Source organism: Lepisosteus oculatus, chromosome 5, assembly GCF_040954835.1.
Source record: "Lepisosteus oculatus isolate fLepOcu1 chromosome 5, fLepOcu1.hap2, whole genome shotgun sequence".
Lineage (NCBI taxonomy): Eukaryota > Metazoa > Chordata > Actinopteri > Semionotiformes > Lepisosteidae > Lepisosteus > Lepisosteus oculatus.
In genome coordinates, this window is record NC_090700.1 from 40,858,401 (window position 1) to 41,146,758 (window position 288,358).

The window sequence follows — 288,358 nt, forward strand, 5'->3', positions numbered from 1 at the left end:
TCTGTAAAATGCACACTCGCATCTAGCCGTCAATATTATCTTAATGTTAGGCATTAATTCCAATACTTGTCATTTGTTTACAGGAGAAATTTTAGAACCTCTTCGTGCTTAATTCCTACAGGTCGAGCATGTATCGAGCTGCTACAAGCAAACGCCTGCTCTTGCGTTACAGAACACTTGTATTTGAGAAGCTGTACTCCTTAAAACCCATAATGCCTAAAGCATCTCATGTGTCTTATTTGTTTCAGGACTGGTCTGTTCATCTACGGGCGGCTTTTTGAAAAACGAAGATGTATGCATTTGTTTTGCCATGTTGGTTAATAAACCAAAAACCTAGCGCTAGATAGTCTGGTCGTCTGACGACAGCGATAGACAATTAGGCTACGGCTACACATGCACCGCCGCACTACATTTACATGATTTTCTTATTGGTCACAAAAGATACAGCGAGCTAATAGCAAATTACATACGATGAAAAAAATCAAACACGTAACATTAAAAAGCAAATCATTGAACACAGACAAGGGAAAAAACTCTTAAATTGCTTCGGACTGACTGGGTAGGAGTTCGATCAATCAGCGTGGGCCCCTGACTTCCCATCTCAAGACCTTTATTCATCTGACTCCGGTCTATATGTCCCTCAAGCTCCTCTACACTCTGTGGGTGACAGGGCCTTCTCTTGCTTCCGCAAAGCTGTGGAGGTCTATCCCCAAGTATATGAGAGTCTCCTGTTTGGAGCGCATTTAAATCACGTGCTCCGATTTCGCAAATTAGAGGTGTTGTAATTAAAAAGCCAATAATTAATTTTATGTCCGTTTTGTAAGTTTGTATATTAGCTTGAAATAACGAAAACATGAACTTTTCAGCTGCTACACTCCTCACACAGAAGAATCATGGATGCAGTGTATCATAACAATAACACATTCTAATTTGTAATCTAATCTGTAGATGGCTCTGTACTAAAATTGAAAAACCTTGGGGTTATATTCGATTCTGGCTTAACATTCGACCCACATGTACAGCATACTGTCAAAACATCTTTTTTTTCACCTTAGAAATATCGCAAGAATACTCCCTATGCTATCATTAACTGTGGCTGGAAAGCTGATCAACATATTTGGATTCTCTCGAATGGACTACTGCAATGCTCTACTCCCTGGGGTATCTAAATCTACTCTGAACAAACTGCAGTATGTCCAAAATTCAGCAGCCAGAATCCTGACCAGGTCTAGTGCAAGTGTTCACATTATTCCTATCCTGGAGTCCTTGCACTGCCTTCCAGTCAACTTCCGCGTAGACTTAAAAATCCTCATGCTCACCTATAAGGCTTTACATGGCTTGGCACCTCAATACCTGTCTGAGCTTTTATCGCCCTACTCCCCACCTCGCAACCTCCGCTCTTCAAATTCTGCCCTCCTTACTGTCCCCCAAGCCCATCTACATTGTATGGGTGACAGGGCCTTCTCCTGCTATGCCCCCAAGCTCTGGAACTCTTTGCCCAAGGATATCCGAGAGTCACCTTCTCTAAACTCCTTCAAATCCAGACTCAAAACCCTCTTCTTCAGAAGAGCCTTTACTTAACTGGTTCCATTCTTCACCCCTCTGCTCTTCTTAGTACCACCTTCCATGGTCTCCTCTATTGTTATTGTTGTAATTGTAATTGTGTCTTATCTTGTGAAATCTTCTTATTTATTGTTGTAGTCGTCTTATTTATTGTTAGTGTCATCCTGTAAAGCGCTTTGAGAAGCGACCTTTAAAGGCGCTATATAAAATAAAATTTATTATTATTATTATAATTTATCTGTTATTTTTCTCTTTGTTGTTGTTTATGTACTCGTCATTACTACACTCACCAGCTATAGCGATCATATCTCGGGTCCCAGAGACCTGGAAAGCTCTGTTCCGGGAATGTTGCGCTGCTGCTCATACCTTCTCGCCCAGCAGCACTGCTGTGGCTGTGGGCAGGAAAAACTGGACTCAGCGCTTTTGAGAGACGCCCGCCAGAGAGCCAGAGCCAGCAGCAGATTGGCAACAGAGATGAGGGAGAGCGCCAACGAAAGATGAAGAAATAACAGTGCGAAGCACACCGAGTCAGCTGAAGTGAGACCAGAATGTTAGTTTCCCGAGCAGCACTGAGCAGAAGGCGAGCCCACGGCAGTCCACCCGTGTAACAGCCGTTACTGTGGCCCCTGAGAGAGGAGGCTTCCCTCTAAAGATGTAGTTATAATAATGTGTGTTCATTCCCTTCACTCGCTTATTTTTCAGTGTACCATGACAGTAACCAAGCTTATATTTGTGCTTTTTAAGTTAAAACACGCTGGTCTAATCTTCTCAATAAAATCAGGGGTAGCGAGCTAGAAAGCCAGCAGACAGCACGTTTTTAAATTCATGTTTACATCAGCGTTTTCTAAACACGTGGACAAATTTTGTTTTCACCACTTATGTAAAGAAGCTGTTTAGAGATCCTTTGAAATTAAAATCGCACAGCTCCTGCTGTATGGGCAAGGTGCCCTACCTCCAGACACGCGTTGGGAAGGAACACTGCGTGGACACAAACTAATTCACCTGTGTGTTCTGTTCCCAAATTAGCCTGTCTATATTCGAGATTTTCCTGCTGTCCTGTGTTGTTTTCTTCCAGAGTGTGAGTGATGGAGATAATTTGTTCCGGAATGGAATTCCAGGAATGCTCCGACTACATGTGTTGAGTGTGCCGTGCTATTCTCGGGATGAGGGAGATTTTTATCAGCCGCAGCTCCAGGCGGCACAAGCACCGGGTTCCCACAGAGGAAGGGTGGGGGTGATAGCGGGGCGAAGGGACATCAGGACTCAATGTTCAGCTCCGTCCTGTGACAGTGTCACTTATTTCTTCACAAGGAAGCCACCTAGGGTCACAATCACCTAATGTCCTTCCCAGCTGTGTTTGTGGAGAGTGAACATTATGGTGATCTGATTACCCTTGAGTACCCTTGAGCACCAGTCTGACCACATCACACGTCACCCAGGAGTCTATGTGTGTTTTATCAGTTTCTGAAAGTGTTGCCCATGGAGACAAATCTATGAACATTCTGTACTTTCCACACACCGTCTTCTTAAGTTATTTTTCCTGAGTATAGTCACATGTGCAAGGCTGTCAGATGGTTTTGTTGTTGTTGATAGGGGGGAATTACTCATGATTCTTAGAATTTAACAAGAACAAAGCGAGAGCAGATTCAGCGGCAGTTGTGGGATGAAATAAGAGACCATCTGACACAGCGATGTTCTGTGCTTTGACCCAGAGTCAACAGGCAGCCCCAGGCTGCTACAACGCAGAGCAGGAGAGGATGGATGCAGGCCACTTGCTACTACCTTGTAGCTAACCTGGTAATGATTAAGAATAATAATTAATAATTGCTTACACTTATATAGCGCTTTTTCTGGACACTCCACTCAAAGCACTTTACAGGTAATGGGGACTCCCCTCCACCACCACCAATGTGCAGCATCCATAGTATGACTATGACGGCAGCCATAGTGTGCCAGAACGCTCACCACACACCAGCTATCAGTGGGGAGGAGAGCAGAGTAATGAAGCCAATTCATAGATGGGGATTATTAGGAGGTCATGACTGGTAAGGGCCAATGGGAAGTTAAGCCAGGACGCTGGGGTTACACTCCTACTCTTTTTGAGAAACGCCCTGGGATTTTTAATGACCACAGAGAGTCAGGACCTTGGTTTTACGTCTCACGGCGCCTGTTTACAGTATAGTGTCCCCGTCACTATACTGGGGCATTAGGACCCACATGGGCCACAGGGTGAGCGCCCCCTGCTGGCCCCACTAACAACTCTTCCAGCAGCAACCATAGTTTTTCCCAGGAGGTCTCCCATCTAGGTACTGACCTGGCTCACACCTGCTTAGCTTCAGTGGGTTGCCAGTTGTGAGTTGCAGGGTGATATGGCTGCTGGCTGAAATAACTCAATGATGGACACATCGCAGGGAGTGAATAATGAGCACGTCTCACGTGAAGTCCTGACTGGCTGCCTGGCATGAGGCTCCAGTCAGGTTGCAGCACTCTGGGTCGGTGTGGTTTGGACTTCACTTGATTTGCATGCTATTGCATTATTTCCTCTGTATTTTACTTGTAAAAGTAATTTTGCTTTGGATTAAAAAGGGTGTTTTCTTTGAGAGAGCATTGCTGTCAAATGCAATCACTGTTCACATGGCCTGCTCTTCACAGATACACACAGATACACACAGATAGACAAGCGCTCACACGCTACCCACTCTCCCAGTGTGCTTCATTCCTTCCTGTCGCTCGTCTTCCTAGTGGAGAAGTCTCTTCCTGCGTGAGCAGCATTTCTGTTTGCAAGGGTAAAGCTCAGTGAGGCCTGTGAAAGCACCCGCAGTTTCACAGTGATCTCCCGGCACCTCTCTCCTCTGTCTTCACACAAACACCTCGCCTGTTGTGTGAGGTGGAGGGAGTGTGTTCAGCCCTCGGTGCTCTTTGTACCCTTTCTTATTGTTTTGCTGTGCTGTGTGATCTGTGTTTAATTCCTCTTTCCTTCTCTTGAGGGCTGATGCCTATTCGTTGCAGCTCAATAAACACTCCCCCTCTTCACCCTTGAGAAAGCAGCAGCCTTTCATCTGTGCTGTTATATAACTCCACCCCTCTCCCTGGTGTGGATAACTTAGGCTAGGACAGATCTGCTGCTGTTCGAGCGCTGCGTGAACACAAGTACACACACGAGAGAAGGCCATTCAGCCCAACCTGCCCGTTCGGCAGTCAGTATTTAACTAACTGGAGGATCTCATTGGTGGTGGTGGAGGGGAGTCCCCATTACCTGTAAAGCGCTTTGAGTGGAATGTCCAGAAAAGCGCTATATAAGTGTAAACAATTATTATTATTATTATTATAATCTCATCCTGCTGTGTCTCGAGAGAAGCCAGAGTATCATCTTCCACAACATGACCCGCCTCTTGCAATACAAAGACTTCTTACATGCCACTGTCCTGCACAGCCCACACCTGCGGTCTAAACATTACACTGATTGGTTTCCCAAAAAATCGTATGTTGGAAAAGAACTGAAAGATGAGGGGAAAAAACGGAAAATGATCGTTCTTTCTAATTTTATTCTTCCAAAAATTAAATTTAAAAATAATGATAATAATAAGAATAATAATAAAGTGCCACTTTCATTTTGAAACACATGACTGAAAAACAAACAACAGATTCTTTCTTCAGCATTCAACACTGGAACGGCAGTCATATGAGCATGTGAACACGATTACACGCCTTCAAAGCAAAATGCAGAAACACTTCACAAAAAAGCCACCAGGGGGCGGTCGTTTATAAGAAAATACAGTGCTATGGCCTTTCTTTATTTACAGTAAAACATTCTCCAGTCACGACGAATCTTTACAGAGATACTTTTCTTTTTTTTTTCTATCAGACTCTTCAAGAGCTTACATTCAAGGTAATCCAACCAACAGGCAGGAGGCAGAATTCTACACATTCTTGTCTCTCTCTCTCCTTGCTCTCCAGACTGGTCTGCATTTCTGTGACCCACAATGCGGATTCCCAGTGTTCGCAACATTCTGCCCCTTCATCCCTGTCAGCCTCAAGAAGGCAGGCTGTCTTCACACTCCTGCTGCCCCCAAAGCCTGAGCCAATAATGTGTCCTACAATAAATCAGTCCATAGCTCAGGCCACAATAAGCATTTGAAAATAAGTTTAAAAAATAAAAATACTGTACAATACTGTAGTTTCCTTTGAATAAGCTGGTTTTAGACATTTTCACCCTTACCAGTAAATAAGCCTCGCCCCCCCCTCTTAATTTAATATCAAGGTCACCAGACAGCTTGTCTCTACACAAAAGAGCTTTTTTTGCTTGCTTACTGAGTTAGCAAGCTCTTCAAAAGCTTAAGAAAAATCTTCGATCATTAGCAAATTGTGACTGCTGTTGTGACGTGACAGGTTCTGAATGGTGAGAAGAAAGTGCTGCAGGACTTGTGAACGTGCTTTGTGTGCTGGAGAAGCGAAAGACAAACACCTGGTTTTAGAGCTCAGAATAAAATAACTTCGCAATTCTCATGGGCCACTAGACCCGCGCTGCCAGGGGGCGCAACTCTCCAACTTCAAATAAACTGAGCTGAAAAAGACATCTCTCGCACAGACTTGAAATCACCCCGGCAAGACCAAAAGAAGAAGAAGGAAAGAGATGGACGAGGCAGGACAGTGGGACAGTCACAGCTAGACCATTACTGGAGCGGGCTGGACTCAACAGTGTCAGCGCTCTCCTGTATCAGCTCACCCTATGCAGTCTGTGACGGTTCAGTATATACAGTACAAAGATAAAACACAGCGACCCTGAGGGCAGCAGGCTGGCTCAAAGGCCCATTGGTCAGGTGTAGATCTACCCTTCCTGCTACAAAGGAGAAGACGAGTGGCACCTGCCAAGTGGGCTGATCTCAGGGACCCTGGTGACCCCACAGAGCAGGCAGGCAAGTCACCAGCTATGGCATTAGCGCCTTCAGCCTGTGACCTGGGCTGCCGTTTTGCGAATACGGTGTGCTCCTGAAAGCAGCAGTGCTGTGGAAGGGAGGACATAGGAGGGCAGCTGGGTAGCTGCTCCAGCTGGTGCAAAACAAATTAAACAAAAGAACCAATTTGCAGATAAAAACAATGATCTTTCCCAGCTGTTCTTTCGCCTCAGGCTTTGTAAGACATCAATAAATCTAACAACTGGTTTCAGTTTGATCTTCTTCCCTTCAATTTTCAGAGAACACTGAATGGTTTTCTGAGATATTTTGCCCACTGGTGGGAGACAAAGTCCTTGATCTTGTCAACAGGTTATTTGTAAGTGTGAGAGGAACACCTGCTGGATTTAGGCTGTGAGCTAACCTGCTGCCTGCTGCCCTGCTGCCTGCCCCAGGACAGTCTGAGCTCCAGGGTCCGAGCAGCACCCTACAGGCAGAACAGGCAGCTGATACAACAGCTGCTGTAGTATCACTTTTCTTCAACCATAGATTAAGAACCAGAATAAAACATTTCACCTCATTACAGGATGATAAACTAAAAAGAGAACAACAGCAATTTAATAAATAATTGCAAATGAGGAAATGAACTCCAAGAAGCACTGCGTAACAAAACGTCAGTGAGCAGGAGGGCGTCGTCTCCGTGTCCAGGTTCATTTAAATCTGCTGAATGTTCATACATAAAAATACAAAAGCATCTGAAAAAAAAACTTTATATACATGTGTTCATTGTATCTCCCTCAAAACACCTGTAGTAAAAATGGTAATGATGATCAATTTAAAATCAAACAAAAAACCAAGAGACATCCAAAAAAACAAACTTGAAGTAGGCTCAGTTTGGACTCAGTGTGTTGCTTGCTCTTGGGGCAGCAAATATGAGAGGAGACCATTCTGAGTGGCTTGACAGAGTCCTCACTTTTTCACAGGAACATAAGAAAGACAAGACAAGGCCATTCGGCCTGTTTGATAGCAAGTACCTAACTGATCCCAGGATCTGCTCCAGCTCTGCCCTGTTGTCTCCAGTCTCTTCTCCAGCACTCCAGGGCAGCCCTCTACTTGCAGGTCCCCAGGTGAGAGCCCAGTGCCCAGAGCGCACACACACACACTTGCTCACCCTGGCTGTGCACTCTTCCTAGCCCTCCTGGGTGGGAGCTGGTCCACCTGGCAGAGCCGAACTCCGCTCTGCCTGCACAGGGTTCACCCTGGGAGGGGGCAGTCCTGTACACCTCTTCTCAAGTAAGACAGGGAGGGGATCCAAGCCCTCTTTCAGAAATCTTCAGAAAAGAAGCAAAGAAAAACATATCTACACCCCTGTCCTATAAAAACGGCGAAGGACGAGGTGAGGATGCAATATGGTCTCATGGAGAAGTAGAGATCTTAGAAACAATAAATACATCAGTAAATAACGGGAACAGCGGTGTCCTTCTTGTGCACGACTGGGAGGAAATTCATAGGCCCAGCGCAGCCCCAGCCTGGCGTGGGGTGGTGGCAGGGTGCAGGGGTGCTGTAAACGGGCAGCACAGTGGGCCGATCAGCTGGGCAGCAGCCACAGCTCCAAGACGTCCCAGTGCTTCCAGAGGGAGACCAGCAGCAGCACCAGCAGCACGGTGCCCGCCACCCGGGCGCGCGTCTTCATGAGTGGCGTGATGAAGTTGGCCAGCGTGGACACGAAGACCAACAGCACGGCCATGAGAGCCAGGATGACGTTGATGAACTTGCCCAGCAGTGCCCGCGCATTGGCGTTCTCCACCCCCTCCAGCTGCACCACCTGCTGCTGCTGCTGCTGCAGCTCCAGCTTGGTGATGCGTGTCAGGCAGGACTCCACTGCCTCCTACAGGGCGAGAGAGAGAGACGCAGAGTCACATCTCCTCAGACGTCTCACTGGGAACAAATTGCATAGCCCCAAACACATTTTCTCATTCATACAATGCTTAGGAAGAGAAAGTATTGTCGTTTTATAGGAAATAATAATTCAGACAACATTCTAGTTGCTTGTGAACTGTTCTATTGGTAGGGATAACAAGCTTACTTCTCCTCGGATGGTTCATGATGTCTTTCCATAATCTCAGGCCTGACGGAAAGTGGAGGAGACTGTGCCAGGAGACTTATTTTTACCCAAGTGTTATAATACACACAATAAGAACATCTACAGGCCAACAGCAGATGTTCCTGAGAGTTCCTATATATAACAAAGCTGTCTAAAATAATCCCTTGTGAGGATGTAACTCAGCCCTTCACCAATTCTCTAATTAATCAACTAATCAATTAATCAACACATGAACTTAGATACATGTGATAGAGGCCTGAACGAGTTTTAGTGACAGGTCAGCTGGTTGTCAGAGCCTGTCTCGGCAAGAAATGGACACAAGGCAAGGATACACCGTGGACCAAGAAGTCAGTTAACCGACCAGTATGTCTTAAACAACCAATATGGGAGAAAACTGGAGCATCTGGAGGAAACTCACATGAATATAGGGAGAACATACGAACTCCATACAGACAGCAGCCCAGATCGAGAACCACTGCACCACCGTGTCGCCCTCAACTCCATTCACCAGAAAATGATTACAGTCTGCAGTTTCTTAAGGTTTTGTAAAGACACTGGTTAAAACCAACTAATTAGGTTTAAACGTACTTTATTAACCACACCTGAATGTATTAGTTAAGTGAACGTACAGTTGCAGTCCTCGTACCAGACCACACTTGATTAAAAGAAAGCTGCCACAGGCTGAAGCCCTGTAGGACAACAGGGGGCTGGGACTATTTCTAACAGAGTCCTGGGTGCGACAGCAGGGTAGCAGGATCCCAGTGGGTCCCATACGTTTCATGGGCTCTGGCTTGGTAGGGTCTGTGTAGCCCTCACCGCTCACCTGAATGTCCCTGGCTCTCTCGTATGACTGGTATGCCACCTTCTCCTCCATGCTGGCCAGCTCCTGCTTCAGGTTGGTCATCTCATTCTGGTGCAGCTCTGTCAGGTCATTCAGCTGCTCTTCTAACCGCTCATACCTGCACACAGACGCAGTGCGATGGGGTAGACTGCCTTACGCAGACAGTCCTGGCCCACTGCACTGTCACATGCAATCACAGACAGCACTGGGCCCACAGCGCGGACACATGCAATCACAGATAGCCCAATGCTCTGTGGCTGGACACACACTGCCCAGGAAACAGATCTGACACCATGCTATCTGAATCTGGCATACATGCAATCACAGACAGCATTGGGTCCACAGTGCAGACACATGCAGTCACAGACAGCACTGGTCCCACAATGCAGACACATGCAATCAGACAGCACAGGGCTCACTGCACACATACTCAGCCTACATAGTCAGGTTCCTATCACACATACACAATGACTCAGCTGGCTTCTTGAAGAGAGATGCATAGACATGCTATTCTGTCAATGGATAATAACCTCAGCCACTGGTCCCCTCAGTCTGTGTACCTGTATCTCTCCTCCTGCAGGCATTGCGTCATGTAGCTGTAGTCCCTCTGCAGCTGGGTCTTCATGTCCTCAATGGCGTCCTCCAGGTGGGCCTGGCTGGCCTTGATCTCTCGCAGCTCCTCCAGCAGGGTGTCCCAGGTGCTGTGTGTGTGGTGCTGGCTGTCCAGTGTGTTGGACTTGGGGCTGCCCATGCCGGGCGCTAGCCCCGCCCCGCCCCCTGCCCCAGAGTTGCTGCCACCGGCTGAGCCAGAGGTGGCGCTGGAGCACTCGTCGTCGCTGTTGTACTTGGGGCTGGACACCAGTGTGGCGCTGCCGCTGAGTGCGCGCTGGGCCTCCTCGGGGTGCGGATCGTCCAGCGTGTCCTTCAGGTGCGCGATGTTGTCTGCGCTGCCGAACTTGTTGCGGATCAGGCTGGCGAATTCCCGTGGCTTGGACACCACGGCCGTGTGGGACAGTGCGGACACGCCCCCCTTCACCCCCTCCACCACGCCCCCCCCGAACCCACTGATGCCTGCACGCATGTTGGCGCCCACGTCCTTCAGGCCCTGCTGCACGTCCCGCAACACATCTTTGGGCTGCCGTGACGGACCGTTCTGTAGGACAAGAGAGTGAGAGAGGGGCACAGGGATGAGCACAGGGGTGGAGGGATGAGAGGCGAGCAAGAAGGAAGGAGACAGGGTTTCAGAGACAGAGGGAATGAAAGAGGAAAATGGAGAGAGTGCAATTAGGGGGAGGACAGGGACAGAGTGGGACTTCAGAAAACCACAAAAAAAACCTGCAATACGGTCCTCACACTGTGAATGTGAGGGAGCCCTGAGGACAGGTGGCTCATCACTCTTCCTGTAGGGGGCGCTCACCTGCTCGATCTCCTTCAGCTTCTTGTGGTAGTGTTCGAGCTTCTTGTGCAGGTGAGAGATGGTCTGTGCGGACTTCTGGTTCTTCTTCTCGAAGACCTGCTTGATCCGGGAGGCCTGCTGCTTGTCGGCGTTGTGAGCCAGCTTCAGGTACTCAGCCACGTTCTCGTCCCGCGCCTCCTGCTCGATGCGGATCTGCTCTGTGATCTTTAGGATCTTCTGCTGCAGGTGGTCGATGGCGGCGCGTGTGCGCTGGGGGTCCGGCGCCTCGGGGACGTCCAGACTGATGTTGCCATCGGAGCCACCGTGGGTGGCGGTGGGGGGTAGCCCCAGCGTGCTCACCTCCCCCTTCTCCAGCTGCAGAGACATTGACAAAGACCAAGCAAGTGAGACTCCAGGCATCCGGTCCGAACAACTCACTTTGACAGAGCTCCCTGGCATCCCAGTTTGTACTGGTACTGCTGCAGCAGATCTGCTATCTTTTTCTCTTATGGGAGCTGGAGTATAGGACACATCTAAGCCACAGATGTGTCAGAGGGTGTCAGAGCATGTGGCATATGTTTGGAAGGCATGATTCTCCTTTCAAGACCACAGGGTTCCTGCAGAGTTCTCCCTGGACGCTACCCAATTTTAAAGTAATAGGCTCCCCTGTTAACGATAACATGTCTGGTATGACAGAGCTATTTCTTGATGGGCTACATTTTCAGAAACATGTTCACAGATTCAATTCATTTCACTCAAACAGCAGGAAGTGGTAAGGCTGGGTTAATAATAATAATTATAATAATAATAATTGCTTACACTTATATAGCGCTTTTCTGGACACTCCACTCAAAGCGCTTTACAGGTAATGGGGACTCCCCTCCACCACCACCAATGTGCAGCATCCACCTGGATGATGCGACGGCAGCCATAGTGCGCCAGAACGCTCACCACACATCAGCTATCAGTGGGGAGGAGAGCAGAGTAATGTAGCCAATTCATAGAGGGGGATTATTAGGAGGCCATGATTAGTAAGGGCCAATTGGAAATTTGGCCAGGACACCGGGGTTACACCCCTACTCTTTTCGAGAAGCGCCCTGGGATTTTTAATGACCACAGAGAGTCAGGACCTCGGTTTTACGTCTCATCCGAAGGACGGCGCCTGTTTACAGTATAGTGTCCCCGTCACTATACTGGGGCATTAGGACCCACATGGACCGCAGGGTGAGCGCCCCCCGCTGGCCCCATTAACACCTCTTCCAGCAGCAACCTTAGTTTTTCCCAGGAGGTCTCCCATCCAGGTACTGACCAGGCTCACACCTGCTTAGCTTCAGTGGGTTGCCAGTTGTGAGTTGCAGGGTGATATGGCTGCTGGCTATAGGGTTAAGAGAAGAATTTTAAATGAAGCGAAACTGCTGACCTGAACCACCACAGATGCTGGGCTTCACACTAAAACTCTGGTATCTAGACACTGTTTGCTGAATGCTCTGCAGAGTCAGAAAGGGAATCTATTATAAAACTTTTAGTTTCTTCCAGTGCACTGCCGTGACCCCAGAATTTGTGTTATTGTGTCGTGCCATGTGTTTGCTCCCCGTTAGAGAAGAGTGATAATGTATCAGCCACCCTGACAGTTCTGCTGGATCTTAACAAATGCTTCATCCAAGTAGGTGTCTGTGGCTTCAGGAAATCCAAATAAATATCAAGGCCCTGTTCTGAATTGAGAGTCTCACAAGAAAACTCACAGGAGACCACAGCGCAGAGGGTGCAATCTAGGCACAGGCTCAGAGATGACTGCCTTGCCAGCCTGCTTGAGGAAAGATATGCCATCAGCGAGCAGCTGATCTCTCTCTGCACACTTCCCCCATTGGCCTGTCTAGAGCTGTAGCTCTACTGGCTGCCTGCCCACTGTGACACTTGCTAAAGAATGCAGACTATAGAGTTTGTACAACAGAGTCATTAGAATAAAAGCTGCTTCACGCAGCTACCTGCACTAGTAACACATACTACACTGTTTATGCAACCTGCTATATAGAAGAAATCTACAAGAAGAGGCAGCTACTGATAAAGAGTGCTCAGGGTCAAGTGATTCCTCTGGGTTCCTCTGAAGTTTCACTGAGCCCAGCATAACGTCCCTGCGATTGTGCACAGCATGGTGGGAGAGGGTTTGTGTCTTTAACGTGCCCACCAAGTGCTACAGAAGCCACCCACCACTGAAAGAGGGAGATGAGTTAGACAGGAGAGGACCAGCTTTTCAAGCAGAAAGGAGAACTGTAAGAGAAATGTTTGCAATTTAATTGCATTGTGTGACCATTTCATCAGTAAAGACTTTAGAGTATCAAACGCTGCGAACACTAAATAACAAAAGAAACAACAAAAGCCTAACAAAAGGCTAATGTTGCACTCTCCACTACACCCCTGAGACAGGGCTGCTCAGAGTCCCGGCACAGGCTGAGGTAGCCCAGGGTAATGGTGTGTGGGGGCTGTGCAGGAAGACACTCTTCCATCTCTTTCGCCCACTGGCTGGCCATTTGCATCACCCGTCTCTCTGTCTCACTCTTTCTTTTCTCTCTCACTTGCTCTGATCTACTGAGGGCCCTGAGTGTTCACTTCCTGTGAGCTCCTCAAGCACAAGAACGTGCTGTGCTCCGCAGGATGAAAAACAAGAAATAAACAGTTGTGTGCTGAATGCCTGATGCAGCCTGAGCCAGATGAGTGCGAGACGTGAGTGTAGTACATTAATCTGCGTCTCCTGAGACCTGAACAGACCATACTGTTCCCGGAAAAGGCAATACATTCTCCCTTCTTCTCCAGCAAGGAAATTTAAAGAAAGGTTTAAACCTGGCAACTGACGTGCTTGTATTGTCTAACTTCAAATCTGAGAAAAGAAGGCACCTGTCCTCGCTAACAGAGTCAGAACAGCAGCTCATCTGCAGGATGTGCCTGTGTGCTGGCACTCTCACCTCACACAGGATGAACCACAGGAGAGCCTTGGCAGCAAGTGCCCACAGTCTAGACATGCAGACTTCTGTCCTCCTGATGCCAGCTGAGGGAGCTTCCTGCTCACAGGAACAGGGCAGCAGTGAGGGAGTGAAAGGAAAGCTTCCTGCAACACAATGCCTAGATCCTGCGCTGCAAGACAGTTCTACCACAGTCCTTAATGACTTAAGTGGTCTGAATCATCACAGCGGTGGACAGGCGAGTTATTGACTTGTGTTCAGTCCTGATCTCTAGGCTGCAGGAAGCGTGCTGCTGGCAGCGATCCACTCTATCACATTATGAATACGGGCAGCAGGCTTTGCAAGATGAGCAAACTTCTGAGGGTTTCTGACTTTCCCCCGAGAGAGCATCAACGTGCTGTCATCACCCAGCATGTCAGCTCTTCCCCGCGGGCTCGGGGACCGCAGTCTGGGCTGAGCGTGTCTGAGTGTGTCTGACAGACAGGGCGGTGAAGGAGGCCGAATCCTGGCTCGGAGCGTCCTCTGCCCCGCTCTGAGGCGCTGGTGACCCCACAATCACATTCAGAGGTGTCTCCTGAGTCTGGCAGGTGCAGAGCACAGTGCTGGACTATTTAACAGACAGAATTCATACATTTCTCTGTTGGCACCATACTCTTCATATGGTTTAATATGCAATACTTAATTGAATTAAACAATTTTTTCATCATTCCAATATGGAAATATTATATGCTAGTAAATACAAGGATCTATTACTTAAACTATGTAATGGATTAATCTATAGCTGTACTAGCATAGCGCATCTTATAAGAATCTTTGATAACCTTTTTCCATGAGGTGTATAAAATGATCGCAATAAAACAGATTTTTGTTTATTATACAAAAACATGACGTGATTTTAGTATCAGAAACTGGCGTACCGATAATTAATCAAACGCATGAGAAATATTTGGGGGATATGGAAATAGCTTGGTATTTGCAGCTCGGCTCCACTGGGAAGCTCTCCCCTGGGATCTGAAGGAACAATAGCCTGGAAAAGGACGTTTTGCTTGCTGTCTATTCCCTCTTCAAAACCTTCCCAACACTATCAGCCTTTCTGCTGCAACCCTGTCCCCTCCCCCTCTGCCCTGTGCTTCGAAGACGGGAGATTTCGGCTGCCCTTCACAGCCCCACAGCGGGGAAGAAGTCAGGACCAGCATGTCGAGGGTCTGCTCACAGGACCCTGATGTCTTACAGAGCACATAGGGTCGGATTTGGTACAGCACGAGACAATGATGTTGATTTACAACACAACAGCATGAGAGAATACTGGGTCAATGCAGACCGCAAGATCATGAATTACACAGAAAAAAAAATCAGCCGACAAAATGCAAAAATGTGTAGGTTTACTGACAGTAAAACACGCCAAATGAATCCCCACATACACATGCCTGGTGGGAATATAGTTTTGACATAATATTCACGTAAATTGTCTTTGTCTGCTCACAGAATTACAATGAGACTACAGCACCACATGTGTAGTATCTGAATCACTGGAGAGGAGATAATCCATCTCCCCTCTCTGCGATCATGGCCGGGCAGAAGCAGCCCAGCAAACTATATATCCTGAGGCTTCTGTGCAGCCTCAGCAGGTGTGTATTCAAACAGAAAATGACATCGATGTCTGCCACCAGGACATCTGCGGATCAATGAAACCAGAACACACCGCGACCGGGGTCCGCAGACAGCGGTCCAACTCAAGCAGGAGCAGCTTCCACACTGGGGCAGGCTCCACAAATAACAAGGACAAAAAAACCTACTTAAAAAGGCATGAAAGCAACACAGCCACAGGAATGTGGAGCTCCTACACACACAGATCACAGAAACACATGCAAAGGAAAATTGACGCATCCCAGTTCAAGCACAGTGAAGCAGGCAGGCGCTGGGAGAGAGACGTTACCATACTGTTTAATCCCGGGCTGCGGCTCCTGGGCTCTTAGGTCCATCAGCTGCTCCCATCACCTTTTCTGACTCTGCAGGTTCCCCCGTTTTTCCTGTACCCCTCTGCCTGCCGCTCCGCCTGTCTCCAACTGCCTGCCTGTCTGCGTGTCGCTGCCTCACATCCCATTCAGGGGAGCCCGCGTGTGGAGGCCCGCCTCCTCCTCTCCCGCTCTCTCTCTCACAAGCTGCACACACGCTGCCCCACTCCTGCTCATCCCCGCTGTGCATCTCCCAGCGCGGTGGCGGAGACGAGCCGGGAGGCCGGGGGAATCGCAACTGTGAGAAAGTGTGTGTGCGTGAGAGTGTGTGTATGAGTGAGTGCGGGGAGGGGCAGGCACAAGGGAATTTCTAGGAGTTTTTTCCTGTCACAAAAACGGCCCAAACACTCGGAAAGAGCCCACTGGGCCAGGAGAAGGTGACAAGCAAATTCTGATACCTTAGAAACTCAGTGTCGCAAAACAAGACGTTATGCCGGATTAGTGCATGTGGACGAAACAACATGCCCCGTCTGCCATCTTTTAGTTAAAAAGCAAAAACCAAGGAAAGTCCACTGAAGAGTACAATTTAACAAGAAGTGAAAACGCAGTGTTTGCGCCGTGAGCCTCACTCCAGCTCCTCTTTCTCCCTTTGGTCCCTAAAGAAACACATCTGAGCTCTGCATCCTTTGTCTGTAGCTGGTGACTGAGATGTGTTAATGAATCCATGCTTGGAAAGAGAGGAAAAGAAGAGGGCGAAAAGAGGCTTCTTACAGCACAGGTCATCATCTCCTCCCTGCTTCTGAGCTACACTAAAGCGACTATGCAGACTTAACCCTTCACTTGCCTGCAGATCTCAGGCCTGCCTTGAGCCTAGCCACTTCCCTGCAGCCCAGCACATCATGCCTCTCTCCCTCGGTCCAGGCAGGACCTCTCACCAGGAGCTGGACTTATGGAACGTCAGGAAGGCAAGTGCTATTGGACTGGACTGCAGCAAGCCCAAGGTAAAAGGTCACATGGCGCTCAGGAGCAGGGGAGGAGGGGCGATTCTTTCTGAGCCAACGATGCAGAAAACGCAGCCAAGCTGATCAGCATTTTTCAAAGGGCAAGTCAGCTTTGAGATGACTTGATATTTATTTTAATATCTTTCATCAGGATAGCACATGTGCTCAATTATTTAACCACTCAAAGGAGCAGAAACATTTTGAAGTCTTCTGAGAACAGCAGTGCTGTGGTTCGGCCTGGCTAGGAATATTCTCACAGCGATAGAGAAGCATTTCCAAGTATCACTCAGAAACCCCATTCATTTTATTAGAACAGATACGAAGATTCATGCGGAAATAAACAGATATATACTGTATCTGGAGCACCGCTGTAGCACCACTGAGTACAGGGAGTCATGCTCTCAGTCCGAATGGGGTTTGAGACTCTGAGACGAATGCGACCCTCTAAGGGTAAAGAGATTACTCTTTTATATGTAAAGAGAAGATGAACATGTAAAATCACTTTCTTTAGTGCTTAGATTTCCCTGCGCCCTTGGGTGTAATGGGTTCTTTAAGCCTGCAGCAGGAAGATATTAACATTCAGGCTTTCAGAGCTGCTGCTGTGGAGATGTGACCTCTCGTCCCTTCCTGCCTGCTTCACTGTGATGAAGCTGATCGGGATCTGCCCATCTCCATTCTCTCCCCTCCCCGTCCCTGCGTCTCCCAGGGGGGCTGTGCTAGTTAGGAGTGCAGCGCGCCAGTACTGGAGCTGGGAAGCACTTGGAGATGCTCTGCGCTGCGGCCTGGATTCTTGTCACTCTGTCCTCTGGCGAGGAGGGCGAAGGGCGAGGAGTGGAGAGAGAGAGGTAGAAAGACGAAGTGTGAGGAGAAGTGGAGACAGAGATGAAGACCCTGGGAGGCGTCTTAGGCTGGTTTTAAGCTCATTAATCTGTCCACGGTTCACTCGCTAAGAAGGATGTTTAACAGAAGCTCGTGGAAACAGTAAGCAAGGTTACATGTTCCACCTCTCTCCCGAGTACAAGGCATGTGCCCTGAGGAATCCTGCCTGTCATGAAAAGCGGTGGCTACATATCCACTTCAGCAATTACAGGAAGAAAAAATGTTTCTACAGATGAAACAACCCTTGCGGAACAGGAAAGTGCCGAGAAAAGCGAAATATAGCATCTCAGAATCACACAGGATGTGATTTTGTTAGGATGTTCTGTATGATGGTCAACAATAAGGACAGAAGGCTAATTGCTTTGATGGTCGATGAAGCCATCAGCAGTGAAATGTTTTACACATTGTTCTTGCCAATTTGACAACCAAGCAGTCGGGCTTTATATAGTCCAGAAGAATAATCTTTATGAGAGTCTTGTGCAGGTGGAGGAAAACAAACTGACGAGCCTGAAAAGGGCAAGTCAGCTGTCATAACAATCCTGCGACTTCGGCTTCATTTCAGAGGAAATAAAAGTCAACAAAGTGCCACACAATACTTTTATCAGCTTTGTTTTGATTTTTTTATGACTTTCCATCCATTGTGTATTAGTATTATTATGGCCAATAAATAATTTTGTCAGAGTCTATACTTTCATAGAACTATACATATTTTAGTGAAATTGTGCTAAACACAAAACATGAAGTTCCTTCTACATTATTTGTTATTCTTTGCTTCTACATTCATTGATATTATATTAACAGTTACCTTTTAAATTAATTTTTGCTGAATTATTATTACTGTATTTTTATTTGTGGTACAAGAACACTCAACAAATACATATCAGTCTCATTTTCACTTTGCAGTTCTGCAGTCTGAGAATTTTTCTGCAGTCTGGGAGCTGCGCTGTTCTGTGGGCTGGGAAATGCGCTGTTCTGCAGTCTGGGAGCCGTGCTGTTCTGCGGGCTGGGAGCTGCGCTGTTCTGCGGGCTGGGAGCTGCGCTGTTCTGTGGCTGAGAGCTGTGCTGTTCTGCAGTCTGGGAGCTGCGCTGTTCTGCAGTCTGGGAGCTGCGCTGTTCTGCAGTCTGGGAGCTGCGCTGTTCTGCAGTCTGGGAGCTGCGCTGTTCTGCAGTCTGGGAGCTGCGCTCTGCATTGAGTGTGTAAAAAGTGCCTCCTGTTCTACGTTTTACACCAAAGACGGTGCAAGTGTAGAACAGCCTTGTTGTCGATAATGTATTAGCCACTAGCACACAAATGAGGTGAATAGCCTCTTTGTGTTGAGGGCTGCTCTCTCCTTTCACACTGACCATGTAAATAAACCACGAGCCTTGTTAAAAAAGTGTGGTTCCATCTGTGTTTTCCCCAGATCCCACCAACGTCAATGTGGGAATCCCACTAGGATCCAGTGGCAGCTGTGTGCAGATGCCAGGCTGTGACAGCTATGCAAGCTGAGCTTCAGAGGCTGAACAGCGGGAGAAGCAGACAGGCTATGACAGACTGAGACACAGTGCAGTCTTTCTTGCAAGCAGTAGAATGACCACATCTGACTTATCCGATTAAAAAAAAGGATCCATCAAAAAATAAAATAACGTTTTCCAGGTACCGAATTTTGAGATAGAAATAACTTTAATGCCAATGTTTTCTAATTCTCTATGACAACTTTCCAAATATGTATATTATGACTGGCTAAGATATTGGGGGAATGGCTATTTTGTAGGCCTCTTAACCTAAGTGAAGACATGCTTTGTGTTCTTCTCTTCCTGACGAGACTGGGAACTGACTGCCCACCCTTAGGAACATGATGTCTTAGAACCATAATGCTACAGGCTGCCCCCCTGGAGGCATTTCTTATCGAAAACACAGATGAAGAGCTCCGTGTCCGTTTCATTTCCACAGCCTGACAACACTGCGCTCCAAGGGTGCTGCTGGCATTGGTCTCCCAGCCCAGTGCCCACCTGCTCAGTGTGCAGAGCTGCCACAGGAAATCACACAGAACACTGAGAACAAACAGCATGTGGAGGTTTTGAGACACACAGATGAGCAGGCTGCAGAGGGTTAAACTGAAGCTGCTGAATGCAGTTCATTTCCCCGAAATACAGCCCCTGGTCTCAAACTCCTCTGATCCTTCTTATAGGATCCAGCATATATAGTCATGCAGTGCTCATTATTCACTCCCTGCGATGTGTCCATCATTGAGTTATTTCAGCCAGCAGCCATATCACCCTGCAACTTACAACTGGCAACCTACTGAAGCTAAGCGGGTGTGAGCCTGGTCAGTACCTGGATGGGAGACCTCCTGGGAAAAACTAAGGTTGCTGCTGGAAGAGTTGTTAGTGGGGCCAGCAGGGGGCGCTCACCCTGTGGTCTATGTGGGTCCTAATGCCCCAGTATAGTGACAGGGACACTATACCGTAAACAGGTGCCGTCCTTCGGATGAGATGTAAAACCGAGGTCCTGATCCTCTGTGGTCATTAAAAATCCCAGTGCGTTTATGAAAAGAGGAGGGATGTAACTCCGGCGTCCTGGCCAAATTTCCCATTGGCCCTTACCAGTCATGGCCTCCTAATAATCCCCATCTATGAATTGGCTTAATTACTCTGCTCTCTTCCACACTAATAGCTGATATGTGGTGAGCGTTCTGGTGCACTATGGCTGCTGTCGCATCATCCAGGTGGGGCTGCACACTGGTGGTGGTTGAGGGGATCCCCATTACCTGTAAAGCGCTTTGAGTGGAGTAACCAGAATATACCTTCTACCTTGGTCTGGCTCTTCTGTGCTGGCAATCGCACACCGGCTGTCTTTGCATCCTCCTCCCTCACATAAAGAGAAAAATAAATCCCTCCTTCACATTACGATAAAACAACAGACTGCTGCCCTATTCAATTCCAGTGATGGGGTGAGTGAGGGGTGTGAGCAATGCCCCATGAGTTGGCACCTGTCCCCCGTCCATTCTGGAACCTGACTGGTCCAGCTGGGACTGTTCCAGAGCCTCGGAGTGCTGTGCTAAATAAGACATGTGCACTCAGAGCATGAAGGAATGGTGCTGAGGCCTCTGATCCAGGAGACAATTGAACCTCTCTAGCAGGTCGATTTTCACACCACAGATAATCCCCCTCCCCTCCAGCACACATCAGATATACGAATAACCAAGCAGAGCTGCCAAAAACAAGGAAGAGGCACTCTCAGGAGATCAGAGAAACTTCCACAAGCCACTGATGGCTGGCAAGGGCTAAACTCAAGAATCAGAATTTCACAGCATCTCAGGAACTGGAGAAGAGAGAACCTGCCACAAACTGACTCTCTTTCATTCTTTCTCTCTCTCCGTGAGCCCCTCCTCGCGCTTCCCGTGCTCACTGGACACCAGCTGACTACAAAGAGAGCCGACGGCATCTACATAACAAAGCGCTGATGCAGCCTCGACAGCCCAGTGCCTGCTTCTCCCCGGCTTGCTGTCTGTATCGGATCGGCGTGCCAGGGCTCTCTAGCTGTCCGAGCCTTCTCCCATCCAGCCTCACCATTCTGACTGGGGTTTTACATTGGAACGGGTTTGCTTGGGTCCATCTCGTCTGGATTTGGGAGGTCTCATATTTCAGTAATGCGTGTTGGTATCCTATCAGTCAAGTTGAAAATAACTCACTGTCATCCTACAGATCTGCACCTCCCAAACTACTGCATCTACAACTGCAGAGAAAAAGTGCTAGCCACTAATTTTAGAGTGTGAAGGCTTGCAGAAAATGTCCAAAACCCCTCTTGGAGCTGGAGCTGTTCACAATGACTCCTGACATGACCAGTGAGTCACGAAAGCACAGCGGGGTGACTCCGATTCGTCACGGCTCCTTCATGAATGCAGAGATGCAAGAGGAGAGAAAACAAGCAAAGGACAGAGTGAGTGGGTGGGGGACAGAGAGGGCTAGGGAGCAACTTGTTGATAGCAAACACCCCACAGTGCTCAAGGGGTAATTTCAGACCCATGCCCCAGAGGCAAGTGACTGCAGGTACCCCCTGTGCTAAAGTTAGCCCTGGCTGCACACGCAGCTGATAGATGGATGTGATTTATATAGAAAGCACAGCATGTGTGACCATAAACATCGATTGCAAAAGCCTGAAGTCTGTGGTAAGAGGTGAGTAAACAGAGTGTCTTCGATGTTCAGGAACTGTCTGATTCTGAATACCCGAGATCCCACCTCAAGCCAATGAGAGAAATTCTGCCAGCAACCAAGAGTGAAAATGAGCTTTTACAGTACCTAGTGCAAAATCTTCATGGCTTCAGTTCACAACTGACAAACAATGAGACAATGAGCAAGACAGTTCTGCAAAGACCTGAACAAAAAAAAATTCAGTCAACCTGCTCCATGAACAGCAGTAGTGGAAATGTACAGAACCCTTGTCCGCAGTGGAAATTTCTTATTAGAACTATTGAACTTAGCAAGACATCGACAAACAGAGAACTAAATTGAGCTGAGTTATTGTACTGCCTTGTCCTAACCTCCTTCTCCCAAAACTGCATTAGCTGGAACAGAATTAACCTCAATAAAGCCTGTATTCGCCAGCAGGCTGAGTAGAGCTTGAGATGCCAAACTGCAGCTGTCCTAGCCAGCACTCTGCTAAACTGCGACAGGATGGGTCGGGCCTGACATCTGCTCCGCACTGTCAGCCAATCACACAATCGGCATCACTGCGGCAGTGCAGACGGAGTCAGGCCCCGCCAGACCAGGCAGCAACACCACTCGCTCAGCCAATCGGATGCTCAGCATCACTGCAGAGGTGCAGACGGTGTTAGCTCCACATGCAGCCCCACCTGCAGCTCCTCTCTCAGCCTCAGACTGTTGCATTATGTGCTTCCTATCTATGTCTCCACCATTTCTGTCTACAATTCAGTATTTCCAGGCCACGTGGGGACTAGAGCTAAGCACACTGTGAGCTTGCAGCCTTTGTGGTGAACCTTTAGAAAGTTAAACTCCAGAATGACACCTGGTTCCAGAGGGATCTACAGGTGATGGTTTGGAATGCAGGCCTCATAAGCATCTGTGGTGAATATACCCCTTTACAGCGCCCACTTCTTGCAATACCACATGGCCTTATTTTGCTTTCTCTTGGATCTCTCTGTCTCCGGCACGTGGTCTGTGCATTGGAGAGTACCTGTGGAGTCCCACTGTCCCGTTCCAGCTGGCCAGGTGCTAAGTGGTTGGATTATGAGTGGGGTTGTCTCTCTCCCCCAAAGCCATTAACATCTGTATCTCACACATCACCCTTTACCCTGGGCTTTTTACAGGGTATTGTACTATTCAACAGCTAAGCAGAAGGTGGGTGGGAATCTGGTACAGTGCTCTGGTCTGACTCAGGAAGAATTTGTACCAAAACAGTGACTGTTTAAAAGTATAGAAGTCTGAATTTCTTACCACAATCTGTTTTGTTAAAACGAAAGCTGCAGAGGAGGAAAAATTCCATAACATTCCACGTTAAGTCATTAGACTTTCAGTCTGCTTTTGTGTCAATTCTTTCACTCCTTCCTCCTGCCAGTCATTCTGACAGCTATCAATCTCAGTGACTAATTTCCAGGCGAAATCAAGGGGCTGAGAAACTGAATCAATTTCACCTCTGGTGGCTGCTGCTGGTCTTTAGGACTCTGTGCTATCCTGCCATGAGGTCAAAGCTGATACCCTGGATTCTTTCAAGAAGTGTCTGGATGAGATCCTTGGATCAATAAGCTACTAGCAACAAAATGAGCAGATGGTTCGTGTTTGTACTTTGCATTACCCGTAAAACACAGTGCTTGCTCTTGGAGTGGTGACAAGTGGGACAGACATCAAGAGATCCAGACTACACAATAGGAAAATCTCATATGCTGCTATGTAGTACATCGCATGACATGCACTCTGTCTGATAACCCTAAATGTTTTTTTACATATTACTTTAAAATGACTTTTTTCAGCCAACACCAAGAATTGCGTTTACTCATTCAAAATACAGAGAACTGACAAGGAGGTGAAAAATGAAAGGAATGAAATACACCGAGGAGAAACAGCACTGTGACAGCAGGAAAGGTACATGAAGATAAAAACAAAAGAAAGAAAATACCAAATAACACTGCATTCCCATACCTCTTCTTGATAAAACTGACACAACAACCAACAAAATCATTGATCCTGGAGTGCAATGAGCTACATAAATAATGCAGCTCCCTCAGCACTAAACCTGCAGTTCAGCTCCTACCAGACAGACCGAATCACAGCAGGATTTCTGTCATTACGAGACCCAGAGGTACAGCAGCAGCCCCTCATCACAGCCCAGACACACGCCACACAGCCCCTGTCCTCTCCCCGCCATCACGCTGTGGGGCCCGGGGCTGTGCTCTGCACGAGGACACAGCACTCCGATTCTCACGAAGACTCCCATCACCGCGCTCAGCAGGAACGCTCTCCTCCTGGCCAGGGAGTCTGGGACCTGGACTTTGGGCCCAAGGGCAGAGCCCCCCTCGGAAAAGAGCTGCCCCTCCGTGCGCATTGGTGGGCAGCGGGACAGGTGTGCAGGAGCAGGGGGCACACAACAAGCTCAGGCTGGAGCTAGCAGCCCCCAGCTGGCCTCATCAGTATTCGTGGAGCAGAGAGCCGCCTGCCAGCCTGCAGGCCTGCGCTGGGGGGTCTGAGGGCTCTGGTGCACTGTGACGTGCTGTCATGGCGACGTGCAAAGCGCCCAGCTCGTCAGACTCAGACTTGCACCCTGCTTTGATTTGCTTTGCAAAGAATTTCAAGAGCTCCTTCATATTTGCTTATTTCTTTCCAGCATGACCCAATTAAATTGTTTTATCTGAGCTTTTCTGAAGCTTGTACGCTACATTAAATATAAACAAGAAAATGAACAGTGCTCTACATCCTTGTTGCATTTTGTACCTTAAGTCTCATTTAAAAATTAACATTTGTCTCTCTTAGACTTGTTACTTCTAACAACCCCTAAGAAATTATTGGGTTGTGTTTCAATACAAATGCTAGAGGTGAAGAGCTTCAGCAAAGATGCAGGGACTCCTCTGGCTGTCAGTGGATGGAAGGATCTATAGCCAGAGGTAACAGTGAGTCAGACCCATAAATTAAGCCCACATTGTCTGGGAATCAGTGGGTACTGATGCTGTGAGAAGGAGCAAAAACCTGTGAGCTTCCCCACAGACCTGTGTCTGCCTCACACACCCCTTGAGAGTTCTCCGAGCCCTGAAGTGGACTAGGGACAGCACCCTGCTAGGAGCTACCTCTAGTGTTCACATGCAAACACTACAACACTGCAGATGCATCAAAATCAACAGCTGCAATTCTTTTACTGGACATGACTATTATGTATAGGTAAATACACACTTGCTCTCTCTGTATATTTCCATGTTTATTTTGTCCACGTGGCGTTTAATCAATTATCCATACAGAAGAAAATAATGGCTTGATGCCTGTCAGTCTCGTGAGCCATTAATCTCTAATACTGTAATTGGGTTATGGGCTGTTGCTGTCCATTGTTAACAAGTATAACCAGCTGATGTTTACAAGGAGGGGGAGCACCACTGAACTCCTGGTGCAGTCTGCGCTGTGAAGCCGCAGGCTAGCATTAGTGTCTGTCAGTGTGATTGAGGACACAAGGATCTGAGGTAGAAATGTAGGACAGACTCTGCACTACAGACAGCCTCTACAGCACAGTGCCCACAGCCAGGGACACCTGACCAAATACAGTCAATCCCCCAGATAGCACCGCTAAAACTGGGTATGCAGCAGCTACAAGGTAAATAAGATTTTCTTGAAGTTTCTTTACACCATGTTCCAGATCCTGGTCACTTGTGTTTAGATGACTCTGCCCTGTCAACCCTGAACCTAGAGCACAACTGTCTAGCCCAGCTGCCCTATGGAATTCCTGCCCACCCCTGCCTGGCTGACCCCACTCTCTGAAATAAATGTCAAGTTCACAGGAAAGCACAATAGTCCAATAGTGTTTCCCTACTGTTGTTTTTCTCTCTCGTAATAGTGGCAATTCAGGACACAACAGAGGATAGGAACAGGATTGCACTATCTTCTGTCCCCCGTTGCCAAAAGACTATACAGAGAGAACACCCCTCTTTCTGGGCTCAGAACTCAGATCTGTCTCCCCAGTACTGTCCAATCTCTAATGTCTCCAATCATGAAAGGAATGAATTATTTGAAGAGCAAGTTTCAACCCGAAGGATCCCAGAGCGCTTTACAGATAGGAGGTGACCTACTTCATCCACCTGCCTGCACAGCAGCTGTCCTGCACCAACTGGTCCACTGTACAGCAGAGCAGGGGACAAGTGAATTCAATGGCAAACGCAGGGGGGCGAGATCATTAAACTCCTGAGTAGATTTTAGCCAGAAGAACAGGGTTCACGGCACTGCACTTCCAACATCACAGCATCACATAAGATCATCTACTAAAAGTTTTGATTTTGAAATTCTGGTCACGAAACAATTGTGCCAACTGCTGGTCCACCTGGTTTTGTCTGGAGGTCTCCCAGCCCAGAACTGACCAGTCCCAGCCTTCCAGAGCCTCTGATGAGATCAGGCAACAAGGTGGTAACTGCTGTAAACCTATTGCTGTATCACTGCCAGTAAAGGTGTTTCGGATGGTATAGGGTGTAAAATGCCCAAGAAAGCACCAGATCTAATTTGAAAGAACTGCTTAATGAGTTTGAAGCAGAGAGTGCAGGACTGAAGTCTCCATGAACCTGATGCACTAGTGAGCCCCTCTGCCCCTGTGGAATGCACGAGTGCCTGGAATAGCAGTGGAGATACTCAGACAGGCCTGGTTCCTTTGTTTGCTTTATTCCCCTTAATCACCGCAACTAGAGAGCTTCCCGGGTCAGTGTACATTCCGAAGAGCTGCAGCCCAGCAGCTGCTGCACTGCTATTTCAGTCACATCCTGTTTGGGAGAACAATAAGACAGACACACCAAATCTCTCACAGGCACACTCTCAGACACACACACTCAAATGGACAGACAGACATACAAAATCTTTCAAAGGTGCACACACAGATTTACAGATACACAAAAACATATTAAGAATCCCACAAAGACACACACTCTGCCATCAGTTATCTTTACGGGGGCATCCCACCTACTATATATACATTTAACTGCACAATTCATCCAAAACTCAGGAGAGAAAATAAACTAAATACAACTGCCTTTGTTTAATTCAGTCTGGCACAGAAATCTCCAAATTTCCACAGTGTTATTTTGTTCTGGGGTTACCATCTATGTGCAGAGGACAGAGGTCCTTACATTGAAACTACCTAAATAAATGACAGAGGGAATGAGAGCTTGTCTTACTGGTGGAGAAGCACTCTTGCAGCCCACAGTCTGGCACCACTGCAGCAGAGTGCCAGAAGACATAGTACTCAGAGGAATCACCATAACAGGGTTTCTTCAGCTACCGTACCTGTATTTTGACATGGTGGCACTTTTAATCTTAAAGACAGCAGAGATATGAGCTACACTGTATCACTACAGAGGTGGTCATTCTGTAAAAACACATGCCAGGCTGCCTGCTGATGCAGGTCCATGGCCCACAGTCAACAGCTTCTGGACCCATTTACACCAGACTGAAGTCCAGAAACACAGAGGTAAAGACCCACCAATCCCTGCAGCAGGACAGATATGACAGCACACGAAAGAAGCCTTAATTATGCATGTGGTGCTGTGAACAAAACTTAACCACATTAGCAGTTACCTTCCAGTCCATAGACCCAGCACACACACAGTGCAAAACGTTCACATGCAGAACAGCTTTCTGACAAGTGCTACTGCTCCTGAAACTGGGTGGACTAAATACTTGACTGTTGGCTTCAGTGCATGTGAAGAAGAGGCAGATACCACTCCTAGATGTTTGTAGAGCCAGTGAGACCAAACACAAGACACCTTTATCTGCTGCTCCTCTTAGAGTTCAGTAACATGAGCCCAAGAGTTATCCTAGAGTCTGAAAGGCCAACATCACTGAACAGCATTGCTTAATGTCAATATGATAAAGGAAAAAATGAAACTATTGAACACAACAAGCCTCAGACTGGGATTGCGTGTGTTAATGTGATTAGGAGATCTACCTGTTCCTCTGTTTCACTTCCTATATTTCCTACAAACCTGACCGTCTGTACAGTGTTTCAAATCCTTATTAAAACTGCGAGCAATCCCCACCCACAGCAGCCCATTACCACTCTTGGCTTCTCTTACCCAGAACAGCCGCAGAGATGGAGCCATGCAGCGACACATATACAGGTAGTAGCTGTTGCCTAGCAACAAGGTCTCCAACTGCTGGGCCGGAGTGGTTTGAAGGCCCACAGCAACAGAGGTCTTCAGAACACAGGTCGCTGCCGGAGAGATAATAAAGCCCCCTGCTTCTCTAGTCCGTCAGACTCTACTCCACATACACACTCCCCTTTGGGCTGGCAGTGACACTCTTGCTTCTGTGCCACGTCCCCTCCACCCCCAGCGTGAGCTGCTTGCGATTGCTGACTGAGACAACTGTGCTGAAACTGGAGCCTGCTGGGATATTGGGGTTGAAGGGCACTGGGAGAGGAGCGACAGCTGGGGAGAGGAGGAGGAACACTGGGAGCTGTCAGTCAAGCTCCTGTGTGTTTGCTGTCAGGATACGTGACCTTAGCACAGGAAGTAGTCCGAGGAAGCTAATTCAGAACCGGGAACACAGATTCAGGCTCTGATATGACCCAGTGAAAATCTTCCAACACATGTCAATGTGACTAAACCTGTACAGCCCTTGTTTCATTGTTTCATTTCCTTGTTTAATTTTCCTGAATACTTGTTTCATTTTGGACCTTCAGTCTGAAGTAGCTGGGAAGCAACATCCTTAATATTTTATGTACACTTCTTTCTTGATGTGAATATCTGAAAATCTAAAACGCTACTGGGGCTTTGATTGAAACTCACCCTGAGGGATCAGGCAAGAGTGACAAAGAGTGACAATAAATGCACTAAAGATGTTGAGCATGAATTACCTGTCACAGATTATCTAGCTCCCTCTAGTAGAATATACCATCATTACAGCCTTTTATTCATTATAAAAATGTTTTGTCTCTTACTGTGTTTACTGCCATCTGCTGTTACAATTACGTCACTACAACCACAATTACATCTGAAGCTTGCTTGTAATAACCACAACAGTAGATGGACATAATTCTTCATATATTCTACAGCTCATATGGTGTCAGGGCAAGGTACGCTGACACACGGATCTGTGCAGTTAGCCTCTCCTGATACCTGGCTATGATTAACTTTGAATATGTCAGGGAGACATTTTTTTTCCATTTTGATACAATAATGTGGCTTTTATTCCTATTATATTCAACTATATAATAAAAGTGATTTTTTTACAACACATGCAAATGATTCTTTGTTTGCTTTCTAACAGAGTCTGAGGTACTAAATAGCATAAGCAAATCCTACCATTCCTCAGCATTAAGCCATTCAAAGAAAAATGCAGAATATGCACACTGAATCTCTGCACATCAAAGCCTTACTGAGCGGAACAGAAAATCCAAATCCCGGGAAATTATTCATGACCTTCTTTCCACGCTGTTGTCTGGATTAGTGTCCTTGGCTTCCAGTGCAGCCACAAGCAGCTCCTTTTCTTCACTGACTGTTCTGACTTTGCACAGAAACACAACAGAGTGTCAATCCCTCTGTGGAGAACTCTGGAAGTGTACAGGTTTGCTTGATATGAGCGAACAAACTGTAAATATGCACAACTGAACAGCTGCTGTAAACTGGGAAGCCAAGCAGAGACATGTTCTTGAGACCTGCTCATAGAATGTGAAAGCAGTGAAGAAGATAAGGAAAGATTAACAGAAGGGTGGAGGAAGGGTGGAAGATTTCACTCACCTCTGGATGCACCATGCCAGCCCAAGGGGGTGAAACATGAACAACACAGGTAATCCAGCGCAGGCACACACAGAGGAGCTGGTGCTGAGTTCCTCCCGCATGCACTGGTGTCCTGAAGCTAGTTCAACACTGAAACACACTCACTTACTGTCCACATAACCCTCTGCCCACGGGCACTGCTGTAGGGTCCTGACCGAACACAAGCTTGGCCACAAGGTCCACGCAACAGACAGGGGCAAGCAGAGCTGCCGAGCCAGCAGAGTAACAGGAGCCTCCCCACCCCTCCCTCAGGGGATGCTCAGAGCCCGCCCTGGGGCCAGCCTGCAGCCTCCTGACGGGGTCAGCCCGTCTAGTGAGAGGAGACCATAATCCCCTTCTGCCGCCAGCGAGGCACATGCGCAGACAACGCACTGCGAGCTCCCCACGCATGAGGGAAAGGCAGTGACCACTGGAGTGCATCAAGCTGTTCAGGCAGCATGAATCTAAAGTGAACACATTACATGGGGAGTAATATCAGGTGGTCCTCCGTGCCTTATTCTGTCACACAATACGGAAAAAAACGTGTACTGTAAATGCGGCAGATGTTTAAAATATAGGGAGTTTATGAAGTTAACTGACCTGTTCTTGCAACTAAATTGTTAAAGCTATGCACTGTGAAAAAATGCAATGTGCCCCACATACAAATCTGACCACATACATTTCCATGGATAAGGACAGCACACAGCAGAGGACACTATCATCACCAGCAGACTAGTAGACACAAAATGGTGGTCCCAGAGACACTGCGTTCCCTGTTGGGAAAACACTATCTTTTTCTCTCGTTTTTGAATGCCACTTGACATGGCAGGCTGGTATTACTCTCCCTCCTCCTTTTGAGGAACATCAGGAGCCTTTAGCACGGAGCCACCAGCAGCTTAAAAGTGGCAGCAGCAAGCAGAGTGCCACCCCAGCTCTGGTGTTGTGCTGAGGCAGCTCCTTCTCTCAGCTCAATGTCTTCAAGCAGATTAAGGCAACCTAGCCAACTCCCACCATGCACTATGGCTGGGCAGCATTGTCAGCTGAGGGCTCCCTGATTGGTTGTTGCTGTCTGGCCACCTGCGTCCTTCCCCTGTCACCTCAAACAGCCCTGTGAGGACCAGACTCCACACGCAAGACAGAGAGAGAGAGGCGCCAGCGCACAACCAGGACTCTCTGCATAATTACGTTCCGATTTAGCCAGAACTATTTTTCCACACACAAATTTCCCAACTTTGACAATCAACAGGGTAGAATTCTTCATGAGTACAAACATATATTCCATGTAATTCTGGACTAATGCCATTATTACCATCTCAGACAAGGCTCAGTGTTCCCACTTCATGGTAAATAGGTCAAATTCCATTCATATTACACAGATTCTGAAGTATCAGGTTCAAAAAGAGAATTAGGTTAGAGGAGTCCTTGTGATAATCAATGTACCATGAAGGTCACGTGGTAGCCCTTATTCTTTGACTCGCTCTGTACAACGGGGATTCTGAAACTCTATCATGGTTCATTGTTCTTGGTGAAGGAAATACAAAACCACAGCAGAGCACAGTGAGGCTGGTGTGAGAGACATGTGATCCAGACAACGTATCTCATATAATGCATTTCCTAAAACTGCCTCTCGGATGGGTTCTAGTTATCAGCACCCTCCTATCAATGGGACCATTCATTCGGCTCAGGATATCATTGCTGTTCCTCTCTACTTATATTCCCTCCATAGTAGTTACATCTCTATGGCAACAGCACAACTGCTCCCTCGTGTGGAGATTTGGTAACACTACAACAATATTCACATGCAAAGTGTTCTTAAACATCAGCTCAGGTATTTGATATGTCTATCAACGAACAACCTGTTAAAATTGTATTGATGAGGTTAAAAAATATTACAGAAACCCAGTCCTATGGTTTGGGTGAAGGTTCAGGCTATACTAAGGGCTTCCTTAGTAACAAGCAATTAATATGAAGCAGGGATTGGCTATCATCACATTTATCACTATATGTTTATTCCATTAATATAACAAATAATAAAAATGTTATTTACAAGGCATTATGTGAAGGAACAACACAGCCCCCCCACACTACTGAAGCTGATATCCTGTAATATATTGTATCTTGTATGTTCAGGTAATGGCTGCTGGAATTGGAACACGAGAATGGTCACAAACGAGAGCAGCCATTCAGCCCTTCAAGCTTGTTTGGTAGTTAATTGATTCCAAGATCCCATCCAGCAGTTTCTTGAAGGAAGCCAGGCTACTGCCTTGTTCCAGACTTCTACCACTCTTTACACACAGTTTCCTCTTCTATCCTCTGGTTTGTGTTTCGCTGCTGATAGGTTAAAGGACTTTGCCACTTGTTAGTGGAAAAGTCAATCTCTAGGAAACACAAACTAGATGAGCCATATGTTCTAATCTCTGTAACTGTTTTTATGCTCTTAGGACAAATTAATATACAGTGTACTTTTTCCTTCTTTTGCAATTTATAATTGAATGACTGCTGACTTATGCCTATAAAATTTTACCTGCAGCAATATTTTGTGGTTTACACTTCACAGAGTCTGTATGACTGATGCTTAGTTTCACACCCCGTCTTTTCTGTTGCCCTACTTTCAAAAGAACTGTGGCTGTAGCTGTGGCCAGAAAGTCACTGGAAAGTCAGACCACGCCCGTGTGAACATGCCCGTGTGTCTACAGACAGCAATTATTGAACACAACACTTCAAAGAGCTCTGCCAAAGCCCTTAATTAGCTGCCTCTCTGCACTGTTTTTATGAAACACCCTACAAGACCAACACATAACGGCACAGCATCTCATTTTAAAGTTTGTTGTGAATTAACTTGCTGTTTTAAAGGCATTATTCCTATCAACTTCTGAGTGCATGACCACCACACAATCACTGTGTTATGTTTTATATGCAGTAATTCACAGTACTGGATTCTCTGGATGTGGTTTTAAAATGGAAATGAGTCATAACTGTCCCTCTGAAAAATGACTTCCAGGAAGCAGTGTTCAGTAGAGTTTTGTGCTCATATCTCCTGAAGATCAGCAGTGATGCAGATGAAAAAGATAGCTCAATTACTGGATTGCCACAGAGAAAGACAGGGAGAGTATGTGAGAGAGAGGAAGACTGAGAAAGAAAGGAGAGAGAGGAAGTGTGAGAACAGAGAGGCTTCCGGAAGGAAGTAACATTTATAGTGAATGCTCCCAGAGGACACTGCACTGAGAAAGGCTGCCCCCTCCCCTTGCAATCCTGTGGTGAAGCTCTGAGTCCCAGCCTGTACACACCTCCACCTGATCACTTAGAATCAACATCTCCGACCTCCGAGAGCTGCTGACTCCTGACGAGGCTCGTGCCAACTCGAAGCCTGTCCCAGACATACAGTACAGGAGGATGGGTTAGGCAGCACCGTGGGACGCTTGTATCACAGTCAATTGTAATTCTTGAACAAATGCCTATCCTAAATAAAAGTGTTGCATTCCTGCCCACATTATTTACTTCATTTTGTAATACAGAGCAAAAGAACACTGTAATACCAAAAATTGTCTATCTTTATTCTTAATCTAGATTTTAGCCAAATTAGCCACACGCAGAGCAGACTCTGCAGGTAGAGACACATGACAGTATCTGACAACAGTGCTTCACAAAGGGCTGTTGTTGCAGCCCTGGTTCCTCAGCTGACAGCAAGAGCTTCAGCACTGCTGACACCACATCCCACTCCAGTTGTATAAGACCACTGTACACCTGGCATGGGAGGAAAACAGAAAATGTTGTCTTTTAGGAAAACAGCTTGAATGGCAAGAAAGAAAATGTATTAACACCAGGGCAATCTTGGCAGCCTCAGCAGGAAGCAAAGCAGCACTTTCATGTATTAAGCAGGTGTTGCAAGATCAAATATTCAGCAGATATTGATCCCTTCTTGATTAGCAATGCATGAAACAAGCTTATGCCATGCAGCTAACATCTGAAGGAAAATAAAATCCTGACTTGTGCACGTTCAGGTCACCTATGTGCAGCCATGTGGATCCGTATTGATTTTGAGCCCTGTGTCTGGGCTGAGAGACTGGACTGGCACTACATAGGGCCATAGATCCCCAGGAATCGAACAGTTCATAATGTAATTACTGCTGTGTTACTACTGCATACCTCATTCATGTTACTGGAGAATGGATACTTGGGTACAACAGAATGTGGCAGCAACAACAGTGAAGTGAAGCAAGACTATTAAATGAACAGAATGGATCAAACAGTGTGGACGGGACTGAGACCACCAGAGTCAACCGCTGGCTTTATCACTCCGATGTCACTCCTGGGTGTGTGAAGTCAGCCCCTGTCCGCTGGCCAGGTCCAACACTCCATCAGACTTGTCAGCAGCCACAGCAGTGTGGTAAAAAGGCCACCAGCCTGCTGAAATCTCAGTCTCTGATGCCTCTGCGGTTTCCACTTCCCTTAAAAACACCTCTGAAATAAGAGTAGACAAGCACTGCTGCACCTCTGCTCTCATTTAATTAGTCCAACGTCTCTGAGACAGAGCAAGCTCATTCAGCCGCACAGTATTAATGTGGCTCTGATCTGGCATGAAACATCGTTTCTCCTGCCAGTGAGGCCCAGACTGTCTGAGGAGAAGGAACAATGGCAGCAGGAAGGCCAGCAGGCAGGAAAATAGAATGCAAGACAAAGGACTAAACTAAGGCAGGACAGAGCCACAGTAAACAATAAACTCCATGTTAGTCAGTTCAGACACATCTTTTTTTGAAGGGGATTATAAGACTCCTAAGCCAAAACGCTACATGAATTCTTAACAGAAAGACAAGATTTTTCCAATACAGCAGAGCTTGAAGTGAAGGAAGGCTGTAGTGATGGGCTGCTCTGTTCGTGCTGTTAAAGCCCCTCAATGTATACTGAATTTACAACCCACCACACACAATAGGCTCATAAATAAAATCCCTTGCGGACGAATGAGCTGTTGTAGTCTTTCTCTCCCAGCTTGCGGACGAATGAGCTGTTGTAGTCTTTCTCTCCCAGCCAGCCGCTGTAGTACAATTAGTTTCACCCCCCAAGAGCCCCACGGTGTATAATTCACCCCTGACAACAGCTCCTTCACCACCCTCACCGCAGCGCCTTCCACTCTTATTCACTACTGCGCCACATTTGGAAAACATCCCACTCCACAAAGGACGAGGGGATATGGAAAAGGGAATGCTGAAAGGATGGACGGAAAGATAAACAAAGAGCCCTGCTTTACAATAGGTGTGGCAGAACATGCAAGGCGCAGGACAGCTGTGAGCTCTGTGGCGCGGCGCGGCGAGGCACTGCCTGCCAGCGGAACACGGACCTGGCGAACAAAGGACGACACTGATGCGCTCCCTCTCTCTCTCGTTCGTTGTCTCCTCACTCCATCTCGCGCTTTCTCTGTCTCCCTGTCTCTCTCGCTCCCTGTCTGTCGCCCCGTCTCCCTCGCTCCCTGTCTCCCTTGCTTCTTTTTTTTCTTCTGCTTTGTTTTCAGCAACAATTCTTCTTCCCTCAGGGGCTGTTAATGCACAGAAAAGTGGCTCTAGTGTAACACAATACAGATCAATCTGAACGCTGCCTTCCTTGATAAACTCACAGCTGGGTGGTGCGACGATGTGCCTCTACCTGCCCTCTGCCAGGAGAGGTGACTAACCCTGGCAGCAACACCAATCAGCCTCCACTCAGACCCCCCGCTAGTCCACTCTCCCTCGACTGCAACACTGCCAAATCTTCACACAATTAACAGGCAGAGCCATGATGACTCGGCTGAGAAACACAAGAGCCGATTGCTTCCTTCCTCCTTCTCTTCACAAAAGTCTGTATACAAGCTCCTCTGGGCAAGGGGGACCTTTCTAACCCCTGTGAAACTAATACATAAGGACACATTCATAGCTGTACATTCTATATTAAATGTAGCATCAATACAACTTCATGATGAGTCTAAGGAACTGTTTCATACTTAGTTTGCAATAAAATCTTATCATAACACATAAAATAAAACTTTTACTGAATTCTCCCAGAGCAACCTAATGACTGTCCATGACGGGCTTGTTTACTCCACCAAGTTCATGTGTACTGAGTGTCTTACTGTACCTGTGGCAGTTCCCAAAAACCACTGAAGTTTTTCTTCCTTTAATGTAAGCCAGCACCAAGATTTTTCTAAAAAAAAAAACTTTCAGAATTACTTTTTAAAATAAGCCCAGGACAACAAAACTAAAAAACAACATTTTAATTTTTATATTATTGTATATCTGGTGGGTCTAAGAAGCCCACTCCCACCACCATCCTTTCTGAAGATGGGGGTTAAATTTACTGTCTAAAGATAAAGTCTCTGACACAGGCAGGAATGTACAACAATACCTGCTTATGTCCCCTAGAAACTAGAAACACAAAGAGATCAAAGTCGTGACACTTCCAGCACAGATTGTATTTCTTCCTCACAATATCCTCACCACTTCATCCCAACAGATCCTGTTCTTGTACCAAGCTGGAGGCCCTGCTCCTGTCGCAGGAAGCCAGCGACAGCCAGCTGGGGCGCAGACACCCCTGTTCTGCTGCCATTCATTGGCATTCATATTACAAGATATCAACTCCATTCATTGGCAATTAATGAAATATGCAGAAGATCAGTCCGCATTCACATGCTCTATATGCCAGGCACCCCTTCTGCAGGTGTCCCTGTATGTCTGTGGGGTCAAGGTACATTTGTATTTAGCTCTGCTCAGTGTAGTGTGCAGGGCCCTGAGAGACCTGTCCCTACCACACTAGTACCACTGCTTCCCAGCGAGTACTACAGCATCTTCCCACCACACTTGGAATGCCTTTTCAAGACCTCTGGTGGGACCTGCCATGGTGCAACTCTCCAGTAAAAGGCTGAATCTGTGTCACCTACACCGCCTCGCACAAGGTGGAAAGTTCTATGTGTGGACTTTGCATTTATTCTGTATTAAGTCACCCTGCAGTACTCCTGTTGTCAACTTTCCCATTCCCATCTCTGTTCTCTCTATAAGAGGGGTGAAGGGGAATTGAGGTCATTCAGACCCCAAAGGGCCAGCAAATGTGTTACAGCTCTCTTACTCCCTATACTGTGCAGAGACACAGCCAGACACGAGCAAGTGCTGTAGCTCTCTATTCTGGCACAGTGGGATACAGATCTATATGCTGGAGGACACTGGACTGTAGGTCAGAACAAGGCTGCATGCCTTTACAATGGCTTTCTTTACACTGAGTGATAGCAGTTGAAGAAATAATGGCTATAGATTATATAATGGCTATAGATAATATTCTGTGAAGCAGTGCTTTCACAAACTGCAGCTGTTCAACATGCTCCTACTCGAGTCCCCATCTAGTCTGTATCAGTCAGATACTGCTCACAGCAAACACCCTCAGGGAGCACAGTGTGGAGCCGTGCCACCCTCGCCACAGCCCCCACTGATAACCAGACCACAGCCCTTTCCGCAGATCACACGCAGGAAAACAAACACTTAAAGAAAACGTTGCATCACAGTTTCCCACCCTAAAGTTACTCCACATTTGCTCATGGTTGTGATGATGACGAGCTAACATTTTCATAGTCCTTCTGCAGACCCTCTATAATTGACTTTATTATTCTACCAGAGGGAAAGGGCAGGGGCAGGTTCCCACTGGGGAAGGCAGTCACACAATCCCCCCCCAGGCTCCACTCTGAGACAGCTGACCCACCTCCCCTCTGGCAACACAAGACGCCCCAGTACAGGAGCAGAGGCACAGGGCATCTGCATAGGAATGTTTGTCTTTGAAAGCTCCGTCAAGTAAATATTTTTCTTTGGAAACTTGGATGGGAGCCTAGAATGTCCCATCTCTCTGGGAAAATGAATCTCAGTGCCCTCCATACTCAGATGTTACGGGCAGCTTTAATTTCAGAAAGCAGAACCTGTTTTGGATGCCCCACTGCGAGCGAGCAACAACACCGACTAACTCTTCACAACACTGCAAATCAGCGCCTGATGCAGGCAAACCTCACTTGCTCAGTTTACATCTCTCACACTTCAGCCTCATGTGCTCCTAATTGCAAACTCTCGACCTTCCGAGCTCCCTGCCAAGTGGAGAGGCATGAGTGCTGATCTCCCTGTCCGCCGAGGAGCAGGTACAGTAGGACTGTGCAGAACAGCTTAACATCTCACGCTCACTCCTGTTGTTATTGAGGGAGAAAAAAATCCACCGGTGGGTGAGCCATCAGCTAAATTTAGCCTATGCATTAAACAGCCTGCTGTTAGTAGTGGTCCTCCTACACTACGAACTGTACTGGGCTGCAGGAGAGCACAGCCAGCCTCCACAGACCTGTAACCAAGGAGACTCTGGGTGCTGGAGAGGACGAGAATGCTAAACATCACCCTATTGCTGCTGTTGGTACAACTCAGCATAGCAACCTTCATTCATTTGCCTGAACTTCTAAACATGCACTGAGGAACGGTGCAAAAAAAGCCCATTATCAAAAAGTCTGTCTTCCACATTCCACTGATTTGGATACATCCTAATAACAATCCTAACCCAGAGCTTTACTATATCTAGGGCTCTGCAAGATCCAGAGACTACATCCATACAATTGGATACATCTAGCATCCAGGTGGATGCTGCACACTAGTGGTGGTGGAAGGGAGTCCCCGTTACCTGTAAAGCGCTTTAAGTGGAGTGTCCAGAAAAGCGCTATATAAGTGTAAGTAATTATAATTATTATTATCACTCCCTCAATATCAATTTTTTTAACTAATTGTCCTACACTTGCCTTAGAGTTCATGAAAAACCCTAAAACTTGAATCCCATACCATTTTACCAGTGTTAATCACAAAAAATCAGAACTTTGACAATAGACATCTTCTAGGCCACACTCATCCAACATGTATCACCATCTTATGTGTACAATATGTACACCCTATGTACTGTTTTCTTAAAAAATAACACAAATTATTAAGAGCTAGATCAGTCTTTCAATAAGCAGACGTAGAAGTTCGCAATGACAGTTTCATTAGTCTTTATTGTCAGAACCTGTTCCTGTATGAGTTTTGACAGAAGCAGAGGAAATTGAGCTACAGGTCATGCAGGATTTCTCTGATTATCTGCCTTGCAAACTAATCCCTGGGACCTTGGATCCGGCTTGTATCCCACCTATTATCCTTAACATACACAACTGTACTGCTCTCCCTAACACACACAGACACCAGTACCACTCTCCCTCACACAAACCAAGCACTGTACTCTCAAATGCACACAACAGTGCATTCTAGCACACAAACACTAGAAGTGCTCTAATGCACACACTAATACTCTTGTAAAGAAACTGAATCATCTAATGTGCATTTAGCAATGATGAGTGAGCAAGTCCAGCATGGTGTTCAGAAAACCGGTGGCAGTGTACCAATCTTGTAGCCCTGGATCTCAGGACCTCAGCAAAGCTGGGCCTGGTCAGCACCAAGATGGGAGGGAGACCCCAAGGAAACAGGAACCAGATCTCTGCTGAAGGTGATGTTTTGGAATAACAGGTGATATTTTTTCCTTTGGAATAGAATCTGCCAACCAACAGCCCTGCACAGAGGCCCAGGGCACTGCTATAGGAGGCACTGTCCTTTAAAGGAGACATTAAACTGAGGTCCTGACTACTGGTCATTAGAGATCCCAGTGTACTTTTAGTCCTGGCTAAATTCCTCTGTGGGCTTGTACAGGGCAGATCAGCAGCGGATGGAGTGGATCCCCTCCGTTATTGATGTATTTACGGGTTTGAGATCCTGAAGTTCAAATGTTGCTGAACAAAGGTGTATGAATTGATTCCTAATTGGGTTTGACTAGAACAAGACTTCTGCTGTGAGTTTTTCTCAGTGGTCTCACCTTGTCCCCGGAGCGGTCAGCATCCTCTGAGCCCCAGGGCAGTGTGGCGTCCGCAGCCAGGAGCGCCGTGTCCGTGGTGGAGGAGGAGCGCGGGCGGCCCTGGTGCAGCAGGGCGGTGAGGGAGCTGTCCTGGGGGCCCCGGCGGCCCATGTGGGGGCTGCTGCTCTTGGGCCCTTCGGAGGCCGGGCCGCTCTTGGTGCGCCGGCTGCTGCTGTGCAGGCTGGTGCCGCGGCGGATGGAGGGGCGCGCGCGGATCTGCTGCAGCACGCGGTTGAAGGCCGTGGGGCGGGCGGGCAGGTCGTGCAGCGAGACGGCGTACGACACCCGGTGCATCTCCGGGGAGCGCTCCTTCTCGTCCGCCGAGTCGTGGTCGGAGTGGCCCCCGGCCGCCCCCCCGGAGGACAGCTGCAGCGACTGCGCCGAGTCCTGGGAGCTCTGGTGACCCCGCTCCCGGGAGCGCCGCCGGCTGTGGAAGAGGTGCTTCAGGCCCTGGCCAAACATGGAGCCCTCCGACAGCTGCTGGATCTTCTGCCGTGCGAGAGACAAGCGCCACGCCACTTTAGCCCTCCTGCGAGAGCGGCCACAGGCCAGGGCTTGGTGTGTGCAGGCAGGCAGTGAAAAAGCCAGTGTATTTTAAATCAAACCCCTCCTAGACCTTTAACCGCCTGGTAATAAAGCACACAGCTGCAGTGAAACACAGCTTCACTTTGCTGCCCGTTTTAATGGGACAGTTATTCAGCAGCAACAGATTTCTGATTGATGTAAATAATGTGAGAGGTGTAAAATTATAAAAGTAATCTAGACATAAGTAAGGTTTGTACATTTTAATTTGCAGCATTTTGTTAAACCTGACATTAGAGGCACGTGTCACACTACACCACAACAGCCCATCAGTGGGTCAGCTCAGTGATTTTAACGGACACAACGATCATTCATTAGGAGAACTGCACTGTCCGTGCCACAGGAATCAACAGGTGTGTGACTTCAGACTGCGCTGACTACCACGCCAAATCAGAGAGATGCACAACCCACACACAGGCAAGTCTGCCTTTAGTCACCATGTGCGTTTACCTAGATGAGTCTTTACCTTCCAGGACTGTGGATGGACTACCCTTTGAAGCAGAAATCAATTCGGGTGACAAAGGACCGGCAGCAGTCCTGGGCCAAAACCAACTAACAACCCCGCAGGAGTCAAGAGAGCAGCACCGCCTTGTCACAGTCTGGGAGACACTGCCATGTACCAGAGGGAAACCACAAACACAGTACACGGCAGCATATTAACCCTGAAAATATGCTTTTTAAGCAGTGCAGCATGCAGCAGTGCTCAGTACTTGCTTCGTCACAATGAGGCGCTGTGTCATTGTTCAGGATTCAGAGCTCACAGGCATGCAGTGACGTGTGACGTGTCTGTACAGCCACCGGGCCAGGGCGGGCGGGCAGCTGGCCTGGCACCCCTGCAACTACATCTGCCTTCATACAGCCCCCCTTCAGGTTAACAATTCAGTGTAAATAACTGAAAACTATATTAGAACACATACAACCGGAGAGTGTACAAGAATGTCTCTACAGGTAGCACAACGTGTTCTTCCTCTCACATGGTTATGTGGTTTCTGATAAAATGAATGCTGAATTATGAAAAGCTATTCCGATACTATCCCAGTGTGCAGGATTCAAAAGATCAGAAATGCTGTGAGGAGCCAAGTGGATTGTCTTTGGATCTTCAAAGTGCCCTTTCTATGGGTTAACGCACATGGGTGATTGTAAAGTTGTATATTGTATATAGTCTGACCTGAGCTGTACGAACTCACCAGAAGTTCTCCACATAACTTGGTCACAGCAGTGTTATAGGCTGGCCTGCAGCTGTGACGCTGGCCATTGGAGCTACATGCTTGTAGACACCTAGTTTGATTTCTGTAGTCACAATGCCCACATACAGGTATCAGCATAGTACAGCCCAGAGGACTGTAGTCCAGTCCAGAGCAGCTCAGTCTACTCTAATGAAGCTCAGCATTGTTAGGTACAGTTCCAGTACAGTACAGTCCTGTTCAGTCATGTGAAATGCAGTGTAAGACTGCATCATCCCGTCTGATCAAGAACAGTATAGTCTTGTCCAGTACCACAATGTCCAGTGCAGCAGATTGTCCAGTACAGCCAGTTGTTTCAGGTACAACAGACTACTGTGTAGGTCAGTACAGTAGCCTCTTACTTTCTATTTTTGTAATATTCATTTCTAAGCTTTCTCTGATGGTTGACCACCTTTAAACAAAGATGGCTATCCTTCAGTACACTTAAGAATGTGGAAGTGAAAAGGACAAGTTCATTTGAATCCTTTCTCTATTTGGTAACATACACATCTGCAGCACAATATTAAACTGAGCCCTCTCGTATTGTTAAGGCAGTGCAGGAGACTGTGCTGGAGGGTAGGAGCTGGAGAATGTATGATGAGCATATAGGTACTTTGGCCTGTAGAATATGGGTTTTCTAATGCTAAGCCAAGTCTTTATCACGTCTTGGTTTTGAAAGGAGCCTGTGAATCCGAAGAGCCCTTCGCACGGGGGCTGTGGTGTGTGGCCAGAGGGTTGTGGGGAGGTGACAGCAGTAAAAACTGAGTCAGCAGGTGCTCGCACGATGGAAAACACATCACAGTATTCGGACTAAGCGGAAGTGCTTAGAGACAAAGCGTGCTCATTCTTGTTGGTCTCTTGTCGTGATGTGGCTACATCGCCTTACTGCAGGCACTGAGTTAAAGAGGGGCAGCTGTTTCGATGTCCCTGGTGGTGTACCACGCCTTAGAACCGCTGTGCGGTATCTCACACGCATGCAGGAAGCGGCGGAAAGAGCGAAATACCTTCAGATCTGGTGGTTTACTCCTGGTTACAGGGGCTTGCGGGTTCGGGCCCTCGCTGCAGGCGTCATGGGTGCCCCCCGCTGTGTCCCCGGTCTTCACCTCCACAACGAACACACTCGGGGTGTCTTCGCCCCCCGACTTGCCGCTGTCTTCAGCTTGGCTGAAATCGTCAGACTTGCACCGCTTCATCTCCGGTTATTGTTCAAAACACATGAACAGGAGGACAAAATATGCCCGTGTTTATATCCCCCAGCAGTCAATAATACTCTCTCCCTCTGCGGTAGCTACATCATCAGTGGATGCGCCTACATCGCACAATCGTATCTTCTTCCGTTGAATTTATGTACTGTATTTATTCAAAGACGCCTTTTAAGGGAAACGGCTAAAATTAAACCGAATCATTTAGATAAGTTTCGTTTATGTTGAATATTTTAAAACAAAATTTATACTTGGAAGTCCATTAAAACTTTCGTGCAGTACAGACTAACTACAAAGAATTCCATATCCCACCAAATTAACCACGACTGCCTGACAGCTAAGAGAGCCACCGAAGTAGAAACTGAATACCATGATAAAAATATATTTCCCCGAATTTTAAAAGATGCGGCCCACATCAGCCTGAAAACGTACAAAATCCTGCGGGCGCGCTGGCTGGGAGATCGGGAAGCCTGGAAGGGATCTGCTTGCGGGTCTCGGTTTTATACGGTCACTACGAAGCCTCCCTCCGGCCACAAGCACCGGTAAATTAATACTACTTCAGGTTGCCAGGACACAACCGCAGTGCACAGATCAGTTCCAGTTATTTTAAAACCGAAGGCCCTATCTAAAGCTTCTTCGACTACACTTCACAAAAACGTCCATTTAAAGTCTAAAATGCATTGCTTCCCAAAGTCGCCGGTTTCTCTGTTTTTAATTCAATATCTGTGACAACCCTGCTCACAGCAAGCGGTTCTTTCCTCTCCTAGCTGCAACCACAGGGAAGGCGGAGACAATCGAAGGAGAGTGACAGCTGCAGCAGCCAGTGAGCGTCTTGACAGGGTCAGCTAACGGTTTTTTTCGTCCAATGAGGGCCGAGCGGACCTGTTGTCAAGTATGGTTGCTACGTCTCCGCCTCGTGAGAGCTGTCAGTGACTGGGCGTGTGGTGAGGTGTGGGATGTTTCTCCTGTTTGTTTTACATGAGGAGACCGGAGGTCGGGACCAGTGCCCACTAACTGAAAACCAAATGGAATTACATTTAAGACCGAGAACGGGTTTAATTTAGTTTTAGAAAGGGGTGCGAGAGACTGATTATTTTAAGCTTTCGAATCGGACTGCTTGAAATCCTTCAAGACGGCTGTATAATGTCAATAGATTCTGACCAGTTAATGACAAGCATTTAAGACTGTCTTTGGTTTTGTATAAAATCATTCCAATGAAACACAGGCAATACAAAATAATGCTCTCTTTCCCGTGTAGGAATGTCTTTAATATAAGGATGGAGATGCGACATAAACTCTGCAAACGCTTTCAAGTGAGAAAACGACGTGAACGCAGTCTAAACGCACTGTCTGGTGTAACTCCTGCTCTGAGCACACTGGCTGGTGTAGCTCCTGCTCCGAGTGCACTGTCCGGCATCACACTACTCTGAGCACACTGTCTGGTGCCACACTACTCTGAACGCTCAGAGTGCACTGTCTGGTGCCACACTACTCTGAGCACACACAGACCTGCAGATCCTCCAGGTTTCTTTAAATCATGAAGAATTAAGATTGGAGGAGATGGGTTATCACGACAGTATAATAAAAAACAGTTTAAATCTTCACACTATTTCTTACACTGCTGTTGATTTACGGAGACGTCATTTAACTCCACACACCCATTTACTAAGCTTGTTTGCAGAGGCTGTGTGCTGACTGGACCTACTGTAAAGTACTCTGCATTCCTTTAAAATTCCTTTAAAACTATTTCAGTGGTTGAGATCCCATTGAACACAGTTCTCCTTAGTATTGTTCATAGTGCAATAAGGTTTTAAAATCTTTTAAATGTAATGACTTATTTGGAACATCTTAAAAATAATTTTGTATTTGAGTGATCAGGAATAAATGTAAGAAAGATATTTCTCAAGTCCTATAACATCTAAATATAGTATTGTGTTGTTTAATCAATATATCAATGTATGTCTATATATCAGTGTATGCATCAATATATCTATGCCTATATATTCACTTATGTGTATACTTATGTGATATCTGGAAGATTTATCTGTATTGATGTAAAAAATGCTGATTATTATTAAAGCATCACATATATAAGAATGCTAAATGGATGTTATTTAAATCTGAATAAATGTTTGTGTTTTCCTGTTCTTTAGTGTTCAGTGTCTAGCGCAGGCTGGAATGTCACTTTCCACCCACTGGAACTGTATAACGAGGCAGAGGCCGAGGCAGAGGCTGGAGTCTCAATATGGTCCAGCTGGTTATTGTTCTGTATGTGTGTCTGAGCCTGTATCTCTGGTATTGTGTGTGTATGCAGTTAATATCACTCCTATTCTATATATTTTATTATATAGTTAGGACAGATTATAGGTTTAAAGAACTGACCCACCTCCGAAATATTTGATAAGGGGTGCGAGAACATATTTTGAGAACCAAAAGCTTAAGAACCGCAGCTGTGAGGACAGTCTCACAGTCTCACCTCGGGAAGCTCTGTCCTGGCCTGTAGGTCTGACCAGCGAGGAGGGGTGAGGAATCAACTGTTATGGCTCCAAAAATGTCATTCACTGAAAAAAAACACAATATCCTGCCAAGCCTGCCAAGAATGAAACTTGTAGTTACAGAACAGCCAAGCCTAATCGGTGACCATTCTAGTGAACAGCACAGGACTGTTGAGAGGCAACTTGGCTTTTTCCTGTAGCTTTAATTTAAAAAAAAAGTATGATCAATCAAAAACATGTCTGCATTAAAAATGAAGGGAATAAAAGCGTAAAGAAAAACGTATAGATATTTACTCATGAGCTTTGAGCTCATGAGCTATGAGGGTTCAGGAGATGATGGACATGAAGGGTGGCACTGCAGAGGGGTGCCAGGCCCTGTGCTGTATGCCAGGGCTGCTGCAGGGTCCCTGAGCCCCCCCCCCCCCCATTCCTACCAGCAGGCTCTGCTGTTTTGGAGATCAGCCCCCCTCCCGAACAACCCTGGCAGGACAGGCTAATCTCATTAATCCCGTGCTCCATTGAGGATGAGGTGCACTTGTAATTCAATTTGAAAGCATGTTGCTTTCACAGGGGCCACATGATTCCTTGGACTGTGTCCTTTTTTAGCTGCTCTGGTAGCAGAGAAGTGGAATCAGAGATGAATTCTGCCTCAGTGTATTACTGATGTCTTCCTTTTTGCTTCATATCTATGTGCATGCCTCACTGGAAGAGGGCAGGCAGGGAGGGCAGCATTGCTTGTTTTGGTTATACTGTCAAAGGGGCAGAGCACATCTTTGGAAAAGTGCAAAACAACAAGAACAAGTCTATTGTCGAATTGCTGGCTTCTACTGCAGACTTGTGATGAGAGCCATTATCCCACAGTTCCTACAATGGCACAGTGCACGACATGATGCAAACTCCTCCTAGCTTCACAATCCAGCTGGAAGCACGTACCCTCCCAGATCTATTTCCGTGCAGCTCTGTAGGATGGCACTGAGTGCCCAATAGCAGCAGTAAAACATGGCCAGTGGATATCTGCTTGGGTCTTGAAGGATCTTTTGTTTTACAAGGGGGAGAGGGCATGGCAAACAGAATAACATTCACTGAGGGTCAGGGTGCCAATCAGTGTCTCTGTGCTAATGAGAGGACAGTGTTGGAATCAGGCCAGCTACCCATGACACCAGCCCCTTCCCTGGTGTCAATTATTAACAGCCTCATTGTGGTGCCTTTTGATGCGTTTGCACAGGCAGGGAATGGGGCATTAAAGATTAATTAACTCCACACTGTACATTGAGAACATATACAGCTCAGACAGATTTGACTATAATAACAGCTGTTTTTCCCTCCTGAGTGTAATAACTGTTTTCAAAATGCTTCTGTCTTTTTTTCCACAAAGTGATAAGCAGCTGCATGATTTCGTTTTTTAAAATGTTTTTTCTTCCTTTCCATCTGTCTTCCCTCATTATCTCTTATCAGTCTCTTCACACTAGCTGCATTGCACATAGCTGTCAAAATATCAAGGCAACAAGGACAACTACTTCTACAGATCTTGTACTGCTACTTATTGTAACAGCAGTAGAAACAATAATTCTAATAGAAAACTATACACCAACTATATTACCTCTCAAACACTTTGTTGCAGAGGCCTACGTTTGTAGTGGTCTTTTTTCCAGACCACTGTCGGTTATCTTTTAGTAGTAATTTCAAATATTCTGGTTTGATCAAAGAGTTCAGCATTTATAATTCTAAATGTATTTATTAAAGGGAGAAGAAGAAAAATAACATCCAAACAGGTCAAAGTCCTGGACACTGTCCTGAGTTACACAACCCAATCAATTCCTACGAGCATCTAACAGAGATGCAAACAGCAAAACAAATTGGATTACAATGTTTCGCTTGTATTTGGAGGAACATTCTAGAAATTTTGAGTGTGTTATTCTGGAGCTGGCATTTAATAATAATAATTGCTTACACTTATATAGCGCTTTTCTGGACACTCCACTCAAACGCTTTACAGGTAATGGGGACTCCCCTCCACCACCACCAATGTGCAGCATCCATAGTGTGACTATGACGGCAGCCACAGTGTGCCAGAATGCTCACCACACATCAGCTATCAGTGGGGAGGAGAGCAGAGTAATGAAGCCAATTCATAGATGGGGATTCTTAGGATGCCATGATTGGTAAAGGCCAATGGGAAATTTGTCCAGGACACTGAGGTTACATCCCTTCTCTTTTCGAGAAACGCCCTGTGATTTTTAATGACTACAGGGAGTCAGGACCTCGGTTTTACGTCTCATCTGAAGGACGGCGCCTGTTTACAGTATAGTGTCCCCGTCACTATACTGGGGCATTAGGACCCACATGGACCGCAGGGTGAGCGCCCCCTGCTGGCCCCACTAACACCTATTACAGCAGCAACCACAGGTTTTCCCAGGAGGTCTCTCATCCAGGTACTGACCAGGCTCACACCTGCTTAGCTTCAGTAGGTTGCCAGTTGTGAGTTGCAGAGTGATATAGCTACTGGGCAATTTGAAATTTAGATTTCAGGAAATATTTTTGACTACAAGTGGTCATATATTTTGATATAAGTGGTCATGGGTGAAAATGGTTTAGCATTTTTTCCTACTCTGAGAAAAAACAGGACAGAAGGTTTTACACTGAAGGAAAATAGTTGAAACATTTTCTGTCAGTATTTATTTTGTGTGTGTCTGTTACTAGGTCCTCAACACTGCACTACAGCAGAGATACCACTTGCTAGTTGTACTGCCTTCAGTATGATACTAGGGTGATTCTGTTGTTCTTACTGTCTGTGGCTGTGCTACCTAATACTCCTGGGTGAAACAGCTATGTTCTCCAGATGTACTCACAACCAAAGGACAGGAAACACAAAGGGGAACCATTTCATCAGTGCACAAAATCCTCTCGAATTGTTTTTCAGGTAGCATAATGCTTATTTGGTTCCCTGGCATACTGGATGGAAATTAGCTCTGTGAAGCTTAACCAGAGAATCAGTTACCATGGCAACAGTTTTTGTAAATCATAGAACAGTGTCTGTAATGACAGCTGTAAAAAATTAAATAACAGTGATATAAACAGGATAAATTATTTAAAAATGGCAACGGAATCTGGAGGAGACTAAATTATTAAAACAAAAACAACTTCAAGAAAATACTGGGCATCATTTAATTAAAAGATAAATTGATTAAGTATAATTTTAATTTTAAAATTAAATTTCAAATGAAAGTTGAAAATAATTGCCTTGCTAAAGTGTAGTTTCCTGTGATGGCTAGAAAAAAGTATTTAGTAAAGGCAAGGAGTCATGTCGTTCTTTTAAAGAGATTCAATTGTTTGGTTTAATTTTCTGCATAAAAATGTAATTGGTTTAAAGATATAAATCAATTCAAAAGCTACATAGCCACAATCAGGATGTACACCACTGGGGTGGTGCAGTGGCTCTGTGGCTGGAAGGTTGCTGGTTCGAATCCCGCGGTTGGCAGAGAAATCCTCTGCCATCCGTTGGGCCCCTGAGCAAGGCCCTTAACCCCAGCTGCCCCAGGGGCGCCGTATAAATGGGTGACCCTGTGCTCTGACCCTAAGTTTCTCTCCCTGTCTGTGTGTCTCATGGAGAGCAAGTTGGGGTATGCGAAAAGACAAATTCCTAATACAAAAATTGTATATAGCCAATAAAGTGATCTTATCCACGTCATTAAGTTCTTAGGAGAATCTAGGGTGAGACCCCAGTATATGACACAGCCACAGACCTTGGTAGTTTTACCACTCCTGGGAATCTGCGCCGTCTAGCGGATCGTCTGGTTACTACAACACGTGGAACGCCACAAACCAACTGAATCCAAAACAGGCGCCCTCTGTTCACAACACAGAACGACAAAGAACTATTTCTGAATTTCCCCTTTTAAGGCATGGATCTCGCACTACTGGTTATAATCAGCCCTTCTAAAATTATTCTCACGCTATGTCATGTAGTCTTTTTTATATTAAAGGCGCAGTGAGTGTAACATACAAGAAACAACTATAATGATAATCGGTAAGCATTTGCTGCTTTATCGTCGCATTGAAATACAAAAGTAATAATACACATTAAAACGATAATATTCAATTGTGTGTAAGCTATATGTGCTATTTGTTCATATGTCTCACTAATTGTACATTATTGAAATAAACAAGACAACCATCATTTTCATCATAATTCAATCACTCTTAAGTCCTTCATTCGCTATACGTTTGCTTAGGTACAGGAGCTTTCTGTCACAATGCTGCATGCTGGTGCTTCTGGCTGCAGCTCTTTGTGCAGTCCTACACACATGACATCCCACACGCAGGATGTCTTTAACAGGGCTTTGGTAATAACAAACACTTCGTGGTTATGTGTAGTTTTGTCCTGCCGTTCCAGGCTGGGCATTTTCCTGAGCCTTTTGTGACAGATTTTCTTAATTTACGATTAAGTATGCATGTTAATAAGAATATATAAACTAGGTAATCCGACCAGGCATCGCATAATCTCCAGCACAAAATCTGCATTGTTTTTCAGCAATTGATCCTTTACCGGACTACAAATCCCAGGCTGCCCTGTTGCGCGTCTGCCCCTATGAAAGATCCCTCCCCGGCGCACTGCGGATTGTTTGTTCATGTCTGATCCGAGATTTACCCCTTTCTAGAGCAATTTTCCGCGAGTACACAGTTACTTTTCTGGGAATCGGAGCTTTCTGTGCTGGAAAACTCACTCCGAGGAAACTGCGTGCCATACATGTCCGGGGGAGTCATGTTTGCTTGCCTCTCCCGTCTTCTCCTTTGTTGAAACAGCCGCGGCGCTGCTCGGCTCCAGCTCTGGGCTGCGGCAGGAGCTGGCTGTTCCCTCGGGCGGCTGCAGGCGCTCGGCTCCGGCAGCCTTGGCTTTGGCGCTTCGGAAAACGCTTCGCCCTGCCGGCATGCCCGCAGACAAGTCGCCCAGGTCTGATGATTAACTGCGTCCTGCCTCATTGGATGCGCTTAACTGCCGTTGGTAGCGTTATTTGGCACACACGGCACCTGGAAGGACCAAGGCTTTTCTTCGGCTGCTCGCTTGCTTCCCTCGGCGAGGTGCTGCTCAGACCGCCGCTTTGCGGCTCCCGAGTGCACCGGGACGCCTCTGTCGGAGTGTCTGCGCCCTGACCTCCCTGGTGCCGGGATTGGGCGGCGCTGCCCCGGAGCACCCGGACAGTTCTCCGCTAGAGAGATCAGACAGCGGGCGGGGTACCTCGGGGAAAGCGCCGGGCATTGCTGGGGCCTTGGCCGCTCCCGGGTGGACTGCGGGTCGGGTGCGGGGCCATCCTGACCGACCTGCCGCCCCCACAGTAAGGGGATTTGAGAGAGTCGTACGATATCGGTGTTTGGGGACGTTACAAAACTCCCTACATAACCGCTTTTTGTTTCTGTCCTTAGTCTTTTTTAATTGTAAATCGTATTTCGTATCCAGATTTAGATGAATAACGTTATTTTTTTTCGGCTCCTATACTCGAGTTGCTAGAATAGCTACACACTACACTGAACATTAACACACTAATACTCCCCCCAACCACCACCACCACACATCCCTCATTAATTCCCGTGTGCATGGAGATTAACAGTTTAACACCGTTACGAAATTAGGGTGTTTTGACCGTCTAGGTTGGATTATATAAGTATTAGGGTACGGACGTGATCACCGAGGAAGAGGGGGGCACTGGCCTGCTCTTCGCTTTTGGAGCCCTGCAGGCACCATCGCCATCGGGCACAAGTCATGGACGGAACCGGCGGTGGCGGTACCGGTACGGGGACCGGGCAGAAAGTTACCCCTATGGCCCGGGAGCTGACTCGTATCTTCAGCAACTACAACAAGAACTCCATCTTGCTGAAGAAGAACCTTAAAGAGACCAACAAGTTCTTTCGGGAGATGAAACAGAACTACAGCAACGCCTGCGCCGCAGCTCCGAGCTCGGACACCCCTGCACCGGAGGCAGGTAAGCGGTCACCCCAGAACACAACACAGCTTGCATAAAAGGTTGCAACCGAGAGGCGTGTATTAGACCCGTAAGGTTGGTAATAGCCAATTGATCAGAGAGTCCTGACGAACCAGGCAGAAACCATGGAATAGGCTTTGACAATATGGCAGTATAGCTTGTTCCACACTACCACAACCCTTTGTGTAAAGATGGGCCTCCTGTTCTAAATGCACTTCCCTGTAGTTCTCACTCTCTTGCCCTCCGGTTCAAGATTCATCATTGCCTTTGAAGTTCGCTGGATTTTGTCCATGCCTTTGAGGATTTTGAATACAGTGCCCTTAATACAGGTCCCGTAGTAGTTTTCTCTGTTCAAGACTAAAGAAGTTCTTTCAGCCTACCAGCCTGACTACATACATTTTCAGCCTTTCTTTTTTAAGTCAGAAAATGTATGTAGTCACTGTTCTCTGGGTTGATGCCACAGAAGCAGTGTCATTTTGCGACTTGGTGAGCAAATTTATGTAGAGTTTTCGAAGTATGGTTTTACAGCTCTTCTGAACATAATTCTTTGATTGAAGCCTGAATCCTATACATCTAATAATGTATCCTAACACTGTTGGCCTTTTTTATCGGTTCACAACAATTCATCTATTTCATAGGCAGCTTCTTCAAGCCCAGTGCTCCCATCTGGATAGTTTGGACAGAGGATAAAAATGAAAAGGTGCCCAATCTGAGTATGTCCCTTTATTTCATTTGTCTTAATTTACCCTTATACTGGCCAAATTGTATTGACCCGAGGATGAACTTGCTGGCTTTTTATGAACCCTTAGTGCTTGAGAAATCATTTTGCCTTGTGGTACCCCCAGTGAATCCAGGATAGTGTGCTTATCTGTTTGCGCGGCCTGCAGTGTCAACACAGGACCCTCTACAAAGAAAAATACTGAAATTTAATAAGCTCTTTGTGCTCTATTTTGAAAGAAAAGTTAAGATTCTAAAAATTGGCCAGTATTGGCATAATGCAGTAGCAGGGATCAGAATAAAAGCACACTCCAGATGTTGTTTGTTGGAGAAGGAGGCGGTGTGGGTTGGGCTGGTGTGGAATTTGGTCTTATAGTGAATAAGCAGGTGAAGTTGGTTTGGAAAGAGGCAGGCAGCTGTTCTAGTGTAATGCTGGACATCAGCATTAATTGTCTGTCCTACTGTATAGATGCATGAGGTGAGATAATTCCTAAATCGCTTTCAGAATGGTAAAAGACCAGTAAAATCTTTTGACTTTTATGGTTAACAGCCAATGATGTTGCAGGCGGCGCTTGGATGAGAGCAGTGGTTAGCCAGAGCTTTGTGAAAGTGTTATGTGAAATGCACACAGACACAGGCTTCCGACAGGCCTGCAGTTGCAGACGGACGAGGGGGATTTGGAAAAGGAGCCCGCAGGACGGATTAGGGGCTGTGAGGAGGGAGACCTCTGTACATTGTGCAACTCTCAGCTAATTCGTTCACAGACACGTGTGGGTTGTTTTGCAGCCTAAAGGGGGAGGTGAGGATTTTCACAGAAAAAAGGATCTTTTTCTCTTCTGCTGACTTTTTCATGTGAAACCACTGCGCCACCAAAAGGAAATGAAGCTCGTCCTTCAGCCACCTCCTCTAGGGGAAAGGAAAGGTCTTGGAGCACTGGAAAAATTAAATTTTTGTTTCGGTGTCGTGCTGGTATCATCAAGTCTTCAAGGAGAGGATGACGGAGAACGTCCATTAATAATTCATTCAGTGTGTATAGTTGTTCAGGGCTTTGGCTCGACTGTTGTTGTGTAAGGAAAGCGTTTAAGAAGTGAGTGATGGAAGCCCGGAGTGCCATGGGGATGAGAGCAGGTTTGCGGTATCGAGGCAATGTCACGAACCAGGCCTCTGCTGCCTCTCGTCGAGAGAGGCTGAGGCTGCGTCACCAGTTCGGGTCATTGGATGCAGGCACGGTGTTTACCTTGCTTTCCTAAACCCTGGATCTCCCAGGCTACATCTTCACTGAGAAGTTCAAAGAGAGACCTTTTAAAGGAGCTCCTGTAATATCCCTCTCTTTGAGATTTACGCATACAGATTTATGAAGTCAGGATTTTTGCAAGTATAATTTTCTCACACCATGAAACCGGATCTGTAGAATTAAAGCCAAAGAGCCTGAATTTTGGAAAGCGGGTATTGTTATGATTGTTATTTCTCCTCTTCAGACCCTGGTCCTCTGTATTTCGTGGTGCAGGTTGCTGTGCTTCGAGCTCTCTTTCTGCACCTTCAGGGTCACCTGGAGCAGCAGGCGTGTCTGCACTTTAGCCGATGATGAATGTGGTGAATTGACAAAGCCCAGTAGCAGTGAGAGGGGTGCCAGGGCAGAGGGTGGCCCAGGCGGCTGTGGTTGGACCCAGAGCTCAGTTTGCGCTGGCAGCCTCGGCACACAGAGGCCCTTGTGTTCGGCTCCCTGCACCACTTGAATCAGCCGCGTCTCCGGTGAGCTGGCATGGCTCTGCGCCGGCCTGCGAAAAGGGTGGCAATTGGTGCCAGTTTGGGCTTTAGTGCTTTTCTGAGCTACTGCTGAAATCCAAAGTTTGTCCCCAGCAGTGAATTTTTTTTTAACAACAAGGAACTTGCTGTGTTAGGAAAGGGCACTGTGTCTGATGGATGCATACTTGTTCAACAGCGATGGCTCCAGTTCTTGCTTTTAAAAGAGTTGTGGTTGGAGACAGATGCTTCTCTTGAGTGGCTTGGGTGCCTTGTGTACAAACAGAAGTGATCATAAAGATCCAAAGGTTAGGAAAGTGTTAATCATGCTGTTGACATATTACCTCACTCCTTGCCTGATTAGCAAATGCTGTGGTCAGTGACAATTGCCCGGTGATTGCAAAGAACTTATAAAGGCTACTTGTAGAGGCTGATTGCTGTTCCAGCTCAACTTTTCTAAGTGTGCCTGCAGCTAAGCTGTGTACTCACTTATCACCCCAGAGAAGGGCTCTGTTTGTCATCCCTGCTGGACATCATTTTGGGATCTTTCCTCAGTGGCCACCTGTCGGATCTCTGGACGCCCATCAGTATAGTCCAATGAATATACTAGAGTGGAACAAACTAAAGCTGGTGGTAAAACTAAATTTAGGAACAGAGTGTGTGGGGGGGGGAGAGAAAACTGTTAGAACACAGAAGAGAATAAAATATGTTTAAAAGGCTGGTTCACAAAAATCAGGTTTTTAGTTTAATTTTAAACCACCACCACCTTGGAACTAATTCACAGCTTTACTAATTCCAAAAAGTTAAAAAGGTGAGAATGTATGAAAAGCCTGCAATACTGCAGTATATTGAAGTCTTTGTTAGTTTGCGTGACAGTGGGGTGGCAGTTAGCAATGATGCTTCACAGCCCTTGGGCTCACAGGGTGCAGTCATGTTTTGTACCCTGTGCCTGTGGGTTAGGGTTAGGGATAGGCTCAATGCCTCCTGCTAAAGATAATTTGGTTGAAGGAATGAATGGATTCATAAATGGGTCAATGTTTTAATTAATGGGGAAGATGCAGGTGTCTCTGCATTTCCTAGAGTTGGGTAATGTCAGTGTGTTTTATTGATGCACACTTGGGGTCAAATACAAAAGGGCTTTCATTTACAGGTAGGTGCAAACTCTGCAGCTGTACTCAAATTTGTCATAAAAATCGTGAATGCTTAGAGAAACATTTTAAATCCATTTTAAACACTGTTCAATCTTTAGCCAGAGGTGTGTCCTCTGTGAAGCCCTTGTTCATCAGGATGAGATCTGTGGCTCACACCCCTGTAGAGTCAAGGAATTGGCTCAAACTCAGGTGGTCATCTCTTGCCGAGGTGTGAAGGAGTGACAGTCTGGCAAACAAAGGCAGGGGGTTTGTTATTCATTGGAACTGCCAAGTGCTCATGACAGATGCATCGCACAGTTTTGAAGGTTGGAGAATATACTAATAAAATGCATCAGAGGGTTGTGTGTTTTAGCAACTTTTTATCTTGTTGCATATCTGGCAGTTATTTTTCCCTGATTAGCGTTTGCTGCGATTGTAAAGAATTTCACTCTTGAAGGTCTCCTTACAGGCTTCTGCCTCCTTCATGATGATAAAATAGAAGTTGTACCGCTTGTGTAATTGGCCAGTTTATTCAGTTAGAAATGGAATTTGAAATGTACTTGGAGTAAGGTTGAGTGCACACAAACTTCCAGGGGACTCGTTTGTTCAATCCTGCAGTGGCTGTAGCTCTTCTATAAAAGGTGCAGCAGATGAAACCTATGGAAAGAGAGCCAGAGGATGGGGTGGGGATAGTGCATGTGAAGAGGTGCTGGCAGACTACCGGAGTACTGGGCCTGTAGCTGGGAGCCATTCTGAGATGCTGTGTGTGGGAGAGGAGTCTTCAGAAGGGATTGGGTGTCTGTGCAGGTGTGGAAGTGAGGGAAAGGGCTTCTCTGTGCTGGAAGCAGAGTGCGGTCAGTGAGAGGCGTCTGGGAAGCAGCAGGCTTGCTCTGTACCAGCTGAACTGATACCATGAAATCGCTGTGAGTCACCAGTTTCAGAGAGCACAAGGCTTGCTCTGTTCAGAGTGCTGTGCCCGGACTGGGTCTCTGTCCCAGCATGCTGAATGTGGAGAAAAGACGCTGTTAACCAGAGGCCTTGCCTTGTCATTAGTGGAGTGAGAGAGGGCTTTTTGCAGGTTTGTCTCGCACATAAAAAACCCTTGCTGACAGCAGTTTTGGTTTGGCACTCCTCACGGTCTTCCCTTGTGCTTGGCTCTCCCTCTCCCACACTGGCTGATCTGGAAAGTTAATCGTTCTGTTCGCATCCTTGCCCCAGAAAAGGCTTCATATATCCTGATTGGAACAGTAATGTTTCTAAGCAAGCTTCCTCAGGGCGTTCCTATGTTCAGCCTCTCAAAGAGATTTAGAAGAATATGGAACGTCATTCATGCCCTTGTTTAAGATGCCCTTGATCCACTCCTTGATGAAGGCCTTCCTTAGATCCACCGGCTACGGTCTTTGACTGTTCCCATGTAGCTGAATTCTGACTTCGTGTAGCTGTTGTGTGAGCTCTTCTCCCTGGCCCCTTTTTGTCTCCTGTTATCTGGTTCAGTTTTTCTGTGGTCCAATAATCCCTCTATACCTTGATACTGATGAACAAGAGGAACACCAGTCTGCATTTAACATCAAAGGGGCAGTCAGCATTCACATCAGCAGCTGATGCATGCAGAATGCCATTTTCATTTTCAGTATGGGCAAATAGGTTTGTTGATAGTAGTATCATTTCTTGGGAGTGATTGCTGTGATTTCATGACACATAGTAAAAGAAAGTACAACAATGTGGGATTAATAATAAATCAGGAAGCAGGAGACTACACCACATCATCTTAATGTGCAGAACCTGGAACGGGGTGTGGTGTACCAGAGGATCTGTTTTAGGCCAGTTGCTCTTCCTGATTTCCTTTAATGTTTTCACGTCTGGTTTAGCTAGCATAGTATTTGAATTTGTACGTGATACAAAACAGGGATAGTGACAAATGGGTCAGCAAAGGAACTACAAAGCGGTGGAGCAGACAGACACTTGGCAAATTAAATGTAATACTGATAGGTGAACTTATTGGTTGGCAGTTGTGGACTACAGGAAGCTGCTATCTAGGTGTTAATGTAGCTGCTTCTATGTCCTCCTGAAAACAATGTGGGACAGCAATAAAACAAGATGCCAGAGTAATATTTATGAAGCATTAAGCATTAGTAAGACTTCACTTAGAACACTCCTCTCCGTTTTAGATACTATTCCACAAAAGGGATGATGTAAGCTTAGAAATGTCTTAGAAAAAGATGAGCAACACTCCTAATTCCTGGTTGCATGAGATGGAGAAATGTGTTCCAGGTGTATAAAACCCCAAGCGGCGCAGGTAGTGAAACCAGGACATGGGTCCACAGTTGGAGTATAAAAGAGAATTTGTGTAGGGGAGAGAATAGGAAATGCTGTCTTGCACAAAGAGTCGTTTGTATTTAGCCGGGTGGTGGAGGCGCAGGCTCAGGGATCCTTGAATGGAAATGGCTGAATGGAAGTTCAGATTCCCGTGGCTTCTCATCTACCAAAGGAGCAAGACAGACCAAATAGCCACCTCCTTTTTGAAGCCTTTGTTATGTTTGTTAGATGACTTCAACTTGCCAGTATGATTTGATGAAGAACGTGTATCCCTAGGTGTTCAGACAGGCATAACTTTATTGCAGGTTTACCATGTTCTGCTTGAGCAATGAAGATTGCTTGGTTACTATCGGCGTGGGTGAGTAGGGCTTGTCTGAGAGAATTTGCCCAGGGAACAATGATTCAGAGGGTTCTGCTCTAGGAAACAGGGGGCGAGTCCGGAGGAACCAGGAGACCAGCTCCAAGAGGGGCAGGTCATGTCTTGGCCGGCGTGGAGTGGCCACACTGACCCAGGACCTGTGTCATCACTGTCTGACTGCAGTGGCTTCAGCACGACCAGCTCCAGGAAAAAGGAATCCCACTTGTCTGCTCATCACATGACTGGAGCCCCCCTTGTTCAGGTCCGCCTGGAGATGCTGGCTCTCAGTTGCTCTCTTATGTCCAGCATTTGCTCCTGAACTGAATTCTTACCAGTGCCATTGCCAGCTGTGCACAAGTGTTGGTAACAACTGGGATTGACCGAGCTTGGCCAGTTTGCTGCGCAGGAAGAGTGGCTCTCTGTCCAGAGGATTAGTTAGCAGATCATCTGTGTGTCGGTGCTGCCAGGATTGTGTTAGTGCTCTGGGAGATCTTATTAATCTTTATTATCTATTATCTTATTAACCTAGTACGGTTTTCATTCTGGAAGTGCATATTGTTTTGAACAGTTTTTTTCTGCGATGTGGCTTTGATATCAATGTTTAAGATACTTACATTCATTAGACCTGAGTGTTTTCTTTTGTGCATCACTAAGTATGCAAATGTGAAAAACTTATCAAACCTTTCCTAGTCAAATTTTTCCTAGAGATTTTAGTTAAAACATAACGGCCGATTTGCCTGATATTCCCTGATCCTTGCCCTGCACATAGACTGAAATTCAGTGGATAATTATTTTAATGTCTTTTTGGTTGTAAATCCCAGTTAATGTTTAGAGAGTGAGTCATCTGTAGAGTTGTGCGCACTTAATTGTTCTTTTCTAAATGGCTTTAGATCAAGGAAAAGAGAGCCTGCTGTAGGCGGACGAGTTTATCCACTGGCTGCTTACAGGTTACATTGTAGAAGCGCTGCATTTCTCTGTGCCTTGTGTGGCTGAGCATGGTAACTGTGCAGAAACCGGCCTGTGCATTAGAACAGCTGCTGTTCAGTTTTAGAAGCACTCGGTACCTATTGCTGATTCAACACCCAATGGCTGATTTTAAAATTTTGTCTGGCTTCACAATGCATCCGATATTCTTGCATGTGATAGGACCTAGCCTAGGCCCAGAGAGAGAGAGCCCTGTGACCACTGCCTGTTCTTTGTCATGTTGTATAACTGCAGTGGATCATGACTCAGCAGCTCTGATTAGCACAGCTCCTCCTGGCCCAGGCAGCCACTTAGCTTCCTGTTGTTAACTGAGAGATGTCAGGAATCTCAGCTCAGCCTGAGCCCACAGCCTGCTGCCTGGTTTTGCTGCAGTGACACTCCTGGGCCCGTCTCTGAATCACTGTCTCTATCTCTCCACGTGCTTCAGCGCAGACTGTTCAGCGTCTGTTTTCCATTGGCATATCGTGCTGGGGTAATAATAAAACGTCTGATACCTTTTGTTTGGCTGCCTTTCCTCAGGGAGAAGGGTTTAATATTTTGTTTTACACTTTTGAAATTGCTTGCTATGTTAGGTGGTAGTGAGTCATTTATTCACAAACGTTTTTCTGTAATAAAGCTATGGAGCAGATTTTCTTTTATCTGTCCGGGGTTACAAAACATAGTAACCCTACAGAATGAGGGGTTTGAGTTTTGTTTTTCAAATTTGTTTGAATTCACAGTCAGTCTCTCAAGCATTATTTAACGAGCAGCTTCAAGGAGAGGAGTTTACTCCAACTCTTTGATTTCTCCCCAAGGCAGAGGTGGGGTGGGGGTGGAGTGTGCAGCAGAGTTGCAGAAGGAAACTTGCTGCCTTGAGAGTGAAGCTTGTCTGGATGGGTTTCAGGTTCTCTGAGCAACTGTGTTTACGTTGTGACTGGCTTGTCTGTGTGACACCTCTGCTCCGATGAGTCCCTCATTTCTCTTCCTGCAGCTGTCTTGCATGGTGGCGCAGAACACATGCCCACACCTTGCCTCTCTTACTGAGCTTCTTCGTTTCTGTCAGGCTTTGCGAGCCTGTTTCTTAAGCTGAGAATGTGCTTCTGCCTGCTCTGCAGCACCAGCCCTATAATTTCCTCAGTCTTCAGCCCAATAAACATAGTTTTAGTGACCAAAGGGAGTGATTGACTGTTGCTGCTCTGAAATAAAACGTGTGCGTGCACACTAATTGGTTTAGTTTAGCCCCTAGTGGTTGAGCCTGTTTTCCCCTGTGTGCCCAGGTGCTGGGTTCAGGAGGGGAAAGTTTAGTTGTTGGGGTCTGGGTGTGCACCAAGTGCATGTTGGGTTTTTATTCTACCCTGGATCACCTGGTTTGGAATCTCCCATCTTCCTCCCAGCTCCTGTGATGGCGAGGTTGTAAAAATGCCCCAGGGTATTGCATGAGCAGTCACGTGCCCTGTCCTGCTGGTGTGGGCTTTGAGGAGCTGTGGCCCTGACAGGGACGAGAGTCCCTCAGTGCTGGGTGGTACAGGAAGCAGCAGGATCGAACAGTAGATTTTAAAGACTTGGTGGGATATCCACGGGGAGAGGAAAACTGGGAAACCGTCAGGCAAGTGTGAATACAAGATGAGGGAATGGGGCTGATTCCCAGGGCTGTGCAGACGGTGCAGTGCACAGTACCTTAGTATCATGTTTCATATCTGTGTGCAGTATGCTACTTCTTCATACAGTATGTTTTTCAAAATGTGATTTTTCTCCCTCTAGCTTTACTAATTGTTAGACTGCATGTTGGTGCCATGGAAGTAGAGAGCAGCAGGAATAGGGCAGAGTGTAACCAGTTCGACACTGAACCTGCAGAGACTGGAAAACAGATAATAAGTAAGATAATAATCCTCTCTTGCAGTGCGAGAGTAGAGCTGAAACGTGACAAGGAAAACCCAGCATGTAAGGCTTGCTATAATTTTATTTTTCCTTTTTTCCCCCCTCTTTAATTTTATTTTTCTTTTCATCCATGCCTCCTCTATCTGCAGGGCAGCTAGGCTGCATCTCCTTCCCCAGCCATGAGGAGGAGTTCCTCCAAGCCAGTGTTGGCTGCACCCCCTACATTGTCATCCTTGGGCAGGACTGTGGTGCCCGTTACCAGCTGGTGAACTGCCTGCTGGGGGAGCGCCTGCTGCCCACGGGGCCAGAGAGCGGAGGCTGTGGAGGGGCGGGTGGCTGCAAGAGGCGGCGGCTGCGCTTCACGCATGGGCGACAGACACGGCTCAGCCTGGCTCTGCCAGATCAGTACGAACTTGTGCATCAGCTGGCGGGGCACCGCGGGCGCTGGGACACTGTGCCACAGGAGGACCTGGAGATCCAGGAGGAATGCCAGGACCCTGCCCACCGGCAGGCCGAGCTGGAGGTCACACTGCACCACCAGCTGCTGCAGGTAGGGGGCAGTCCAGTATAACAGGATTTCTAGACCACAGGGTCTCCAGATGGAGTTCCAGAGATGGAATCCCAATATCTTGCATTACTGCAACAATTAATTGTTGACTTGGAAAGGCTTACCTGTGTCTCAGTCCTGGTTTATGTCCTTGAGCACGCCTCACGCCATGTCAAGCCGTTGCTGTGGGAGGTTCTGTTGCGTTGGCGGGACTGTGGGCGTGGCGAGACCTGCCAAGCGGTGGAGAGCTCAGGGGCAGCTCGGCCTGTGGCCTCAGGGCTGCCAAGATGCTTCATTGAAAGAGCACTTGTCCCAAGGTTTAAAACTCACTTTCATTTCTATTTCATTGGCTTGATTATGTTAATTTCCTGTCTTTCCTTCTCTCCTGGGTGTCCTGGGACCAGTGTCTTCCTGGGGGTTTATTCACTCTGATTCTCCTCCTCCTTCAAAGGGCTGCTTTATCAGTTGTCTGGCGACATAAATGAGTAATTCAAAGCACTTTATCTCCAGAATTGGGAACTTCACATTAGGAAGAAAAGACAAAGACTTTTTTTAATTTAGCAGAGTAAGGAACAGCATCTTACATCTTAATTCAGGGTATTTGTATTTGCTGTTGAAGTAAGGTTTGTCACAGAGAGAGCTCAGTTGTGATTGAGCCTCAAAGACTGGCTGATCACACTGGGCGTCTCCACTCCGATTGCATGCCGGTGGCCTGTTCTTCCACAGGACATCTGTTGCACAGCACTGAGCAGGCTGCTGGTCCAGATGAGCTGCCTGTGGATCCTTTGGTCTGAAATTTTCACTGCTTTAAAAGCAAAAAAGAACAGTCTTGAAATGGAGTAGTTTCTTAGATCAGCTTTCCTTGTATGTAAAGTGCATGAGGATAAAACTGAAGAAGAACGATGAACAGGAAGCCTTGCTTGGTGGGCCATAGCGCAGTGCTAGACACTGTATTGTCTGCATTCTTGGTCCTGAGTTACTCCTGAGTTAACTGTGGGAAGAGATGGGAGAAAGCGGATATTAGCTGTAATGTTTCTAGCTCTTTACAACTGCCTTATCTGTCAGTTTATGATGTGTGTAAATCAGCACTGTCAGATTTCCACAGCTCTGCATACCTTCTTATCCCCCTGGATGAGCTGTGGGGTGTGAGCTGCTTTCCCAGAGAGAGGATTATCCCTGGGGAAGCTCTTCCAGGCAGCCAGAGGGACCCAGTTATCCTAGTGGGGGGCTTAGCCTGCCTGTGTCCTGTCACATGTCCCTCGCGGACTGACCCGGCTGTTAGAGAGGCCCTGGCACCCATGCACCCACTGCTGCAGGGTCTTAAGGGTGCGTTTTACACATAGAGGTGTGGAGAACAAGCTTTGTTTGTTTTGCCCTGTTTTTCTTTTCTCCCCAGCCCCCTGCTCAATTCACAGGGGCATGACAAACTGGCCGCCTCTCTGGGAGAGGGGCTATTTTTGGAATTTGCAGCTTAAAGCAGGAACTTGCTAATTATTTTTTTAATAGGGCAGCAAAGCAACTCCCCCTTCTCTTGCAGTGTATGGTTATGCAGGAGCTTGAAAAATAACTGAAGGTTTCTTGTTAAGATTATCCATTCATGGAAGACTAGTTTGACTTTTGAAGTAGCTTTTTTATACTTTTGATTTGTGGTAATTTGTTTTTGTTTTGCTCTTCTCTCTGCTTGGGCTGTTTGTGGTGACTAGCACAGCTCCTGTGAATTTATCCCTTACTGACAAGCTGTATTCTGAAATGGGTATATATTACCCATGTCAAATAGAAATATGATATTATGAAACTAGAGGATAAACCTGGCAGTGTACCATCCCTGCAGTGTGGTTGTGATTTTTTAAAATAAATGTCTTGCCTCTAAAGGATAGAAAGAGTACTCAGGCTTACACAGCCATTTTTTTAATCATATTACAGGAGCTCTCTAGATCTCTTCAGGAGTCCAGCAGTTTATTTTGCCTTTATTGCCTTGGAATAATTTTTTTTATCTCTGAGTTTTGCTTTTGCTTAAAAGTTGGCAGCGTCTCACTCGCTCTGCAACGACCAAACAGTCGCCTGCAGCTCCCGTCGCCTAGAGACGGCACTGGCTGTCTCTTTTGTTTACATGCAGTGCAAGTGAGTCATCATATCAGTATCCCTTTCTTCTTCTCTGATATCTGCCACCCTTTAATTCTCCTTTTCTCTGTTCTCCATCTTACTCTCCTCCTGTCTTTCACAATCTGTCTTGGTTTCCCTCAGCCCTTTTTACTGGCTCTGTTTCTGTCTTAGCACAGCCCTCCTACTTTGTCTTTCTTCGTTTTCCTCTGGCTCATGTCGGGGTCAGAGGTCGGACAAGTGACGTCTGTCGGGATTCCTCTGCGCTGCCTTGTGCTCCAGGGGTCCCATGACTCTCCAAAGTCGAGAGCCTCATGGCTGGGCTGGTTGGAGAGGTTTAGATCTCTGGGCTTTGAAGCTGGCCCCAGAGAGTCACAGCTTTTGCCTCAGTTCGCCTGTGTGTTGGCGTTTAGTGTGTACATTTCTGAACTGAATGTCTGTTTTTCTATAGGGTGCGCCTCCGATTTCGTGATTGCAAGATTCTTGATGTTAAAGGCTCCCTTTAATATTAAGCTCTAATTTGAGATTTAAATCTTGATTGAATTATATTTTGAGGTGGTGAGACGCAAAATTAACAACTTTTCTTGGTCGGTGTGCACATGAGTGAATAAGTCATTTCTGGAAGATTCGGTTGTAGATTCATTGGTTAGATGCTTGACTGGTGCAGAGGGCTGTAAACTCTTTCAAAATGTAACAGTGCCATCTATGAGATTCTGTCAGCCAATATGTGGAGCTATATAATATTTGTGTCATTACAGCTTGTCAGTAGATGTATGCAGCTGAAGCCGAAGACTTAAATTGTTTGGGAAAGGGGGGTCCCTCTGAAGCAGCCCCTGTTCCCCAAGGGACATCCTGTCCTCATCTTTTGAAGGGAGTCCTGTCGGATCCTGTGAGGCCCTAAAAGAGCTGCTAAAAATACTGCTGAGAAGACTCAATCCATTGAGAGAGGGCCTAAGTGGCGTAATTAATCTTAATTCAATTATAAGTTTTCAGAGGGTCTAATTTAATTTAATACCAGTGCTTTATTAATTTATCAATTCAGCTGCCCTGTTCGAGTTTGTGTGGGGTGTGGCGAACGCCAAGTTAGCCTGGAGCTGCTGTTAGTGAGCCATGGCACTGCGTTCTACCTCACACCTCTCCTCTCTCCCTGGGCAGGAGTGCAAGATTCTGGTGGTGCCGTGCCCCAGTGTGCAGCCCCTGGAGGAGGCGCTGGAGGAGTGCCTGCGGGGCGTGGTGCCCATCCTGCTGTACGCCATAAACCAGGACACACTCTCCCTCGCGCAGGTGGAGGACTTGCGGAGTGTCCGAGAAACTGTTCCCTTTGCCATCTGCTTCATCCGCGTGCCCAGTGACTCCCCGCCCCCCTGTCCCCTCACGGAGCTGCCCCCTGACCTGCCAAGCAAGGGAGTCATGGAGAGAGAGAGAGACCGGGAGAGGAGCCCCCTCCAGGCACAGCTCCTCTCCCTGGGCTTCCTCAGCAGTGCAGTGGGCAACTGTTCCTGCGGTGCCCCCACACAGGCTCCTGCCGCCAAGCCCCAGAGCGTCCTCGGCGAAGTGTTTGAGCGCCTGCCTCGCCTGCTCGCTCCTTTTGCCCGCCTGGTCCTCCACAACCAGCAGGTGGAGGCGGCGAGCCTGCTGAATGGTGTGCACTGCCGCTGCCTGGACCTCTTCATCAACCAGGCCTTTGACATGCAGCGCGACCTGCAGATCACGCCCCGCCGCCTGGAGTACACTCGTGACAAGGAGGCTGAGCTCTTCCAGTCGCTGATGGGCATCGCCAACCGCAAGCAGGAGGAGATGAAGGACATGATCGTGGAAACTTTGGCCAGCATGAAGGAGGAGCTGCTAGAGGATGCGGCCAACCTTGAGTTCACAGGTAGAGAGTGCTGGAGAGCTGGTCAGAGGTGGGGGGTTTGGAATGTGGATGAAAAAGAAGAAAATTAAATAATGAAATAATCTGTGGCTCTTGCTGTCACCTGTCCAGATTGTACTCGGTGAGATCATGGTCCTGCTCACAGGTACTAGCAATTTTCTGAACCCTGAGTTTCTATAGCTTCAGAGCTGTCCTGTGGCAAATGGCACATTTTCTGGTTTGTGAATGTGATTGCTTTGTGCTGTATATTCCTTTGTGGTGTCCGTGAGACCCTGTCTCTTGCAGGGAAATAAAACTGCTGTTCTTTCTCACTCTTAGACATCATTGTACCTCCGAACGGAGAGCCAGTGAGCTCCAAGGACATTAAGTCGTGCATCCGTCAGATCCAGGAGCTGATCGTGCTACAGCTAAACCAAGCTGTGGCTAACAAGCTCATCAGCTCAGTGGACTACTTGCGGGAGAGTTTTGTGGGAACACTGGAGCGCTGTCTGCGCAGCCTGGAGAAATCCCATATGGACACCTCCTCGCACAACATCACCTCCAACCACCTGAAACAGGTGATGGGATGGGTCAGAGAGGCAGGGAGGGGGGTCACACTCAAGGTCAGACTCTGACACCTAGACAAATCAACAGCATAGGAGCCTTTCTATACCCAGAATAGTCATCTGGGGTACCACCATTAAGATAAAGAGATGTAGGGCTTGAGCAGGTGGAAGGCCAGACAGTGTGATCTTACACACTGTAAAAGGAAAAGCAAGAGAGCTCACCTAAAACGGGTGAAGGAAAAAGAGATGCGGAAGAAGAAAGAGAAAAGGGGGAAGGAAGTGGAGTTCTCAGCTGTGTGCCTCTTTCCCTGCAGATCCTGAACGCTGCTTATCACGTGGAGGTGACCTTCCACTCGGGCTCCTCTGTCACGCGACTGGTATGGGAGCAGATCAAACAGGTACGGAAAAACGTACACAAATACAACATGCTACAGACCCATCTTCCTTATATATTCTGTAAAATGTTGTTGGAATTTGGATCTGCTTCATATGGTGCAGAGCTAAAGTAATGCTGGGATATTGGTCAAAGTCTATTTGAAGAACTTCCTGAAACCAACCTCCCAACAGGAAAGGTGCTGTGCAGATCCACAGCTGTGTGATTTAATCTTGATTGTCTTACTTTGGAACATTGAAACTTGTGTTGTGTTTCAATCCTCAACGGTATGTTTGGTACTGTGTTTACCTGACCTTTGCTTTGCAGGTTACTGAGCAGGATTAGGATTAAGGCAAGGTTCAGGATTGGACTACAGTCCATTCAGTTTTAATGGACTCTTTAAATCACTGCCATTTTAAGAATCTGGGGTTAAAGAGTTAAATAGGCCTTTTAAGCAAATTGCTCAGTTCATTGAACCAAAGACTTTACAGATGTCAGGCAGACATTTGGTCCATCTGACTTGTTTCATTGTTGGGCACTTATGGGTTCGGATGTGATAGACAGGGAGTTGTTCATGAATAGATCCACTGTGCCCTGTGAACCTGATCTCTCTCACTCTTTGCTCTATTGCAGATTATCCAGAGGTTGACATGGGTGAATCCGCCTGCCATCACTGTGGAGTGGAAGAGGAAGGTGGCCCAGGATGCCATCGAGAGCCTGAGTGCTGCCAAGCTGGCCAAGAGCATCTGCTCGCAGTTCCGCACACGGCTCAACAGCTCCCATGAGGCCTTTGCAGCTTCACTGCGCCAGGTACACACCCAGCCCTGTGACAGGGACACCTCCACATTGGCAGAATAGCAGCCAGTAACGCCTCAGTGTCTGATCTTTATTCCTGACCTGTACTGGAGAATCCGGCACGGCTTTGAAGTACCAGTTTGAACTGTGGTCATTTCCTTCTGCAATGTTTCAATGTGGACAGCAGGCTCATTGCTGTAAAGGGGTAGACATGAGACAATGAACTTGTCGCGTGAATCCAGCAAATTGTGAGCTTGCATTGGATTTAACTGCGACACTGAAGCCTGCTTTCTTCTTCTGGGCTGTACCTGGACTCAAGGATTGCTCTTGCGCCAATCAGAAATGGGGGTTAACTGGTTTAATAATTAGTATAAATGATAATTCAGGAGCTGGTGCTGACATAAGGCTCTACAAATCCAGCCTCGTTGAAGGTGGGCTCAGGCGTCGGGGCCCGCGTGAGCTGACCGCTGTCTCTGTATCCACGCAGCTGGAGGAAGGCCACACCGGCCGCCTTGAGAGGACGGAGGACCTGTGGCTTCGCGTGCGGAAGGACCACGCCCCCCGCCTCGCCCGTCTGTCGCTGGAGAGCCGCTCCCTGAGAGACGTCCTTCTGCACGGTGAGGGGCCATCAAGAGCAACTCTCAAGAAAAAAGCATTGTCAGATCGTACAGAACAACACAAGACAGGTCACAAACAAGAGGGAGGCCATCCAGTCCATCTGGCCTGTTTGGTAGCTCATGGTTAATTGATTTGAGGAGCTCAGCCAGCTGTTTCTTGAAGGAAGCTTGTAAAGAAGGAGTAAGGATGTGTCTCCTGGTTTACCTTGTATTTTTTCTAGTATTTCACTTTTGAAGAAATCCATTGGGTTGGCTTTGTCGATGCCTTGAAGGTTTTTAATTACTTGTATCGGGTCTCATTGTAATCCTCTCTGATCAAGACTGATAGAGTTCAGTTCCTTCAGCCGGTCAGTATAGTATTTATTTTTCAGGTGGGTAGCTGCGTCAGCATGCGTAGGCTGCAAAGGAACAAGTAATAGGTTTATTCCATGCTGAAAAAAAGAAGAAAGAGAACACAACGTTTCGGCCGTGGAGCCTTCTTCAGGTGTGGAGCCTTCTTCAGGTGACACCTGAAGAAGGCTCCACGGCCGAAACGTTGTGTTCTCTTTCTTCTTTTTTTTCAGCATGGAATAAACCTATTACTTGTATTTATTTTTGACATTTCTTCTTATTTTGCTTATTATATCGCCTCCATTGCAATATTCCTTTCAAAACAGCAGAGTCAACTGGATCGTTTTATAAAGTGCTTTAATTTCCCTTATATTTTAATGTGAAATTGTAAAGTTGCGCTCTAGAGTCTGTGTCCAACAGGATTATAGTTACCTCATGGTGCCATGTGTCCCTTTGCTGTCAAGTCTAATGCTGCATCATAACTTCTCCTCTTTCCTTCTCTCCCCTTGCTCCGTGTCTTAGGGAAGCCGAAGCTGGGCAAGGAGCTGGGCCGGGGGCAATATGGGGTGGTCTACCTGTGTGACAACTGGGGGGGTCACTACCCCTGTGCCCTCAAATCCGTAGTCCCCCCTGATGACAAGCACTGGAATGACCTGGCGCTGGAGTTCCATTACACCAGGTGGGGAAAGACCGTTACTGAGCTTGTCAGAGGCACAGGTGAGAGGGATTGACATCACTCATCTGGCCCCTGATGACTGCTGGTCACACAGAATCCCAATTCCACAAGCCAAGTTCATTCCTTGTGGCTCCAATATTGGATGTTTTTCATCCAGCAGAGCTCTTTATTTAACTGAGCCTTTCGCTGAGTGAACAATTAGGAAAACTGCTAATAATTCAAGTGTAAATACAATTTATACGTAACACTAAATCTGCAGCTTCTTTAAATCTGGAAATGATGATAAATGTATGACGTGAATTTCCAGTTCATTCAAGTAAAGGAGAGCAGTTGGAAAGAAGGCTGACTAACACTGGTGAGGACAGGATTGGGATGCCTATCCTTACGGTAGCTTTTCGCATTATGATGTGAGAGAAATGTACTTGATGAGTGCTGACATTTTGTACAAAGCTAAAAATTTGGTGTCTGAAAAAGTTGGTCTTTTGAGCTCCTAGACGTGGACTTCTTTTTATCAAGAAATGTCCTTAACATTTTGATGTCATACAAAATTGTGGCTGAAGGAGGCACATGATCCATTAACAATGAGCTCCCTATCCCATAAACATGGAAAATCCACAATAAATAAAATCTTAATCCATATGGAATGAACTTTAGTGTGGTGATAAATGAAGCCCTTTGTTGTACTAGGCCATTCCGACTTTAATTTTAGTTTTATTTCATTTGATTTATTTCCAAAGGATAATGACTCTCTTAGCAAGTTTATTTCCTATTTTGATGTACAGTATATTGATTGTGAGGTATTGCAAATCTCATTGATTTGCATTAGATTGAATAGATGCCAGTATTTGAAATTTTACAGAAGAGCATGTCCTCTGTGGCATTAAATCTTCCTGATCTCTTAATTTCTGAACGACTTCTTGATGTGAATGTTAGTTTTCATGTTATTTTTTATGTTAGTACTTGTAGATTTTGCCTGTTGTATTGTAACATGGAAGATCCTGCAAACAATGCAATGCTTGTTTTTCTATGGTGTGGTCAGGTTGATGAAGCTGATGTCCTAAGTCTGAGTGTCTATGCTTATTTGTATTTGTCTCTCCCTCCTTTTTGCTCTTCCTCATTGCCAGGTCCCTCCCGAAACACGAGCGGCTGGTTGATCTCCATGGCTCTGTTATTGACCACACATATGGGGGTGGATCCAGCATTGCGGTTCTGCTCATCATGGAGCGACTGCACAGGGACCTGTACACGGGACTGAAGGTACAGCACTCGTACATCCACACTGCCACCCGTACGCTGCAACGCACGCTGCACAAACAGTACAGAATTAATGTATGCATGTTGCCATCCATATGCTGAAGGTACCGCACTCGTGCACGTATGCTGCACTGAAGGTACCACACTCGTGCATGCATGCTGCCACCCGTATGCTGCACTGAAGTTACCTTACTCGTGCACAGACGCTGCCACCTGTACGCTGCACTCTAGGTACTGCACTTGTGCATACACGCTGCACTGAAGCTACCGCACTGGTGCACGCATGCTGCCACCCGTACCCTGCATTCTAGGTACTGCACTCGTGCATGCATGCTACACTTAAGCTACTGCTCTTGTGCACGCACACTGCCACCTGTACGCTGCACTCTTGGTCCTGCACTTGTGCACGCATGTTGCACTGAAGCTACCGCACTCGTGCGCGTACGCTGCCACCCGTACACTGCACTGAAGCTACCGCACTCGTGCGCGTACGCTGCCACCCGTACACTGCACTGAAGCTACCGCACTTGTGCGCGTACGCTGCCACCCGTACACTGCACTGAAGCTACCGCACTCGTGCGCGCACGCTGCCACCCATATGCTGCACTGAAGGTACTGCACTCATGCACACACTCTGCCACCTGTACGCTGTCCTGAAGGTACTGACACTTGTGCTCGCACGCTGCCACCCATATACTGCGCTGAAGGTACCGCACTCATGCACGAACGCTGACACCCATACACTGCAAAAACAGTACAGCACTCGTGTATGCATGCTGCCATCCATATGCTGCACTGAAGGTACTGTACTCGTGCACGCACGCTGGCACCTGTGCATGGCACTGAAGCAATAGTATAATTTACAGTAACAGAGAAACAGTAACGATCAGAAAGAGACAAACACATTTGAAGGTGAAATATCTCCAAGTCTGACACAGGAAAGTCAATTCAGGTTTTTTTGCTATGGTCTTGCTTCCCTCTTGCCTCGTTTACTTTCCTTTTCAGTCCCTCTCTTCTTCTTTTTCCTCCTCTCATTCCCTATCTCGCTCCCCACAGGCGGGCCTGTCTCTGAGGGAAAGGCTGCAGATCGCCCTGGACGTGGTGGAGGGGATCCGCTTCCTACACAGTCAGGGGCTGCTGCACCGCGACATCAAGCTGAAGAACGTGCTGGTAAGAGAGGGGAGAGGTACAACCAAGTGTTTACAAAGAGGAGGCCATTCTTCTCATCCTGCTCATTTTAGTTTTAGCAGCTAAATGATCCAAAGATCTCATCGAGGTGTTTCCCAGATAGAAGCTAGGGTATCCGCTTCGGCAGTAAGGCTGAGTAACTCGTTCCATAGTCCAGCAGCGCTTTGTGGTAAAAGAGGTTCTGAGTTTAAATTGCACTTCCCATACTTGTGCACAGCTTCAGTTGTGTTTCATCTCTGATTCTGAAGCAGCCAGTTGGTTGCCGGTGTCAGTGCTTTTGTGCTTTTTGACTGAATTGGGTTCCGCTGGAGTCTTGTTCCTCTAAGGGACAGAGGGAGAGAGCGTGAGACAACTACAGAGGAGGGAAGAGAGGTCAGTTCCTCAGCCAGTGACACTAACTTTTTTCCATCACTGTTTAAAGTGCAATTAGAAAAGCAGGATGTTGTCCTTGATCAGGACCTGGAGTCCCGTGCAGTGCTGTGTGTAACTGGGCTTGTTTTCCTTAGCCAGACTCTCTGAACTGGTCTCAGCACTCCCTCAGAAAGAACCAATCATTAGTCCCAGCTTCAGAGGCAAGGGGTCAATTTAGAAATTGCTGTCGGATACAGACTGGAAGCTCTAATGTTGTTTTTCATTCTAGAGGATTGTGGAACTGTGGAGTCTCTGCAGTTCATTTATTAAATTTAATTTAACATGGTTTCAGTACTTCTGTTTTGAGTATTTAATGGTTTAACTCGATCAAAGTCATGCCACAAAAATATCAAATGCAGCTAGTGTCTCAAATTTAAATGATTAAAAATCTGTTCAGTTTTAATTAGAAAGAAAAATTAAATTAATCTGTGATTTGTTAAATTTCCATGTTTCTTAAGCCTTTAATCCAAGACTTACAAAACATTTTTCTGTTCGCAACTGTTCAGTTGTTGAACTGCTTTGATCTGGAAATGCGGCTGCCTGCCCTTCTCATAGCATGTAAGAAATTCATGCAAAGTCATATGATTATAATATGATTGAATTATATGGAGCTCATAAGCCAATAACAGATACAAATCTGGTGCAGTCATATTATAACATGCTGGCTCTTAAAATGATCATATCCAAGAGGAACCCAGCTGGACATGGAGGAGCTTTATAAGTAGGGGCAATGTGTGAGATCGAACACAAGTCTCTGGATGTCTTTATTTCTGCGCCTCCCTCTTACTGTTTTTGACAGCAGGTTTTGGTAAAATGAACGTTTCAATTGTACTTGTGTCTTTCCAGAATCCACACAAACGCATTCAATAAATTTTATTAGAAAAGCTTGCCAATAGTTTCGATATGTACCATAAACAGTTAGAAAGTGTTAAGACGGCTGCTGTTAAAACACTACTTGATCTCTTGTGAAACAGACTTCTTGTTCGGGGTCAAATGGAGGTGCTTGTGCACACTGCTGATTTTAAATAATGGTGTGGAAAAGGACACTCATCATCACTCCCTCTCCTTTAGCTTGACAAGCAGAACCGAGCAAAAATCACGGATCTGGGTTTCTGTAAGCCTGAGGCCATGATGTCAGGCAGCATCGTGGGCACCCCCATCCACATGGCGCCAGAGCTCTTCACAGGTTAGTTTGTGCCACCCACACAGCCTGCTGGCCTTTTCTGGCTTCCCAGGCTGAGCTCTTATAGAACTTGCAAACTGGCACATGAGGTCCTCTTTTACTGAAGCAAATGTAAAGAATACAGGTGGCATTCTGCATCAGTGGGAGACTTGATAAGGTCACAAAGTGGACAAGCTTTCACAATCATTCGGTCTTGAGATCCTTATGCTAATCTAGTCTGAAGACAATAATTGTGTTGAACACCAGCTGAGCTCTTAATCTCATCTCTCAATGAGAAGGGGCTTGGCTCTCTAGCACTGTGGGGTGCCTGCGCTCAAAGCCACTCTGCATTTCAGGGAAGTACGACAACTCTGTGGATGTCTATGCCTTTGGGATCCTGTTCTGGTACCTGTGCACGGGCTCAGTGAAGTTGCCAGAGGCTTTTGAGAAGTGCTCCAGCAAGGACCAACTTTGGAACAATGTCAAGAAAGGTGAGCAGGAGAGTGTCCAACCGTGGGCCATTGCCCTGGAGAAGCCTGAACTCTCCAGAGAGGCCAGTTCCTCTTCAGAGAACAAGAGAATGATGCCTCAGCCCTCCAGTCCTCATCTGATGAAGGTGAAAGGGTTGAGTTGAAGAACTGGTTCTTTCTGGCTGCTGGTTGGGATTGTTGTTGACCAGTGGGAAGTCAATCTCTAGTATAATCTCAAGCACAGTACTTGGTAGGTGGCAGTATCTTTGGGCGCAGTGAGTGAGGAAAAGTTCATAGGGACACTTGGAAACTGTCCTTTACTCGTATGAAAAGAAGAAGCCCCAGTAAGGAAGAAATCAGTGTTCCTTTCACCTAAGCATTTATATTGCTTTTTGTGTCTTTACAGGAGCAAGACCAGAACGCTTGCCCACATTTGACGAGGAGTGCTGGCAGCTGATGGAAGCTTGTTGGAATGGAGACCCTTCAAAGAGGCCTTTGCTGGGCATAGTGCAGCCTGGGCTCCAGGGCATCATGGACAGACTGTGCAGCACAGGCTCAGACAGGAAGAGTGCCAGCCTGGATGATTCCACCTGATTGGTTGGGGGAGAGGGGCTGGGGGGGGGGCGTTCAAACTGGGCCAGAGAACAAAGACCCTCATTGGCTGAAAAGCAACTGGGAGGAGCTTGTCAAGGAGTGGCCAATGGAAGGGCCTAGTAAAGCATCGCCTAGCAACATCTTGTTCCGTCACATGGTTCAAATGCATTCAAGGATGCATAGATTTTTTTTATGAGGACCTGAGAAAGTAAAGAGATATATATATATAAATATATATTAATTATGAACACAAGCATACATTATCCATCTTCGTTCTTAGCATGCATGTTGATGCTACATTCTCATTGTAGGATATATAGATAGGAGATTGTTTTAAAAGAAATGAAATTGCCAAGTATTAAAAAAGAAACAAATGTTCATTTCTTTTAGATTGTATTTAAAAGGGTTGTTGGTTTTTTGTCTGTGTATTCTAAAAGTATATATCTTTTTTTAAATAAAATATCTATGAATGATTTGTTTCAGTTGTTTTTAATTTTAAAAGGGTTCAACCTTTTAATCATTAGTCACTGTAATTTTGTAATTATGACATTGTGTAAAATGAATCCATCACTTTAAAATCACTAGAATTGTGATTCTGAAAGTTATTGAGACATCACTGCGTGACTATAGTAATATACAGTCCCGCTATAAGCGCAGTTTAGACAAATGTACTGTTCTCTTCCTGGCCAGTGTATGCATCACCTCTGCTGCATCTTTCTGTGTGCTGCCAGCTGCGCTCCTCATATAAAGTGATGTTGCAATCGATTGTTTCTCAAAGGGAGTGGTAAGTAGATCAAGGAGAAGGAGGAGCATACTTAACTGCATCGGCACAGCGGGAGGGAGGAGTTGGAGAAGACTGCTGCACCGGACTGCCTGGTTCACCTGAGTTCAATAAATCACATCTGAAGTCGTGTCCCTCGTGCTGCAGGACGGCGTGCCTGACAGCGCACACTGAATACCAGGGCTTCTGCATAAAACCACTTGGGCTGAGCTGGAGGGAATCTGTGGGAGGATGCATAGTGAACATTTACACGAACGAGTTCTTCTAAAAATGTGCGTACAGCACTGCACGCAGTTAGCGGTCTTGTTTCCCCGCACACAATAGGCGATTGTGTCGGCAATACGTTTATTAGTAGATCACAAAGAGGTTGTGTAGTCTTAACATGTCTGATTTAGTCTTGGTATCTCAAAAGATATTTCAAACAAGACCATTTATTTGTATATATATTTATGATAATACAAAATTATAATACATCCATGAGTAATAGTTGAACAAGTCAATATATTCATTTTAAGAAATATTGTGGCAGCAAATTGTGAAAGAAGGGTTTTCATGGGACTTTAAAACATTGAGATCTGGCGCTACTAAGTGGTAGCTATGCGCAACAACAGTACCCCCCTCAGTCCTCCAGCTGTCTTACCTTCTTGTCGAGCGCACAGTCTCGTTGTCTGCTAATGAACTCTGACCCCTAGACGGGAGATGTCAAGCCGAGGCCTGTCGCTGCAGTGGGGGGGAGGGGGTATCGTAAGTGGAATTCATTTTTCCCCCTTTTTTATTTTCTTTTGTTTTCCTTCTTCTTTTTTGAAAGTGCCGAAATAAATGTGAGCCAGGCCCAGCGAGTGTAGGCATTGCAGCGTGCGCAGCCGAGACGGACAGGGCTGCAGCTTCGCTCGGACTGGACTCGCACTGCAATGTTTCACATGTGAGTACTGGTGCCTCGGAGCTGGCTCTCCTGCAGTCCCGCTGCTGCTGGGGAACATGGAGAAGCCGAGCTCTCTCTCTGCGCTGTTCCGCAGCTGGGCTGCGTGTACAGGTAGACCTTATTTGAATGCATATGGCTCATAGCCCGTCATGCATTCCCACAGCCCCTGAGAGCGACAATTTCTCTTTTTTTATTTCTACCTTATTCTGTGTAATGATCGTCGTTACTATTGCGCAGTTAAACCATTTCATTTTCTTTCTTTTTTTCCCTGAAAGTCACAGAATCATACCTACACGTCGTTGTCTAGCTGTATTTGTATTTTTGCACATGCCTTTTTCTTCCTCTCTCTTCATCGATCGTTAATCGGTACAAGTACACCATTTTCCAGGTGACTATACTGAGGGGTGCCGTAGCGGTGGGGGCAAACAGCTGCAGCTGGAATATTGTACCAGAGGCAGACGTGTTAAAGTAACAGCGCGCAGAAGACATCGCACTGGGTTGATGGCAAAATCTACGTCAGAAATGTAGCTGACAATTCATCTGGCTCTGGGATGACTGTCCGACTAGCCATTGTGATTAATTGATCAATCCATAACGTGGACAGCATCTCTTGCTGATTGGGCGTCGTTTTTACGAAAAAAAAAATGAAGGTGTGCGTTAAACCTGTAGTGTTTATTGTATTGTGGAGCACGATCCTTTGCTGGCTATGAAACATAAATTCATCCTTATAAAATGGGCTCGGGAAAAAGTCGCTGCCAACAAAGGTGCTTTTTCGATTAGTCGGTTCTTCCACCGGTTGATTCAGCTGGGGGGATAAAGACATTGCTGTGCTGCGATGAGCTCCACTTGTTATTGTTAGCTGCCGATGATGTCGGAACAGGTCCCTGCCGAACCAGCTCTCTGCGCTCAGTCCGGATGGCTTGTGGTTTCCTCCTGTCGGTTTGTCAGCGGTTTTATCTCCTGTGTGTGGTGGGACACAGCACAATATGGACTGGGCTGTACTGCTTGTGCTGGGTTGAAACATTTAAGTGACAGTATTGACTGAGATGTATCGGTGGAGAATTGTAAGCAGACCTGTGACAAATTTAGTTTTTACAGTCGTTGCGAGTATTCGAAAGACTGTGTTAGGGATGAACTCACCCACGTGCTGAAAGATCAACATGCAGTTGGGGACAGTGGCCTTCTAAAAGGAGCTCAAATTATACAGAAGTTCAGACCAATATTATCATTAATGTTCTGAGTTGGAGTCCTATTTCATTGGATCCCAACACACTTTTTCCATAGGAGGGGACCCACTTCATCCACCTGGGTGACATAGTAGCCTTTCTTCACCGGGAGCCCCACTGTGCAGCAGATTGGGTGGAGAAGTGAGAGGTTGGGCCTGATTTGCCCAGTGAATTAAGGGGGACACCCTGTTCTTAATGAACAGATAGTCGGGACCTCACTTGAGGAGTAGCAACTTGTGCAGCACAGGGTCCCAAGGCACCGTACTGGGAGATTCTGGTGCAGAGGGTAGAGTGCCCCCTACTGCTCTTCTATCAGCATTGATCAACCTGGTTCTTGCAAGAGGTCTCATCCCAGGACTGACAAGGACTGGCTTAGCCCCACTTTGCTTGGCTTCAGAGATCTGATGAGGTTGGTTACAGGGCCGATAGGCCTCCCCTTGTTTGAAACCTTGCTTATGCTCTTATAATAATGCTGTTGTTATGGTGGAGAGATTACTGTGGGATGAATTGCTTTTGTTTGGAATGAAATCTTGTTTGAAAGCTGACAGAATTAAGCTTTGAAAAACAATCTTGTATCAGGCATAAGACATTACCCAAATAAGACAAGTCTCACGATAAAAAGCTTGCTGACGTTTTTACATGGGTTAACATTGTATGACAGAGCTGTCCGCACATGCTGTGCCTCTGCCTCGTCTAAGGAATATTGCTCTGGTCCTGCATGTTCACCTTCACTTGGATTCACTCTGTTCCCTAGTCATACTTCTTCAAGCATTCAGAACTGTGAGACTTGTGATGCCTTGAATTGCTAATCTAAATAGCCCAGCAGGAGGTTGTTTTTAAGTAGACTGCAAAGGAACAGGTAAAGGTTTATTCCATGCTGTAAAGAAAAGAGACACAATGTTTCGGTTTCTTTAGGTGTGGGCTGTTTCTTCAGGTTGTTTGTGCTTTGTTATTTATATATGCATTATTTAAATCTCTGTATTTAGAACTAATTAGTGTACTGGACAACATTAATAATTGTTGTGAACTGGAAAAACACATTGCGTAATTTTCAGTTTTACTTTTTGAAGCACATCTAAAATTTGCTATTGTGTCCCCAAATAATTGAATGAATACTTCATAAATTGAAGGTTCTCCTTGGTTGCTCTGGCTTTATCGGTCTGAATTATATCATGCTGAATGAAATGACCAAGTTCAAAGGCTGAAGCCTATGCTATCAAAATATGGAGGGATGACATCTCTCCAGTGTGTGAATTGAGGATTTTATTAGTGAAATAACAATGGCAACAGTTTAGGTCTAATATATAGAAGCTATAGGGGGGAGCTTTGTCAGTGTGTGGAGGGTAATTTCATATTGAAAAGTAGAGAGAAGAAGAAACGCTTTTGGCTGTGGAACTTCTTCACAAGTAAAGTCTGACTATAAATGCACACTAAATGCTTAGTCTCTTTTTCCACAAAGACTCTGTCAGCTTGTGAGTCAAACTAACAACAGTGGAGAAAACTCCAGTGTATTGAGAATGTGTTATAGGTCCTATATCTTGAGCTATGGTTAGGTCTTAAATTCTCAACATTAAAGGGCTGGATGTGATGGGGGCACCCGTCCAGATGGTGAGATCATTTGTGTCAGATGAGGTATTGTTAGAGAACCAGAAGGCCCTGTGGTTCTGAGGCCAGGTGTTTGGTCCACCCTGCTTGTGTAACGAGTTATAAAAAATACTGACTCTCTGTGCTCTCAATATTCCAGATGGTTTTACATTGAAAAGTGAGTCTGTAGAAATTCCAAATGCATAAACAAAACCGGGAGCATCTATTGCAGGTGCTTCGTCCTTTTCAGTGTTTGGAATTTCTATTGGCTCTGTTTCTTCCTTCTGTCGAGCTTGGCTGCTTGCCTTTGAGTTCCTGCCCCGAGAGCCTGAAATAGCTCAGGCTGTTACGCAGTGACTCTGACTCAGTGGGACTTTGAAATTCTTATTTTTGGTACAGTCCTGTGAAACTTGCAGCTCTAAATGGGCATTTCTGTGTGGAGCTGTGCCTGTGTCTGTAACTGAGCGGTATTCAGACTGAACTGCAGCCCAGTACCTGCTGCACTGTGCCTGAATTCCACAGTGGACACTCCAGGAGGAGCAGAGCTGTCCAGGCTCATTAAATTGTATTGATTGTCGATGTCAAACTAGTGTTTCTCCTGGAGCTGTGTGAGATTCGGTAAGGGTTTATTTACTGAGCAAAGTGGAAAAATGTTCAGTAAATGGAAAGGTAGAAATAGTTTGAGGCTGTGCTTAAATGAAAAGAGAACTGCATGCAAATGTTAAAAAAAAGGCCCCAGTTCTGCTGTAGTAGAGGAGAGAAGTTGAAGGGCAGTGCATACTCGCTGTGGATGTTTAATATTGTTTAATGAATAAATTAGCAACAACATTTTTTTCCAGTTCAGTTTTTTACTCGGTGATTGTTGGATATTGAAAATTGTAATTTGCATTTTTTTCCTGGCCATCTCTAGAACTGTTAGGATTAAGATAACTTGATTAAATCAACAAGGAAGAACTAACTGAATGAGCTCCATGGCAAGACTTTGAATAAAGCTACTAGACAGCCTTATTATTTAAGTTTATCATATCATCTGTTACTTTATTCTGGATTATAAAGCTTTTATTTTTATTTATTTTTATTTTATTTTTCTCTAAATAAAGTGGAAAAAATAAAGTAAGGCAGGTTTGGCAGGAGAATCACAGGCGAAGCAGTTAATTTACTGACACCAAATCTCTGTTTTTCCATTGAGTTGGGGAATTAAATTTGCATGCTTTTATTGTGCTCACAGGTAAGAAGAAGTCCTGTTCACCATGGAAATGCACTTTGAACCTATATGCTCCTGTTCACCATGACGCCCAGTAGAGGATTCTGGGATTGAAGCGGGATTCTCTCCCACTGATGGCCTGGACTGGGTGAGTGAAGTTTGTGTGCGTGTGTTGAGTGGGGTAGGACCTACCATTCAATAAATCTCTTTCTTCCTCTTTTGCTTTTTCTTTTAAGTAAAGGAGAGGCTTTCACACAGAATTTTCCAGAAAAACTGGACAACATTTTCTGGTGTTAAGAGGGTGTTCTATTTTCATATTAGGGGTCTGGTTAGGTCTGTGTGCAGTATTATGAAATGAAGGTGGGGGTCAGTGAAGCCCAGACTGGTGAAATGAGAGTTAATGTGTGAGCTGATGACAATCTCTCAGTATTGCTGTGGCTTTTCACAGGTGTCAGCTGGTTTGCTGAAGCAATGGGAAGCTGCTGGAGCTGTCTGTACAGAGACACAATCCCAGACACCCACCCAACCAAGTTCAAGGTACTGATTTCACCACAGTGTCTCCAGAGCTCTGTGGCACATAGTCTCTGTGGTAGAGACCCTGCTCACAAAGCCTTTTATTCTCAATAATCACAACCATTTTTGCTGAGGGGGGACTTTTGCCACTTCCATGTTTGCCACCTCCCCAAATAAAAAAATAATTCTTCTTTCTATTTCTTTCCAGTATGAAAATATAAAGTATTTGCTCATTTGTATAAATTTCAATGGTTCTGCTTTCTGTTGCTTTTTTACAATAAACTTGGTGCATTTTTAAACTTGGGAACCGCAGGGGCTGTTGAGTATAGGAACTCCTGACCTGCTGACAGATGCTGGATGTGCCCAGTCCCCGCCAGCAGCTGAATGCCCAGTCCTGCTGTGTGCCCAATCCTGCTGCATACCCAGTCCCTGCCTGCAGCTGCGTGCCCAGTCCTGCTGCATGCCCAGTCCTGCTGTGTGCCCAGTCCCCGCCAGCAGCTGCATGCCCGGCCCTGCTGCATGCCTACTCCCCACCAGCAGCTGTGTGCCCAGTCTCCGCCAACAGCTGTATGCCTGTCTTGCTGCATCCCCAGTCCTGCTGTGTGCCCGGTCCCAACCAGCAGCTGCGTGCCCGGTCCTGCTGCGTGCCTAGTCCTTCTGCGTGCCCGGTCCCTGCCAGCTGCTGCGTGCCCAGTCCTGCTGCATGCCCAGTCTCTGCCAGCAGCTACGTGCCCAGTCCGCTGCGTGCCCAGTCCCCGCCAGCAGCTTCGTGCCCAGTCCCCGCCAGCAGCTGTATGCAGTCCTGCTGTGTGCCCAGTCCCCGCCAGCAGCTTCGTGCCCAGTCCGCTGCGTGCCCAGTCTCCGCCAGCAGCTTCGTGCCCAGTCTTCGCCAGCAGCTGTATGCAGTCCTGCTGCGTGCATAGTCCTGCTGTGTGCCCAGTCCCCGCCAGCAGCTGCATGCCCGGCCCTGCTGCATGCCTACTCCCCACCAGCAGCTTCGTGCCCAGTCTCTGCCAGCAGCTACGTGCCCAGTCCGCTGCGTGCCCAGTCTCCGCCAGCAGCTACGTGCCCAGTCCGCTGCGTGCCCAGTCTCCGCCAGCAGCTTCGTGCCCAGTCTCCGCCAGCAGCTGTATGCAGTCCTGCTGTGTGCCCAGTCTCCGCCAGCAGCTGTATGCAGTCCTGCTGTGTGCCCAGTCCCCGCCAGCAGCTACGTGCCCAGTCCGCTGCGTGCCCAGTCTCCGCCAGCAGCTTCGTGCCCAGTCTTCGCCAGCAGCTGTATGCAGTCCTGCTGCGTGCATAGTCCTGCTGCGTGCCCAGTCCCCACCAGCAGCTGTATGCCCAGTCCTGCTGTGTGCCTGGTTCCCACCAGCAGCTTCGTGCCCAGTCTCGCTGCGTGCCCAGTCTCTGGCACGAGCTGTATGCCCAGTCCTGCTGGTGCCTGGTCCCCACCCGCAGCTGCGTGCTTCTGCGTGCCGATTAGATTCTTGCATGTGTCTTGTGCAGTCTTGGTGGGGCCACGCTGCGTCATTGTGACAATGTGTCTTTGTTGCACAGGTGACAAATGTCGATGATGAAGGCAACGAGCTGGGCTCCGGCATCATGGAGCTCACACAGACCGAGCTCATCCTGCACACCCGCAAACGCGACGCCGTGCGGTGGCCCTACCTCTGCCTGCGCCGCTATGGCTACGATTCCAACCTCTTCTCTTTCGAGAGCGGGCGGCGCTGCCAGACCGGGCAAGGTAAGCTCTGCTGCTACAGCCTGGACTGACCTCAAATCTGCATTTGGGTCACGGATCAGTTGTCTCAGCCTGTCCTGCTTTGACCAGAAATGAAAACTGCAGAGAGTACCTCAAGCATGTCACCAGTTTTACTGCTGATCTGTAAACAATAAAATGATCTTTTTCTTCACCTAACTTTGCATGGTCTTTTTAACATTGCGTATAAGAACAGTTTTAGCCTTTTTTAATTTCTTATGTTATAATAATCACTAAACCATTTATTATTTCATTATATCACCCAAAAATCATCAACATGAGGGGCGGAGCAGTGGCTTTGTGGCTGAGGATCTGCACCTATGGCTGGAAGGTTACTGGTTCAAATCCCGTGGCTGGTAGGGGAATCCTACTCCGTTGGGCCCCTGAGCAAGGCCCTTTACCCCAGCTGCCCCAGGGCATAAATGGCTGACTCTGCGTTCTGACCCCAAGCTTCTCTCCCCATCTGTGTGTCTCACGGAGTGCAAGCTGGGGTATGCGGAAAAAAGACAAATTTCTTATACAAGAAATTGTATATGGCCAATAAAGTGATCTTATCGTCATCTACCCCTTTTAATCCACGGCAGAACAAAGGCCTCACCAAGGCTGCTCCACAGATCCCCCTCTCCACCGCTTCATAGCTGTTTCACTCCAGCCTACTCTTTTATTGCACGTTCCCATCTTCCTTGCTGTACAGTGCCGTGATTTTTGGGATCCAGTTCAGTGAGGTAATGAGGGTTAAGCCCAGTGTTCGTGTGGCAGGGTTATGCCACCGTCTGTCTGTCGGTGCCCCATTGCAGAGACCAGTGTGTGAGGAGTTCTGGTTGTGTGTCCGCATGGCGTTATGAGTCCCATTGTCTCCCTGCAGGGATCTTTGCCTTCAAGTGCTCCCGTGCCGAGGAGATCTTCAATCTGCTGCAGGAGCTCATGCAGTGTAACAGCATCAATGTGGTGGAGGAGCCCGTCATCATCACTCACAACAGCCATGCCCCTGAGCTGGAGCTGCCGCGCACCCCTCAGACCCCCAGCAGTGAGTGGCCACTCCCACGCAGCATTCGTGGTGGGGCTTCGGTATCGCTTCAGAATCCCTTCCCGTTTTCTATTCTGGCTTTCTCGACTTTCTCTGATTTTAAAAAGGAACGAAGAATGTGCCTTCCTGTCCCAGCAGATTTAGTTGTCCTTGAGCAGTGAGGTTGGTTGCTGTCCGGAGATTAGTGCTTTTTGCTTCCACTAACAAGTAGAAAAGCAATAGCTTGTCACAGTACACTGTTCTGGACAGAGGCAGTGTGGTTAAAAGCTTTAAAATTAGGGCCATTTCTTAACTCTTCTGTTTATTTCTTTTCTCCCTTGTGCTTAATATAGCTTTGATGTGCATGGCATATCTTCTCCACTGGGGGGCACAGTAGCCTCTCTGTGGTCAGGGACAGTGCAAATTCTCATACCAGGCATTCAGTCTTTAATCCCAATGTGATGATGAAGGAAAGACACTGAGCTCTGTGGCATTCCTCGCCCTGAAGTTTTTGTAGCTAGTTCATAAGTGTTCAGAGAAACCAGGAAGAGAAGTGAAAAAAGACTGTGACAGAATGTGTACTAATGGAGGAACTAAGGTATATAGTAGATAGCTTTTTTCAGATGAGTCAGAGCATAATCTATGTGAATTAATATGGATGAAGTAAATGTGCTGAAGGATGTGATAAACTGAAAAATGTGACAGCGATTCTCTTTATTTTTCTTATGTGCAGGGATGCTAAGTCTGTATTTCCATGTTACAGTATAGGTGCCAGATAAAACTGGGAAACTATCCCATCCTGATTGTGCAAACCTGTCCTTAGTGAGTCTGGAAGCCTGTCTGTAACCTCTTGCTGTCTTTTGGATGGCAGCTCCAGCATACACAGTTCAGGGATTCCCCAACGGATACCCAGGGTACCCTGTCAGCGCAGATGGCTCGTCTCACCCGTCCACCCGGCACCCCTCGCTTGCTGAGGACCACGCCCACGGCTTCATGGGGCTGGAGGACCAGGTGAGCAGCACTGGCACTCAGTTGGGACCTTGGCTCTCCTTCACATGAACATCTCTCCTTATGGAAATGAGACTGTGACAAACGTAGGCTGTACTGACAAATCCTGGCTGGGGCCCTGGTACCGTACTCTTGAGCACTGTACTTCACTTAGGTTGCTGTATTTAATGTGCTGGTATATATTGACCTCTCTCCAGGCTGGAATTGTAAATAAGAATTTGTTCTCTTAAATAACTAGTGAAGACCACAGACAGTGTGCATTTTAATCTGCCTAGTCGAACCTGTCCAGTGGAATATTGTTGGTTGTGCTTAAGGCTGAACAGACAATAGAACCAAAAAATGATTTCGTTATTTATGGCTGGGTAAGGAATCACTGCACATCCTCAACTGTAATTGTAATGAATTCTTTGAATTATTATAGCACCTTTTATCCATGAAGATCCCAAAGTGTTGGACATATAATGCTTATGTTATATGAACTAGTGAATGTGCTGTGATATACTTAATGATGGAAATGTGGCCATGACAAGATCAAACCGAGTGTTAAAAAGGTGTTTTTCTAAATTGAATTTATTAAAGGAAAAGGTTTCTAAAATCAAAGCATTGAGCAGAGTTTTAAAGAACTGTCCATCTTAGGAGTGCTTAGTGCAAAAGTGATTCCCTGCTTTGTACAGGTAATAAAGACTGCCCACTTCTAATGAACTGAAACTTTGTATTAATGCTTGCCTGTATAAGTACAACTTTTTACTTAGGTCCAACAGCATTTATTGAACTGCGGAAACAAAGTAATACAGTAAGAAACAAGAAAAATGTATTAAAATAATTTTAAAAAATCACAAACCAAATGAATTAGTATAATTAGTCTGCATTCGTTGAATGTGTAGTGTGAAGGTGGCTGTACTCGTTAACGTGAAGAGTGTAACGAGGTGGCTGTGCAGTCAGTGTACCGGATTCAGCTTCTCCCTTGTCTCCCTCAGGCCCACACCTATGTGAACACTGCCAGCGTGGAAGGAGATGTCAGGGGCCGGCACTGTGTCCACTCTTTACCCGAGGTCCGGCCAAACCCCTACCCCGAGAGCGCTCGGGGGGGAGGTGGGGGGCCAGGGGGTCACCCTGTGATCCACTGCTGCCCCCTGGAAGAGCGAAACCCCCAGGTGTTCCTGCAGCCACCTTCAGGGGAGGTGAAGTTTGTGCTGGGACCCACACCGGCCCAGCGCAGGCTCATGGACATGGAGAGGGAGGCGCTGGGAAAGCAGGTCCACATGCGCCACCCGCACGGCCACCTGACGCTGGAGGGGGTAGGCGGGGGTGGCTCGGAGCATGAGGGAGGAGGGGGCCCCCCGCCCCTGCCTCCCCCACACTCCCACGCCGCCCACTCCTATCACCACCACCACCTGCTGCATCGCCATGGTAGTGCTGCGGGCGAGCACGAGGAGGGCTGTCAGGCTGTGCGGCTGGCCTACGAGAACATCAACGGGCTGGGAGGCGGGCGCGGCGGTGAGCTGCGCAGGGGGGGCGGGAGCGGGCGGCTGAAGCTGTGCCCGGGCAGCGTCTCCCTCTCGGGAGGGTCGAGCAGTAGCAGCAGTGGGGGGGAGGGCCACTGTCACTCTCGCGCTCTGCCACACTCCCACTCCCTGCCTCATGCCCTCCCACACGCCCTGCCTGCCCAGGGCTATAGCTGCGAAAGAGCAGGAGGGGGAGTGGGCAGCGGGCACCGTAAGACGGCGCTGCTGAACTACGAGAACCTGCCCTCACTGCCGCCAGTGTGGGAGTACCGCGCCCTGCAGCGAGAGGAGGAGCAGGATGAGGAGGACGACGAGCAGGATGAGGAGGACTATGAGGAGGAGGAGTATGACGAGTACTCGGAGGACCCCGGAACGCCCAACGGATACCACCAGGATGGAGGAGGGGATGGACGCGATGTCATGCGCAACTATGTTAACACCGAGCGTGTGCAGCCGGGCGTCCGCAGGCCGGCGTGCCCCCCAAGGGGGCAGCACAGAGCCGACTGCCATGTAGGGGGTGGCGGCGGAGTCTTCAGCTTTGACTTCCGCAGAGGAGGCGGGGTCGGGCGTGACCTCTCCCAGCAGCGGCAGCTCAACTACATCCAAGTGGATCTGGATGGGGATTCGGAGTGTGGGAACCCCCAGCAGCAGCATCAAAAGCCTGTGCCCATTGGCACTTCCCAGCCACCCCGGCACAGTGAGTTCTATGCCGTGATCGATCTGAAGAAGACGGCAGCTATGTCCAGCCTGCAGAGGGCACTGCCCCGCGATGACGGCACCTCCCGAAAGACCAGGCACAACAGCACCGATCTGCCGCTGTGAGGAGAGAGAGAAAGGGAGGAGGAGAGGTTGAGAGGTCAGATGGGCTACACTTGTTTCCTGTCTCCGAGCCTCTCCAGATTTCCCCTCAATAGGTCACCTCCTTTTCCCCCTCATCCAGAGCCTGTTTTTCCCATCTGTTTCCTGCTCATCCTCTTCCTTGATTCATCCCCCTGTGTGTCCCTCTGTGAGTGTGGGAACGAGGGGCTCTGTGTATCTGTGGCCCTGTTGAGGCAGTTGGACTGAGCTGCCTGTGACTGAGACACTTGGATGGCAGGAAATCGGATGAAACTAATAAATAAATTTGGAACTTCTTAAGGGTTCGGCTGAAACTAGCTGGCCCACGGAAGATTTGCATCTGGTAAGACACATTTTTTTGCATGGCAGCAGCTCCTGGAAAAAAGTCTTGCCAGCTGCCAGGGCTTTGGCAGGGCAGGTTCCTCAGCTGGCAGGGTTGCAGGCGCTGTGAATTGTGATTGATGCACCTTCCATCAAGACTTGCACATTTCGCAAGATGCAGTTTCCTCTTTTCATTCGTCCTTTTTGAGCAGGGGGTTTCCTGCAATCAGTGTCCCTTTCTTTCAGCCATAGGGTGGTTCCGTCTCAGACAGTGAGCTGAGGAGGCCCCATTTGGTGCCTTTTAAGGTGCCATAAATTTCTGATAATATTATTTCAAAGTGTCTGAAACTAGATTTTAGAAGTCTTTTATTTCCACCTTATCTTTTATGTAAACTAAAACTTCACACCATGAAACAGACGGTGCAAAGTATTTCTGTCTTGAGTGATTGCACATTCAGGATGTATTTATTGGCCTCATACTTTTGAAAATATAAAACTATGACACAGACTTTATGCAGGGAACGTGGTTATTCCGGTGTAAAGGAAAAAGTTGTGTGTGCCAAAAGAAGGGGCATAGGCTTCTTTAACAAAACCAAATTGATCATAGAGGCACCATGAAGAGTGAAGGGCCTTTTTAATTAACCTCACAGAAATGACCCTCATATAGTGCCACTGCCTGAGGTGGAGCAAATGGAGTTTAGAGCTGGGTTGCACATGTTTACACTGAGTGGGAGCTGCTGTCCTGTGGCTGATGGTGCCGCAAAAAGGGTAAACAAACATACAGTTAACAAATACGCATTGAATTGTAAATGCGGGTCCTGTAGTCTGGAATTTGACCTGGGTCCAGCCCCAAGCTCTGCAGAGGAATATGGTCCTGCATCAGAGCCAGGTTGTTGGACACAGTCTTTTAAATTTCCGAACCCCGATGTAAACTCTGGGCAGTTCTCTCAGGCACATAGAGATGTAACAAAAGAAAAGAGGATTCTGCATCTTATGCCATTAGTTACCACACAACTCAAGCTGATAGCACCATTTCATTATTAGAAGCTACTAAAAGGAAAGGCATTTATGCATGTCTTTTCTCTGAAGGTGCCAAATCTATTTACTGTACACAGTATGTAAGTATGTTGAATCCATGTGCCATTATATAGTATTGGGATGTGAGGGCTAAGCATCGAATCCAAAAAGAGAGAATAAGTCTCAACTGTGAATGAGGGTTTTCCTTCTTTCAAATCAATAGCGTTTCAATTTGTTTCAAATCCCTGTTGAGCCTTGGGGCATCAGGAATGTTGCAGGACCTGATGCCTCTCTCAGGGCAGGAGGGTTGTGTAGGAATCCAAGTCTGGAACAGGCAGGGGTGATTTCTGAAGGGCAATATCCATAATGCACAACACTCGTGTTATCAAGTGAAATGTTACTTTCTCTGCGGTTTTTCTTGGCCTTTAGGTTTAGAGCAAATTGAACTGTTTTAGGAAAATAATGAAATAGGAATTAATTATAAATGTATAGATTGTATATTTTTTCAGAGGAACTTTAAGATCAATTATTTAGAAAACAGGAATTCAGCTTTAGTTTAGAGCTTTATTGTAACAGCTTAGTGCCAGGTTCTTATCAGGGTGGCTCTGATGACCCCAGTGATCTTAATCCGGGTTCCTGTTGGATTTCTATAAGCCCATCTTGCCAATGGTATGTGTGACCTTTGGCTTGTATGTTCCCCTGAGTGACAGAGCATGAGATTGCTCTGTTTGTCCCCCCCCACACCTCATCAGGAGAGCCACTATCCACATCAGCACTGAAACCCATGCGCTGAACCCCCCCCCCGTCACACTGCACAGTGACTGGCTTTCCACACCCATCGTTGTGCCATTGAGATGCAGCAGCTATGCAGAGTGCTTAATTTCTGGAGTTTGCCATTTTTTTCAGCATTTTATCAGATTCATACAGTTTGGGGAAAGTTACTTTTATAAGAGATTACTTTTAAAGTGATCAAGAAGTTAGGTGAAAAAAGTATCTGTGTACTGTGTGTCCAGTTATTTGTAAAGTAATGTATTAATTCTTAAAAGCAGTTTCCCTCAGTTTTTTTAGCATATGAAAAAAGAAATCCTGTACACTAGTAACTTGTAAGTGTAAAGGTAGTGCTTTTTAAACTAACTTTTGCCAAAATTGGATTCACAATGGTGACTAGAAACCTGTAACTTTTTCATTTGTCATCCTAGATCTCCAGAGTACAGCATGGGAGGTCCAGAAAGAAGCACTTCAGTAAACTAGGTCTCAGTGCCTGGGCTCTGGAGTGGAAGGTTCTTGAGGATAGCAATCTTTTTGAAAGAAAGATCTGCAGCAGTGTTTAGGAATGGCTGGGATCGTGGTGAAAGGACAGGAGTGCTTTCTATGAAACTAGCACAAAGCAGCCTTATAACCCCAAAGATTGTGACTGAATGGCAAGCTTTATGGAGGGCAGGGTGGCTGTGCTTCTGCAGGAAACCAGCCTTCCCTGTGTCACCCTGTGTGTTCTTTCTTAGCCTGGGAGCTGAGCTTGGGAAGTCTGTACAGACATGTACATATACATATGTATATCTGTTTGTATACATACTAACACACAGTGGCATGTCTGCTGCTATGAATGTCTGAATACATTTGCAAATTAGGCCAAAAGTAAGAAAAATGAGTTATTGCAATTTAAAAGTTTTAGTTTAAAACTGAGTCAGTTGTTCCAGCTTTGCTCTCCAGCTGAGAAAACTCAGGGCCCATTCTTTGCCTTCACATATCACTGTTCTGTGCCATAGCAAATAGGTGCCAAGGCATTGCCCTGTCCCCAGGGTGCTGGATTGGTATGGGAGGAGGGGGATGACTTGTCTTGACACAGAGGGGACATGTGTGTGCTGATGAAAGAGACCTTTGATCTCAGAGGGTGAATCACAAAATGCTTTTCGCTCATCCTCTGCCATGATGCCCGTGTGAGCATCAGTGCTTTCTTTCCAGTGCAGTTGACCCTGGGGATTAAAGTTCACTTCATCACCTCTCAAAGTGCCAAGGTGTTACTGGGTACTGTAAGCAACACCTTATGTGTTAAAATTGTATTTTCATTTGCTCTTAAACTTTTCCTTTGCCAAGCAGTGACTGTTTCTCAGTCGCAGGCTCTCGAATGATCCGTGTCTCATGTGGGATGAAGGGGCAGGGTGCCTTGGTGCACCCTGGTGTGTGATGCTGGGAAATGTGTTGTGGCTGGGGGGCTGACAACGGTGTAGCCAGCACCCTCTTTATCAGTGAGCAGGGTGAGCTCACACAGGACTGATCGTGCTTAGGCCTGCCTCCTGTAAAGGTCACATAACACTTTTTTCATTTCTGGATGACTTCATTTGCACAAAGCTGATGCCTGCCTGCCTTCATGCTATAATATTTCTCCCTCTCCCTCCCATCCCACCACCTCCCAGGAGACATTTAAAAAACAGGAAACACGAAAACACGCAGAACTCCATTAGATGAGTCTATTTTTTTGTGATCTGTGAAGTTAACAGAAAATGTATCAAGCTTCATATGTTTAATCTCTGTGATGTGTTTTCATGAGCCTGCTCGTGGGATGTGATGTTTTGTTTGGGGTGGGACAGAAAGAGGCTGTGCCAAATTTACTTCCTCATTCCATTTTGCCTAACATTGTAAGGTGTTTACAGGAAGTGACTTGCTTTCTGAAAAATGGGAATCTGTTCCCTGTGCTGAGAATGGTTCGGGTGTTGCTGTGCATTCAACCTAGGATCACAACCAGACACACCTCCTTTCTGAAGGAGTTCTCTGTTCTCCCATCTCTGTCTGTCAATGGCTGCTTCGCCTGGTAGCAGATATTCCCAGTTTTTCAATTTGTTTTAGGAACATTCCATTAGGAGGTTTTAGTGGCCTTTATTGCCTTTGGGATAAGTGTTGCCTGCTGTCTTTGGCTGTTACTTTGATGATTATGCAAACCTTTGAGAAACAAGGCTTGTACAGTATACATTTTATGTTATGCAATACTTTTGCAGTTTTTAAAGGTTTTATTTAATGATGATTTAATAACTATTGTAATCCAAAATGGATTTAATTTGTAACTTTTTTCCCAGAGTGGAAAATGTATAAATGCCGTGTGTGTCAGTCTGTCTCCTTCCCTGTTGCTTGTACGGGGATCTTTCAGAAATGTGTTTTAATTTTAGGAGCATGGGTGTTTCTTCTTCATATTCCAGATTGGGGATATTTGGTACCAGTGTTGCCTCCATGTTTTTGTAATTATTTAAGTTCTTGCTACCACCCCATCAACCCCCACCCCCCTGTGTGCAGGTAGGTTAACACTACGCAATTTTGGAAGACTGCTCTGTCGGATGGTTAATGTTTACAGTCCCATTTCCCCTTGCTCTGTCTTGTGCATGCACTTGACTTTCCGTTGCTTATACAGTATATATATATTTTTAAACATTTTTTGTTTGTACAGTTGCATGTTCTTGTTGGTACTGAATTGTTTGTTAGCTGTACATATTTGCTTGTGTACTTGTCTGTTTTGTCGGTCTGTCCTTCAGTCACTACTATTGTGGGAACATTCTTTAACCTAAGGCAAGTCTTAAATCGTCAGAATCCTTTGGGTGTCCGCGGGGGGACTGAGAGCTCTCAGGGTGTCATGCACCACAATGTCAAAAACCTCTTTGAATGTATCTGAGGGGCAGCTGGGAGAAAGAGCTCGAGTCCGGCCCACTGAGAGTCCTGGCTCTGTTCTCTCCAAGTGAACTAAGCTCCTGAGCAGTGCAGTGTGCACTCTGGTGGTCATATTGCCTAGAAAGAAAAAGCAAAATTTAGTTATACGTTGATTTTAAATCCATTTAGAATAGTAATGGAGTTTGGGCCAAAAAGCAAGAACACTAGCAGGACCAGTGGATTTGGAAGGGCATTAGTCTAAAAGCTTATGCATGTGGGTTCTGTGTAAAACACTGTTAAGTGTACAAGTGCATTTGAGGTTAATCAAAAGCTTAAATGTTAGAGGAAAAAATACTAACTGAGTCAGTTTCTTGTTTTTCTTGATTCGACAATTAGTGGAAAATTTTGTAGTTCATTTACTTTTCTCTGTGAATGTCTTTCATTTTGACCACCTAACAAAAAGTCAAGAAACATCGTTATCAGCATTCTCCTAAGGGTGTTGCGATGGCTTCTTTGGAGAGAGTTGTATCCAGAGGATTGTGGTTCTCAGTTGGTACTGGAAAACAGCATTTACCAAGCCTGTGCCCTGTTCTCCTCCCACTGACTCTGTCGTGCCACTTGCCCAGCGTGAGTGCACCTTGATAATCTGTACTTGCCAACTATTCTGTGGGCATAGCTTCAGTAGACAAAAATGCTTTTTTAAAACGATGTGCCATCTTGCTGCTTCAGTCTTAAAATTTTTTGTTTGAGTGTGAAGTGTTGGCAAGTACGAGTTGACTTTGTATTACCTTTATTTCGGAGATGTCTTCTGTTTTTGTATTTCTTTGGGTACTTCAGTAGAATTTTGTGGTGTAGATTTGTGTTAGACCCTTTGTATGAGGTGTAAGCCCTTGCAGATTCCTGGAGCAAAAGTTTGCCAACCCACCTGTGGGGAACCATGTGATATAGCAACAGCAGCAGTCCAGCTGGATGTGGTAAAGAAACAGCTGCACCAAGCAGACTGCATGTTTTTATCTATGATGTTTTATATTTGAAAATGCACTGAGTTCATGTTGTCAGACATACAACACTAAGGAATACAAAACAGTGGCTTATGCTGTTGATAGCTGGATAGGAAAATGCGTAGTGTTTGCTATATTCTGTAGGGAGCAGCATGGTGGCAGAGTGGTTAGTCTTGCTGTCTTGCAGCACTGGGTCCCTGGGTTCAGTTCTGGAGTTGGAGTGCTATCTGCGTGGAGTTGGTAAGTTCTTCCCTGTGTTCACATGGGTTTCCTCTGCGTGCTCCAATTTCCTCCCACAGTCCAGAGACATAGTATTAGAGGTTAACTGGCTTCTGGAAAAATTGGCCATGATGTGAGTGTGTGCATGTTTGTGTCAGCCCTGTGATGGACTCATGTCCTGTCTGGGATGTACCCTGCCTTGTGCCCGTTGCTTGCTGGGATGGGCTGTAGCTCCTCCGTGTCCCTGTATTGGGGAAAAAGCAGTTAGAAAATGGGTGGATAGTCATACAGGGGTCGGAATTGGTTTGGTCTTAGCTGCTCTTGTTCAGCAGAGTTGTTTTTGTATGGTTTGTGCTTGATGATGTACGTGTAAGAGGCCAGGTACTATTCAGAGAAAATCTTGCGCGTTGTTCTGTGGGCAGGTGTGCCGAGTTTCTAAAAAAGACAAAAGTGTTGTGTTTTGAATTAATTCAACATGGATTACATAGTTGTTTTGGATAACTACATTTGTATTTAATTCAAAGGTATTTAAAAATATTTTTTTAAAAAGAGACTGTTGTATTCCCACTATTCATAACTTCAGTATCTGTTCATAACTTCAAAGTCACATTGAATGTAAATGATAACCTAGCGTGTTTGTGATGTGATAAAAGAGAACTTGATTAGATGTTTACATTCAAAAAATGTTCTTGGAAAATGCAGATTATATAACATTCTAGATAAAAGGAAAGCAATCTTGTGCAATATTATATTTTTTTAATAAGGGTAATTTGTTGCAGGTCATATCTTCGATGCATTTTCCTCAAACAGTGCATAATTAGTGACTGAGGTCGCCAGGAAGAACTTTAAATTCATTGTTCGCGGGATTTGAGGTTGTTGACAAAAGCAAGTTTCTTTATTTTCTCTTGACACTTAAAAAGTAGTTTTAATGAGGTTTTCTAAAACATTCGCTTTGATGTTTTTTTTAACCCCGTGCCTCAGCCAGCATAGTTTTGTACGAATGCGTTTGGGGGAATTTCGTCGGTCCGGGGTGCGAGTCAGTGGAACTTGACTGCAGTCCTGCCCTGCTGAAGGGGTTTCGAAAGGCAGCAGGCATCTGAGGTCAAAAAAGTTGAGCAAAAGCAGTTCAAAGAAAGATGTGCAATTTTGAGGGTCTATGCCGCATTAGAAGTTGAGGGAAATAGGCAGCTGTTTGTTTAAAGGGGCTGCGTTCTGGATGCTGGAAGGGGTTACACCTCCGTACTCCTTTTTGTTCACCCTCAGCAAACACTAGAAATTACTTGTTCTTTACTGTATTGTAACTTTAGCACCGGTACTTGTTTGATATTATATATATGAAATATTGAATATTTATAGAAATGTTCCAAGTTGTTAAGCTGGAAATTCCCATTGAGGGATTGCGAGATTTTTTTATTTTGTATTTTTTTCTCGATGTTTCTGTTTTATGGAAATCAGATAATTGTATTATAATATACATATATAAATATATACACAGTAATTGTTTTAGTTTGGAGCTAGCCTCATTTCATAGCTGTTTCTACTTTCCATATGGAACCGTATTCAAGCAAAGCCAGACCAGTGAAATATGGACAGGAATGCTGTATCATAATTATTGTGCACTGAAAAATATATTGAATAAAGACAAAAAATACAGTACAATGTTTTGTCTCTTATTTTGTAAACTGTAAACAGTAATATTTTAATACATTTTTTGTTCTGGAGTAAAACCGGCGTTTGATTTCACAAAAGCACCTGAAGTTTTAAAACCTAGAAAGAGTTCTGTCTAAAAGAAAATACTTCTTGGATCTTTGAACATTTTCATTTTAATTCTTTCTAGATTTGATGCTAGATTCATGAACACAGGGTTGACTGCTGCCACCCATATTTTAATCAAACCCACTTGAGCACAGTTCTGTCACATGGAGCTCTCATTCCTTTTCTGAAGGATAAATGTTTCTCAGTTTTTTTATTGCAAAATTTAGTCATCTTAATTACTAATTTAATTTTTTTAATTAAAATTTAATTGCGTTTTTGTAACTGACAGTGCACCAAATACTCTCATATATACCAATTTACCAAAAAATTTGAAAATAGCTGTAATAGCTGGTCTGTCCTCCAGCTGTGCTTATAGCTGCAACACATCAGTTCCATGAGAACTGATAGAGCTGGACAGAGATGCGAGTCATGTTGCCTCCTGTTGCCTGAACTGTATTTTCGTCTGGTGATTATTTCTCAAAGCTCCCTGTCAACTTTTGAGGCTGTCTACAATGGAATACTATGCAGGTCTGCTTTTGCCATCAGTGGTGCACCAGACACTTACACTGATCCTTTTCCGCAGATCTGGTCTACGTTGGACAGGTCCCTTCTGGAATATGCCAATATTTGATAGCCAATTTTTATTCACAGATATTTCTCTAACATGATATTGTTCTTATAATATCTTTTCCCACTTTTTGCTATCATTAACGAGTGTTTCCATTTCATATCGATGGTTTTATCTTGCATTACAGTCCATTAATAAGGAGCTATCAGGTAGTCAATAAAGGCAGGCATTGAGTGTGTGTACATACAGTGTGACCTCGAGAGTTCTGCACTGTTTAGGGGAAAAACAATGGGCGTTGGAAAAAGTGAAGATTGTGGGTTTGTGAGTATCTCTGCTCTAATGGGTAACAGCTGATAAGATATGGCTGGTGGTGTTGGGTATATAACAGTGTTCCGAGTCCAGTTTTGGTTTATCCGCTGAAGCAGTTGGACCATACAGGACTAACGATGAAGTGGCTGATTGTTGCTCTGGCCTGCTTGACCCTTTCTGAGGGACTTGTCAGGTAAGACATCTGCTTTTTTACTGTGAATATAATGTTGTAGTGTTTAGTTTAAGCTTTGTATTTCAGTCTAGTGTCTGTATATGCATGTGCTAACTATATCCATGAAACCAAGTTTACACTTAGTTTTGGTATATAACTTAGTACATAACATTTTTTCCTATGCCAGCAGTAATGCAGTGCCCTTCTGGTGGAAATATATTTAGTCAAGGGCTAAAGTGAATGTAGATCTACCTAGCAGATGTTACAAGCTAGAGGCCAGCCTGTTTGAAGTGATCTAATTTGGAAATTATTTGGAAATCTTGTTCAGTCATTTCTAGCAATGGCTGTAGTAGTAATAGGATTTCCTACTTTGTCAGGAGGTGTTAACAGCCTGAACAAAGCCATTGAATCATCTCTATGTCATGTGAGAGACGAAGGAAATGGAGGTTGAAATTGATTTTGTAGCTGTAGACATTAATTCATGCATTGATTCCTAGTTATCATCTGCTGAGTGAGGTAGTAACTCTTTCCCCTAATTCCTTCCTTTCAGAATCCCTCTGAAGAGGTTCAAGTCGATCCGTGAGCAGATGAGAGAGAGTGGAAAGTATCTCCCCTACTCTGACCCGGGTCTGAAGTACCAGCACTATTACTCCTATGCCACCTCTGCCAACGAGCCCCTTGCCAACTATGCTGATGTGAGTCCCAGCCCTGCTTGTATGGCCACTGAATCCCTGTAAACGCTTGAACAGGTCAAAAATTAGAAGTTCATTTTCAGTGACAACTAGAAGACACTCTGGTCCTTGAGCTATAGATTTAAAGAGCTTTGTTACAGATTTCTACTCAAGACTAATAGCAAACATTATTAAAATAATTTAAATATTGATATAATTTGTCATATTGCTATTCATGATATTTCATCTTTGAAAGCACCTGACAGGCTGATGTAAGGTAGACAAGAGGAAAGGTGAATTTGTGCGTGTACTGTAGCTCAGGTGCTCCTGCCCTGCTGTAATGGAAGTCCTGTCTCTGTGCTGTTTATCCCAGATGTCATACTATGGAGCCATCAGCATTGGCACCCCCCCTCAGTCCTTCTATGTCCTGTTTGATACTGGATCATCCAACCTGTGGGTGGCCTCTGTGTACTGCAACAGCCAAGCTTGCAGTGAGTACTGGGGCTACATGCTGTCCTCCACAGCAGTGCTCTCTCATGTTTCAAGACTGACCTCCCATCATTTCCCTTATCTTCACTTTGATGTTCCTTTCCTAATTGTTATCCACTGTTGTGTCGTGTGCATTTGCTAAATATGAAACGAGCTGACATCACCTTCTGTGTTTTCAGCAAACCATCCCACCTTTGACCCTTCTAAGTCCTCCACATATTCCAGCACTGGGCAGACGTTCTCCCTGCAGTATGGTACTGGGAGTCTCACTGGTGTGTTTGGCTATGACACTGTCTATGTAAGTGTGCTCCTTCCTCGCTGCCCACTGCTCTTCACCAAGAGTCAACTCAGCCCAGTATTCCTAGGCTAAAGCATAACCCTAACCTAGAACCGCACAAAAATATATTTCTACATCCTCAATACTTAAATGAAGGCTACTATTTTGGTTAATTCCCCACTGCTCAGAAATTTAAAGATTATAAGTGTGACTGATGTAATGGAGAAAGAAAGCACCAGAAAAATAATGGATATGAGATATGAGATTAAAATAGATATTTAAAAGTATTTATGCAATTGAAATTAAACAATTAAACTAAAGTTTGAGATCAACAAAAATGAGGGGACTTCTTTTGTTAACTCCCATGTGTCGTTTCGTGAATATTTAGTCTTATTTTCATATGTCCTGTATACACACTGACTCCTGAGTTCTCATTTGCCCTCCACCTTTCAGATTCAGGACATTGCCATCACCAACCAGGAGGTGGGCCTGAGCACCAACGAGCCTGGTACCAACTTTGTGTACGCCCAGTTCGACGGCATCCTGGGCCTGGCGTACCCCCAGCTGTCAGCCGGGGGAGAGACCCCTGTGATGGACACCATGATGCAGGAGCACCTGCTGCAGTACAACCTCTTTGCCTTCTACCTCAGCAGGTGTGCCCTCCTGGGACCGGAGAAGTTTATCGTCTGTTTTGCAATTGTCTGTCCACATGATTGTTGAATGTTTCTACTTCGCTTTCCACATGAGCCTGAGCTGATGTATGCCCTGTTATAGGGCACTACAGCTAAAGTTTTTTCACATTATATAATCTGCAAATGGTTATGTATATTTAGGGCACATAACAGACAACCTAAAGTTTATAATCTCATCAGGTAGGTCACATTTTCTTGATCATCTGTGTCTCTCATTGTGCTGTCCTGCAGGGATGAGCAGCAGGGTAGTGAGGTGACGTTTGGAGGTGTGGACTCGAGCAGATACAGTGGTCAAATCTACTGGGCTCCAGTGACCCAAGACCTGTACTGGCAGATCGCTATTGATGGGTAAGTTCTCTTTACTCTGACTCTTTATTTGCTCCATGAAGGTATCTTACCATCACTAGAAAGGCTAAAATAATAACACATTAGTTCAACAGACTGTAAAAGATTATCAGAAAGGCGCTGACTCCTGAAGAGGGTTGTGGTGACTCATGGCTGGTCCCAGGAGCTTGGGAGTGAGGCTGGACTACACTGTGGAAAGGACACCAGTGCAGTGCAGGAAACACACACAAGCACACATATATAAAACAGAAAAATTCAAAGTCACAAAATCTGACAGTAATCTATATCCTGCCACTAAAACTGCCAGATTAGCATCCTGAACCATTTATGTTTACATTTGAACTTTTTAATTACACAGTTGGAGCAGAAACAGATGCTGTGTATTTATCAGTATGATCCTTATTATTTATTGTGTTGCGGGAGTGTTTTAACCCAGTTTCTGTTCATTACAGATTCCAGATCAACAACCAGGAGACTGGGTGGTGCAGTCAGGGCTGCCAGGCCATCGTGGACACAGGCACCTCTCTTCTTACCTGCCCTCAGCAATACCTGGGCTACCTGCAGCAGTACATTGGTGCTCAGGCCAACCAGAATGGGGAGGTAAGAACAGTCCAGAATCCTGGATGTGCAGCACTGATGTTAGGGGCCAAAACCAGACTCTATTTGCATAGAACCCCAGCTAAAATTAACTAAGTAAAATAAAGTAAAATAACTTTACTCTAAATTGAAAGAATGGTTGCCACAGTTGCATAAAGGCTGCATGTGTTTCATGGATGGGGTTGTCCAATATTCAAGGATAAATAAGGCTCAAATTAAATAAACTTAATTAAAAACTAACATCAAGAATAATGTCTACCCAGTATTCCTTGATAACAGTTACATTCTCACAATATAGAAGAGCATTTACATATAGTCTCTGATAAAGTACTTTGGGTTAAGTCTGAAAAGTGATGTTGGCATAATTAAGTCAGTTAAGTCAATTAAGTTGTTAATTCAGCCAGTCCTTTTCTTGTTGAGAGTTTACCTAAACAAGGCTTACCTGGAATAGACGCTCATCAAGTTGCTTTATTTCTTGGGTTTTTTGCACCCTCTCGTGGCTTTAACCAGCATTGCACTTTTTTTGAGGCCGACTCGCAACAACTATAAGTTTTCGTGCACAGATTCCCAGTGTCTTCTTAAACTACTGACAGCTTAGGCCATCTGTGCCAGCAGCTGTGAGTAATATGGATAGGGCAGCAACAGCCACTCTGCAATGTGATTAGAATGGATAGGAGATGCATGAGGGTATCTTTTGTGCTGTTGTCAGTCTTACAGTAACATTCTCAACTCTGTTCTCTCTGCTTTCCAGTACATCATCAATTGCAACAACCTGTCTAACATGCCCACTATCTCCTTCACCATCAATGGAGTGAACTTTGCCCTCCCTCCCTCTGCCTACACCATTGTGGTAAGTCGTCTTTGCTGTCTGCAGAGTCTTTTATTTACTTGATATTATATTTCCAAAGCAGTGTTTGGAATAGGCCTGGGCGTCTTTTAAAGCACTGAACAACACATGACTTTCATCTCCACTGCAAATAACATTAATGGAAGTAAATAGCAGAACTGCATAATAAATCTCTACCTGCATTTAATTCAAGTTTCAGTTGCTTTTAATTTTCCTTTGCTCCCTATTGTTTTGTATTCTTGATCATTTGGTGAGGAGCAAGGTGCAGAATGACAAGCTAGTGAAATATCGCAAAGGCTGTGCAGGAGAGGGATGATTCGATGCTCTTATCCAGTGTGGAGGCAGAAATTGATGGTCTAACACTTTTTTCCTTTTGTCTCCCCAGCGAAACCAGAATGGATACCAGTACTGCACCAGTGGCATCATGGGTACCTACCTGCCATCCCAGAACGGCCAGCCTCTGTGGATCTTGGGAGATGTGTTCCTTAGGGAGTATTACTCCGTCTATGACAGGCAGAACAACAGAGTTGGATTCGCCGCTGCTGCCTAAGCTGACCTGCCCTTCATCTCTCCTCCCTAAATCTCTCTTCCACGTGCCCAGATTACAACACATTCTCTCCCCATCTCTCCCTGTCCCTCTGGAGGTGTGAACAGCACCCTGTCCACTTTTGATAATCTCATACCTGAGACTGCGAGTCCCTTAAATACCCTTACATCATGGTGCAATGCACAGAGAACCTGCGTACTTGGAAAGGAGCAGCCGAATTCTCATGGGTTTTTGGAACAAGTCGGTGTCCTACTCTGAGTCTTTGTGATGTCCCCAATGGTACCCGCTTACCTGACAGTACTGAAGGTTGTTGTCCTGGGGATACTTTTAGAATTGTGTAGCCAATACTATGGACTTCCCACATCAGAAGTCTCCATTAGTATCCTGTGTTGATTAATTTAAATTGTTTTTAACCAAAAACAGTGTGTTGTAAAGTGTATGTGATCAATTTAATCATTCTAACATAAAATTCAGATTTCAAATGATCTATCAACTCTCTTGTAATCAGCTTTGAAGTAACTGTATAATAGGTCAGTGTAATAAATAGTTTTTCCAACTATCTCGACTAGAAGCCGTGTCCAGTTTTTACTATTTTAAGTGGGTGTGAGGGTGTCCACTTACTGAACCTGATAGTCCTCTGTGATTCAGCTTTGTGTTATGCCTAGAGTTGGCAAAATCTGAAAAAGGGAACTTAGATTTAGAAATCCCTATGCAGGAGGCCCAAAGGAAAGGGACTGTACAGTTCTATTTATTCCCACAGCTGGTGCAAATCCCTTTCACAGGTTATTTTTAGTTGTGTAAAACTGTTGTCACCTCAGTTGGCTCAAACTCAGCTGCCAATCAGAGAACATCTGCTGCTCGTTGGCACCCATCCTGTTATTTACAAAAATTGAAAGACAGACTCTTGTTTTTTTATGTGAGGGGGGAGAGAAAAAGCACCAGGAATTCCAGGAATGAATAGAGGAGGGAGGTGTGTGGTATTTTTTCCAGATTATAAACAATGTAATTTTAAAATAAATGCAAATGCAATAACTAAGCAGATAAATGTGATTTAAGTTACTAATTGGACTAAGGATGCACTAGTGATCTCTTGACACACTGGGATCCTTTACACAATAGTCATTAGAATAATCTTGCTAACTTTAGGCCCTGTCTTTTTACTTGTGCTTATGCAGAAGAATGTGGCTTATGTCAGGGTCACTACATCACTTACAGCCCCACTGTAAGTCAGAGGTCAGAGATGAAAGACGGAACTTTAGAATCGGAGCAACTTGCAGCCATGGGCCTCTGCTCCTGCACTTGACAATTAACACCTGGCTCATTTCACTTCTCATACATGTACATTTCTAAGTCAAGCAGGGTGTCTAGCTTGCTTTAACATTGAAGGTGTTCTCCTGTGTAGGCACATGCAGAATGTGTGTTTGCCTGTGATTGTAGCCAAGTGTTTTGCTTGCCTTGGCTCAAAGCTGTGAATCCAGTAGCTATGTGCAGGGGAATGAGGGAATGGAGGCTGCAGAGGTCGCCATGCTCATAAAAGCCTAGACAGCCCTGACTGACTAATCCCACTCTTGGGAATCCCAGTCTCTTACCTGCGATCAGAACACACAACCCATGCTTGGGGAAGTGCCTGTACTTGTTGAGCCGCTGAATTACACCCAATTTATTCCACCTCCTCTAGAGTTAAAGAACACACAAGTTTATCATGGTTGTTTAACCCATAGATTGTGAAAACAACATCTGCTGTCCGTCACTGGTCCTCGGTTACCAGTTATCATCCAGAACAGCAGCTGTATGTGCTTCGTGTCAGACCCCTTTCTAATTGTAATTTTTACTCATTTTGTTAACAAAGGAGTCAGAGACAGACATATTGTGCAATTTCCACACTGGGGTTATTTAAAGCACACATTGCCATGACTGTTATCCAGCACTTCCTCCTTAGAAACCCTTTACAAATTGCTATAGGACATATATTTGCTGTTTTTTTTTTCCTTTTTTTGGAAAGATAAGACAGTGGGGGTAGCTAGTATCAGCACTCACTCCCCAACTCCTGCTCCCAGCTTGGGCACAGCCTCCTCGCAGTGCTTTCTCTGTAGACGCTCATCATGCTGCAGCTGCTCATACTCCTGGCTGTGACAACAGGCAAGTACCTCTCTATTAGCATAACCGGGCATTTCCACATAAGTGCAAATCTTTCTTGAAATATTATTTGTATTTATTCTTTCAGGATTTACTACTTTGCGATAGAGCAACAGGAGTTTCTTTTCTTTGGCAGCAGTGCACAGTTTTTGGCAAGGCCCATGTGGAGGAATGGTGTTCTAGAGTGTTGCAACATGCGCTGTAAATGGTTGTTCCCCGTTGTCATTGTAAATGACTTTTTATGGGTTTTTAATAAAGATTTGTTTAACTAAGAAACTAACCGGTTGAGGTAGAAGATATATTTATCTGGAATATTTAGAAAAAAAATTAGAATTTACTTAAATATGAAGCTAATTTATCTTGGACATCTTAAAGATATTTGCAGCTTATAAAATGCAAAAATCTAATTAAAAAATTCTTCCATATTTGTGGTGGTTTCTTAATATCATAATTTCATTTTTTAATAAAGATTTATTTTTACAATTTTGTTTGTTGCTATTCTCAAATGATTAAATAACTTTTTTTAAAGAATGAAATACCTCTTGAAAAAATAATTATATTGTAAATGAAATTATAGCCAATTGATCGACTTTGTATTTAATGAGCCACTTAAAAGCAGGTTATTTACCCTTTATAACTGTAAGGGTGGAATTGTTATTTAAAGTTGTAGAGCATTTTGCTTTGTTTTGAATGGAATGGAAAAATCAGTGAGCATTTGACTGTTTCAAGTGGAAAAAAATGGTGAGCACTGAGCGTGGAGAAATAACCACTAAAGACAAGAGACAATAGTATTTCGGTGGCAACAAACTGAGAACAATATCAGAGCAAGATGCACAGTGTCTCTTGCATCTTTTTGCATATTGTGTATTTTTCCACTTGTAATTAACACATCTCCTCTATGGTTTAGTGTTGAGAGCGTGTTAAGGGGTCCCCTGACCACATGCTGTGTGTCCGGCAGGGTGGCCCGTCAGGTGTCAGGAGGAGCAGGTGAGGGTGCATGAGAGGAGCAACTTGACCCTGTTCTGCCGCTACAACATCCCGAAGTACCGGCTGCACAAGAAGTCCTGGTGCCTCCAGCAGGGGGCAGGAGGGTTCATGCCACTTGTTGGCACTGACGGCTACTTGGCTGATAGCTACAAGGGCCGGGTGTCCATCGTGGACCTGAAGAAGAGTGGGATGGTATTAGTTAGGATGGCCGGGCTGCGGGAGAGCGACTCGGGAAACTACGGATGCGCTGCCAGGATGTTGTATGGACTGGAGGTCCTGCACAGCATTGAGCTGCAAGTCTACACTGGTGAGCCCTATGGCTTCAGCTGGTACAAATACAAACAAAAATAAAAAGAGTTGTTCTCACCAAAGAGCCCAGGTAGTGTAGGGCAACATACTGTAAATGTTTGGACCATAACATGAAATTATTATTTTTATGAAATTGTCCCTCTAAGGGCAGGGGTGTAGATTGATAGTTTCTCATCCAGCCTATTTATTTGGCAGGATTAGGGATTTCTATCTCTAAATTCTTCTCAGATGCAGGCATTTGTAGTAACATCCTGTGCCTTACACTGTGGTTGTGCTAAACTGACTCTTCATTACTGCTTGCAGATGCAGATGCACATTCGGTATCTACAGAAACCCCTGCACATGAAAGGTAAGTCACATCTTGGCTGTTGTCATTTTTACGTACAGAAGAGGCTCGGCTTTTCTTCCTACAGGATGTAAGATGATGACTAAAAACACAAAGCTATAACAACTTAAAATGCCATTAACCTTCAAACAGTTTTTACTGTCCTGATTTTTGTCCTTTAAACAGATTCCACCTTGCTGCACAGGAAATACACGGGAGCAAATCACATGGGGAGGGAGACAGACCCCTCCTGTGGGGCATCTTGCGATGGGTTTTGTTTGGAGTGATGGCATCGTGCCCAGTGCTGGTCTGCATCATTGCGCGGTCTGGGAGAGGTGAGCCTACATTAGAAGACAGATGGGGGAAAGTGGAATAGTTATGTGATATTGAAAAATGCTGATCAAATACACCTGCCTTTTTCAAATATAGTTAATAAATCTTAACAGCTATTATACAAATAATTATTATGACATAAATGCTTGGACAATAGTAGATTTTCTCACATTTATGAAACTATGTGCAGAACAAAAATCAAGGAAATCCTATATTATAGGACAGTTATTGCATACTGTAGGATAGCATACCCTCAGTATGGCAGTGTTGTGTCATACAAATGACAAAGTTCAGGTGTCTGTGAAGCAGAAGTGTCTTTATTTTATATGCATATGGAAGTCTGGCTTGCAACCACCAGACTTATATATAAGTAGCTGAAGATGGTTCTTTATACCTTAAAACAAACCAGTTACTATGACACATTCTAAAAAATGATAAGATAGCAACAAATGCCAATTAATTATATCTAAATTGCAGACTAGACAACAGTTGGTTCTTTTCACATTCTGGGCGTACAGCCAGCTTACCACATACATGCCCTTTATTTTACTGACCAAGGACAGGCAGCATCTTTATATATTTGGGCGCAAAGCCAACTTCTAGCTACTAGACTGTATAGTTTGCAAAAATATTTAGGAAAAATAACAGGAAATGATATTATTATCTCACTTCCCAGGTGTCTCTCTTATCTCTTCAGCAGTGATTATGTTAACTATTAGTACATTTAAGACTTGAGGTGCTTCAGTCTCAGTTCTATACTGCCAAATGTTTCAAATCAAAACGTGCAAAATGTAAAGGAAAGCAGGCAATCCAAAACATCAAACTACATTTTAGGCTCTGATCTCAATGGTACTTAGCCCTTCACTCAAAGGGAGTGCCTTTTTATCCTGTTTGATACTTTATCTACAATGTGTAACTCTGGTATTCTTTCTGTGTCCATTTCCTCAGAGAAAACCAGCCAGCAGCTTGTGAAGGAGGGGGTGCTTCGTGTCACGGTAATGAGATGAATTATCTGCACTGTGTTTCTGACTCACTGGCACATGACTGTGAGAGGGACTGTAGCACTGCAGTGTCACAGCTGTATAGTGGTAGAATCTCAATAAGGGAACAGAAAAAAGGAGCAACAGCAATTACAAGGCAGAGGAAATGGGTGCAATAAAATGATGTACAGCGTGTACAGAGAAATGGAATAAGAGCTCTTGCTCTGTTTTTCTGTCAGTTTTCCAGGAACCCAGAAGTAGCAGCCTCTGTCTGCACTGAGGAGGTCCAGCCGTGACCAAGAGGAGCCAGGAACAGAATGATACCTGACAGCCCTGCAGTAGCTCTTCACTCACTTTCAGCTTCCTCGAGCCACTGCTATCGACACGAATAAACAATGGACATTTCCCCCTTTGTCGAAAGGACTGAAACAAGACATTACTTGCTCCAGATCTGAGCGCCAGAAGACAGTTTCTTAAGGCCACAGGTATATAGCCTTAGGTGGTCACTTGACAGTACCCGGGATATCATCTCTATATAACCTGTATACTGTACCTTTGATTGTAATAATCAATCTGAATAGCTCTTAAGAAGCTGACTTATTATTAGCTTAGAAGCTATGTCACAACAAATTAAAATATTTTAATAAAAACATTTTTAAAATGAAGGTTCATCAGATGTCTAAATTAATCAACTGAAGTAATTAGTAAACTAATGTTTTTCATTCAGCAAATAAATCATAAACAGAAATGTATTGCAAAGACTAAACAGGGAAAGTTGTTCAAGAAAGGTACAATACTTGTACCAATGTGTAGCATTGATGGTGAAGTAAGAGACAAGATGTAAAAAGGGTTAACTTAAGTCAGTTCTGCCTGAAAATTAGACTTCTAAGCAACAGGGGTTTATGGCAGGAAAGGGGGTTAACTGATAAGGATTCCAGATGCGAGCAAGGAACCCCCTGGGGGCATAATCTTAAACTGACCATTTGGCCAGGGCCTCTTAACTGGCCAAATACCATGACCCCCCCTTACCATAACACCAAATGACGTACGAAGCAGCAAGGAAGGACTATATAACTTAATAGTTTGTACCGGCACATCGAACAATACTTTGGTTTTGTTGTTTCTTGCGGGAAACAAGACTTCGGCTTTATTGTTCCTTGCATGCAATAAATTATTTTACTTCATCTTGGGATCAAGAACCTTATTCCTTCTGTTACAACAATGGGAAATGCAAAGCCAAATCAGATGATTTAGTACATCCATACAATTGGATTATTACAAAATGAACATGAGCCACTGTTATGAGAAAGTCTCTAAATATGGATGAATTAGTGTGCAAAATAGATATAAACATCTCTGAACACTTAAAAACATAAAAAAGCCCAAACTATAAAATAAATAAAATAATTTCTGAGGAATACAGAAAAAGAGAACAAAGCTTTCTTAGCTGATTTCATATTTTTTTGTTGGCACGTGGTTCCTTCTTTTGGCTGCAGGAGCAGTGATGTGTCACTGGTGTTTGTGCAGTAGGATGTACCAACATTGGAGATTTCCTTCATCATGATGTTTTAACTCTTATACAAGTTCTACAATGAAATGAGTAAAACAACAAAGAATCTAAGGGATTATTTGTGCTTAACAACATAATAGTGTACAATGTTTCTTTTTGTTCGAAGAAATTATCTATCATAAAAAACTCAATGAAATACTAAGTGTGTAGTGTACAACAAGGAGTATGTTTTACTTAGTGTTATTACAGTAAATATGTAACTTTAAGATGCTTAAAACTATAGATAATGCTGCTTTTGTACAAGAACACATTTCATATTGTATCACAGTACAGTGTATCTAGTAAGGTTGTGATTTAAAAATCATGTTTTTTTGTTGATGGTACAGTTTTCTATAACAGCAGGTTTCCAAGGAAATCCAATAGTCTGGTGTCCAAGTACCATGACACAATCCTACTTATGTCTATGGATGCCTTGTTGTGTCTTACAACATATCCCCAGATAATCTTCAAACCTTCGATGGAGGTCTGTTGTCTGGTAATTTGTCCCAACTGTTTATATTCAGTGCTAGCAGCTATCTTCATGAACATGCTTTATCAATAAACATGATGTGTAACTTGTGAAGGAAAATAAAACTATTCTTCTTGAGCTGCAGATGGCACTATAATCAAGGTTTAACCAAGCTGTTAGCTCTGAAAAGTGCTGCTGTTTAGTGTAACTTTAAACATAATATTGTTCCATTGTCTTAACTCATTCTGTAATATCAAACCTTCCAGGTTAACCAACTCTCAGCAGTGGCAGATGTTGACATCTGGACATCTGGAAATGAATATAGTTGGATGGGAGGGGTCAGGCAAAGTGAGAGTATTGAAGTAAAGTTTGAAACCAGCTAAAGTATTCCTATAACATATGTATTAGGTGTTAAAGTGTTGCACAGAAATGGTCTCAGAAAGCATACAGGGTATGACAGAGTGGTTATTTGGCTAACCATTTAGACCCTTTAATTTATCTCTCCTTCTTTATTTCTCTCTCTGGGGTTTTCAGGTCTCACTCACGTTCTTTTGCTGAATCATCATTTTTCACTTATTACTGTTTATGATCTGCTGTAATAAATTAAAAAATGATGTAATATTACATGAACATAAGAACAATTCCAAACTAATGTTATGATTCTTCCCATCTAGCCTGCTTGGTGGATAGTAGGTAATTGATCCAAGGATCTCGTCCAGCTTGTCAGGTGAGTCTTGAGTTTGGTATAAGTATTTTTGAATTTGCCTTTATGGAGTATTTGATTATTCTCATATTTTGATATCATTTTGAAATTGACTAAATTGCTAATTGTACCAAAATCACCATCTCATTGTGTTTTGCAAGTTGGATCCCTGTACTGGCATCTATACCATGTACAATGCACAGTATGTCTCAGTAGTTTTCATTTCATTTCTCTCTATTGACTTATACTTCCATATGTGTTCAATATTTTATTTTAATCGGATATCAAAGTAAAATGCAAAGAAGACCGCCCAGAACCATCTAAACATTGGAGCTCAAAGTAAAGGTTCTTACGAAAAATGTAAAATAATGTTTGACTTTAACTTACATAATTACACTAATCTGCTATTAATGAATAAAACTGATGTCAGAAAACTAGCACATAGCAGGCTGTGGGTAAAAGAGCTATAACAACAATCCCACCTTCCTTAGTACCATGTCATCACCCATGTCCAATACCAACTGGAATACATAAACCAGAAAAAGGAGTCAAATTGTTACTGGGTTTGATGCCAAAATCTAAAGGGTAATACTGTATATTGCTGGGCTTGTAGTAATAAAGGAGAAGTAATTGAATTCTACATAACCATTGGACCTGCCTTACTTTTGGGTATTGTAATTTAATCCAATAGACACAGTCTCCTTTACATTATGTAGTTTTGTGTGATTTGCACTGAAGTGTATGGGAGGTAGGGAAATCCCTTTGATGTGAACCTCCTCCTTGCTATCTGAGCAATTAGAACACAGGTTCTTACATGAATATTACAGAATGTCAGCCAAGTGTTTACTGTTTTTCTTTCTTAGTACATATCAAGCTGTATATTTTTTAGCAGAAGTTGTATAGTTAACTATGTTTGTTAGTTAATATAAAAGCCTTTGAGATGCCTCCACAGACCAGGATCCTGACCCTAGCTCTTGTCATAGCCCTGATCTGAGCGCCATCTCTTGCTGTGTGTTATGCACGGGATATCTCCAACAGAGAGCCCAGCCCTGTGGCTGAGTGTAAGCATGTTGGCATTGGGCCTGTGGACCACAGTGTATCAAACTCTACCACAACATAGCCCAGGGGATATTAACAATGCTGCTGGATTCAATCTCCACAGATAGGAATAATACTTTAATGAAGGTTACTTCTAATATTTTGTGTTGCAAATTATAAGTCAGAGTCCTAACTGGCATGAAAATCAAAAATAAGATTCTGAAAAAAAAAATCTCCCTCCCTTTGTTCTCCTCAAACGTGCTTGTACAGTATTTATTATGCAGCAGCTGCTGTGGAACAGAGCTGTGGCGAGATGACAGGCCGAAGGCAAGAGTGGGACTCAGGGGCTCTTCGGGCTTTTCTGGAGAGACTCAGTGGGAGTGTGGCTGTGAGTGATGAACAGAGAAAGAGAAGAAGCAGGTAGGCTGATTGCTAGGCAAATGGTGTGATGAGGAAGCTGGGTGAGGACTATATAGGAAAAAAGGCTGGATACCCAGCTGGACATAAACTGCCTGGCCAATGGCAGAGGAGAGGCTGGAATCGAGACACCTCTGGAACATAGACAGAACCAGCTGGAAAAAAAGGAGAGATCAGCACCTTGAGTCTTTGGAAGGCTGGCTGTAGCTGGCCCGAATGAAAGTGAGTCTGCTGGATTGGTGCTCTGAACAAAAACACTGAGAAATTATTTTTAAGACGGCTGGATGGAGCGGATACATTCGCTCAAGTATCTCAAAGTTGGAGCAATAATTCAGCAGAGAAAGCTGCCTTAAATAGCCAGACTAATGAGTTGATTGAGAAGAAGATTAGCAGCCTAATTGAAAGGCAACTAGTCTAATAGAGACATGCCCCGATCTCGTCCACACAGGGTCTGAGGAAGGCTAAATACTTGTGCGATGATTCGGGTAGCCCCAGGCAATGGCGGGATGTGAGCCACTCCCAGGTTGGGCGTAACTGTAGTATGCTGGACTTGGTCTCACACTGTTTGTGCAAACAACCTGTACAATGTGTACAGTACGTGCATTAAGGTGAATGATTAACCAACAAAGGCGTGAAAAATAAAAAGACCTCTTCAACCAAAAGCCAAATGTCTGACGTCTCTTGTTTACCCTAGTCAGATAAATGTATGGGCTGTTTTCACTTCCTGTCCCAGAATCAGAGCAGTACTGTAACAAAGTTGTAATTGCTAGTGTGGAAGGACCTCTCACTGAGTACTTGTGTAAAAAGCCAGTTGAAACTGGGCACCAATGGCTGAGAAAATTGTTCTACTTCTGCTGATGTCCTTGACTCTCTGTGCTGGCGTCAAAAGGTATTGTCATAATTAAATAAATATTTTATTCCTGCGGCTTCTCTTTAAAAAGCCCCTGAAAACATTCTGTATGCAGGGACAACGACTGCGCAGCTGTTCTCTGTAGACATCTCATCTAAGGATTAAGTGAAATGTGTTTTCTTGCCGTACTAAAATTTCTGATCTGGTGGATCACTGGAACATTGTGCATGATGTTTCATGATTTTTTTACACTTCCTAAAACGGGTATTAGTAGGATATATACTGACAAATGTAGAATTAATTTTAAGATTATTAGAAAATGATCGATTGCTTCCAGTAACATAATTAAGACACAGTAGACTGTGGGAAATCTGCAATCTGAAATCTATATATGGATAATAGTTTGCATGCTTTCTTCAGACTACCATGCAGAACAAAATTTAACTTTGCTTGTTGTTGTGTGCTGTGTGGACCAGGGTGGCCCTAAGTAGACACAGGTCTCAAAGGTACAGGATGAGAGCAGGGGGGATGCTGTCCCAGTTCTGGAACTCCCACCAGTTGGACATGATCCAGTACAGCAATGCTTGCCGCATTGCCTCACAGGCCAACGAGCCGCTCATCAACTACATGGATGTAAGGCTACTCGCCGATTTATAACCTAGAGCTGGAATTGTCATCTTGTCTTGCATGAAATTAAATGAGAGCAGCAATGTGATTTATTTAAGCTGAGCAGTACTATTGATTATTTAGCTGGTCAATAATTTGTCTCCTGTACTTCAATACTACCTCTGTGACATTTACATTTTATTTAATTGACCTGATTTTTCAGTGAAGCTGGGCAGCACAGACTGAACTGGCATGATGCATTGTTACTTTGTTGATGTGTACATTCTCAAGAACTTAAAATGATATTTGAACTCCCACTCTCGTTCCTTTCAGGCAGAGTATTTTGGCCAGATCACTATTGGGACCCCACCCCAGAACTTCACAGTGAATTTTGACACTGGCTCCTCCAACCTGTGGGTGCCCTCTGGCCTCTGCGACAGCAAAGCATGCAGTGAGTATTGGGGGACACAGCCAACAGGGATACCACTGCTGGCAAAGAGTAGAGATGCAGAGCTTGACAGTATTCAGGGATTCTTCACTGCTACATCAATTTGACCATTTTCAGAGTTACAGTGAAGCAAACACTGAATAACTTGATAATTTAAGTCCACACTAGTAGCCCAGTAATGAAAGCACCATGGTACTGAAGTTACTTATTGGTTAAACATGATTTGCACTTGTCATTCACAGAGGTACACCACAGATACCATTCTTCCCAGTCTTCAACCTATCAAGTTGATGGTCGGCCCTTTTCTATACAGTATGGCACAGGAAGCCTGACTGGGATTCTGGCATTTGACCTGGTCACTGTGAGTATACAGGATGGCACCTCTGCACTCTCTGGAGCTCAGGATCTGCAAACAGTTAAATAAAAAACACATTAAAATACTTATGATTTCTTATACTTCCTTTCCTTATGAGATTGTGTGAACACCAAACAGATTCCACTCCACTTTTTGTAATTATGTTAAAAAAGTTCCAATGAATGGAAAATGTAATTTGTTCAGTTTCTTAATCATTTGTAAACAATACATCTGTGCGGGAAAGTTACATGTTTTAGCACATATAGAAAATTATGTTTTGGGTCCTGTGGTCCGAGGGGGTTTGATTTTGTGTACTAGGTTGAAGGGATAGCTGTCTCCCATCAGAAGTTTGGGGAGAGTGTAAGGGAGCCGGGCAGCACCTTTGTTGATGCCAATTTTGATGGAATTCTGGGTTTGGGATACCCGAGCATTGCGGCAGGGGGAGCCACTCCAGTGTTTGATAACATGATGGCTCAGGGCGTGGTTGAACTCCCGGTCTTCAGTGTCTACCTCAACAGGTAATGTCTGTCCCAGACCGTATCAATCAAAACAGCATTATATCTGTGTCTCTGTGTAATCACTTTTCCCATCTCACTCCACCATCCTTAACCTGCACCTTATCAACAGTTTTATTGGTTAAAACTGATCATTTTGTACAAAGTTTATTTTAATCTTTTTATAAAAGCACTTTCATTCTTTGATTTAGTCCTCTTCCTTTTATGCTGCTGTAGATATTTATTAAAAAACTTATTGTTGACAAAAAGTAAATGCTTGTAAACACCTTCACATGTTCACTCAGTGAACCGATTGGTTTTATTCTGCTTGTTGTCCAGAAACCCCGATTACTCTTCTGGGGGGGAGATACTGTTTGGGGGATTTGACCAGTCCCACTTCTCAGGGATGCTGCACTGGGTTCCTGTCACCAAACAGGGCTACTGGCAGATCCTTCTAGACAAGTAAGTCCTGCAACACAGACACTTCTTTCTCACTTCTCCCCTCCACCCCTTTTATACCTGCAATAAACTGGTAACCTTTATCTCCAGGCTGCCCAGTCATTTCTGTACTTGGCTCCTTCTCTTTCACTGTGAAACTATGTAATTCACAAAACCTTAAGCTAGCCCTTGTGGCTCTGTTCTAAACATATGAAAATAGTGTCAACTGCCTATTTAAACCTTTCTATTGAATATGTTTCTATAAATTTAAGTGGGGTTTTCACTTTAATGGGATTGTTATTGGTGACTTTAGGGAAGATCAAAAAGTCTATTCATACCAAAGGTATGCTTTAACATTTTTTTTTAGAATTCCTGTAGATAGAGTAATTCAAGTTTTAAAACTGCTGTCTTTGCCTGCCCTCACTTTTCACTGTTTTCACCTCACTGTTACTTGTTGTTAATTTGAATTGTCAGGTGTTGGTCTGTGTGCCAATAAGTTGGGATGACCTTTCCTTTTTCTTACATGTTTGTTCGGTCAAAAAACTTTTTGAGGATTTGTACCTGAATTTGTACCTCATTTACCAGTGATGTGGCATCAGGGCCATCAAGCTACTTTCTTGTGACCACACTTTCATTGGCCAAAAGAACCTTCAACATGACTGCCATGAAATATAGCCTAGAGCAGTTTTCTCCTTCACCTGTCCAATGATGGTGTGCAAGTGAGATTATGGCTACTCCAGTGCATAGAAGGTCCTTGTGATTTGGATATATACATATTTAATTGTAGTGTGAAGGTGAATGGTCAGGTAAGATTCTGTGCAGATGGGTGCCAAGCAATCGTGGACACAGGGACGTCTCTACTGACAGGACCCACAGAGGATATCAAAGCCCTGCAGGAAGAGCTAGGAGCAACACCAGCAGGGGGTGGAATGGTAAGAGGTGTGCTCCTGGCACTTCAATAAAAAAATATTACTGTTGTCCCACTATGATCACTGTGTGACTACTAGTACTAGTTAGTAAAAAGAATAACACTACCGGTGTTCTAATACTGCTACCCAAATTACTGTGTCATTACTAGCATGCTATTAGTACTGTATTACATCTGCTTTCACTCAGTACTGTACCTCTTTCTTTACTACTAATATTACTGCTAAGGATAGTAGTTTTAAAAGTATAAGGATATGTATGAACAAACATCTTCAGTAATTACTCCTAGGATTACTGTGGGTACTAAAAGATGTTTCTTCATATTGCCTATTCTGTTTCACTATGGTTTCAAGACCCTGTGTGTGTACTGACTCTGCCTCCATCTCTTTTCCTTTTTATGTTTGGTTGAGTAGTATGCTGTAGCATGCAGCAGCCTCCCCTGGCTCCCTGACGTGACATTTACTATCAATGGTGCCGAGTTTCCTCTTACTCCTGAGGCTTACATTCAATCGGTAAGAATCAATCCAGAGAGCACATCAGCATGCAGAGTGCTGTTGGTTGGGCTGCACATGTTATATACAGAATTTTGGAAATACCAATACAATTTCAGAACTGCGAGTTGTTTTCAGATTTATCAGCATCTAGTCTTAAGCCTGGCAATGAGGTCTAGGGGGCCTGCAGGCAGACCTGACTAATACTCCTGTCTTAACTTGTTGAGCAGATTGTAACAAGTTAAAGGTTCTACCCGACTTAATTAAGCTTGTTGTTTTTGAGCAATTAATCACACCTGACTAAGTTAATTATATTTTCAAAATCTTATACAATTAGCATGCACTGAAAAGACTTTGATCCTGGAGATGTGAAAGACTACTTCATCCTTTTTACAAAATGTAGAAATTGATCTTTCTTTAGAGACTCAGAGAATGGAGGGAGACGATATGATCTACTACAATATTACTGTAGATAAAACAGTACTCATCCAGCCCAGCTCTACAGATATCTGAATGTAGTACTGATGCAATGGTTATTTAAAATGAATGATGTCCTCTGAAGCAATACTGCAATACTGTAATTCTGTTACAAACTTTTTCAGTATGGAGGTGTCTGGCTTAACCCCTTTGTTGTTCTGGTCCTGCAGGAAGAGCTAATCGGACAGGCTGTTCTATGCATGACAGGTTTTCAGGGCATGGACATCCCCCCACCAGCTGGGCCCCTCTGGATTCTGGGGGATGTTTTTATTGGCCAGTTCTACTCAGTCTTTGACAGAGGACACAACCAGGTGGGCTTGGCCAGGGCTGCTCCCTAAACCAAACAGTACCACATCATGCTGCATCAGGAGAGCTTCTTCTGTGTCTTCAAAAAAGGGTACAATATGAGATTATTTTGCAATTAGGTTAAATATTTTACCAGCTTTACCCTTTGTCACAATATTTTAATAACATATTGTCGGAAAAAACAGCTATCCAGAGTTTATTTGGCAAACAAATTACAAATTTATTGATATTAATGAACTACATCCAAAATACATTTTCTGTTCTAAAGTACTATAAAAGGCGAATGGACCCTAAACAGGACAGAGCACTGAAGATTCTGTAATTAAAGCTTCATTGTAGAAGTCTGTCTGACTGCCAAGGTAGCCAGCTGTGCTAGGTCATGTCCCACAGGCTCAGAATTAGCAGGAATTGGGCCTAAGAACGTCATACAACTGTGCCACACTTGAAAGAAAGCTGGCAGCCATCTCCAGCGTCAGAACTAAAAGCATTCTTTTTCAAGTGGCTTTTTTCCAGTACATTTGTTTCAGTGTGACCTTTTTGAAACTCACCTGAGAAATACTTAGGATGTAGATCAGTGGGTTATTAAGGACTGCCAATGCCACACTAAGCCAAACTGTTACGTGAAAAAGGCCCTTGTAATATTTAGATTGTTAAAAAGTTGTTTTCAGATTGGGGAATTTACATAGAAGCTAAGTGAAAATTAACTTTCTTTTTTATTATTACTATTTTTTAATGAAAGATTTGATTACCTACAGGAACAACATTTTTGGGAATTTGATCAAGTTTTAATAATTTTTGCTTGTGAAAGTACTTAAGTAACGTTTACTTTAGGGAGCTAGTTTCGAGCTTGTTCTGTATCTTTTCTCTAATTTGTTTTGTTCAGCTGTCTGATTTTAAAGCATTTGTAATGAATATGAAACACCCAGCTGTCTCTAAAAATCCTAGGTTGAGAAAATGATTTCCAGAGAAGGAACATAATATTCCAGATGTGTTGCTGTCTGTAAAATGATATGGTTAAGGACAGGTGCAGGAAGTGGGGGCTCAATTTACTGTAAGATCAAAACTAATCAATAATACACTGACATTGTAAAGACCCTCAATATGTAGCAATACAGAGTGCCACTAATTTATCAGCACCTGTAGGAGGATTTGTATGACATAGGAATTATTCATTTTGTAATTATTTTTTTTGGCTGTGGACTACAGTGACTGAATTTTTCACATGAGTCAACTGCTAAATAATAAAACAATAATGATGACAACAACAAAACAGAAACCTAAGGGTATGCTACTGATGCTTAAGAAGTAGCCTCTTCTTGTAGTAAATAATCTTTAAGAATAGTTTCGGTTGCAGGCAGCCAGATTTTGTCTCCTTTACATGTTTTCTGAAAAGTAATATGGAGAACAAATATGTTCTGCAGAGGAAATTGCACAAAGCATGATGAAAGAGTTTAACGTTTGTGGGCTAACAAACAAAGGGTGGCAACTGACAAGTTCAACTTTATAATTTCTTGTAACCAGTATCAGTGTACAAATCCTTATAAATAACTACTTAATCATTTCTTAGACTCAGCTAAAACTTAATTGTGAATTGCCATTAAGTTTTTTAATTATGTATTACATTAATAAAAAATTAATTCTACTATGATCATTTTGTAAAGTATTTGTCAAGGTTATGATACTGCAAATATGAAAAAAGCCAGTGTTTCTTAAATTACATCATAGGATGTACAGCAATTAAAGTTCAGACCAATGTGATGTATGGGGTAGTGAGTAAAAATGTGATGTTATCATATACCCTTTTATATTAAACTGTCTTTAATTCTCTAAATAAAATACAGAAAATTAATATAAATGTTGTCAATACATAAGATAATCATACAGTACATTTGAATGAGCTATGTTAGTAGCGATATAACTAAACTAATTTAACTCCTTTTTATAAAGTACTGTATCAGGTACAGCATGGGGTTTTATGGGATTTTGCAGGTTTACTCCCACCTTTTAGTTACATGTTGGCTGTGTTATTTGGTGTCTCTAAATTATTCCTGTGTGCTTGTGTTGTGCATGTGTTCAGAGAGTGAAGGGCTGTATTGCACCCTGTATTTTCGGAACAGGCTTCAGGTTGATTCAACGTTGAGGAATAAGCACCAATATACAATGTATGCCATGATGGACAATTTTCACATTACATTGTTTTCTGCATTTTGGGAAGGAGCTGTTAAAAAAATTCTAGAGTGTTTCAGTATCTGTTGCTCAAAATTACACAGGGTTGGCTATACCTGTGTGAACAACACTCCTGCCCGATCCTTTTTCCAATCATCATCACAGCTGATACAACTCAGCACACTGTTCAGACATGATCACCACATTCTTCAGTGCAGTTTTTTGGGAAGCCGATTCCTGTCCCATTCTGTTACCTTTAACTCACAGATTTGTCCATTTGTTAGCAGAGGTAAGAGAGAATTTGTACATGTGGTGTTTAAACAGAGTTTTCAAAGACATAAACAGAATGCTGTCCCCTTGTGGCAAAATTAGTAAACTTTTTTAAATGTTTGTTGCATGTACACTTAATAAATGAGGAAATGTTTTAGCAATAGAGAGCTTTAAACCACAAAACCCATGACTTTTTTGTTATTTAGTGTATATTACACGCTGTATACCTTGAAATTGATCATTTCCAAAAGGGTTGATGCTGTTTTATTTCTTCTTTGTTTAAAAATATATTTATAATATTGATTTCGTGAGGTTTACCCTTTGTGTATTATTATTTAATAATCATAATCATCATCATCATCATCCACCTAACAATAAGAAATGAATGAAACTGGTAATTGTTTTCATCATATATTTATGCATTTCACTGGAAATGAAGAACAAACATAGAAATAAAAATCCCATCCTAACATAGTGATTTCAGATTTGTCTTCATTGTGCCATGCTAGTGGTTTTCTGTCTTGATTGACTGTGGGCCTGGCTTGTGGGAAGACTGCCTCAGAGACAGCAGAGGGAGGGATAGAGACAGAGGGAGTGTTTATTCAGCAGCCAGCGAGGACGAAACATACAGTGCTCACAGCCCTGCACAGGAAAAGGCCTGCTGCTCTTGTGTAGTCATCGAAAGAACTGGCTCAGGATGACAGAGGGTGAAGACTGTTCTGCTCCTTGAACCTGGCCTGTAGTCATCAACCTGTAAGTACTTAAATTGTGTGTGAGAGCTTTACTCTTCACCACATTTTTCTTCTGTTTTGAAGGAATCTTTTACTGGAGTTATGCACTGGAGGCCTTTGTATATCAAGGAGTTTTCTTTTAAAGTTATGGAGGAAAGGAGGCTTTTTAAGAAATGTAACACCAAGAGAGACAAGACTGAGGTGAAGTGAAACTGAGTTGAACGTTTGCTGTGTAGTTTTATTTTACAGTGAACCTCACTGCCTGAAGTGTTAACACAGCTGTATAATCCCTCATGGGTTTATAATGAGTATTTTGGGGAAATCACTAAAACTGCTTTTTTATTTGGTTATTTTATTTATTTACAAATATTCACAAGATTCAGGTTTTGATTTTCAATACCCAGAGAACTGGGAGTGCAGGGGTCTGAGACCCCACATGAGATTATATTTTTGCTCTCTTCTAATTCTGCATTGGGTGAGTGGTTAAGAGAAAATGAAAGTTTCCTTTAGAGTGTCATTATCTCTATTTTGTTCAGCCGTCTGACAGCCTAGCAATCTACTGAACTTTACTTTACTTTATCTACTGACACAAACGAACAATAAATGAGAAACAACCTGTTTTCACTGGTATTTTGGGCACACCCAGTTACCTAGCCCTAGACTTAAAATGTTTAGGAAACAGCATCTGACTGTAATGTAGTCTCTGCATTGGTTGTCTAAAAGCGGCTGCAGAATCCAGAATTTTAATTTAACTCACTTAATTTTGTTTCAATGTAGTTTCTGGCAGAATTACACACAATTACCAGGAAATTATCTACTAGCATAATTCCCTGAACAGTGGTTCCCCAGCTATTACTCATTAAGACTGTCGAATGTCTTTCTATTCATGCAGTAGCCTGGATAGAATTGCTTCATTTCACCTACGTCATTCAGATGTCTGTCTGTAACACAGAGCTTTCAATCATGAAAAGAAATGCTATTATTTTAGCGGATGATGGAGTGTATGCTGCTAACTACCCATACTAATTTCACATTGTTCCTGGAATGTTTGTGTGAACTGGGATCTGTTCCAAACCATTGGGTGTACATTCTGTGCTTTGAATCACATTGAAAAACATAGAGAACACTTGGCAAATGCAAGTCATTTTAGACATTTTTACATCTGAGCTTGGTAGCAAGATAACTGAGGATTCCTGACCAAGTCCATGCTAGGAAAATTTTAGGATCTCTGCAATGGGTGACAAATGAAAAATGAACTGAATGCCTTTTTTAAAGGAAAGTACCAGGTAATTTATAGTTAATGAATATTATTCCTATTTCTGTTGTCTGTTATGGTGTCTAACAGAGGACAATGGCAAATATTGATAAGACGTCAATCTGCAGCTTGTGTGCTATTACTGACAATGGGAGCACTTTCTTCTTGTTGAGCTCTGTGACAGAAGAACCGTTGAAATGTAATCTCTATTGCTAAATCCATGTGAAAGGGATGAAATGCAATGCACAAGTTCAGCTTATTCCAGCAAAACTGGATATGTCAATAAATGAGAGTGAAGTGTTCAGCACAGAAAATTCTGTTGGTACTTCCCCAATACTTTCCCCAATGCTGTTCAGTTTATTGGCTTGAATGAGTCAGTATGAGTCATTGTGCCTGTTGTTTAACATACTGTACCATAGGTATGGCAACCATTGTAAACAGCCTCAGTTTTTGTGTCCTCCAATTAAAATGTGCCTGGGTGTTGTTTCAAAGTATCATTTGGGAACTGAATCAGCAAAACTTAAAAACATGTGAGAAGCATGGGGTTTTGAAGCATTTCTATATCATTATGTGGGCAGTGGGACATAGACATACAGAAAGGTCAGACAGCAGGTTGCTCATTGTGATTTGTACTCTTAACTGTTTGCTGCTGGTTTGGTCCTAATGCAATGTCCCATGGCATATCTACAATATTCTCCAAGGTATTTATGTTTGCATTGCTGTTTTGTTCTGTGTTAAGTGGTTTGCATTGCAGAAGAATGTCTTCACACAGAGCAGAATCACGGATGCCAATGGTATTACAATTTTAAAGTCCTGTTTTTGTGCTGTGTTCGACCTCTTTTCTGGAATGAGAGATTGCATCTGCAACACACCCTTTATTCACAAAAAGAAACCTATCTAAGGCCACCGAATTAAACAGATCCAACCTGTATCCAAACAGCTGAATTGACTTTCTTCAGTGAGTTTTCCTTTTGTTTCTAAATACAGCATACAGAATTAACAAATATTTTGTATGCATAAATTACAGTACTCATTTTTAAACTTTAACTATAGAACTGTTTAACATCACGTGTTTATACAAATGTCTAAAGTTGTAGTGACAGTTGAAGCCTCATGCATTATCATCTTCACCCAGGCTACCTTGATGAAGCAAGTGGAACTGAAGATCATCATCCTAGGAGCTCTTGGGTAAAACAGACTTGACTGTTCATCTCTCCTGCCTAATTATTATGATTTTTTCCCCCACAAATCATCCATAGCTTTAGACAAAGAAAACTAAATAGAGGGTTGTTGTCCTTACACTTTCAGTATCTGCTTCCTGCTGATTTGCTGTTTCAGATTGGAACCAATATGAGCGCACATGGAAATTCCTTCAACTTTCCTAGAGTACACCTCTGGGTGTTATAGATTTCCCAGCTTTTTTTAGTGTGCTGCTCCTGTGAGATCTATTTGTCTGTTAAGTGTTATTTTACTCCTGAATACAGTGTGGGAAAGACATCATTGCTACACCAGTATATCCATCAACAATTTCATGAGGATTACCGCAGCACACTGGGAGCCAGCGTACTATCCAAGAACATTACAGTGGACAGGAGTGCTGTCAAGTTGCAGGTGAGATGGGTGTGTATGACAGGTTTTATCTTGTAAAAGACGTGCGGTGAAAAGCTTGCAAAATACCTTGTGACAGCCTTTTCATTTTATGAGAAAGAAAAGCTCTGTCAGTGCTAAAACTGCAAAACCATGGAAAACGAAGTGAAATTCTGCTCTGCAGGGCACATTGGATGGTGAATCATCTCCAACTGTGTTGATTGCAGTTTTCAGTTTCAAAGCAAATTGTCATATCTTAATGTACTGCTAAAGCACAATTTAGTTTTTTTATTCTTATACTTTAGTTTACATCTGTATAGGATCCTTTTTGTCTTTATTCATGGACATAACACAACTTACTTATAAAGTACCTGTACCTGTAGTCTGTACCTCTGTGTTAACATTGCAAGACTGTACTTGCAACCCATTAACTAATTCTAATACTGTTTATTATAAAAAATATATGCCATGTACAAATCAACTTGTTTATATTTCTTTAGTTGTGCAACCTCACAAGAATACAGATGACAAATGCTATAAACAAATATCAAAATAAGGAGTACAACAAAGTTGGAACAAATATGGATAACATGCTGTGACTCGGGGTTTGTACAGATAAGGCTTCAGATTGCCCACAAAATTCAGTGACCATGGCTGTCTCTCCTCCAGATCTGGGACACTGGAGGGCAGGAGAGATTCCGCGCAGTAGTGTCCTCTTTCTACAAGGGGGCGGATGGCTGTGTTCTGGTCTTCGATGTCACTGACAGGGATTCTTTCCTGGAACTGGAGGGCTGGAGGCAAGACATCCTGGAGAAGAGTCATCCCCCTGACCCCAGCCTACCTTTTGTGGTGCTAGGAAACAAGATTGACATGGAAGAGAGACAGGTAGGAGCTGCAGGAATTTAGCAAATTGGAGCAAGTTTGTAGATAAAAGGGGTAACTGAGCAATCAGTGACCTATGATGTCTGGAAAAATGGAAAGAGAAATGGCTTTGTAAATCAGGTTTTGATTTGTGCCTCCTTATTCAAAAATCTCAAAATTTAATTGCAGTAAAGCCTGCTTAAGGAAATAAGTTTGACAAATTGTCTCTATACAGGTGACCAGAAGTGAGGCTTTGTCATGGTGTGAGGACAGACACATCCCATGCCTGGAGGTCAGTGCCAAGAACAACATCAATGTGGAGCAGGCCTTCCAGACACTGGCAAAGCATGCACTTATCAAGGTTAGATGCTCCTTTGTCATAAGGATCAAAAATAACTGAGCATCAAGAACTCTAAAGGGGATGTTTTTCACTTTTTATGGCCTTTGAAAATTCTAAATGTATGTAAATTTTAGGCCTTCACAGTTTAAAACCCTAATTCTTATAGTGCCACAAAGACTGCTGGGTGAGCACCACCTGCTGGCCCCACTAACACCTCTTCCAGCAGCAACCTTAGTTTTTCCCAGGAGGTCTCCCATCCAGGTACTGACTAGGCTCACACCTGCTTAGCTTCAGTGGGTTACCAGTTGTGAGTTGCAGGGTGATAGGGTTGCTGGCATTTTTGCTGCATTATTTAAGGACACACAATTAATGATGTTATTCTTACACCAAAAATGTATTTGAATAACGTGCCTCGCTAAAGCACATGGAATTTTAAAGTCATAAAACAGCAAAAAGTAAATTAATCGTACCTCAGACAAGTGCTGTACTAATCTGAACATTTCATGGTCTTTAGTTAATAGATAAAAATTTCCTTGCTCAGTTCAGTTCAGTTTATTGTCATATACACAAGTGCAATGAAATGATTATTTGCATGTATGCTCTGATACAAAGACATTAAGGAAACACCAAAAACATAAATACAAAACAGCAGCAGCAATGATAACAAGTTAAAAAACATACATATTAGAAAAAAAAACACATCAGTGTGAGCCAGTGGTGGGGTAGAGTTCAATAATCTGGCTACTATATCGCTTACCGGTGGAAAGGGGGGAGAAAAATGAGAAAGCAGGATGACTGGTATCCTGAGCAATACTTCCAGCCTTCCTTAGACAGCAAATTGTAAAAATGTCTGAAATAGAGGGGAGCTATACTCCAATGATGGACTGGGCTGACCTGATCACCCCCATAATGCCTTCCGGTCAGATAAGGAGCTGCTGTCAAACTACTCTGTAATACCACATGTGAGCACACTCTCAATAGTGCACCTGTAAAATGAGGTAAGGACAGTTGAAGATAGACCAATTTTTTTTCAACTGTCTGAGCAAGTAAAGGCTCTGTTATGCCTTTTTTGTAGCTCCAGTTACATGCTGGGACCACGTTAAATCATTAGTGATGAAGGTACCCAGGAACTTGAAACTGTTAAGCATCTCAACAGCCACCCTATTGATGTGAACAGGGGTGTGGTTCCCACCCTGCTTTCTAAAATTGATTACCTGCTCCTTGGTTTTGCTGACATTGAGGAAGAGATTATTGTCAAGGCACCACTCCACCAGGCTCCTGACCTCATCCCTGTAGGCTGTCTCATCCTTAGCAGTGATTCGGCAGTGATGATGGTAGTATCGTCAGCATATTTGTAGATGGAATTTGGAGCTGTGTCTGGCCACACAATCATTGGTAAACAAGGGGAACAGCAGGGGACTAAGCACACAGCCCTGAGGGGCATCTATATTGATGGTCATTGTGGAAGAAAGTATTCCATCTACCCTCACAGTCTGTGGTCTGCCAGTCAGGAAAACCGGGACCTGTTACACCAGCATGCAAACTGCAGGGGGTCTAAGCACTCAGGCACTATTGTGTTAATGTGTCTCATGACCAGCTTTTCAAAGCATTTCATTACAGTGGATGCGAGTGCTACCGGTCTATCATTAAAACAGGTCACAGTATTTTTCTTTGGCACTGGAATAATGGTAGTTTTTTTAAAACTCACGGGAACGGAGGATTGTAAAAATTAAATATTAAAAATATCTGTAAAACCTTTGGCCAACTGGTCTGCACAGGACTGATGGAATCCGTTCTGAAACGCTGTCCGGGCTGGTCGCCATTCCATGTGTTCATCCATCTGAATGTTGCCCTGACTTCAGCCTCCGTGACAAACAGGGCTGGACCATCGGTGGCCGGGAGCACCGACGCTGACGGTTCTGTGATTTCCTTCTCAGACCAAGCGTAATAGGCGTTCAGCTCCTCTGGGAGAGAGAAATCACTGTCAGTGGATGTAACACTGCTTATTTTGGTTTTATGGTTTGTTATTGTCTGAATATCCCGCCACATTTGCACACATCTGCAGAGGCAGCCTGTAGTTCTATCTTGTTGCGGTATTGCCTTTTAGCATCCCCAATAGCGTCCCTGATAGCTCAGATAAATGACTGATCTATTTAGTTAGCATCTTTGATCCACTGTATGCAGATGAACATACAGTAGATCTGTAAAAATCAGTAAGTGGAGCTTTACTAAAACACTTCATGCTCAGATTAACTATTTTGGGAGCTTGTCTCCAGTCAGTGGCTCAGAAATGGTACATGACTTGCCATTGAATGGTAAAGCAAGGAATAACTAACTTATATAGGGTAAATATACTGAAAAGTTTTATCTGTTCAAGTGCTTATTCTGACCATTCACATGAGATGAAACAATAGCTGATGATGCAATTCTATCAACATACTAGTATTCTATAAACAGAGTCAAGGTTCTACTATTGGGGAGTTTGTACCCTCAAATTACTCATTGATGGACTATACCAGGAACTTAGTCCTCCACTAAAAAGTCATGGCTTTTTGACTATGACCATTTTGACTATAGAAACTTAGTCATAAAAGCATGTCATATCAATTATATAATTGTTAGAATATTGATTAAAATGTAAAGATTTAAAATAAAGCTTACAATGATTGTCACTACTTTATTTGGTAATTCTTCCCAGTCTATATGCATTGTTTATAATCTAAATGTTTTGAATCCAGTAATATTTTCAAGCAAAAATGTTTCAAAAGGCTTGGCACCCAGACAAATGGACAAATTGACAATTTTTTGGAATTGAGAAGTTTTGTTTTAAATAACTTTCTTTTCTTTCTGGCAGTACAAAGAAGGGCTAATGAGCTGCATGACAGACTCCATCAAACTGAAGCCAGACAAGGTAGTGAAGAAGAAAAAAAAATGCTGCTCATAGGACAGGCTGCACTGCAACTGTATTTAGACACCACTACTCATGTTGGAGGTGCTATCTAAGTGGACTACATAAGTTTGACTTGGAGTCAGAAGAAGTGTTTTTGATGTTGAGAGCATTTTGCACAAAAATGACTGAATTTGGATCAGACGGTATGTTCTGTCACAAAACTCCAGCTCTCAAAACAGAACTAAGGATTACATAACTCAATTCAAATCTTGAATATTCACTGGCATTGTATTAAAGATTGCATGTAAGCACTACCCTCTAAAATATATTTGAGGACCCACAAATATTAAAAACCACCTAAAAGATAATTCTGCTATAACTTTGTCTATACATTTGATAGTATTTTGCTGTTTTTATATATTGTTTTGCCTGGACTCTTTGGAAGTCATATCAAAATGGACCATGTGACCATGAAATTCCCAAGGCAAAGATCCCGTGTTTTTAATGTACAGTAATATGGCAACACGTATATAAATATGTAAGATCACATTTTTTTCTGAAGTAAACAGAAAATTCCTTTGTTTTACATTGCAACCTCAGGATTCTTGTGGAGAATGTTTACATCAATACACAGATCACTGATATAATGTATCAGATCTATAAAACATGCCTTACATAAAATATGATAAAACTTAATTAAAAGCCCTCCCAAGAAACATTATTACTCAAATGTATTGAAGGTATTCAAAGGTATTTATTCAAAACATAAGGGTCATCAGTTCCAGCTGATGTGCCTGCAATCAAACCACTAAATGGGCCTTGATCAGTGTGAGGTTGGCTGATTAGAATGGTGAAGGTAGTACCTGCTTCACCTTCTAGACAACTAAATGGCAATAGGTACCAGCCAGCATGTACCACCCGGCCTATTTGTTGTGATTCCATGTGTAGCAGGAACCACCCTACCGCATTCTATAGTCTGATTCACTTAAAAGAATTATAGGATCAGGATCAGGCTTTAAATATATGACAATAATCATTGGTATTAGATTGTTGTCACAAAACAAAACAGGAAGGCCCAAGCAATTTGCAGATTGCTAGTTTTTCCACGACTTCCCCCCCAAGGGATAGTATAGCAAGAAGAAAATGTGACTTTGAAAGAGCCACATTTTCCCAACAGGAGGCAATTAAATCAGCTCCCTGTTTTGTCGATGCTTCTGTACAGTAGGATGTAGTACCAGAAAAGATTTTCTGTACATATTGAACTGATAAAATTTTGATAAACTGAATCTTGTTGAAAGTGATTTCTAGGACTTCTTACGGGAAAATGGTTTGAAATTGTTTGTCTCTATACATAACAAAAGTGTGGGGTTAAAAAAAGTATAAAAAAGTTGAAACACTTTAAATTGTTTAAAGTTTAAATTGCCTCCTATAATCAGGAATGAAGTCTTTCCAAGGGGATCAAATGGTTTCTTTTTTTTCTCAGAAAATATGTATAAAAAAGTAAGACACCCAGGACACATATCAAGAAAATACTAACAGGCTAAAATTTACATCTAAAGAGATGCGTCTATCCTTCTCTGCCAGATCTCTAATATCGAGCAGCTTAATGCATTTAGAAATTGATTTACAGTAAATACTTATTAGGGTAAGTAGAACTGTTCAAAAACTAAATAATCTGTGGTTCACATTCATTTGTGAGCATTCATTTAGAGAGGGAGAATTAGTCCTGGCCAAGATCCTTATAGCTTCTATAAAAGTATGGATAAAATGCCCCTTTAAAATCAGGAATGAAATCTAACTAAGTGGATCATTATATAATTAACAAGTAATAGGTTTATTCCATGCTGAAAAGAGAAGAAAGAAAACAACGTTTCGGTCGTGGAGCCTTCTTTAGCCGTCTTCTCAATGGCCGAAATGTTGCGTTTTCTTTCTTCTCTTTTCAGCATGAAATAAACCTACTACTTGTTCCTTTGCAGCCTACGCATGCTGATGCAGCCATCCACCTGAACTACTTCATTATATAATGTATAATGTTTATAGTGTAGGTGCATAATTCTGTATGGGTTTTCTATCTGCAAAAGGCAGGGCTTTCATTTTTTACAGACTTGTAAATATCTGTATAATAGTTTAACCATTCTGTTGAGTTGTTGAATTTGTTAGTCCTGTATAAATTTACCTCCTTTGTCATTACTTATTTCAGGTTGTGCTATAGAATAAAAAAAAATATGCTGTGTAAAACTGGGAAATCGTTGACTTCAGACTGTGAAATTATTCTTAATCTTTATAATTTGCTGGCAAAGTCAGCTGGTGTCAGAACCTGATTGTGAAATTGATTTGAAAGACCAGGAACTGGAAAAGAATAATTTACCTGAAACTATAATCAGGAATGTACTATAATAGCAAAGGATAAAGTAAAATGCATCAATGCTTTTAAAGGGAATCTTCCAGATACTGTAAAGAATACAACACCCTTCAGGTAGCAGAAAGGCAATACTCTGTATTAAACAGCATTATCATAATTGAATCAAGCATTAGTGGAGGTAGAATAACTTACATTTCCAGGTTTTAATTCATATTTTCCAACTATAGTAAAGGAAACAGATGCTTTTCATAGGCCATATAAAATATTCACCAGCCAAGCAAAACAAGTAATTGGGAAATGGTAAAGAACGTTCTAATGTAGAATCCATTCTTACATACATACAGTACATACTGTATGGTTAAAGCTCAACCAAGTAATTATATAACAATATTTACTACAAATAGGATTATGTAAATGTATAGAATGAAGAACAAAGGTTACTAACAAGATTAGACCATTTGCATAATCTAGACTGTTGGGTAGTTAGTAGCTAATTGATCCAAGGATCTCATTTGGCTTTTAAAAGAAGCCTGGGTGTCTGCTTCAATGTGGCTGGGTAGCTTGTTTGAAATCCATCAATCTTTAGCAGAAATACGTATCCTGCTCTTGTGTAATTAAGAATCCTGATTGATCTCAGGGTCAAGTATGCAACAGTGGTCACCTGACCCCTGTATGCTGCAATGGTCAAATGAGCTGTGGGACACAGCAGAAGTCTCCAGATGCAACCCAGCACACAGCAGAGGTCACTTGGCCCCGCTCTGCTTGGGAGGTCACATGACCACGGATGACGCAGCAGAGATCACCTGGCCCCTGTGATACAGGTCTCTTAACCCCCTGGGATGCAGAAGAGGAAAAGAAGAGATGGAGAGGCTCAAAGTACCACCACTACTGTACCTCGCAGGTGCAACAGCAAATCTCAGTGTGTCAAACCACATAACACTGCGAAACAGCCTATCTTACCATGCCAAGCTAGCTCACTGGTAACACAATATATCTCAGCATGTGAAACCAAAGCTCTTTATTCTAAACATGTTTACTAAATTATGTAATAAGTTTTATTTGAAGTTGAAACATCTTGCAAACAAAGCAACTGGTTATTGATTTTAGGAAAAATCTAACACTCCTTAATTGTACTGTAATTAAAGGACAGAGTGTAGACACTGTCAAGGAGTAAAAGTACTAGAGATTGGCCATAGATAAAAGCCTAAGATGGTACTAATGTGATACCATTTATAAACAGTTTTTTTAAAAAAAGCTCAGATACTGCTATTTTCTTGTTTTTCTATAAGTCAGTTATTGACAGTGTCTAACATATTGTCTCACTTGTTGGTCTGGCAACATCAGTACCATGAGCTGAAAAAGGTTGGGAAAGTTAGTAAAAATAAGCAGCTAAATAATTGGGGCAAATCAGATAAACTTTAAATACCCTTTACGAACAAAAGGATTTATAGAAGATCAAGAGCATTATGGAGTGTGTCTCACCCCCTCCATTTTTAATGTACACATCTGGGAAATACCTCTGTGCCCCCAAGTTTAAAAGTAAAACACTCAGGAAATCTTTCGTTCATGGAATACAAGGCCCTGGACACATCCAAGACTTCTGGGTTTGAGGGAAGTTGGATCTGCTGTATATATCAGAAGTGATGAGTCTGGGAGCCTCTGAATACTGACCCTCTACGTTTTATTTTGCAGATGCATTTCCCCTCTCTCTGCCTCTATAAATAGGGGTCCCTTCACTTTCCTCTTGCACCTAGCCCCCAAACTGAGCAGTTTCAGTTATTTCTGTCTTCCTTCTTTGCCTTCTACCTGCCCCTGGTACCTCAGTGACTAGCACACCCATGTAGCAGAAAAGGACAATAAAACTAGTAAGCTGCAGGTCCAGTCTCCTGCTTCTCTTAATACACTGCCTGTCTTAATACACTACTGTAAGGGTAAACTAGTGGGGATTGCTACAGTCTTATATATTGTGGCCTTCCGCTTCCCCCGGAGTTATGGACTGTGTTGCTGCCCCATTGGAAACTGTGCTCTCTTGTTCTCTCTTTCTGCTGCCACACTCAAATTCAAACAGCTATTTGAGCATGACCAAGGAATTACAGTGTTCCCAAAGCATATGTAATTAATTCAACATGTAGAATATTTACATACATTATACAACACAGGAAAAATGTTTAATTTATCCCAGATTATTTCACACAGTGCATTCTCTCTCTTTGCTTGTCCCTGCTGGCAGTGGGAGCAGAGACTGTCTTCCCTAGGCAGTCAGGTCTTCTTGTGCTGCCCAGTTTCTATGGGCAGATTTTGGTCACCGAGCCTGTGCATTGTTAGAGTCCTTTTGCTTTTCTTATCCTTTTTTTAGCTGTGCTGTCCTGAGGCTGGTTGTGAGTGAGCTTCAGGACCAGGTGGCTGAGTTTCCTCTTCTCTGGGCATAATTCTTGGCTTAGCAAGCCTTATAATGGTAGGAATTTTGGTCGATGTTTTTGAGGTGAAACAAATATTTTGATTTTCTTTTCTTTTCTGTATGTTGATAAGTAATGGGTGGTGACTTGATTCAAGCCCTGCATGCATTGTTAGGAGTTTTTCTCTACATATGGAGAATGCTTTTACAGAATTCTGTGTACAGAATGGGTGTTTATGGGGTGTTTATTCCATTTAGTACAATCCTGGTCTGATATTGGACCCCACAGTTCATGACTATGTAGAGAAATGGGTTGGATTAAACTTTTAAATATTCCCAGACAAATTTTTATGGGGAGGCTGATGTTGTAGAAACTCATTCTAATAGCACAGAAAGCCCCGGGCAACTTCTTTTTCAGTGATAGGTAAAAAAATACCAGATGAACTGATTGTCATACCCAGGTACAATACGTGTAGCTTGTTGTTGCTCAGTATAAAGTGATTTATGTTTCCCATATTTTACATACTTTCCCATATTCCCTGGGACACCAGACACTACAAGTACTTTCTTCCTGGTAAGAGCACACTTCTGTAACTAAAAGAGCAATAAATCCTTTGCCATTGTGAAGCTGCAGACCTGTCTCCTTCCTATTTGCCGCCAGGTTTGAGACAATTCACCACAACATTCTTAGATTGTTATTTTTTGTAATATTGTGCTAGCAATGTAATATTAAGCTGTATTATATTAATATAGTTAATACTTACCGTAACGTAATACAGTTCAACCACAGTATGAATGGGAACTTTCAGAAATCCAAGTACGTCCTGCTTCAAAACAAATAAAAAGGGCAGGTTGATAAAGAGGTGTGTATATAACTGGATGTAATATTTATTGCATCTCCTAGTGCCATCTAAGCAGGAGTTGTGAAATGCGAAAATAATCCACATATACAGAATATGTGAAACTCACCAGGTGTTGGATTTTGACATGTTCCCCAATCCTAAAAGTATGAGTGTGAAACAATCAAACCCATTGATAAAAGCTCTTGTAAATGGATTAGATTCAACAATGCTTGCTTACAACTTTTCATCCGACTGACTCAGTTTTGGGATACAAATACTGAGTGGTGCACCGTGCCTTCCAAGCACCAAAAAATCTCCAAAAAAATGTTTTCAGATAAGAGCAAAAAATCACTTGACCTATATCTTGCTTGTGCTGCAAAATCCAGCACTGAACTTAAAAATTGTATAAGTAAGTGAATGCTAACCCTAACCCTAGCTGGGGTGTCAACTAAGCAGTTCCGCAGTCCATATCCGAACCTCACAAGGCATTGGAATTTGACATGTTCCCCAAACCTAGAAGTATGAGCATCAAACATTCAGAACCATTGATAAAAGCTCTTGTAAATGTATTAGATTAAATAAAGCTTGCATACAACTACTGATCTGACCAATTCAGTTTTGGGATACTATTACAAAGCGGTGCACTGTGCCTTCCAAACACCAAAAAATCTCAGTTAGGAGTCTCAGTTAGGAGCAATACTTAGAAGCAAAACATCTCTTGTCCGTTAGCTGGTGTGGGGCCCAAAATATAGCACTGAGCTTAAAAATTGTCTAAGAAGAAAGTGAAAGCTAACCCTAACCCTAGCTGGGGTGTCAACTGATCAGTTCCGCAGTCTATGTCTGAACCTGAACAGGTGTCGGAATTTAAACTGAGGAAACTACAAAGCAACACTCTTCCCTCATTTCAAATACAAATTAAAGCACAACCAAGGCATTCCAAAATGTCTAGGTGTTGATTTCAAACTAACCCTAACTCGGACACTATTTGACAGGCAAAAGCAAAAATCACAAAATTGGGCCAAATTTATTTTTAGAGGAAAAAACAAAAAAACACTCTTCCAGAATTTCAAATGCAACCTAAAACACAACAAAAGCATCCCAAAATATGAAGGTGTTGTGTTCAACCCAACCCAAACCCTAGATCGGACAATATTTAACAGACGCGCGTATTAGCAAAAAATCACAAAAATTGGGCCAAATTTCTATCTAAAAAAAACAACACTCTTCCAGCATTTCAAATGCACCCTAAAGCATAACAAAAACCTCTAAAAATGTCTAGGTGTTGTTCTAAACCAAACACTAACCCTATCTAGGACACAATTTGACAGGCGCACAGCTTAGCAAAAATCACAAAATGGGGCCAAATTTATTTTTCGAGGAAACAAGAAAAAACACTTTTGCAGAATTTCAAATGCAACCTAAAACACAACCAAGGCATCCCAAAATGTCTAGGTGTTGTTTTCAACCTAACCCTAACCCAAGCTCGGACACTATTTGCCAGGCGCGAGGCTTAGCAAAAATCACAAAATTGGGCAAAAATTCTATTTCGAGGAAACAAGAAAACAAAACTCACCCAGAATTTCAAATGCAACCCTAAACACAACCAAGACATCCCAAAATGTCTAGGTGTTATTTTCAACCTAACCCGAACCCTAGCCCGGACACTACTTGACAGTCGCGTGGCTTAGCAAAAATCACAAAATTGGGCCAAAATTCTATTTCGTGGAAACAAGAAAACAACACTCACCCAGAATGTCAAATGCAACCCTAAACACAACCAAGGCATCCCAAAATGTCTAGGTGTTATTTTCAACCAAACCCTAACCCTAGCCCGGACACTATTTGACAGGCGCGCGGCTTAGCAAAAATCACACAATTGGGCCAAAATTCTATTTCGAGGAAACAAGAAAACAACACTCACCCAGAATTTCAAATGCAACCCTAAACACAACCAAGGCATCCCAAAATGTCTAGGTGTTATTTTCAACCTAACCCTAACCCTAGCCCGGACACTACTTGACAGGCGCGCGGCTTAGCAAAAATAACAAAATTGGGCCAAAATTCTATTTCGTGGAAACAAGAAAACAACACTCACCCAGAATGTCAAATGCAACCCTAAACACAACCAAGGCATCCCAAAATGTCTAGGTGTTATTTTCAACCTAACCCTAACCCTAGCCCGGACACTACTTGACAGGCGCAAATTGGGCAAAAATTCTATTTCGAGGAAACAAGAAAACAACACTCACCCAGAATTTCAAATGCAACCCTAAACACAACCAAGGCATCCCAAAATGTCTAGGTGTTATTTTCAACCTAACCCTAACCCTAGCCCGGACACTACTTGACAGGCGCGCGACTTAGCAAAAATAACACAATTGGGCCAAAATTCTATTTCGAGGAAACAAGAAAACAACGCTCACCCAGAATTTCAAATGCAACCCTAAACACAACCAAGGCATCCCAAAATGTCTAGGTGTTATTTTCAACCTAACGCTAACCCTAGCCCGGACACTACTTGACAGGCGCGCGGCTTAGCAAAAATCACAAAATTGGGCCAAATTTGTTTCTCGAGGAAACAATAAAACAACACTCACCCAGAATTTCAAATGCAACCCTAAACACAACCAAGGCATCCCAAAATGTCTAGGTGTTATTTTCAACCTAACCCTAACCCTAGCCCGGACACTACTTGACAGGCGCGCGACTTAGCAAAAATAACACAATTGGGCCAAAATTCTATTTCGAGGAAACAAGAAAACAACACTCACCCAGAATTTCAAATGCAACCCTAAACACAACCAAGGCATCCCAAAATGTCTAGGTGTTATTTTCAACCAAACCCTAACCCTAGCCCGGACACTATTTGACAGGCGCGCGGCTTAGCAAAAATCACAAAATTGGGCCAAATTTCTATTACGAGGAAACAAGAAAACAACACTCACCCAGAATTTCAAATGCAACCCTAAACACAACCAAGGCATCCCAAAATGTCTAGGTGTTATTTTCAACCAAACCCTAACCCTAGCCCGGACACTACTTGACAGGCGCGCGGCTTAGCAAAAATCACAAAATTGGGCCAAAATTCTATTTCGTGGAAACAAGAAAACAACACTCACCCAGAATGTCAAATGCAACCCTAAACACAACCAAGGCATCCCAAAATGTCTAGGTGTTATTTTCAACCAAACCCTAACCCTAGCCCGGACACTATTTGACAGGCGCGCGGCTTAGCAAAAATCACACAATTGGGCCAAAATTCTATTTCGAGGAAACAAGAAAACAACACTCACCCAGAATTTCAAATGCAACCCTAAACACAACCAAGGCATTCCAAAATGTTCAGGTGTTATTTTCAACCTAACCCTAACCCTAGCCCGGACACTACTTGACAAGCGCGCGGCTTAGCAAAAATAACAAAATTGGGCCAAAATTCTATTTCGTGGAAACAAGAAAACAACACTCACCCAGAATGTTAAATGCAACCCTAAACACAACCAAGGCATCCCAAAATGTCTAGGTGTTATTTTCAACCTAACCCTAACCCTAGCCCGGACACTACTTGACAGGCGCGCGACTTAGCAAAAATAACACAATTGGGCCAAAATTCTATTTCGAGGAAACAAGAAAACAACACTCACCCAGAATTTCAAATGCAACCCTAAACACAACCAAAGCATCCCAAAATGTCTAGGTGTTATTTTCAACCAAACCCTAACCCTAGCCCGGACACTATTTGACAGGCGCGCGGCTTAGCAAAAATCACAAAATTGGGCCAAAATTCTATTTCGAGGAAACAAGAAAACAACACTCACCCAGAATTTCAAATGCAACCCTAAACACAACCAAGGCATCCCAAAATGTCTAGGTGTTATTTTCAACCTAACCCTAACCCTAGCCCGGACACTACTTGACAGGCGCGCGGCTTAGCAAAAATCACAAAATTGGGCCAAATTTGTTTCTCGAGGAAACAATAAAACAACACTCACCCAGAATTTCAAATGCAACCCTAAACACAACCAAGGCATCCCAAAATGTCTAGGTGTTATTTTCAACCTAACCCTAACCCTAGCCCGGACACTACTTGACTGGCGCGCGGCTTAGCAAAAATCACAAAATTGGGCCAAATTTTTTTCTCGAGGAAACAATAAAACAACACTCACCCAGAATTTCAAATGCAACCCTAAACACAACCAAGGCATCCCAAAATGTCTAGGTGTTATTTTCAACCTAACCCTAACCCTAGCCCGGACACTACTTGACTGGCGCGCGGCTTAGCAAAAATCACAAAATTGGGCCAAATTTTTTTCTCGAGGAAACAAGAAAACAACACTCACCCAGAATTTCAAATGCAACCCTAAACACAACCAAGGCATCCCAAAATGTCTAGGTGTTATTTTCAACCTAACCCTAACCCTAGCCCGGACACTATTTGACAGGCGCGCGGCTTAGCAAAAATCACAAAATTGGGCCAAATTTGTTTCTCGAGAAAACAAGAAAACAACACTCACCCAGAATTTCAAATGCAACCCTAAACACAACCAAGGCATCCCAAAATGTCTAGGTGTTATTTTCAACCTAACGCTAACCCTAGCCCGGACACTACTTGACAGGCGCGCGGCTTCGCAAAAATCACAAAATTGGGCCAAATTTGTTTCTCGAGGAAACAAGAAAACAACACTCACCCAGAATTTCAAATGCAACCCTAAACACAACCAAGGCATCCCAAAATGTCTAGGTGTTATTTTCAACCTAACCCTAACCCTAGCCCGGACACTACTTGACTGGCGCGCGGCTTAGCAAAAATCACAAAATTGGGCCAAATTTTTTTCTCGAGGAAACAAGAAAACAACACTCACCCAGAATTTCAAATGCAACCCTAAAAACAACCAAGGCATCCCAAAATGTCTAGGTGTTATTTTCAACCTAACCCTAACCCTAGCCCGGACACTACTTGACAGGCGCGCGACTTAGCAAAAATAACACAATTGGGCCAAAATTCTATTTCGAGGAAACAAGAAAACAACACTGACCCAGAATTTCAAATGCAACCCTAAACACAACCAAGGCATCCCAAAATGTCTAGGTGTTATTTTCAACCAAACCCTAACCCTAGCCTGGACACTATTTGACAGGCGCGCGGCTTAGCAAAAATCACAAAATTGGGCCAAAATTCTATTTCGAGGAAACAAGAAAACAACACTCACCCAGAATTTCAAATGCAACCCTAAACACAACCAAGGCATCCCAAAATGTCTAGGTGTTATTTTCAACCTAACCCTAACCCTAGCCCGGACACTACTTGACAGGCGCGCGGCTTAGCAAAAATCACAAAATTGGGCCAAATTTTTTTCTCGAGGAAACAAGAAAACAACACTCACCCAGAATTTCAAATGCAACCCTAAACACAACCAAGGCATCCCAAAATGTCTAGGTGTTATTTTCAACCTAACCCTAACCCTAGCCCGGACACTACTTGACAGGCGCGCGGCTTAGCAAAAATAACAAAATTGGGCCAATATTCTATTTCGAGGAAACAAGAAAACAACACTCACCCAGAATTTCAAATGCAACCCTAAACACAACCAAGGCATCCCAAAATGTCTAGGTGTTATTTTCAACCTAACCCTAACCCTAGCCCGGACACTACTTGACAGGCGCGCGGCTTAGCAAAAATAACAAAATTGGGCCAAAATTCTATTTCGTGGAAACAAGAAAACAACACTCACCCAGAATTTCAAATGCAACCCTAAACACAACCAAGGCATCCCAAAATGTCTAGGTGTTATTTTCAACCTAACCCTAACCCTAGCCCGGACACTACTTGACAGGCGCGCGGCTTAGCAAAAATCACACAATTGGACAAAAATTCTATTTCGAGGAAACAAGAAAACAACACTCACCCAGAATTTCAAATGCAACCTTAAACACAACCAAGGCATCCCAAAATGTCTAGGTGTTATTTTCAACCTAACCCTAACCCTAGCCCGGACACTACTTGACAGGCGCGCGGCTTAGCAAAAATTACAAAATTGGGCCAATATTCTATTTCGAGGAAACAAGAAAACAACACTCACCCAGAATTTCAAATGCAACCCTTAACACAACCAAGGCATCCCAAAATGTCTAGGTGTTATTTTCAACCTAACCCTAACCCTAGCCAGGACACTATTTGACAGGCGCGCGGCTTAGCAAAAATCACAAAATTGGGCCAAAATTCTATTTCGAGGAAACAAGAAAACAACACTCACCCAGAATTTCAAATGCAACCCTAAACACAACCAAGGCATCCCAAAATGTCTAGGTGTTATTTTCAACCTAACCCTAACCCTAGCCCGGACACTACTTGACTGGCGCGCGGCTTAGCAAAAATCACAAAATTGGGCCATATTTTTTTCTCGAGGAAACAAGAAAACAACACTCACCCAGAATTTCAAATGCAAACCTAAACACAACCAAGGCATCCCAAAATGTCTAGGTGTTATTTTCAACCTAACCCTAACCCTAGCCCGGACACTATTTGACAGGCGCGCGGCTTAGCAAAAATCACAAAATTGGGCCAAATTTGTTTCTCGAGAAAACAAGAAAACAACACTCACCCAGAATTTCAAATGCAACCCTAAACACAACCAAGGCATCCCAAAATCTCTAGGTGTTATTTTCAACCTAACCCTAACCCTAGCCCGGACACTACTTGACAGGCGCGCGGCTTAGAAAAAATCACAAAATTGGGCAAAAATTCTATTTAGAGGAAACAAGAAAACAACACTCACCCAGAATATCAAATGCAACCGTAAACACAACCAAGGCATCCAAAAATGTCTAGGTGTTATTTTCAACCAAACCCTAACCCTAGCCCGGACACTACTTGACAGGCGCGTGGCTTAGCAAAAATCACAAAATTGGGCCAAATTTGTTTCTCGAGGAAACAAGAAAACAACACTCACCCAGAATTTCAAATGCAACCCTAAACACAACCAAGGCATCCCAAAATGTCTAGGTGTTATTTTCAACCTAACCCTAACCCTAGCCCGGACACTACTTGACAGGCGCGCGGCTTAGCAAAAATCACAAAATTGGGCCAAATTTTTTTCTCGAGGAAACAAGAAAACAACACTCACCCAGAATTTCAAATGCAACCCTATACACAACCAAGGCATCCCAAAATCTCTAGGTGTTATTTTCAACCTAACCCTAACCCTAGCCCGGACACTACTTGACAGGCGCGCGGCTTAGCAAAAATCACAAAATTGGGCCAAATTTGTTTCTCGAGAAAACAAGAAAACAACACTCACCCAGAATTTCAAATGCAACCCTAAACACAACCAAGGCATCCCAAAATCTCTAGGTGTTATTTTCAACCTAACCCTAACCCTAGCCCGGACACTACTTGACAGGCGCGCGGCTTAGCAAAAATCACAAAATTGGGCCAAAATTCTATTTAGAGGAAACAAGAAAACAACACTCACCCAGAATATCAAATGCAACCCTAAACACAACCAAGGCATCCCAAAATGTCTAGGTGTTATTTTCAACCTAACCCTAACCCTAGCCCGGACACTACTTGACAGGCGCGCGGCTTAGCAAAAATAACAAAATTGGGCCAATATTCTATTTCGAGGAAACAAGAAAACAACACTCACCCAGAATTTCAAATGCAACCCTAAACACAACCAAGGCATCCCAAAATGTCTAGGTGTTATTTTCAACCTAACCCTAACCCTAGCCCGGACACTACTTGACAGGCGCGCGGCTTAGCAAAAATCACAAAATTGGGCCTAATTTGTTTTTCGAGAAAACAAGAAAACAATACTCACTCAGAATTTCAAATGCAACCCTAAACACAACCAAGGCATCCCTAAATGTCTAGGTGTTATTTTCAACCTAACCCTAACCCTAGCCCAGACACTACTTGACAGGCGCGCGGCTTAGCAAAAATCATAAAATTGGGCCAAATTTTTTTCTCGAGGAAACAAGAAAACAACACTCACCCAGAATTTCAAATGCAACCCTAAACACAACCAAGGCATCCCAAAATGTCTAGGTGTTATTTTCAACCTAACCCTAACCCTAGCCCGGACACTACTTGACAGGCGCGCGGCTTAGCAAAAATCACAAAATTGGGCCAAATTTTTTTCTCGAGGAAACAAGAAAACAACACTCACCCAGAATTTCAAATGCAACCCTAAACACAACCAAGGCATCCCAAAATGTCTAGGTGTTATTTTCAACCAAACCCTAACCCTAACCCGGACACTATTTGACAGGCGCGCGGCTTAGCAAAAATCACAAAATTGGGCCAAAATTCTATTTCGAGGAAACAAGAAAACAACACTCACCCAGAATTTCAAATGCAACCCTAAACACAACCAAGGCATCCGAAAATGTCTAGGTGTTATTTTCAACCTAACCCTAACCATAGCCCGGACACTACTTGACAGGCGCGCGACTTAGCAAAAATAACACAATTGGGCCAAAATTCTATTTCGAGGAAACAAGAAAACAACACTCACCCAGAATTTCAAATGCAACCCTAAACACAACCAAGGCATCCCAAAATGTCTAGGTGTTATTTTCAACCTAACCCTAACCCTAGCCCGGACACTACTTGACAGGCGCGCGGCTTAGCAAAAATAACAAAATTGGGCCAAAATTCTATTTCGAGGAAACAAGAAAACAACACTCACCCAGAATTTCAAATGCAACCCTAAACACAACCAAGGCATCCCAAAATGTCTAGGTGTTATTTTCAACCTAACCCTAACCCTAGCCCGGACACTACTTGACAGGCGCGCGGCTTAGCAAAAATAACAAAATTGGGCCAAATTTTATTTCGAGGAAACAAGAAAACAACACTCATCCAGAATTTCAAATGCAACCCCAAACACAACCAAGGCATCCCAAAATGTCTAGGTGTTATTTTCGACCTAACCCTAACCCTAGCCCGGACACTATTTGACAGGCTCGCGGCTTAGCAAAAATCACAAAATTGGGCCAAAATTCTATTTTGAGGAAACAAGAAAACAACACTCACCCAGAATTTCAAATGCAACCCCAAACACAACCAAGGCATCCCTAAATGTCTAGGTGTTATTTTCAACCTAACCCTAACCCTAGCCCAGACACTACTTGACAGGCGCGCGGCTTAGCAAAAATCATAAAATTGGGCCAAATTTTTTTCTCGAGGAAACAAGAAAACAACACTCACCCAAAATTTCAAATGCAACCCTAAACACAACCAAGGCATCCCAAAATGTCTAGGTGTTATTTTCAACCTAACCCTAACCCTAGCCCGGACATTACTTGACAGGCGCGCGGCTTAGCAAAAATAACACAATTGGGCCAAAATTCTATTTCGAGGAAACAAGAAAACAACACTCACCCAGAATTTCAAATGCAACCCTAAACACAACCAAGGCATCCCAAAATGTCTAGGTGTTATTTTCAACCTAACCCTAACCCTAGCCCGGACACTACTTGACAGGCGCGCGGCTTAGCAAAAATAACAAAATTGGGCCAAAATTCTATTTCGAGGAAACAAGAAAACAACACTCACCCAGAATTTCAAATGCAACCCTAAACACAACCAAGGCATCCCAAAATGTCTAGGTGTTATTTTCAACCTAACCCTAACCCTAGCCCGGACACTACTTGACAGGCGCGCGGCTTAGCAAAAATAACAAAATTGGGCCAAATTTTATTTCGAGGAAACAAGAAAACAACACTCATCCAGAATTTCAAATGCAACCCCAAACACAACCAAGGCATCCCAAAATGTCTAGGTGTTATTTTCGACCTAACCCTAACCCTAGCCCGGACACTATTTGACAGGCTCGCGGCTTAGCAAAAATCACAAAATTGGGCCAAAATTCTATTTTGAGGAAACAAGAAAACAACACTCACCCAGAATTTCAAATGCAACCCTAAACACAACCAAGGCATCCCTAAATGTCTAGGTGTTATTTTCAACCTAACCCTAACCCTAGCCCAGACACTACTTGACAGGCGCGCGGCTTAGCAAAAATCATAAAATTGGGCCAAATTTTTTTCTCGAGGAAACAAGAAAACAACACTCACCCAAAATTTCAAATGCAACCCTAAACACAACCAAGGCATCCCAAAATGTCTAGGTGTTATTTTCAACCTAACCCTGACCCTAGCCCGGACACTACTTGACAGGCGCGCGGCTTAGCAAAAATCACAAAATTGGGCCAAATTTTTTTCTCGAGGAAACAAGAAAACAACACTCACCCAGAATTTCAAATGCAACCCTAAACACAACCAAGGCATCCCAAAATGTCTAGGTGTTATTTTCAACCAAACCCTAACCCTAACCCGGACACTATTTGACAGGCGCGCGGCTTAGCAAAAATCACAAAATTGGGCCAAAATTCTATTTCGAGGAAACAAGAAAACAACACTCACCCAGAATTTCAAATGCAACCCTAAACACAACCAAGGCATCCCAAAATGTCTAGGTGTTATTTTCAACCTAACCCTAACCCTAGCCCGGACACTACTTGACAGGCGCGCGGCTTAGCAAAAATAACAAAATTGGGCCAATATTCTATTTCGAGGAAACAAGAAAACAACACTCACCCAGAATTTCAAATGCAACCCTAAACACAACCAAGGCATCCCAAAATGTCTAGGTGTTATTTTCAACCTAACCCTAACCCTAGCCCGGACACTATTTGACAGGCGCGCGGCTTAGCAAAAATCACAAAATTGGGCCAAATTTGTTTCTCGAGAAAACAAGAAAACAACACTCACCCAGAATTTCAAATGCAACCCTAAACACAACCAAGGCATCCCAAAATGTCTAGGTGTTATTTTCAACCTAACCCTAACCCTAGCCCGGACACTATTTGACAGGCGCGCGGCTTAGCAAAAATCACAAAATTGGGCCAAATTTGTTTCTCGAGAAAACAAGAAAACAGCACTCACCCAGAATTTCAAATGCAACCCTAAACACAACCAAGGCATCCCAAAATCTCTAGGTGTTATTTTCAACCTAACCCTAACCCTAGCCCGGACACTACTTGACAGGCGCGCGGCTTAGCAAAAATCACAAAATTGGGCCAAAATTCTATTTCGAGGAAACAAGAAAACAACACTCACCCAGAATTTCAAATGCAACCCTAAACACAACCAAGGCATCCGAAAATGTCTAGGTGTTATTTTCAACCTAACCCTAACCATAGCCCGGACACTACTTGACAGGCGCGCGACTTAGCAAAAATAACACAATTGGGCCAAAATTCTATTTCGAGGAAACAAGAAAACAACACTCACCCAGAATTTCAAATGCAACCCTAAACACAACCAAGGCATCCCAAAATGTCTAGGTGTTATTTTCAACCTAACCCTAACCCTAGCCCGGACACTACTTGACAGGCGCGCGGCTTAGCAAAAATAACAAAATTGGGCCAAAATTCTATTTCGAGGAAACAAGAAAACAACACTCACCCAGAATTTCAAATGCAACCCTAAACACAACCAAGGCATCCCAAAATGTCTAGGTGTTATTTTCAACCTAACCCTAACCCTAGCCCGGACACTACTTGACAGGCGCGCGGCTTAGCAAAAATAACAAAATTGGGCCAAATTTTATTTCGAGGAAACAAGAAAACAACACTCATCCAGAATTTCAAATGCAACCCCAAACACAACCAAGGCATCCCAAAATGTCTAGGTGTTATTTTCGACCTAACCCTAACCCTAGCCCGGACACTATTTGACAGGCTCGCGGCTTAGCAAAAATCACAAAATTGGGCCAAAATTCTATTTTGAGGAAACAAGAAAACAACACTCACCCAGAATTTCAAATGCAACCCTAAACACAACCAAGGCATCCCTAAATGTCTAGGTGTTATTTTCAACCTAACCCTAACCCTAGCCCAGACACTACTTGACAGGCGCGCGGCTTAGCAAAAATCATAAAATTGGGCCAAATTTTTTTCTCGAGGAAACAAGAAAACAACACTCACCCAAAATTTCAAATGCAACCCTAAACACAACCAAGGCATCCCAAAATGTCTAGGTGTTATTTTCAACCTAACCCTAACCCTAGCCCGGACACTACTTGACAGGCGCGCGGCTTAGCAAAAATAACACAATTGGGCCAAAATTCTATTTCGAGGAAACAAGAAAACAACACTCACCCAGAATTTCAAATGCAACCCTAAACACAACCAAGGCATCCCAAAATGTCTAGGTGTTATTTTCAACCTAACCCTAACCCTAGCCCGGACACTACTTGACAGGCGCGCGGCTTAGCAAAAATAACAAAATTGGGCCAAAATTCTATTTCGAGGAAACAAGAAAACAACACTCACCCAGAATTTCAAATGCAACCCTAAACACAACCAAGGCATCCCAAAATGTCTAGGTGTTATTTTCAACCTAACCCTAACCCTAGCCCGGACACTACTTGACAGGCGCGCGGCTTAGCAAAAATAACAAAATTGGGCCAAATTTTATTTCGAGGAAACAAGAAAACAACACTCATCCAGAATTTCAAATGCAACCCCAAACACAACCAAGGCATCCCAAAATGTCTAGGTGTTATTTTCGACCTAACCCTAACCCTAGCCCGGACACTATTTGACAGGCTCGCGGCTTAGCAAAAATCACAAAATTGGGCCAAAATTCTATTTTGAGGAAACAAGAAAACAACACTCACCCAGAATTTCAAATGCAACCCTAAACACAACCAAGGCATCCCTAAATGTCTAGGTGTTATTTTCAACCTAACCCTAACCCTAGCCCAGACACTACTTGACAGGCGCGCGGCTTAGCAAAAATCATAAAATTGGGCCAAATTTTTTTCTCGAGGAAACAAGAAAACAACACTCACCCAAAATTTCAAATGCAACCCTAAACACAACCAAGGCATCCCAAAATGTCTAGGTGTTATTTTCAACCTAACCCTGACCCTAGCCCGGACACTACTTGACAGGCGCGCGGCTTAGCAAAAATCACAAAATTGGGCCAAATTTTTTTCTCGAGGAAACAAGAAAACAACACTCACCCAGAATTTCAAATGCAACCCTAAACACAACCAAGGCATCCCAAAATGTCTAGGTGTTATTTTCAACCAAACCCTAACCCTAACCCGGACACTATTTGACAGGCGCGCGGCTTAGCAAAAATCACAAAATTGGGCCAAAATTCTATTTCGAGGAAACAAGAAAACAACACTCACCCAGAATTTCAAATGCAACCCTAAACACAACCAAGGCATCCCAAAATGTCTAGGTGTTATTTTCAACCTAACCCTAACCCTAGCCCGGACACTACTTGACAGGCGCGCGGCTTAGCAAAAATAACAAAATTGGGCCAATATTCTATTTCGAGGAAACAAGAAAACAACACTCACCCAGAATTTCAAATGCAACCCTAAACACAACCAAGGCATCCCAAAATGTCTAGGTGTTATTTTCAACCTAACCCTAACCCTAGCCCGGACACTATTTGACAGGCGCGCGGCTTAGCAAAAATCACAAAATTGGGCCAAATTTGTTTCTCGAGAAAACAAGAAAACAACACTCACCCAGAATTTCAAATGCAACCCTAAACACAACCAAGGCATCCCAAAATGTCTAGGTGTTATTTTCAACCTAACCCTAACCCTAGCCCGGACACTATTTGACAGGCGCGCGGCTTAGCAAAAATCACAAAATTGGGCCAAATTTGTTTCTCGAGAAAACAAGAAAACAGCACTCACCCAGAATTTCAAATGCAACCCTAAACACAACCAAGGCATCCCAAAATCTCTAGGTGTTATTTTCAACCTAACCCTAACCCTAGCCCGGACACTACTTGACAGGCGCGCGGCTTAGCAAAAATCACAAAATTGGGCCAAAATTCTATTTCGAGGAAACAAGAAAACAACACTCACCCAGAATATCAAATGCAACCCTAAACACAACCAAGGCATCCCAAAATGTCTAGGTGTTATATTCAACCTAACCCTAACCCTAGCCCGGACACTACTTGACAGGCGCGCGGCTTAGCAAAAATCACAAAATTGGGCCTAATTTGTTTTTCGAGAAAACAAGAAAACAACACTCACCCAGAATTTCAAATGCAACCCTAAACACAACCAAGGCATCCCAAAATGTCTAGGTGTTATTTTCAACCTAACCCTAACCCTAGCCCGGACACTACTTGACAGGCGCGCGGCTTAGCAAAAATAACTAAATTGGGCCAAATTTTATTTCGAGGAAACAAGAAAACAACACTCATCCAGAATTTCAAATGCAACCCCAAACACAACCAAGGCATCCCAAAATGTCTAGGTGTTATTTTCAACCTAACCCTAACTATAGCCCGGACACTATTTGACAGGCGCGCGGCTTAGCAAAAATCACAAAATTGGGCCAATATTCTATTTCGAGGAAACAAGAAAACAACACTCACCCAGAATTTCAAATGCAACCCTAAACACAACCAAGGCATCCCAAAATGTCTAGGTGTTATTTTCAACCTAACCCTAACCCTAGCCCGGACACTATTTGACAGGCGCGCGGCTTAGCAAAAATCACAAAATTGGGCCAAAATTCTATTTAGAGGAAACAAGAAAACAACACTCACCCAGAATATCAAATGCAACCCTAAACACAACCAAGGTATCCCAAAATGTCTAGGTGTTATTTTCAACCTAACCCTAACCCTAGCCCGGACACTACTTGACAGGCGCGCGGCTTAGCAAAAATAACAAAATTGGGCCAATATTCTATTTCGAGGAAACAAGAAAACAACACTCACCCAGAATTTCAAATGCAACCCTAAACACAACCAAGGCATCCCAAAATCTCTAGGTGTTATTTTCAACCTAACCCTAACCCTAGCCCGGACACTACTTGACAGGCGCGCGGCTTAGCAAAAATCACAAAATTGGGCCAAATTTGTTTCTTGAGGAAACAAGAAAACAACACTTACCCAGAATTTCAAATGCAACCCTAAACACAACCAAGGCATCCCAAAATGTCTAGGTGTTATTTTCAACCAAACCCTAACCCTTGCCCGGACACTATTTGACAGGCGCGCGGCTTAGCAAAAATCACAAAATTGGGCCAAAATTCTATTTCGAGGAAACAAGAAAACAACACTCACCCAGAATATCAAATGCAACCCTAAACACAACCAAGGCATCCCAAAATGTCTAGGTGTTATTTTCAACCTAACCCTAACCCTAGCCCGGACACTACTTGACAGGCGCGCGGCTTAGCAAAAATCACAAAATTGGGCCTAATTTGTTTTTCGAGAAAACAAGAAAACAACACTCACCCAGAATTTCAAATGCAACCCTAAACACAACCAAGGCATCCCAAAATGTCTAGGTGTTATTTTCAACCTAACCCTAACCCTAGCCCGGACACTACTTGACAGGCGCGCGGCTTAGCAAAAATAACAAAATTGGGCCAAATTTTATTTCGAGGAAACAAGAAAACAACACTCATCCAGAATTTCAAATGCAACCCCAAACACAACCAAGGCATCCCAAAATGTCTAGGTGTTATTTTCAACCTAACCCTAACCCTAGCCCGGACACTATTTGACAGGCGTGCGGCTTAGCAAAAATCACAAAATTGGGCCAATATTCTATTTCGAGGAAACAAGAAAACAACACTCACCCAGAATTTCAAATGCAACCCTAAACACAACCAAGGCATCCCAAAATGTCTAGGTGTTATTTTCAACCTAACCCTAACCCTAGCCCGGACACTATTTGACAGGCGCGCGGCTTAGCAAAAATCACAAAATTGGGCCAAAATTCTATTTAGAGGAAACAAGAAAACAACACTCACCCAGAATTTCAAATGCAACCCTAAACACAACCAAGGCATCCCAAAATGTCTAGGTGTTATTTTCAACCTAACCCTAACCCTAGCCCGGACACTACTTGACAGGCGCGCGGCTTAGCAAAAATCACAAAATTGGGCCAAAATTCTATTTCGAGGAAACAAGAAAACAACACTCACCCAGAATTTCAAATGCAACCCTAAACACAACCAAGGCATCCCAAAATGTCTAGGTGTTATTTTCAACCTAACCCTAACCCTAGCCCGGACACTACTTGACAGGCGCGCGGCTTAGCAAAAATCATAAAATTGGGCCAAATTTTTTTCTCGAGGAAACAAGAAAACAACACTCACCCAAAATTTCAAATGCAACCCTAAACACAACCAAGGCATCCCAAAATGTCTAGGTGTTATTTTCAACCTAACCCTGACCCTAGCCCGGACACTACTTGACAGGCGCGCGGCTTAGCAAAAATCACAAAATTGGGCCAAATTTTTTTCTCGAGGAAACAAGAAAACAACACTCACCCAGAATTTCAAATGCAACCCTAAACACAACCAAGGCATCCCAAAATGTCTAGGTGTGATTTTCAACCAAACCCTAACCCTAACCCGGACACTATTTGACAGGCGCGCGGCTTAGCAAAAATCACAAAATTGGGCCAAAATTCTATTTCGAGGAAACAAGAAAACAACACTCACCCAGAATTTCAAATGCAACCCTAAACACAACCAAGGCATCCCAAAATGTCTAGGTGTTATTTTCAACCTAACCCTAACCCTAGCCCGGACACTACTTGACAGGCGCGCGACTTAGCAAAAATAACACAATTGGGCCAAAATTCTATTTCGAGGAAACAAGAAAACAACGCTCACCCAGAATTTCAAATGCAACCCTAAACACAACCAAGGCATCCCAAAATGTCTAGGTGTTATTTTCAACCTAACCCTAACCCTAGCCCGGACACTATTTGACAGGCGCGCGGCTTAGCAAAAATCACAAAATTGGGCCAAATTTGTTTCTCGAGAAAACAAGAAAACAGCACTCACCCAGAATTTCAAATGCAACCCTAAACACAACCAAGGCATCCCAAAATCTCTAGGTGTTATTTTCAACCTAACCCTAACCCTAGCCCGGACACTACTTGACAGGCGCGCGACTTAGCAAAAATAAAACAATTGGGCCAAAATTCTATTTCGAGGAAACAAGAAAACAACGCTCACCCAGAATTTCAAATGCAACCCTAAACACAACCAAGGCATCCCAAAATGTCTAGGTGTTATTTTCAACCTAACCCTAACCCTAGCCCGGACACTACTTGACAGGCGCGCGGCTTAGCAAAAATCACAAAATTGGGCCAAATTTGTTTCTTGAGGAAACAAGAAAACAACACTCACCCAGAATTTCAAATGCAACCCTAAACACAACCAAGGCATCCCAAAATGTCTAGGTGTTATTTTCAACCAAACCCTAACCCTTGCCCGGACACTATTTGACAGGCGCGCGGCTTAGCAAAAATCACAAAATTGGGCCAAAATTCTATTTCGAGGAAACAAGAAAACAACACTCACCCAGAATATCAAATGCAACCCTAAACACAACCAAGGCATCCCAAAATGTCTAGGTGTTATTTTCAACCTAACCCTAACCCTAGCCCGGACACTACTTGACAGGCGCGCGGCTTAGCAAAAATCACAAAATTGGGCCTAATTTGTTTTTCGAGAAAACAAGAAAACAACACTCACCCAGAATTTCAAATGCAACCCTAAACACAACCAAGGCATCCCAAAATGTCTAGGTGTTATTTTCAACCTAACCCTAACCCTAGCCCGGACACTACTTGACAGGCGCGCGGCTTAGCAAAAATAACAAAATTGGGCCAAATTTTATTTCGAGGAAACAAGAAAACAACACTCATCCAGAATTTCAAATGCAACCCCAAACACAACCAAGGCATCCCAAAATGTCTAGGTGTTATTTTCAACCTAACCCTAACCCTAGCCCGGACACTATTTGACAGGCGTGCGGCTTAGCAAAAATCACAAAATTGGGCCAATATTCTATTTCGAGGAAACAAGAAAACAACACTCACCCAGAATTTCAAATGCAACCCTAAACACAACCAAGGCATCCCAAAATGTCTAGGTGTTATTTTCAACCTAACCCTAACCCTAGCCCGGACACTATTTGACAGGCGCGCGGCTTAGCAAAAATCACAAAATTGGGCCAAAATTCTATTTAGAGGAAACAAGAAAACAACACTCACCCAGAATATCAAATGCAACCCTAAACACAACCAAGGCATCCCAAAATGTCTAGGTGTTATTTTCAACCTAACCCTAACCCTAGCCCGGACACTACTTGACAGGCGCGCGGCTTAGCAAAAATCACAAAATTGGGAGAATATTCTATTTCGAGGAAACAAGAAAACAACACTCACCCAGAATTTCAAATGCAACCCTAAACAAAACCAAGGCATCCCAAAATCTCTAGGTGTTATTTTCAACCTAACCCTAACCCTAGCCCGGACACTACTTGACAGGCGCGCGGCTTAGCAAAAATCACAAAATTGGGCCAAATTTGTTTCTTGAGGAAACAAGAAAACAACACTCACCCAGAATTTCAAATGCAACCCTAAACACAACCAAGGCATCCCAAAATGTCTAGGTGTTATTTTCAACCAAACCCTAACCCTAGCCCGGACAATATTTGACAGGCGCGCGGCTTAGCAAAAATCACAAAATTGGGCCAAAATTCTATTTCGAGGAAACAAGAAAACAACACTCACCCAGAATTTCAAATGCAACCCTAAACACAACCAAGGCATCCCAAAATGTCTAGGTGTTATTTTCAACCTAACCCTAACCCTAGCCCGGACACTACTTGACAGGCGCGCGGCTTAGCAAAAATAACAAAATTGGGCCAATATTCTATTTCGAGGAAACAAGAAAACAACACTCACCCAGAATTTCAAATGCAACCCTAAACACAACCAAGGCATCCCAAAATGTCTAGGTGTTATTTTCAACCTAACCCTAACCCTAGCCCGGACACTACTTGACAGGCGCGCGGCTTAGCAAAAATCACAAAATTGGGCCAAAATTCTATTTCGAGGAAACAAGAAAACAACACTCACCCAGAATATCAAATGCAACCCTAAACACAACCAAGGCATCCCAAAATGTCTAGGTGTTATATTCAACCTAACCCTAACCCTAGCCCGGACACTACTTGACAGGCGCGCGGCTTAGCAAAAATCACAAAATTGGGCCTAATTTGTTTTTCGAGAAAACAAGAAAACAACACTCACCCAGAATTTCAAATGCAACCCTAAACACAACCAAGGCATCCCAAAATGTCTAGGTGTTATTTTCAACCTAACCCTAACCCTAGCCCGGACACTATTTGACAGGCGCGCGGCTTAGCAAAAATCACAAAATTGGGCCAATATTCTATTTCGAGGAAACAAGAAAACAACACTCACCCAGAATTTCAAATGCAACCCTAAACACAACCAAGGCATCCCAAAATGTCTAGGTGTTATTTTCAACCTAACCCTAACCCTAGCCCGGACACTATTTGACAGGCGCGCGGCTTAGCAAAAATCACAAAATTGGGCCAAATTTGTTTCTTGAGGAAATTAGAAAACAACACTCACCCAGAATTTCAAATGCAACCCTAAACACAACCAAGGCATCCCAAAATGTCTAGGTGTTATTTTCAACCAAACCCTAACCCTAGCCCGGACACTATTTGACAGGCGCGCGGCTTAGCAAAAATCACAAAATTGGGCCAAATTTCTATTACGAGGAAACAAGAAAACAACACTCACCCAGAATTTCAAATGCAACCCTAAACACAACCAAGGCATCCCAAAATGTCTAGGTGTTATTTTCAACCTAACCCTAACCCTAGCCCGGACACTACTTGACAGGCGCGCGGCTTAGCAAAAATCACAAAATTGGGCCAAAATTCTATTTCGTGGAAACAAGAAAACAACACTCACCCAGAATGTCAAATGCAACGCTAAACACAACCAAGGCATCCCAAAATGTCTAGGTGTTATTTTCAACCAAACCCTAACCCTAGCCCGGACACTATTTGACAGGCGCGCGGCTTAGCAAAAATCACACAATTGGGCCAAAATTCTATTTCGAGGAAACAAGAAAACAACACTCACCCAGAATTTCAAATGCAACCCTAAACACAAAAAAGGCATCCCAAAATGTCTAGGTGTTATTTTCAACCTAACCCTAACCCTAGCCCGGACACTACTTGACAGGCGCGCGGCTTAGCAAAAATAACAAAATTGGGCCAAAATTCTATTTCGTGGAAACAAGAAAACAACACTCACCCAGAATGTCAAATGCAACCATAAACAGAACCAAGGCATCCCAAAATGTCTAGGTGTTATTTTCAACCTAACCCTAACCCTAGCCCGGACACTACTTGACAGGCGCGCGGCTTAGCAAAAATCACAAAATTGGGCAAAAATTCTATTTCGAGGAAACAAGAAAACAACACTCAGCCAGAATTTCAAATGCAACCCTAAACACAACACAGGCATCCCAAAATGTCTAGGTGTTATTTTCAACCTAACCTTAACCCTAGCCCGGACACTACTTGACAGGCGCGCGACTTAGCAAAAATAACACAATTGGGCCAAAATTCTATTTCGAGGAAACAAGAAAACAACACTCACCCAGAATTTCAAATGCAACCCTAAACACAACCAAGGCATCCCAAAATGTCTAGGTGTTATTTTCAACCAAACCCTAACCCTAGCCCGGACACTATTTGACAGGCGCGCGGCTTAGCAAAAATCACACAATTGGGCCAAAATTCTATTTAGAGGAAACAAGAAAACAACACTCACCCAGAATATCAAATGCAACCCTAAACACAACCAAGGCATCCCAAAATGTCTAGGTGTTATTTTCAACCTAACCCTAACCCTAGCCCGGACACTACTTGACAGGCGCGCGGCTTAGCAAAAATCACAAAATTGGGCAAAAATTCTATTTCGAGGAAACAAGAAAACAACACTCACCCAGAATTTCAAATGCAACCCTAAACACAACACAGGCATCCCAAAATGTCTAGGTGTTATTTTCAACCTGACCTTAACCCTAGCCCGGACACTACTTGACAGGCGCGCGACTTAGCAAAAATAACACAATTGGGCCAAAATTCTATTTCGAGGAAACAAGAAAACAACACTCACCCAGAATTTCAAATGCAACCCTAAACACAACCAAGGCATCCCAAAATGTCTAGGTGTTATTTTCAACCTAACCCTAACCCTAGCCCGGACACTATTTGACAGGCGCGCGGCTTAGCAAAAATCACAAAATTGGGCCAAAATTCTATTTCGAGGAAACAAGAAAACAACACTCACCCAGAATTTCAAATGCAACCCTAAACACAACCAAGGCATCCCAAAATGTCTAGGTGTTATTTTCAACCTAACGCTAACCCTAGCCCGGACACTACTTGACAGGCGCGCGGCTTAGCAAAAATCACAAAATTGGGCCAAATTTGTTTCTCGAGGAAACAATAAAACAACACTCACCCAGAATTTCAAATGCAACCCTAAACACAACCAAGGCATCCCAAAATGTCTAGGTGTTATTTTCAACCAAACCCTAACCCTAGCCCGGACACTATTTGACAGGCGCGCGGCTTAGCAAAAATCACAAAATTGGGCCAAATTTCTATTACGAGGAAACAAGAAAACAACACTCACCCAGAATTTCAAATGCAACCCTAAACACAACCAAGGCATCCCAAAATGTCTAGGTGTTATTTTCAACCTAACCCTAACCCTAGCCCGGACACTACTTGACAGGCGCGCGGCTTAGCAAAAATCACAAAATTGGGCCAAAATTCTATTTCGTGGAAACAAGAAAACAACACTCACCCAGAATGTCAAATGCAACCCTAAACACAACCAAGGCATCCCAAAATGTCTAGGTGTTATTTTCAACCAAACCCTAACCCTAGCCCGGACACTATTTGACAGGCGCGCGGCTTAGCAAAAATCACACAATTGGGCCAAAATTCTATTTAGAGGAAACAAGAAAACAACACTCACCCAGAATATCAAATGCAACCCTAAACACAACCAAGGCATCCCAAAATGTCTAGGTGTTATTTTCAACCTAACCCTAACCCTAGCCCGGACACTACTTGACAGTCGCGTGGCTTAGCAAAAATAACAAAATTGGGCCAATATTCTATTTCGAGGAAACAAGAAAACAACACTCACCCAGAATATCAAATGCAACCCTAAACACAACCAAGGCATCCCAAAATGTCTAGGTGTTATTTTCAACCAAACCCTAACCCTAGCCCGGACACTATTTGACAGGCGCGCGGCTTAGCAAAAATCACAAAATTGGGCCAAATTTCTATTACGAGGAAAGAAGAAAACAAGACTCACCCAGAATTTCAAATGCAACCCTAAACACAACCAAGGCATCCCAAAATGTCTAGGTGTTATTTTCAACCTAACCCTAACCCTAGCCCGGACACTACTTGACAGGCGCGCGGCTTAGCAAAAATCACAAAATTGGGCCAAAATTCTATTTCGTGGAAACAAGAAAACAACACTCACCCAGAATGTCAAATGCAACCCTAAACACAACCAAGGCATCCCAAAATGTCTAGGTGTTATTTTCAACCAAACCCTAACCCTAGCCCGGACACTATTTGACAGGCGCGCGGCTTAGCAAAAATCACACAATTGGGCCAAAATTCTATTTCGAGGAAACAAGAAAACAACACTCACCCAGAATTTCAAATGCAACCCTAAACACAACCAAGGCATCCCAAAATGTCTAGGTGTTATTTTCAACCTAACCCTAACCCTAGCCCGGACACTACTTGACAGGCGCGCGGCTTAGCAAAAATAACAAAATTGGGCCAAAATTCTATTTCGTGGAAACAAGAAAACAACACTCACCCAGAATGTCAAATGCAACCCTAAACACAACCAAGGCATCCCAAAATGTCTAGGTGTTATTTTCAACCTAACCCTAACCCTAGCCCGGACACTACTTGACAGGCGCAAATTGGGCAAAAATTCTATTTCGAGGAAACAAGAAAACAACACTCACCCAGAATTTCAAATGCAACCCTAAACACAACCAAGGCATCCCAAAATGTCTAGGTGTTATTTTCAACCTAACCCTAACCCTAGCCCGGACACTACTTGACAGGCGCGCGACTTAGCAAAAATAACACAATTGGGCCAAAATTCTATTTCGAGGAAACAAGAAAACAACGCTCACCCAGAATTTCAAATGCAACCCTAAACACAACCAAGGCATCCCAAAATGTCTAGGTGTTATTTTCAACCTAACGCTAACCCTAGCCCGGACACTACTTGACAGGCGCGCGGCTTAGCAAAAATCACAAAATTGGGCCAAATTTGTTTCTCGAGGAAACAATAAAACAACACTCACCCAGAATTTCAAATGCAACCCTAAACACAACCAAGGCATCCCAAAATGTCTAGGTGTTATTTTCAACCTAACCCTAACCCTAGCCCGGACACTACTTGACAGGCGCGCGACTTAGCAAAAATAACACAATTGGGCCAAAATTCTATTTCGAGGAAACAAGAAAACAACACTCACCCAGAATTTCAAATGCAACCCTAAACACAACCAAGGCATCCCAAAATGTCTAGGTGTTATTTTCAACCAAACCCTAACCCTAGCCCGGACACTATTTGACAGGCGCGCGGCTTAGCAAAAATCACAAAATTGGGCCAAATTTCTATTACGAGGAAACAAGAAAACAACACTCACCCAGAATTTCAAATGCAACCCTAAACACAACCAAGGCATCCCAAAATGTCTAGGTGTTATTTTCAACCTAACCCTAACCCTAGCCCGGACACTACTTGACAGGCGCGCGGCTTAGCAAAAATCACAAAATTGGGCCAAAATTCTATTTCGTGGAAACAAGAAAACAACACTCACCCAGAATGTCAAATGCAACCCTAAACACAACCAAGGCATCCCAAAATGTCTAGGTGTTATTTTCAACCAAACCCTAACCCTAGCCCGGACACTATTTGACAGGCGCGCGGCTTAGCAAAAATCACACAATTGGGCCAAAATTCTATTTCGAGGAAACAAGAAAACAACACTCACCCAGAATTTCAAATGCAACCCTAAACACAACCAAGGCATTCCAAAATGTTCAGGTGTTATTTTCAACCTAACCCTAACCCTAGCCCGGACACTACTTGACAAGCGCGCGGCTTAGCAAAAATAACAAAATTGGGCCAAAATTCTATTTCGTGGAAACAAGAAAACAACACTCACCCAGAATGTCAAATGCAACCCTAAACACAACCAAGGCATCCCAAAATGTCTAGGTGTTATTTTCAACCTAACCCTAACCCTAGCCCGGACACTACTTGACAGGCGCGCGGCTTAGCAAAAATAACAAAATTGGGCCAAAATTCTATTTCGAGGAAACAAGAAAACAACACTCACCCAGAATTTCAAATGCAACCCTAAACACAACCAAGGCATCCCAAAATGTCTAGGTGTTATTTTCAACCTAACCCTAACCCTAGCCCGGACACTACTTGACAGGCGCGCGACTTAGCAAAAATAACACAATTGGGCCAAAATTCTATTTCGAGGAAACAAGAAAACAACACTCACCCAGAATTTCAAATGCAACCCTAAACACAACCAAAGCATCCCAAAATGTCTAGGTGTTATTTTCAACCAAACCCTAACCCTAGCCCGGACACTATTTGACAGGCGCGCGGCTTAGCAAAAATCACAAAATTGGGCCAAAATTCTATTTCGAGGAAACAAGAAAACAACACTCACCCAGAATTTCAAATGCAACCCTAAACACAACCAAGGCATCCCAAAATGTCTAGGTGTTATTTTCAACCTAACCCTAACCCTAGCCCGGACACTACTTGACAGGCGCGCGGCTTAGCAAAAATCACAAAATTGGGCCAAATTTGTTTCTCGAGGAAACAATAAAACAACACTCACCCAGAATTTCAAATGCAACCCTAAACACAACCAAGGCATCCCAAAATGTCTAGGTGTTATTTTCAACCTAACCCTAACCCTAGCCCGGACACTACTTGACTGGCGCGCGGCTTAGCAAAAATCACAAAATTGGGCCAAATTTTTTTCTCGAGGAAACAAGAAAACAACACTCACCCAGAATTTCAAATGCAACCCTAAACACAACCAAGGCATCCCAAAATGTCTAGGTGTTATTTTCAACCTAACCCTAACCCTAGCCCGGACACTATTTGACAGGCGCGCGGCTTAGCAAAAATCACAAAATTGGGCCAAATTTGTTTCTCGAGAAAACAAGAAAACAACACTCACCCAGAATTTCAAATGCAACCCTAAACACAACCAAGGCATCCCAAAATGTCTAGGTGTTATTTTCAACCTAACGCTAACCCTAGCCCGGACACTACTTGACAGGCGCGCGGCTTCGCAAAAATCACAAAATTGGGCCAAATTTGTTTCTCGAGGAAACAAGAAAACAACACTCACCCAGAATTTCAAATGCAACCCTAAACACAACCAAGGCATCCCAAAATGTCTAGGTGTTATTTTCAACCTAACCCTAACCCTAGCCCGGACACTACTTGACTGGCGCGCGGCTTAGCAAAAATCACAAAATTGGGCCAAATTTTTTTCTCGAGGAAACAAGAAAACAACACTCACCCAGAATTTCAAATGCAACCCTAAAAACAACCAAGGCATCCCAAAATGTCTAGGTGTTATTTTCAACCTAACCCTAACCCTAGCCCGGACACTACTTGACAGGCGCGCGACTTAGCAAAAATAACACAATTGGGCCAAAATTCTATTTCGAGGAAACAAGAAAACAACACTGACCCAGAATTTCAAATGCAACCCTAAACACAACCAAGGCATCCCAAAATGTCTAGGTGTTATTTTCAACCAAACCCTAACCCTAGCCTGGACACTATTTGACAGGCGCGCGGCTTAGCAAAAATCACAAAATTGGGCCAAAATTCTATTTCGAGGAAACAAGAAAACAACACTCACCCAGAATTTCAAATGCAACCCTAAACACAACCAAGGCATCCCAAAATGTCTAGGTGTTATTTTCAACCTAACCCTAACCCTAGCCCGGACACTACTTGACAGGCGCGCGGCTTAGCAAAAATCACAAAATTGGGCCAAATTTTTTTCTCGAGGAAACAAGAAAACAACACTCACCCAGAATTTCAAATGCAACCCTAAACACAACCAAGGCATCCCAAAATGTCTAGGTGTTATTTTCAACCTAACCCTAACCCTAGCCCGGACACTACTTGACAGGCGCGCGGCTTAGCAAAAATAACAAAATTGGGCCAATATTCTATTTCGAGGAAACAAGAAAACAACACTCACCCAGAATTTCAAATGCAACCCTAAACACAACCAAGGCATCCCAAAATGTCTAGGTGTTATTTTCAACCTAACCCTAACCCTAGCCCGGACACTACTTGACAGGCGCGCGGCTTAGCAAAAATAACAAAATTGGGCCAAAATTCTATTTCGTGGAAACAAGAAAACAACACTCACCCAGAATTTCAAATGCAACCCTAAACACAACCAAGGCATCCCAAAATGTCTAGGTGTTATTTTCAACCTAACCCTAACCCTAGCCCGGACACTACTTGACAGGCGCGCGGCTTAGCAAAAATCACAAAATTGGACAAAAATTCTATTTCGAGGAAACAAGAAAACAACACTCACCCAGAATTTCAAATGCAACCTTAAACACAACCAAGGCATCCCAAAATGTCTAGGTGTTATTTTCAACCTAACCCTAACCCTAGCCCGGACACTACTTGACAGGCGCGCGGCTTAGCAAAAATTACAAAATTGGGCCAATATTCTATTTCGAGGAAACAAGAAAACAACACTCACCCAGAATTTCAAATGCAACCCTTAACACAACCAAGACATCCCAAAATGTCTAGGTGTTATTTTCAACCTAACCCTAACCCTAGCAAGGACACTATTTGACAGGCGCGCGGCTTAGCAAAAATCACAAAATTGGACCAAAATTCTATTTCGTGGAAACAAGAAAACAACACTCACCCAGAATTTCAAATGCAACCCTAAACACAACCAAGGCATCCCAAAATGTCTAGGTGTTATTTTCAACCTAACCCTAACCCTAGCCCGGACACTACTTGACAGGCGCGCGGCTTAGCAAAAATCACACAATTGGACCAAAATTCTATTTCGAGGAAACAAGAAAACAACACTCACCCAGAATTTCAAATGCAACCTTAAACACAACCAAGGCATCCCAAAATGTCTAGGTGTTATTTTCAACCTAACCCTAACCCTAGCCCGGACACTACTTGACAGGCGCGCGGCTTAGCAAAAATTACAAAATTGGGCCAATATTCTATTTCGAGGAAACAAGAAAACAACACTCACCCAGAATTTCAAATGCAACCCTTAACACAACCAAGGCATCCCAAAATGTCTAGGTGTTATTTTCAACCTAACCCTAACCCTAGCCAGGACACTATTTGACAGGCGCGCGGCTTAGCAAAAATCACAAAATTGGGCCATATTTTTTTCTCGAGGAAACAAGAAAACAACACTCACCCAGAATTTCAAATGCAAACCTAAACACAACCAAGGCATCCCAAAATGTCTAGGTGTTATTTTCAACCTAACCCTAACCCTAGCCCGGACACTATTTGACAGGCGCGCGGCTTAGCAAAAATCACAAAATTGGGCCAAATTTGTTTCTCGAGAAAACAAGAAAACAACACTCACCCAGAATTTCAAATGCAACCCTAAACACAACCAAGGCATCCCAAAATCTCTAGGTGTTATTTTCAACCTAACCCTAACCCTAGCCCGGACACTACTTGACAGGCGCGCGGCTTAGCAAAAATCACAAAATTGGGCAAAAATTCTATTTAGAGGAAACAAGAAAACAACACTCACCCAGAATATCAAATGCAACCCTAAACACAACCAAGGCATCCCAAAATGTCTAGGTGTTATTTTCAACCAAACCCTAACCCTAGCCCGGACACTACTTGACAGGCGCGCGGCTTAGCAAAAATCACAAAATTGGGCCAAATTTGTTTCTCGAGGAAACAAGAAAACAACACTCACCCAGAATTTCAAATGCAACCCTAAACACAACCAAGGCATCCCAAAATGTCTAGGTGTTATTTTCAACCTAACGCTAACCCTAGCCCGGACACTACTTGACAGGCGCGCGGCTTAGCAAAAATCACAAAATTGGGCCAAATTTGTTTCTCGAGGAAACAATAAAACAACACTCACCCAGAATTTCAAATGCAACCCTAAACACAACCAAGGCATCCCAAAATGTCTAGGTGTTATTTTCAACCAAACCCTAACCCTAGCCCGGACACTATTTGACAGGCGCGCGGCTTAGCAAAAATCACAAAATTGGGCCAAATTTCTATTACGAGGAAACAAGAAAACAACACTCACCCAGAATTTCAAATGCAACCCTAAACACAACCAAGGCATCCCAAAATGTCTAGGTGTTATTTTCAACCTAACCCTAACCCTAGCCCGGACACTACTTGACAGGCGCGCGGCTTAGCAAAAATCACAAAATTGGGCCAAAATTCTATTTCGTGGAAACAAGAAAACAACACTCACCCAGAATGTCAAATGCAACCCTAAACACAACCAAGGCATCCCAAAATGTCTAGGTGTTATTTTCAACCAAACCCTAACCCTAGCCCGGACACTATTTGACAGGCGCGCGGCTTAGCAAAAATCACACAATTGGGCCAAAATTCTATTTAGAGGAAACAAGAAAACAACACTCACCCAGAATATCAAATGCAACCCTAAACACAACCAAGGCATCCCAAAATGTCTAGGTGTTATTTTCAACCTAACCCTAACCCTAGCCCGGACACTACTTGACAGTCGCGTGGCTTAGCAAAAATAACAAAATTGGGCCAATATTCTATTTCGAGGAAACAAGAAAACAACACTCACCCAGAATATCAAATGCAACCCTAAACACAACCAAGGCATCCCAAAATGTCTAGGTGTTATTTTCAACCAAACCCTAACCCTAGCCCGGACACTATTTGACAGGCGCGCGGCTTAGCAAAAATCACAAAATTGGGCCAAATTTCTATTACGAGGAAAGAAGAAAACAACACTCACCCAGAATTTCAAATGCAACCCTAAACACAACCAAGGCATCCCAAAATGTCTAGGTGTTATTTTCAACCTAACCCTAACCCTAGCCCGGACACTACTTGACAGGCGCGCGGCTTCGCAAAAATCACAAAATTGGGCCAAATTTGTTTCTCGAGGAAACAAGAAAACAACACTCACCCAGAATTTCAAATGCAACCCTAAACACAACCAAGGCATCCCAAAATGTCTAGGTGTTATTTTCAACCTAACCCTAACCCTAGCCCGGACACTACTTGACTGGCGCGCGGCTTAGCAAAAATCACAAAATTGGGCCAAATTTTTTTCTCGAGGAAACAAGAAAACAACACTCACCCAGAATTTCAAATGCAACCCTAAAAACAACCAAGGCATCCCAAAATGTCTAGGTGTTATTTTCAACCTAACCCTAACCCTAGCCCGGACACTACTTGACAGGCGCGCGACTTAGCAAAAATAACACAATTGGGCCAAAATTCTATTTCGAGGAAACAAGAAAACAACACTGACCCAGAATTTCAAATGCAACCCTAAACACAACCAAGGCATCCCAAAATGTCTAGGTGTTATTTTCAACCAAACCCTAACCCTAGCCTGGACACTATTTGACAGGCGCGCGGCTTAGCAAAAATCACAAAATTGGGCCAAAATTCTATTTCGAGGAAACAAGAAAACAACACTCACCCAGAATTTCAAATGCAACCCTAAACACAACCAAGGCATCCCAAAATGTCTAGGTGTTATTTTCAACCTAACCCTAACCCTAGCCCGGACACTACTTGACAGGCGCGCGGCTTAGCAAAAATCACAAAATTGGGCCAAATTTTTTTCTCGAGGAAACAAGAAAACAACACTCACCCAGAATTTCAAATGCAACCCTAAACACAACCAAGGCATCCCAAAATGTCTAGGTGTTATTTTCAACCTAACCCTAACCCTAGCCCGGACACTACTTGACAGGCGCGCGGCTTAGCAAAAATAACAAAATTGGGCCAATATTCTATTTCGAGGAAACAAGAAAACAACACTCACCCAGAATTTCAAATGCAACCCTAAACACAACCAAGGCATCCCAAAATGTCTAGGTGTTATTTTCAACCTAACCCTAACCCTAGCCCGGACACTACTTGACAGGCGCGCGGCTTAGCAAAAATAACAAAATTGGGCCAAAATTCTATTTCGTGGAAACAAGAAAACAACACTCACCCAGAATTTCAAATGCAACCCTAAACACAACCAAGGCATCCCAAAATGTCTAGGTGTTATTTTCAACCTAACCCTAACCCTAGCCCGGACACTACTTGACAGGCGCGCGGCTTAGCAAAAATCACAAAATTGGACAAAAATTCTATTTCGAGGAAACAAGAAAACAACACTCACCCAGAATTTCAAATGCAACCTTAAACACAACCAAGGCATCCCAAAATGTCTAGGTGTTATTTTCAACCTAACCCTAACCCTAGCCCGGACACTACTTGACAGGCGCGCGGCTTAGCAAAAATTACAAAATTGGGCCAATATTCTATTTCGAGGAAACAAGAAAACAACACTCACCCAGAATTTCAAATGCAACCCTTAACACAACCAAGACATCCCAAAATGTCTAGGTGTTATTTTCAACCTAACCCTAACCCTAGCAAGGACACTATTTGACAGGCGCGCGGCTTAGCAAAAATCACACAATTGGGCCAAAATTCTATTTAGAGGAAACAAGAAAACAACACTCACCCAGAATATCAAATGCAACCCTAAACACAACCAAGGCATCCCAAAATGTCTAGGTGTTATTTTCAACCTAACCCTAACCCTAGCCCGGACACTACTTGACAGTCGCGTGGCTTAGCAAAAATAACAAAATTGGGCCAATATTCTATTTCGAGGAAACAAGAAAACAACACTCACCCAGAATATCAAATGCAACCCTAAACACAACCAAGGCATCCCAAAATGTCTAGGTGTTATTTTCAACCAAACCCTAACCCTAGCCCGGACACTATTTGACAGGCGCGCGGCTTAGCAAAAATCACAAAATTGGGCCAAATTTCTATTACGAGGAAAGAAGAAAACAACACTCACCCAGAATTTCAAATGCAACCCTAAACACAACCAAGGCATCCCAAAATGTCTAGGTGTTATTTTCAACCTAACCCTAACCCTAGCCCGGACACTACTTGACAGGCGCGCGGCTTCGCAAAAATCACAAAATTGGGCCAAATTTGTTTCTCGAGGAAACAAGAAAACAACACTCACCCAGAATTTCAAATGCAACCCTAAACACAACCAAGGCATCCCAAAATGTCTAGGTGTTATTTTCAACCTAACCCTAACCCTAGCCCGGACACTACTTGACTGGCGCGCGGCTTAGCAAAAATCACAAAATTGGGCCAAATTTTTTTCTCGAGGAAACAAGAAAACAACACTCACCCAGAATTTCAAATGCAACCCTAAAAACAACCAAGGCATCCCAAAATGTCTAGGTGTTATTTTCAACCTAACCCTAACCCTAGCCCGGACACTACTTGACAGGCGCGCGACTTAGCAAAAATAACACAATTGGGCCAAAATTCTATTTCGAGGAAACAAGAAAACAACACTGACCCAGAATTTCAAATGCAACCCTAAACACAACCAAGGCATCCCAAAATGTCTAGGTGTTATTTTCAACCAAACCCTAACCCTAGCCTGGACACTATTTGACAGGCGCGCGGCTTAGCAAAAATCACAAAATTGGGCCAAAATTCTATTTCGAGGAAACAAGAAAACAACACTCACCCAGAATTTCAAATGCAACCCTAAACACAACCAAGGCATCCCAAAATGTCTAGGTGTTATTTTCAACCTAACCCTAACCCTAGCCCGGACACTACTTGACAGGCGCGCGGCTTAGCAAAAATCACAAAATTGGGCCAAATTTTTTTCTCGAGGAAACAAGAAAACAACACTCACCCAGAATTTCAAATGCAACCCTAAACACAACCAAGGCATCCCAAAATGTCTAGGTGTTATTTTCAACCTAACCCTAACCCTAGCCCGGACACTACTTGACAGGCGCGCGGCTTAGCAAAAATAACAAAATTGGGCCAATATTCTATTTCGAGGAAACAAGAAAACAACACTCACCCAGAATTTCAAATGCAACCCTAAACACAACCAAGGCATCCCAAAATGTCTAGGTGTTATTTTCAACCTAACCCTAACCCTAGCCCGGACACTACTTGACAGGCGCGCGGCTTAGCAAAAATAACAAAATTGGGCCAAAATTCTATTTCGTGGAAACAAGAAAACAACACTCACCCAGAATTTCAAATGCAACCCTAAACACAACCAAGGCATCCCAAAATGTCTAGGTGTTATTTTCAACCTAACCCTAACCCTAGCCCGGACACTACTTGACAGGCGCGCGGCTTAGCAAAAATCACAAAATTGGACAAAAATTCTATTTCGAGGAAACAAGAAAACAACACTCACCCAGAATTTCAAATGCAACCTTAAACACAACCAAGGCATCCCAAAATGTCTAGGTGTTATTTTCAACCTAACCCTAACCCTAGCCCGGACACTACTTGACAGGCGCGCGGCTTAGCAAAAATTACAAAATTGGGCCAATATTCTATTTCGAGGAAACAAGAAAACAACACTCACCCAGAATTTCAAATGCAACCCTTAACACAACCAAGACATCCCAAAATGTCTAGGTGTTATTTTCAACCTAACCCTAACCCTAGCAAGGACACTATTTGACAGGCGCGCGGCTTAGCAAAAATCACAAAATTGGACCAAAATTCTATTTCGTGGAAACAAGAAAACAACACTCACCCAGAATTTCAAATGCAACCCTAAACACAACCAAGGCATCCCAAAATGTCTAGGTGTTATTTTCAACCTAACCCTAACCCTAGCCCGGACACTACTTGACAGGCGCGCGGCTTAGCAAAAATCACACAATTGGACCAAAATTCTATTTCGAGGAAACAAGAAAACAACACTCACCCAGAATTTCAAATGCAACCTTAAACACAACCAAGGCATCCCAAAATGTCTAGGTGTTATTTTCAACCTAACCCTAACCCTAGCCCGGACACTACTTGACAGGCGCGCGGCTTAGCAAAAATTACAAAATTGGGCCAATATTCTATTTCGAGGAAACAAGAAAACAACACTCACCCAGAATTTCAAATGCAACCCTTAACACAACCAAGGCATCCCAAAATGTCTAGGTGTTATTTTCAACCTAACCCTAACCCTAGCCAGGACACTATTTGACAGGCGCGCGGCTTAGCAAAAATCACAAAATTGGGCCATATTTTTTTCTCGAGGAAACAAGAAAACAACACTCACCCAGAATTTCAAATGCAAACCTAAACACAACCAAGGCATCCCAAAATGTCTAGGTGTTATTTTCAACCTAACCCTAACCCTAGCCCGGACACTATTTGACAGGCGCGCGGCTTAGCAAAAATCACAAAATTGGGCCAAATTTGTTTCTCGAGAAAACAAGAAAACAACACTCACCCAGAATTTCAAATGCAACCCTAAACACAACCAAGGCATCCCAAAATCTCTAGGTGTTATTTTCAACCTAACCCTAACCCTAGCCCGGACACTACTTGACAGGCGCGCGGCTTAGCAAAAATCACAAAATTGGGCAAAAATTCTATTTAGAGGAAACAAGAAAACAACACTCACCCAGAATATCAAATGCAACCCTAAACACAACCAAGGCATCCCAAAATGTCTAGGTGTTATTTTCAACCAAACCCTAACCCTAGCCCGGACACTACTTGACAGGCGCGCGGCTTAGCAAAAATCACAAAATTGGGCCAAATTTGTTTCTCGAGGAAACAAGAAAACAACACTCACCCAGAATTTCAAATGCAACCCTAAACACAACCAAGGCATCCCAAAATGTCTAGGTGTTATTTTCAACCTAACGCTAACCCTAGCCCGGACACTACTTGACAGGCGCGCGGCTTAGCAAAAATCACAAAATTGGGCCAAATTTGTTTCTCGAGGAAACAATAAAACAACACTCACCCAGAATTTCAAATGCAACCCTAAACACAACCAAGGCATCCCAAAATGTCTAGGTGTTATTTTCAACCAAACCCTAACCCTAGCCCGGACACTATTTGACAGGCGCGCGGCTTAGCAAAAATCACAAAATTGGGCCAAATTTCTATTACGAGGAAACAAGAAAACAACACTCACCCAGAATTTCAAATGCAACCCTAAACACAACCAAGGCATCCCAAAATGTCTAGGTGTTATTTTCAACCTAACCCTAACCCTAGCCCGGACACTACTTGACAGGCGCGCGGCTTAGCAAAAATCACAAAATTGGGCCAAAATTCTATTTCGTGGAAACAAGAAAACAACACTCACCCAGAATGTCAAATGCAACCCTAAACACAACCAAGGCATCCCAAAATGTCTAGGTGTTATTTTCAACCAAACCCTAACCCTAGCCCGGACACTATTTGACAGGCGCGCGGCTTAGCAAAAATCACACAATTGGGCCAAAATTCTATTTAGAGGAAACAAGAAAACAACACTCACCCAGAATATCAAATGCAACCCTAAACACAACCAAGGCATCCCAAAATGTCTAGGTGTTATTTTCAACCTAACCCTAACCCTAGCCCGGACACTACTTGACAGTCGCGTGGCTTAGCAAAAATAACAAAATTGGGCCAATATTCTATTTCGAGGAAACAAGAAAACAACACTCACCCAGAATATCAAATGCAACCCTAAACACAACCAAGGCATCCCAAAATGTCTAGGTGTTATTTTCAACCAAACCCTAACCCTAGCCCGGACACTATTTGACAGGCGCGCGGCTTAGCAAAAATCACAAAATTGGGCCAAATTTCTATTACGAGGAAAGAAGAAAACAACACTCACCCAGAATTTCAAATGCAACCCTAAACACAACCAAGGCATCCCAAAATGTCTAGGTGTTATTTTCAACCTAACCCTAACCCTAGCCCGGACACTACTTGACAGGCGCGCGGCTTAGCAAAAATCACAAAATTGGGCCAAAATTCTATTTCGTGGAAACAAGAAAACAACACTCACCCAGAATGTCAAATGCAACCCTAAACACAACCAAGGCATCCCAAAATGTCTAGGTGTTATTTTCAACCAAACCCTAACCCTAGCCCGGACACTATTTGACAGGCGCGCGGCTTAGCAAAAATCACACAATTGGGCCAAAATTCTATTTCGAGGAAACAAGAAAACAACACTCACCCAGAATTTCAAATGCAACCCTAAACACAACCAAGGCATCCCAAAATGTCTAGGTGTTATTTTCAACCTAACCCTAACCCTAGCCCGGACACTACTTGACAGGCGCGCGGCTTAGCAAAAATAACAAAATTGGGCCAAAATTCTATTTCGTGGAAACAAGAAAACAACACTCACCCAGAATGTCAAATGCAACCCTAAACACAACCAAGGCATCCCAAAATGTCTAGGTGTTATTTTCAACCTAACCCTAACCCTAGCCCGGACACTACTTGACAGGCGCAAATTGGGCAAAAATTCTATTTCGAGGAAACAAGAAAACAACACTCACCCAGAATTTCAAATGCAACCCTAAACACAACCAAGGCATCCCAAAATGTCTAGGTGTTATTTTCAACCTAACCCTAACCCTAGCCCGGACACTACTTGACAGGCGCGCGACTTAGCAAAAATAAAACAATTGGGCCAAAATTCTATTTCGAGGAAACAAGAAAACAACGCTCACCCAGAATTTCAAATGCAACCCTAAACACAACCAAGGCATCCCAAAATGTCTAGGTGTTATTTTCAACCTAACGCTAACCCTAGCCCGGACACTACTTGACAGGCGCGCGGCTTAGCAAAAATCACAAAATTGGGCCAAATTTGTTTCTCGAGGAAACAATAAAACAACACTCACCCAGAATTTCAAATGCAACCCTAAACACAACCAAGGCATCCCAAAATGTCTAGGTGTTATTTTCAACTTAACCCTAACCCTAGCCCGGACACTACTTGACAGGCGCGCGACTTAGCAAAAATAACACAATTGGGCCAAAATTCTATTTCGAGGAAACAAGAAAACAACACTCACCCAGAATTTCAAATGCAAACCTAAACACAACCAAGGCATCCCAAAATGTCTAGGTGTTATTTTCAACCAAACCCTAACTCTAGCCCGGACACTATTTGACAGGCGCGCGGCTTAGCAAAAATCACAAAATTGGGCCAAATTTCTATTACGAGGAAACAAGAAAACAACACTCACCCAGAATTTCAAATGCAACCCTAAACACAACCAAGGCATCCCAAAATGTCTAGGTGTTATTTTCAACCTAACCCTAACCCTAGCCCGGACACTACTTGACAGGCGCGCGGCTTAGCAAAAATCACAAAATTGGGCCAAAATTCTATTTCGTGGAAACAAGAAAACAACACTCACCCAGAATGTCAAATGCAACCCTAAACACAACCAAGGCATCCCAAAATGTCTAGGTGTTATTTTCAACCAAACCCTAACCCTAGCCCGGACACTATTTGACAGGCGCGCGGCTTAGCAAAAATCACACAATTGGGCCAAAATTCTATTTCGAGGAAACAAGAAAACAACACTCACCCAGAATTTCAAATGCAACCCTAAACACAACCAAGGCATTCCAAAATGTTCAGGTGTTATTTTCAACCTAACCCTAACCCTAGCCCGGACACTACTTGACAAGCGCGCGGCTTAGCAAAAATAACAAAATTGGGCCAAAATTCTATTTCGTGGAAACAAGAAAACAACACTCACCCAGAATGTCAAATGCAACCCTAAACACAACCAAGGCATCCCAAAATGTCTAGGTGTTATTTTCAACCTAACCCTAACCCTAGCCCGGACACTACTTGACAGGCGCGCGGCTTAGCAAAAATAACAAAATTGGGCCAAAATTCTATTTCGAGGAAACAAGAAAACAACACTCACCCAGAATTTCAAATGCAACCCTAAACACAACCAAGGCATCCCAAAATGTCTAGGTGTTATTTTCAACCTAACCCTAACCCTAGCCCGGACACTACTTGACAGGCGCGCGACTTAGCAAAAATAACACAATTGGGCCAAAATTCTATTTCGAGGAAACAAGAAAACAACACTCACCCAGAATTTCAAATGCAACCCTAAACACAACCAAAGCATCCCAAAATGTCTAGGTGTTATTTTCAACCAAACCCTAACCCTAGCCCGGACACTATTTGACAGGCGCGCGGCTTAGCAAAAATCACAAAATTGGGCCAAAATTCTATTTCGAGGAAACAAGAAAACAACACTCACCCAGAATTTCAAATGCAACCCTAAACACAACCAAGGCATCCCAAAATGTCTAGGTGTTATTTTCAACCAAACCCTAACCCTAGCCCGGACACTATTTGACAGGCGCGCGGCTTAGCAAAAATCACAAAATTGGGCCAAAATTCTATTACGAGGAAACAAGAAAACAACACTCACCCAGAATTTCAAATGCAACCCTAAACACAACCAAGGCATCCCAAAATGTCTAGGTGTTATTTTCAACCAAACCCTAACCCTAGCCCGGACACTATTTGACAGGCGCGCGGCTTAGCAAAAATCACAAAATTGGGCCAAATTTCTATTACGAGGAAACAAGAAAACAACACTCACCCAGAATTTCAAATGCAACCCTAAACACAACCAAGGCATCCCAAAAATGTCTAGGTGTTATTTTCAACCTAACCCTAACCCTAGCCCGGACACTACTTGACAGGCGCGCGGCTTAGCAAAAATCACAAAATTGGGCCAAAATTCTATTTCGTGGAAACAAGAAAACAACACTCACCCAGAATGTCAAATGCAACCCTAAACACAACCAAGGCATCCCAAAATGTCTAGGTGTTATTTTCAACCAAACCCTAACCCTAGCCCGGACACTATTTGACAGGCGCGCGGCTTAGCAAAAATCACACAATTGGGCCAAAATTCTATTTAGAGGAAACAAGAAAACAACACTCACCCAGAATATCAAATGCAACCCTAAACACAACCAAGGCATCCCAAAATGTCTAGGTGTTATTTTCAACCTAACCCTAACCCTAGCCCGGACACTACTTGACAGTCGCGTGGCTTAGCAAAAATAACAAAATTGGGCCAATATTCTATTTCGAGGAATCAAGAAAACAACACTCACCCAGAATATCAAATGCAACCCTAAACACAACCAAGGCATCCCAAAATGTCTAGGTGTTATTTTCAACCAAACCCTAACCCTAGCCCGGACACTATTTGACAGGCGCGCGGCTTAGCAAAAATCACAAAATTGGGCCAAATTTCTATTACGAGGAAAGAAGAAAACAACACTCACCCAGAATTTCAAATGCAACCCTAAACACAACCAAGGCATCCCAAAATGTCTAGGTGTTATTTTCAACCTAACCCTAACCCTAGCCCGGACACTACTTGACAGGCGCGCGGCTTAGCAAAAATCACAAAATTGGGCCAAAATTCTATTTCGTGGAAACAAGAAAACAACACTCACCCAGAATGTCAAATGCAACCCTAAACACAACCAAGGCATCCCAAAATGTCTAGGTGTTATTTTCAACCAAACCCTAACCCTAGCCCGGACACTATTTGACAGGCGCGCGGCTTAGCAAAAATCACACAATTGGGCCAAAATTCTATTTCGAGGAAACAAGAAAACAACACTCACCCAGAATTTCAAATGCAACCCTAAACACAACCAAGGCATCCCAAAATGTCTAGGTGTTATTTTCAACCTAACCCTAACCCTAGCCCGGACACTACTTGACAGGCGCGCGGCTTAGCAAAAATAACAAAATTGGGCCAAAATTCTATTTCGTGGAAACAAGAAAACAACACTCACCCAGAATGTCAAATGCAACCCTAAACACAACCAAGGCATCCCAAAATGTCTAGGTGTTATTTTCAACCTAACCCTAACCCTAGCCCGGACACTACTTGACAGGCGCAAATTGGGCAAAAATTCTATTTCGAGGAAACAAGAAAACAACACTCACCCAGAATTTCAAATGCAACCCTAAACACAACCAAGGCATCCCAAAATGTCTAGGTGTTATTTTCAACCTAACCCTAACCCTAGCCCGGACACTACTTGACAGGCGCGCGACTTAGCAAAAATAACACAATTGGGCCAAAATTCTATTTCGAGGAAACAAGAAAACAACGCTCACCCAGAATTTCAAATGCAACCCTAAACACAACCAAGGCATCCCAAAATGTCTAGGTGTTATTTTCAACCTAACCCTAACCCTAGCCCGGACACTATTTGACAGGCGCGCGGCTTAGCAAAAATCACAAAATTGGGCCAAATTTGTTTCTCGAGAAAACAAGAAAACAGCACTCACCCAGAATTTCAAATGCAACCCTAAACACAACCAAGGCATCCCAAAATCTCTAGGTGTTATTTTCAACCTAACCCTAACCCTAGCCCGGACACTACTTGACAGGCGCGCGGCTTAGCAAAAATCACAAAATTGGGGCAAAATTCTATTTCGAGGAAACAAGAAAACAACACTCACCCAGAATATCAAATGCAACCCTAAACACAACCAAGGCATCCCAAAATGTCTAGGTGTTATATTCAACCTAACCCTAACCCTAGCCCGGACACTACTTGACAGGCGCGCGGCTTAGCAAAAATCACAAAATTGGGCCTAATTTGTTTTTCGAGAAAACAAGAAAACAACACTCACCCAGAATATCAAATGCAACCCTAAACACAACCAAGGCATCCCAAAATGTCTAGGTGTTATTTTCAACCTAACCCTAACCCTAGCCCGGACACTACTTGACAGGCGCGCGGCTTAGCAAAAATAACTAAATTGGGCCAAATTTTATTTCGAGGAAACAAGAAAACAACACTCATCCAGAATTTCAAATGCAACCCCAAACACAACCAAGGCATCCCAAAATGTCTAGGTGTTATTTTCAACCTAACCCTAACTATAGCCCGGACACTATTTGACAGGCGCGCGGCTTAGCAAAAATCACAAAATTGGGCCAATATTCTATTTCGAGGAAACAAGAAAACAACACTCACCCAGAATTTCAAATGCAACCCTAAACACAACCAAGGCATCCCAAAATGTCTAGGTGTTATTTTCAACCTAACCCTAACCCTAGCCCGGACACTATTTGACAGGCGCGCGGCTTAGCAAAAATCACAAAATTGGGCCAAAATTCTATTTAGAGGAAACAAGAAAACAACACTCACCCAGAATATCAAATGCAACCCTAAACACAACCAAGGTATCCCAAAATGTCTAGGTGTTATTTTCAACCTAACCCTAACCCTAGCCCGGACACTACTTGACAGGCGCGCGGCTTAGCAAAAATAACAAAATTGGGCCAATATTCTATTTCGAGGAAACAAGAAAACAACACTCACCCAGAATTTCAAATGCAACCCTAAACACAACCAAGGCATCCCAAAATCTCTAGGTGTTATTTTCAACCTAACCCTAACCCTAGCCCGGACACTACTTGACAGGCGCGCGGCTTAGCAAAAATCACAAAATTGGGCCAAATTTGTTTCTTGAGGAAACAAGAAAACAACACTCACCCAGAATTTCAAATGCAACCCTAAACACAACCAAGGCATCCCAAAATGTCTAGGTGTTATTTTCAACCAAACCCTAACCCTTGCCCGGACACTATTTGACAGGCGCGCGGCTTAGCAAAAATCACAAAATTGGGCCAAAATTCTATTTCGAGGAAACAAGAAAACAACACTCACCCAGAATATCAAATGCAACCCTAAACACAACCAAGGCATCCCAAAATGTCTAGGTGTTATTTTCAACCTAACCCTAACCCTAGCCCGGACACTACTTGACAGGCGCGCGGCTTAGCAAAAATCACAAAATTGGGCCTAATTTGTTTTTCGAGAAAACAAGAAAACAACACTCACCCAGAATTTCAAATGCAACCCTAAACACAACCAAGGCATCCCAAAATGTCTAGGTGTTATTTTCAACCTAACCCTAACCCTAGCCCGGACACTACTTGACAGGCGCGCGGCTTAGCAAAAATAACAAAATTGGGCCAAATTTTATTTCGAGGAAACAAGAAAACAACACTCATCCAGAATTTCAAATGCAACCCCAAACACAACCAAGGCATCCCAAAATGTCTAGGTGTTATTTTCAACCTAACCCTAACCCTAGCCCGGACACTATTTGACAGGCGTGCGGCTTAGCAAAAATCACAAAATTGGGCCAATATTCTATTTCGAGGAAACAAGAAAACAACACTCACCCAGAATTTCAAATGCAACCCTAAACACAACCAAGGCATCCCAAAATGTCTAGGTGTTATTTTCAACCTAACCCTAACCCTAGCCCGGACACTATTTGACAGGCGCGCGGCTTAGCAAAAATCACAAAATTGGGCCAAAATTCTATTTAGAGGAAACAAGAAAACAACACTCACCCAGAATATCAAATGCAACCCTAAACACAACCAAGGCATCCCAAAATGTCTAGGTGTTATTTTCAACCTAACCCTAACCCTAGCCCGGACACTACTTGACAGGCGCGCGGCTTAGCAAAAATCACAAAATTGGGAGAATATTCTATTTCGAGGAAACAAGAAAACAACACTCACCCAGAATTTCAAATGCAACCCTAAACAAAACCAAGGCATCCCAAAATCTCTAGGTGTTATTTTCAACCTAACCCTAACCCTAGCCCGGACACTACTTGACAGGCGCGCGGCTTAGCAAAAATCACAAAATTGGGCCAAATTTGTTTCTTGAGGAAACAAGAAAACAACACTCACCCAGAATTTCAAATGCAACCCTAAACACAACCAAGGCATCCCAAAATGTCTAGGTGTTATTTTCAACCAAACCCTAACCCTAGCCCGGACAATATTTGACAGGCGCGCGGCTTAGCAAAAATCACAAAATTGGGCCAAAATTCTATTTCGAGGAAACAAGAAAACAACACTCACCCAGAATTTCAAATGCAACCCTAAACACAACCAAGGCATCCCAAAATGTCTAGGTGTTATTTTCAACCTAACCCTAACCCTAGCCCGGACACTACTTGACAGGCGCGCGGCTTAGCAAAAATAACAAAATTGGGCCAATATTCTATTTCGAGGAAACAAGAAAACAACACTCACCCAGAATTTCAAATGCAACCCTAAACACAACCAAGGCATCCCAAAATGTCTAGGTGTTATTTTCAACCTAACCCTAACCCTAGCCCGGACACTACTTGACAGGCGCGCGGCTTAGCAAAAATCACAAAATTGGGCCAAAATTCTATTTCGAGGAAACAAGAAAACAACACTCACCCAGAATATCAAATGCAACCCTAAACACAACCAAGGCATCCCAAAATGTCTAGGTGTTATATTCAACCTAACCCTAACCCTAGCCCGGACACTACTTGACAGGCGCGCGGCTTAGCAAAAATCACAAAATTGGGCCTAATTTGTTTTTCGAGAAAACAAGAAAACAACACTCACCCAGAATTTCAAATGCAACCCTAAACACAACCAAGGCATCCCAAAATGTCTAGGTGTTATTTTCAACCTAACCCTAACCCTAGCCCGGACACTATTTGACAGGCGCGCGGCTTAGCAAAAATCACAAAATTGGGCCAATATTCTATTTCGAGGAAACAAGAAAACAACACTCACCCAGAATTTCAAATGCAACCCTAAACACAACCAAGGCATCCCAAAATGTCTAGGTGTTATTTTCAACCTAACCCTAACCCTAGCCCGGACACTATTTGACAGGCGCGCGGCTTAGCAAAAATCACAAAATTGGGCCAAAATTCTATTTAGAGGAAACAAGAAAACAACACTCACCCAGAATATCAAATGCAACCCTAAACACAACCAAGGCATCCCAAAATGTCTAGGTGTTATTTTCAACCTAACCCTAACCCTAGCCCGGACACTACTTGACAGGCGCGCGGCTTAGCAAAAATCACAAAATTGGGAGAATATTCTATTTCGAGGAAACAAGAAAACAACACTCACCCAGAATTTCAAATGCAACCCTAAACAAAACCAAGGCATCCCAAAATCTCTAGGTGTTATTTTCAACCTAACCCTAACCCTAGCCCGGACACTACTTGACAGGCGCGCGGCTTAGCAAAAATCACAAAATTGGGCCAAATTTGTTTCTTGAGGAAACAAGAAAACAACACTCACCCAGAATTTCAAATGCAACCCTAAACACAACCAAGGCATCCCAAAATGTCTAGGTGTTATTTTCAACCAAACCCTAACCCTAGCCCGGACAATATTTGACAGGCGCGCGGCTTAGCAAAAATCACAAAATTGGGCCAAAATTCTATTTCGAGGAAACAAGAAAACAACACTCACCCAGAATTTCAAATGCAACCCTAAACACAACCAAGGCATCCCAAAATGTCTAGGTGTTATTTTCAACCTAACCCTAACCCTAGCCCGGACACTACTTGACAGGCGCGCGGCTTAGCAAAAATAACAAAATTGGGCCAATATTCTATTTCGAGGAAACAAGAAAACAACACTCACCCAGAATTTCAAATGCAACCCTAAACACAACCAAGGCATCCCAAAATGTCTAGGTGTTATTTTCAACCTAACCCTAACCCTAGCCCGGACACTACTTGACAGGCGCGCGGCTTAGCAAAAATCACAAAATTGGGCCAAAATTCTATTTCGAGGAAACAAGAAAACAACACTCACCCAGAATATCAAATGCAACCCTAAACACAACCAAGGCATCCCAAAATGTCTAGGTGTTATATTCAACCTAACCCTAACCCTAGCCCGGACACTACTTGACAGGCGCGCGGCTTAGCAAAAATCACAAAATTGGGCCTAATTTGTTTTTCGAGAAAACAAGAAAACAACACTCACCCAGAATTTCAAATGCAACCCTAAACACAACCAAGGCATCCCAAAATGTCTAGGTGTTATTTTCAACCTAACCCTAACCCTAGCCCGGACACTATTTGACAGGCGCGCGGCTTAGCAAAAATCACAAAATTGGGCCAATATTCTATTTCGAGGAAACAAGAAAACAACACTCACCCAGAATTTCAAATGCAACCCTAAACACAACCAAGGCATCCCAAAATGTCTAGGTGTTATTTTCAACCTAACCCTAACCCTAGCCCGGACACTATTTGACAGGCGCGCGGCTTAGCAAAAATCACAAAATTGGGCCAAATTTGTTTCTTGAGGAAATTAGAAAACAACACTCACCCAGAATGTCAAATGCAACCCTAAACACAACCAAGGCATCCCAAAATGTCTAGGTGTTATTTTCAACCAAACCCTAACCCTAGCCCGGACACTATTTGACAGGCGCGCGGCTTAGCAAAAATCACAAAATTGGGCCAAATTTCTATTACGAGGAAACAAGAAAACAACACTCACCCAGAATTTCAAATGCAACCCTAAACACAACCAAGGCATCCCAAAATGTCTAGGTGTTATTTTCAACCTAACCCTAACCCTAGCCCGGACACTACTTGACAGGCGCGCGGCTTAGCAAAAATCACAAAATTGGGCCAAAATTCTATTTCGTGGAAACAAGAAAACAACACTCACCCAGAATGTCAAATGCAACCCTAAACACAACCAAGGCATCCCAAAATGTCTAGGTGTTATTTTCAACCTAACCCTAACCCTAGCCCGGACACTACTTGACAGGCGCGCGGCTTAGCAAAAATCACAAAATTGGGAGAATATTCTATTTCGAGGAAACAAGAAAACAACACTCACCCAGAATTTCAAATGCAACCCTAAACAAAACCAAGGCATCCCAAAATCTCTAGGTGTTATTTTCAACCTAACCCTAACCCTAGCCCGGACACTACTTGACAGGCGCGCGGCTTAGCAAAAATCACAAAATTGGGCCAAATTTGTTTCTTGAGGAAACAAGAAAACAACACTCACCCAGAATTTCAAATGCAACCCTAAACACAACCAAGGCATCCCAAAATGTCTAGGTGTTATTTTCAACCAAACCCTAACCCTAGCCCGGACAATATTTGACAGGCGCGCGGCTTAGCAAAAATCACAAAATTGGGCCAAAATTCTATTTCGAGGAAACAAGAAAACAACACTCACCCAGAATTTCAAATGCAACCCTAAACACAACCAAGGCATCCCAAAATGTCTAGGTGTTATTTTCAACCTAACCCTAACCCTAGCCCGGACACTACTTGACAGGCGCGCGGCTTAGCAAAAATAACAAAATTGGGCCAATATTCTATTTCGAGGAAACAAGAAAACAACACTCACCCAGAATTTCAAATGCAACCCTAAACACAACCAAGGCATCCCAAAATGTCTAGGTGTTATTTTCAACCTAACCCTAACCCTAGCCCGGACACTACTTGACAGGCGCGCGGCTTAGCAAAAATCACAAAATTGGGCCAAAATTCTATTTCGAGGAAACAAGAAAACAACACTCACCCAGAATATCAAATGCAACCCTAAACACAACCAAGGCATCCCAAAATGTCTAGGTGTTATATTCAACCTAACCCTAACCCTAGCCCGGACACTACTTGACAGGCGCGCGGCTTAGCAAAAATCACAAAATTGGGCCTAATTTGTTTTTCGAGAAAACAAGAAAACAACACTCACCCAGAATTTCAAATGCAACCCTAAACACAACCAAGGCATCCCAAAATGTCTAGGTGTTATTTTCAACCTAACCCTAACCCTAGCCCGGACACTATTTGACAGGCGCGCGGCTTAGCAAAAATCACAAAATTGGGCCAATATTCTATTTCGAGGAAACAAGAAAACAACACTCACCCAGAATTTCAAATGCAACCCTAAACACAACCAAGGCATCCCAAAATGTCTAGGTGTTATTTTCAACCTAACCCTAACCCTAGCCCGGACACTATTTGACAGGCGCGCGGCTTAGCAAAAATCACAAAATTGGGCCAAATTTGTTTCTTGAGGAAATTAGAAAACAACACTCACCCAGAATTTCAAATGCAACCCTAAACACAACCAAGGCATCCCAAAATGTCTAGGTGTTATTTTCAACCAAACCCTAACCCTAGCCCGGACACTATTTGACAGGCGCGCGGCTTAGCAAAAATCACAAAATTGGGCCAAATTTCTATTACGAGGAAACAAGAAAACAACACTCACCCAGAATTTCAAATGCAACCCTAAACACAACCAAGGCATCCCAAAATGTCTAGGTGTTATTTTCAACCTAACCCTAACCCTAGCCCGGACACTACTTGACAGGCGCGCGGCTTAGCAAAAATCACAAAATTGGGCCAAAATTCTATTTCGTGGAAACAAGAAAACAACACTCACCCAGAATGTCAAATGCAACCCTAAACACAACCAAGGCATCCCAAAATGTCTAGGTGTTATTTTCAACCAAACCCTAACCCTAGCCCGGACACTATTTGACAGGCGCGCGGCTTAGCAAAAATCACACAATTGGGCCAAAATTCTATTTCGAGGAAACAAGAAAACAACACTCACCCAGAATTTCAAATGCAACCCTAAACACAACCAAGGCATCCCAAAATGTCTAGGTGTTATTTTCAACCTAACCCTAACCCTAGCCCGGACACTACTTGACAGGCGCGCGGCTTAGCAAAAATAACAAAATTGGGCCAAAATTCTATTTCGTGGAAACAAGAAAACAACACTCACCCAGAATGTCAAATGCAACCCTAAACAGAACCAAGGCATCCCAAAATGTCTAGGTGTTATTTTCAACCTAACCCTAACCCTAGCCCGGACACTACTTGACAGGCGCGCGGCTTAGCAAAAATCACAAAATTGGGCAAAAATTCTATTTCGAGGAAACAAGAAAACAACACTCAGCCAGAATTTCAAATGCAACCCTAAACACAACACAGGCATCCCAAAATGTCTAGGTGTTATTTTCAACCTAACCTTAACCCTAGCCCGGACACTACTTGACAGGCGCGCGACTTAGCAAAAATAACACAATTGGGCCAAAATTCTATTTCGAGGAAACAAGAAAACAACACTCACCCAGAATTTCAAATGCAACCCTAAACACAACCAAGGCATCCCAAAATGTCTAGGTGTTATTTTCAACCAAACCCTAACCCTAGCCCGGACACTATTTGACAGGCGCGCGGCTTAGCAAAAATCACACAATTGGGCCAAAATTCTATTTAGAGGAAACAAGAAAACAACACTCACCCAGAATATCAAATGCAACCCTAAACACAACCAAGGCATCCCAAAATGTCTAGGTGTTATTTTCAACCTAACCCTAACCCTAGCCCGGACACTACTTGACAGGCGCGCGGCTTAGCAAAAATCACAAAATTGGGCAAAAATTCTATTTCGAGGAAACAAGAAAACAACACTCACCCAGAATTTCAAATGCAACCCTAAACACAACACAGGCATCCCAAAATGTCTAGGTGTTATTTTCAACCTGACCTTAACCCTAGCCCGGACACTACTTGACAGGCGCGCGACTTAGCAAAAATAACACAATTGGGCCAAAATTCTATTTCGAGGAAACAAGAAAACAACACTCACCCAGAATTTCAAATGCAACCCTAAACACAACCAAGGCATCCCAAAATGTCTAGGTGTTATTTTCAACCTAACCCTAACCCTAGCCCGGACACTATTTGACAGGCGCGCGGCTTAGCAAAAATCACAAAATTGGGCCAAAATTCTATTTCGAGGAAACAAGAAAACAACACTCACCCAGAATTTCAAATGCAACCCTAAACACAACCAAGGCATCCCAAAATGTCTAGGTGTTATTTTCAACCTAACGCTAACCCTAGCCCGGACACTACTTGACAGGCGCGCGGCTTAGCAAAAATCACAAAATTGGGCCAAATTTGTTTCTCGAGGAAACAATAAAACAACACTCACCCAGAATTTCAAATGCAACCCTAAACACAACCAAGGCATCCCAAAATGTCTAGGTGTTATTTTCAACCAAACCCTAACCCTAGCCCGGACACTATTTGACAGGCGCGCGGCTTAGCAAAAATCACAAAATTGGGCCAAATTTCTATTACGAGGAAACAAGAAAACAACACTCACCCAGAATTTCAAATGCAACCCTAAACACAACCAAGGCATCCCAAAATGTCTAGGTGTTATTTTCAACCTAACCCTAACCCTAGCCCGGACACTACTTGACAGGCGCGCGGCTTAGCAAAAATAACAAAATTGGGCCAAATTTTATTTCGAGGAAACAAGAAAACAACACTCATCCAGAATTTCAAATGCAACCCCAAACACAACCAAGGCATCCCAAAATGTCTAGGTGTTATTTTCAACCTAACCCTAACCCTAGCCCGGACACTATTTGACAGGCGTGCGGCTTAGCAAAAATCACAAAATTGGGCCAATATTCTATTTCGAGGAAACAAGAAAACAACACTCACCCAGAATTTCAAATGCAACCCTAAACACAACCAAGGCATCCCAAAATGTCTAGGTGTTATTTTCAACCTAACCCTAACCCTAGCCCGGACACTATTTGACAGGCGCGCGGCTTAGCAAAAATCACAAAATTGGGCCAAAATTCTATTTAGAGGAAACAAGAAAACAACACTCACCCAGAATATCAAATGCAACCCTAAACACAACCAAGGCATCCCAAAATGTCTAGGTGTTATTTTCAACCTAACCCTAACCCTAGCCCGGACACTACTTGACAGGCGCGCGGCTTAGCAAAAATCACAAAATTGGGAGAATATTCTATTTCGAGGAAACAAGAAAACAACACTCACCCAGAATTTCAAATGCAACCCTAAACAAAACCAAGGCATCCCAAAATCTCTAGGTGTTATTTTCAACCTAACCCTAACCCTAGCCCGGACACTACTTGACAGGCGCGCGGCTTAGCAAAAATCACAAAATTGGGCCAAATTTGTTTCTTGAGGAAACAAGAAAACAACACTCACCCAGAATTTCAAATGCAACCCTAAACACAACCAAGGCATCCCAAAATGTCTAGGTGTTATTTTCAACCTAACCCTAACCCTAGCCCGGACACTATTTGACAGGCGCGCGGCTTAGCAAAAATCACAAAATTGGGCCAATATTCTATTTCGAGGAAACAAGAAAACAACACTCACCCAGAATTTCAAATGCAACCCTAAACACAACCAAGGCATCCCAAAATGTCTAGGTGTTATTTTCAACCTAACCCTAACCCTAGCCCGGACACTATTTGACAGGCGCGCGGCTTAGCAAAAATCACAAAATTGGGCCAAATTTGTTTCTTGAGGAAATTAGAAAACAACACTCACCCAGAATTTCAAATGCAACCCTAAACACAACCAAGGCATCCCAAAATGTCTAGGTGTTATTTTCAACCAAACCCTAACCCTAGCCCGGACACTATTTGACAGGCGCGCGGCTTAGCAAAAATCACAAAATTGGGCCAAATTTCTATTACGAGGAAACAAGAAAACAACACTCACCCAGAATTTCAAATGCAACCCTAAACACAACCAAGGCATCCCAAAATGTCTAGGTGTTATTTTCAACCTAACCCTAACCCTAGCCCGGACACTACTTGACAGGCGCGCGGCTTAGCAAAAATCACAAAATTGGGCCAAAATTCTATTTCGTGGAAACAAGAAAACAACACTCACCCAGAATGTCAAATGCAACCCTAAACACAACCAAGGCATCCCAAAATGTCTAGGTGTTATTTTCAACCAAACCCTAACCCTAGCCCGGACACTATTTGACAGGCGCGCGGCTTAGCAAAAATCACACAATTGGGCCAAAATTCTATTTCGAGGAAACAAGAAAACAACACTCACCCAGAATTTCAAATGCAACCCTAAACACAACCAAGGCATCCCAAAATGTCTAGGTGTTATTTTCAACCTAACCCTAACCCTAGCCCGGACACTACTTGACAGGCGCGCGGCTTAGCAAAAATAACAAAATTGGGCCAAAATTCTATTTCGTGGAAACAAGAAAACAACACTCACCCAGAATGTCAAATGCAACCCTAAACAGAACCAAGGCATCCCAAAATGTCTAGGTGTTATTTTCAACCTAACCCTAACCCTAGCCCGGACACTACTTGACAGGCGCGCGGCTTAGCAAAAATCACAAAATTGGGCAAAAATTCTATTTCGAGGAAACAAGAAAACAACACTCAGCCAGAATTTCAAATGCAACCCTAAACACAACACAGGCATCCCAAAATGTCTAGGTGTTATTTTCAACCTAACCTTAACCCTAGCCCGGACACTACTTGACAGGCGCGCGACTTAGCAAAAATAACACAATTGGGCCAAAATTCTATTTCGAGGAAACAAGAAAACAACACTCACCCAGAATTTCAAATGCAACCCTAAACACAACCAAGGCATCCCAAAATGTCTAGGTGTTATTTTCAACCAAACCCTAACCCTAGCCCGGACACTATTTGACAGGCGCGCGGCTTAGCAAAAATCACACAATTGGGCCAAAATTCTATTTAGAGGAAACAAGAAAACAACACTCACCCAGAATATCAAATGCAACCCTAAACACAACCAAGGCATCCCAAAATGTCTAGGTGTTATTTTCAACCTAACCCTAACCCTAGCCCGGACACTACTTGACAGGCGCGCGGCTTAGCAAAAATCACAAAATTGGGCAAAAATTCTATTTCGAGGAAACAAGAAAACAACACTCACCCAGAATTTCAAATGCAACCCTAAACACAACACAGGCATCCCAAAATGTCTAGGTGTTATTTTCAACCTGACCTTAACCCTAGCCCGGACACTACTTGACAGGCGCGCGACTTAGCAAAAATAACACAATTGGGCCAAAATTCTATTTCGAGGAAACAAGAAAACAACACTCACCCAGAATTTCAAATGCAACCCTAAACACAACCAAGGCATCCCAAAATGTCTAGGTGTTATTTTCAACCTAACCCTAACCCTAGCCCGGACACTATTTGACAGGCGCGCGGCTTAGCAAAAATCACAAAATTGGGCCAAAATTCTATTTCGAGGAAACAAGAAAACAACACTCACCCAGAATTTCAAATGCAACCCTAAACACAACCAAGGCATCCCAAAATGTCTAGGTGTTATTTTCAACCTAACGCTAACCCTAGCCCGGACACTACTTGACAGGCGCGCGGCTTAGCAAAAATCACAAAATTGGGCCAAATTTGTTTCTCGAGGAAACAATAAAACAACACTCACCCAGAATTTCAAATGCAACCCTAAACACAACCAAGGCATCCCAAAATGTCTAGGTGTTATTTTCAACCAAACCCTAACCCTAGCCCGGACACTATTTGACAGGCGCGCGGCTTAGCAAAAATCACAAAATTGGGCCAAATTTCTATTACGAGGAAACAAGAAAACAACACTCACCCAGAATTTCAAATGCAACCCTTAACACAACCAAGGCATCCCAAAATGTCTAGGTGTTATTTTCAACCTAACCCTAACCCTAGCCCGGACACTACTTGACAGGCGCGCGGCTTAGCAAAAATCACAAAATTGGGCCAAAATTCTATTTCGTGGAAACAAGAAAACAACACTCACCCAGAATGTCAAATGCAACCCTAAACACAACCAAGGCATCCCAAAATGTCTAGGTGTTATTTTCAACCAAACCCTAACCCTAGCCCGGACACTATTTGACAGGCGCGCGGCTTAGCAAAAATCACACAATTGGGCCAAAATTCTATTTAGAGGAAACAAGAAAACAACACTCACCCAGAATATCAAATGCAACCCTAAACACAACCAAGGCATCCCAAAATGTCTAGGTGTTATTTTCAACCTAACCCTAACCCTAGCCCGGACACTACTTGACAGGCGCGCGGCTTAGCAAAAATCACAAAATTGGGCCAATATTCTATTTCGAGGAAACAAGAAAACAACACTCACCCAGAATTTCAAATGCAACCCTAAACACAACCAAGGCATCCCAAAATGTCTAGGTGTTATTTTCAACCTAACCCTAACCCTAGCCCGGACACTATTTGACAGGCGCGCGGCTTAGCAAAAATCACAAAATTGGGCCAAATTTGTTTCTTGAGGAAATTAGAAAACAACACTCACCCAGAATTTCAAATGCAACCCTAAACACAACCAAGGCATCCCAAAATGTCTAGGTGTTATTTTCAACCAAACCCTAACCCTAGCCCGGACACTATTTGACAGGCGCGCGGCTTAGCAAAAATCACAAAATTGGGCCAAATTTCTATTACGAGGAAACAAGAAAACAACACTCACCCAGAATTTCAAATGCAACCCTAAACACAACCAAGGCATCCCAAAATGTCTAGGTGTTATTTTCAACCTAACCCTAACCCTAGCCCGGACACTACTTGACAGGCGCGCGGCTTAGCAAAAATCACAAAATTGGGCCAAAATTCTATTTCGTGGAAACAAGAAAACAACACTCACCCAGAATGTCAAATGCAACCCTAAACACAACCAAGGCATCCCAAAATGTCTAGGTGTTATTTTCAACCAAACCCTAACCCTAGCCCGGACACTATTTGACAGGCGCGCGGCTTAGCAAAAATCACACAATTGGGCCAAAATTCTATTTCGAGGAAACAAGAAAACAACACTCACCCAGAATTTCAAATGCAACCCTAAACACAACCAAGGCATCCCAAAATGTCTAGGTGTTATTTTCAACCTAACCCTAACCCTAGCCCGGACACTACTTGACAGGCGCGCGGCTTAGCAAAAATAACAAAATTGGGCCAAAATTCTATTTCGTGGAAACAAGAAAACAACACTCACCCAGAATGTCAAATGCAACCCTAAACAGAACCAAGGCATCCCAAAATGTCTAGGTGTTATTTTCAACCTAACCCTAACCCTAGCCCGGACACTACTTGACAGGCGCGCGGCTTAGCAAAAATCACAAAATTGGGCAAAAATTCTATTTCGAGGAAACAAGAAAACAACACTCAGCCAGAATTTCAAATGCAACCCTAAACACAACACAGGCATCCCAAAATGTCTAGGTGTTATTTTCAACCTAACCTTAACCCTAGCCCGGACACTACTTGACAGGCGCGCGACTTAGCAAAAATAACACAATTGGGCCAAAATTCTATTTCGAGGAAACAAGAAAACAACACTCACCCAGAATTTCAAATGCAACCCTAAACACAACCAAGGCATCCCAAAATGTCTAGGTGTTATTTTCAACCAAACCCTAACCCTAGCCCGGACACTATTTGACAGGCGCGCGGCTTAGCAAAAATCACACAATTGGGCCAAAATTCTATTTAGAGGAAACAAGAAAACAACACTCACCCAGAATATCAAATGCAACCCTAAACACAACCAAGGCATCCCAAAATGTCTAGGTGTTATTTTCAACCTAACCCTAACCCTAGCCCGGACACTACTTGACAGGCGCGCGGCTTAGCAAAAATCACAAAATTGGGCAAAAATTCTATTTCGAGGAAACAAGAAAACAACACTCACCCAGAATTTCAAATGCAACCCTAAACACAACACAGGCATCCCAAAATGTCTAGGTGTTATTTTCAACCTGACCTTAACCCTAGCCCGGACACTACTTGACAGGCGCGCGACTTAGCAAAAATAACACAATTGGGCCAAAATTCTATTTCGAGGAAACAAGAAAACAACACTCACCCAGAATTTCAAATGCAACCCTAAACACAACCAAGGCATCCCAAAATGTCTAGGTGTTATTTTCAACCTAACCCTAACCCTAGCCCGGACACTATTTGACAGGCGCGCGGCTTAGCAAAAATCACAAAATTGGGCCAAAATTCTATTTCGAGGAAACAAGAAAACAACACTCACCCAGAATTTCAAATGCAACCCTAAACACAACCAAGGCATCCCAAAATGTCTAGGTGTTATTTTCAACCTAACGCTAACCCTAGCCCGGACACTACTTGACAGGCGCGCGGCTTAGCAAAAATCACAAAATTGGGCCAAATTTGTTTCTCGAGGAAACAATAAAACAACACTCACCCAGAATTTCAAATGCAACCCTAAACACAACCAAGGCATCCCAAAATGTCTAGGTGTTATTTTCAACCAAACCCTAACCCTAGCCCGGACACTATTTGACAGGCGCGCGGCTTAGCAAAAATCACAAAATTGGGCCAAATTTCTATTACGAGGAAACAAGAAAACAACACTCACCCAGAATTTCAAATGCAACCCTAAACACAACCAAGGCATCCCAAAATGTCTAGGTGTTATTTTCAACCTAACCCTAACCCTAGCCCGGACACTACTTGACAGGCGCGCGGCTTAGCAAAAATCACAAAATTGGGCCAAAATTCTATTTCGTGGAAACAAGAAAACAACACTCACCCAGAATGTCAAATGCAACCCTAAACACAACCAAGGCATCCCAAAATGTCTAGGTGTTATTTTCAACCAAACCCTAACCCTAGCCCGGACACTATTTGACAGGCGCGCGGCTTAGCAAAAATCACACAATTGGGCCAAAATTCTATTTAGAGGAAACAAGAAAACAACACTCACCCAGAATATCAAATGCAACCCTAAACACAACCAAGGCATCCCAAAATGTCTAGGTGTTATTTTCAACCTAACCCTAACCCTAGCCCGGACACTACTTGACAGTCGCGTGGCTAAGCAAAAATAACAAAATTGGGCCAATATTCTATTTCGAGGAAACAAGAAAACAACACTCACCCAGAATATCAAATGCAACCCTAAACACAACCAAGGCATCCCAAAATGTCTAGGTGTTATTTTCAACCAAACCCTAACCCTAGCCCGGACACTATTTGACAGGCGCGCGGCTTAGCAAAAATCACAAAATTGGGCCAAATTTCTATTACGAGGAAAGAAGAAAACAACACTCACCCAGAATTTCAAATGCAACCCTAAACACAACCAAGGCATCCCAAAATGTCTAGGTGTTATTTTCAACCTAACCCTAACCCTAGCCCGGACACTACTTGACAGGCGCGCGGCTTAGCAAAAATCACAAAATTGGGCCAAAATTCTATTTCGTGGAAACAAGAAAACAACACTCACCCAGAATGTCAAATGCAACCCTAAACACAACCAAGGCATCCCAAAATGTCTAGGTGTTATTTTCAACCAAACCCTAACCCTAGCCCGGACACTATTTGACAGGCGCGCGGCTTAGCAAAAATCACACAATTGGGCCAAAATTCTATTTCGAGGAAACAAGAAAACAACACTCACCCAGAATTTCAAATGCAACCCTAAACACAACCAAGGCATCCCAAAATGTCTAGGTGTTATTTTCAACCTAACCCTAACCCTAGCCCGGACACTACTTGACAGGCGCGCGGCTTAGCAAAAATAACAAAATTGGGCCAAAATTCTATTTCGTGGAAACAAGAAAACAACACTCACCCAGAATGTCAAATGCAACCCTAAACACAACCAAGGCATCCCAAAATGTCTAGGTGTTATTTTCAACCTAACCCTAACCCTAGCCCGGACACTACTTGACAGGCGCAAATTGGGCAAAAATTCTATTTCGAGGAAACAAGAAAACAACACTCACCCAGAATGTCAAATGCAACCCTAAACACAACCAAGGCATCCCAAAATGTCTAGGTGTTATTTTCAACCAAACCCTAACCCTAGCCCGGACACTATTTGACAGGCGCGCGGCTTAGCAAAAATCACACAATTGGGCCAAAATTCTATTTCGAGGAAACAAGAAAACAACACTCACCCAGAATTTCAAATGCAACCCTAAACACAACCAAGGCATCCCAAAATGTCTAGGTGTTATTTTCAACCTAACCCTAACCCTAGCCCGGACACTACTTGACAGGCGCGCGGCTTAGCAAAAATAACAAAATTGGGCCAAAATTCTATTTCGTGGAAACAAGAAAACAACACTCACCCAGAATGTCAAATGCAACCCTAAACACAACCAAGGCATCCCAAAATGTCTAGGTGTTATTTTCAACCTAACCCTAACCCTAGCCCGGACACTACTTGACAGGCGCAAATTGGGCAAAAATTCTATTTCGAGGAAACAAGAAAACAACACTCACCCAGAATTTCAAATGCAACCCTAAACACAACCAAGGCATCCCAAAATGTCTAGGTGTTATTTTCAACCTAACCCTAACCCTAGCCCGGACACTACTTGACAGGCGCGCGGCTTAGCAAAAATAACAAAATTGGGCCAAAATTCTATTTCGTGGAAACAAGAAAACAACACTCACCCAGAATGTCAAATGCAACCCTAAACACAACCAAGGCATCCCAAAATGTCTAGGTGTTATTTTCAACCAAACCCTAACCCTAGCCCGGACACTATTTGACAGGCGCGCGGCTTAGCAAAAATCACACAATTGGGCCAAAATTCTATTTCGAGGAAACAAGAAAACAACACTCACCCAGAATTTCAAATGCAACCCTAAACACAACCAAGGCATCCCAAAATGTCTAGGTGTTATTTTCAACCTAACCCTAACCCTAGCCCGGACACTACTTGACAGGCGCGCGGCTTAGCAAAAATAACAAAATTGGGCCAAAATTCTATTTCGTGGAAACAAGAAAACAACACTCACCCAGAATGTCAAATGCAACCCTAAACACAACCAAGGCATCCCAAAATGTCTAGGTGTTATTTTCAACCTAACCCTAACCCTAGCCCGGACACTACTTGACAGGCGCAAATTGGGCAAAAATTCTATTTCGAGGAAACAAGAAAACAACACTCACCCAGAATTTCAAATGCAACCCTAAACACAACCAAGGCATCCCAAAATGTCTAGGTGTTATTTTCAACCTAACCCTAACCCTAGCCCGGACACTACTTGACAGGCGCGCGACTTAGCAAAAATAAAACAATTGGGCCAAAATTCTATTTCGAGGAAACAAGAAAACAACGCTCACCCAGAATTTCAAATGCAACCCTAAACACAACCAAGGCATCCCAAAATGTCTAGGTGTTATTTTCAACCTAACGCTAACCCTAGCCCGGACACTACTTGACAGGCGCGCGGCTTAGCAAAAATCACAAAATTGGGCCAAATTTGTTTCTCGAGGAAACAATAAAACAACACTCACCCAGAATTTCAAATGCAACCCTAAACACAACCAAGGCATCCCAAAATGTCTAGGTGTTATTTTCAACTTAACCCTAACCCTAGCCCGGACACTACTTGACAGGCGCGCGACTTAGCAAAAATAACACAATTGGGCCAAAATTCTATTTCGAGGAAACAAGAAAACAACACTCACCCAGAATTTCAAATGCAAACCTAAACACAACCAAGGCATCCCAAAATGTCTAGGTGTTATTTTCAACCAAACCCTAACTCTAGCCCGGACACTATTTGACAGGCGCGCGGCTTAGCAAAAATCACAAAATTGGGCCAAATTTCTATTACGAGGAAACAAGAAAACAACACTCACCCAGAATTTCAAATGCAACCCTAAACACAACCAAGGCATCCCAAAATGTCTAGGTGTTATTTTCAACCTAACCCTAACCCTAGCCCGGACACTACTTGACAGGCGCGCGGCTTAGCAAAAATCACAAAATTGGGCCAAAATTCTATTTCGTGGAAACAAGAAAACAACACTCACCCAGAATGTCAAATGCAACCCTAAACACAACCAAGGCATCCCAAAATGTCTAGGTGTTATTTTCAACCAAACCCTAACCCTAGCCCGGACACTATTTGACAGGCGCGCGGCTTAGCAAAAATCACACAATTGGGCCAAAATTCTATTTCGAGGAAACAAGAAAACAACACTCACCCAGAATTTCAAATGCAACCCTAAACACAACCAAGGCATTCCAAAATGTTCAGGTGTTATTTTCAACCTAACCCTAACCCTAGCCCGGACACTACTTGACAAGCGCGCGGCTTAGCAAAAATAACAAAATTGGGCCAAAATTCTATTTCGTGGAAACAAGAAAACAACACTCACCCAGAATGTCAAATGCAACCCTAAACACAACCAAGGCATCCCAAAATGTCTAGGTGTTATTTTCAACCTAACCCTAACCCTAGCCCGGACACTACTTGACAGGCGCGCGGCTTAGCAAAAATAACAAAATTGGGCCAAAATTCTATTTCGAGGAAACAAGAAAACAACACTCACCCAGAATTTCAAATGCAACCCTAAACACAACCAAGGCATCCCAAAATGTCTAGGTGTTATTTTCAACCTAACCCTAACCCTAGCCCGGACACTACTTGACAGGCGCGCGACTTAGCAAAAATAACACAATTGGGCCAAAATTCTATTTCGAGGAAACAAGAAAACAACACTCACCCAGAATTTCAAATGCAACCCTAAACACAACCAAAGCATCCCAAAATGTCTAGGTGTTATTTTCAACCAAACCCTAACCCTAGCCCGGACACTATTTGACAGGCGCGCGGCTTAGCAAAAATCACAAAATTGGGCCAAAATTCTATTTCGAGGAAACAAGAAAACAACACTCACCCAGAATTTCAAATGCAACCCTAAACACAACCAAGGCATCCCAAAATGTCTAGGTGTTATTTTCAACCTAACCCTAACCCTAGCCCGGACACTACTTGACAGGCGCGCGGCTTAGCAAAAATCACAAAATTGGGCCAAATTTGTTTCTCGAGGAAACAATAAAACAACACTCACCCAGAATTTCAAATGCAACCCTAAACACAACCAAGGCATCCCAAAATGTCTAGGTGTTATTTTCAACCTAACCCTAACCCTAGCCCGGACACTACTTGACTGGCGCGCGGCTTAGCAAAAATCACAAAATTGGGCCAAATTTTTTTCTCGAGGAAACAAGAAAACAACACTCACCCAGAATTTCAAATGCAACCCTAAACACAACCAAGGCATCCCAAAATGTCTAGGTGTTATTTTCAACCTAACCCTAACCCTAGCCCGGACACTATTTGACAGGCGCGCGGCTTAGCAAAAATCACAAAATTGGGCCAAATTTGTTTCTCGAGAAAACAAGAAAACAACACTCACCCAGAATTTCAAATGCAACCCTAAACACAACCAAGGCATCCCAAAATGTCTAGGTGTTATTTTCAACCTAACGCTAACCCTAGCCCGGACACTACTTGACAGGCGCGCGGCTTCGCAAAAATCACAAAATTGGGCCAAATTTGTTTCTCGAGGAAACAAGAAAACAACACTCACCCAGAATTTCAAATGCAACCCTAAACACAACCAAGGCATCCCAAAATGTCTAGGTGTTATTTTCAACCTAACCCTAACCCTAGCCCGGACACTACTTGACTGGCGCGCGGCTTAGCAAAAATCACAAAATTGGGCCAAATTTTTTTCTCGAGGAAACAAGAAAACAACACTCACCCAGAATTTCAAATGCAACCCTAAAAACAACCAAGGCATCCCAAAATGTCTAGGTGTTATTTTCAACCTAACCCTAACCCTAGCCCGGACACTACTTGACAGGCGCGCGACTTAGCAAAAATAACACAATTGGGCCAAAATTCTATTTCGAGGAAACAAGAAAACAACACTGACCCAGAATTTCAAATGCAACCCTAAACACAACCAAGGCATCCCAAAATGTCTAGGTGTTATTTTCAACCAAACCCTAACCCTAGCCTGGACACTATTTGACAGGCGCGCGGCTTAGCAAAAATCACAAAATTGGGCCAAAATTCTATTTCGAGGAAACAAGAAAACAACACTCACCCAGAATTTCAAATGCAACCCTAAACACAACCAAGGCATCCCAAAATGTCTAGGTGTTATTTTCAACCTAACCCTAACCCTAGCCCGGACACTACTTGACAGGCGCGCGGCTTAGCAAAAATCACAAAATTGGGCCAAATTTTTTTCTTGAGGAAACAAGAAAACAACACTCACCCAGAATTTCAAATGCAACCCTAAACACAACCAAGGCATCCCAAAATGTCTAGGTGTTATTTTCAACCTAACCCTAACCCTAGCCCGGACACTACTTGACAGGCGCGCGGCTTAGCAAAAATAACAAAATTGGGCCAATATTCTATTTCGAGGAAACAAGAAAACAACACTCACCCAGAATTTCAAATGCAACCCTAAACACAACCAAGGCATCCCAAAATGTCTAGGTGTTATTTTCAACCTAACCCTAATCCTAGCCCGGACACTACTTGACAGGCGCGCGGCTTAGCAAAAATCACAAAATTGGGCCTAATTTGTTTTTCGAGAAAACAAGAAAACAACACTCACCCAGAATATCAAATGCAACCCTAAACACAACCAAGGCATCCCAAAATGTCTAGGTGTTATTTTCAACCTAACCCTAACCCTAGCCCGGACACTACTTGACAGGCGCGCGGCTTAGCAAAAATAACTAAATTGGGCCAAATTTTATTTCGAGGAAACAAGAAAACAACACTCATCCAGAATTTCAAATGCAACCCCAAACACAACCAAGGCATCCCAAAATGTCTAGGTGTTATTTTCAACCTAACCCTAACTATAGCCCGGACACTATTTGACAGGCGCGCGGCTTAGCAAAAATCACAAAATTGGGCCAATATTCTATTTCGAGGAAACAAGAAAACAACACTCACCCAGAATTTCAAATGCAACCCTAAACACAACCAAGGCATCCCAAAATGTCTAGGTGTTATTTTCAACCTAACCCTAACCCTAGCCCGGACACTATTTGACAGGCGCGCGGCTTAGCAAAAATCACAAAATTGGGCCAAAATTCTATTTAGAGGAAACAAGAAAACAACACTCACCCAGAATATCAAATGCAACCCTAAACACAACCAAGGTATCCCAAAATGTCTAGGTGTTATTTTCAACCTAACCCTAACCCTAGCCCGGACACTACTTGACAGGCGCGCGGCTTAGCAAAAATAACAAAATTGGGCCAATATTCTATTTCGAGGAAACAAGAAAACAACACTCACCCAGAATTTCAAATGCAACCCTAAACACAACCAAGGCATCCCAAAATCTCTAGGTGTTATTTTCAACCTAACCCTAACCCTAGCCCGGACACTACTTGACAGGCGCGCGGCTTAGCAAAAATCACAAAATTGGGCCAAATTTGTTTCTTGAGGAAACAAGAAAACAACACTCACCCAGAATTTCAAATGCAACCCTAAACACAACCAAGGCATCCCAAAATGTCTAGGTGTTATTTTCAACCAAACCCTAACCCTTGCCCGGACACTATTTGACAGGCGCGCGGCTTAGCAAAAATCACAAAATTGGGCCAAAATTCTATTTCGAGGAAACAAGAAAACAACACTCACCCAGAATATCAAATGCAACCCTAAACACAACCAAGGCATCCCAAAATGTCTAGGTGTTATTTTCAACCTAACCCTAACCCTAGCCCGGACACTACTTGACAGGCGCGCGGCTTAGCAAAAATCACAAAATTGGGCCTAATTTGTTTTTCGAGAAAACAAGAAAACAACACTCACCCAGAATTTCAAATGCAACCCTAAACACAACCAAGGCATCCCAAAATGTCTAGGTGTTATTTTCAACCTAACCCTAACCCTAGCCCGGACACTACTTGACAGGCGCGCGGCTTAGCAAAAATAACTAAATTGGGCCAAATTTTATTTCGAGGAAACAAGAAAACAACACTCATCCAGAATTTCAAATGCAACCCCAAACACAACCAAGGCATCCCAAAATGTCTAGGTGTTATTTTCAACCTAACCCTAACTATAGCCCGGACACTATTTGACAGGCGCGCGGCTTAGCAAAAATCACAAAATTGGGCCAATATTCTATTTCGAGGAAACAAGAAAACAACACTCACCCAGAATTTCAAATGCAACCCTAAACACAACCAAGGCATCCCAAAATGTCTAGGTGTTATTTTCAACCTAACCCTAACCCTAGCCCGGACACTATTTGACAGGCGCGCGGCTTAGCAAAAATCACAAAATTGGGCCAAAATTCTATTTAGAGGAAACAAGAAAACAACACTCACCCAGAATATCAAATGCAACCCTAAACACAACCAAGGTATCCCAAAATGTCTAGGTGTTATTTTCAACCTAACCCTAACCCTAGCCCGGACACTACTTGACAGGCGCGCGGCTTAGCAAAAATAACAAAATTGGGCCAATATTCTATTTCGAGGAAACAAGAAAACAACACTCACCCAGAATTTCAAATGCAACCCTAAACACAACCAAGGCATCCCAAAATCTCTAGGTGTTATTTTCAACCTAACCCTAACCCTAGCCCGGACACTACTTGACAGGCGCGCGGCTTAGCAAAAATCACAAAATTGGGCCAAATTTGTTTCTTGAGGAAACAAGAAAACAACACTCACCCAGAATTTCAAATGCAACCCTAAACACAACCAAGGCATCCCAAAATGTCTAGGTGTTATTTTCAACCAAACCCTAACCCTTGCCCGGACACTATTTGACAGGCGCGCGGCTTAGCAAAAATCACAAAATTGGGCCAAAATTCTATTTCGAGGAAACAAGAAAACAACACTCACCCAGAATATCAAATGCAACCCTAAACACAACCAAGGCATCCCAAAATGTCTAGGTGTTATTTTCAACCTAACCCTAACCCTAGCCCGGACACTACTTGACAGGCGCGCGGCTTAGCAAAAATCACAAAATTGGGCCTAATTTGTTTTTCGAGAAAACAAGAAAACAACACTCACCCAGAATTTCAAATGCAACCCTAAACACAACCAAGGCATCCCAAAATGTCTAGGTGTTATTTTCAACCTAACCCTAACCCTAGCCCGGACACTACTTGACAGGCGCGCGGCTTAGCAAAAATAACAAAATTGGGCCAAATTTTATTTCGAGGAAACAAGAAAACAACACTCATCCAGAATTTCAAATGCAACCCCAAACACAACCAAGGCATCCCAAAATGTCTAGGTGTTATTTTCAACCTAACCCTAACCCTAGCCCGGACACTATTTGACAGGCGTGCGGCTTAGCAAAAATCACAAAATTGGGCCAATATTCTATTTCGAGGAAACAAGAAAACAACACTCACCCAGAATTTCAAATGCAACCCTAAACACAACCAAGGCATCCCAAAATGTCTAGGTGTTATTTTCAACCTAACCCTAACCCTAGCCCGGACACTATTTGACAGGCGCGCGGCTTAGCAAAAATCACAAAATTGGGCCAAAATTCTATTTAGAGGAAACAAGAAAACAACACTCACCCAGAATATCAAATGCAACCCTAAACACAACCAAGGCATCCCAAAATGTCTAGGTGTTATTTTCAACCTAACCCTAACCCTAGCCCGGACACTACTTGACAGGCGCGCGGCTTAGCAAAAATCACAAAATTGGGAGAATATTCTATTTCGAGGAAACAAGAAAACAACACTCACCCAGAATTTCAAATGCAACCCTAAACAAAACCAAGGCATCCCAAAATCTCTAGGTGTTATTTTCAACCTAACCCTAACCCTAGCCCGGACACTACTTGACAGGCGCGCGGCTTAGCAAAAATCACAAAATTGGGCCAAATTTGTTTCTTGAGGAAACAAGAAAACAACACTCACCCAGAATTTCAAATGCAACCCTAAACACAACCAAGGCATCCCAAAATGTCTAGGTGTTATTTTCAACCAAACCCTAACCCTAGCCCGGACAATATTTGACAGGCGCGCGGCTTAGCAAAAATCACAAAATTGTGCCAAAATTCTATTTCGAGGAAACAAGAAAACAACACTCACCCAGAATTTCAAATGCAACCCTAAACACAACCAAGGCATCCCAAAATGTCTAGGTGTTATTTTCAACCTAACCCTAACCCTAGCCCGGACACTACTTGACAGGCGCGCGGCTTAGCAAAAATAACAAAATTGGGCCAATATTCTATTTCGAGGAAACAAGAAAACAACACTCACCCAGAATTTCAAATGCAACCCTAAACACAACCAAGGCATCCCAAAATGTCTAGGTGTTATTTTCAACCTAACCCTAACCCTAGCCCGGACACTACTTGACAGGCGCGCGGCTTAGCAAAAATCACAAAATTGGGCCAAAATTCTATTTCGAGGAAACAAGAAAACAACACTCACCCAGAATATCAAATGCAACCCTAAACACAACCAAGGCATCCCAAAATGTCTAGGTGTTATATTCAACCTAACCCTAACCCTAGCCCGGACACTACTTGACAGGCGCGCGGCTTAGCAAAAATCACAAAATTGGGCCTAATTTGTTTTTCGAGAAAACAAGAAAACAACACTCACCCAGAATTTCAAATGCAACCCTAAACACAACCAAGGCATCCCAAAATGTCTAGGTGTTATTTTCAACCTAACCCTAACCCTAGCCCGGACACTATTTGACAGGCGCGCGGCTTAGCAAAAATCACAAAATTGGGCCAATATTCTATTTCGAGGAAACAAGAAAACAACACTCACCCAGAATTTCAAATGCAACCCTAAACACAACCAAGGCATCCCAAAATGTCTAGGTGTTATTTTCAACCTAACCCTAACCCTAGCCCGGACACTATTTGACAGGCGCGCGGCTTAGCAAAAATCACAAAATTGGGCCAAATTTGTTTCTTGAGGAAATTAGAAAACAACACTCACCCAGAATTTCAAATGCAACCCTAAACACAACCAAGGCATCCCAAAATGTCTAGGTGTTATTTTCAACCAAACCCTAACCCTAGCCCGGACACTATTTGACAGGCGCGCGGCTTAGCAAAAATCACAAAATTGGGCCAAATTTCTATTACGAGGAAACAAGAAAACAACACTCACCCAGAATTTCAAATGCAACCCTAAACACAACCAAGGCATCCCAAAATGTCTAGGTGTTATTTTCAACCTAACCCTAACCCTAGCCCGGACACTACTTGACAGGCGCGCGGCTTAGCAAAAATCACAAAATTGGGCCAAAATTCTATTGAAAGGAAACAAGAAAACAACACTCACCCAGAATGTCAAATGCAACCCTAAACACAACCAAGGCATCCCAAAATGTCTAGGTGTTATTTTCAACCAAACCCTAACCCTAGCCCGGACACTATTTGACAGGCGCGCGGCTTAGCAAAAATCACACAATTGGGCCAAAATTCTATTTCGAGGAAACAAGAAAACAACACTCACCCAGAATTTCAAATGCAACCCTAAACACAACCAAGGCATCCCAAAATGTCTAGGTGTTATTTTCAACCTAACCCTAACCCTAGCCCGGACACTACTTGACAGGCGCGCGGCTTAGCAAAAATAACAAAATTGGGCCAAAATTCTATTTCGTGGAAACAAGAAAACAACACTCACCCAGAATGTCAAATGCAACCCTAAACAGAACCAAGGCATCCCAAAATGTCTAGGTGTTATTTTCAACCTAACCCTAACCCTAGCCCGGACACTACTTGACAGGCGCGCGGCTTAGCAAAAATCACAAAATTGGGCAAAAATTCTATTTCGAGGAAACAAGAAAACAACACTCAGCCAGAATTTCAAATGCAACCCTAAACACAACACAGGCATCCCAAAATGTCTAGGTGTTATTTTCAACCTAACCTTAACCCTAGCCCGGACACTACTTGACAGGCGCGCGACTTAGCAAAAATAACACAATTGGGCCAAAATTCTATTTCGAGGAAACAAGAAAACAACACTCACCCAGAATTTCAAATGCAACCCTAAACACAACCAAGGCATCCCAAAATGTCTAGGTGTTATTTTCAACCTAACCCTAACCCTAGCCCGGACACTACTTGACAGGCGCGCGACTTAGCAAAAATAACACAATTGGGCCAAAATTCTATTTCGAGGAAACAAGAAAACAACACTCACCCAGAATTTCAAATGCAACCCTAAACACAACCAAAGCATCCCAAAATGTCTAGGTGTTATTTTCAACCAAACCCTAACCCTAGCCCGGACACTATTTGACAGGCGCGCGGCTTAGCAAAAATCACAAAATTGGGCCAAAATTCTATTTCGAGGAAACAAGAAAACAACACTCACCCAGAATTTCAAATGCAACCCTAAACACAACCAAGGCATCCCAAAATGTCTAGGTGTTATTTTCAACCTAACCCTAACCCTAGCCCGGACACTACTTGACAGGCGCGCGGCTTAGCAAAAATCACAAAATTGGGCCAAATTTGTTTCTCGAGGAAACAATAAAACAACACTCACCCAGAATTTCAAATGCAACCCTAAACACAACCAAGGCATCCCAAAATGTCTAGGTGTTATTTTCAACCTAACCCTAACCCTAGCCCGGACACTACTTGACTGGCGCGCGGCTTAGCAAAAATCACAAAATTGGGCCAAATTTTTTTCTCGAGGAAACAAGAAAACAACACTCACCCAGAATTTCAAATGCAACCCTAAACACAACCAAGGCATCCCAAAATGTCTAGGTGTTATTTTCAACCTAACCCTAACCCTAGCCCGGACACTATTTGACAGGCGCGCGGCTTAGCAAAAATCACAAAATTGGGCCAAATTTGTTTCTCGAGAAAACAAGAAAACAACACTCACCCAGAATTTCAAATGCAACCCTAAACACAACCAAGGCATCCCAAAATGTCTAGGTGTTATTTTCAACCTAACGCTAACCCTAGCCCGGACACTACTTGACAGGCGCGCGGCTTCGCAAAAATCACAAAATTGGGCCAAATTTGTTTCTCGAGGAAACAAGAAAACAACACTCACCCAGAATTTCAAATGCAACCCTAAACACAACCAAGGCATCCCAAAATGTCTAGGTGTTATTTTCAACCTAACCCTAACCCTAGCCCGGACACTACTTGACTGGCGCGCGGCTTAGCAAAAATCACAAAATTGGGCCAAATTTTTTTCTCGAGGAAACAAGAAAACAACACTCACCCAGAATTTCAAATGCAACCCTAAAAACAACCAAGGCATCCCAAAATGTCTAGGTGTTATTTTCAACCTAACCCTAACCCTAGCCCGGACACTACTTGACAGGCGCGCGACTTAGCAAAAATAACACAATTGGGCCAAAATTCTATTTCGAGGAAACAAGAAAACAACACTGACCCAGAATTTCAAATGCAACCCTAAACACAACCAAGGCATCCCAAAATGTCTAGGTGTTATTTTCAACCAAACCCTAACCCTAGCCTGGACACTATTTGACAGGCGCGCGGCTTAGCAAAAATCACAAAATTGGGCCAAAATTCTATTTCGAGGAAACAAGAAAACAACACTCACCCAGAATTTCAAATGCAACCCTAAACACAACCAAGGCATCCCAAAATGTCTAGGTGTTATTTTCAACCTAACCCTAACCCTAGCCCGGACACTACTTGACAGGCGCGCGGCTTAGCAAAAATCACAAAATTGGGCCAAATTTTTTTCTCGAGGAAACAAGAAAACAACACTCACCCAGAATTTCAAATGCAACCCTAAACACAACCAAGGCATCCCAAAATGTCTAGGTGTTATTTTCAACCTAACCCTAACCCTAGCCCGGACACTACTTGACAGGCGCGCGGCTTAGCAAAAATCACAAAATTGGGCCAATATTCTATTTCGAGGAAACAAGAAAACAACACTCACCCAGAATATCAAATGCAACCCTAAACACAACCAAGGCATCCCAAAATGTCTAGGTGTTATTTTCAACCTAACCCTAACCCTAGCCCGGACACTACTTGACAGGCGCGCGGCTTAGCAAAAATAACTAAATTGGGCCAAATTTTATTTCGAGGAAACAAGAAAACAACACTCATCCAGAATTTCAAATGCAACCCCAAACACAACCAAGGCATCCCAAAATGTCTAGGTGTTATTTTCAACCTAACCCTAACCCTAGCCCGGACACTATTTGACAGGCGTGCGGCTTAGCAAAAATCACAAAATTGGGCCAATATTCTATTTCGAGGAAACAAGAAAACAACACTCACCCAGAATTTCAAATGCAACCCTAAACACAACCAAGGCATCCCAAAATGTCTAGGTGTTATTTTCAACCTAACCCTAACCCTAGCCCGGACACTATTTGACAGGCGCGCGGCTTAGCAAAAATCACAAAATTGGGCCAAAATTCTATTTAGAGGAAACAAGAAAACAACACTCACCCAGAATATCAAATGCAACCCTAAACACAACCAAGGCATCCCAAAATGTCTAGGTGTTATTTTCAACCTAACCCTAACCCTAGCCCGGACACTACTTGACAGGCGCGCGGCTTAGCAAAAATCACAAAATTGGGAGAATATTCTATTTCGAGGAAACAAGAAAACAACACTCACCCAGAATTTCAAATGCAACCCTAAACAAAACCAAGGCATCCCAAAATCTCTAGGTGTTATTTTCAACCTAACCCTAACCCTAGCCCGGACACTACTTGACAGGCGCGCGGCTTAGCAAAAATCACAAAATTGGGCCAAATTTGTTTCTTGAGGAAACAAGAAAACAACACTCACCCAGAATTTCAAATGCAACCCTAAACACAACCAAGGCATCCCAAAATGTCTAGGTGTTATTTTCAACCAAACCCTAACCCTAGCCCGGACAATATTTGACAGGCGCGCGGCTTAGCAAAAATCACAAAATTGGGCCAAAATTCTATTTCGAGGAAACAAGAAAACAACACTCACCCAGAATTTCAAATGCAACCCTAAACACAACCAAGGCATCCCAAAATGTCTAGGTGTTATTTTCAACCTAACCCTAACCCTAGCCCGGACACTACTTGACAGGCGCGCGGCTTAGCAAAAATAACAAAATTGGGCCAATATTCTATTTCGAGGAAACAAGAAAACAACACTCACCCAGAATTTCAAATGCAACCCTAAACACAACCAAGGCATCCCAAAATGTCTAGGTGTTATTTTCAACCTAACCCTAACCCTAGCCCGGACACTACTTGACAGGCGCGCGGCTTAGCAAAAATCACAAAATTGGGCCAAAATTCTATTTCGAGGAAACAAGAAAACAACACTCACCCAGAATATCAAATGCAACCCTAAACACAACCAAGGCATCCCAAAATGTGTAGGTGTTATATTCAACCTAACCCTAACCCTAGCCCGGACACTACTTGACAGGCGCGCGGCTTAGCAAAAATCACAAAATTGGGCCTAATTTGTTTTTCGAGAAAACAAGAAAACAACACTCACCCAGAATTTCAAATGCAACCCTAAACACAACCAAGGCATCCCAAAATGTCTAGGTGTTATTTTCAACCTAACCCTAACCCTAGCCCGGACACTATTTGACAGGCGCGCGGCTTAGCAAAAATCACAAAATTGGGCCAATATTCTATTTCGAGGAAACAAGAAAACAACACTCACCCAGAATTTCAAATGCAACCCTAAACACAACCAAGGCATCCCAAAATGTCTAGGTGTTATTTTCAACCTAACCCTAACCCTAGCCCGGACACTATTTGACAGGCGCGCGGCTTAGCAAAAATCACAAAATTGGGCCAAATTTGTTTCTTGAGGAAATTAGAAAACAACACTCACCCAGAATTTCAAATGCAACCCTAAACACAACCAAGGCATCCCAAAATGTCTAGGTGTTATTTTCAACCAAACCCTAACCCTAGCCCGGACACTATTTGACAGGCGCGCGGCTTAGCAAAAATCACAAAATTGGGCCAAATTTCTATTACGAGGAAACAAGAAAACAACACTCACCCAGAATTTCAAATGCAACCCTAAACACAACCAAGGCATCCCAAAATGTCTAGGTGTTATTTTCAACCTAACCCTAACCCTAGCCCGGACACTACTTGACAGGCGCGCGGCTTAGCAAAAATCACAAAATTGGGCCAAAATTCTATTTCGTGGAAACAAGAAAACAACACTCACCCAGAATGTCAAATGCAACCCTAAACACAACCAAGGCATCCCAAAATGTCTAGGTGTTATTTTCAACCAAACCCTAACCCTAGCCCGGACACTATTTGACAGGCGCGCGGCTTAGCAAAAATCACACAATTGGGCCAAAATTCTATTTCGAGGAAACAAGAAAACAACACTCACCCAGAATTTCAAATGCAACCCTAAACACAACCAAGGCATCCCAAAATGTCTAGGTGTTATTTTCAACCTAACCCTAACCCTAGCCCGGACACTACTTGACAGGCGCGCGGCTTAGCAAAAATAACAAAATTGGGCCAAAATTCTATTTCGTGGAAACAAGAAAACAACACTCACCCAGAATGTCAAATGCAACCCTAAACAGAACCAAGGCATCCCAAAATGTCTAGGTGTTATTTTCAACCTAACCCTAACCCTAGCCCGGACACTACTTGACAGGCGCGCGGCTTAGCAAAAATCACAAAATTGGGCAAAAATTCTATTTCGAGGAAACAAGAAAACAACACTCAGCCAGAATTTCAAATGCAACCCTAAACACAACACAGGCATCCCAAAATGTCTAGGTGTTATTTTCAACCTAACCTTAACCCTAGCCCGGACACTACTTGACAGGCGCGCGACTTAGCAAAAATAACACAATTGGGCCAAAATTCTATTTCGAGGAAACAAGAAAACAACACTCACCCAGAATTTCAAATGCAACCCTAAACACAACCAAGGCATCCCAAAATGTCTAGGTGTTATTTTCAACCAAACCCTAACCCTAGCCCGGACACTATTTGACAGGCGCGCGGCTTAGCAAAAATCACACAATTGGGCCAAAATTCTATTTAGAGGAAACAAGAAAACAACACTCACCCAGAATATCAAATGCAACCCTAAACACAACCAAGGCATCCCAAAATGTCTAGGTGTTATTTTCAACCTAACCCTAACCCTAGCCCGGACACTACTTGACAGGCGCGCGGCTTAGCAAAAATCACAAAATTGGGCAAAAATTCTATTTCGAGGAAACAAGAAAACAACACTCACCCAGAATTTCAAATGCAACCCTAAACACAACACAGGCATCCCAAAATGTCTAGGTGTTATTTTCAACCTGACCTTAACCCTAGCCCGGACACTACTTGACAGGCGCGCGACTTAGCAAAAATAACACAATTGGGCCAAAATTCTATTTCGAGGAAACAAGAAAACAACACTCACCCAGAATTTCAAATGCAACCCTAAACACAACCAAGGCATCCCAAAATGTCTAGGTGTTATTTTCAACCTAACCCTAACCCTAGCCCGGACACTATTTGACAGGCGCGCGGCTTAGCAAAAATCACAAAATTGGGCCAAAATTCTATTTCGAGGAAACAAGAAAACAACACTCAGCCAGAATTTCAAATGCAACCCTAAACACAACACAGGCATCCCAAAATGTCTAGGTGTTATTTTCAACCTAACCTTAACCCTAGCCCGGACACTACTTGACAGGCGCGCGACTTAGCAAAAATAACACAATTGGGCCAAAATTCTATTTCGAGGAAACAAGAAAACAACACTCACCCAGAATTTCAAATGCAACCCTAAACACAACCAAGGCATCCCAAAATGTCTAGGTGTTATTTTCAACCAAACCCTAACCCTAGCCCGGACACTATTTGACAGGCGCGCGGCTTAGCAAAAATCACACAATTGGGCCAAAATTCTATTTAGAGGAAACAAGAAAACAACACTCACCCAGAATATCAAATGCAACCCTAAACACAACCAAGGCATCCCAAAATGTCTAGGTGTTATTTTCAACCTAACCCTAACCCTAGCCCGGACACTACTTGACAGGCGCGCGGCTTAGCAAAAATCACAAAATTGGGCAAAAATTCTATTTCGAGGAAACAAGAAAACAACACTCACCCAGAATTTCAAATGCAACCCTAAACACAACACAGGCATCCCAAAATGTCTAGGTGTTATTTTCAACCTGACCTTAACCCTAGCCCGGACACTACTTGACAGGCGCGCGACTTAGCAAAAATAACACAATTGGGCCAAAATTCTATTTCGAGGAAACAAGAAAACAACACTCACCCAGAATTTCAAATGCAACCCTAAACACAACCAAGGCATCCCAAAATGTCTAGGTGTTATTTTCAACCTAACCCTAACCCTAGCCCGGACACTATTTGACAGGCGCGCGGCTTAGCAAAAATCACAAAATTGGGCCAAAATTCTATTTCGAGGAAACAAGAAAACAACACTCACCCAGAATTTCAAATGCAACCCTAAACACAACCAAGGCATCCCAAAATGTCTAGGTGTTATTTTCAACCTAACGCTAACCCTAGCCCGGACACTACTTGACAGGCGCGCGGCTTAGCAAAAATCACAAAATTGGGCCAAATTTGTTTCTCGAGGAAACAATAAAACAACACTCACCCAGAATTTCAAATGCAACCCTAAACACAACCAAGGCATCCCAAAATGTCTAGGTGTTATTTTCAACCAAACCCTAACCCTAGCCCGGACACTATTTGACAGGCGCGCGGCTTAGCAAAAATCACAAAATTGGGCCAAATTTCTATTACGAGGAAACAAGAAAACAACACTCACCCAGAATTTCAAATGCAACCCTAAACACAACCAAGGCATCCCAAAATGTCTAGGTGTTATTTTCAACCTAACCCTAACCCTAGCCCGGACACTACTTGACAGGCGCGCGGCTTAGCAAAAATCACAAAATTGGGCCAAAATTCTATTTCGTGGAAACAAGAAAACAACACTCACCCAGAATGTCAAATGCAACCCTAAACACAACCAAGGCATCCCAAAATGTCTAGGTGTTATTTTCAACCAAACCCTAACCCTAGCCCGGACACTATTTGACAGGCGCGCGGCTTAGCAAAAATCACACAATTGGGCCAAAATTCTATTTAGAGGAAACAAGAAAACAACACTCACCCAGAATATCAAATGCAACCCTAAACACAACCAAGGCATCCCAAAATGTCTAGGTGTTATTTTCAACCTAACCCTAACCCTAGCCCGGACACTACTTGACAGTCGCGTGGCTTAGCAAAAATAACAAAATTGGGCCAATATTCTATTTCGAGGAAACAAGAAAACAACACTCACCCAGAATATCAAATGCAACCCTAAACACAACCAAGGCATCCCAAAATGTCTAGGTGTTATTTTCAACCAAACCCTAACCCTAGCCCGGACACTATTTGACAGGCGCGCGGCTTAGCAAAAATCACAAAATTGGGCCAAATTTCTATTACGAGGAAAGAAGAAAACAACACTCACCCAGAATTTCAAATGCAACCCTAAACACAACCAAGGCATCCCAAAATGTCTAGGTGTTATTTTCAACCTAACCCTAACCCTAGCCCGGACACTACTTGACAGGCGCGCGGCTTAGCAAAAATCACAAAATTGGGCCAAAATTCTATTTCGTGGAAACAAGAAAACAACACTCACCCAGAATGTCAAATGCAACCCTAAACACAACCAAGGCATCCCAAAATGTCTAGGTGTTATTTTCAACCAAACCCTAACCCTAGCCCGGACACTATTTGACAGGCGCGCGGCTTAGCAAAAATCACACAATTGGGCCAAAATTCTATTTCGAGGAAACAAGAAAACAACACTCACCCAGAATTTCAAATGCAACCCTAAACACAACCAAGGCATCCCAAAATGTCTAGGTGTTATTTTCAACCTAACCCTAACCCTAGCCCGGACACTACTTGACAGGCGCGCGGCTTAGCAAAAATAACAAAATTGGGCCAAAATTCTATTTCGTGGAAACAAGAAAACAACACTCACCCAGAATGTCAAATGCAACCCTAAACACAACCAAGGCATCCCAAAATGTCTAGGTGTTATTTTCAACCAAACCCTAACCCTAGCCCGGACACTACTTGACAGGCGCAAATTGGGCAAAAATTCTATTTCGAGGAAACAAGAAAACAACACTCACCCAGAATTTCAAATGCAACCCTAAACACAACCAAGGCATCCCAAAATGTCTAGGTGTTATTTTCAACCTAACCCTAACCCTAGCCCGGACACTACTTGACAGGCGCGCGACTTAGCAAAAATAACACAATTGGGCCAAAATTCTATTTCGAGGAAACAAGAAAACAACGCTCACCCAGAATTTCAAATGCAACCCTAAACACAACCAAGGCATCCCAAAATGTCTAGGTGTTATTTTCAACCTAACGCTAACCCTAGCCCGGACACTACTTGACAGGCGCGCGGCTTAGCAAAAATCACAAAATTGGGCCAAATTTGTTTCTCGAGGAAACAATAAAACAACACTCACCCAGAATTTCAAATGCAACCCTAAACACAACCAAGGCATCCCAAAATGTCTAGGTGTTATTTTCAACCTAACCCTAACCCTAGCCCGGACACTACTTGACAGGCGCGCGACTTAGCAAAAATAACACAATTGGGCCAAAATTCTATTTCGAGGAAACAAGAAAACAACACTCACCCAGAATTTCAAATGCAACCCTAAACACAACCAAGGCATCCCAAAATGTCTAGGTGTTATTTTCAACCAAACCCTAACCCTAGCCCGGACACTATTTGACAGGCGCGCGGCTTAGCAAAAATCACAAAATTGGGCCAAATTTCTATTACGAGGAAACAAGAAAACAACACTCACCCAGAATTTCAAATGCAACCCTAAACACAACCAAGGCATCCCAAAATGTCTAGGTGTTATTTTCAACCTAACCCTAACCCTAGCCCGGACACTACTTGACAGGCGCGCGGCTTAGCAAAAATCACAAAATTGGGCCAAAATTCTATTTCGTGGAAACAAGAAAACAACACTCACCCAGAATGTCAAATGCAACCCTAAACACAACCAAGGCATCCCAAAATGTCTAGGTGTTATTTTCAACCAAACCCTAACCCTAGCCCGGACACTATTTGACAGGCGCGCGGCTTAGCAAAAATCACACAATTGGGCCAAAATTCTATTTCGAGGAAACAAGAAAACAACACTCACCCAGAATTTCAAATGCAACCCTAAACACAACCAAGGCATTCCAAAATGTTCAGGTGTTATTTTCAACCTAACCCTAACCCTAGCCCGGACACTACTTGACAAGCGCGCGGCTTAGCAAAAATAACAAAATTGGGCCAAAATTCTATTTCGTGGAAACAAGAAAACAACACTCACCCAGAATGTCAAATGCAACCCTAAACACAACCAAGGCATCCCAAAATGTCTAGGTGTTATTTTCAACCTAACCCTAACCCTAGCCCGGACACTACTTGACAGGCGCGCGGCTTAGCAAAAATAACAAAATTGGGCCAAAATTCTATTTCGAGGAAACAAGAAAACAACACTCACCCAGAATTTCAAATGCAACCCTAAACACAACCAAGGCATCCCAAAATGTCTAGGTGTTATTTTCAACCTAACCCTAACCCTAGCCCGGACACTACTTGACAGGCGCGCGACTTAGCAAAAATAACACAATTGGGCCAAAATTCTATTTCGAGGAAACAAGAAAACAACACTCACCCAGAATTTCAAATGCAACCCTAAACACAACCAAAGCATCCCAAAATGTCTAGGTGTTATTTTCAACCAAACCCTAACCCTAGCCCGGACACTATTTGACAGGCGCGCGGCTTAGCAAAAATCACAAAATTGGGCCAAAATTCTATTTCGAGGAAACAAGAAAACAACACTCACCCAGAATTTCAAATGCAACCCTAAACACAACCAAGGCATCCCAAAATGTCTAGGTGTTATTTTCAACCTAACCCTAACCCTAGCCCGGACACTACTTGACAGGCGCGCGGCTTAGCAAAAATCACAAAATTGGGCCAAATTTGTTTCTCGAGGAAACAATAAAACAACACTCACCCAGAATTTCAAATGCAACCCTAAACACAACCAAGGCATCCCAAAATGTCTAGGTGTTATTTTCAACCTAACCCTAACCCTAGCCCGGACACTACTTGACTGGCGCGCGGCTTAGCAAAAATCACAAAATTGGGCCAAATTTTTTTCTCGAGGAAACAAGAAAACAACACTCACCCAGAATTTCAAATGCAACCCTAAACACAACCAAGGCATCCCAAAATGTCTAGGTGTTATTTTCAACCTAACCCTAACCCTAGCCCGGACACTATTTGACAGGCGCGCGGCTTAGCAAAAATCACAAAATTGGGCCAAATTTGTTTCTCGAGAAAACAAGAAAACAACACTCACCCAGAATTTCAAATGCAACCCTAAACACAACCAAGGCATCCCAAAATGTCTAGGTGTTATTTTCAACCTAACGCTAACCCTAGCCCGGACACTACTTGACAGGCGCGCGGCTTCGCAAAAATCACAAAATTGGGCCAAATTTGTTTCTCGAGGAAACAAGAAAACAACACTCACCCAGAATTTCAAATGCAACCCTAAACACAACCAAGGCATCCCAAAATGTCTAGGTGTTATTTTCAACCTAACCCTAACCCTAGCCCGGACACTACTTGACAGGCGCGCGGCTTCGCAAAAATCACAAAATTGGGCCAAATTTGTTTCTCGAGGAAACAAGAAAACAACACTCACCCAGAATTTCAAATGCAACCCTAAACACAACCAAGGCATCCCAAAATGTCTAGGTGTTATTTTCAACCTAACCCTAACCCTAGCCCGGACACTACTTGACTGGCGCGCGGCTTAGCAAAAAACACAAAATTGGGCCAAATTTGTTTCTTGAGGAAACAAGAAAACAACACTCACCCAGAATTTCAAATGCAACCCTAAACACAACCAAGGCATCCCAAAATGTCTAGGTGTTATTTTCAACCAAACCCTAACCCTTGCCCGGACACTATTTGACAGGCGCGCGGCTTAGCAAAAATCACAAAATTGGGCCAAAATTCTATTTCGAGGAAACAAGAAAACAACACTCACCCAGAATATCAAATGCAACCCTAAACACAACCAAGGCATCCCAAAATGTCTAGGTGTTATTTTCAACCTAACCCTAACCCTAGCCCGGACACTACTTGACAGGCGCGCGGCTTAGCAAAAATCACAAAATTGGGCCTAATTTGTTTTTCGAGAAAACAAGAAAACAACACTCACCCAGAATTTCAAATGCAACCCTAAACACAACCAAGGCATCCCAAAATGTCTAGGTGTTATTTTCAACCTAACCCTAACCCTAGCCCGGACACTACTTGACAGGCGCGCGGCTTAGCAAAAATAACAAAATTGGGCCAAATTTTATTTCGAGGAAACAAGAAAACAACACTCATCCAGAATTTCAAATGCAACCCCAAACACAACCAAGGCATCCCAAAATGTCTAGGTGTTATTTTCAACCTAACCCTAACCCTAGCCCGGACACTATTTGACAGGCGTGCGGCTTAGCAAAAATCACAAAATTGGGCCAATATTCTATTTCGAGGAAACAAGAAAACAACACTCACCCAGAATTTCAAATGCAACCCTAAACACAACCAAGGCATCCCAAAATGTCTAGGTGTTATTTTCAACCTAACCCTAACCCTAGCCCGGACACTATTTGACAGGCGCGCGGCTTAGCAAAAATCACAAAATTGGGCCAAAATTCTATTTAGAGGAAACAAGAAAACAACACTCACCCAGAATATCAAATGCAACCCTAAAAACAACCAAGGCATCCCAAAATGTCTAGGTGTTATTTTCAACCTAACCCTAACCCTAGCCCGGACACTACTTGACAGGCGCGCGGCTTAGCAAAAATCACAAAATTGGGAGAATATTCTATTTCGAGGAAACAAGAAAACAACACTCACCCAGAATTTCAAATGCAACCCTAAACAAAACCAAGGCATCCCAAAATCTCTAGGTGTTATTTTCAACCTAACCCTAACCCTAGCCCGGACACTACTTGACAGGCGCGCGGCTTAGCAAAAATCACAAAATTGGGCCAAATTTGTTTCTTGAGGAAACAAGAAAACAACACTCACCCAGAATTTCAAATGCAACCCTAAACACAACCAAGGCATCCCAAAATGTCTAGGTGTTATTTTCAACCAAACCCTAACCCTAGCCCGGACAATATTTGACAGGCGCGCGGCTTAGCAAAAATCACAAAATTGGGCCAAAATTCTATTTCGAGGAAACAAGAAAACAACACTCACCCAGAATTTCAAATGCAACCCTAAACACAACCAAGGCATCCCAAAATGTCTAGGTGTTATTTTCAACCTAACCCTAACCCTAGCCCGGACACTACTTGACAGGCGCGCGGCTTAGCAAAAATAACAAAATTGGGCCAATATTCTATTTCGAGGAAACAAGAAAACAACACTCACCCAGAATTTCAAATGCAACCCTAAACACAACCAAGGCATCCCAAAATGTCTAGGTGTTATTTTCAACCTAACCCTAACCCTAGCCCGGACACTACTTGACAGGCGCGCGGCTTAGCAAAAATCACAAAATTGGGCCAAAATTCTATTTCGAGGAAACAAGAAAACAACACTCACCCAGAATATCAAATGCAACCCTAAACACAACCAAGGCATCCCAAAATGTCTAGGTGTTATATTCAACCTAACCCTAACCCTAGCCCGGACACTACTTGACAGGCGCGCGGCTTAGCAAAAATCACAAAATTGGGCCTAATTTGTTTTTCGAGAAAACAAGAAAACAACACTCACCCAGAATTTCAAATGCAACCCTAAACACAACCAAGGCATCCCAAAATGTCTAGGTGTTATTTTCAACCTAACCCTAACCCTAGCCCGGACACTATTTGACAGGCGCGCGGCTTAGCAAAAATCACAAAATTGGGCCAATATTCTATTTCGAGGAAACAAGAAAACAACACTCACCCAGAATTTCAAATGCAACCCTAAACACAACCAAGGCATCCCAAAATGTCTAGGTGTTATTTTCAACCTAACCCTAACCCTAGCCCGGACACTATTTGACAGGCGCGCGACTTAGCAAAAATCACAAAATTGGGCCAAATTTGTTTCTTGAGGAAATTAGAAAACAACACTCACCCAGAATGTCAAATGCAACCCTAAACAGAACCAAGGCATCCCAAAATGTCTAGGTGTTATTTTCAACCTAACCCTAACCCTAGCCCGGACACTACTTGACAGGCGCGCGGCTTAGCAAAAATCACAAAATTGGGCAAAAATTCTATTTCGAGGAAACAAGAAAACAACACTCAGCCAGAATTTCAAATGCAACCCTAAACACAACACAGGCATCCCAAAATGTCTAGGTGTTATTTTCAACCTAACCTTAACCCTAGCCCGGACACTACTTGACAGGCGCGCGACTTAGCAAAAATAACACAATTGGGCCAAAATTCTATTTCGAGGAAACAAGAAAACAACACTCACCCAGAATTTCAAATGCAACCCTAAACACAACCAAGGCATCCCAAAATGTCTAGGTGTTATTTTCAACCAAACCCTAACCCTAGCCCGGACACTATTTGACAGGCGCGCGGCTTAGCAAAAATCACACAATTGGGCCAAAATTCTATTTAGAGGAAACAAGAAAACAACACTCACCCAGAATATCAAATGCAACCCTAAACACAACCAAGGCATCCCAAAATGTCTAGGTGTTATTTTCAACCTAACCCTAACCCTAGCCCGGACACTACTTGACAGGCGCGCGGCTTAGCAAAAATCACAAAATTGGGCCAAAATTCTATTTCGAGGAAACAAGAAAACAACACTCACCCAGAATTTCAAATGCAACCCTAAACACAACACAGGCATCCCAAAATGTCTAGGTGTTATTTTCAACCTGACCTTAACCCTAGCCCGGACACTACTTGACAGGCGCGCGACTTAGCAAAAATAACACAATTGGGCCAAAATTCTATTTCGAGGAAACAAGAAAACAACACTCACCCAGAATTTCAAATGCAACCCTAAACACAACCAAGGCATCCCAAAATGTCTAGGTGTTATTTTCAACCTAACCCTAACCCTAGCCCGGACACTATTTGACAGGCGCGCGGCTTAGCAAAAATCACAAAATTGGGCCAAAATTCTATTTCGAGGAAACAAGAAAACAACACTCACCCAGAATTTCAAATGCAACCCTAAACACAACCAAGGCATCCCAAAATGTCTAGGTGTTATTTTCAACCTAACGCTAACCCTAGCCCGGACACTACTTGACAGGCGCGCGGCTTAGCAAAAATCACAAAATTGGGCCAAATTTGTTTCTCGAGGAAACAATAAAACAACACTCACCCAGAATTTCAAATGCAACCCTAAACACAACCAAGGCATCCCAAAATGTCTAGGTGTTATTTTCAACCAAACCCTAACCCTAGCCCGGACACTATTTGACAGGCGCGCGGCTTAGCAAAAATCACAAAATTGGGCCAAATTTCTATTACGAGGAAACAAGAAAACAACACTCACCCAGAATTTCAAATGCAACCCTAAACACAACCAAGGCATCCCAAAATGTCTAGGTGTTATTTTCAACCTAACCCTAACCCTAGCCCGGACACTACTTGACAGGCGCGCGGCTTAGCAAAAATCACAAAATTGGGCCAAAATTCTATTTCGTGGAAACAAGAAAACAACACTCACCCAGAATGTCAAATGCAACCCTAAACACAACCAAGGCATCCCAAAATGTCTAGGTGTTATTTTCAACCAAACCCTAACCCTAGCCCGGACACTATTTGACAGGCGCGCGGCTTAGCAAAAATCACACAATTGGGCCAAAATTCTATTTAGAGGAAACAAGAAAACAACACTCACCCAGAATATCAAATGCAACCCTAAACACAACCAAGGCATCCCAAAATGTCTAGGTGTTATTTTCAACCTAACCCTAACCCTAGCCCGGACACTACTTGACAGTCGCGTGGCTTAGCAAAAATAACAAAATTGGGCCAATATTCTATTTCGAGGAAACAAGAAAACAACACTCACCCAGAATATCAAATGCAACCCTAAACACAACCAAGGCATCCCAAAATGTCTAGGTGTTATTTTCAACCAAACCCTAACCCTAGCCCGGACACTATTTGACAGGCGCGCGGCTTAGCAAAAATCACAAAATTGGGCCAAATTTCTATTACGAGGAAAGAAGAAAACAACACTCACCCAGAATTTCAAATGCAACCCTAAACACAACCAAGGCATCCCAAAATGTCTAGGTGTTATTTTCAACCTAACCCTAACCCTAGCCCGGACACTACTTGACAGGCGCGCGGCTTAGCAAAAATCACAAAATTGGGCCAAATTTCTATTACGAGGAAAGAAGAAAACAACACTCACCCAGAATTTCAAATGCAACCCTAAACACAACCAAGGCATCCCAAAATGTCTAGGTGTTATTTTCAACCTAACCCTAACCCTAGCCCGGACACTACTTGACAGGCGCGCGGCTTAGCAAAAATCACAAAATTGGGCCAAAATTCTATTTCGTGGAAACAAGAAAACAACACTCACCCAGAATGTCAAATGCAACCCTAAACACAACCAAGGCATCCCAAAATGTCTAGGTGTTATTTTCAACCAAACCCTAACCCTAGCCCGGACACTATTTGACAGGCGCGCGGCTTAGCAAAAATCACACAATTGGGCCAAAATTCTATTTCGAGGAAACAAGAAAACAACACTCACCCAGAATTTCAAATGCAACCCTAAACACAACCAAGGCATCCCAAAATGTCTAGGTGTTATTTTCAACCTAACCCTAACCCTAGCCCGGACACTACTTGACAGGCGCGCGGCTTAGCAAAAATAACAAAATTGGGCCAAAATTCTATTTCGTGGAAACAAGAAAACAACACTCACCCAGAATGTCAAATGCAACCCTAAACACAACCAAGGCATCCCAAAATGTCTAGGTGTTATTTTCAACCTAACCCTAACCCTAGCCCGGACACTACTTGACAGGCGCAAATTGGGCAAAAATTCTATTTCGAGGAAACAAGAAAACAACACTCACCCAGAATTTCAAATGCAACCCTAAACACAACCAAGGCATCCCAAAATGTCTAGGTGTTATTTTCAACCTAACCCTAACCCTAGCCCGGACACTACTTGACAGGCGCGCGACTTAGCAAAAATAACACAATTGGGCCAAAATTCTATTTCGAGGAAACAAGAAAACAACGCTCACCCAGAATTTCAAATGCAACCCTAAACACAACCAAGGCATCCCAAAATGTCTAGGTGTTATTTTCAACCTAACGCTAACCCTAGCCCGGACACTACTTGACAGGCGCGCGGCTTAGCAAAAATCACAAAATTGGGCCAAATTTGTTTCTCGAGGAAACAATAAAACAACACTCACCCAGAATTTCAAATGCAACCCTAAACACAACCAAGGCATCCCAAAATGTCTAGGTGTTATTTTCAACCTAACCCTAACCCTAGCCCGGACACTACTTGACAGGCGCGCGACTTAGCAAAAATAACACAATTGGGCCAAAATTCTATTTCGAGGAAACAAGAAAACAACACTCACCCAGAATTTCAAATGCAACCCTAAACACAACCAAGGCATCCCAAAATGTCTAGGTGTTATTTTCAACCAAACCCTAACCCTAGCCCGGACACTATTTGACAGGCGCGCGGCTTAGCAAAAATCACAAAATTGGGCCAAATTTCTATTACGAGGAAACAAGAAAACAACACTCACCCAGAATTTCAAATGCAACCCTAAACACAACCAAGGCATCCCAAAATGTCTAGGTGTTATTTTCAACCTAACCCTAACCCTAGCCCGGACACTACTTGACAGGCGCGCGGCTTAGCAAAAATCACAAAATTGGGCCAAAATTCTATTTCGTGGAAACAAGAAAACAACACTCACCCAGAATGTCAAATGCAACCCTAAACACAACCAAGGCATCCCAAAATGTCTAGGTGTTATTTTCAACCAAACCCTAACCCTAGCCCGGACACTATTTGACAGGCGCGCGGCTTAGCAAAAATCACACAATTGGGCCAAAATTCTATTTCGAGGAAACAAGAAAACAACACTCACCCAGAATTTCAAATGCAACCCTAAACACATCCAAGGCATTCCAAAATGTTCAGGTGTTATTTTCAACCTAACCCTAACCCTAGCCCGGACACTACTTGACAAGCGCGCGGCTTAGCAAAAATAACAAAATTGGGCCAAAATTCTATTTCGTGGAAACAAGAAAACAACACTCACCCAGAATGTCAAATGCAACCCTAAACACAACCAAGGCATCCCAAAATGTCTAGGTGTTATTTTCAACCTAACCCTAACCCTAGCCCGGACACTACTTGACAGGCGCGCGGCTTAGCAAAAATAACAAAATTGGGCCAAAATTCTATTTCGAGGAAACAAGAAAACAACACTCACCCAGAATTTCAAATGCAACCCTAAACACAACCAAGGCATCCCAAAATGTCTAGGTGTTATTTTCAACCTAACCCTAACCCTAGCCCGGACACTACTTGACAGGCGCGCGACTTAGCAAAAATAACACAATTGGGCCAAAATTCTATTTCGAGGAAACAAGAAAACAACACTCACCCAGAATTTCAAATGCAACCCTAAACACAACCAAAGCATCCCAAAATGTCTAGGTGTTATTTTCAACCAAACCCTAACCCTAGCCCGGACACTATTTGACAGGCGCGCGGCTTAGCAAAAATCACAAAATTGGGCCAAAATTCTATTTCGAGGAAACAAGAAAACAACACTCACCCAGAATTTCAAATGCAACCCTAAACACAACCAAGGCATCCCAAAATGTCTAGGTGTTATTTTCAACCTAACCCTAACCCTAGCCCGGACACTACTTGACAGGCGCGCGGCTTAGCAAAAATCACAAAATTGGGCCAAATTTGTTTCTCGAGGAAACAATAAAACAACACTCACCCAGAATTTCAAATGCAACCCTAAACACAACCAAGGCATCCCAAAATGTCTAGGTGTTATTTTCAACCTAACCCTAACCCTAGCCCGGACACTACTTGACAGGCGCGCGGCTTAGCAAAAATCACAAAATTGGGCCAAAATTCTATTTCGTGGAAACAAGAAAACAACACTCACCCAGAATGTCAAATGCAACCCTAAACACAACCAAGGCATCCCAAAATGTCTAGGTGTTATTTTCAACCAAACCCTAACCCTAGCCCGGACACTATTTGACAGGCGCGCGGCTTAGCAAAAATCACACAATTGGGCCAAAATTCTATTTCGAGGAAACAAGAAAACAACACTCACCCAGAATTTCAAATGCAACCCTAAACACATCCAAGGCATTCCAAAATGTTCAGGTGTTATTTTCAACCTAACCCTAACCCTAGCCCGGACACTACTTGACAAGCGCGCGGCTTAGCAAAAATAACAAAATTGGGCCAAAATTCTATTTCGTGGAAACAAGAAAACAACACTCACCCAGAATGTCAAATGCAACCCTAAACACAACCAAGGCATCCCAAAATGTCTAGGTGTTATTTTCAACCTAACCCTAACCCTAGCCCGGACACTACTTGACAGGCGCGCGGCTTAGCAAAAATAACAAAATTGGGCCAAAATTCTATTTCGAGGAAACAAGAAAACAACACTCACCCAGAATTTCAAATGCAACCCTAAACACAACCAAGGCATCCCAAAATGTCTAGGTGTTATTTTCAACCTAACCCTAACCCTAGCCCGGACACTACTTGACAGGCGCGCGACTTAGCAAAAATAACACAATTGGGCCAAAATTCTATTTCGAGGAAACAAGAAAACAACACTCACCCAGAATTTCAAATGCAACCCTAAACACAACCAAAGCATCCCAAAATGTCTAGGTGTTATTTTCAACCAAACCCTAACCCTAGCCCGGACACTATTTGACAGGCGCGCGGCTTAGCAAAAATCACAAAATTGGGCCAAAATTCTATTTCGAGGAAACAAGAAAACAACACTCACCCAGAATTTCAAATGCAACCCTAAACACAACCAAGGCATCCCAAAATGTCTAGGTGTTATTTTCAACCTAACCCTAACCCTAGCCCGGACACTACTTGACAGGCGCGCGGCTTAGCAAAAATCACAAAATTGGGCCAAATTTGTTTCTCGAGGAAACAATAAAACAACACTCACCCAGAATTTCAAATGCAACCCTAAACACAACCAAGGCATCCCAAAATGTCTAGGTGTTATTTTCAACCTAACCCTAACCCTAGCCCGGACACTACTTGACTGGCGCGCGGCTTAGCAAAAATCACAAAATTGGGCCAAATTTTTTTCTCGAGGAAACAAGAAAACAACACTCACCCAGAATTTCAAATGCAACCCTAAACACAACCAAGGCATCCCAAAATGTCTAGGTGTTATTTTCAACCTAACCCTAACCCTAGCCCGGACACTATTTGACAGGCGCGCGGCTTAGCAAAAATCACAAAATTGGGCCAAATTTGTTTCTCGAGAAAACAAGAAAACAACACTCACCCAGAATTTCAAATGCAACCCTAAACACAACCAAGGCATCCCAAAATGTCTAGGTGTTATTTTCAACCTAACGCTAACCCTAGCCCGGACACTACTTGACAGGCGCGCGGCTTCGCAAAAATCACAAAATTGGGCCAAATTTGTTTCTCGAGGAAACAAGAAAACAACACTCACCCAGAATTTCAAATGCAACCCTAAACACAACCAAGGCATCCCAAAATGTCTAGGTGTTATTTTCAACCTAACCCTAACCCTAGCCCGGACACTACTTGACAGGCGCGCGGCTTCGCAAAAATCACAAAATTGGGCCAAATTTGTTTCTCGAGGAAACAAGAAAACAACACTCACCCAGAATTTCAAATGCAACCCTAAACACAACCAAGGCATCCCAAAATGTCTAGGTGTTATTTTCAACCTAACCCTAACCCTAGCCCGGACACTACTTGACAGGCGCGCGGCTTCGCAAAAATCACAAAATTGGGCCAAATTTGTTTCTCGAGGAAACAAGAAAACAACACTCACCCAGAATTTCAAATGCAACCCTAAACACAACCAAGGCATCCCAAAATGTCTAGGTGTTATTTTCAACCTAACCCTAACCCTAGCCCGGACACTACTTGACTGGCGCGCGGCTTAGCAAAAATCACAAAATTGGGCCAAATTTTTTTCTCGAGGAAACAAGAAAACAACACTCACCCAGAATTTCAAATGCAACCCTAAACACAACCAAAGCATCCCAAAATGTCTAGGTGTTATTTTCAACCAAACCCTAACCCTAGCCCGGACACTATTTGACAGGCGCGCGGCTTAGCAAAAATCACAAAATTGGGCCAAAATTCTATTTCGAGGAAACAAGAAAACAACACTCACCCAGAATTTCAAATGCAACCCTAAACACAACCAAGGCATCCCAAAATGTCTAGGTGTTATTTTCAACCTAACCCTAACCCTAGCCCGGACACTACTTGACAGGCGCGCGGCTTAGCAAAAATCACAAAATTGGGCCAAATTTGTTTCTCGAGGAAACAATAAAACAACACTCACCCAGAATTTCAAATGCAACCCTAAACACAACCAAGGCATCCCAAAATGTCTAGGTGTTATTTTCAACCTAACCCTAACCCTAGCCCGGACACTACTTGACTGGCGCGCGGCTTAGCAAAAATCACAAAATTGGGCCAAATTTTTTTCTCGAGGAAACAAGAAAACAACACTCACCCAGAATTTCAAATGCAACCCTAAACACAACCAAGGCATCCCAAAATGTCTAGGTGTTATTTTCAACCTAACCCTAACCCTAGCCCGGACACTATTTGACAGGCGCGCGGCTTAGCAAAAATCACAAAATTGGGCCAAATTTGTTTCTCGAGAAAACAAGAAAACAACACTCACCCAGAATTTCAAATGCAACCCTAAACACAACCAAGGCATCCCAAAATGTCTAGGTGTTATTTTCAACCTAACGCTAACCCTAGCCCGGACACTACTTGACAGGCGCGCGGCTTCGCAAAAATCACAAAATTGGGCCAAATTTGTTTCTCGAGGAAACAAGAAAACAACACTCACCCAGAATTTCAAATGCAACCCTAAACACAACCAAGGCATCCCAAAATGTCTAGGTGTTATTTTCAACCTAACCCTAACCCTAGCCCGGACACTACTTGACTGGCGCGCGGCTTAGCAAAAATCACAAAATTGGGCCAAATTTTTTTCTCGAGGAAACAAGAAAACAACACTCACCCAGAATTTCAAATGCAACCCTAAAAACAACCAAGGCATCCCAAAATGTCTAGGTGTTATTTTCAACCTAACCCTAACCCTAGCCCGGACACTACTTGACAGGCGCGCGACTTAGCAAAAATAACACAATTGGGCCAAAATTCTATTTCGAGGAAACAAGAAAACAACACTGACCCAGAATTTCAAATGCAACCCTAAACACAACCAAGGCATCCCAAAATGTCTAGGTGTTATTTTCAACCAAACCCTAACCCTAGCCTGGACACTATTTGACAGGCGCGCGGCTTAGCAAAAATCACAAAATTGGGCCAAAATTCTATTTCGAGGAAACAAGAAAACAACACTCACCCAGAATTTCAAATGCAACCCTAAACACAACCAAGGCATCCCAAAATGTCTAGGTGTTATTTTCAACCTAACCCTAACCCTAGCCCGGACACTACTTGACAGGCGCGCGGCTTAGCAAAAATCACAAAATTGGGCCAAATTTTTTTCTCGAGGAAACAAGAAAACAACACTCACCCAGAATTTCAAATGCAACCCTAAACACAACCAAGGCATCCCAAAATGTCTAGGTGTTATTTTCAACCTAACCCTAACCCTAGCCCGGACACTACTTGACAGGCGCGCGGCTTAGCAAAAATAACAAAATTGGGCCAATATTCTATTTCGAGGAAACAAGAAAACAACACTCACCCAGAATTTCAAATGCAACCCTAAACACAACCAAGGCATCCCAAAATGTCTAGGTGTTATTTTCAACCTAACCCTAACCCTAGCCCGGACACTACTTGACAGGCGCGCGGCTTAGCAAAAATAACAAAATTGGGCCAAAATTCTATTTCGTGGAAACAAGAAAACAACACTCACCCAGAATTTCAAATGCAACCCTAAACACAACCAAGGCATCCCAAAATGTCTAGGTGTTATTTTCAACCTAACCCTAACCCTAGCCCGGACACTACTTGACAGGCGCGCGGCTTAGCAAAAATCACAAAATTGGACAAAAATTCTATTTCGAGGAAACAAGAAAACAACACTCACCCAGAATTTCAAATGCAACCTTAAACACAACCAAGGCATCCCAAAATGTCTAGGTGTTATTTTCAACCTAACCCTAACCCTAGCCCGGACACTACTTGACAGGCGCGCGGCTTAGCAAAAATTACAAAATTGGGCCAATATTCTATTTCGAGGAAACAAGAAAACAACACTCACCCAGAATTTCAAATGCAACCCTTAACACAACCAAGACATCCCAAAATGTCTAGGTGTTATTTTCAACCTAACCCTAACCCTAGCAAGGACACTATTTGACAGGCGCGCGGCTTAGCAAAAATCACAAAATTGGACCAAAATTCTATTTCGTGGAAACAAGAAAACAACACTCACCCAGAATTTCAAATGCAACCCTAAACACAACCAAGGCATCCCAAAATGTCTAGGTGTTATTTTCAACCTAACCCTAACCCTAGCCCGGACACTACTTGACAGGCGCGCGGCTTAGCAAAAATCACACAATTGGACCAAAATTCTATTTCGAGGAAACAAGAAAACAACACTCACCCAGAATTTCAAATGCAACCTTAAACACAACCAAGGCATCCCAAAATGTCTAGGTGTTATTTTCAACCTAACCCTAACCCTAGCCCGGACACTACTTGACAGGCGCGCGGCTTAGCAAAAATTACAAAATTGGGCCAATATTCTATTTCGAGGAAACAAGAAAACAACACTCACCCAGAATTTCAAATGCAACCCTTAACACAACCAAGGCATCCCAAAATGTCTAGGTGTTATTTTCAACCTAACCCTAACCCTAGCCAGGACACTATTTGACAGGCGCGCGGCTTAGCAAAAATCACAAAATTGGGCCATATTTTTTTCTCGAGGAAACAAGAAAACAACACTCACCCAGAATTTCAAATGCAAACCTAAACACAACCAAGGCATCCCAAAATGTCTAGGTGTTATTTTCAACCTAACCCTAACCCTAGCCCGGACACTATTTGACAGGCGCGCGGCTTAGCAAAAATCACAAAATTGGGCCAAATTTGTTTCTCGAGAAAACAAGAAAACAACACTCACCCAGAATTTCAAATGCAACCCTAAACACAACCAAGGCATCCCAAAATCTCTAGGTGTTATTTTCAACCTAACCCTAACCCTAGCCCGGACACTACTTGACAGGCGCGCGGCTTAGCAAAAATCACAAAATTGGGCAAAAATTCTATTTAGAGGAAACAAGAAAACAACACTCACCCAGAATATCAAATGCAACCCTAAACACAACCAAGGCATCCCAAAATGTCTAGGTGTTATTTTCAACCAAACCCTAACCCTAGCCCGGACACTACTTGACAGGCGCGCGGCTTAGCAAAAATCACAAAATTGGGCCAAATTTGTTTCTCGAGGAAACAAGAAAACAACACTCACCCAGAATTTCAAATGCAACCCTAAACACAACCAAGGCATCCCAAAATGTCTAGGTGTTATTTTCAACCTAACGCTAACCCTAGCCCGGACACTACTTGACAGGCGCGCGGCTTAGCAAAAATCACAAAATTGGGCCAAATTTGTTTCTCGAGGAAACAATAAAACAACACTCACCCAGAATTTCAAATGCAACCCTAAACACAACCAAGGCATCCCAAAATGTCTAGGTGTTATTTTCAACCAAACCCTAACCCTAGCCCGGACACTATTTGACAGGCGCGCGGCTTAGCAAAAATCACAAAATTGGGCCAAATTTCTATTACGAGGAAACAAGAAAACAACACTCACCCAGAATTTCAAATGCAACCCTAAACACAACCAAGGCATCCCAAAATGTCTAGGTGTTATTTTCAACCTAACCCTAACCCTAGCCCGGACACTACTTGACAGGCGCGCGGCTTAGCAAAAATCACAAAATTGGGCCAAAATTCTATTTCGTGGAAACAAGAAAACAACACTCACCCAGAATGTCAAATGCAACCCTAAACACAACCAAGGCATCCCAAAATGTCTAGGTGTTATTTTCAACCAAACCCTAACCCTAGCCCGGACACTATTTGACAGGCGCGCGGCTTAGCAAAAATCACAAAATTGGGCCAAAATTCTATTTCGTGGAAACAAGAAAACAACACTCACCCAGAATGTCAAATGCAACCCTAAACACAACCAAGGCATCCCAAAATGTCTAGGTGTTATTTTCAACCAAACCCTAACCCTAGCCCGGACACTACTTGACAGTCGCGTGGCTTAGCAAAAATAACAAAATTGGGCCAATATTCTATTTCGAGGAAACAAGAAAACAACACTCACCCAGAATATCAAATGCAACCCTAAACACAACCAAGGCATCCCAAAATGTCTAGGTGTTATTTTCAACCAAACCCTAACCCTAGCCCGGACACTATTTGACAGGCGCGCGGCTTAGCAAAAATCACAAAATTGGGCCAAATTTCTATTACGAGGAAAGAAGAAAACAACACTCACCCAGAATTTCAAATGCAACCCTAAACACAACCAAGGCATCCCAAAATGTCTAGGTGTTATTTTCAACCTAACCCTAACCCTAGCCCGGACACTACTTGACAGGCGCGCGGCTTAGCAAAAATCACAAAATTGGGCCAAAATTCTATTTCGTGGAAACAAGAAAACAACACTCACCCAGAATGTCAAATGCAACCCTAAACACAACCAAGGCATCCCAAAATGTCTAGGTGTTATTTTCAACCAAACCCTAACCCTAGCCCGGACACTATTTGACAGGCGCGCGGCTTAGCAAAAATCACACAATTGGGCCAAAATTCTATTTCGAGGAAACAAGAAAACAACACTCACCCAGAATTTCAAATGCAACCCTAAACACAACCAAGGCATCCCAAAATGTCTAGGTGTTATTTTCAACCTAACCCTAACCCTAGCCCGGACACTACTTGACAGGCGCGCGGCTTAGCAAAAATAACAAAATTGGGCCAAAATTCTATTTCGTGGAAACAAGAAAACAACACTCACCCAGAATGTCAAATGCAACCCTAAACACAACCAAGGCATCCCAAAATGTCTAGGTGTTATTTTCAACCTAACCCTAACCCTAGCCCGGACACTACTTGACAGGCGCAAATTGGGCAAAAATTCTATTTCGAGGAAACAAGAAAACAACACTCACCCAGAATTTCAAATGCAACCCTAAACACAACCAAGGCATCCCAAAATGTCTAGGTGTTATTTTCAACCTAACCCTAACCCTAGCCCGGACACTACTTGACAGGCGCGCGACTTAGCAAAAATAACACAATTGGGCCAAAATTCTATTTCGAGGAAACAAGAAAACAACGCTCACCCAGAATTTCAAATGCAACCCTAAACACAACCAAGGCATCCCAAAATGTCTAGGTGTTATTTTCAACCTAACGCTAACCCTAGCCCGGACACTACTTGACAGGCGCGCGGCTTAGCAAAAATCACAAAATTGGGCCAAATTTGTTTCTCGAGGAAACAATAAAACAACACTCACCCAGAATTTCAAATGCAACCCTAAACACAACCAAGGCATCCCAAAATGTCTAGGTGTTATTTTCAACCTAACCCTAACCCTAGCCCGGACACTACTTGACAGGCGCGCGACTTAGCAAAAATAACACAATTGGGCCAAAATTCTATTTCGAGGAAACAAGAAAACAACACTCACCCAGAATTTCAAATGCAAACCTAAACACAACCAAGGCATCCCAAAATGTCTAGGTGTTATTTTCAACCAAACCCTAACTCTAGCCCGGACACTATTTGACAGGCGCGCGGCTTAGCAAAAATCACAAAATTGGGCCAAATTTCTATTACGAGGAAACAAGAAAACAACACTCACCCAGAATTTCAAATGCAACCCTAAACACAACCAAGGCATCCCAAAATGTCTAGGTGTTATTTTCAACCTAACCCTAACCCTAGCCCGGACACTACTTGACAGGCGCGCGGCTTAGCAAAAATCACAAAATTGGGCCAAAATTCTATTTCGTGGAAACAAGAAAACAACACTCACCCAGAATGTCAAATGCAACCCTAAACACAACCAAGGCATCCCAAAATGTCTAGGTGTTATTTTCAACCAAACCCTAACCCTAGCCCGGACACTATTTGACAGGCGCGCGGCTTAGCAAAAATCACACAATTGGGCCAAAATTCTATTTCGAGGAAACAAGAAAACAACACTCACCCAGAATTTCAAATGCAACCCTAAACACAACCAAGGCATTCCAAAATGTTCAGGTGTTATTTTCAACCTAACCCTAACCCTAGCCCGGACACTACTTGACAAGCGCGCGGCTTAGCAAAAATAACAAAATTGGGCCAAAATTCTATTTCGTGGAAACAAGAAAACAACACTCACCCAGAATGTCAAATGCAACCCTAAACACAACCAAGGCATCCCAAAATGTCTAGGTGTTATTTTCAACCTAACCCTAACCCTAGCCCGGACACTACTTGACAGGCGCGCGGCTTAGCAAAAATAACAAAATTGGGCCAAAATTCTATTTCGAGGAAACAAGAAAACAACACTCACCCAGAATTTCAAATGCAACCCTAAACACAACCAAGGCATCCCAAAATGTCTAGGTGTTATTTTCAACCTAACCCTAACCCTAGCCCGGACACTACTTGACAGGCGCGCGACTTAGCAAAAATAACACAATTGGGCCAAAATTCTATTTCGAGGAAACAAGAAAACAACACTCACCCAGAATTTCAAATGCAACCCTAAACACAACCAAAGCATCCCAAAATGTCTAGGTGTTATTTTCAACCAAACCCTAACCCTAGCCGGGACACTATTTGACAGGCGCGCGGCTTAGCAAAAATCACAAAATTGGGCCAAAATTCTATTTCGAGGAAACAAGAAAACAACACTCACCCAGAATTTCAAATGCAACCCTAAACACAACCAAGGCATCCCAAAATGTCTAGGTGTTATTTTCAACCTAACCCTAACCCTAGCCCGGACACTATTTGACAGGCACGCGGCTTAGCAAAAATCACAAAATTGGGCCAAATTTGTTTCTCGAGAAAACAAGAAAACAACACTCACCCAGAATTTCAAATGCAACCCTAAAAACAACCAAGGCATCCCAAAATGTCTAGGTGTTATTTTCAACCTAACCCTAACCCTAGCCCGGACACTACTTGACAGGCGCGCGACTTAGCAAAAATCACAAAATTGGGCCAAAATTCTATTTCGAGGAAACAAGAAAACAACACTCACCCAGAATTTCAAATGCAACCCTAAACACAACCAAGGCATCCCAAAATGTCTAGGTGTTATTTTCAACCTAACCCTAACCCTAGCCCGGACACTACTTGACAGGCGCGCGGCTTAGCAAAAATCACAAAATTGGGCCAAATTTTTTTCTCGAGGAAACAAGAAAACAACACTCACCCAGAATTTCAAATGCAACCCTAAACACAACCAAGGCATCCCAAAATGTCTAGGTGTTATTTTCAACCTAACCCTAACCCTAGCCCGGACACTACTTGACAGGCGCGCGGCTTAGCAAAAATAACAAAATTGGGCCAATATTCTATTTCGAGGAAACAAGAAAACAACACTCACCCAGAATTTCAAATGCAACCCTAAACACAACCAAGGCATCCCAAAATGTCTAGGTGTTATTTTCAACCTAACCCTAACCCTAGCCCGGACACTACTTGACAGGCGCGCGGCTTAGCAAAAATAACAAAATTGGGCCAAAATTCTATTTCGTGGAAACAAGAAAACAACACTCACCCAGAATTTCAAATGCAACCCTAAACACAACCAAGGCATCCCAAAATGTCTAGGTGTTATTTTCAACCTAACCCTAACCCTAGCCCGGACACTACTTGACAGGCGCGCGGCTTAGCAAAAATCACAAAATTGGACAAAAATTCTATTTCGAGGAAACAAGAAAACAACACTCACCCAGAATTTCAAATGCAACCTTAAACACAACCAAGGCATCCCAAAATGTCTAGGTGTTATTTTCAACCTAACCCTAACCCTAGCCCGGACACTACTTGACAGGCGCGCGGCTTAGCAAAAATTACAAAATTGGGCCAATATTCTATTTCGAGGAAACAAGAAAACAACACTCACCCAGAATTTCAAATGCAACCCTTAACACAACCAAGACATCCCAAAATGTCTAGGTGTTATTTTCAACCTAACCCTAACCCTAGCAAGGACACTATTTGACAGGCGCGCGGCTTAGCAAAAATCACAAAATTGGACCAAAATTCTATTTCGTGGAAACAAGAAAACAACACTCACCCAGAATTTCAAATGCAACCCTAAACACAACCAAGGCATCCCAAAATGTCTAGGTGTTATTTTCAACCTAACCCTAACCCTAGCCCGGACACTACTTGACAGGCGCGCGGCTTAGCAAAAATCACACAATTGGACCAAAATTCTATTTCGAGGAAACAAGAAAACAACACTCACCCAGAATTTCAAATGCAACCTTAAACACAACCAAGGCATCCCAAAATGTCTAGGTGTTATTTTCAACCTAACCCTAACCCTAGCCCGGACACTACTTGACAGGCGCGCGGCTTAGCAAAAATTACAAAATTTGGCCAATATTCTATTTCGAGGAAACAAGAAAACAACACTCACCCAGAATTTCAAATGCAACCCTTAACACAACCAAGGCATCCCAAAATGTCTAGGTGTTATTTTCAACCTAACCCTAACCCTAGCCAGGACACTATTTGACAGGCGCGCGGCTTAGCAAAAATCACAAAATTGGGCCATATTTTTTTCTCGAGGAAACAAGAAAACAACACTCACCCAGAATTTCAAATGCAAACCTAAACACAACCAAGGCATCCCAAAATGTCTAGGTGTTATTTTCAACCTAACCCTAACCCTAGCCCGGACACTATTTGACAGGCGCGCGGCTTAGCAAAAATCACAAAATTGGGCCAAATTTGTTTCTCGAGAAAACAAGAAAACAACACTCACCCAGAATTTCAAATGCAACCCTAAACACAACCAAGGCATCCCAAAATCTCTAGGTGTTATTTTCAACCTAACCCTAACCCTAGCCCGGACACTACTTGACAGGCGCGCGGCTTAGCAAAAATCACAAAATTGGGCAAAAATTCTATTTAGAGGAAACAAGAAAACAACACTCACCCAGAATATCAAATGCAACCCTAAACACAACCAAGGCATCCCAAAATGTCTAGGTGTTATTTTCAACCAAACCCTAACCCTAGCCCGGACACTACTTGACAGGCGCGCGGCTTAGCAAAAATCACAAAATTGGGCCAAATTTGTTTCTCGAGGAAACAAGAAAACAACACTCACCCAGAATTTCAAATGCAACCCTAAACACAACCAAGGCATCCCAAAATGTCTAGGTGTTATTTTCAACCTAACGCTAACCCTAGCCCGGACACTACTTGACAGGCGCGCGGCTTAGCAAAAATCACAAAATTGGGCCAAATTTGTTTCTCGAGGAAACAATAAAACAACACTCACCCAGAATTTCAAATGCAACCCTAAACACAACCAAGGCATCCCAAAATGTCTAGGTGTTATTTTCAACCAAACCCTAACCCTAGCCCGGACACTATTTGACAGGCGCGCGGCTTAGCAAAAATCACAAAATTGGGCCAATATTCTATTTCGAGGAAACAAGAAAACAACACTCACCCAGAATTTCAAATGCAACCCTAAACACAACCAAGGCATCCCAAAATGTCTAGGTGTTATTTTCAACCTAACCCTAACCCTAGCCCGGACACTATTTGACAGGCGCGCGGCTTAGCAAAAATCACACAATTGGGCCAAAATTCTATTTAGAGGAAACAAGAAAACAACACTCACCCAGAATATCAAATGCAACCCTAAACACAACCAAGGCATCCCAAAATGTCTAGGTGTTATTTTCAACCTAACCCTAACCCTAGCCCGGACACTACTTGACAGTCGCGTGGCTTAGCAAAAATAACAAAATTGGGCCAATATTCTATTTCGAGGAAACAAGAAAACAACACTCACCCAGAATATCAAATGCAACCCTAAACACAACCAAGGCATCCCAAAATGTCTAGGTGTTATTTTCAACCAAACCCTAACCCTAGCCCGGACACTATTTGACAGGCGCGGCTTAGCAAAAATCACAAAATTGGGCCAAATTTCTATTACGAGGAAAGAAGAAAACAACACTCACCCAGAATTTCAAATGCAACCCTAAACACAACCAAGGCATCCCAAAATGTCTAGGTGTTATTTTCAACCTAACCCTAACCCTAGCCCGGACACTACTTGACAGGCGCGCGGCTTAGCAAAAATCACAAAATTGGGCCAAAATTCTATTTCGTGGAAACAAGAAAACAACACTCACCCAGAATGTCAAATGCAACCCTAAACACAACCAAGGCATCCCAAAATGTCTAGGTGTTATTTTCAACCAAACCCTAACCCTAGCCCGGACACTATTTGACAGGCGCGCGGCTTAGCAAAAATCACACAATTGGGCCAAAATTCTATTTCGAGGAAACAAGAAAACAACACTCACCCAGAATTTCAAATGCAACCCTAAACACAACCAAGGCATCCCAAAATGTCTAGGTGTTATTTTCAACCTAACCCTAACCCTAGCCCGGACACTACTTGACAGGCGCGCGGCTTAGCAAAAATAACAAAATTGGGCCAAAATTCTATTTCGTGGAAACAAGAAAACAACACTCACCCAGAATGTCAAATGCAACCCTAAACACAACCAAGGCATCCCAAAATGTCTAGGTGTTATTTTCAACCTAACCCTAACCCTAGCCCGGACACTACTTGACAGGCGCAAATTGGGCAAAAATTCTATTTCGAGGAAACAAGAAAACAACACTCACCCAGAATTTCAAATGCAACCCTAAACACAACCAAGGCATCCCAAAATGTCTAGGTGTTATTTTCAACCTAACCCTAACCCTAGCCCGGACACTACTTGACAGGCGCGCGACTTAGCAAAAATAACACAATTGGGCCAAAATTCTATTTCGAGGAAACAAGAAAACAACGCTCACCCAGAATTTCAAATGCAACCCTAAACACAACCAAGGCATCCCAAAATGTCTAGGTGTTATTTTCAACCTAACGCTAACCCTAGCCCGGACACTACTTGACAGGCGCGCGGCTTAGCAAAAATCACAAAATTGGGCCAAATTTGTTTCTCGAGGAAACAATAAAACAACACTCACCCAGAATTTCAAATGCAACCCTAAACACAACCAAGGCATCCCAAAATGTCTAGGTGTTATTTTCAACCTAACCCTAACCCTAGCCCGGACACTACTTGACAGGCGCGCGACTTAGCAAAAATAACACAATTGGGCCAAAATTCTATTTCGAGGAAACAAGAAAACAACACTCACCCAGAATTTCAAATGCAAACCTAAACACAACCAAGGCATCCCAAAATGTCTAGGTGTTATTTTCAACCAAACCCTAACTCTAGCCCGGACACTATTTGACAGGCGCGCGGCTTAGCAAAAATCACAAAATTGGGCCAAATTTCTATTACGAGGAAACAAGAAAACAACACTCACCCAGAATTTCAAATGCAACCCTAAACACAACCAAGGCATCCCAAAATGTCTAGGTGTTATTTTCAACCTAACCCTAACCCTAGCCCGGACACTACTTGACAGGCGCGCGGCTTAGCAAAAATCACAAAATTGGGCCAAAATTCTATTTCGTGGAAACAAGAAAACAACACTCACCCAGAATGTCAAATGCAACCCTAAACACAACCAAGGCATCCCAAAATGTCTAGGTGTTATTTTCAACCAAACCCTAACCCTAGCCCGGACACTATTTGACAGGCGCGCGGCTTAGCAAAAATCACACAATTGGGCCAAAATTCTATTTCGAGGAAACAAGAAAACAACACTCACCCAGAATTTCAAATGCAACCCTAAACACAACCAAGGCATTCCAAAATGTTCAGGTGTTATTTTCAACCTAACCCTAACCCTAGCCCGGACACTACTTGACAAGCGCGCGGCTTAGCAAAAATAACAAAATTGGGCCAAAATTCTATTTCGTGGAAACAAGAAAACAACACTCACCCAGAATGTCAAATGCAACCCTAAACACAACCAAGGCATCCCAAAATGTCTAGGTGTTATTTTCAACCTAACCCTAACCCTAGCCCGGACACTACTTGACAGGCGCGCGGCTTAGCAAAAATAACAAAATTGGGCCAAAATTCTATTTCGAGGAAACAAGAAAACAACACTCACCCAGAATTTCAAATGCAACCCTAAACACAACCAAGGCATCCCAAAATGTCTAGGTGTTATTTTCAACCTAACCCTAACCCTAGCCCGGACACTACTTGACAGGCGCGCGACTTAGCAAAAATAACACAATTGGGCCAAAATTCTATTTCGAGGAAACAAGAAAACAACACTCACCCAGAATTTCAAATGCAACCCTAAACACAACCAAAGCATCCCAAAATGTCTAGGTGTTATTTTCAACCAAACCCTAACCCTAGCCGGGACACTATTTGACAGGCGCGCGGCTTAGCAAAAATCACAAAATTGGGCCAAAATTCTATTTCGAGGAAACAAGAAAACAACACTCACCCAGAATTTCAAATGCAACCCTAAACACAACCAAGGCATCCCAAAATGTCTAGGTGTTATTTTCAACCTAACCCTAACCCTAGCCCGGACACTACTTGACAGGCGAGCGGCTTAGCAAAAATCACAAAATTGGGCCAAATTTGTTTCTCGAGGAAACAATAAAACAACACTCACCCAGAATTTCAAATGCAACCCTAAACACAACCAAGGCATCCCAAAATGTCTAGGTGTTATTTTCAACCTAACCCTAACCCTAGCCCGGACACTACTTGACTGGCGCGCGGCTTAGCAAAAATCACAAAATTGGGCCAAATTTTTTTCTCGAGGAAACAAGAAAACAACACTCACCCAGAATTTCAAATGCAACCCTAAACACAACCAAGGCATCCCAAAATGTCTAGGTGTTATTTTCAACCTAACCCTAACCCTAGCCCGGACACTATTTGACAGGCACGCGGCTTAGCAAAAATCACAAAATTGGGCCAAATTTGTTTCTCGAGAAAACAAGAAAACAACACTCACCCAGAATTTCAAATGCAACCCTAAACACAACCAAGGCATCCCAAAATGTCTAGGTGTTATTTTCAACCTAACGCTAACCCTAGCCCGGACACTACTTGACAGGCGCGCGGCTTCGCAAAAATCACAAAATTGGGCCAAATTTGTTTCTCGAGGAAACAAGAAAACAACACTCACCCAGAATTTCAAATGCAACCCTAAACACAACCAAGGCATCCCAAAATGTCTAGGTGTTATTTTCAACCTAACCCTAACCCTAGCCCGGACACTACTTGACTGGCGCGCGGCTTAGCAAAAATCACAAAATTGGGCCAAATTTTTTTCTCGAGGAAACAAGAAAACAACACTCACCCAGAATTTCAAATGCAACCCTAAAAACAACCAAGGCATCCCAAAATGTCTAGGTGTTATTTTCAACCTAACCCTAACCCTAGCCCGGACACTACTTGACAGGCGCGCGACTTAGCAAAAATAACACAATTGGGCCAAAATTCTATTTCGAGGAAACAAGAAAACAACACTGACCCAGAATTTCAAATGCAACCCTAAACACAACCAAGGCATCCCAAAATGTCTAGGTGTTATTTTCAACCAAACCCTAACCCTAGCCTGGACACTATTTGACAGGCGCGCGGCTTAGCAAAAATCACAAAATTGGGCCAAAATTCTATTTCGAGGAAACAAGAAAACAACACTCACCCAGAATTTCAAATGCAACCCTAAACACAACCAAGGCATCCCAAAATGTCTAGGTGTTATTTTCAACCTAACCCTAACCCTAGCCCGGACACTACTTGACAGGCGCGCGGCTTAGCAAAAATCACAAAATTGGGCCAAATTTTTTTCTCGAGGAAACAAGAAAACAACACTCACCCAGAATTTCAAATGCAACCCTAAACACAACCAAGGCATCCCAAAATGTCTAGGTGTTATTTTCAACCTAACCCTAACCCTAGCCCGGACACTACTTGACAGGCGCGCGGCTTAGCAAAAATAACAAAATTGGGCCAATATTCTATTTCGAGGAAACAAGAAAACAACACTCACCCAGAATTTCAAATGCAACCCTAAACACAACCAAGGCATCCCAAAATGTCTAGGTGTTATTTTCAACCTAACCCTAACCCTAGCCCGGACACTACTTGACAGGCGCGCGGCTTAGCAAAAATAACAAAATTGGGCCAAAATTCTATTTCGTGGAAACAAGAAAACAACACTCACCCAGAATTTCAAATGCAACCCTAAACACAACCAAGGCATCCCAAAATGTCTAGGTGTTATTTTCAACCTAACCCTAACCCTAGCCCGGACACTACTTGACAGGCGCGCGGCTTAGCAAAAATCACAAAATTGGACAAAAATTCTATTTCGAGGAAACAAGAAAACAACACTCACCCAGAATTTCAAATGCAACCTTAAACACAACCAAGGCATCCCAAAATGTCTAGGTGTTATTTTCAACCTAACCCTAACCCTAGCCCGGACACTACTTGACAGGCGCGCGGCTTAGCAAAAATTACAAAATTGGGCCAATATTCTATTTCGAGGAAACAAGAAAACAACACTCACCCAGAATTTCAAATGCAACCCTTAACACAACCAAGACATCCCAAAATGTCTAGGTGTTATTTTCAACCTAACCCTAACCCTAGCAAGGACACTATTTGACAGGCGCGCGGCTTAGCAAAAATCACAAAATTGGACCAAAATTCTATTTCGTGGAAACAAGAAAACAACACTCACCCAGAATTTCAAATGCAACCCTAAACACAACCAAGGCATCCCAAAATGTCTAGGTGTTATTTTCAACCTAACCCTAACCCTAGCCCGGACACTACTTGACAGGCGCGCGGCTTAGCAAAAATCACACAATTGGACCAAAATTCTATTTCGAGGAAACAAGAAAACAACACTCACCCAGAATTTCAAATGCAACCTTAAACACAACCAAGGCATCCCAAAATGTCTAGGTGTTATTTTCAACCTAACCCTAACCCTAGCCCGGACACTACTTGACAGGCGCGCGGCTTAGCAAAAATTACAAAATTGGGCCAATATTCTATTTCGAGGAAACAAGAAAACAACACTCACCCAGAATTTCAAATGCAACCCTTAACACAACCAAGGCATCCCAAAATGTCTAGGTGTTATTTTCAACCTAACCCTAACCCTAGCCAGGACACTATTTGACAGGCGCGCGGCTTAGCAAAAATCACAAAATTGGGCCAAAATTCTATTTCGAGGAAACAAGAAAACAACACTCACCCAGAATTTCAAATGCAACCCTAAACACAACCAAGGCATCCCAAAATGTCTAGGTGTTATTTTCAACCTAACCCTAACCCTAGCCCGGACACTACTTGACTGGCGCGCGGCTTAGCAAAAATCACAAAATTGGGCCATATTTTTTTCTCGAGGAAACAAGAAAACAACACTCACCCAGAATTTCAAATGCAAACCTAAACACAACCAAGACATCCCAAAATGTCTAGGTGTTATTTTCAACCTAACCCTAACCCTAGCCCGGACACTATTTGACAGGCGCGCGGCTTAGCAAAAATCACAAAATTGGGCCAAATTTGTTTCTCGAGAAAACAAGAAAACAACACTCACCCAGAATTTCAAATGCAACCCTAAACACAACCAAGGCATCCCAAAATCTCTAGGTGTTATTTTCAACCTAACCCTAACCCTAGCCCGGACACTACTTGACAGGCGCGCGGCTTAGCAAAAATCACAAAATTGGGCAAAAATTCTATTTAGAGGAAACAAGAAAACAACACTCACCCAGAATATCAAATGCAACCCTAAACACAACCAAGGCATCCCAAAATGTCTAGGTGTTATTTTCAACCAAACCCTAACCCTAGCCCGGACACTACTTGACAGGCGCGCGGCTTAGCAAAAATCACAAAATTGGGCCAAATTTTTTTCTCGAGGAAACAAGAAAACAACACTCACCCAGAATTTCAAATGCAACCCTAAACACAACCAAGGCATCCCAAAATCTCTAGGTGTTATTTTGAACCTAACCCTAACCCTAGCCCGGACACTACTTGACAGGCGCGCGGCTTAGCAAAAATCACAAAATTGGGCCAAAATTCTATTTAGAGGAAACAAGAAAACAACACTCACCCAGAATATCAAATGCAACCCTAAACACAACCAAGGCATCCCAAAATGTCTAGGTGTTATTTTCAACCTAACCCTAACCCTAGCCCGGACACTATTTGACAGGCGCGCGGCTTAGCAAAAATAATAAAATTGGGCCAATATTCTATTTCGAAGAAACAAGAAAACAACACTCACCCAGAATTTCAAATGCAACCCTAAACACAACCAAGGCATCCCAAAATGTCTAGGTGTTATTTTCAACCTAACCCTAACCCTAGCCCGGACACTACTTGACAGGCGCGCGGCTTAGCAAAAATCACAAAATTGGGCCTAATTTGTTTTTCGAGAAAACAAGAAAACAATACTCACTCAGAATTTCAAATGCAACCCTAAACACAACCAAGGCATCCCAAAATGTCTAGGTGTTATTTTCAACCTAACCCTAACCCTAGCCAGGACACTATTTGACAGGGTCGCGGCTTAGCAAAAATCACAAAATTGGGCCAAATTCTATTTCGAGGAAACAAGAAAACAACACTCGTCCAGATTATAAAATGCAACCCTAAACAATACCAAAGCAATCCCAAAATGTCTAGATGTTATTTTCAACCAAACCCTAACCCTAGCCCGGACACTATTTGACAGGCGCGCGGCTTAGCAAAAATCACAAAATTGGGTCAAAATTCTATTACGAGGAAACAAGAAAACAACACTCACCCAGAATTTCAAATGCAATCCTAAACACAACCAAGGAATCCCAAAATGTCTAGGTGTTATTTTCAACCTACACCTAACCCTAGCCCGGACACTACTTGACAGGCGCGCGGCTTAGCAAAAATAACAAAATTGGGCCAAAATTTTATTTCGTGGAAACAAGAAAACAACACTCACCCAGAATTTCAAATGCAACCCTAAACACAACCAAGGCATCCCAAAATGTCTAGGTGTTATTTTCAACCTAACCCTAACCCTAGCCCGGACACTATTTGACAGAAGCGCGGCTTAGCAAAAATCACAAAATTGGGCCAAAATTCTATTTCGAGGAAACAAGAAAACAACACTCACCCAGAATTTCAAATGCAACCCTAAACACAACCAAGGCATCCGAAAATGTCTAGGTGTTATTTTCAACCTAACCCTAACCCTAGCCCGGACACTACTTGACAGGCGCGCGACTTAGCAAAAATAACACAATTGGGCCAAAATTCTATTTCGAGGAAACAAGAAAACAACACTCACCCAGAATTTCAAATGCAACCCTAAACACAACCAAGGCATCCCAAAATGTCTAGGTGTTATTTTCAACCTAACCCTAACCCTAGCCCGGACACTACTTGACAGGCGCGCGGCTTAGCAAAAATCACAAAATTGGGCCAAAATTCTATTTCGAGGAAACAAGAAAACAACACTCACCCAGAATTTCAAATGCAACCCTAAACACAACCAAGGCATCCCAAAATGTCTAGGTGTTATTTTCAACCTAACCCTAACCCTAGCCCGGACACTACTTGACAGGCGCGCGGCTTAGCAAAAATAACAATATTGGGCCAAATTTTATTTCGAGGAAACAAGAAAACAACACTCATCCAGAATTTCAAATGCAACCCCAAACACAACCAAGGCATCCCAAAATGTCTAGGTGTTATTTTCGACCTAACCCTAACCCTAGCCCGGACACTATTTGACAGGCTCGCGGCTTAGCAAAAATCACAAAATTGGGCCAAAATTCTATTTTGAGGAAACAAGAAAACAACACTCACCCAGAATTTCAAATGCAACCCTAAACACAACCAAGGCATCCCTAAATGTCTAGGTGTTATTTTCAACCTAACCCTAACCCTAGCCCAGACACTACTTGACAGGCGCGCGGCTTAGCAAAAATCATAAAATTGGGCCAAATTTTTTTCTCGAGGAAACAAGAAAACAACACTCACCCAGAATTTCAAATGCAACCCTAAACACAACCAAGGCATCCCAAAATGTCTAGGTGTTATTTTCAACCTAACCCTAACCCTAGCCCGGACACTACTTGACAGGCGCGCGGCTTAGCAAAAATCACAAAATTGGGCCAAATTTTTTTCTCGAGGAAACAAGAAAACAACACTCACCCAGAATTTCAAATGAAACCCTAAACACAACCAAGGCATCCCAAAATGTCTAGGTGTTATTTTCAACCAAACCCTAACCCTAACCCGGACACTATTTGACAGGCGCGCGGCTTAGCAAAAATCACAAAATTGGGCCAAAATTCTATTTCGAGGAAACAAGAAAACAACACTCACCCAGAATTTCAAATGCAACCCTAAACACAACCAAGGCATCCGAAAATGTCTAGGTGTTATTTTCAACCTAACCCTAACCCTAGCCCGGACACTACTTGACAGGCGCGCGACTTAGCAAAAATAACACAATTGGGCCAAAATTCTATTTCGAGGAAACAAGAAAACAACACTCACCCAGAATTTCAAATGCAACCCTAAACACAACCAAGGCATCCCAAAATGTCTAGGTGTTATTTTCAACCTAACCCTAACCCTAGCCCGGACACTACTTGACAGGCGCGCGGCTTAGCAAAAATCACAAAATTGGGCCAAAATTCTATTTCGAGGAAACAAGAAAACAACACTCACCCAGAATTTCAAATGCAACCCTAAACACAACCAAGGCATCCCAAAATGTCTAGGTGTTATTTTCAACCTAACCCTAACCCTAGCCCGGACACTACTTGACAGGCGCGCGGCTTAGCAAAAATAACAAAATTGGGCCAAATTTTATTTCGAGGAAACAAGAAAACAACACTCATCCAGAATTTCAAATGCAACCCCAAACACAACCAAGGCATCCCAAAATGTCTAGGTGTTATTTTCGACCTAACCCTAACCCTAGCCCGGACACTATTTGACAGGCTCGCGGCTTAGCAAAAATCACAAAATTGGGCCAAAATTCTATTTTGAGGAAACAAGAAAACAACACTCACCCAGAATTTCAAATGCAACCCTAAACACAACCAAGGCATCCCTAAATGTCTAGGTGTTATTTTCAACCTAACCCTAACCCTAGCCCAGACACTACTTGACAGGCGCGTGGCTTAGCAAAAATCATAAAATTGGGCCAAATTTTTTTCTCGAGGAAACAAGAAAACAACACTCACCCAGAATTTCAAATGCAACCCTAAACACAACCAAGGCATCCCAAAATGTCTAGGTGTTATTTTCAACCTAACCCTAACCCTAGCCCGGACACTACTTGACAGGCGCGCGGCTTAGCAAAAATCACAAAATTGGGCCAAATTTTTTTCTCGAGGAAACAAGAAAACAACACTCACCCAGAATTTCAAATGCAACCCTAAACACAACCAAGGCATCCCAAAATGTCTAGGTGTTATTTTCAACCAAACCCTAACCCTAACCCGGACACTATTTGACAGGCGCGCGGCTTAGCAAAAATCACAAAATTGGGCCAAAATTCTATTTCGAGGAAACAAGAAAACAACACTCACCCAGAATTTCAAATGCAACCCTAAACACAACCAAGGCATCCCAAAATGTCTAGGTGTTATTTTCAACCTAACCCTAACCCTAGCCCGGACACTACTTGACAGGCGCGCGGCTTAGCAAAAATAACAAAATTGGGCCAATATTCTATTTCGAGGAAACAAGAAAACAACACTCACCCAGAATTTCAAATGCAACCCTAAACACAACCAAGGCATCCCAAAATGTCTAGGTGTTATTTTCAACCTAACCCTAACCCTAGCCCAGACACTATTTGACAGGCGCGCGGCTTAGCAAAAATCACAAAATTGGGCCAAATTTGTTTCTCGAGAAAACAAGAAAACAACACTCACCCAGAATTTCAAATGCAACCCTAAACACAACCAAGGCATCCCAAAATGTCTAGGTGTTATTTTCAACCTAACCCTAACCCTAGCCCGGACACTATTTGACAGGCGCGCGGCTTAGCAAAAATCACAAAATTGGGCCAAATTTGTTTCTCGAGAAAACAAGAAAACAACACTCACCCAGAATTTCAAATGCAACCCTAAACACAACCAAGGCATCCCAAAATCTCTAGGTGTTATTTTCAACCTAACCCTAACCCTAGCCCGGACACTACTTGACAGGCGCGCGGCTTAGCAAAAATCACAAAATTGGGCCAAAATTCTATTTCGAGGAAACAAGAAAACAACACTCACCCAGAATATCAAATGCAACCCTAAACACAACCAAGGCATCCCAAAATGTCTAGGTGTTATATTCAACCTAACCCTAACCCTAGCCCGGACACTACTTGACAGGCGCGCGGCTTAGCAAAAATCACAAAATTTGGCCTAATTTGTTTTTCGAGAAAACAAGAAAACAACACTCACCCAGAATTTCAAATGCAACCCTAAACACAACCAAGGCATCCCAAAATGTCTAGGTGTTATTTTCAACCTAACCCTAACCCTAGCCCGGACACTACTTGACAGGCGCGCGGCTTAGCAAAAATAACTAAATTGGGCCAAATTTTATTTCGAGGAAACAAGAAAACAACACTCATCCAGAATTTCAAATGCAACCCCAAACACAACCAAGGCATCCCAAAATGTCTAGGTGTTATTTTCAACCTAACCCTAACTATAGCCCGGACACTATTTGACAGGCGCGCGGCTTAGCAAAAATCACAAAATTGGGCCAATATTCTATTTCGAGGAAACAAGAAAACAACACTCACCCAGAATTTCAAATGCAACCCTAAACACAACCAAGGCATCCCAAAATGTCTAGGTGTTATTTTCAACCTAACCCTAACCCTAGCCCGGACACTATTTGACAGGCGCGCGGCTTAGCAAAAATCACAAAATTGGGCCAAAATTCTATTTCGAGGAAACAAGAAAACAACACTCACCCAGAATATCAAATGCAACCCTAAACACAACCAAGGTATCCCAAAATGTCTAGGTGTTATTTTCAACCTAACCCTAACCCTAGCCCGGACACTACTTGACAGGCGCGCGGCTTAGCAAAAATAACAAAATTGGGCCAATATTCTATTTCGAGGAAACAAGAAAACAACACTCACCCAGAATTTCAAATGCAACCCTAAACACAACCAAGGCATCCCAAAATCTCTAGGTGTTATTTTCAACCTAACCCTAACCCTAGCCCGGACACTACTTGACAGGCGCGCGGCTTAGCAAAAATCACAAAATTGGGCCAAATTTGTTTCTTGAGGAAACAAGAAAACAACACTCACCCAGAATTTCAAATGCAACCCTAAACACAACCAAGGCATCCCAAAATGTCTAGGTGTTATTTTCAACCAAACCCTAACCCTTGCCCGGACACTATTTGACAGGCGCGCGGCTTAGCAAAAATCACAAAATTGGGCCAAAATTCTATTTCGAGGAAACAAGAAAACAACACTCACCCAGAATATTAAATGCAACCCTAAACACAACCAAGGCATCCCAAAATGTCTAGGTGTTATTTTCAACCTAACCCTAACCCTAGCCCGGACACTACTTGACAGGCGCGCGGCTTAGCAAAAATCACAAAATTGGGCCTAATTTGTTTTTCGAGAAAACAAGAAAACAACACTCACCCAGAATTTCAAATGCAACCCTAAACACAACCAAGGCATCCCAAAATGTCTAGGTGTTATTTTCAACCTAACCCTAACCCTAGCCCGGACACTACTTGACAGGCGCGCGGCTTAGCAAAAATAACAAAATTGGGCCAAATTTTATTTCGAGGAAACAAGAAAACAACACTCATCCAGAATTTCAAATGCAACCCCAAACACAACCAAGGCATCCCAAAATGTCTAGGTGTTATTTTCAACCTAACCCTAACCCTAGCCCGGACACTATTTGACAGGCGCGCGGCTTAGCAAAAATCACAAAATTGGGCCAATATTCTATTTCGAGGAAACAAGAAAACAACACTCACCCAGAATTTCAAATGCAACCCTAAACACAACCAAGGCATCCCAAAATGTCTAGGTGTTATTTTCAACCTAACCCTAACCCTAGCCCGGACACTATTTGACAGGCGCGCGGCTTAGCAAAAATCACAAAATTGGGCCAAAATTCTATTTAGAGGAAACAAGAAAACAACACTCACCCAGAATATCAAATGCAACCCTAAACACAACCAAGGCATCCCAAAATGTCTAGGTGTTATTTTCAACCTAACCCTAACCCTAGCCCGGACACTACTTGACAGGCGCGCGGCTTAGCAAAAATCACAAAATTGGGCCAATATTCTATTTCGAGGAAACAAGAAAACAACACTCACCCAGAATTTCAAATGCAACCCTAAACACAACCAAGGCATCCCAAAATCTCTAGGTGTTATTTTCAACCTAACCCTAACCCTAGCCCGGACACTACTTGACAGGCGCGCGGCTTAGCAAAAATCACAAAATTGGGCCAAATTTGTTTCTTGAGGAAACAAGAAAACAACACTCACCCAGAATTTCAAATGCAACCCTAAACACAACCAAGGCATCCCAAAATGTCTAGGTGTTATTTTCAACCTAACCCTAACCCTAGCCCGGACACTACTTGACAGGCGCGCGGCTTAGCAAAAATCACAAAATTGGGCCAAAATTCTATTTCGAGGAAACAAGAAAACAACACTCACCCAGAATATCAAATGCAACCCTAAACACAACCAAGGCATCCCAAAATGTCTAGGTGTTATATTCAACCTAACCCTAACCCTAGCCCGGACACTACTTGACAGGCGCGCGGCTTAGCAAAAATCACAAAATTGGGCCTAATTTGTTTTTCGAGAAAACAAGAAAACAACACTCACCCAGAATTTCAAATGCAACCCTAAACACAACCAAGGCATCCCAAAATGTCTAGGTGTTATTTTCAACCTAACCCTAACCCTAGCCCGGACACTACTTGACAGGCGCGCGGCTTAGCAAAAATAACTAAATTGGGCCAAATTTTATTTCGAGGAAACAAGAAAACAACACTCATCCAGAATTTCAAATGCAACCCCAAACACAACCAAGGCATCCCGAAATGTCTAGGTGTTATTTTCAACCTAACCCTAACTATAGCCCGGACACTATTTGACAGGCGCGCGGCTTAGCAAAAATCACAAAATTGGGCCAATATTCTATTTCGAGGAAACAAGAAAACAACACTCACCCAGAATTTCAAATGCAACCCTAAACACAACCAAGGCATCCCAAAATGTCTAGGTGTTATTTTCAACCTAACCCTAACCCTAGCCCGGACACTATTTGACAGGCGCGCGGCTTAGCAAAAATCACAAAATTGGGCCAAAATTCTATTTAGAGGAAACAAGAAAACAACACTCACCCAGAATTTCAAATGCAACCCTAAACACAACCAAGGCATCCCAAAATGTCTAGGTGTTATTTTCAACCTAACCCTAACCCTAGCCCGGACACTACTTGACAGGCGCGCGGCTTAGCAAAAATAACAAAATTGGGCCAATATTCTATTTCGAGGAAACAAGAAAACAACACTCACCCAGAATTTCAAATGCAACCCCAAACACAACCAAGGCATCCCAAAATGTCTAGGTGTTATTTTCAACCTAACCCTAACTATAGCCCGGACACTATTTGACAGGCGCGCGGCTTAGCAAAAATCACAAAATTGGGCCAATATTCTATTTCGAGGAAACAAGAAAACAACACTCACCCAGAATTTCAAATGCAACCCTAAACACAACCAAGGCATCCCAAAATGTCTAGGTGTTATTTTCAACCTAACCCTAACCCTAGCCCGGACACTATTTGACAGGCGCGCGGCTTAGCAAAAATCACAAAATTGGGCCAAATTTGTTTCTTGAGGAAATTAGAAAACAACACTCACCCAGAATTTCAAATGCAACCCTAAACACAACCAAGGCATCCCAAAATGTCTAGATGTTATTTTCAACCAAACCCTAACCCTAGCCCGGACACTATTTGACAGGCGCGCGGCTTAGCAAAAATCACAAAATTGGGCCAAAATTCTATTTCGAGGAAACAAGAAAACAACACTCACCCAGAATTTCAAATGCAACCCTAAACACAACCAAGGCATCCCAAAATGTCTAGGTGTTATTTTCAACCTAACCCTAACCCTAGCCCGGACACTACTTGACAGGCGCGCGGCTTAGCAAAAAGAACAAAATTGGGCCAATATTCTATTTCGAGGAAACAAGAAAACAACACTCACCCAGAATTTCAAATGCAACCCTAAACACAACCAAGGCATCCCAAAATGTCTAGGTGTTATTTTCAACCTAACCCTAACCCTAGCCCGGACACTATTTGACAGGCGCGCGGCTTAGCAAAAATCACAAAATTGGGCCAAATTTGTTTCTCGAGAAAACAAGAAAACAACACTCACCCAGAATTTCAAATGCAACCCTAAACACAACCAAGGCATCCCAAAATGTCTAGGTGTTATTTTCAACCAAACCCTAACCCTAGCCCGGACACTATTTGACAGGCGCGCGGCTTAGCAAAAATCACAAAATTGGGCCAAAATTCTATTTCGAGGAAACAAGAAAACAACACTCACCCAGAATATAAAATGCAACCCTAAACACAACCAAGGCATCCCAAAATGTCTAGGTGTTATTTTCAACCTAACCCTAACCCTAGCCCGGACACTACTTGACAGGCGCGCGGCTTAGCAAAAATCACAAAATTGGGCCTAATTTGTTTTTCGAGAAAACAAGAAAACAACACTCACCCAGAATTTCAAATGCAACCCTAAACACAACCAAGGCATCCCAAAATGTCTAGGTGTTATTTTCAACCTAACCCTAACCCTAGCCCGGACACTACTTGACAGGCGCGCGGCTTAGCAAAAATAACAAAATTGGGCCAAATTTTATTTCGAGGAAACAAGAAAACAACACTCATCCAGAATTTCAAATGCAACCCCAAACACAACCAAGGCATCCCAAAATGTCTAGGTGTTATTTTCAACCTAACCCTAACCCTAGCCCGGACACTATTTGACAGGCGCGCGGCTTAGCAAAAATCACAAAATTGGGCCAATATTCTATTTCGAGGAAACAAGAAAACAACACTCACCCAGAATTTCAAATGCAACCCTAAACACAACCAAGGCATCCCAAAATGTCTAGGTGTTATTTTCAACCTAACCCTAACCCTAGCCCGGACACTACTTGACAGGCGCGCGGCTTAGCAAAAATAACAAAATTGGGCCAATATTCTATTTCGAGGAAACAAGAAAACAACACTCACCCAGAATATCAAATGCAACCCTAAACACAACCAAGGCATCCCAAAATCTCTAGGTGTTATTTTCAACCTAACCCTAACCCTAGCCCGGACACTACTTGACAGGCGCGCGGCTTAGCAAAAATCACAAAATTGGGCCAAATTTGTTTCTTGAGGAAACAAGAAAACAACACTCACCCAGAATTTCAAATGCAACCCTAAACACAACCAAGGCATCCCAAAATGTCTAGGTGTTATTTTCAACCAAACCCTAACCCTAGCCCGGACACTATTTGACAGGCGCGCGGCTTAGCAAAAATCACAAAATTGGGCCAAAATTCTATTTCGAGGAAACAAGAAAACAACACTCACCCAGAATTTCAAATGCAACCCTAAACACAACCAAGGCATCCCAAAATGTCTAGGTGTTATTTTCAACCTAACCCTAACCCTAGCCCGGACACTACTTGACAGGCGCGCGGCTTAGCAAAAATAACAAAATTGGGCCAATATTCTATTTCGAGGAAACAAGAAAACAACACTCACCCAGAATTTCAAATGCAACCCTAAACACAACCAAGGCATCCCAAAATGTCTAGGTGTTATTTTCAACCTAACCCTAACCCTAGCCCGGACACTACTTGACAGGCGCGCGGCTTAGCAAAAATCACAAAATTGGGCCAAAATTCTATTTCGAGGAAACAAGAAAACAACACTCACCCAGAATATCAAATGCAACCCTAAACACAACCAAGGCATCCCAAAATGTCTAGGTGTTATATTCAACCTAACCCTAACCCTAGCCCGGACACTACTTGACAGGCGCGCGGCTTAGCAAAAATCACAAAATTGGGCCTAATTTGTTTTTCGAGAAAACAAGAAAACAACACTCACCCAGAATTTCAAATGCAACCCTAAACACAACCAAGGCATCCCAAAATGTCTAGGTGTTATTTTCAACCTAACCCTAACCCTAGCCCGGACACTACTTGACAGGCGCGCGGCTTAGCAAAAATAATTAAATTGGGCCAAATTTTATTTCGAGGAAACAAGAAAACAACACTCATCCAGAATTTCAAATGCAACCCCAAACACAACCAAGGCATCCCGAAATGTCTAGGTGTTATTTTCAACCTAACCCTAACTATAGCCCGGACACTATTTGACAGGCGCGCGGCTTAGCAAAAATCACAAAATTGGGCCAATATTCTATTTCGAGGAAACAAGAAAACAACACTCACCCAGAATTTCAAATGCAACCCTAAACACAACCAAGGCATCCCAAAATGTCTAGGTGTTATTTTCAACCTAACCCTAACCCTAGCCCGGACACTATTTGACAGGCGCGCGGCTTAGCAAAAATCACAAAATTGGGCCAAAATTCTATTTAGAGGAAACAAGAAAACAACACTCACCCAGAATTTCAAATGCAACCCTAAACACAACCAAGGCATCCCAAAATGTCTAGGTGTTATTTTCAACCTAACCCTAACCCTAGCCCGGACACTACTTGACAGGCGCGCGGCTTAGCAAAAATAACAAAATTGGGCCAAATTTTATTTCGAGGAAACAAGAAAACAACACTCATCCAGAATTTCAAATGCAACCCCAAACACAACCAAGGCATCCCAAAATGTCTAGGTGTTATTTTCGACCTAACCCTAACCCTAGCCCGGACACTACTTGACAGGCGCGCGGCTTAGCAAAAATAATTAAATTGGGCCAAATTTTATTTCGAGGAAACAAGAAAACAACACTCATCCAGAATTTCAAATGCAACCCCAAACACAACCAAGGCATCCCGAAATGTCTAGGTGTTATTTTCAACCTAACCCTAACTATAGCCCGGACACTATTTGACAGGCGCGCGGCTTAGCAAAAATCACAAAATTGGGCCAATATTCTATTTCGAGGAAACAAGAAAACAACACTCACCCAGAATTTCAAATGCAACCCTAAACACAACCAAGGCATCCCAAAATGTCTAGGTGTTATTTTCAACCTAACCCTAACCCTAGCCCGGACACTATTTGACAGGCGCGCGGCTTAGCAAAAATCACAAAATTGGGCCAAAATTCTATTTAGAGGAAACAAGAAAACAACACTCACCCAGAATTTCAAATGCAACCCTAAACACAACCAAGGCATCCCAAAATGTCTAGGTGTTATTTTCAACCTAACCCTAACCCTAGCCCGGACACTACTTGACAGGCGCGCGGCTTAGCAAAAATAACAAAATTGGGCCAAATTTTATTTCGAGGAAACAAGAAAACAACACTCATCCAGAATTTCAAATGCAACCCTAAACACAACCAAGGCATCCCAAAATGTCTAGGTGTTATTTTCAACCTAACCCTAACCCTAGCCCGGACACTACTTGACAGGCGCGCGGCTTAGCAAAAATAATTAAATTGGGCCAAATTTTATTTCGAGGAAACAAGAAAACAACACTCATCCAGAATTTCAAATGCAACCCCAAACACAACCAAGGCATCCCGAAATGTCTAGGTGTTATTTTCAACCTAACCCTAACTATAGCCCGGACACTATTTGACAGGCGCGCGGCTTAGCAAAAATCACAAAATTGGGCCAATATTCTATTTCGAGGAAACAAGAAAACAACACTCACCCAGAATTTCAAATGCAACCCTAAACACAACCAAGGCATCCCAAAATGTCTAGGTGTTATTTTCAACCTAACCCTAACCCTAGCCCGGACACTATTTGACAGGCGCGCGGCTTAGCAAAAATCACAAAATTGGGCCAAAATTCTATTTAGAGGAAACAAGAAAACAACACTCACCCAGAATTTCAAATGCAACCCTAAACACAACCAAGGCATCCCAAAATGTCTAGGTGTTATTTTCAACCTAACCCTAACCCTAGCCCGGACACTACTTGACAGGCGCGCGGCTTAGCAAAAATAACAAAATTGGGCCAAATTTTATTTCGAGGAAACAAGAAAACAACACTCATCCAGAATTTCAAATGCAACCCCAAACACAACCAAGGCATCCCAAAATGTCTAGGTGTTATTTTCGACCTAACCCTAACCCTAGCCCGGACACTATTTGACAGGCTCGCGGCTTAGCAAAAATCACAAAATTGGGCCAAAATTCTATTTTGAGGAAACAAGAAAACAACACTCACCCAGAATTTCAAATGCAACCCTAAACACAACCAAGGCATCCCAAAATGTCTAGGTGTTATATTCAACCTAACCCTAACCCTAGCCCGGACACTACTTGACAGGCGCGCGGCTTAGCAAAAATCACAAAATTGGGCCTAATTTGTTTTTCGAGAAAACAAGAAAACAACACTCACCCAGAATTTCAAATGCAACCCTAAACACAACCAAGGCATCCCAAAATGTCTAGGTGTTATTTTCAACCTAACCCTAACCCTAGCCCGGACACTACTTGACAGGCGCGCGGCTTAGCAAAAATAACTAAATTGGGCCAAATTTTATTTCGAGGAAACAAGAAAACAACACTCATCCAGAATTTCAAATGCAACCCCAAACACAACCAAGGCATCCCGAAATGTCTAGGTGTTATTTTCAACCTAACCCTAACTATAGCCCGGACACTATTTGACAGGCGCGCGGCTTAGCAAAAATCACAAAATTGGGCCAATATTCTATTTCGAGGAAACAAGAAAACAACACTCACCCAGAATTTCAAATGCAACCCTAAACACAACCAAGGCATCCCAAAATGTCTAGGTGTTATTTTCAACCTAACCCTAACCCTAGCCCGGACACTATTTGACAGGCGCGCGGCTTAGCAAAAATCACAAAAATGGGCCAAAATTCTATTTAGAGGAAACAAGAAAACAACACTCACCCAGAATATCAAATGCAACCCTAAACACAACCAAGGTATCCCAAAATGTCTAGGTGTTATTTTCAACCTAACCCTAACCCTAGCCCGGACACTACTTGACAGGCGCGCGGCTTAGCAAAAATCACAAAATTGGGCCAATATTCTATTTCGAGGAAACAAGAAAACAACACTCACCCAGAATTTCAAATGCAACCCTAAACACAACCAAGGCATCCCAAAATCTCTAGGTGTTATTTTCAACCTAACCCTAACCCTAGCCCGGACACTACTTGACAGGCGCGCGGCTTAGCAAAAATCACAAAATTGGGCCAAATTTGTTTCTTGAGGAAACAAGAAAACAACACTCACCCAGAATTTCAAATGCAACCCTAAACACAACCAAGGCATCCCAAAATGTCTAGGTGTTATTTTCAACCTATCCCTAACCCTAGCCCGGACACTACTTGACAGGCGCGCGGCTTAGCAAAAATCACAAAATTGGGCCAAAATTCTATTTCGAGGAAACAAGAAAACAACACTCACCCAGAATATCAAATGCAACCCTAAACACAACCAAGGCATCCCAAAATGTCTAGGTGTTATTTTCAACCTAACCCTAACCCTAGCCCGGACACTACTTGACATGCGCGCGGCTTAGCAAAAATCACAAAATTGGGCCTAATTTGTTTTTCGAGAAAACAAGAAAACAACACTCACCCAGAATTTCAAATGCAACCCTAAACACAACCAAGGCATCCCAAAATGTCTAGGTGTTATTTTCAACCTAACCCTAACCCTAGCCCGGACACTATTTGACAGGCGCGCGGCTTAGCAAAAATCACAAAATTGGGCCAATATTCTATTTCGAGGAAACAAGAAAACAACACTCACCCAGAATTTCAAATGCAACCCTAAACACAACCAAGGCATCCCAAAATGTCTAGGTGTTATTTTCAACCTAACCCTAACCCTAGCCCGGACACTATTTGACAGGCGCGCGGCTTAGCAAAAATCACAAAATTGGACCAAAATTCTATTTAGAGGAATCAAGAAAACAACACTCACCCAGAATATCAAATGCAACCCTAAACACAACCAAGGCATCCCAAAATCTCTAGGTGTTATTTTCAACCTAACCCTAACCCTAGCCCGGACACTACTTGACAGGCGCGCGGCTTAGCAAAAATCACAAAATTGGGCCAAATTGGTTTCTTGAGGAAATTAGAAAACAACACTCACCCAGAATTTCAAATGCAACCCTAAACACAACCAAGGCATCCCAAAATGTCTAGGTGTTATTTTCAACCAAACCCTAACCCTAGCCCGGACACTATTTGACAGGCGCGCGGCTTAGCAAAAATCACAAAATTGGGCCAAAATTCTATTTCGAGGAAACAAGAAAACAACACTCACCCAGAATTTCAAATGCAACCCTAAACACAACCAAGGCATCCCAAAATGTCTAGGTGTTATTTTCAACCTAACCCTAACCCTAGCCCGGACACTACTTGACAGGCGCGCGGCTTAGCAAAAAGAACAAAATTGGGCCAATATTCTATTTCGAGGAAACAAGAAAACAACACTCACCCAGAATTTCAAATGCAACCCTAAACACAACCAAGGCATCCCAAAATGTCTAGGTGTTATTTTCAACCTAACCCTAACCCTAGCCCGGACACTATTTGACAGGCGCGCGGCTTAGCAAAAATCACAAAATTGGGCCAAAATTCTATTTCGAGGAAACAAGAAAACAACACTCACCCAGAATATAAAATGCAACCCTAAACACAACCAAGGCATCCCAAAATGTCTAGGTGTTATTTTCAACCTAACCCTAACCCTAGCCCGGACACTACTTGACAGGCGCGCGGCTTAGCAAAAATCACAAAATTGGGCCTAATTTGTTTTTCGAGAAAACAAGAAAACAACACTCACCCAGAATTTCAAATGCAACCCTAAACACAACCAAGGCATCCCAAAATGTCTAGGTGTTATTTTCAACCTAACCCTAACCCTAGCCCGGACACTACTTGACAGGCGCGCGGCTTAGCAAAAATAACAAAATTGGGCCAAATTTTATTTCGAGGAAACAAGAAAACAACACTCATCCAGAATTTCAAATGCAACCCCAAACACAACCAAGGCATCCCAAAATGTCTAGGTGTTATTTTCAACCTAACCCTAACTATAGCCCGGACACTATTTGACAGGCGCGCGGCTTAGCAAAAATCACAAAATTGGGCCAATATTCTATTTCGAGGAAACAAGAAAACAACACTAACCCAGAATTTCAAATGCAACCCTAAACACAACCAAGGCATCCCAAAATGTCTAGGTGTTATTTTCAACCTTACCCTAACCCTAGCCCGGACACTACTTGACATGCGCGCGGCTTAGCAAAAATCACAAAATTGGGCCTAATTTGTTTTTCGAGAAAACAAGAAAACAACACTCACCCAGAATTTCAAATGCAACCCTAAACACAACCAAGGCATCCCAAAATGTCTAGGTGTTATTTTCAACCTAACCCTAACTATAGCCCGGACACTATTTGACAGGCGCGCGGCTTAGCAAAAATCACAAAATTGGGCCAATATTCTATTTCGAGGAAACAAGAAAACAACACTCACCCAGAATTTCAAATGCAACCCTAAACACAACCAAGGCATCCCAAAATGTCTAGGTGTTATTTTCAACCTATCCCTAACCCTAGCCCGGACACTACTTGACAGGCGCGCGGCTTAGCAAAAATCACAAAATTGGGCCAAAATTCTATTTCGAGGAAACAAGAAAACAACACTCACCCAGAATATCAAATGCAACCCTAAACACAACCAAGGCATCCCAAAATGTCTAGGTGTTATTTTCAACCTAACCCTAACCCTAGCCCGGACACTACTTGACAGGCGCGCGGCTTAGCAAAAATCACAAAATTGGGCCTAATTTGTTTTTCGAGAAAACAAGAAAACAACACTCACCCAGAATTTCAAATGCAACCCTAAACACAACCAAGGCATCCCAAAATGTCTAGGTGTTATTTTCAACCTATCCCTAACCCTAGCCCGGACACTACTTGACAGGCGCGCGGCTTAGCAAAAATAACAAAATTGGGCCAAATTTTATTTCGAGGAAACAAGAAAACAACACTCATCCAGAATTTCAAATGCAACCCCAAACACAACCAAGGCATCCCAAAATGTCTAGGTGTTATTTTCAACCTAACCCTAACCCTAGCCCGGACACTATTTGACAGGCGCGCGGCTTAGCAAAAATCACAAAATTGGGCCAATATTCTATTTCGAGGAAACAAGAAAACAACACTCACCCAGAATTTCAAATGCAACCCTAAACACAACCAAGGCATCCCAAAATGTCTAGGTGTTATTTTCAACCTAACCCTAACCCTAGCCCGGACACTACTTGACAGGCGCGCGGCTTAGCAAAAATAACAAAATTGGGCCAATATTCTATTTCGAGGAAACAAGAAAACAACACTCACCCAGAATTTCAAATGCAACCCTAAACACAACCAAGGCATCCCAAAATCTCTAGGTGTTATTTTCAACCTAACCCTAACCCTAGCCCGGACACTATTTGACAGGCGCGCGGCTTAGCAAAAATCACAAAATTGGGCCAAATTTGTTTCTCGAGAAAACAAGAAAACAACACTCACCCAGAATTTCAAATGCAACCCTAAACACAACCAAGGCATCCCAAAATCTCTAGGTGTTATTTTCAACCTAACCCTAACCCTAGCGTGGACACTACTTGACAGGCGTGCGGCTTAGCAAAAATCACAAAATTGGGCCAAATTTGTTTTTCGAGGAAACAAGAAAACAACACTCACCCAGAATTTCAAATGCAACCCTTAACACAACCAAGGCATCCCAAAATGTCTAGGTGTTATTTTCAACCAAACCCTAACCCTAGCCCGGACACTATTTGACAGGCGCGCGGCTTAGCAAAAATCACAAAATTGGGCCAAAATTCTATTTCGAGGAAACAAGAAAACAACACTCACCCAGAATATAAAATGCAACCCTAAACACAACCAAGGCATCCCAAAATGTCTAGGTGTTATTTTCAACCTAACCCTAACCCTAGCCCGGACACTACTTGACAGGCGCGCGGCTTAGCAAAAATCACAAAATTGGGCCTAATTTGTTTTTCGAGAAAACAAGAAAACAACACTCACCCAGAATTTCAAATGCAACCCTAAACACAACCAAGGCATCCCAAAATGTCTAGGTGTTATTTTCAACCTAACCCTAACCCTAGCCCGGACACTACTTGACAGGCGCGCGGCTTAGCAAAAATCACAAAATTGGGCCAAAATTCTATTTCGAGGAAACAAGAAAACAACACTCACCCAGAATTTCAAATGCAACCCTAAACACAACCAAGGCATCCCAAAATGTCTAGGTGTTATTTTCAACCTAACCCTAACCCTAGCCCGGACACTACTTGACAGGCGCGCGGCTTAGCAAAAATAACAAAATTGGGCCAAATTTTATTTCGAGGAAACAAGAAAACAACACTCATCCAGAATTTCAAATGCAACCCCAAACACAACCAAGGCATCCCAAAATGTCTAGGTGTTATTTTCAACCTAACCCTAACTATAGCCCGGACACTATTTGACAGGCGCGCGGCTTAGCAAAAATCACAAAATTGGGCCAATATTCTATTTCGAGGAAACAAGAAAACAACACTAACCCAGAATTTCAAATGCAACCCTAAACACAACCAAGGCATCCCAAAATGTCTAGGTGTTATTTTCAACCTAACCCTAACCCTAGCCCGGACACTATTTGACAGGCGCGCGGCTTAGCAAAAATCACAAAATTGGGCCAAAATTCTACTTAGAGGAAACAAGAAAACAACACTCACCCAGAATATCAAATGCAACCCTAAACACAACCAAGGTATCCCAAAATGTCTAGGTGTTATTTTCAACCTAACCCTAACCCTAGCCCGGACACTACTTGACAGGCGCGCGGCTTAGCAAAAATAACAAAATTGGGCCAATATTCTATTTCGAGGAAACAAGAAAACAACACTCACCCAGAATTTCAAATGCAACCCTAAACACAACCAAGGCATCCCAAAATGTCTAGGTGTTATTTTCAACCTAACCCTATCCCTAGCCCGGACACTACTTGACAGGCGCGCGGCTTAGCAAAAATAACAAAATTGGGCCAAATTTTATTTCGAGGAAACAAGAAAACAACACTCATCCAGAATTTCAAATGCAACCCCAAACACAACCAAGGCATCCCAAAATGTCTAGGTGTTATTTTCAACCTAACCCTAACCCTAGCCCGGACACTATTTGACAGGCGTGCGGCTTAGCAAAAATCACAAAATTGGGCCAATATTCTATTTCGAGGAAACAAGAAAACAACACTCACCCAGAATTTCAAATGCAACCCCAAACACAACCAAGGCATCCCAAAATGTCTAGGTGTTATTTTCAACCTAACCCTAACCCTAGCCCGGACACTACTTGACAGGCGCGCGGCTTAGCAAAAATCACAAAATTGGGCCAAATTTGTTTCTTGAGGAAACAAGAAAACAACACTCACCCAGAATTTCAAATGCAACCCTAAACACAACCAAGGCATCCCAAAATGTCTAGGTGTTATTTTCAACCTATCCCTAACCCTAGCCCGGACACTACTTGACAGGCGCGCGGCTTAGCAAAAATCACAAAATTGGGCCAAAATTCTATTTCGAGGAAACAAGAAAACAACACTCACCCAGAATATCAAATGCAACCCTAAACACAACCAAGGCATCCCAAAATGTCTAGGTGTTATTTTCAACCTAACCCTAACCCTAGCCCGGACACTACTTGACAGGCGCGCGGCTTAGCAAAAATCACAAAATTGGGCCAAATTTGTTTCTTGAGGAAACAAGAAAACAACACTCACCCAGAATTTCAAATGCAACCCTAAACACAACCAAGGCATCCCAAAATGTCTAGGTGTTATTTTCAACCTAACCCTAACCCTAGCCCGGACACTACTTGACAGGCGCCCGGCTTAGCAAAAATCACAAAATTGGGCCAAATTTGTTTCTTGAGGAAACAAGAAAACAACACTCACCCAGAATTTCAAATGCAACCCTAAACACAACCAAGGCATCCCAAAATGTCTAGGTGTTATTTTCAACCAAACCCTAACCCTAGCCCGGACACTATTTGACAGGCGCGCGGCTTAGCAAAAATCACAAAATTGGGCCAAAATTCTATTTCGAGGAAACAAGAAAACAACACTCACCCAGAATATCAAATGCAACCCTAAACACAACCAAGGCATCCCAAAATGTCTAGGTGTTATTTTCAACCTAACCCTAACCCTAGCCCGGACACTACTTGACAGGCGCGCGGCTTAGCAAAAATCACAAAATTGGGCCAAAATTCTATTTAGAGGAAACAAGAAAACAACACTCACCCAGAATATCAAATGCAACCCTAAACACAACCAAGGTATCCCAAAATGTCTAGGTGTTATTTTCAACCTAACCCTAACCCTAGCCCGGACACTACTTGACAGGCGCGCGGCTTAGCAAAAATAACAAAATTGGGCCAATATTCTATTTCGAGGAAACAAGAAAACAACACTCACCCAGAATTTCAAATGCAACCCTAAACACAACCAAGGCATCCCAAAATGTCTAGGTGTTATTTTCAACCTAACCCTAACCCTAGCCCGGACACTATTTGACAGGCGCGCGGCTTAGCAAAAATCACAAAATTGGGCCAATATTCTATTTAGAGGAAACAAGAAAACAACACTCACCCAGAATATCAAATGCAACCCTAAACACAACCAAGGTATCCCAAAATGTCTAGGTGTTATTTTCAACCTAACCCTAACCCTAGCCCGGACACTACTTGACAGGCGCGCGGCTTAGCAAAAATAACAAAATTGGGCCAATATTCTATTTCGAGGAAACAAGAAAACAACACTCACCCAGAATTTCAAATGCAACCCTAAACACAACCAAGGCATCCCAAAATGTCTAGGTGTTATTTTCAACCTAACCCTAACCCTAGCCCGGACACTACTTGACAGGCGCGCGGCTTAGCAAAAATCACAAAATTGGGCCAAATTTGTTTCTTGAGGAAACAAGAAAACAACACTCACCCAGAATTTCAAATGCAACCCTAACACAACCAAGGCATCCCAAAATGTCTAGGTGTTATTTTCAACCTATCCCTAACCCTAGCCCGGACACTACTTGACAGGCGCGCGGCTTAGCAAAAATCACAAAATTGGGCCAAAATTCTATTTCGAGGAAACAAGAAAACAACACTCACCCAGAATATCAAATGCAACCCTAAACACAACCAAGGCATCCCAAAATGTCTAGGTGTTATTTTCAACCTAACCCTAACCCTAGCCCGGACACTACTTGACAGGCGCGCGGCTTAGCAAAAATCACAAAATTGGGCCTAATTTGTTTTTCGAGAAAACAAGAAAACAACACTCACCCAGAATTTCAAATGCAACCCTAAACACAACCAAGGCATCCCAAAATGTCTAGGTGTTATTTTCAACCTAACCCTAACCCTAGCCCGGACACTACTTGACAGGCGCGCGGCTTAGCAAAAATCACAAAATTGGGCCAAAATTCTATTTAGAGGAAACAAGAAAACAACACTCACCCAGAATATCAAATGCAACCCTAAACACAACCAAGGTATCCCAAAATGTCTAGGTGTTATTTTCAACCTAACCCTAACCCTAGCCCGGACACTACTTGACAGGCGCGCGGCTTAGCAAAAATAACAAAATTGGGCCAATATTCTATTTCGAGGAAACAAGAAAACAACACTCACCCAGAATTTCAAATGCAACCCTAAACACAACCAAGGCATCCCAAAATCTCTAGGTGTTATTTTCAACCTAACCCTAACCCTAGCCCGGACACTACTTGACAGGCGCCCGGCTTAGCAAAAATCACAAAATTGGGCCAAATTTGTTTCTTGAGGAAACAAGAAAACAACACTCACCCAGAATTTCAAATGCAACCCTAAACACAACCAAGGCATCCCAAAATGTCTAGGTGTTATTTTCAACCAAACCCTAACCCTAGCCCGGACACTATTTGACAGGCGCGCGGCTTAGCAAAAATCACAAAATTGGGCCAAAATTCTATTTCGAGGAAACAAGAAAACAACACTCACCCAGAATATCAAATGCAACCCTAAACACAACCAAGGCATCCCAAAATGTCTAGGTGTTATTTTCAACCTAACCCTAACCCTAGCCCGGACACTATTTGACAGGCGCGCGGCTTAGCAAAAATCACAAAATTGGGCCAATATTCTATTTAGAGGAAACAAGAAAACAACACTCACCCAGAATATCAAATGCATCCCTAAACACAACCAAGGTATCCCAAAATGTCTAGGTGTTATTTTCAACCTAACCCTAACCCTAGCCCGGACACTACTTGACAGGCGCGCGGCTTAGCAAAAATAACAAAATTGGGCCAATATTCTATTTCGAGGAAACAAGAAAACAACACTCACCCAGAATTTCAAATGCAACCCTAAACACAACCAAGGCATCCCAAAATGTCTAGGTGTTATTTTCAACCTAACCCTAACCCTAGCCCGGACACTACTTGACAGGCGCGCGGCTTAGCAAAAATCACAAAATTGGGCCAAATTTGTTTCTTGAGGAAACAAGAAAACAACACTCACCCAGAATTTCAAATGCAACCCTAAACACAACCAAGGCATCCCAAAATGTCTAGGTGTTATTTTCAACCTATCCCTAACCCTAGCCCGGACACTACTTGACAGGCGCGCGGCTTAGCAAAAATCACAAAATTGGGCCAAAATTCTATTTCGAGGAAACAAGAAAACAACACTCACCCAGAATATCAAATGCAACCCTAAACACAACCAAGGCATCCCAAAATGTCTAGGTGTTATTTTCAACCTAACCCTAACCCTAGCCCGGACACTACTTGACAGGCGCGCGGCTTAGCAAAAATCACAAAATTGGGCCTAATTTGTTTTTCGAGAAAACAAGAAAACAACACTCACCCAGAATTTCAAATGCAACCCTAAACACAACCAATGCATCCCAAAATGTCTAGGTGTTATTTTCAACCTAACCCTAACCCTAGCCCGGACACTACTTGACAGGCGCGCGGCTTAGCAAAAATAACAAAATTGGGCCAAATTTTAGTTCGAGGAAACAAGAAAACAACACTCATCCAGAATTTCAAATGCAACCCCAAACACAACCAAGGCATCCCAAAATGTCTAGGTGTTATTTTCAACCTAACCCTAACCCTAGCCCGGACACTATTTGACAGGCGCGCGGCTTAGCAAAAATCACAAAATTGGGCCAATATTCTATTTCGAGGAAACAAGAAAACAACACTCACCCAGAATTTCAAATGCAACCCTAAACACAACCAAGGCATCCCAAAATGTCTAGGTGTTATTTTCAACCTAACCCTAACCCTAGCCCGGACACTATTTGACAGGCGCGCGGCTTAGCAAAAATCACAAAATTGGGCCAAAATTCTATTTCGAGGAAACAAGAAAACAACACTCACCCAGAATTTCAAATGCAACCCTAAACACAACCAAGGCATCCCAAAATGTCTAGGTGTTATTTTCAACCTAACCCTAACCCTAGCCCGGACACTACTTGACAGGCGCGCGGCTTAGCAAAAAGAACAAAATTGGGCCAATATTCTGTTTCGAGGAAACAAGAAAACAACACTCACCCAGAATATCAAATGCAACCCTAAACACAACCAAGGCATCCCAAAATGTCTAGGTGTTATTTTCAACCTAACCCTAACCCTAGCCCGGACACTACTTGACAGGCGCGCGGCTTAGCAAAAATCACAAAATTGGGCCAATATTCTATTTCGAGGAAACAAGAAAACAACACTCACCCAGAATTTCAAATGCAACCCTAAACACAACCAAGGCATCCCAAAATGTCTAGGTGTTATTTTCAACCTAACCCTAACCCTAGCCCGGACACTATTTGACAGGCGCGCGGCTTAGCAAAAATCACAAAATTGGGCCAAATTTGTTTCTCGAGAAAACAAGAAAACAACACTCACCCAGAATTTCAAATGCAACCCTAAACACAACCAAGGCATCCCAAAATCTCTAGGTGTTATTTTCAACCTAACCCTAACCCTAGCGCGGACACTACTTGACAGGCGTGCGGCTTAGCAAAAATCACAAAATTGGGCCAAATTTGTTTTTCGAGGAAACAAGAAAACAACACTCACCCAGAATTTCAAATGCAACCCTTAACACAACCAAGGCATCCCAAAATGTCTAGGTGTTATTTTCAACCAAACCCTAACCCTAGCCCGGACACTATTTGACAGGCGCGCGGCTTAGCAAAAATCACAAAATTGGGCCAAAATTCTATTTCGAGGAAACAAGAAAACAACACTCACCCAGAATATAAAATGCAACCCTAAACACAACCAAGGCATCCCAAAATGTCTAGGTGTTATTTTCAACCTAACCCTAACCCTAGCCCGGACACTACTTGACAGGCGCGCGGCTTAGCAAAAATCACAAAATTGGGCCTAATTTGTTTTTCGAGAAAACAAGAAAACAACACTCACCCAGAATTTCAAATGCAACCCTAAACACAACCAAGGCATCCCAAAATGTCTAGGTGTTATTTTCAACCTAACCCTAACCCTAGCCCGGACACTACTTGACAGGCGCGCGGCTTAGCAAAAATCACAAAATTGGGCCAAAATTCTATTTCGAGGAAACAAGAAAACAACACTCACCCAGAATTTCAAATGCAACCCTAAACACAACCAAGGCATCCCAAAATGTCTAGGTGTTATTTTCAACCTAACCCTAACCCTAGCCCGGACACTACTTGACAGGCGCGCGGCTTAGCAAAAATAACAAAATTGGGCCAAATTTTATTTCGAGGAAACAAGAAAACAACACTCATCCAGAATTTCAAATGCAACCCCAAACACAACCAAGGCATCCCAAAATGTCTAGGTGTTATTTTCAACCTAACCCTAACTATAGCCCGGACACTATTTGACAGGCGCGCGGCTTAGCAAAAATCACAAAATTGGGCCAAAATTCTATTTCGAGGAAACAAGAAAACAACACTCACCCAGAATATAAAATGCAACCCTAAACACAACCAAGGCATCCCAAAATGTCTAGGTGTTATTTTCAACCTAACCCTAACCCTAGCCCGGACACTACTTGACAGGCGCGCGGCTTAGCAAAAATCACAAAATTGGGCCAATATTCTATTTCGAGGAAACAAGAAAACAACACTCACCCAGAATTTCAAATGCAACCCTAAACACAACCAAGGCATCCCAAAATGTCTAGGTGTTATTTTCAACCTATCCCTAACCCTAGCCCGGACACTACTTGACAGGCGCGCGGCTTAGCAAAAATCACAAAATTGGGCCAAAATTCTATTTCGAGGAAACAAGAAAACAACACTCACCCAGAATATCAAATGCAACCCTAAACACAACCAAGGCATCCCAAAATGTCTAGGTGTTATTTTCAACCTAACCCTAACCCTAGCCCGGACACTACTTGACAGGCGCGCGGCTTAGCAAAAATCACAAAATTGGGCCTAATTTGTTTTTCGAGAAAACAAGAAAACAACACTCACCCAGAATTTCAAATGCAACCCTAAACACAACCAATGCATCCCAAAATGTCTAGGTGTTATTTTCAACCTAACCCTAACCCTAGCCCGGACACTACTTGACAGGCGCGCGGCTTAGCAAAAATAACAAAATTGGGCCAAATTTTAGTTCGAGGAAACAAGAAAACAACACTCATCCAGAATTTCAAATGCAACCCCAAACACAACCAAGGCATCCCAAAATGTCTAGGTGTTATTTTCAACCTAACCCTAACCCTAGCCCGGACACTATTTGACAGGCGCGCGGCTTAGCAAAAATCACAAAATTGGGCCAATATTCTATTTCGAGGAAACAAGAAAACAACACTCACCCAGAATTTCAAATGCAACCCTAAACACAACCAAGGCATCCCAAAATGTCTAGGTGTTATTTTCAACCTAACCCTAACCCTAGCCCGGACACTATTTGACAGGCGCGCGGCTTAGCAAAAATCACAAAATTGGGCCAAAATTCTATTTCGAGGAAACAAGAAAACAACACTCACCCAGAATTTCAAATGCAACCCTAAACACAACCAAGGCATCCCAAAATGTCTAGGTGTTATTTTCAACCTAACCCTAACCCTAGCCCGGACACTACTTGACAGGCGCGCGGCTTAGCAAAAAGAACAAAATTGGGCCAATATTCTGTTTCGAGGAAACAAGAAAACAACACTCACCCAGAATATCAAATGCAACCCTAAACACAACCAAGGCATCCCAAAATGTCTAGGTGTTATTTTCAACCTAACCCTAACCCTAGCCCGGACACTACTTGACAGGCGCGCGGCTTAGCAAAAATCACAAAATTGGGCCAATATTCTATTTCGAGGAAACAAGAAAACAACACTCACCCAGAATTTCAAATGCAACCCTAAACACAACCAAGGCATCCCAAAATGTCTAGGTGTTATTTTCAACCTAACCCTAACCCTAGCCCGGACACTATTTGACAGGCGCGCGGCTTAGCAAAAATCACAAAATTGGGCCAAATTTGTTTCTCGAGAAAACAAGAAAACAACACTCACCCAGAATTTCAAATGCAACCCTAAACACAACCAAGGCATCCCAAAATCTCTAGGTGTTATTTTCAACCTAACCCTAACCCTAGCGCGGACACTACTTGACAGGCGTGCGGCTTAGCAAAAATCACAAAATTGGGCCAAATTTGTTTTTCGAGGAAACAAGAAAACAACACTCACCCAGAATTTCAAATGCAACCCTTAACACAACCAAGGCATCCCAAAATGTCTAGGTGTTATTTTCAACCAAACCCTAACCCTAGCCCGGACACTATTTGACAGGCGCGCGGCTTAGCAAAAATCACAAAATTGGGCCAAAATTCTATTTCGAGGAAACAAGAAAACAACACTCACCCAGAATATAAAATGCAACCCTAAACACAACCAAGGCATCCCAAAATGTCTAGGTGTTATTTTCAACCTAACCCTAACCCTAGCCCGGACACTACTTGACAGGCGCGCGGCTTAGCAAAAATCACAAAATTGGGCCTAATTTGTTTTTCGAGAAAACAAGAAAACAACACTCACCCAGAATTTCAAATGCAACCCTAAACACAACCAAGGCATCCCAAAATGTCTAGGTGTTATTTTCAACCTAACCCTAACCCTAGCCCGGACACTACTTGACAGGCGCGCGGCTTAGCAAAAATAACAAAATTGGGCCAAATTTTATTTCGAGGAAACAAGAAAACAACACTCATCCAGAATTTCAAATGCAACCCCAAACACAACCAAGGCATCCCAAAATGTCTAGGTGTTATTTTCAACCTAACCCTAACTATAGCCCGGACACTATTTGACAGGCGCGCGGCTTAGCAAAAATCACAAAATTGGGCCAAAATTCTATTTCGAGGAAACAAGAAAACAACACTCACCCAGAATATAAAATGCAACCCTAAACACAACCAAGGCATCCCAAAATGTCTAGGTGTTATTTTCAACCTAACCCTAACCCTAGCCCGGACACTACTTGACAGGCGCGCGGCTTAGCAAAAATCACAAAATTGGGCCTAATTTGTTTTTCGAGAAAACAAGAAAACAACACTCACCCAGAATTTCAAATGCAACCCTAAACACAACCAAGGCATCCCAAAATGTCTAGGTGTTATTTTCAACCTAACCCTATCCCTAGCCCGGACACTACTTGACAGGCGCGCGGCTTAGCAAAAATAACAAAATTGGGCCAAATTTTATTTCGAGGAAACAAGAAAACAACACTCATCCAGAATTTCAAATGCAACCCCAAACACAACCAAGGCATCCCAAAATGTCTAGGTGTTATTTTCAACCTAACCCTAACCCTAGCCCGGACACTATTTGACAGGCGTGCGGCTTAGCAAAAATCACAAAATTGGCCAATATTCTATTTCGAGGAAACAAGAAAACAACACTCACCCAGAATTTCAAATGCAACCCTTAACACAACCAAGGCATCCCAAAATGTCTAGGTGTTATTTTCAACCTAACCCTAACCCTAGCCCGGACACTATTTGACAGGCGCGCGGCTTAGCAAAAATCACAAAATTGGGCCAATATTCTATTTAGAGGAAACAAGAAAACAACACTCACCCAGAATATCAAATGCAACCCTAAACACAACCAAGGTATCCCAAAATGTCTAGGTGTTATTTTCAACCTAACCCTAACCCTAGCCCGGACACTACTTGACAGGCGCGCGGCTTAGCAAAAATAACAAAATTGGGCCAATATTCTATTTCGAGGAAACAAGAAAACAACACTCACCCAGAATTTCAAATGCAACCCTAAACACAACCAAGGCATCCCAAAATGTCTAGGTGTTATTTTCAACCTAACCCTAACCCTAGCCCGGACACTACTTGACAGGCGCGCGGCTTAGCAAAAATCACAAAATTGGGCCAAAATTCTATTTCGAGGAAACAAGAAAACAACACTCACCCAGAATTTCAAATGCAACCCTAAACACAACCAAGGCATCCCAAAATGTCTAGGTGTTATTTTCAACCTAACCCTAACCCTAGCCCGGACACTACTTGACAGGCGCGCGGCTTAGCAAAAATAACAAAATTGGGCCAAATTTTATTTCGAGGAAACAAGAAAACAACACTCATCCAGAATTTCAAATGCAACCCCAAACACAACCAAGGCATCCCAAAATGTCTAGGTGTTATTTTCAACCTAACCCTAACTATAGCCCGGACACTATTTGACAGGCGCGCGGCTTAGCAAAAATCACAAAATTGGGCCAAAATTCTATTTCGAGGAAACAAGAAAACAACACTCACCCAGAATATAAAATGCAACCCTAAACACAACCAAGGCATCCCAAAATGTCTAGGTGTTATTTTCAACCTAACCCTAACCCTAGCCCGGACACTACTTGACAGGCGCGCGGCTTAGCAAAAATCACAAAATTGGGCCTAATTTGTTTTTCGAGAAAACAAGAAAACAACACTCACCCAGAATTTCAAATGCAACCCTAAACACAACCAAGGCATCCCAAAATGTCTAGGTGTTATTTTCAACCTAACCCTATCCCTAGCCCGGACACTACTTGACAGGCGCGCGGCTTAGCAAAAATAACAAAATTGGGCCAAATTTTATTTCGAGGAAACAAGAAAACAACACTCATCCAGAATTTCAAATGCAACCCCAAACACAACCAAGGCATCCCAAAATGTCTAGGTGTTATTTTCAACCTAACCCTAACCCTAGCCCGGACACTATTTGACAGGCGTGCGGCTTAGCAAAAATCACAAAATTGGGCCAATATTCTATTTCGAGGAAACAAGAAAACAACACTCACCCAGAATTTCAAATGCAACCCTAAACACAACCAAGGCATCCCAAAATGTCTAGGTGTTATTTTCAACCTAACCCTAACCCTAGCCCGGACACTATTTGACAGGCGCGCGGCTTAGCAAAAATCACAAAATTGGGCCAATATTCTATTTAGAGGAAACAAGAAAACAACACTCACCCAGAATATCAAATGCAACCCTAAACACAACCAAGGTATCCCAAAATGTCTAGGTGTTATTTTCAACCTAACCCTAACCCTAGCCCGGACACTACTTGACAGGCGCGCGGCTTAGCAAAAATAACAAAATTGGGCCAATATTCTATTTCGAGGAAACAAGAAAACAACACTCACCCAGAATTTCAAATGCAACCCTAAACACAACCAAGGCATCCCAAAATGTCTAGGTGTTATTTTCAACCTAACCCTAACCCTAGCCCGGACACTACTTGACAGGCGCGCGGCTTAGCAAAAATCACAAAATTGGGCCAAATTTGTTTCTTGAGGAAACAAGAAAACAACACTCACCCAGAATTTCAAATGCAACCCTAAACACAACCAAGGCATCCCAAAATGTCTAGGTGTTATTTTCAACCTATCCCTAACCCTAGCCCGGACACTACTTGACAGGCGCGCGGCTTAGCAAAAATCACAAAATTGGGCCAAAATTCTATTTCGAGGAAACAAGAAAACAACACTCACCCAGAATATCAAATGCAACCCTAAACACAACCAAGGCATCCCAAAATGTCTAGGTGTTATTTTCAACCTAACCCTAACCCTAGCCCGGACACTACTTGACAGGCGCGCGGCTTAGCAAAAATCACAAAATTGGGCCTAATTTGTTTTTCGAGAAAACAAGAAAACAACACTCACCCAGAATTTCAAATGCAACCCTAAACACAACCAATGCATCCCAAAATGTCTAGGTGTTATTTTCAACCTAACCCTAACCCTAGCCCGGACACTACTTGACAGGCGCGCGGCTTAGCAAAAATAACAAAATTGGGCCAAATTTTAGTTCGAGGAAACAAGAAAACAACACTCATCCAGAATTTCAAATGCAACCCCAAACACAACCAAGGCATCCCAAAATGTCTAGGTGTTATTTTCAACCTAACCCTAACCCTAGCCCGGACACTATTTGACAGGCGCGCGGCTTAGCAAAAATCACAAAATTGGGCCAATATTCTATTTCGAGGAAACAAGAAAACAACACTCACCCAGAATTTCAAATGCAACCCTAAACACAACCAAGGCATCCCAAAATGTCTAGGTGTTATTTTCAACCTAACCCTAACCCTAGCCCGGACACTATTTGACAGGCGCGCGGCTTAGCAAAAATCACAAAATTGGGCCAAAATTCTATTTCGAGGAAACAAGAAAACAACACTCACCCAGAATTTCAAATGCAACCCTAAACACAACCAAGGCATCCCAAAATGTCTAGGTGTTATTTTCAACCTAACCCTAACCCTAGCCCGGACACTACTTGACAGGCGCGCGGCTTAGCAAAAAGAACAAAATTGGGCCAATATTCTGTTTCGAGGAAACAAGAAAACAACACTCACCCAGAATATCAAATGCAACCCTAAACACAACCAAGGCATCCCAAAATGTCTAGGTGTTATTTTCAACCTAACCCTAACCCTAGCCCGGACACTACTTGACAGGCGCGCGGCTTAGCAAAAATCACAAAATTGGGCCAATATTCTATTTCGAGGAAACAAGAAAACAACACTCACCCAGAATTTCAAATGCAAACCTAAACACAACCAAGGCATCCCAAAATGTCTAGGTGTTATTTTCAACCTAACCCTAACCCTAGCCCGGACACTATTTGACAGGCGCGCGGCTTAGCAAAAATCACAAAATTGGGCCAAATTTGTTTCTCGAGAAAACAAGAAAACAACACTCACCCAGAATTTCAAATGCAACCCTAAACACAACCAAGGCATCCCAAAATCTCTAGGTGTTATTTTCAACCTAACCCTAACCCTAGCGCGGACACTACTTGACAGGCGTGCGGCTTAGCAAAAATCACAAAATTGGGCCAAATTTGTTTTTCGAGGAAACAAGAAAACAACACTCACCCAGAATTTCAAATGCAACCCTTAACACAACCAAGGCATCCCAAAATGTCTAGGTGTTATTTTCAACCAAACCCTAACCCTAGCCCGGACACTATTTGACAGGCGCGCGGCTTAGCAAAAATCACAAAATTGGGCCAAAATTCTATTTCGAGGAAACAAGAAAACAACACTCACCCAGAATATAAAATGCAACCCTAAACACAACCAAGGCATCCCAAAATGTCTAGGTGTTATTTTCAACCTAACCCTAACCCTAGCCCGGACACTACTTGACAGGCGCGCGGCTTAGCAAAAATCACAAAATTGGGCCTAATTTGTTTTTCGAGAAAACAAGAAAACAACACTCACCCAGAATTTCAAATGCAACCCTAAACACAACCAAGGCATCCCAAAATGTCTAGGTGTTATTTTCAACCTAACCCTAACCCTAGCCCGGACACTACTTGACAGGAGCGCGGCTTAGCAAAAATCACAAAATTGGGCCAAAATTCTATTTCGAGGAAACAAGAAAACAACACTCACCCAGAATTTCAAATGCAACCCTAAACACAACCAAGGCATCCCAAAATGTCTAGGTGTTATTTTCAACCTAACCCTAACCCTAGCCCGGACACTACTTGACAGGCGCGCGGCTTAGCAAAAATAACAAAATTGGGCCAAATTTTATTTCGAGGAAACAAGAAAACAACACTCATCCAGAATTTCAAATGCAACCCCAAACACAACCAAGGCATCCCAAAATGTCTAGGTGTTATTTTCAACCTAACCCTAACTATAGCCCGGACACTATTTGACAGGCGCGCGGCTTAGCAAAAATCACAAAATTGGGCCAATATTCTATTTCGAGGAAACAAGAAAACAACACTAACCCAGAATTTCAAATGCAACCCTAAACACAACCAAGGCATCCCAAAATGTCTAGGTGTTATTTTCAACCTAACCCTAACCCTAGCCCGGACACTATTTGACAGGCGCGCGGCTTAGCAAAAATCACAAAATTGGGCCAAAATTCTACTTAGAGGAAACAAGAAAACAACACTCACCCAGAATATCAAATGCAACCCTAAACACAACCAAGGTATCCCAAAATGTCTAGGTGTTATTTTCAACCTAACCCTAACCCTAGCCCGGACACTACTTGACAGGCGCGCGGCTTAGCAAAAATAACAAAATTGGGCCAATATTCTATTTCGAGGAAACAAGAAAACAACACTCACCCAGAATTTCAAATGCAACCCTAAACACAACCAAGGCATCCCAAAATGTCTAGGTGTTATTTTCAACCTAACCCTATCCCTAGCCCGGACACTACTTGACAGGCGCGCGGCTTAGCAAAAATAACAAAATTGGGCCAAATTTTATTTCGAGGAAACAAGAAAACAACACTCATCCAGAATTTCAAATGCAACCCCAAACACAACCAAGGCATCCCAAAATGTCTAGGTGTTATTTTCAACCTAACCCTAACCCTAGCCCGGACACTATTTGACAGGCGTGCGGCTTAGCAAAAATCACAAAATTGGGCCAATATTCTATTTCGAGGAAACAAGAAAACAACACTCACCCAGAATTTCAAATGCAACCCCAAACACAACCAAGGCATCCCAAAATGTCTAGGTGTTATTTTCAACCTAACCCTAACCCTAGCCCGGACACTACTTGACAGGCGCGCGGCTTAGCAAAAATCACAAAATTGGGCCAAATTTGTTTCTTGAGGAAACAAGAAAACAACACTCACCCAGAATTTCAAATGCAACCCTAAACACAACCAAGGCATCCCAAAATGTCTAGGTGTTATTTTCAACCTATCCCTAACCCTAGCCCGGACACTACTTGACAGGCGCGCGGCTTAGCAAAAATCACAAAATTGGGCCAAAATTCTATTTCGAGGAAACAAGAAAACAACACTCACCCAGAATATCAAATGCAACCCTAAACACAACCAAGGCATCCCAAAATGTCTAGGTGTTATTTTCAACCTAACCCTAACCCTAGCCCGGACACTACTTGACAGGCGCGCGGCTTAGCAAAAATCACAAAATTGGGCCTAATATGTTTTTCGAGAAAACAAGAAAACAACACTCACCCAGAATTTCAAATGCAACCCTAAACACAACCAAGGCATCCCAAAATGTCTAGGTGTTATTTTCAACCTAACCCTAACCCTAGCCCGGACACTACTTGACAGGCGCGCGGCTTAGCAAAAATCACAAAATTGGGCCAAAATTCTATTTAGAGGAAACAAGAAAACAACACTCACCCAGAATATCAAATGCAACCCTAAACACAACCAAGGTATCCCAAAATGTCTAGGTGTTATTTTCAACCTAACCCTAACCCTAGCCCGGACACTACTTGACAGGCGCGCGGCTTAGCAAAAATAACAAAATTGGGCCAATATTCTATTTCGAGGAAACAAGAAAACAACACTCACCCAGAATTTCAAATGCAACCCTAAACACAACCAAGGCATCCCAAAATGTCTAGGTGTTATTTTCAACCTAACCCTAACCCTAGCCCGGACACTATTTGACAGGCGCGCGGCTTAGCAAAAATCACAAAATTGGGCCAATATTCTATTTAGAGGAAACAAGAAAACAACACTCACCCAGAATATCAAATGCAACCCTAAACACAACCAAGGTATCCCAAAATGTCTAGGTGTTATTTTCAACCTAACCCTAACCCTAGCCCGGACACTACTTGACAGGCGCGCGGCTTAGCAAAAATAACAAAATTGGGCCAATATTCTATTTCGAGGAAACAAGAAAACAACACTCACCCAGAATTTCAAATGCAACCCTAAACACAACCAAGGCATCCCAAAATGTCTAGGTGTTATTTTCAACCTAACCCTAACCCTAGCCCGGACACTACTTGACAGGCGCGCGGCTTAGCAAAAATCACAAAATTGGGCCAAATTTGTTTCTTGAGGAAACAAGAAAACAACACTCACCCAGAATTTCAAATGCAACCCTAAACACAACCAAGGCATCCCAAAATGTCTAGGTGTTATTTTCAACCTAACCCTAACCCTAGCCCGGACACTACTTGACAGGCGCGCGGCTTAGCAAAAATCACAAAATTGGGCCTAATTTGTTTTTCGAGAAAACAAGAAAACAACACTCACCCAGAATTTCAAATGCAACCCTAAACACAACCAAGGCATCCCAAAATGTCTAGGTGTTATTTTCAACCTAACCCTAACCCTAGCCCGGACACTACTTGACAGGCGCGCGGCTTAGCAAAAATCACAAAATTGGGCCAAAATTCTATTTAGAGGAAACAAGAAAACAACACTCACCCAGAATATCAAATGCAACCCTAAACACAACCAAGGTATCCCAAAATGTCTAGGTGTTATTTTCAACCTAACCCTAACCCTAGCCCGGACACTACTTGACAGGCGCGCGGCTTAGCAAAAATAACAAAATTGGGCCAATATTCTATTTCGAGGAAACAAGAAAACAACACTCACCCAGAATTTCAAATGCAACCCTAAACACAACCAAGGCATCCCAAAATCTCTAGGTGTTATTTTCAACCTAATCCTAACCCTAGCCCGGACACTACTTGACAGGCGCGCGGCTTAGCAAAAATCACAAAATTGGGCCAAATTTGTTTCTCGAGGAAACAAGAAAACAACACTCACCCAGAATTTCAAATGCAACCCTAAACACAACCAAGGCATCCCAAAATGTCTAGGTGTTATTTTCAACCAAACCCTAACCCTAGCCCGGACACTATTTGACAGGCGCGCGGCTTAGCAAAAATCACAAAATTGGGCCAAAATTCTATTTCGAGGAAACAAGAAAACAACACTCACCCAGAATATCAAATGCAACCCTAAACACAACCAAGGCATCCCAAAATGTCTAGGTGTTATTTTCAACCTAACCCTAACCCTAGCCCGGACACTACTTGACAGGCGCGCAGCTTAGCAAAAATCACAAAATTGGGCCTAATTTGTTTTTCGAGAAAACAAGAAAACAACACTCACCCAGAATTTCAAATGCAACCCTAAACACAACCAAGGCATCCCAAAATGTCTAGGTGTTATTTTCAATCTAACCCTAACCCTAGCCCGGACACTACTTGACAGGCGCGCGGCTTAGCAAAAATAACTAAATTGGGCCAAATTTTATTTTGAGGAAACAAGAAAACAACACTCATCCAGAATTTCAAATGCAACCCCAAACACAACCAAGGCATCCCAAAATGTCTAGGTGTTATTTTCAACCTAACCATAACTATAGCCCGGACACTATTTGACAGGCGCGCGGCTTAGCAAAAATCACAAATTTGGGCCAATATTCTATTTCGAGGAAACAAGAAAACAACACTCACCCAGAATTTCAAATGCAACCCTAAACACAACCAAGGCATCCCAAAATGTCTAGGTGTTATTTTCAACCTAACCCTAACCCTAGCCCGGACACTATTTGACAGGCGCGCGGCTTAGCAAAAATCACAAAATTGGGCCAAAATTCTATTTAGAGGAAACAAGAAAACAACACTCACCCAGAATATCAAATGCAACCCTAAACACAACCAAGGTATCCCAAAATGTCTAGGTGTTATTTTCAACCTAACCCTAACCCTAGCCCGGACACTACTTGACAGGCGCGCGGCTTAGCAAAAATAACAAAATTGGGCCAATATTCTATTTCGAGGAAACAAGAAAACAACACTCACCCAGAATTTCAAATGCAACCCTAAACACAACCAAGGCATCCCAAAATCTCTAGGTGTTATTTTCAACCTAACCCTAACCCTAGCCCGGACACTACTTGACAGGCGCGCGGCTTAGCAAAAATCACAAAATTGGGCCAAATTTGTTTCTTGAGGAAACAAGAAAACAACACTCACCCAGAATTTCAAATGCAACCCTAAACACAACCAAGGCATCCCAAAATGTCTAGGTGTTATTTTCAACCAAACCCTAACCCTAGCCCGGACACTATTTGACAGGCGCGCGGCTTAGCAAAAATCACAAAATTGGGCCAAAATTCTATTTAGAGGAAACAAGAAAACAACACTCACCCAGAATTTCAAATGCAACCCTAAACACAACCAAGGTATCCCAAAATGTCTAGGTGTTAATTTCAACCTTACCCTAACCCTAGCCCGGACACTACTTGACAGGCGCGCGGCTTAGCAAAAATAACAAAATTGGGCCAATATTCTATTTCGAGGAAACAAGAAAACAACACTCACCCAGAATTTCAAATGCAACCCTAAACACAACCAAGGCATCCCAAAATGTCTAGGTGTTATTTTCAACCTAACCCTAACCCTAGCCCGGACACTACTTGACAGGCGCGGGGCTTAGCAAAAATCACAAAATTGGGCCTAATTTGTTTTTCGAGAAAACAAGAAAACAACACTCACCCAGAATTTCAAATGCAACCCTAAACACAACCAAGGCATCCCAAAATGTCTAGGTGTTATTTTCAACCTAACCCTAACCCTAGCCCGGACACTACTTGACAGGCGCGCGGCTTAGCAAAAATCACAAAATTGGGCCAAATTTGTTTCTTGAGGAAACAAGAAAACAACACTCACCCAGAATTTCAAATGCAACCCTAAACACAACCAAGGCATCCCAAAATGTCTAGGTGTTATTTTCAACCAAACCCTAACCCTAGCCCGGACACTATTTGACAGGCGCGCGGCTTAGCAAAAATCACAAAATTGGGCCAAAATTCTATTTAGAGGAAACAAGAAAACAACACTCACCCAGAATTTCAAATGCAACCCTAAACACAACCAAGGTATCCCAAAATGTCTAGGTGTTAATTTCAACCTTACCCTAACCCTAGCCCGGACACTACTTGACAGGCGCGCGGCTTAGCAAAAATAACAAAATTGGGCCAATATTCTATTTCGAGGAAACAAGAAAACAACACTCACCCAGAATTTCAAATGCAACCCTAAACACAACCAAGGCATCCCAAAATGTCTAGGTGTTATTTTCAACCTAACCCTAACCCTAGCCCGGACACTACTTGACAGGCGCGGGGCTTAGCAAAAATCACAAAATTGGGCCTAATTTGTTTTTCGAGAAAACAAGAAAACAACACTCACCCAGAATTTCAAATGCAACCCTAAACACAACCAAGGCATCCCAAAATGTCTAGGTGTTATTTTCAACCTAACCCTAACCCTAGCCCGGACACTACTTGACAGGCGCGCGGCTTAGCAAAAATAACAAAATTGGGCCAAATTTTATTTCGAGGAAACAAGAAAACAACACTCATCCAGAATTTCAAATGCAACCCCAAACACAACCAAGGCATCCCAAAATGTCTAGGTGTTATTTTCAACCTAACCCTAACCCTAGCCCGGACACTATTTGACAGGCGCGCGGCTTAGCAAAAATCACAAAATTGGGCCAAAATTCTATTTAGAGGAAACAAGAAAACAACACTCACCCAGAATATCAAATGCAACCCTAAACACAACCAAGGTATCCCAAAATGTCTAGGTGTTATTTTCAACCTAACCCTAACCCTAGCCCGGACACTACTTGACAGGCGCGCGGCTTAGCAAAAATAACAAAATTGGGCCAATATTCTATTTCGAGGAAACAAGAAAACAACACTCACCCAGAATTTCAAATGCAACCCTAAACACAACCAAGGTATCCCAAAATGTCTAGGTGTTATTTTCAACCTAACCCTAACCCTAGCCCGGACACTACTTGACAGGCGCGCGGCTTAGCAAAAATCACAAAATTGGGCCAAATTTTTTTCTCGAGGAAACAAGAAAACAACACTCACCCAGAATTTCAAATGCAACCCTAAACACAACCAAGGCATCCCAAAATGTCTAGGTGTTATTTTCAACCAAACCCTAACCCTAGCCCGGACACTATTTGACAGGCGCGCGGCTTAGCAAAAATCACAAAATTGGGCCAAAATTCTATTTCGAGGAAACAAGAAAACAACACTCACCCAGAATTTCAAATGCAACCCTAAACACAACCAAGGTATCCCAAAATGTCTAGGTGTTAATTTCAACCTTACCCTAACCCTAGCCCGGACACTACTTGACAGGCGCGCGGCTTAGCAAAAATAACAAAATTGGGCCAATATTCTATTTCGAGGAAACAAGAAAACAACACTCACCCAGAATTTCAAATGCAACCCTAAACACAACCAAGGCATCCCAAAATGTCTAGGTGTTATTTTCAACCTAACCCTAACCCTAGCCCGGACACTACTTGACAGGCGCGGGGCTTAGCAAAAATCACAAAATTGGGCCTAATTTGTTTTTCGAGAAAACAAGAAAACAACACTCACCCAGAATTTCAAATGCAACCCTAAACACAACCAAGGCATCCCAAAATGTCTAGGTGTTATTTTCAACCTAACCCTAACCCTAGCCCGGACACTACTTGACAGGCGCGCGGCTTAGCAAAAATCACAAAATTGGGCCAAATTTGTTTCTTGAGGAAACAAGAAAACAACACTCACCCAGAATTTCAAATGCAACCCTAAACACAACCAAGGCATCCCAAAATGTCTAGGTGTTATTTTCAACCAAACCCTAACCCTAGCCCGGACACTATTTGACAGGCGCGCGGCTTAGCAAAAATCACAAAATTGGGCCAAAATTCTATTTAGAGGAAACAAGAAAACAACACTCACCCAGAATTTCAAATGCAACCCTAAACACAACCAAGGTATCCCAAAATGTCTAGGTGTTAATTTCAACCTTACCCTAACCCTAGCCCGGACACTACTTGACAGGCGCGCGGCTTAGCAAAAATAACAAAATTGGGCCAATATTCTATTTCGAGGAAACAAGAAAACAACACTCACCCAGAATTTCAAATGCAACCCTAAACACAACCAAGGCATCCCAAAATGTCTAGGTGTTATTTTCAACCTAACCCTAACCCTAGCCCGGACACTACTTGACAGGCGCGGGGCTTAGCAAAAATCACAAAATTGGGCCTAATTTGTTTTTCGAGAAAACAAGAAAACAACACTCACCCAGAATTTCAAATGCAACCCTAAACACAACCAAGGCATCCCAAAATGTCTAGGTGTTATTTTCAACCTAACCCTAACCCTAGCCCGGACACTACTTGACAGGCGCGCGGCTTAGCAAAAATAACAAAATTGGGCCAAATTTTATTTCGAGGAAACAAGAAAACAACACTCATCCAGAATTTCAAATGCAACCCCAAACACAACCAAGGCATCCCAAAATGTCTAGGTGTTATTTTCAACCTAACCCTAACCCTAGCCCGGACACTATTTGACAGGCGCGCGGCTTAGCAAAAATCACAAAATTGGGCCAAAATTCTATTTAGAGGAAACAAGAAAACAACACTCACCCAGAATATCAAATGCAACCCTAAACACAACCAAGGTATCCCAAAATGTCTAGGTGTTATTTTCAACCTAACCCTAACCCTAGCCCGGACACTACTTGACAGGCGCGCGGCTTAGCAAAAATAACAAAATTGGGCCAATATTCTATTTCGAGGAAACAAGAAAACAACACTCACCCAGAATTTCAAATGCAACCCTAAACACAACCAAGGTATCCCAAAATGTCTAGGTGTTATTTTCAACCTAACCCTAACCCTAGCCCGGACACTACTTGACAGGCGCGCGGCTTAGCAAAAATCACAAAATTGGGCCAAATTTTTTTCTCGAGGAAACAAGAAAACAACACTCACCCAGAATTTCAAATGCAACCCTAAACACAACCAAGGCATCCCAAAATGTCTAGGTGTTATTTTCAACCAAACCCTAACCCTAGCCCGGACACTATTTGACAGGCGCGCGGCTTAGCAAAAATCACAAAATTGGGCCAAAATTCTATTTCGAGGAAACAAGAAAACAACACTCACCCAGAATTTCAAATGCAACCCTAAACACAACCAAGGCATCCCAAAATGTCTAGGTGTTATTTTCAACCTAACCCTAACCCTAGCCCGGACACTACTTGACAGGCGCGCGGCTTAGCAAAAATAACAAAATTGGGCCAATATTCTATTTCGAGGAAACAAGAAAACAACACTCACCCAGAATTTCAAATGCAACCCTAAACACAACCAAGGCATCCCAAAATGTCTAGGTGTTATTTTCAACCTAACCCTAACCCTAGCCCGGACACTATTACACAGGCGCGCGGCTTAGCAAAAATCACAAAATTGGGCCAAATTTGTTTCTCGAGAAAACAAGAAAACAACACTCACCCAGAATTTCAAATGCAACCCTAAACACAACCAAGGCATCCCAAAATCTCTAGGTGTTATTTTCAACCTAATCCTAACCCTAGCCCGGACACTACTTGACAGGCGCGCGGCTTAGCAAAAGTCACAAAATTGGGCCAAATTTGTTTCTCGAGGAAACAAGAAAACAACACTCACCCAGAATTTCAAATGCAACCCTAAACACAACCAAGGCATCCCAAAATGTCTAGGTGTTATTTTCAACCAAACCCTAACCCTAGCCCGGACACTATTTGACAGGCGCGCGGCTTAGCAAAAATCACAAAATTGGGCCAAAATTCTATTTCGAGGAAACAAGAAAACAACACTCACCCAGAATATCAAATGCAACCCTAAACACAACCAAGGCATCCCAAAATGTCTAGGTGTTATTTTCAACCTAACCCTAACCCTAGCCCGGACACTACTTGACAGGCGCGCGGCTTATCAAAAATCACATATTTGGGCCTAATTTGTTTTTCGAGAAAACAAGAAAACAACACTCACCCAGAATTTCAAATGCAACCCTAAACACAACCAAGGCATCCCAAAATGTCTAGGTGTTATTTTCAATCTAACCCTAACCCTAGCCCGGACACTATTTGACAGGCGCGCGGCTTAGCAAAAATCACAAATTTGGGCCAATATTCTATTTCGAGGAAACAAGAAAACAACACTCACCCAGAATTTCAAATGCAACCCTAAACACAACCAAGGCATCCCAAAATGTCTAGGTGTTATTTTCAACCTAACCCTAACCCTAGCCCGGACACTATTTGACAGGCGCGCGGCTTAGCAAAAATCACAAATTTGGGCCAAAATTCTATTTAGAGGAAACAAGAAAACAACACTCACCCAGAATATCAAATGCAACCCTAAACACAACCAAGGTATCCCAAAATGTCTAGGTGTTATTTTCAACCTAACCCTAACCCTAGCACGGACACTACTTGACAGGCGCGCGGCTTAGCAAAAATAACAAAATTGGGCCAATATTCTATTTCGAGGAAACAAGAAAACAACACTCACCCAGAATTTCAAATGCAACCCTAAACACAACCAAGGCATCCCAAAATCTCTAGGTGTTATTTTCAACCTAACCCTAACCCTAGCCCGGACACTACTTGACAGGCGCGCGGCTTAGCAAAAATCACAAAATTGGGCCAAATTTGTTTCTTGAGGAAACAAGAAAACAACACTCACCCAGAATTTCAAATGCAACCCTAAACACAACCAAGGAATCCCAAAATGTCTAGGTGTTATTTTCAACCAAACCCTAACCCTAGCCCGGACACTATTTGACAGGCGCGCGGCTTAGCAAAAATCACAAAATTGGGCCAAAATTCTATTTAGAGGAAACAAGAAAACAACACTCACCCAGAATTTCAAATGCAACCCTAAACACAACCAAGGCATCCCAAAATGTCTAGGTGTTATTTTCAACCAAACCCTAACCCTAGCCCGGACACTATTTGACAGGCGCGCGGCTTAGCAAAAATCACAAAATTGGGCCAAAATTCTATTTCGAGGAAACAAGAAAACAACACTCACCCAGAATATCAAATGCAACCCTAAACACAACCAAGGCATCCCAAAATGTCTAGGTGTTATTTTCAACCTAACCCTATCCCTAGCCCGGACACTACTTGACAGGCGCGCGGCTTAGCAAAAATCACAAAATTGGGCCTAATTTGTTTTTCGAGAAAACAAGAAAACAACACTCACCCAGAATTTCAAATGCAACCCTAAACACAACCAAGGCATCCCAAAATGTCTAGGTGTTATTTTCAACCTAACCCTAACCCTAGCCCGGACACTACTTGACAGGCGCGCGGCTTAGCAAAAATAACAAAATTTGGCCAAATTTTATTTCGAGGAAACAAGAAAACAACACTCATCCAGAATTTCAAATGCAACCTCAAACACAACCAAGGCATCCCAAAATGTCTAGGTGTTATTTTCAACCTAACCCTAACCCTAGCCCGGACACTATTTGACAGGCGCGCGGCTTAGCAAAAATCACAAAATTGGGCCAATATTCTATTTCGAGGAAACAAGAAAACAACACTCACCCAGAATTTCAAATGCAACCCTAAACACAACCAAGGCATCCCAAAATGTCTAGGTGTTATTTTCAACCTAACCCTAACCCTAGCCCGGACACTACTTGACAGGCGCGCGGCTTAGCAAAAATCACAAAATTGGGCCAAAATTCTATTTAGAGGAAACAAGAAAACAACACTCACCCAGAATATCAAATGCAACCCTGAACACAACCAAGGCATCCCAAAATGTCTAGGTGTTATTTTCAACCTAACCCTAACCCTAGCCCGGACACTACTTGACAGGCGCGCGGCTTAGCAAAAATCACAAAATTGGGCCAAATTTTTTTCTCGAGGAAACAAGAAAACAACACTCACCCAGAATTTCAAATGCAACCCTAAACACAACCAAGGCATCCCAAAATGTCTAGGTGTTATTTTCAACCAAACCCTAACCCTAGCCCGGACACTATTTGACAGGCGCGCGGCTTAGCAAAAATCACAAAATTGAGCAAAATTCTATTTCGAGGAAACAAGAAAAGAACACTCACCCAGAATTTCAAATGCAACCCTAAACACAACCAAGCCATCCCAAAATGTCTAGGTGTTATTTTCAACCTAACCCTAACCCTAGCCCGGACACTACTTGACAGGCGCGCGGCTTAGCAAAAATAACAAAATTGGGCCAATATTCTATTTCGAGGAAACAAGAAAACAACACTCACCCAGAATTTCAAATGCAACCCTAAACACAACCAAGGCATCCCAAAATGTCTAGGTGTTATTTTCAACCTAACCCTAACCCTAGCCCGGACACTATTACACAGGCGCGCGGCTTAGCAAAAATCACAAAATTGGGCCAAATTTGTTTCTCGAGAAAACAAGAAAACAACACTCACCCAGAATTTCAAATGCAACCCTAAACACAACCAAGGCATCCCAAAATCTCTAGGTGTTATTTTCAACCTAATCCTAACCCTAGCCCGGACACTACTTGACAGGCGCGCGGCTTAGCAAAAATCACAAAATTGGGCCAAAATTCTATTTCGAGGAAACAAGAAAACAACACTCACCCAGAATATCAAATGCAACCCTAAACACAACCAAGGCATCCCAAAATGTCTAGGTGTTATTTTCAACCTAACCCTAACCCTAGCCCGGACACTACTTGACAGGCGCGCAGCTTAGCAAAAATCACAAAATTGGGCCTAATTTGTTTTTCGAGAAAACAAGAAAACAACACTCACCCAGAATTTCAAATGCAACCCTAAACACAACCAAGGCATCCCAAAATGTCTAGGTGTTATTTTCAATCTAACCCTAACCCTAGCCCGGACACTATTTGACAGGCGCGCGGCTTAGCAAAAATAACTAAATTGGGCCAAATTTTATTTAGAGGAAACAAGAAAACAACACTCATCCAGAATTTCAAATGCAACCCCAAACACAACCAAGGCATCCCAAAATGTCTAGGTGTTATTTTCAACCTAACCATAACTATAGCCCGGACACTATTTGACAGGCGCGCGGCTTAGCAAAAATCACAAATTTGGGCCAATATTCTATTTCGAGGAAACAAGAAAACAACACTCACCCAGAATTTCAAATGCAACCCCAAACACAACCAAGGCATCCCAAAATGTCTAGGTGTTATTTTCAACCTAACCCTAACCCTAGCCCGGACACTATTTGACAGGCGTGCGGCTTAGCAAAAATCACAAAATTGGGCCAAAATTCTATTTAGAGGAAACAAGAAAACAACACTCACCCAGAATATCAAATGCAACCCTAAACACAACCAAGGTATCCCAAAATGTCTAGGTGTTATTTTCAACCTAACCCTAACCCTAGCCCGGACACTACTTGACAGGCGCGCGGCTTAGCAAAAATCACAAAATTGGGCCAAATTTGTTTCTTGAGGAAACAAGAAAACAACACTCACCCAGAATTTCAAATGCAACCCTAAACACAACCAAGGCATCCCAAAATGTCTAGGTGTTATTTTCAACCAAACCCTAACCCTAGCCCGGACACTATTTGACAGGCGCGCGGCTTAGCAAAAATCACAAAATTGGGCCAAAATTCTATTTAGACGAAACAAGAAAACAACACTCACCCAGAATATCAAATGCAACCCTAAACACAACCAAGGCATCCCAAAATGTCTAGGTGTTATTTTCAACCTAACCCTAACCCTAGCCCGGACACTACTTGACAGGCGCGGGGCTTAGCAAAAATCACAAAATTGGGCCTAATTTGTTTTTCGAGAAAACAAGAAAACAACACTCACCCAGAATTTCAAATGCAACCCTAAACACAACCAAGGCATCCCAAAATGTCTAGGTGTTATTTTCAACCTAACCCTAACCCTAGCCCGGACACTACTTGACAGGCGCGCGGCTTAGCAAAAATAACAAAATTGGGCCAAATTTTATTTCGAGGAAACAAGAAAACAACACTCATCCAGAATTTCAAATGCAACCCCAAACACAACCAAGGCATCCCAAAATGTCTAGGTGTTATTTTCAACCTAACCCTAACCCTAGCCCGGACACTATTTGACAGGCGCGCGGCTTAGCAAAAATCACAAAATTGGGCCAATATTCTATTTCGAGGAAACAAGAAAACAACACTCACCCAGAATTTCAAATGCAACCCTAAACACAACCAAGGCATCCCAAAATGTCTAGGTGTTATTTTCAACCTAACCCTAACCCTAGCCCGGACACTATTTGACAGGCGCGCGGCTTAGCAAAAATCACAAAATTGGGCCAAAATTCTATTTAGAGGAAACAAGAAAACAACACTCACCCAGAATATCAAATGCAACCCTAAACACAACCAAGGAATCCCAAAATGTCTAGGTGTTATTTTCAACCTAACCCTAACCCTAGCCCGGACACTACTTGACAGGCGCGCGGCTTAGCAAAAATAACAAAATTGGGCCAATATTCTATTTCGAGGAAACAAGAAAACAACACTCACCCAGAATTTCAAATGCAACCCTAAACACAACCAAGGCATCCCAAAATGTTTAGGTGTTATTTTCAACCAAACCCTAACCCTAGCCCGGACACTATTTGACAGGCGCGCGGCTTAGCAAAAATCACAAAATTGGGCCAAAATTCTATTTAGAGGAAACAAGAAAACAACACTCACCCAGAATTTCAAATGCAACCCTAAACACAACCAAGGCATCCCAAAATGTCTAGGTGTTATTTTCAACCAAACCCTAACCCTAGCCCGGACACTATTTGACAGGCGCGCGGCTTAGCAAAAATCACAAAATTGGGCCAAAATTCTATTTCGAGGAAACAAGAAAACAACACTCACCCAGAATATCAAATGCAACCCTAAACACAACCAAGGCATCCCAAAATGTCTAGGTGTTATTTTCAACCTAACCCTAACCCTAGCCCGGACACTACTTGACAGGCGCGGGGCTTAGCAAAAATCACAAAATTGGGCCTAATTTGTTTTTCGAGAAAACAAGAAAACAACACTCACCCAGAATTTCAAATGCAACCCTAAACACAACCAAGGCATCCCAAAATGTCTAGGTGTTATTTTCAACCTAACCCTAACCCTAGCCCGGACACTACTTGACAGGCGCGCGGCTTAGCAAAAATAACAAAATTGGGCCAAATTTTATTTCGAGGAAACAAGAAAACAACACTCATCCAGAATTTCAAATGCAACCCCAAACACAACCAAGGCATCCCAAAATGTCTAGGTGTTATTTTCAACCTAACCCTAACCCTAGCCCGGACACTATTTGACAGGCGCGCGGCTTAGCAAAAATCACAAAATTGGGCCAATATTCTATTTCGAGGAAACAAGAAAACAACACTCACCCAGAATTTCAAATGCAACCCTAAACACAACCAAGGCATCCCAAAATGTCTAGGTGTTATTTTCAACCTAACCCTAACCCTAGCCCGGACACTATTTGACAGGCGCGCGGCTTAGCAAAAATCACAAAATTGGGCCAAAATTCTATTTAGAGGAAACAAGAAAACAACACTCACCCAGAATATCAAATGCAACCCTAAACACAACCAAGGTATCCCAAAATGTCTAGGTGTTATTTTCAACCTAACCCTAACCCTAGCCCGGACACTACTTGACAGGCGCGCGGCTTAGCAAAAATAACAAAATTGGGCCAATATTCTATTTCGAGGAAACAAGAAAACAACACTCACCCAGAATTTCAAATGCAACCCTAAACACAACCAAGGCATCCCAAAATGTCTAGGTGTTATTTTCAACCAAACCCTAACCCTAGCCCGGACACTATTTGACAGGCGCGCGGCTTAGCAAAAATCACAAAATTGGGCCAAAATTCTATTTAGAGGAAACAAGAAAACAACACTCACCCAGAATTTCAAATGCAACCCTAAACACAACCAAGGCATCCCAAAATGTCTAGGTGTTATTTTCAACCAAACCCTAACCCTAGCCCGGACACTATTTGACAGGCGCGCGGCTTAGCAAAAATCACAAAATTGGGCCAAAATTCTATTTCGAGGAAACAAGAAAACAACACTCACCCAGAATATCAAATGCAACCCTAAACACAACCAAGGCATCCCAAAATGTCTAGGTGTTATTTTCAACCTAACCCTATCCCTAGCCCGGACACTACTTGACAGGCGCGCGGCTTAGCAAAAATCACAAAATTGGGCCTAATTTGTTTTTCGAGAAAACAAGAAAACAACACTCACCCAGAATTTCAAATGCAACCCTAAACACAACCAAGGCATCCCAAAATGTCTAGGTGTTATTTTCAACCTAACCCTAACCCTAGCCCGGACACTACTTGACAGGCGCGCGGCTTAGCAAAAATAACAAAATTTGGCCAAATTTTATTTCGAGGAAACAAGAAAACAACACTCATCCAGAATTTCAAATGCAACCCCAAACACAACCAAGGCATCCCAAAATGTCTAGGTGTTATTTTCAACCTAACCCTAACCCTAGCCCGGACACTATTTGACAGGCGCGCGGCTTAGCATAAATCACAAAATTGGGCCAAAATTCTATTTAGAGGAAACAAGAAAACAACACTCATCCAGAATTTCAAATGCAACCCCAAACACAACCAAGGCATCCCAAAATGTCTAGGTGTTATTTTCAACCAAACCCTAACCCTAGCCCGGACACTACTTGACAGGCGCGCGGCTTAGCAAAAATAACAAAATTGGGCCAATATTCTATTTCGAGGAAACAAGAAAACAACACTCACCCAGAATTTCAAATGCAACCCTAAACACAACCAAGGCATCCCAAAATGTCTAGGTGTTATTTTCAACCTAACCCTAACCCTAGCCCGGACACTACTTGACAGGCGCGCGGCTTAGCAAAAATCACAAAATTGGGCCAAATTTTTTTCTCGAGGAAACAAGAAAACAACACTCACCCAGAATTTCAAATGCAACCCTAAACACAACCAAGGCATCCCAAAATGTCTAGGTGTTATTTTCAACCAAACCCTAACCCTAGCCCGGACACTATTTGACAGGCGCGCGGCTTAGCAAAAATCACAAAATTGGGCCAAAATTCTATTTCGAGGAAACAAGAAAACAACACTCACCCAGAATTTCAAATGCAACCCTAAACACAACCAAGGCATCCCAAAATGTCTAGGTGTTATTTTCAACCTAACCCTAACCCTAGCCCGGACACTACTTGACAGGCGCGCGGCTTAGCAAAAATAACAAAATTGGGCCAATATTCTATTTCGAGGAAACAAGAAAACAACACTCACCCAGAATTTCAAATGCAACCCTAAACACAACCAAGGCATCCCAAAATGTCTAGGTGTTATTTTCAACCTAACCCTAACCCTAGCCCGGACACTATTACACAGGCGCGCGGCTTAGCAAAAATCACAAAATTGGGCCAAATTTGTTTCTCGAGAAAACAAGAAAACAACACTCACCCAGAATTTCAAATGCAACCCTAAACACAACCAAGGCATCCCAAAATGTCTAGGTGTTATTTTCAACCTAACCCTAACCCTAGCCCGGACACTATTTGACAGGCGCGCGGCTTAGCAAAAATCACAAAATTGGGCCAAAATTCTATTTCGAGGAAACAAGAAAACAACACTCACCCAGAATATCAAATGCAACCCTTAACACAACCAAGGCATCCCAAAATGTCTAGGTGTTATTTTCAACCTAACCCTAACCCTAGCCCGGACACTACTTGACAGGCGCGCGGCTTATCAAAAATCACATATTTGGGCCTAATTTGTTTTTCGAGAAAACAAGAAAACAACACTCACCCAGAATTTCAAATGCAACCCTAAACACAACCAAGGCATCCCAAAATGTCTAGGTGTTATTTTCAATCTAACCCTAACCCTAGCCCGGACACTATTTGACAGGCGCGCGGCTTAGCAAAAATCACAAATTTGGGCCAATATTCTATTTCGAGGAAACAAGAAAACAACACTCACCCAGAATTTCAAATGCAACCCTAAACACAACCAAGGCATCCCAAAATGTCTAGGTGTTATTTTCAACCTAACCCTAACCCTAGCCCGGACACTATTTGACAGGCGCGCGGCTTAGCAAAAATAACAAAATTGGGCCAATATTCTATTTCGAGGAAACAAGAAAACAACACTCACCCAGAATTTCAAATGCAACCCTAAACACAACCAAGGCATCCCAAAATCTCTAGGTGTTATTTTCAACCTAACCCTAACCCTAGCCCGGACACTACTTGACAGGCGCGCGGCTTAGCAAAAATCACAAAATTGGGCCAAATTTGTTTCTTGAGGAAACAAGAAAACAACACTCACCCAGAATTTCAAATGCAACCCTAAACACAACCAAGGCATCCCAAAATGTCTAGGTGTCATTTTCAACCAATCCCTAACCCTAGCCCGGACACTATTTGACAGGCGCGCGGCTTAGCAAAAATCACAAAATTGGGCCAAAATTCTATTTAGAGGAAACAAGAAAACAACACTCACCCAGAATATCAAATGCAACCCTAAACACAACCAAGGTATCCCAAAATGTCTAGGTGTTATTTTCAACCTAACCCTAACCCTAGCCCGGACACTACTTGACAGGCGCGCGGCTTAGCAAAAATAACAAAATTGGGCCAATATTCTATTTCGAGGAAACAAGAAAACAACACTCACCCAGAATTTCAAATGCAACCCTAAACACAACCAAGGCATCCCAAAATCTCTAGGTGTTATTTTCAACCTAACCCTAACCCTAGCCCGGACACTACTTGACAGGCGCGCGGCTTAGCAAAAATCACAAAATTGGGCCAAATTTGTTTCTTGAGGAAACAAGAAAACAACACTCACCCAGAATTTCAAATGCAACCCTAAACACAACCAAGGCATCCCAAAATGTCTAGGTGTTATTTTCAACCAAACCCTAACCCTAGCCCGGACACTATTTGACAGGCGCGCGGCTTAGCAAAAATCACAAAATTGGGCCAAAATTCTATTTAGAGGAAACAAGAAAACAACACTCACCCAGAATTTCAAATGCAACCCTAAACACAACCAAGGTATCCCAAAATGTCTAGGTGTTAATTTCAACCTAACCCTAACCCTAGCCCGGACACTACTTGACAGGCGCGCGGCTTAGCAAAAATAACAAAATTGGGCCAATATTCTATTTCGAGGAAACAAGAAAACAACACTCACCCAGAATTTCAAATGCAACCCTAAACACAACCAAGGTATCCCAAAATGTCTAGGTGTTAATTTCAACCTAACCCTAACCCTAGCCCGGACACTACTTGACAGGCGCGCGGCTTAGCAAAAATCACAAAATTGGGCCAAAATTCTATTTCGAGGAAACAAGAAAACAACACTCACCCAGAATATCAAATGCAACCCTAAACACAACCAAGGCATCCCAAAATGTCTAGGTGTTATTTTCAACCTAACCCTAACCCTAGCCCGGACACTACTTGACAGGCGCGGGGCTTAGCAAAAATCACAAAATTGGGCCTAATTTGTTTTTCGAGAAAACAAGAAAACAACACTCACCCAGAATTTCAAATGCAACCCTAAACACAACCAAGGCATCCCAAAATGTCTAGGTGTTATTTTCAACCTAACCCTAACCCTAGCCCGGACACTACTTGACAGGCGCGCGGCTTAGCAAAAATAACAAAATTGGGCCAAATTTTATTTCGAGGAAACAAGAAAACAACACTCATCCAGAATTTCAAATGCAACCCCAAACACAACCAAGGCATCCCAAAATGTCTAGGTGTTATTTTCAACCTAACCCTAACCCTAGCCCGGACACTATTTGACAGGCGCGCGGCTTAGCAAAAATCACAAAATTGGGCCAATATTCTATTTCGAGGAAACAAGAAAACAACACTCACCCAGAATTTCAAATGCAACCCTAAACACAACCAAGGCATCCCAAAATGTCTAGGTGTTATTTTCAACCTAACCCTAACCCTAGCCCGGACACTATTTGACAGGCGCGCGGCTTAGCAAAAATCACAAAATTGGGCCAAAATTCTATTTAGAGGAAACAAGAAAACAACACTCACCCAGAATATCAAATGCAACCCTAAACACAACCAAGGTATCCCAAAATGTCTAGGTGTTATTTTCAACCTAACCCTAACCCTAGCCCGGACACTACTTGACAGGCGCGCGGCTTAGCAAAAATAACAAAATTGGGCCAATATTCTATTTCGAGGAAACAAGAAAACAACACTCACCCAGAATTTCAAATGCAACCCTAAACACAACCAAGGCATCCCAAAATGTCTAGGTGTTATTTTCAACCTAACCCTAACCCTAGCCCGGACACTACTTGACAGGCGCGCGGCTTAGCAAAAATCACAAAATTGGGCCAAATTTTTTTCTCGAGGAAACAAGAAAACAACACTCACCCAGAATTTCAAATGCAACCCTAAACACAACCAAGGCATCCCAAAATGTCTAGGTGTTATTTTCAACCAAACCCTAACCGTAGCCCGGACACTACTTGACAGGCGCGCGGCTTAGCAAAAATAACAAAATTGGGCCAATATTCTATTTCGAGGAAACAAGAAAACAACACTCACCCAGAATTTCAAATGCAACCCTAAACACAACCAAGGCATCCCAAAATGTCTAGGTGTTATTTTCAACCTAACCCTAACCCTAGCCCGGACACTACTTGACAGGCGCGCGGCTTAGCAAAAATCACAAAATTGGGCCAAATTTTTTTCTCGAGGAAACAAGAAAACAACACTCACCCAGAATTTCAAATGCAACCCTAAACACAACCAAGGCATCCCAAAATGTCTAGGTGTTATTTTCAACCTAACCCTAACCCTAGCCCGGACACTATTACACAGGCGCGCGGCTTAGCAAAAATCACAAAATTGGGCCAAATTTGTTTCTCGAGAAAACAAGAAAACAACACTCACCCAGAATTTCAAATGCAACCCTAAACACAACCAAGGCATCCCAAAATCTCTAGGTGTTATTTTCAACCTAATCCTAACCCTAGCCCGGACACTACTTGACAGGCGCGCGGCTTAGCAAAAATCACAAAATTGGGCCAAAATTCTATTTCGAGGAAACAAGAAAACAACACTCACCCAGAATATCAAATGCAACCCTAAACACAACCAAGGCATCCCAAAATGTCTAGGTGTTATTTTCAACCTAACCCTAACCCTAGCCCGGACACTACTTGACAGGCGCGCGGCTTATCAAAAATCACATATTTGGGCCTAATTTGTTTTTCGAGAAAACAAGAAAACAACACTCACCCAGAATTTCAAATGCAACCCTAAACACAACCAAGGCATCCCAAAATGTCTAGGTGTTATTTTCAATCTAACCCTAACCCTACCCCGGACACTATTTGACAGGCGCGCGGCTTAGCAAAAATCACAAATTTGGGCCAATATTCTATTTCGAGGATACAAGAAAACAACACTCACCCAGAATTTCAAATGCAACCCTAAACACAACCAAGGCATCCCAAAATGTCTAGGTGTTATTTTCAACCTAACCCTAACCCTAGCCCGGACACTATTTGACAGGCGCGCGGCTTAGCAAAAATCACAAAATTGGGCCAAAATTCTATTTAGAGGAAACAAGAAAACAACACTCACCCAGAATATCAAATGCAACCCTAAACACAACCAAGGTATCCCAAAATGTCTAGGTGTTATTTTCAACCTAACCCTAACCCTAGCCCGGACACTACTTGACAGGCGCGCGGCTTAGCAAAAATAACAAAATTGGGCCAATATTCTATTTCGAGGAAACAAGAAAACAACACTCACCCAGAATTTCAAATGCAACCCTAAACACAACCAAGGCATCCCAAAATCTCTAGGTGTTATTTTCAACCTAACCCTAACCCTAGCCCGGACACTACTTGACAGGCGCGCGGCTTAGCAAAAATCACAAAATTGGGCCAAATTTGTTTCTTGAGGAAACAAGAAAACAACACTCACCCAGAATTTCAAATGCAACCCTAAACACAACCAAGGCATCCCAAAATGTCTAGGTGTCATTTTCAACCAAACCCTAACCCTAGCCCGGACACTATTTGACAGGCGCGCGGCTTAGCAAAAATCACAAAATTGGGCCAAAATTCTATTTAGAGGAAACAAGAAAACAACACTCACCCAGAATTTCAAATGCAACCCTAAACACAACCAAGGTATCCCAAAATGTCTAGGTGTTAATTTCAACCTAACCCTAACCCTAGCCCGGACACTACTTGACAGGCGCGCGGCTTAGCAAAAATAACAAAATTGGGCCAATATTCTATTTCGAGGAAACAAGAAAACAACACTCACCCAGAATTTCAAATGCAACCCTAAACACAACCAAGGCATCCCAAAATGTCTAGGTGTTATTTTCAACCAAACCCTAACCCTAGCCCGGACACTATTTGACAGGCGCGCCTCTTAGCAATAATCACAAAATTGGGCCAAAATTCTATTTCGAGGAAACAAGAAAACAACACTCACCCAGAATATCAAATGCAACCCTAAACACAACCAAGGCATCCCAAAATGTCTAGGTGTTATTTTCAACCTAACCCTAACCCTAGCCCGGACACTACTTGACAGGCGCGCGGCTTAGCAAAAATCACAAAATTGGGCCTAATTTGTTTTTCGAGAAAACAAGAAAGCAACACTCACCCAGAATTTCAAATGCAACCCTAAACACAACCAAGGCATCCCAAAATGTCTAGGTGTTATTTTCAACCTAACCCTAACCCTAGCCCGGACACTACTTGACAGGCGAGCGGCTCAGCAAAAATAACAAAATTGGGCCAAATTTTATTTTGAGGAAACAAGAAAACAACACTCATCCAGAATTTCAAATGCAACCCCAAACACAACCAAGGCATCCCAAAATGTCTAGGTGTTATTTTCAACCTAACCCTAACCCTAGCCCGGACACTATTTGACAGGCGCGCGGCTTAGCAAAAATCACAAAATTGGGCCAATATTCTATTTCGAGGAAACAAGAAAACAACACTCACCCAGAATTTCAAATGCAACCCTAAACACAACCAAGGCATCCCAAAATGTCTAGGTGTTATTTTCAACCTAACCCTAACCCTAGCCCGGACACTATTTGACAGGCGCGCGGCTTAGCAAAAATCACAAAACTGGGCCAAAATTCTATTTAGAGGAAACAAGAAAACAACACTCACCCAGAATATCAAATGCAACCCTAAACACAACCAAGGTATCCCAAAATGTCTAGGTGTTATTTTCAACCTAACCCTAACCCTAGCCCGGACACTACTTGACAGGCGCGCGGCTTAGCAAAAATAACAAAATTGGGCCAATATTCTATTTCGAGGAAACAAGAAAACAACACTCACCCAGAATTTCAAATGCAGCCCTAAACACAACCAAGGCATCCCAAAATGTCTAGGTGTTATTTTCAACCTAACCCTAACCCTAGCCCGGACACTACTTGACAGGCGCGCGGCTCAGCAAAAATAACAAAATTGGGCCAAATTTTATTTTGAGGAAACAAGAAAACAACACTCATCCAGAATTTCAAATGCAACCCCAAACACAACCAAGGCATCCCAAAATGTCTAGGTGTTATTTTCAACCTAACCCTAACCCTAGCCCGGACACTATTTGACAGGCGCGCGGCTTAGCAAAAATCACAAAATTGGGCCAATATTCTATTTCGAGGAAACAAGAAAACAACACTCACCCAGAATTTCAAATGCAACCCTAAACACAACCAAGGCATCCCAAAATGTCTAGGTGTTATTTTCAACCTAACCCTAACCCTAGCCCGGACACTATTTGACAGGCGCGCGGCTTAGCAAAAATCACAAAATTGGGCCAAAATTCTATTTAGAGGAAACAAGAAAACAACACTCACCCAGAATATCAAATGCAACCCTAAACACAACCAAGGTATCCCAAAATGTCTAGGTGTTATTTTCAACCTAACCCTAACCCTAGCCCGGACACTACTTGACAGGCGCGCGGCTTAGCAAAAATAACAAAATTGGGCCAATATTCTATTTCGAGGAAACAAGAAAACAACACTCACCCAGAATTTCAAATGCAGCCCTAAACACAACCAAGGCATCCCAAAATGTCTAGGTGTTATTTTCAACCTAACCCTAACCCTAGCCCGGACACTACTTGACAGGCGCGCGGCTTAGCAAAAATAACAAAATTGGGCCAAATTTTATTTCGAGGAAACAAGAAAACAACACTCATCCAGAATTTCAAATGCAACCGCAAACACAACCAAGGCATCCCAAAATGTCTAGGTGTTATTTTCAACCTAACCCTAACCCTAGCCCGGACACTATTTGACAGGCGCGCGGCTTAGCAAAAATCACAAAATTGGGCCAATATTCTATTTCGAGGAAACAGGAATACAACACTCACCCAGAATATCAAATGCAACCCTAAACACAACCAAGGTATCCCAAAATGTCTAGGTGTTATTTTCAACCTAACCCTAACCCTAGCCCGGACACTACTTGACAGGCGCGCGGCTTAGCAAAAATAACAAAATTGGGCCAATATTCTATTTCGAGGAAACAAGAAAACAACACTCACCCAGAATTTCAAATGCAACCCTAAACACAACCAAGGCATCCCAAAATGTCTAGGTGTTATTTTCAACCTAACCCTAACCCTAGCCCGGACACTACTTGACAGGCGCGCGGCTTAGCAAAAATCACAAAATTGGGCCAAATTTTTTTCTCGGGGAAACAAGAAAACAACACTCACCCAGAATTTCAAATGCAACCCTAAACACAACCAAGGCATCCCAAAATGTCTAGGTGTTATTTTCAACCAAACCCTAACCCTAGCCCGGACACTATTTGACAGGCGCGCTGCTTAGCAAAAATCACAAAATTGGGCCAAAATTCTATTTCGAGGAAACAAGAAAACAACACTCACCCAGAATTTCAAATGCAACCCTAAACACAACCAAGGCATCCCAAAATGTCTAGGTGTTATTTTCAACCTAACCCTAACACTACTTGACAGGCGCGCAGCTTAGCAAAAATAACAAAATTGGGCCAATATTCTATTTCGAGGAAACAAGAAAACAACACTCACCCAGAATTTCAAATGCAACCCTAAACACAACCAAGGCATCCCAAAATGTCTAGGTGTTATTTTCAACCTAACCCTAACCCTAGCCCGGACACTATTACACAGGCGCGCGGCTTAGCAAAAATCACAAAATTGGGCCAAATTTGTTTCTCGAGAAAACAAGAAAACAACACTCACCCAGAATTTCAAATGCAACCCTAAACACAACCAAGGCATCCCAAAATCTCTAGGTGTTATTTTCAACCTAATCCTAACCCTAGCCCGGACACTACTTGACAGGCGCGCGGCTTAGCAAAAGTCACAAAATTGGGCCAAATTTGTTTCTCGAGGAAACAAGAAAACAACACTCACCCAGAATTTCAAATGCAACCCTAAACACAACCAAGGCATCCCAAAATGTCTAGGTGTTATTTTCAACCAAACCCTAACCCTAGCCCGGACACAATTTGACAGGCGCGCGGCTTAGCAAAAGTCACAAAATTGGGCCAAATTTGTTTCTCGAGGAAACAAGAAAACAACACTCACCCAGAATTTCAAATGCAACCCTAAACACAACCAAGGCATCCCAAAATGTCTAGGTGTTATTTTCAACCAAACCCTAACCCTAGCCCGGACACAATTTGACAGGCGCGCGGCTTAGCAAAAATCACAAAATTGGGCCAAAATTCTATTTCGAGGAAACAAGAAAACAACACTCACCCAGAATATCAAATGCAACCCTAAACACAACCAAGGCATCCCAAAATGTCTAGGTGTTATTTTCAACCTAACCCTAACCCTAGCCCGGACACTACTTGACAGGCGCGCGGCTTATCAAAAATCACATATTTGGGCCTAATTTGTTTTTCGAGAAAACAAGAAAACAACACTCACCCAGAATTTCAAATGCAACCCTAAACACAACCAAGGCATCCCAAAATGTCTAGGTGTTATTTTCAATCTAACCCTAACCCTAGCCCGGACACTACTTGACAGGCGCGCGGCTTAGCAAAAATAACTAAATTGGGCCAAATTTTATTTCGAGGAAACAAGAAAACAACACTCATCCAGAATTTCAAATGCAACCCCAAACACAACCAAGGCATCCCAAAATGTCTAGGTGTTATTTTCAACCTAACCCTAACTATAGCCCGGACACTATTTGACAGGCGCGCGGCTTTGCAAAAATCACAAATTTGGGCCAATATTCTATTTCGAGGAAACAAGAAAACAACACTCACCCAGAATTTCAAATGCAACCCTAAACACAACCAAGGCATCCCAAAATGTCTAGGTGTTATTTTCAACCTAACCCTAACCCTAGCCCGGACACTATTTGACAGGCGCGCGGCTTAGCAAAAATAACAAAATTGGGCCAATATTCTATTTCGAGGAAACAAGAAAACAACACTCACCCAGAATTTCAAATGCAACCCTAAACACAACCAAGGCATCCCAAAATGTCTAGGTGTTATTTTCAACCAAACCCTAACCCTAGCCCGGACACTATTTGACAGGCGCGCGGCTTAGCAAAAATCACAAAATTGGGCCAAAATTCTATTTCGAGGAAACAAGAAAACA

The 288,358-nt window shown here is 43.3% G+C and overlaps 7 protein-coding genes across 24 annotated transcripts; 6 read left to right on the plus strand and 1 right to left on the minus strand.

Moving 5' to 3' along the window:
* Window positions 1–5,295: 5,295 nt before the first annotated feature.
* Window positions 5,296–44,267, minus strand: tmcc2 (transmembrane and coiled-coil domain family 2). 5 transcript variants are annotated; one of them, XM_015342755.2, is made up of 7 exons: window positions 42,243–44,267; window positions 39,395–39,922; window positions 34,857–35,051; window positions 10,818–11,171; window positions 9,961–10,553; window positions 9,383–9,518; window positions 5,296–8,343 (listed from the first exon to the last, which is right to left on the minus strand). In XM_015342755.2, the coding sequence occupies exons 1-7, from the start codon at window positions 42,429–42,431 to the stop codon at window positions 8,044–8,046; spliced, it is 2,295 nt and encodes a 764-aa protein (XP_015198241.1). In that variant the 5' UTR covers window positions 42,432–44,267; the 3' UTR covers window positions 5,296–8,043. The 5 variants fall into 5 exon arrangements, with proteins under 5 accessions (XP_015198241.1, XP_006628546.2, XP_015198246.1 ...); XM_006628483.3 differs by lacking the exon at window positions 34,857–35,051 and having other exon boundaries at window positions 42,243–44,264; XM_015342760.2 differs by lacking the exons at window positions 34,857–35,051; window positions 39,395–39,922; window positions 42,243–44,267 and adding an exon at window positions 29,504–31,317.
* Window positions 44,268–49,399: 5,132 nt separating this feature from the next.
* dstyk (dual serine/threonine and tyrosine protein kinase) lies at window positions 49,400–73,426 on the plus strand. 2 transcript variants are annotated; one of them, XM_015342762.2, is made up of 13 exons: window positions 49,400–50,913; window positions 60,168–60,568; window positions 63,821–64,541; window positions 64,857–65,095; window positions 65,398–65,481; window positions 66,090–66,266; window positions 66,739–66,868; window positions 67,721–67,877; window positions 68,999–69,131; window positions 70,185–70,298; window positions 71,799–71,913; window positions 72,246–72,380; window positions 72,766–73,426. In XM_015342762.2, the coding sequence occupies exons 1-13, from the start codon at window positions 50,694–50,696 to the stop codon at window positions 72,951–72,953; spliced, it is 2,814 nt and encodes a 937-aa protein (XP_015198248.1). In that variant the 5' UTR covers window positions 49,400–50,693; the 3' UTR covers window positions 72,954–73,426. The 2 variants fall into 2 exon arrangements, with proteins under 2 accessions (XP_015198248.1, XP_015198249.2); XM_015342763.2 differs by lacking the exon at window positions 49,400–50,913 and adding an exon at window positions 59,483–60,015.
* A 971-nt stretch (window positions 73,427–74,397) lies between these two features.
* frs3 (fibroblast growth factor receptor substrate 3) lies at window positions 74,398–93,145 on the plus strand. 10 transcript variants are annotated; one of them, XM_015342826.2, is made up of 8 exons: window positions 74,398–74,656; window positions 78,695–78,818; window positions 79,119–79,207; window positions 80,738–80,924; window positions 81,805–81,996; window positions 82,817–82,956; window positions 83,931–85,314; window positions 87,833–93,145. In XM_015342826.2, exons 3-7 carry the CDS (start codon window positions 79,142–79,144, stop codon window positions 85,278–85,280), a joined length of 1,935 nt encoding a protein of 644 aa, XP_015198312.1. In that variant the 5' UTR covers window positions 74,398–74,656; window positions 78,695–78,818; window positions 79,119–79,141; the 3' UTR covers window positions 85,281–85,314; window positions 87,833–93,145. The 10 variants fall into 10 exon arrangements, 9 of the variants coding, with proteins under 9 accessions (XP_015198312.1, XP_015198304.1, XP_006628547.1 ...); XR_001477998.2 differs by having other exon boundaries at window positions 74,399–74,656; window positions 83,931–85,638; XM_015342818.2 differs by having other exon boundaries at window positions 74,399–74,656; window positions 83,931–93,145.
* Window positions 93,146–93,228: 83 nt separating this feature from the next.
* On the plus strand, window positions 93,229–99,314 carry LOC102693407 (gastricsin). The gene is made up of 9 exons (XM_015342732.2): window positions 93,229–94,311; window positions 94,841–94,985; window positions 95,335–95,452; window positions 95,630–95,748; window positions 96,181–96,380; window positions 96,651–96,767; window positions 97,217–97,364; window positions 98,113–98,211; window positions 98,594–99,314. The coding sequence occupies exons 1-9, from the start codon at window positions 94,256–94,258 to the stop codon at window positions 98,756–98,758; spliced, it is 1,167 nt and encodes a 388-aa protein (XP_015198218.1). The 5' UTR covers window positions 93,229–94,255; the 3' UTR covers window positions 98,759–99,314.
* A 1,364-nt stretch (window positions 99,315–100,678) lies between these two features.
* On the plus strand, window positions 100,679–105,009 carry LOC107076858 (trem-like transcript 1 protein). The gene is made up of 6 exons (XM_015342733.2): window positions 100,679–100,894; window positions 101,850–102,185; window positions 102,491–102,536; window positions 102,699–102,847; window positions 103,794–103,840; window positions 104,065–105,009. Exons 1-6 carry the CDS (start codon window positions 100,858–100,860, stop codon window positions 104,119–104,121), a joined length of 672 nt encoding a protein of 223 aa, XP_015198219.1. The 5' UTR covers window positions 100,679–100,857; the 3' UTR covers window positions 104,122–105,009.
* A 3,736-nt stretch (window positions 105,010–108,745) lies between these two features.
* Window positions 108,746–115,259, plus strand: LOC102685181 (cathepsin E). Its single transcript, XM_015342731.2, has 9 exons — window positions 108,746–108,890; window positions 109,328–109,484; window positions 109,791–109,908; window positions 110,148–110,266; window positions 110,579–110,778; window positions 111,094–111,216; window positions 111,980–112,124; window positions 112,533–112,631; window positions 113,258–115,259. Exons 1-9 carry the CDS (start codon window positions 108,829–108,831, stop codon window positions 113,423–113,425), a joined length of 1,191 nt encoding a protein of 396 aa, XP_015198217.2. The 5' UTR covers window positions 108,746–108,828; the 3' UTR covers window positions 113,426–115,259.
* A 1,164-nt stretch (window positions 115,260–116,423) lies between these two features.
* LOC138239224 (ras-related protein Rab-7b-like) lies at window positions 116,424–125,739 on the plus strand. Of its 4 annotated transcripts, none has more exons than XM_069190455.1 (6): window positions 116,424–116,582; window positions 118,951–119,003; window positions 119,300–119,435; window positions 120,072–120,287; window positions 120,499–120,555; window positions 123,458–125,739. In XM_069190455.1, exons 2-6 carry the CDS (start codon window positions 118,960–118,962, stop codon window positions 123,545–123,547), a joined length of 543 nt encoding a protein of 180 aa, XP_069046556.1. In that variant the 5' UTR covers window positions 116,424–116,582; window positions 118,951–118,959; the 3' UTR covers window positions 123,548–125,739. The 4 variants fall into 4 exon arrangements, with proteins under 4 accessions (XP_069046556.1, XP_069046553.1, XP_069046555.1 ...); XM_069190452.1 differs by having other exon boundaries at window positions 116,426–116,582; window positions 120,499–120,624; XM_069190454.1 differs by having other exon boundaries at window positions 116,427–116,582; window positions 119,300–119,426; window positions 120,499–120,624; window positions 123,458–124,779.
* The last annotated feature ends 162,619 nt before the right edge of the window (window positions 125,740–288,358 follow it).

Excerpts from the sequence above, each read along its gene's own strand:
- LOC102693407 (XM_015342732.2), top strand. The coding sequence starts at position 94,256 with ATGAAGTGGCTGATTGTTGCTCTGGCCTGCTTGACCCTTTCTGAGGGA. Across the intron at positions 94,986-95,334 it reads CCCTTGCCAACTATGCTGAT|ATGTCATACTATGGAGCCAT; the intron begins GTGAGTCCCAGC and ends TGTTTATCCCAG. Across the intron at positions 96,381-96,650 it reads TTTGCCTTCTACCTCAGCAG|GGATGAGCAGCAGGGTAGTG; the intron begins GTGTGCCCTCCT and ends GCTGTCCTGCAG.
- LOC107076858 (XM_015342733.2), top strand. The coding sequence starts at position 100,858 with ATGCTGCAGCTGCTCATACTCCTGGCTGTGACAACAG. Across the intron at positions 102,537-102,698 it reads GAAACCCCTGCACATGAAAG|ATTCCACCTTGCTGCACAGG; the intron begins GTAAGTCACATC and ends TCCTTTAAACAG. Across the intron at positions 102,848-103,793 it reads CATTGCGCGGTCTGGGAGAG|AGAAAACCAGCCAGCAGCTT; the intron begins GTGAGCCTACAT and ends CCATTTCCTCAG.
- LOC138239224 (XM_069190452.1), top strand. The coding sequence starts at position 118,960 with ATGAAGCAAGTGGAACTGAAGATCATCATCCTAGGAGCTCTTGG. Across the intron at positions 120,288-120,498 it reads TTGACATGGAAGAGAGACAG|GTGACCAGAAGTGAGGCTTT; the intron begins GTAGGAGCTGCA and ends GTCTCTATACAG. Across the intron at positions 120,625-123,457 it reads CAAAGCATGCACTTATCAAG|TACAAAGAAGGGCTAATGAG; the intron begins GTTAGATGCTCC and ends TCTTTCTGGCAG.
- tmcc2 (XM_015342755.2), bottom strand. The coding sequence starts at position 42,431 with ATGAAGCGGTGCAAGTCTGACGATTTCAGCCAAGCTGAAGACAGCGGC. Across the intron at positions 39,923-42,242 it reads GTAAACCACCAGATCTGAAG|AAGATCCAGCAGCTGTCGGA; the intron begins GTATTTCGCTCT and ends CTCGCACGGCAG. Across the intron at positions 11,172-34,856 it reads TGTCGTCCTTTGTTCGCCAG|CTGGAGAAGGGGGAGGTGAG; the intron begins GTCCGTGTTCCG and ends ATGTCTCTGCAG.
- dstyk (XM_015342762.2), top strand. The coding sequence starts at position 50,694 with ATGGACGGAACCGGCGGTGGCGGTACCGGTACGGGGACCGGGCAGAAA. Across the intron at positions 50,914-60,167 it reads CACCCCTGCACCGGAGGCAG|GGCAGCTAGGCTGCATCTCC; the intron begins GTAAGCGGTCAC and ends CTCTATCTGCAG. Across the intron at positions 65,096-65,397 it reads CCTCCAACCACCTGAAACAG|ATCCTGAACGCTGCTTATCA; the intron begins GTGATGGGATGG and ends CTTTCCCTGCAG.
- frs3 (XM_015342826.2), top strand. The coding sequence starts at position 79,142 with ATGGGAAGCTGCTGGAGCTGTCTGTACAGAGACACAATCCCAGACACC. Across the intron at positions 80,925-81,804 it reads GCGCTGCCAGACCGGGCAAG|GGATCTTTGCCTTCAAGTGC; the intron begins GTAAGCTCTGCT and ends GTCTCCCTGCAG. Across the intron at positions 81,997-82,816 it reads ACTCCCACGCAGCATTCGTG|CTCCAGCATACACAGTTCAG; the intron begins GTGGGGCTTCGG and ends TTTGGATGGCAG.
- LOC102685181 (XM_015342731.2), top strand. The coding sequence starts at position 108,829 with ATGGCTGAGAAAATTGTTCTACTTCTGCTGATGTCCTTGACTCTCTGT. Across the intron at positions 109,909-110,147 it reads CTGCGACAGCAAAGCATGCA|AGGTACACCACAGATACCAT; the intron begins GTGAGTATTGGG and ends TGTCATTCACAG. Across the intron at positions 110,779-111,093 it reads TTCAGTGTCTACCTCAACAG|AAACCCCGATTACTCTTCTG; the intron begins GTAATGTCTGTC and ends CTTGTTGTCCAG.